At 43.1% G+C, this 232,402-nt stretch overlaps 2 protein-coding genes across 7 annotated transcripts; both read left to right on the forward strand.

Moving 5' to 3' along the window:
- The first annotated feature begins 4,906 nt into the window (after positions 1 to 4,906).
- On the forward strand, positions 4,907 to 161,414 carry MED13 (mediator complex subunit 13). Of its 4 annotated transcripts, none has more exons than XR_015733180.1 (30): positions 4,907 to 6,168; positions 8,106 to 8,340; positions 38,079 to 38,247; positions 75,216 to 75,361; positions 84,956 to 85,153; positions 95,175 to 95,357; positions 95,960 to 96,122; positions 97,221 to 97,331; positions 101,834 to 102,517; positions 110,683 to 110,890; positions 112,743 to 112,809; positions 113,831 to 113,958; positions 115,254 to 115,344; positions 119,032 to 119,246; positions 120,566 to 120,762; positions 123,039 to 123,952; positions 128,781 to 128,948; positions 131,798 to 132,021; positions 136,060 to 136,249; positions 137,497 to 137,932; positions 141,206 to 141,422; positions 143,245 to 143,462; positions 145,280 to 145,503; positions 146,750 to 146,892; positions 148,746 to 148,904; positions 150,168 to 150,356; positions 153,702 to 153,850; positions 157,263 to 157,436; positions 158,461 to 158,561; positions 159,935 to 161,414. XR_015733180.1 is itself a non-coding variant. In XM_034434573.3 (30 exons), the coding sequence occupies exons 1-30, from the start codon at positions 6,103 to 6,105 to the stop codon at positions 160,065 to 160,067; spliced, it is 6,474 nt and encodes a 2,157-aa protein (XP_034290464.2). In that variant the 5' UTR covers positions 4,907 to 6,102; the 3' UTR covers positions 160,068 to 161,414. The 4 variants fall into 4 exon arrangements, 2 of the variants coding, with proteins under 2 accessions (XP_034290464.2, XP_034290463.2); XR_015733183.1 differs by having other exon boundaries at positions 150,168 to 150,326; XM_034434573.3 differs by having other exon boundaries at positions 143,245 to 143,436.
- Positions 161,415 to 166,274: 4,860 nt separating this feature from the next.
- INTS2 (integrator complex subunit 2) lies at positions 166,275 to 225,145 on the forward strand. 3 transcript variants are annotated; one of them, XM_034434567.3, is made up of 25 exons: positions 166,275 to 166,624; positions 170,804 to 171,110; positions 171,213 to 171,351; positions 172,295 to 172,397; positions 174,965 to 175,078; positions 176,468 to 176,598; positions 180,438 to 180,611; positions 186,494 to 186,720; positions 188,666 to 188,791; positions 189,715 to 189,786; positions 191,241 to 191,355; positions 193,608 to 193,676; positions 194,746 to 194,880; positions 196,789 to 196,965; positions 199,790 to 199,901; positions 201,982 to 202,086; positions 203,966 to 204,130; positions 208,283 to 208,484; positions 214,026 to 214,151; positions 215,030 to 215,219; positions 216,812 to 217,102; positions 218,993 to 219,100; positions 221,237 to 221,342; positions 223,442 to 223,618; positions 224,465 to 225,145. In XM_034434567.3, exons 2-25 carry the CDS (start codon positions 170,818 to 170,820, stop codon positions 224,623 to 224,625), a joined length of 3,618 nt encoding a protein of 1,205 aa, XP_034290458.2. In that variant the 5' UTR covers positions 166,275 to 166,624; positions 170,804 to 170,817; the 3' UTR covers positions 224,626 to 225,145. The 3 variants fall into 3 exon arrangements, with proteins under 3 accessions (XP_034290458.2, XP_034290459.2, XP_087746214.1); XM_034434568.3 differs by having other exon boundaries at positions 166,332 to 166,521; XM_087890088.1 differs by lacking the exon at positions 166,275 to 166,624 and adding an exon at positions 167,639 to 167,726.
- Positions 225,146 to 232,402: the final 7,257 nt, after the last annotated feature.

Raw genomic sequence — 232,402 nt, forward strand, 5'->3', positions numbered from 1 at the left:
GAAGAAATTTCTTAGAAGCCCTCAACCAATATTCCTTGAATATTGCTACCAACCTGCCTTCCATTGAGGACTTGTATATTGCACGAGTCAAAAAGAGGGCTGTGAAAATATTTACAGACCCCTCGCATCCTGGACATGAACTGTTTCAACTCCTACCCTCAAAACGACGCTATAGAGCACTGCACACCGGAACAACTAGACACAAGGACAGTTTTTCCCCGAATGCCATCACTCTGCTTAACAAATAATTCCCTCAACACTGTCAAACTATTTACTAAGTCTGCATTACTATTAATCTTATTGTTCCTATCACCCATCTCCTCCCACTTATGACTGTATGACTGTAATTTTGTTGCTTGTATCCTTACAATTTATACTGATATTGTTTCCTGATTGCTTATTTGTACCCTATGACTATCATTATAAGATTATTGATTAACGTATCTTTTCTTTTATGTACACTGAGAGCGTATGCACCAAGACTATGCCCCCAGGGGGAGAGCCTTCTCTGTGGGGGCACCCGCCCTGTGGAACGAGCTGCCTCCTGGAATACGACTGATCCCGGACCTCCGGACCTTCCGTAAAGCCCTGAAGACGTTTTTATTCCACCAAGCTGGCCTAGCCTAAATGGTTTTTAATTGGGATTTTAAATTTTATGGACTTGGGGGTTTTAAATTGGGAAGCTAATGATTTAATTCTTTTTAATTATCTTAACTTTTGTATTTGTATGTTTTTTCACTCTTGGCTGTTCACCGCCCTCAGTCCCTTCTGGGAGAAGGGCGGTATACAAATTAAATAAACAAATAAATAAATAAAGACAAATTCCTTGTGTGTCCAATCATACTTGGCCAATAAGAATTCTATTCTATTCTATATTCCTTGAAACTTTATATTAATTTTTAATTTATTTATAGTCATCAACGTACTACTAGAATTGAGTGCAAATTTTTTTGTTGCTAAATGAAACATTTAAGTGATTTTTGTCCAGTTTTATGAACTTCTTTGCCACAGTTGTTAAGTTAGTAACATGGTTGTTAAGTGAATTTGGCTTCCCTATTGACTTCGCTTGTCAGAAGGTCTCAAAAAATGATCACGTGATCACTGCAACCGTCACAAATATCAGTCGATTGCCAAGCTTCTGAATTTTAATCACATGATCATGGGGATGCCATGTGAAAAACACTTGTTTAAGTTGATGCCGTTGTAATTTCGAACAGTCACTAATGAACTGTTGTAAGTCAAGGACTACTTGTCTGTGGAGATCCTCAGTCATCCAGGTCAGGGGTGGGCAAATGTGGCCCTTTTACAACCTGTGGACTTCAACTCCCAGAATTCCTGAGACAGCCAAGGTGGCTGACTCAGGAATTCTGGGAGTTGAAGTCCACAGGTCGTAAAGGGGCCATATTTGCCTATCCCTGATCCAGGTCATGGTTGTCCCAAAGGTGCTGTTTTTTCTTTGAAGGCGTTTCGCTTCTCATCCAAGAAGCTTCTTCAGTTCTGAGTGTCTGCAAGGAATATAAATCCTTCAATTCCCCACCATCCAATCCAGGGGTGGGTTCTAAATTTTTTTACTACCGGTTCTGTGGGTGTGGCTTATTTTGTGGGCGTGGCTTGATGGTCATGTGACAATTCTTTAGGATTTAGCAGAGATACTGGTCTACCAGGCTTTTAACTGCTTGCAGAGCTGTACCGATCTACCCATTTATTTTCGCAGGCACTGGTCTACCTATTTATTTTTGCAGGCACTGGTCTAATCATGTATTTTTGCAGGCAGGCACTAGTCTACTCATGTATTTTTGCAGGCACTGGTCTACCCATTTATTTTTGCAGGCACCGGTTTACTCATGTATTTTTGCAGGCACTGGTCTACCCATTTATTTTTGCAGGCACTGATCTACTCATTTGTTTTTGAGGCACCAGTCTACCACCAAACCACTGATCAGCTGTAGGCCGCGGCAAGAGTTTAAACAGTTTTTCCTTATAGTCCATCAGTTGGGACTCAGAAGGCAGCAATAGATTGGGGGTGGGGCCAAATAAAAGGTAAGAATAACGCGAGGGAGGGGAGAACTGTTTCGGTGACATCATATCGTCACCGCTATCAGCTTGGCCGAACCGGGCGGAACCCAGCACTGATCCAATCAGAGCTGAAGATGCTTCTTGGATGAGAAGTGAAACGTCTTCAAAGAAAAAACAAGGAAGTGCAGTTGCCTCCTGAAAAATCACCTTTGGGTCAAGGGCTACTTGTACTTCATTATTTTGATAAATAACTCAGGGCAGCAAACATACCTGCCTCTCATTTTCCCCACAACTACCACCCTGTGCGGTGGGTTGGGCTCAGAGAAACTGACTGGCCCAAAGTCAACCAGACGGTTTTATTATCAAAACATAATTTAATTATATATATTAATTAAATTGTTAAAACAGAAGGCTTCAGAGCATTTGAAATCAAATACCACTGCTGACAACCAAATAACTTAATTAATTTTGTACTCCATCCTCAAGATGCTCCCAGAGAAATAGAGGTGGGCCTCGTTTAGCGACTAGAATCGGGGACCAGTGACTCGGTTCTTAAGCAAAGTGGTCACTAAACGAAACCGCAACTATGCTTGCGATCTAATTTCAGCTCTCTTTTGCTTTTCAGACTCGCGAAGTTGCAAAGTTAACTTTTTCATCCCCGACCTGTGAACGGTCACTGTATGAGGCAGTCATTCAACGAGGATTACCGGTAATGAAAAGTGCAAAAAAAATAAAAAAAATAAATGTCAGCTCAACTTCAGTGGGGGGGGGGAAATCACAGAAATAAAGCCTGAATTCCAAGCTAACCACTTCAAAGGACCTCAATGTCAATGCAAATTATGAGGAGCAAGTATTTTGTAAACAAAAAAAATATATAACATCCACCACTCTTCTCGGATTTTTTCCCCCCTGCGATCTCTCCACCGGCCCTCTAGATGGCGCTCTCTCCTCAGGCGCCTTTCACGCCAGCTGACCGCCGGGCTTCCCTGGTCTTCCCTTTTCACTCTTCCCCCTCATCCCGGCCTCTGCCTTTCGGCCGCCTCCATCGATCGTCAACCGCTTCTCCGACGGCCCTCCCTCCGCTTCTCGGGTTTTTATACCGCCGTCCTCCGCCCCGCCCCTTTCGGCTTCCTCGGCTAGCCAATGACGGGCGGCATCTCCACGTGACGGGCGCTCGTCCAATCCTCGGAGCCGAGGCCTGGTTGAAGGGGGAAGGCCTCTGAAAGAGGGCGGCCAATGGCCTTGCAAGGGGCGGAGCTCGCTCCCTTCCGACGCTCGCCTGCTCGCGGCCGCCATTAGAGAAGCGAGGCGAGACTGAGGGGAAAAAAAAAATTGGCCGAAATAAGGCTCTTGAGGGGAGGGGAGTCGTCCGACACAGCCGGAATATTGAGAGGGGGGGAAACGACGGCGGAGGCGGCATGGGGGAGACCCGCTGAAGGAGACGGCCGAGTCTGCGAAGGCGGCTGCGCAGGAGGAAGGCGGAGAAGGGCATCCGGCGCTCAGGATGCCTCGGCTGGGAAGCCGCCGACAGAGGCACCGCTGAGGGAAGAAGAAGAAGAAGACGAAGAGACGCCGAGGAAGCGAAGAGGAAACGCTGCGCCGGCCCTGGATTTATTTTCTCCCCCTCCCGAAGTCGTCTCTTCGGTCCTCACCTGTCAAAAGCCTTTCGGGGGAGGAAGAGCCCCAAATCGCCTCAGGAATTTTAATTATTAGAGGAAAAAAAATAAATAAAAAGGACGCGAGGCGGACCCGGGTCTCTTCTTCTTTCTACTCCGGGGAGGCCGGAGACGCTTATTTATATTGAAAAAGTCGGCTTTAAAAAAAAAAAGTCTATAAACCCCCCCTCCCCGCTCTTATTTTGAGGGGGGGGCAACCCCAAAAGCTCTCTCGCCCCAAACGTCTCTGGAGGATCAATAAAATAAATATCTGGAAAGGAGAAGAGATTTTTTTTTCTCCCCTTCCTCATCGTTTCTGAAGGTGGGGAGGGGGCGAGCAGAGCGAGAGCATTTCCAGTGGCTGATCGTTATTCCAGATTTTCTTTTTCTTTTTTTTCAATACATAATATCTGGAGGAATTTCCCCTCGTCCTTTTTCAGCTTCTCTTCCCAGGTGCGAAGAAGAAGAAGAAGAAAAAGTTTCATTGGGGTTTGGGTTTTTTTGAGGTGGGGGGGGTCTTGAGGAAAGAAGGAAAAAAGGCTTGTGGAAGAAAAACTTGCATGGGCTCCATTGCCTGGAAAAACAAGGGGCGAAGTTAAAGGAATTACCAACAAAAAAAGAAAGGAAGAAAAATTTGTTTCCAGTAACTTATTACTTGGGAGAGGAGGAAAAAAAAAAAAAGCTAATTTCTCCCACAATCTCATCCCGGGGCATCAACTCCTGCAAGAATTAATTGCGCGGAAAATAAGCCTGAATCGAGGACCCCTTCGCGATTAACTTTTTATCATTTATCGTTTTGGAAGAAGATCCACTTTGTTTTTTCTTCTCCCTTTCGGCGTTTCTTTAAAAAAAAAAAAAAAAGGAAGTTTCTTGGCCCTCTTGTTTGCAAGAAAGGAAATCAAGGAGAGCTGAATTAGTTGCTTCCTATCTGGAGGAAAAAAAATCTTCACTTTCCAAAAGTTATTTTTGGGGAAGTGGTAGTGGTGGTGGGGGCATTTGGCTGATTTCTCCTCTTTTGGAAGATTATTTGTGTGTGTGTGTGTGGGTGGGGGAAAACAAGGAATCCACCCCCGATTGTGTTATTTTCATCGAAGCTTGAAGGGATCCACTGTATCCAGGACAAGGAGGGCTGCTTATTTTTTTTGGTTTTAATTTGGTTAAAAAAAAATCGCAAGACAATCGGAGAATTGTGATTTTTCCCCCCCTCCTGGAAAAGCATCTTGGCTTCTTAATTCGAGGTGGTGGTGGGGAAATCATCTTCCTGGAAACTGACTTTTTTTTTTTTTTTTGGTTCCTCTCCCGACTCCACTATTTGTAAAAAGAAAAAAAAACAAAACAAAACAGCAAAGGAAGACTCCTTTCACCCGGACTGGAAAACCAAACACCCATCCCTGGATTTCGCTTCCATGGGAAGTCGGAAGATTTTCAAGGCGGCTCCTTATTAAAAAAAAAAAAAGCGGTGGAGGAAAAAACAAAAACGCGACTCGGTGTCAAGCGTCGTAATAAAAGAAGAACTCTTTCCCCCCCTTTTTTCCCTTTAGGAAGCCGAAGGGAAACCCGGGGCTTGCAAAAGAAGTCGCGACGGAGCCCGACTCCAAAGTGGAAGTTCCCTCCTCCTGCGGGGATCCCCGATCGTCCGAACCGGGACAGCGGCCGGGGAGGCCCGAAGCAGCTCGGAGAAGAACCGCGGAGAAGGCTCGGCCCTCCTGGCCTTCGGCTCGCCTTCCTTTTCACGCCGCCGCCGCCGCTCTTTTCTCTCCTTTTTCGCGGGTGGCCGTGTGTCTTTCTTGCAAATCCAGGGTGACGGGAGAAAAACGAGGCGCTAAAGGGAGCAGCAGCGGGCTCGATTCCTGGATTACTTCACACCCGCCCTTCTCCTCCTCCTCCTCCTCTCCCCTCCTCTCTTTCGCTTGCTAGCTGGCTGAAGATCGTAAATCTCTCGCCTTTTGCCAGCCCTTTTGGATTCACTATCCTCCCCCCCCACCCGCCCGCCCGCCAGCCAGCCACCTTCGCCGGCCCTCTCCTTGCCTGCCTCCTTCCTTCTTTCCACGGATTTATCTTTATACCTTTTCCTGGCCGGGAGGCATTGAAATTTCTTTTCTTTCGTTTGGAAAAAGCCCTTCCTTCCTTCCTTTCCCTGGGGTTAGCTTATTTCTTCCTGCTCCGGGCAGCCCCGTCACCCCTTCTCTTTCTCTCCCTGCAGTGCGTGTGTGTGTTTTAGAGAAGGAATAGGCCCTTTCTGTTCTGTTCTCTCCCCCCCCCTCCCATCATCACACCGCCCCATCCCTCCCTCCCTCCCTTTGATTGTGTCTCCCTCCTTCTCGGTCTGGTGTGGTGTGGTGGTGTGTGTCGCTCTCTCGCTCCTGTCTCTTGTCTTTTCTTTCTTGTCGGAGGCTTGTGGGATAATGGCGTGCGGGTTGTGGCTGTGAGGATGAGTTCCTGCTTCGTGCCGAACGGGGCCAGCCTGGAAGATTGCCATTCCAACCTTTTCTGTCTGGTGAGTGGCTACTTTGTGTATGTGTGTCTGTGTGTGTTTCTTGGTTTATTTTGGGGGGGGGAGAAGCGGCGGGGGGGGAGGCGTTGAAGGGCAGATCGCAAGAGATAAACCGTGCAAGGGAAAGTGGGGGGGCGAGGGAGGGAGAAAGAGAGAGATGAGATCGCCAGCAAAGAGGAGGAAAAGAAGGTGGGGGGGAGAGAGAGGAATGGAAGCAAAGCAGCCATTTTTAGCATTCTGCTTGGAGAAGTCCTCTGGAGTAGGCCTTAGCCAGGAGTCGCCCAATTCTCCCTGTAAACCCCCCCCCCTTCTCTTTCCTTCTGGCAAGGCGATTTGCTTACAAGTCTCTTTCGCACTCTTCTCTCCCAGCGCTTTCTTCCTCCAGTCCTTTGTTTATCACCTTGATTTCCCCCCCCCAATAAACTTTCGTTTTCTCTCTCTGGCCTCCTTTTTTGTTGTTGTTCTTGTGGTGGTGGTTGTAGGTGGTAGGACTAGCAACTTGATTTCTTGTGTTTATTTTATCTCGGCTCATTTTCATTCTGTCTAGCTCTAGCCCAAGGCATGCCTCTCCCCCCCCTTTTTTTTTTTCTCAAGCTAACTTTTCTGCCTTCACCCCAACTCCCCTAATAGTAGAACCCTACTCAGATTGGAGATAAAGTGCCTCTGGGGGAGGGGCCTTGTTATTTGTAGGCTCCAGTTTGGGTTTTTTAAAAAAAGGATGGATGGAGGCAAACATGCTCTTTTATAACATTGTTTACCTTCTTCCTTCGGTGGAATCCAGTTGAGTTTCCTAGCTAGGGCTTTGACCTCTTTCTGGAGTTTTATTTAAATGCCGATTGATAGCAGCTTTGACTGGTTGATAAAAGTAGATGAATTGCTTTGGATGGCTGGTGCAAGGAATTCAAGAAGCTGGAATATATCAGCAAGAACACGGGCTAGGCTGGCCCATTCTCAGAATTATCACTATCCTATTCACAACCCCCCCCCCCAAATTTCAAATGCACCAACTGTTGCAAATTCTATCACTACAAGGAGCGAGCAGGATTGTCCTTGTTGAGATTAAAGAAACAGAAAAAAACCTATATTTTCTGCTGAAAGGGAAGTAATATATTGAATAGAGCATGAAAGATAGTTGAAGTTGAGCCCAGGCAATTTTTGTGATAATTTGTAGACCCCATTTGTGAGGGAGCAGTGTGGTGGTATTTCGTAGCTGGAAGGAAGAGGTGGAAGGTTTCCTTAAAAAGTTCTTTTGAATTATGCTTCAAAAATGTCTTAGTTTATTTTGCTATCTTTCCCCTCTCCATTCCTCTCTAGTAGAAATAGTAGCAGTTAATGCTTTTATTGGAATTCATGTATTTAAAGCCGGTTTGGTTCTGTTTAATTATGTCTCAAGTACTAAATAACTTTGCTAATGAGGGGCTTATGGCTGAGGTGTGTTTGCATTTCTGACAAATGGGCAGACTCTCTCTCTCTATCTAGAGGTGCAGGTTCTTTATATGGGGATAATCAGTAGATACAACCAAATGAGAGACAGCCATTGAGAGTAACCTTTTGGATGTTTTGACTCAGCTCTCTCAATACTTTTATCATTAGACATGCTGACTGGGTGACATGAGAAGTAAAGTCCAAAATATCTGGAATGTGCCCTGGCATTATTGAAAACATTTTTTTTACATCCTAGAATGGAATTTTACTGTGTTTGAGTAACAACACTGCTGCCACTGACTTTATGGAGCACAGATTGACTAAATGAAGTTGCTATGGCTTCAAATGTTTATTTTGTAAATTTCTGAAGTGTCTTATGCGTTTCTTCACTAGAATAAGAAAAAAAAAGTTTGCTTGAAATTACTAGAGAACTCTGCATTTCATAAAAGTTTGGAACTTTAAAAGAGAACATCCGGTTCTTTCTGCTCTTAATGCCTGTTCGATTTTTCTTTCAGGCTGATTTAACTGGGATTAAATGGAAACGATACATATGGCAGGGCCCAATGTCTGCTCCGATTCTTTTCCCTGTAACCGAAGAAGATCCCATCTTAAGCAGTTACAGTCGTTGCCTGAAGGCCGATGTCTTGAGTGTATGGCGACGAGACCAAAGGCCTGGGCGCAGAGAACTATGGATCTTCTGGTGGGGTGATGACCCCAATTTTGCAGACCTAATTCATCATGACCTAGCAGGTAAGGCACGGATAGATAAGCTCTTTTTATTCCTTTTGTGATGGTAACATTTTTTCCCCTTGACTTTGTGTTATTTATTTATTATATCCCACTTAGAAATTGTTTTGCTAGTTTACTGGCTTTGACAAGCTTGGCTTTAAAGAAAGAGAGGATGAAACGTGTGTCATTGTATTTGCTCATTCAGTACTTATTTATTTATTTTGTCACATTTCTATGCCGCCCCACTCCCAAGGGACTCTGTTGTTTCTGCTCAAAATTATTATATTTTAAGCTCCATGTAAGTGGATGCTGCTGTTTTTACTAAAATGAGGTCTATGAAGGGCCACAGACCCTGCTTAGTACTGTGTGGAATTTTCACGTGGTTACAAGGGCCACGGGTTTAGTGCAGTATGAAAACAAGCAAGGATGGTAAAGATTCACATATATGTGCTTGGAATGTTGTGGCTTCTCTGGGAAAAATGTTGCAAGAGGATGTATGGATGGCTTTATTTCCGTATCTGAAATTTGGTCTAGCCTTAATCTGCATTTGGAAATTGTGTTGAATTTACAGGTCTGATCATGAGGCAAGTGGAAGATTGGGTAATTTTATCAGTTTTGTTACATCCATAGGAGAATTGTGTTCCTGGTTTTAAAATGAGTTAGAGGAGTAGGTAGGATCTGTTTTGGTTGATCAAACTACCATCTTGAGTGAATGGCTGGATATGTGTGCCTTTGTCTCAACAGTTTACCTACTTAGCATAAACAAGCTCTTAAACTGAGTTCTTGACATCTTTAGTTAAAAGGATTAAGTAGCAGGTGATGGCACCCTTCACTGGCTGATAGTATTGGCTACATGAACAAGTAGTCTGACTGGGTACTGTACACACCAATTTATGTTCTTAATATAATTATACTAGTAATTGGTAGGAGTGAATAACGTGCATCATTTCACAGTTGTTTATGCATTTGCACATACTGCTGATTAATCCCCTTTTTGCTGTCAACAGTTTTCTCCCCAGGTTGTTGCAAGAATTAAGTATATTTAGGCTAAGAGGGTTATATTTTTAACTAATAATATGGATTACCTGTAACTAAACGATAGGCAATTAAAAAAAATATCTGAACAAAATAGTTGGAGGAAAAAAACTTGTAGAAGTTGGGTTTTGTGGAAACTTTTAAAAGAGGCTTAGCAGATTTGAATTGCCTGAATTTGGCTGATGTAAAGTCTCCTGTGTCAGTAACTCATGTTTCTGAAAGTATTCTATATGGCAAGTACATAAAGATATAAAGTATTAAATCTTTTAAGTTAATGTTTTAAAACAAACTATATGAACCATGTTCATTGCGTTCTATTGAGCCAAACACAGAAGTAACAAAAACAGTAAAATTGAAAGGTTAACACAAGGTTTGATAAAATAGTGGCAAAAATTTGAGGGAAGGAGAGGTTATAAATAGCCCAGAACAAGTTAATTTGTCGTGTTCTAAAAAGAGAGTTTTACTTTACATAGAAAGTGACGTGTTGGTTTAATCTGAAAATAAATCAGCGTAGTTCAGCTGTAAAGCTGGGCATCAGTGGTCTTCAGAACATTTGGACATTCCCTCTAATTTTGGAAGCATCACCTTCCAAGCGCTTATTTAAATATAGGCTATTTAAGCAGTTTTTTCATCACCTATCCTAGCAAACTGGTGTGTGAGCTTGTCTTTGGCAGCAGCATGCTCTACATAAAGATGCTCATCAATGTTGAAATGTCATATTTAATCCTTGAAAAGTTAATATCTATGTGTTACATTATTGTAACTTAAACATTTACATATTCTAACTGCCACACATATGAAAAAGCTAAGAGTTGTTTTCTACAGATCCTCAGACTAATAGACAGATTAAGAGAAAGGAATGGGAATGAAAATGGAAAGCAGTCTCAGTTCCCACCATCTCTACCCGATTGTCTAAAATGGGTATTCCTTTTTAATTTACATCCAGAATCATAACCTTCCTGTGTCACCAAGCTTATAGAATTTAAGTAAGATCAGTGCAAATAACATATATGGAAGATTTTAGCATTAGTTCATCCCATGCTATATAACCTATTTGGCAGCAAGGGATCTCCAGTATTTTCAATTTTGGGCGAGTATGTCAGCATCTTCTCGTGATATTTAAAGTCTTTAGGTTGTCTATGAATGTTGTGGCCCTCGAGTTACGACAATGATTGAGCCTAAAATTTCTGTTGCCAAGTGAGAAATCCGTTAAGAGAATTTTGCCCCATTTTACAACTTTTCTTGCCACAATTAAGTGAATCAGTGCAGTGGTTAAATTAATAACACAGTTGTTAAGTGAATCTGACTTCCGCCTTGACTTTGCTTGTCAGGAGGTGGCCCCAGGACACTGCAATCGTCATAAATATGAGTCAGTTGTCAAGTGTCTGATGTTTGATCGCATGACCATTGGGATGCTGCAACAGTAATAGGTGTGAAAACTGGTCATAAGGCACTTTTTTCAGTCCAGTTGTAACTTTGAATGGTTACTAAATGAGCTGTAAGTCGAGGGTTGCCTGTATTTTAAGGGTGTCCTCTTGGTTGTTTGTTATCGGGGGTGGGGGGGAATCCATCTCATTGCCATCTTGGGAATTTGATTACTGTATTCTCCATAGGGAGTATAGATACATGGAAGATACAATAATAAATCTGCAACAAAACAACCAAGCTCAGAGAGCACCAAGGACCCCTTAGTGGTATAAAATATTGTGAAACAAAATTAAAAATTCTTGATAAGGCTGTTCTAATGAATACAAAATGGAAGTATGCATGATCAGTGTTTGATTTTAATTGTTATAGATAAAATTGAATTAAGTATGTAAATTCTAGGCTCATTATTTGAGGCAAATGGATAGTTCTATAGCAAGACTCATCTGTATTGTGTATTGTATTGTGGTGTTTTTGGTTACAGGTATTTTAGGAAGTAGAATTGTTTATGTGCTTTGCATAACCTTGCTGTGCTGCTATTTTTACTTCTGGCTTTGCTGTGTCCTGCTGGCAACTTTTAATTTGACCTATTCTGTTTCAACGATTTTTCTTCCATTTAATGTATTTAATTTAATTATCACTGAAAAACTTCAGCTATTAGATTGCTTAATAACATAATATATAGTCAGTTAATGTAGAAGCCTTGTTGTAACATTAGCAGTAATTACAGTATACGCTATAATATAGGTCAGGAGCAAGCAATATCGTGCTTTCTAATGTCTTTTTGGATTTAAGCTTCTACCCTTTATGTTGTTTGATCAATGGCAAAATAGCAATGGTCCAAAACATCTGAAGGGCACAATTATGCGATGAATAGCTACTCAAACCATTCCCATTTTTATATCATGACAATTTTGCTGTGCGCGTCTTCTGTCTGGCTCAGGACTTGCTGTGGCAATGAAACAGCACCGTCTCTGGGCTTTTCGGAGATCTCCCTTTATTTGCTATACCAGGAGAAAGGAAAAGCTTTATGCATTCAACAGCTCAAAGCTAATCAGTATATTGCTAAGAATATTGAATGCATGGCTGTGATCTTAGCAGCAATAACAGGGGGGCAAAACACCTAGAAGGTAAGTAACTAAGTCCTTTACCACAGGACTTAATATTGTTATCTATGGAATTTTCTTATACCTGTCTAGACGTTAAGAAGCCAATGCTGTCAGAAATTCATTTTTCTCGAGTACAGGAGATATGACTTTCTCCCCCTTCCAGGCTATGGAATTTACTGCCTCTGCAATGAAGCTTGGCCTTCATTTTTTTCTGCCTTTGGAAGAGCAGGAGGTGTATTTCTTTAGTATGTATATATTTTTATGGTTTTATTTTGTATTTCAATTTTTGTTAGCTGCCTTGAATAACGCAGGTGAGGGGCAAAGCAATTACAGTGAACATATATAAAATCTATAAAGGTACTAAAAGAAATAAAAAATATTAAAAGAGTCGATACAGATGTATGTTTAGCAAGATATCGTAGATAGGAGAAGATAATCCATATTGTAAAAAAAAGTTTCCTTCTGATTCTAAGATGCTTCTTGTTTTAAGTATTTATTGCTACTTCAGGGATTTATAAGGAACTAACAAATAATGTAACTGTAAAGTACAACTAGCACTGATGATGTTACCTATTTGGGTAATAAAACACCTGCAGGAAAATAATCAAGCTCAGAGAGCACCAAGGACCTCACAGATAGAACAACTGTAGATATCAGATGAGTGTTTAAGTAGATCCTTTAAGTTTTATTCACTCAGATCTGAAAGTAAAATATTTGAAATGATCAAGAGATCAAAATAAATTAATCCTGTGATGATACCTTTCACATCATCAAACAACATCTCCTTATCCCAAATCTTTGGGAAGGACTTTATAGGTGGATAAAAATGCCAAATCCGGTCTAAACATCTGACTGATTGTGTGATGGACCATAATAATATAACAATTATTGAAAAGAAGAAAGTCTGGTTCATTGGTGCTGTTGTTTCTGGTAAAGCTAGGATTGGGGGGAAAACATTTGGAAAAAATTACAAAATAGCAGGACTTGCAGACTGAGGTTTGAACACTTATGGAAAAAGAAATCCATTGTTATTCCCAATTGTGATTGGAGCTCTTGAGTCCTAAAGGACTTTCTTGCATCTGGAAACATTGACTTTATTAGACCTGAGAATCCTAATTTAAAAAACAACAACAAAAAACCTCACCTTGCTTGGAATTGTCTATATTCTTAGATGCTACCTTAATAATTCTTAGATCCTTGGTTAGGACTTGAATCATTAAGTTTCCACTGGTGTTAGACTGTGAATCTAACTGTAGATTACCCATACCTAATAATCTATATTTTAAGATTGTCACAGATCTTTCCTCTTGCCAAGGTGATATAATGTTAATTTATGATTTAATGTAGGCATATTTTTTTTTACTGTAAGCTGCCTGGAACAACCTTAGAAGGGTGTAAAATGGGTGACCAATAAATGTTATAAATAAATACAATTAAATAAATAAATAAATTATAAAATTAAATAATCAAGCTTAGTGTCTGGTAATTTATCCCTCTAACCCTTTATTGGTTATTTAAGACCCCAACCTGAGGTTTTTTCTGTTAAATATGTTTTAGCTGCTGTGCCAGGATCACATATATTCTGTACATGAAGCATGTACTTTATCACAGTTCAGCTATATCCCTTTAAATTGCATGTTTGTGAGATCCTAATAAGTTTGTGACAGAAGCAAGGCTTGAAAAGAGAACATTCAGTTTTATAGCTCAGTTTGCCACAATCTAAGAAATTTTATGGTAATTCTGCTGTATAGTATGTAATAAATTGAGAAATTATTATTGCTATGGTACCAGTTGAATCATAAACTAATTGGGATTATTTTTTTAAAAGAAAAACCTCTCTTTGTAATGTAGTGAAATAACATGTTGTTAAAACATTTTGATAAGAAAAAGAGATGGGTATAGTCTGTAGTCCTAGAATTGAGCAGAACATGCGGAAAAGAGATTCCTTAAAAGGGGAGAGAACTAAACATTGTAGTGGTAAATCTGTAGCTTCCTTATTTTGTCATCAGGAGTTTGTTCAGTCATAACTTGCATAGGCTCTTTGCTGTAATGCTGAGCTGTAATTTAGCACATAAAACCTATTTTTGTCCGTGGCAGTTTCTGAGCTAAGGCCAACAGATTATAGGAGTATCTGTTTAAGCTTTGCTTACTTGTGTTACTTGCAAGAAATAAAACATCCAAAAAGAGAAAGGGTGTATTACTGTACTATCTTTTGATTTGCAGAGATGTACAAGTGCAGGTTATGACTTCCGCGTAAGATTACATAGAAATGAAGTATAATTAATGATTGATTGATGCAGATTTTCACTTTTCAGAAGGACCCATTTTATCTTTGAAATGACAAGACAGAATTAGCCTCAATTCTCGGAAAACCACACATCCTAATTCAGACAAAAACCGTAAGCAAACTCGAAATGGAACCACCTGTGCCATTTGTTAACTGCTAAGCCAGTATCTAGACAAATTTATCTCAATATGTCATACAAATGCTCTGAATTTGTCTCTCTAATTTGCTACTATCTGCTGAATTTGTAGGCATTTATTATCCTACCTTTTATTTTTGGTCAGCTCCAGGCAGTATGCATACCTAATGTTCCTGCCTCCCATTTCCCCCCCCCCAACAACTGTCCTGTGAGGTAGGATGAATTGAGAGAGAGTGACTGGCCTCAAATTATCCAGCTGGCTTTAATGCCTAAGTAAAGACTTGCATACTGTTTTTAAGCCAGCATCTTAGTCACTATATCAGCAATGGTGAATATTTTGGGCTCAGTGTGTCAAAAATTCAGAAAATTTCTTACGTACCACCCCCTCTCCCAAAAGAGGTCTCTCTAGAATCTCCTCCCTTCTGCACTCTCCTCTCCAGACCCTCTGAAATTTGCTCAGGAGGCCTATGCTCTTGTGGGGACTATGGAAACTGAGAAAAGCATGTGTGAATGCTTGCACAATTTTTGGATGCCTTAGAGGCTGCATGAGAGCAAGGTCTTCTGGTGCAACTTCCCGAGGATCCGGAGGCCTGGCATGTCACCAAAAATGGCATAGCGTGTCAGAGGTTCACCATCGCTATGCTATGCCGTGAGACCCTCTCATCCCATCAAAAAAAAAAGAAAAGTAGTTTAACCAATTGTTCTTAGTGGAAAAGTCAAATTGAACTTGGAATTGTCTGCATGCAAACCAGTCATTTCTGCCTGTTAGGCTGCGTCTCCCTCATCGATTTGCAAGGGTAACCTTAAACCTGTGAATCTAAGAGTTGCATTTTTCATTCTGACTCCCATCTTTCTGTTCCTTATCAATACTTCCCAGAGGGTCGTCAAAGAGTGAAGTGGTTGCGGTTGAGAAACCGTAGACGTGCAGTGCATGCTAGGTAGATGACGAACAGCTCTTTGAATTCAAGTCATAACGTTCAGCAGCTGAGGAGCTCATGATTCTATTTTAACATTTTTCAACAAAGATATCAGTTGTCCAGAAGATAGGGATGTTGCTGGATATTTTATGTATTTATTGCACGATCAACATTGCCTTGCAAATGTGACTTTGGATACATGAATATATTCTGCGTTCCATTGCAAAAAATAAAATAAAATAACAATTCCCCATTTTTTATTAATTTCCCAATGTCATTCTAAAATCTTTGGACCTCCTTGGTAGATGAGAAGATCTAACCTCCAATCCATCATTTGTTCCCTTAAAAACTGCTGTTGGCTGTCTGCAGTCTTACTTTTAATAGGCTACTTCACAGTTTCCTTGGTTATTAACACATTCAGAAGTAGTTATGCAACAGTGCTTTCCAGGAAGGCAGATGAAGTACTGTACCCTCTTTGAGATAAGCTGGTTTTAACTTTTTTTTTTTTTTTTTTTTGGAGGAATCTTCTGAGAATGGACTCAGGTTGAAGCTCTTCCTAATAACCCTTATAGCTTCCAGTTGCCAAGCTTGTGGGAAAAATATAGACTGGAGTTACCTCTCATCTAGCTAAACTAATAATAGTAATTGTTTTTCAGCAATAGACTAATTTTGCATAGTACAGTTAGCCTACTTCCTCTGTTTTCCACATATGGTAAACCAGAAGCTTATGTGTTTGTCTTCACCTTAACGGTGTGAAAACTTTTGCATTAAAAACATTTTAACAAGCAAAATGCTTTGATTTATGTGATACACACCTAAATTTGTGGGATTTTTTACTAGCTTTTTTTTTTTACTTAGTTGCTGTTCTATGCTTTTCTCTTTAATGTGCACTGGGCACTGACTAGCATAGGGTTCAAAAGCTTTAAGCATGATTTGTTTTGCTTTGCTATGGTTGCATTCATTTTCATTCTCTGTTTAAAGTATCAGTAGCTTCTAGAATTACTGAAGCACCATGCTAAAAATAACTGGGGGTAGTATACTATAGTGATAGGCCTCATGTAATGAATGACATAATCCATTTCAAATGAACCTTCTTAGAAGATTATAAAATAGCACTCGTAAAGTTCTGAAAAGGAATAATTATACCTTTTTCAGACTTCGAAATTTCCTTGCGTGCTCTGGCTTTGCTTCGGAGCATGAAACACTATTGCTGCAGCGTTAGAACTCCAGCGGTGGTTCCTTGTGCAAGTCCGTATTGCTTGAGTTATTTTGGAAATTGGTTCAAAGCAGTGATTTCAAAGCTTTCTGTGTTCTGAGAACTGTTTACATATTGGCTGCTTTTTTCACGGAATACTTTCTGTTTGTAAACAGTTACAGTTCTGCAGACCAAAGGAAATGCAGTGGATGTGTTGAACAGTACTTTGACCTCAGTAAAGCAATTGACAAAATCTCATCGCATCCCTCTGGGATAAGATCTGTACATGTGAGCAAGATGGCATTGTGGTCTGGTGGATGTGTAACTAGCTGAATAATGTGATACAGCAATTAAAAAGCCACTGCATACTTTGAGTCCCATTAATAATAGAATTGTGTTCAGATCATGGGAGGTAATAGTTCCATTGTATTGTCTACTGGTTAGACCTCACTTGAAGTACTAAGCATTGTATTTTAAAGGGGACAGGGTGGGTTTCAAAACCTGTTTCTACCGGTTCGCTGGTGGGCGCGCATATGCAGAAGCGTCTGGGTGGGTAGACAGAGCCTCCCGCCACCACTGCTACCGGTTTGCCCGATTCGGGGCGAACTGGTAGCAACTCACCACTGAAAGGAGACATAAAAAAACTGGAAAGTATTCAGATGAGAGCTACCAGAATAAGAGTTCAGGAAACTAAACTATATTTGGAATTATTAAAGGATCTGGGCAGATTAAGAGGAAATATCATAATGAGCAAATAAAAGGCTGTTATGTTTGTTTAACTTGACAGCAAAAGACAGACAAATAGGTTGATATGAAAGGACCAATACAGGTATCCTTGACTTACAACAATGATTACTCAAAGTTTACAGAAAAAAAAAAAGACCTTTTTCACATGACTGTTGCAGCATACCTATGGTCACATGATCAAAATTCAGATGCTTGTCAACTGACTCATACTTATGATGGTTGCAGTATTCCAAGATCACGTGATCCCCTTTTGCAACTTTTTGACAAGCAAAGTCAATGGGGGAGCCAGATTCACTTAACAACTGTGTTACTAACTTAACTGCAGTGATTCGCTTAACACTTGTGGCAAGAAAGATCGCAAAATGGAGCAAAGCCGCACTTTTAGCAACTGTCTTGCTTAGCAACAGAAATATTGGGCTCAGTTGTGGTTGCAAGTCGAGGATACCTGTAGTCTTGATGGTTGAACTGCTAGTCTGTTTAAAACAGAAATTTTAAAATGTGGATTGGGTGGCCACATATCAGGATGGTTTATAGTAGGTTCCTGGAGCTTGTTTTGGTGCGTGCTCAGTTTGAAAGAGACGGAGACTGGTGTTGGGCTTCAACCAGGGGTGAAATGCTACCGGTTCGGACTGGTTCGGCTGAACCGGTAGCGATGGTGGCGGGTGGTTCGGAGAACTGGTAGTGACGGCAGTGCGAGATTCCGCCCACCCACCCGGTCGTTGTTTGGTTTGCGCATGCACAGAGGGTCCACGTGGACATGTGATATGTGTGTGCGCGGCGCATACACTTCCAAACCAGTAGGGAAGGTAAGTAGATTTCACCCCTGGCTTCAACTTCTTATGAAAGCTAAGAGAACATTTTAGAATATGCACGATGGTGGATGGATGGAATGGATGCGTAATCCTTCATGGGGTTTTGTTCAGTATTATGGAGAGGTCTTTCAGAAATGTCCATGTCTCGGGAGATTCTTAAAGGTGCCATTCAGAAGGCAACGGGGCTTCCTTAGTTTTTTCCTTCCTTGAAAATGTTTAGCTACTCATCCAGGAAGCTTCTTCAGTACAAAACTGTACAAGTTTCATTGGGACCGAGTTTGAAAACCTTCGGATTAAAAGTTGAGATTTGGATCTAGAAGCATTTCATTTGAAATCCCGTACCACCGAAGGACCTTCAGGAAGCTTCTTATTGTTTATTTGGTCCTTTTGGCAAGGATTTCTCTTTTCAAAAACAAGCGGAGGAGCGTCACTAGTACAGAATACCCTGGGCCTTGCCTTTTACTGGGAGGGAAAGCTTGGAATTGGGTGCCAGCTGGCTGCATTGGCTGTCAACATGAAGCCTGGCATAACCACTTGTTATTTTTTTCCCCCCTTTATAGAATCTTTTCTTTTCTTTGAAAAGGATCCCCCCACCTTCCACAAGGTCAGAGTCCTGGGTAAAGATGTCTCTCCTTTTACAGATAGCCATTTACCAGACGTAATATGAAAATTACCTCTTCAATTGTGCAGCTGACTCTTGGCTGTGGTATTATTTTTATCTTATGGCTTCCTTGCAACAGTGGCACATGTCTCTAGTGGTGGTGGAAGCTCAATTATTGTAATATCTCCCCTACAGGGATTAAAGTAGGACATCTACACTGCTTACAGCTCATTAGGAAAGCAACAGCGTGTGCTGATAGGTATAACAGCAATTGTGTCATACACATACACACAGACAGACAGACAGACACACACACACACACACACGGGGCGTCTCTTCCCTACATTTTTCTCAGCTTATAAAGAAGGCTGTGCGTATTTTGTGCCAGCGATAAAATCAAGTGAGTAGAATAGATTGATATCCATTTGAACAATCTGTTTGAAAGATTAGATTTTGGAAATAGTTCCGGCATTCTTTTTTTGTTTTGGTTTGTTTTGGTAGTGTATTGAATAGGCAAGCAAATAATATGGTTAACCAAAGAATGCAAAGAATACATCTGCCCCAGGCAGGAAAGAAGCTAGAATTCATTGGTGGAGAATATAGTAAGTGCTTTGTAGCCCATTGTCCTATGAAATTGCTTTACATTGTCGGTTTTGAAATTTGCTCTCTCTCTCTCTCTCTCTCTGTGTAAGCAATTGAAATGTGAAATATAAAGTAACTTTAAAAACCTTGTACTATGCTACACACATGCACACATTTCTCTTGTTTGGAAAAAAAAGTTACATCCTCAGTTATCTTTTGAGATTTATTAAGTTGAGAAAGAGAAGATAGGTAGTCCTCAATTTACAATAGTTCATTTAGTGACCATTCAAAGTTACAACGGCGCTGAAAAAATGATTTATGACCATTTTTCACACTTACGACCATTGCAGCATTTCCATGCTCACATAACCAAAGTTCAGATGCTTGGCAAGTGACTCACATTTATGACAGTTGCAGTGTCCTGGGATCACGTGATCACCTTTTGCGACCTTCTGATAAGCCAGATTCACTTAACAACCATGTGACTAGCTCAACAACTGCAGTGATTCACTTAACAACTGTGGCTAGAAAAGTCGTAAAATGGGGGCGAAAGTCACTTAACAAATGTTTCACTTAGCAACAGAAATTTGGGGCTCCATTGTGGTCATAAGTTGAGGACTGTTGTACCGAATGAGAAATTGGGGGCAAATACTTCTCCCTGTATAGATGTCATGCAAATCTAAAGAAGCTATAGCTGATGCAAATTTAGTCATACATTATCTTATATTAAAGAGGCCACTGGCATAATACAAGCCTTTGTTGCTTCTAAAAAACTTCAAAGGGCTCCCATTGAGAAGTATGTTGGAACAGGAGATGAGAAACTTCTTTGATTTAGGCTGCCTTTTTCTCTTGAGAACTGTTTTTTCTCTAAAGTAGCTTAAATCTTCTACTTTCCCCTAAATAAACTAGCTTCTCTTATATTGAAGATTATATGAAAATCATGTTTCATTTTAGTTAACTGTTCACAGCACTTAAGATGACAAAAGAGGAAACGTTGGAGAGAATATTTAAGATGCTTGCTGTTTTGATATCTTTGTATCCTCTTATGAGCAATTTTCTATTTTATGGGGAAAATAGTAACATGTTAATGAAAATTCTCCCTTTGCCATCCAAACAACTGTCCTTGTGTCTGTATATTATATTTTCTGTTCAGATATTCTTTCTTTGTTACTTCGCTTCTTAGTTGTTGTTGTTTTTTTATTAAAAATGTTAAGGTATCATATTCTTTGGCAATTTATCTGGCTCATGTGGAGACACGTTCTGTTCACATCCTGTTCAAAGCGTATTAGTGCTTTTTACGCAACCGCTCTGCCGAATTTCTTTATTTGCTTTTATCTTTGTACTTGCTATGCGTAAAAGCTGGAAAAGTTTCATTAGCTACACCTTCTAGGTTTTTGCCAAGTCAGCCATAACTTATCCATGGTATCGTCACAGAGCAGGGAAAATTAGTCAAAGATGGCAAAGATAGATTTGGGGCGTCATCACCTTGTTGTCAGAATAGGATCGACATTTAATACTTGGATTTTGTTTTCTGGAGAGGGAGGGAGAGAGAGAGAGAGAGAGAGAGAGAGAGAGTAAGAATGTGTATTCACACACACACACATATACAAATACATATATGTATATGATGTAATTTAATGTGTGATGCGAATGTAAATGTTTTTTTGTTGTTGTTGTAGAAATTTGATATATTTTCCTGGATTAAAAAAAAAACCCAATTGTGGCTATAATTCCAAATTCAATGCATAATGGGAGGCAACAGGATAAACTTTGTTTTTGAGTAAACACACTTTTCACTGATCGGCATGACATTTGCATTCATTAGGAATGTAGGGAGTGGAAGCTTTTATGGAATTCCCTTTCTTTGAGGACTTGGCAGACCCTATTCTGGAAGCAGCATAGGGCACTCTTACTTCAGCTTGCCTTCAGGTAGGAGAATAATTTAATTAAGAGTTAATTAGCTTTTTGATCTATCTCTGGCATTATAAGGCTCAAGAGTCCTTAGTGTTACGAAGTGCCTTTGATCAAGCCAATCTTGAGAGTTACTTATAGCCCTGCTTGGGTACATACTTGCTTCAGTATCCCGTAGCCTAAGAAATGTTTCATTTAGATTGTGTTATTTGAGGGGCTGCCCTTGTAGACAGTTTAGAAACTTCCACTCATGCACAACACTGCAGCAAAAGGTAGTAGAAAGTGGTCCTATATTCATATTACACAAATTCCGTAAAGCCTCCACTGCTTCACACTTTCAGTGCTACAACCCCCCACTTAGTGACCATTTGAAGTTAAAGTGATTTACAACCAGTCCTCACACTTACGACTGTCACAGTGTCCCCCCCACGGTCACATGATTAAAATTTGCAGGCTTGGCAACTAGCATATATTTATGATGTTTGCAGTGTCCTGGGGTCATGTGATTGCCATTTGCAACTTTCCTAGCTGGCTCCCGAAAAGCAAAGTTGGTGAGAAAGCCAGATTTGCTTAACAACTATGTGAGTCACTTTATGACAGCTGCAAAAAAAAAAAAAGGTCAGAAAATTGGGTGTGACTTAAATGCCTCACTTAGTGATGACTGTCCCAGTTGTTGCAAATTGAGGACTATCTACATAGGGTAGTAGTATTTATTTTTCCAATTCCTAAGGCCACCTTATTCCATAATGACTCTGGCTATGTATAACAGTGTTAAAAATACTCTTTTTAATATTCTTGAAAACATTGCCATGAGTAAAAATAGACATCCATAAGGGAGCTGTAACACCCCAAAGATACCCCAAAAGGGCCTGCCATATTCCATAGCTCAGACCCTGAAGAAAAAGCCAGATTTTCAATACCTTGTTTCCCCGAAAATAAGACATCCGCTGATAATAAGCCCAATCGGGCTTTTGAGCGCATGTTCAAAATAAGCCCTCCCTGAAAATATTTAAACGCAGAGCTGGAAATCAGGTAAGACGGCAAGAGGAGCCCCATCTTGCTCCACACCCCAAAATAATAAGACCTCCCTGAAAATAAGGCCAAGCGCTTCTTTTGGGGTAAAAAAAAATATAAGACAGGGTCTTATTTTGGGGAAACATTGTAATAGGATATTTATTTCAAAATACTATCATTATTTTATGCTTAGCACACTAAGCATCTACTTAAATCATTCTTTCAGCACCAGGCAAAGACCTTTTTTTATTATCCTAAACCTTTTAGCATATTAGTATTTTAAATATATATGTTTCATAAAAGCTTTTAATCTGTCTCTGATTTTATTGTGTATTGCATTTTAATTTTTTTTTAAATTAAAAACCACATAAGGTTCTTAACTTATGGTGCACTATCCTGGAAGAACTCAGTTTTGAAAGACAACATATCATAAAAAGAAAGAAAAAAAAGAAATAACCGTTTCTTGCCTCTTCCTAAACTTTTTGTGAAGAGGAAACATTTCATGCTTGGCTTCTTGAATATTTTTTCACCTAGATAGAAGATGATCCCATGATGACTTGGCATTTTGAGACACAATTTTTTTTAATGTGCAAAATTTTGCCTCGGATTGCAAAATTAGTATCTGAAAAAATTGCCTAAAAGAAAGCTTTGGCATAATTATCTTTTGTACCTTAATCATGGAGAGCTGATGAAGCTGAATGCATCCCCCCCCACCCCCCCATTAACTGTGAGGTCAGTTGCAACCAGTTGCCATTACAGCTTTGATGAATGAGCTTTGAGTTTCTCGGTTAGGAAACTGAAGCATTCTTAAAATCTATTTCTGCAGCTGTGACTTTTATATTTCCAACTGCTTTACATTTCTTACTTTGAAAAACTGCCTGACTGGTATATAATTTCAGTGGTAAAATTAAAGATGTCAGTTATTTCCAAATACATTTTCTGGCACTCGAGGCTTGCTGTTGTGTAGATATTCTCACGTTATGTGACTAGGTTATTAATTATCGCTTTCTGCAATAAACAAATATTTATGTATCGCTTCTTTAAGGAAAATCGTTTCATTTCTTGATTCAGAGACTTAATGCTGTTTTTAAAAATCTATTTTAAGGTTGCTGTATATTTTAGTAAAGTATGAATTGATTAAGCTCTTTTAGGATATGGCTTTTAATTTATGCATATGGCATGAAGGCTCAAATCCCTGTGGCATACTGTACACCAAGGACATCTAAAAATGAAATTCTCTGGAAGAATTGAATTTCCATGATCCCACAGTGGCTTGGCATTTGTGGAAATTAAAATTCAACCCATTTGAAGAATGCCTTTTTATAGAGAGCTGCTTTGCATTCTTTGCTTTCTGTACTATAGAAGTGACTTTTAACTACATTCTAGCTTTTTCTGGCTACAGTCAATTACAAGTTATGGTTCTATCAACAGTCAATTACAATGACTGTAAATGAATTTATGGTTGGAAGTTTTCAGTCTTTATTAGACTTGTATGTTGCCCATCTTACCTAGATGACTTTAACCTTAGCTTGCTACTTGTGATGGTCACAATTCAGTGTGATGCAAATTAATTGATTTCAGAAGTAAAAGGTAAATTGATCATTCCGTTCTTGAAAGAGTCCTTGAACTAATTTTCCAGCACAGGAAAAAAAAAACAACGTTTGCCTGTGTCAGATTTGCCTTACATAAAATAGGTTGCAGTTTTGTAGTAGTTACACTGTAACAAATGATTACCTAATCAACCTTCCAAAGTGAAGAACCAGATTAAAGTTTTGTTGTTTTTTTTAATACATAATCAAATGAAAATTTGCAGGTGCGTATGTTTGGCCTGGAAGATAGATTTAAATCTCTTCACAGAGAACTTTATGTGCTAACATAGAATGTGGAAATTAAAGTACAAAGTGCAGTTTGGGTTTTGCCATATTTTATTATGGATGTTTGCTGTTGCTAAAAACACTTGCACCGTGTTTGCAAATCAAGGGTGGAAGTAAATTGAAAGTTTAGTATAATGTTCTCATCTTTTTCAAAATGTTTCCTTGATTTATTGGTAGCTTGATTCAAACACTATTCTCTTGATGTACTTTTGAGGTTAGTAAAATAGAAAAAAAAAGTTTATTTCTTGGCAGTTTTTATGATTTGCTGCACCAATGTACACCACTACATGGGGCTGCCCTTGAATTGCACCCTAAAAGCTTCAGCTATTCCAGAATGCAGCAACATAGGCACTGTTGGGCATGCCTTGGTATGGCTATATAACACTATATGAGCTGCACAGGTTACTTCTGAGGGGCTGATTGTTACCTACAAAGCCCTAAATGGCAGAGGGCCTGGTTAATCTAGGGACCACTTATCGCCCACAGCATCTGCCTGGCCAGCTTGGTCTGGCAGGGTTGGAGCACTCCAGGTTCCTTAAGTTAAGCAGTACCATCTATCCGGACCCTGGGTGTGTGTTGCGGTACCTGCCATATGGAATGAGGTTACTCCCCAGATCCAAAGGACTCCACCTTGTTGGTGTTTCAAAGGGGGCCTAAAAACCCCCACTCTTCACTCAGACCTTTAAATGAAGATGATTGAAGCCTTCTTTTAACTTACTGTATTTTTCGGAGTATAAGACACACTTTCCCCTCCCCTAAAAGAGGGTGGAATGTTCATGCATCTTATACACCGAATACAGCCATTTTTTTGCCTCCCGAAACTCCATCCCGCTCGTCCCAATTTTGCGAAAAATGGGCCCATTTTTTGCAAAAACAGGGTGTGCCTGCAGATTGCTCCTAGGGATGGGGAGGGCAAACCCCTTTTTTTTCTTACTTACCTCTTCAAAATCTTGGTGCGTCTTATACACCGGTGCATCTTATAGTCTGAAAAATACGACAGGTTGTTTCCTTTTGTTATTCTTCCATCTCTACCCTTTCTTTGTTTCTTGTTGTCTTTATGGTCTTGTTTTCATGGCATGGTTTAAGTCTTTTGTAAACAGAAGTCATTAATATATGTAAATACAGAATAAAAACAAGGCAAACATACACTTAATAGAAATCTCCCAGATGGCAATTGGAAACATTTGGTCCTGGTTAAAAGCACCTTAGAAGAGTGGTGATTTGTTTGTTTGTAAAATGTATTAGCCACCCATTTTACCACAAGGCTGCTCTGGGTGGATTATAATATTAAAAGATAAAACTGTACAAAACCTAATGACATATATACAATACTATTAAAAAATCCAGATGCAGGTAGTCTTCAACAACCTCCCTCACAGTTGAGCTCCCAATTTTTGCTGTCAAGTGAGACATTTGTTAAGTGAGTTTTGCCCCATTTTACAAATTTTCTTACCTCAGTTGTTAAATGAATCACTGCAGTTGATAAATTAGTATCACGGTTGTTAAGTGAATCTGACTTCCCCATTGACCTGGACTGTCAGAAGGTCACAGAAGGGGATCACATGATCTTTGGACATAGCAACAGTCATAAATATGAATCTGTTGCCAAGCATCTGAATTTTGATCAGATGATCATGGGGATGCTGCAAAGGTTGTAACTGTAAAAGCGGTCACAAGTCACTTTTTTCAGTGCCGATGTAACTTTGAATGGCAGGGTAGATTTGATTTAAATCGAGTTGATTTAAATCATGATTTAAATCACTAGTAAAAAGGCTTGATTTAAATCAACTCGATTTAAATCATAATTTTTAAAGAGCAACTGTCATCTCTGCTACTCCTTTGACCCACTGTTGACTCACCGATAGTCCCAGTGTTGCAGAATATACAGCCTCCTGCTACATAACTAAGCTCCATTTCATGCTGAATAAACTAAATTATTTATATCTTAAATAGAAAACTACCTTATGATAGATTTTTTACCCCAAAAGTTTTTTATTAAAATAAATTCAATAAAAATCAAAAAAATCCGATTTAAATAAAAAAAATCTGATTTTTTTGGTTCTTTTAAAAAAATCATTGATTTTTATCCACCCTGTTGAATGGTCACTAAATGAACTGTTGTAAGTCGAGGACTACCTGTAATCACTTAATGGCCATCCAGAAGAGAAGAGATGAAGGCAAGAAATCTCAAAAATAGGAGGATTGCAGTAGCGAAGACTTGCTGCCTGGTTTTTCCAATTTAACACTACTGATGGTAGCTCAACATTAGACATAGCAATTAAAGTATTGATGCGGGCAAGAGACGATGGATAGATGATTTCTCTTTGTTGTTGTTCTGATTTGCTTTCCCTTTAATCTCTTCTTTTCTTTTTTTAGGTAGGCGACATGACTAGAAATTAGGTAGGATAGAAAGAAAATGTCTTTTAATAAAGGGTGACATGATTAAAAGTTAGAATAAGATAGAAATAAGAGAAGGGGGAATATTAGTGTATACACTTTTATATAATAAAATAAAAGCAATAACAAGAGAAAGCATGGAATAATTGAATAATGACAGACTGTAACTTAATATAAACATGTATCATTAGTAGAAATATATAAGTTGATTGAATGTAATAACTATTATTAATTCTCCTAGTTTTAATTATATTAGAATGTATGACACCCAGGTGCCACACTGTTCACACATTGATATGTTTGTTAAAAAATAATAATAATAAAAAAAAATTAGACAGTTCCCAAAGCCAATGTGGGATAGCCATATTTTTAAAAGCTTCTGGAAAAAAAGGGGGGTAGACTGTTCCAAAGGTGGGGAGCTCTCATCAAAAAAGCCCACTGTTAGGGTTAAGTGTCAGACGTTTGTCCCGGAAAGGTGATCTCTTAAGTAGGTTTTTAAAGGTAACAGTCACCACTTTCCCTTGCATCTGAAACAAACTGGCAATCAATGGAACTCCCTCAGCAGTGGGTATAATATGGAAGTATGTTTGTAACACTTCATTTATACCAGCTGAAGTTTCTGGGTGGCTTTGAAAGGCTTTTGGGGGAAATTATAGTCCTGTAGTGCATCGGAGAAGCAGATAGCTCTTAGGAATAGCCATTCATTCATTCATTCATTCATTCATTCATTCATTCATTCATTCTATATTGCCGCCTATTCACACTCAAGGCGGCTTACAGAATATAAAACCCTATATAAAAACAATAAAACTAATAAAAGAAGAGTCATATAATAAATTAATATACTAAAATCACCCCCACCCTGGTAACAGCACCATTTAATGGGCTCCATCCCGCTCTGTGTTCCCCAGGCCCACTTGGAGAACCATGTCTTCAGCGCCTTTCGGAAGAGTGCTAGAGTGGGGGCCATTCTAATCTCTGGGGATGATGTTCCAAAGAGAGGGGGCCACCCTGGAGAAAGCCCTTCTTCTGGGTCCCACCAGGTGTATCTCCCTAGGGCCGTGATGGCGAACCTATGGCATGCGTGTCCAAAGTGGCACACGAAGCCAGGTCACCTGGCACACGTGGCCTTGCCTGTTTGTCTTCTGGATTTCTGGCACGCATGCCATGTTCACCCAATCAGCTGTCCTTCACGCGCGGGGCAGTGCCAAAAACTGGTGTGTGCATGCACGCCAGCCAGCTGATTGTCGAGTGTGCATGTGCGCCAGAACCCGGAGGTTCGTCTTTTCCGGAGTGTGGCAGTGCCGAAAACTGGCCTGCACATGTCCACTGGCCAACTGATTGTTGGCTGCGCATGCACGCTAGAACTCAGAAGTTGGCTTTTCCGGAGAATGGCCCTGCCGAGCATGCACGTGTAACGTTTCCGTGTGACCTTTTTGGTACTTGGTGCCGAAAAGGTTCGCCATCACTGCCCTAGGGGATGGGACCCACAACATTCCCTGCCTCCCGCTCTGATGGGTTGGGTAGATGTGACCGGCAAGAGACCCTCAGATAACCTGGTCCCAATTGCACCTGGAAGACTTAGACTTATATACTGCTTCATAGTGCTCAACAGCACTCTCTGAGGGGTTTACAATGTTAGCATCTTACTCCCAACAATCTGGGTCTTCATTTTACTGACCTTGGAAGAATGGAACCCCGAGTCAGCGTTGAGCTGGTCAGGATCGAACTCCTGGCTGTGGGCACAGTTTTGCCTGCAATAACTGCACACGAACGACTGCGCCACCACGGGGCATGAGTGATGGCCTTCACTGTATCTTGTGCCAGATAAAATCACAATTGGTGCACTAGCTTGTAGCATCAAAAGGTTGACTTGGCCACCGTCTCCATCTGCTCCTCCCATGAGTAAGAGCAACTTTATCCTCAAAATGTTTAGCCAGTTCAGTGTAACAATACTAATAAGCTGTTCTGGCCCATTCTTTTTATTAAATTTGGACTAGTGCAGTTGCCTGATATCCTACAAATCAAGTGAGACAGGGAAGCTCCCTGTTGCCTTATTGGTTCAGATTTGAGCTCATAACTGTTCGTGGTTGTATTTTTCTTTTTTTTCCTCTCAGCATTGCTCCAGGCATCTCTTCATCTGTGTCATTTTCCATTGCTTTTTAGAAAATCAAGAAACTGATTAGGATTGGTGGGCAGGGAGAGAGACCATTAAGGCCAATCTTGTATAGTACCTTGTTCACTTCTATATTTCAGAGGTTAACACAACATTTGACAGAAGTACCTTTGAGATCCTTGAGCAGTTTTCGGAAACCCTGTGGATCCATTAAGTGCTCAAGTGGGCCGTCTAAATCACATTTTGAGGAGCCTAGTGGGTCCAGTCAACTCCAAGATTTCAAGAAAGCGATTGTGTTCTTCACTTCCTTGTTAACAGTGTGTTTCCATTTTTACTTGAATGGTCTCCTTTGCAGAAAGGCTCATAATCATCTGTTCTGCCCCAGCTCCGGATTTCCAAGGATAGTGACACACACCAACGGTCCTTATCAAATTTATTAAGTAGCAAGAATAAACCAAAGTCCGGCAAAGGTTGGCAACCAGCCCAGAAAACAAAATACGATAAGACTTTTCCAAAAATGCTTTGATGATAATTACAAGTTGTTTCCAGCAAGAAACTTACTAACCGCTTGTGACTTAAATAAGCTAAGGGAGTGGCCAATTATCCTCAAGCCTTACTCTCGAGGAGATCTCCTCCTAAGTAGCCACTACTGCCTTTTGGCAGCCCTGCGTGTTCGAGCATTAAGAAGAGGCTCCTCCACTTCGCTCTCTTCACTTGAAGGAGCCTCTGGAGGTTCTGAAGGCCCTGGCTGAGTCTCTGCCTCTGGCACCACATCCTCTTCAGCCTTCTTGCTGTCCGACGCGAGCGCCGGCTGCGCCGGCTGCTGGCATAACACCACACCAGCCTCCTCATCATCGGGATCAGCCACGATCCGCGCAGGCCGCTGGTGGGCCACAACATCATCATATATTTTCTTAGTTGGCAGCCATTTGTATTTTCATGAACCCTTGCTCTAAATTCTTTGTGCCACTCTGAGGACTGAAAGGATAGCATCTCTTGGCACGTCAGGATCTGGAATATACAGCATCTAAAGAAGTCTGCGTTTTAGGACCTGCTCCAGAGCTCTCCAATAGTAAACTTTCTCTGTTTACTTCTTTATGTTACACAACAAAGGAGAAAGTCTCATCTCATACTGTGGTCTACAGCTAGTTATAAGTTTATAATGACATAAGACCATTTTTTTTCTTCTGCATTTCATAAAGAAATTGAAGGAGAGGAGTTGTTTGCTGGTGGACATCCTGTCTTTTCAGAATATTTTTGCAGTGGTTAAGGTTGTTAGTTGGGAAGTCGTGTCCGACCCATCGCTACCCCATGGACAACGTTCCTCCAGGCCTTCCTGTCTTCTACCATCCTCTGGAGTCCATTTAAGCTCACGTCCTTGGTTCTCCGAGGAGCTGAGGGAGATGAAGCGCCGGAAAAGACGCCTAGAGAGTGGTTGGAGGGCTAGTCGCTCCGAATCCGACCGAACACTAGTTAGGTCTCATATTAAGACCTATTTAGTGGCGATAAAAGCAGCAAAGTGTAATTACTTTTCCGCTCTTATTGCATCGGCAGATAACCACCCTGCCGCCTTGTTTAGGGTGACTCGCTCCCTCCTACACCAGGGAGCGCGGGAGGACCCCTTGCAAGGGATTTTGCACAGTATCTGCATGATAAAATCGCTCAGATTCGGGAAGGCTTGGACTCTGACTGGGTAGATCCTGGCGAGGTGACTGAGGCCGGTCTTGAGAATGTTATCTGGGACAAGTTCGACCCTGTGACTCCTGAGGACGTGGACAGGATCCTGGGGAGGTTAAATGCAACCACATGTTTATTGGACCCGTGTCCCTCCTGGCTGGTACTATCCACCCGGGAGGTAACACGAGGCTGGCTCCTGAGGATTATAAATGCTTCTTTGAGAGAGGGTTTCTTGCCTCCCGCCTTGAAAGAGGCGGTGGTGAGGCCCCTCCTCAAGAAGCCTTCTCTGGACCCGGCTGTTCTGGCAAACTACCGTCCGGTCTCCAACCTTCGCTTTATTGCGAAGGTTGTTGAGAGTGTGGTTGCGCGACAGCTCCCACAGTACCTGGATGAAACCGTCTATCTAGATCCGTTCCAGTCCGGCTTCAGGCCTGGGTACAGCATGGAGATGGCATTGGTCGCATTGGTGGATGATCTCTGAAGGGCCCGGGACAGGGTTTGTTCCTCTGTTCTGGTCCTGTTAGACCTCTTAGCGGCTTTTGATACCATCGACCATGGTATCATGCTGTGCCGGCTGGGGGGATTAGGGGTGGGAGGCACCGTGCTGCAGTGGTTCTCCTCCTATCTCTCTGACCGGTCGCAGTCCATGTTGGCAGGGGGGCAGAGGTCGACCTCGAGACGCCTTGTTTGCGGGGTGCCGCAAGGGTCGGTCCTCTCGCCACTCCTGTTCAACATTTATGTGAAGCCGCTGGGTGAGATCATCTGTGGTTTTGGGGTGCGATGCCATCTGTACGCTGATGACACTCAGCTGTACATCTCCACCCCAGACCACCCCTATGATGCCCTCGAAGTGATGTCCCAGTGTCTAGAGGCCGTGCGGGTCTGGATGGGGAGGAACAGGCTTCGACTCAACCCTTCCAAGACCGAGTGGCTGTGGATGCCGGCGTCCCGATATAGCCAGCTGGTGCCATCGCTGGCTATTGGGGGCGAGTCATTGACCCGCACAGAGGGGGCTCGCAACTTGGGTGTCCTCCTGGACACACGGCTGTCTTTAGAAGAGCATATGACGGCCGTGACCAGAGGGGCTTTTTATCAGGTTCGCCTGATACGCCAGTTGCGCCCCTTTCTGGATTGGGACTCCTTATGCACAGTCACCCATGCCCTCGTCACATCTCGCCTGGACTACTGCAATGCTCTCTACATGGGGCTCCCGTTGAGGAGCACCCAGAGGCTCCAACTGGTTCAGAATGCGGCCGCGCGGGTGATTATGGGGGCGACGTGGCGCTCCCATGTAACACCTCTCCTGCGCGAGCTGCACTGGCTCCCGGTGGTCTTCCGGGTGCACTTTAAGGTGTTGGTTCTCATCTTTAAAGCGCTCCATGGCTTAGGGCCAGGGTACTTACGAGACCGCCTGCTGCTACCGATAACCTCCCACCGGCCAATATGCTCTCACAGAGAGGGCCTCCTCAGGGTGCCATCGGTCAGGCAATTCGCCTGGCAGCCCCCAGGGGGAGAGCCTTCTCTGTGGGGGCACCTGCCCTATGGAATGAGCTACCTCCTGGAATACGACTGATCTCGGATCTCCGGACCTTCCGTAAGGCCCTGAAGATTTATCTATTCCAGCAAGCCGGCCTAGCCTAAATGGTTTTTAATGGGATTTTTAAATTTTATAGACTTGGGGTTTTAAATTGGGAGGCCGATTGATTTAATCTCTTTTAATTATCCTAACTTTTGTATTGTATGTATTTTAATTTTGGCTGTTCACCACCCTGAGTCCCTTTGGGAGAAGGGCGGTATACGAATTAAATTAAAATAAAATAAATAAATAAATAAATGTCTACTGCTTCAGTGACTCTTGTCCCCTTCTTCTTTTGCCCTCAATCGTTCCCAGCATCCTTCCTTCTCATTAGGTGGTCAAAGTATTTGAGCTTCACCTTCAGGATCTTGCCTTCTAAAGAGCAGTCAGGGTTGATCTCCTCTAGGACTGAGCGGTTTGCTCTCCTTGCAGTCCAAGGGGCTCACAGGAGTCTTCTCCAGCACCAGAGTTCAAAGGCCTCAATTCTTTGGCGCTCAGCCTTTCTTATGGTCCAACTTTCACAGCCATACATTGCAGCTGGGAAAACCATGGCCTGTACTGGCCTAGAAACCAGGAGATGGTGAATTCTAGTCCCGGCTTAGGTATGAAAGCTGGCTGGGTTACTTTTGGGCCAGTCACTAACTCTCGGCCAAACTCACCTCACAGAGTTGTTGATGTGGGGAAGATAGGAGGAAGGCTATGATGTATATTTGCTGCCTTGGGTTACTTATAAAGTAATAAACATGGCAAATAAATAAAATTGCTCTTTAGAAGAGCACTTGACGGCCGTGACCGGGAGGATTTTTCATCAGGTTCGCCTGATTCGCCAGTTGCGTCCCTTTCTGGATCGGGACTCGTTACGCACGGTCACTCATGCCCTTGTCACCTCCTGCCTGGACTATTGCAACGCTCTCTACATGGGGCTCCCCTTGAGGAGCACCCGGAGGCTCCAACTGGCGCAGAGTGCGGCCGCGCGGGTGGTAATGGGAGCGACATGGCGTTCCCATGTAACACCCCTCCTGCGTGAGCTGCACTGGCTCCCAGTGGTCTTCCGGGTGCGCTTCAAGGTGTTGGTTACCACCTTTAGAGCGCTCCATGGCTTAGGACCCAGGTACTTGCGGGACCGCCTACTACCACCAATAGCCTCCCACCGGCCGGTACGCTCCCATAGAGAGGGGCTCCTCCGGGTGCCGTCAGCCAAACAATGCCGACTGGCGGCCCCCAGGGGGAGAGCCTTCTCTGTGGGGGCACCTACTATCTGGAACGAGCTCCCCCCAGAGATATGGAGGATCCCGGATCTGCGCACCTTCCGCCGCGCCTTAAAGACCTTACTATTTCACCAGGCCGGCCTGGCCTAATTTCCCCCCTCTTTTATAAAAGATTTTAAAAATTTTAAATATCTTTTAGTATTTTATATATTCAATTTTAAATTGGTTTTAAAAGTTTGGGGTTTTAAATTTGTCGGGGCCAAAATTATTTAATTTGATTTTATTCTATTTTTTAAATTTTGTATTGTATGTGTTTTTATTGTTTGGCTGTGCACCGCCCTGAGTCCTTCGGGAGTAGGGTGGTATAGAAATCTAATAAAATGAAAATGAAAATGAAAATTCCCTTGACCCTGACTACTAAACAACTCAGAGGCCAATTCACATTCTGCGGTTGAGACTATCTTTGCAGGGAAATGGCTGCCTGTCAAATCTATTTAACAATTCTTCTTATTGGCTAGTTTTTTCCCCCAAACAACCACTCGAAGTTTCTTAAATTAATACTGATAGTAAACTCTAGCCTAATAGCTTGCTGGTGATGACTGATTTTAGGTTCACAAATACTATATTCAGACTAATGGAAGAAGGAACATTTTTTTCTTGCCTCTAAGCCCAGCATGAAACAAATTGGGCTGCTAAAGAAGCCAAACATCATTGGTTTGCAACATGGAAATGCTATCTTCTATCAATTCTTAACTGTAATGTACTTTGCTGAGTAGTGACTTTTTTGGAGTTATTTACAAGTTAATCTAAGCTGCTGTGAAGAAAAATAAGTCTCTGGGGAAAGGATCGATTCGGATTTTATGTCCCATTAATTAAGGAACTGTAGTGCTCATATTGTATATTATGACTCCTGGTTTTTCATGTCAGGTAGTCCTTGACTTATGACCACAGTTGAGCCCAAAATTTCTATTGCTAAGCGAGGCAGTTGTTAAGTAAACTTTGCTTAACAACTTTGTTAAGTAAATTTTACGACCTACCGTTGTTTGTAAGGTGAATCTGGCTTCCCCATTGACTTTCTCAGAAGGTCGCAAAAGGTGATCATATGACCCCGGGATACAGCAATTGTTATAAATATAAGCCAAGTGTCCAAATTTTGATCACGTGAAAATGGGGATCCGCAACAGTTGTATATGTGAAAAATGGCCATAAGTCAGTTTTTTTCCAGTACCATTTAACTTTGAATGGTCACTAAATGAAAGGTTATAAGTGGACTACCTAGATTATCTACTGTCCCATAACTGTAAACCTTCCCAGAGAGATGAGTTAATTCTACTTTATTGTAAGGCTACATTAATAGACACTTGCAAGTCTGAAAATACTTCTTTCTTTCTTTCTTTTCTTTTTTTTTTTTTACAGCCTGAGAAGTTAGGGAGGGTTCCTTTCTGATTCTCTTTCCTCCACCCATTATGCAGCTGAGGGCTATGCCCTCCCTTATCTGATAGTTACCTAGGCAGCGTCTCTGCCCCATCTGTCAAAGTGTTTCCCACATACCATTATGCATACTCAAGCTTTTCTTGTTGACAGTGCTTAAAGGAAATGCTACTAAAACTGAAGATTGAACCGTATCCCAGTTATCTCATGAGAACATAGGGTAATGCTTTTGAGACTCTCTGCTTTCTGAGTTTTTTCAGGGATTTTGAGCTAGTATTGTAGCTACCCTGCATGAGTGAGCGGTCCACACTCTGAACAATTCTTTACACTGCAGAGGTAGTTCATAGGCAAGCCGTCTTTCAGGAAAGCTTGTGCCAAGTAACTTAGGTTTGAAGAGTGGTGATATAGAATACACCTGGCCCTCAGCTTAGAACACAATTGAGCCCAACATTTCTGTTGTGAAGTGAGATAGTTGTCGAGTGAGTTTTGCCCTGTTTTATGACCTTTCTTGCTACAGTTGTTAAGTGAATCACTGCAGTTGTTAAGTTAGTTTAGTTTAGTTTAGTTTAGTTTAGTTTAGTTTAGTTTAGTTTAGTTTAGTTTAGTTTAGTTTAGTTTAGTTTAGTTTAGTTTAGTTGATTTGTATACTGCCCTAGTCCCGAAAGACTCAGGGCGGTGAACAGCCAACAATAAAATACATAAATACACAAAATTTAAAAACCCGATAAAATCAAATTAAATTATTTGGCCCAGACAAATTAAAATACCCCAATAATTTAAAAACAGATTAAAATTTACATATTTAAAAAGGGAAGAGATTAGGCCAAGCCCGCTTGATGGAATAAAAAGGTCTTCACAGTTAGTAATATGGTTGTTAGCTGAATCTGGCTCCGTCATTGACTTTGCTTGTTAGAAGGTCACAAAAGGGGATCACATGACCCTGGGACACTGCAACCATCATAAACATGAGCCAGTGGCCAAATGTCTGAATTTTGATCACGTGATGCTGCAACAGTTGTAAGCGTAAAAAAACAGCCATAAATCAAAGTTTAAAATGCTGATATAACTTTGAACAGTCACTAAATGAACTGTTGTAAGTTGAGGGCTACCTGTAGCGGTTAGTTTCAATCATTTGTAATGATGCATATTTATTGCGTTTTTTAAGACTCTGGTGAGTTACTGTTTCTCTGTGGCAGATAGACAATCTGGCAGTGCCTATGTCATCTATTTTGATTAGGGATTTGAAACTGCTAATTTATAGCAAAATTAAATGACTTTAATGCTGTTATACCCAGCTCAGCTTCAATTTATGAAAGGGTTCTTCCTTTCTGGCTCAGTGTACTTTTTCCACAGGGAAATCTTCACTGATCCTTGACTTTCGACAGATTTAATTATTGACCTAGGCTTCTGCCTTGTTAACTTTATGGAATGTTTTAAGCTACTTTTACTGTTATGTTTATAACTTGTGTTTTAAAAAAAAAAATATGGTAAGGGCCATGAAATAACTAAGAGGATGTTTACAAAAAGAGTGTAACTTGTGCCTGTTTTTACAAAAACATTTACAATAATTACTAGTTTGCAGAATCTGGTACTAGCCTGCTGGAGGCTGGTAGTATTCTAGGTTGCTGGGCACAGAAAGGAGTGCAGTAGAGGTAGACCTTCACTTAAGAGCCATTCGTTTAGTAACCGCTCAAAGTGACAACATCACTGGAAAAAAAAAAAGACTTGTGACTGTTTTTCACACTTATGACCGTTGATTCCTTGGTCACATGCTCAAAATTCAATTGCTTGGAAACCTGGCATGTGTTTATGACAGTTGTAGTGTCTCAGAGTCCCATGATCAATTTTTACGACCTTCTGAGAACCAAAGTCAATGGGGAAGCCAGATTCACTTAACAACTGTGTTACCAACTTAACTACTGCAGTGACACACTTAAACAATTGTGGCAAGAAAAGTAATAAAATAGGGCAAAACTCACTTAACAACTGTCTTGCTTTGCAATGGAAATGTTGGGCTCAATAGTCGTAAGTCAAGGACTACCTGTAACCAAAAATTCAATACTTGGTACTAGTTGAGTGTGTATGTATAGTAATGGGATACTACTATTGTTCTGCTATTTAAACATTTTTATGAGCATTGATGAGGCTGCATAGACACTTCTTTAATTACTTATGATTGCCTTGTTGAATGTGCTTGTTATTTTCAACCTATGAATTCATAAATAGTAATGTGTCAAGAGAGCCTCTATATTAAAAGTACAGAATATAGAATAACAGAGTTGGGAGGGACCTTGGAGATCTTCTAGTCCAACCCCCTGCTCAGGCAGGAAACCCTATACCATTTCAGACAAATGGTTGTCCAATCCAATCTTCTTAAAAACTTCCAGTGTTGGAGAATTCACAACTTCTGGAGGCAAGTAGTTCCACTGGTTAATTGTTCTAACTGTCAGGAAATTTCTTCTCAGTTCTAGGTTGCTTCCCTCCTTGATTAGTTTCCATCCATTGCTTCTTGTCTCTCTGGTGCTTTGGAGAATAGCTTGACTCCCTCTTCTTTGTGACAATCCCTAAGATATTGGAACACTGCAATCATATCACCCCTACTCCTTCTTTTCATTAGACTAGACATACTCAATTCCAGCAACCCTTCTTCATATGTTTTAGCCTCCAGTCCCCTAATCATCTTTGTTGCTCTTCTCTGCACTCTTTCTAGAGTCTCCACATCTTTTTTTTATCTTGTGGCAACCAAAACTGGATGCAATATTCCAAGGGTGGCCTTACCAAGGCATTATAAAGTGGTATTAACACTTCACGTGATCTTGATTCTATTCCCTCTGTAACTGCAGCCTAGAACTGTGTTGGCTTTTTTGGCAGCCGGCATTGCTGGCTCCTATTGAAGCGATTGTCCACTAGGACTCCAAGATCCCCTCCAAGTAACTAATAATACAGGTAGTCCTTGACTTATGACCATAACTGAGCATGGGATTTCTATTGTAAGTCATTACGGTCACAATTTTGAGGCACCAACATGACTGGATCTGATTCTATGGCTTTTTTTTTTTTGTGGCAGTCATTCAGCGAATTTGATGGCCATTAAGCAAACAGTATCAGTATCACACTTCATTGACCAAGTGGTTAAACATACAAGGTATTTCTCTCCAGTACAGAGGGTGGTCATTAAGCAAATGAGCCAGTCGTTAAGCAGATTAATACATTCCTGTGTATTGAACCTTGGCAAAACAGGTCATAAAATGGGGCGTGTCTTATTTAACAACCACCTTGCTTAGCAATGGGAATTGTGGTCATAAATCGAGGACTAGTTATGGTAACAATGAAGGAAAGCTTGAGTCTTTGTCTCAAAAGGCCTTGTAGTTTAAAATTTAGAAGTAGAAGAGTAGAAGAGATGTGTTCATACTTCACTGGCATAGCAAATCCCTGACACCTCTGCTTAAACAAAAAGATGATTTTTGTTCAAGAGCTGGAAAAAATGTCTTGTTCTGAGACCATGGAGATTTTGCTGCCTATCAGAAAGCCACAAAAGACTCCTTCCTGTATTTATATTTCAGGTGGCCTCTGTATACACTTCAACGTAAGCTATTAGGACGGCTCTTACACAAGTAATAATATTTATTGCCCTTAGTCGTGGTGGCGGCTCCACTCTTAGCTTCTGTTGAAAGCTTGATATTAATTTAGGTTTGTTTAATCCCTGCAGATGAGGAAGACGGTGTATGGGAAAACGGGCTCTCCTATGAATGCCGAACTCTGCTCTTCAAAGCAATTCACAACCTGGTGGAAAGATGCTTGATGAACCGGAACTTTGTCCGTATTGGGAAGTGGTTTGTGAAGCCTTATGAGAAAGATGAAAAACCTATCAATAAAAGGTAAAGTATCTTATATGATTCTTTTTCTCTGTAGCCTTTACTGTATGTATGTGTGTGTGTGTACATGCATGTATATTAAGCGTATGTATTTATTTTATTTTATTTTATTTTATTTTATTTTATTTTATTTTATTTCATTATTTTATTTTATTATTTTATTTTATTTTATTTTATTTTATTTTATTTTATTTTTTTATTATTTTATTTTATTTTATTTTATTTTATTTTATTTATTTTATTTTATTATTTTATTTTATTTTATTTTATTTTATTTTATTTTATTATTTTATTTTATTTTATTTTATTATTTTATTTTATTTTATTATTTTATTTTATTTTTATACCGCCCTTTTCCAGCAGGACTCAGGGCAGTGAACAGCCAAGGTAAAACATAGCATACAAAATTTAAAACAATTTAAAAAGATATTAGATAATTTCGGCCCACAATTTAAAAACACCCCAATAAAAATCAATTACAAATTAAAACCGAAAGATGGGATCAAGCCAGCCCGGCTAGATGAAATAAGTGAGTTTTAAGGGCCCGATGAAAAGTCCGGAGGTCCGGGATCATACGTATCTCTGGGGGTAGGTCGTTCCAGAAGGCGGGTGCCACCACAGAGAAAGCTCTCCCCCTGGGGGTCGTCAGCCAACATTGTCTGGCTGACGGCACCGTGAGGAGCCCCTCTCTGTGCGAGCGTACTGGCCGGTGGGAGGCTATTGGCGGCAGAATGTATGAGGTATAGGTCTCAGCTTACAACAGTTCATTTAGTGACTGTTCAAAGTTACAACAGCACTGAAAAAAATAACTTATGACTTGTTTTAACACGACCGTTGCAATATCCCCATGGTCACATGATCAGAATTCAAATGCTTGACAACCGTTTTATATTCATGATGGTTGCATTGTCCCAGGATCATGTGGGATCACCTTTTGTGACCTTTTGACGAGCAAAGTCCATGGGGAAGTCAGATTCACTGAACAACCATGTTACTAATTTAATGACTACAGTGATTCACTTAACAACAGTGGCAATAAAGATTGTAAAATGGGGCAAAATTGACTTAAAAGCTGTTTCCCTTACCAACAGAAATTTTGGGCTCAATTGTCAAAAGTTGAGGACAATCTGCAAATAGAAAATTAGGAAGAGGTGAACTGATTTTTCACTTAAGTGCAAATATTACTTGATGATAGAACTGATTTTCATGCGTTTGCAACTTCCTGGAATAAACTCTGCTTCTACAACCATTCCTATTTAAAATCTTCCTTTCATTTTTGCATGTGCTGGTATCAATGAAGGCAGAGTTGCTTTTGTATCCTTCCCTTGGCTACTGTCAACTCAGAGTTATAGGTTTCCCAGAGAAGAGATGCAAATAAATGCCATGCAAATGTCTTTTATTAAAATACTTTCTGGAATCATGACAGTAATGCCATGTAGCTATATTGGTCCATTAAAAAATAAATGGAATTTATTAAATTGGAATAATGCGATTGAACTTTTCATTAGGATTGACTGCAAGACCAAAGGAATTTGAGAGATTATTCACTGTTTTATGATTTAACTAGGAAAATATAAATATATCAGTGTTACTTTTAAATTTAGGGACATAGGCGCTTGTCTTCCATTGTGGACCACATGTGACCTTCACTGGCTCCGTTTTAAAGTCATTGTAAATTGAGTTTATGGATTCTTGCATCTATTCAGTATATTTTTCTTTGTTTGGGAAAATGCTTGTGGAGTAACTTCTGGAGTTCTTGGTGTCATTTGTATTTTGAAAATGGGATGTTCTGCATGTCTTTGGAATGTTCCTGATGGAAACTCATGCAGTTATTTCATTCAATGCCTCCAGAAGTTGTGGGTGCTCCAACACTGGAGGTTTTTAAGAAGAAATTAGACAACCAGTTGTCTGAAGTGGTATAGGGCCGTGATGGCGAACCTATGGCATGTGTACCACAGGTGGCACGCGGAGCCATATCTGTGGGCACGTGAGCGTTGCCCTAGCTCAGCTCCAGTGCGGATGCGTGTGACAGCCAGCTGATTTTCAGGCCTCCTGGGCCCACCAGAAGTCGGGAAATGGGCTGCTTCCGGCCTCTGGGCTGTTTTTGGCCTCCAGAGGGCCTCCGGGGGTGGGTGGGTGGGGAAGTCCGTTTTTGCCCTCCCCAGGCTCCTAGAAGGGCTCTGGAGCCTGGGGAGGGTGAAAAACGGGCCCACTGTGCCATCGCGTGCCAAAAGCGGGGGGAGTGTGTGTGGGGGTGTCGCATGTGCATGCGTGTGGGACGGGGCGCATTGAATTATGGGTGTGGGCACGCACACGTGTGACATCCCCATGCGCAACCCCCATGCGCGGCTCTCCCCCACTCTCCCTTTTGGCACGCGAGGGCAAAAAGGTTAGCCATCACTGGTATAGGGTTTCCTGCTTGAGCAGGGGATTGGATTAGAAGATCTCCAAGGTCCCTTCCAACTCTATTATTTTGTTATTCTGTTAATTATTTTATTAGAGGGTCAGTTTCCATAATTCTTACTGTAAATTGTGCAGCAAGAACTTTATGTCCGTTGCTGAATGTTCATTGGCTGTTGGTTCCTGATGTTTGTTCAGTATTTTAGGATGAGCTCCTAAGACGTTTTTGTGTGGGTATGGCAAAATGCTCACTGTGAGAAATATGAAGCAGGTTTTGTCTATGAGTTCTCATGCTTAAGATTAAAAAAAAATGTTGCATGTACACTTTTTATTTCATCAGAATATGTTAATAATGCCAATTACGGTGTTTTATGAAAATTCAGGTATAGCCTGCACTGATATTAACCTTGGCAAAGAAACACATAGCTACGATATGAATTCTTAACTAATTTTCATGTGGCATTCTTCAGTGTAGTTTAATTTGGCAGGGTTAAGTGCTGTTTGTGCATAATAGTTTTATGTAATTTCATTTCTGAAATTGCAAGTGGCTTTTTTTTCTAGTTTTAGATGGATTAAGGTTTTTTTCACAAGTAAAAGTATTGAGTAAACGGGCTCTATTTTAAGAAGAATAGAATGGAATGGAATAGGAATAAACTATTTTATTTAGCAAGTGGTTAGATATACAAAGAATTTGTCTCTGGTACAGAAACACTCAGTGTACTGAATAAGAAGAGATTTTTTAAAAATAAAATTAAAATGAATGATTTTAAGGTTACCAAAGATATTAAGCATCTAGCATTGCCAGTGAGATAACTATGCAGAGTTCTTTAAAAATAGTTTACATTTATTCATAGTTTGGAAGTTAGTAAATGAAAGAATCTGGGCTGACACAATAAGCAAAATAGATGAGGAGAGTCTGTATAGGGATAGGTAGTTCTAGACTTATGACCACAATTAGGACCAGAATTTCTATTACTAAGAAGATGGTTGTTAAGTGAGTCATGCCCAATTTTATGATCATAAAAGTTGTAGTGCTTAAATGAATCATGCGGTGATTAAGGTAATCCATCTTCCTCCATTGATTTTGCTTGTCGGAAGCTGGCTGGGAAGGACTCAAATAGCGACCTTAGGATGCTAGAGCCATTGTAGCTAGATGTTGGTTGCCAAGCCCCTTGAATTTTACTCACATGACAGTGAGAATACTGTAACAAGTGCGAGAATCGGTCGTAAGTCACTTTTTTCAGTGATTTGTAACTTTGAACAGTCGCTAAATGAATGGTTGAAAATAGAGGACCATCTGTACATTAGGAGCCAGAGATGAGCATAACAAAGATCCATCTCAACTAGCATTCTGTATCCATAGACATCTCATGTTTCAGAGAGGTAGCTGTACAAGAAAATAAACATAATTTCACCCCCTCAGTAAAATGCCTTTAATTTGACTTAGGACCCCTGAGATTATAGCTATCATGGCAATTAAATCCTTTAGGCCTTTGAAAGCAACCAAATTGATGGCCATGTTTACACCCTGTGATTATGAATTCTATAGAACAGGGGTATCAAACTGGATTTCTTCAAGGGCTGGATCAGCATTGTAGTCCTCTGCAGGCTGGTCTTGGGGTGGGGGTGGGGGTGGGGGTGGAGGGAGAGACAGAATGGACGCCTCCTGCAGCACCCTGCTGGCCAAAACGGGGTGCAGGGGGAGGCCCTCGTGTGGTCCCCTCTCTGCCCCGTTTTCGGCCTGGACGGCCTCCTGCAGCACCCTGCTGGCCAAAATGGAGCGTGGGGGGCCTCGTGTGTGTCTTTCCCCCGCACTGTTTTGGCTGCCAGAGACACCGCAGGCTGGTCCTATTTGCAGGCCAGCCCCGAGGGCTAGATTTAAGCCTTGAGTTTGACACCCCTGTTATAGAATAACTATGTGCCGAGTTTAAAAAGGTGAAGTTTTTGCAGAATCATTGTCTTAATTTTAAGAGTACCATTTGAAACTAACTGTGCCTTACATATTCAGATGATGGTAAAGGAATCTGCTTTGCAGAGATGGCTAGAAGATAAGCCATGGCAGCATTCAAATAATGCTCTATTGCAATTGCAGTTCTGAAGAAAAGCAAATAAAGCTAGAAAGCCGACTGCACAAGGGAGCATTTTCAGAAATCAAGGCTATTTATTGGACAGCGCTGAAGTGGAATTCGCTTAAACTACAGTTCAGATTCTATCTTAGATAGTTCTGCCTTTTAACCTGGAATGCAGTGTAATGGAAAACAGCAGATATATAGCTCTGAGTGAAAGCAAGGCATAAAAAGACAGAAAGAGCATTCCACTCATCATCTGCTTTAATTACTCTTTTGCTCCTTTCATCTTTATGCAACAAATACAAAAAAAAAAATTGCAACAAAACGAGAATATTAATAGCTGAAAACAGGAGAGAATTACTTTGATTTTCTGATATTTTGATCAGTAACTTCTTCATTCTCTTCTATCTTAATCTGAAATCAAAAGAAGCCATTCCAACTCTGGCTATACAAAAATATTTTTACAAGTCCTATTTAAAAACAAACAAACAAACAAAAAAGAGCAGCTCACTGTTACAGGTAGTCCTTGACTTATGACCACAATTGAGCCCAAAATTTCTGTTGCTAAGTGAGACAGATGTTAAAGTGAATTTTGCCCCATTTTACGACCTTTCTTGCCACAGTTGTTAAGTGAATCACTGAAGTTGTTGAGTTAGTAACACGGTTGTTAAGTGAATCTGACTTCCCCATTGACTTTGCTTTGTCAGAAGGTTGCAAAAGGGGATCACCTGACCCCCACATGACATTGCAACCGTCATAAATAAGAACCAGTGGCCATACATCCGAATATTGATCATGTGACCCTGGGATGCAGCAATGGTCATGTGAAAAATGGCCACAATATAAGTCACTTTTTCCAATGCTGTTGTAACTTTGAACAGTCACTAAATGAACGGTTGCAAGTCAAGGACTGCCTGTAATTGCTGTTATGGCTTTGAGTATTAAAAGCAATTATGATATCAAGCAGATATGTGTCTAGGGCAGTGATGGCTAACTTTTTTGCCATCGCGTGCCAGGAGCGGGGAGAGGGTCGCGCGTGCATGTGCCCACACCCATAATTCTATGTGCCCTGCCCTCACGCATGCACGCGCGACCCCCGCAATCCCCCCCCCGCTTCTGGCACGTGATGGCACGGTAGGCCCGTTTTTTGCTCTCCCCAGCCTCCAGAGCCTTTCTAGGAGTCTGGGGAGGGCAAAAACAGCCTCCCTCCTCCCCCCACCCCCGGAGGCCCTCTGGAGGCCGAAAATGGCCAGTTTGCCAACTTCCGGTCTCAAAGGAGGCTGCGGAGAGCAAAAAACGGGCCTTCCAGTCCCATTGGAAGTTGGCAAACGGGCCGTTTCTGGCATCCGGAGGGCCTCCGGGAGGGTGGGGAAGGCGGTTTTCGCTCTCCCCAGACTCATAGAAAGGGTGTGGAGGCTGGGGAGAGCAAAAAAGCAGGCCTTCCCCACCACCCCCTGAGGCCCTCCAGAGGCAGGAAACAGACTGTTTCCCTACTTCTGGGGGGCCCAGAAGGCCCGAAAATCAGCTGGTGCCGGAGCTGAGCTCGCATGCCCACCGATATGGCTAGTGGCACGCGTGCCATAGGTTCGCCAGCACGGGTCTAGGGAGGTTCTTAAGGAACTTCCAGAAAGTGATCCTTTGGATATTTTTTGTTCCTTGTTGCCTAGGACTTTTAATATTATGATTGCTGTGAGGGAACATGGGAATTTGATCGAGATGCCACTCCTTTTTCTTGGCCAAAGGCTATCTAATAATACCTGCTTCCTAATCACTTTTCACTTGCAGTGCCAAGCATATCTTTTGTGGTGGTGGTTCTCTTTTTCACTTTGTAAGTTGGAACTTGTGGTTAAAATGTAATTCCTTTGCTGTAAAATGGATTTGCTCTGCACGCTGAGATTGTATGAGCCATGTATGCTGAGCTTGAGTCTCTTTTAGATTTTCCTTAATCCCACCTTTATTCTTTTTATAAGCAACTCCAGGCAGCAAAGTCACTTTGTACTTCTTCCTCCAACTATCTTCCCCACAACATGAACCCTGTGTAGTGTGTTGGGCTGAGAATGTGACTGGCCCAAAGTCACCCAGCCAGTTTGCATGCCTAAAGTGGGACTAGAACTCACAATCTCCTGGTTTCTAGCCTGATTTCTCAACCGCTAGACCAAACTGCCTCTTTCCTCTGCTACCCAGGCTCTGATGGCAGATAGGAGCCTAAAAATGCCCTATATCTTTAAATCTACAGCATAAATGTTTTTTTTTTTAATGCAAAATTGCTACAGAGCGTGGTGGAGTTTCCTTTACCAGTTTTGTATGGGTATATCTATCTATCTATATATTTGAGTGCATGAGATTTCATTTGTTGGACTGCTTCCAGGCACACTGTCAAAATATTTTTTAAAAATCAGTTCTTAAAAACCGCGGTCTGTTTAGATATTAGTTGCTTAAGGACAGTTTAGTTCTGTAAATGAAGATAAGCATTTCCCACATTAAAGTGTAGTTACACACTCCTTTCTTTGAAATAGAATACCACCTCACCTTTAAAATGAATTCATGTAAAGTTTGCGATGATGATTAGATAAAAGGTTTAATGAACAACTCGCTGATCGTTGAATGAAGAGAAATAATTAGACTCTTAAGTATCTTTATACTTAGCCTTCACCCTTCAAGTTCCCCATGGACACAGTAGTCTGAGGAAATTATTGGGAAAAAAAAAATCCACCGTGAGAGTCAGTTTTCCTTTAGGATTTCTCTGCTAGCTTAATTCCAGCCACTTTTTGTGCACCGCAGCTCCCACTGAGAACTCCTGTTACTTGGAGACAAGTCTTAGTTTTATTTTGTTTCTCAGAAAGATATGTGAAACTTTAAAAGAAGTGAAATGTGTACAGACTCGTTTTTTTCTAATCAAAGGAATGTTTTGTGCAGGGGAGAAATCAGGACTCCTCTATTTCTTCGCTGTTTAATTAGATATTAAGCCCACCCTCCCCTAGGGGGAAATTAAAGTTGTCTTGCCTGAGCTGCTTTGAGTTCCACCTCCTCCAGCTTCAAATTATCCTGCTGTATGGAAAAATAATTGTATAAAAAAGAACTCTAAGCTATTCATTTTGAGAAGCGCAGCTATATTAGCCTTTTGTGACAAAACAAGATTTCATGGCACATTAAGTATTAAGAAATGTATGAAGGCAACTTCAGATGCACGAATTATGCTATTTCTTTAAAAGTGCGATGAGCCTCTTGCTTACTTAATCTAAACAGGTAGTCCTTGACTTACAGCAGTTTGTTTCGTGACCGTTCAAAGTTGCAAGGGCACTGAAAAAAGTAACTTATTACTGTTTTTCACACTTATGACTATTGCAACCTCCCCATGGTCATGTGGTCAGAATTTGGATGTTTGGAAACTGGTTCATATTTATGACGGTTGCAGTGTCCCAGGATCATGTGACCATGTTTTACAACCTTCTGACATCATACTGGGGAAGTCAGTTTCAATTAACAATATTTTACAGGTAGTCCTCTACTTACAACCACAACCGAGCCCAAATTTTCTGTTGCTAAGTGAGAAAGTTGTTAAATAAATTTTGTCCCATTTTAAATTCTGTCCCCTTTCCTGCCACAGTTGTGAACCAGTTGCCAGGCATCCAAATTCTGATCATGTGGCCATGGGGATGCTGTAACAGTTGTAAGTGTGAAAAACGGCCATAGGTCACTTTTTTCAGTAATGTAACTTTGAAACGGTCACTAAATGAATTGTTGTAAGTCAAGGACTACTTGTAGTGACGTAAATGTAGTGATTCTCACTTAGCAACAGAAAATTTGGGCTCAATTGTAGTCTTAAGTCGAGGTCTACCTTTGTATGTGGTAGTCTGTTGAACTGGAAGATGGGCTGTATCGTGGTGTTTCTTTAAAATTTTAAATGCATTTACTTCAGATAAAATATCTTACTTTAGGGAAACATTTAAAAACTGTAGAGTAAAATTTAATGGCACTCTACTTACAAGATTCGGTTGAAATTAAAAGAGGTTGCTTGTCATTGCTACTTGATGGAATGGCTGTGCACCTGGAAATGGAACAGAAGTGCCTACAGCCATATATTGCATAATTAGGTTGGGTATAATTAGATTTGAAAATGGCAGAACTAAAAATTCCCTGTTTTCTCTCTATGAATATTTAGATTTATAAAGGCAAAATTGTCTTTCTTCAACTATCTCTTTTTACGGTAGAAAATAGAATAGAATAACAGAGTTGGAAGGGACCTTGGAGGTCTTCTAGTCCAACCCCCTGCTCAGGAAACTCTATACCATTTCAGACAAATAGTTATCCAATCTCTTCTTAAAAACCTCCAGTGATGGAGCACCCACAACTTCTGGAGACAAATCATTCCACTGATTATTTGATCTTACTATCAGGAAATTTCTACTTGGCTCTAGGTTGCTTCTCTCCTTGATTAGTTTCCATCCATTGCTTCTTGTCCTGCCTTCAGATGCTTTCATTAAATGAAGGATTAGAAAGATGTACTCAACAATATTTAGAGATGTTCTGTGATCACTTATGATCATAGAGATTTAAAAAATTCCAGAGATAAATCTAACACTAATCGACTTAAAATTTAACTAATTAAGTTATCAACATACAACATACAAACTCCTGAACCTTATAGGTACTCCTCGATTTATGACCACTGTTGAGCCCAAAATTTCTGTTGCTAAACAAGACAGTTATTAAATGAGTTTTGCTCCATTTTATGACCTTTTTTGCTATTGTTAAGTGAATCACTATAGTTGTTAAGTTAGTAACATGTTTATTAAGTTAATTTGGCTTCCCCATTGACTTTCCTTGTTAGAAGATTGCAAAGGTGACAACCCGGGACACTGTCATAAGTGACTTTTTTCAATGCCGTTGTAACTTTTGAATAGTCGCTAAACAGAAGGTTGCATGTCACTGCATTTAGCAACTGCAGTGGTTCACTTAACAGCTGTGGCAAGAAAGGTTGTAAAATGGGGCAAAACCCACTCAACTATCTTGCTTAGCGATAGAAAATTTGGGCTTAATTGTGGTTTTAAGTCAAGGACTACCTGTAATTCCCCTCAGTCAAGGAAGTCTATTCTATTTTTGTATATGCTTGTTAAAAATATTTCAAAGCAAACCTTTAAATTGTTTAATGAAACGTAATCTATACAGAGTTTTGCACAGAAGTACAGGTAGTCTTCGATTTACAACTGTTCATTTAGCGACCATTAAAAGTTATGGTCTGCAGCGTCTTTTATACAGCAAATCAGCATGCAAAATGTCATTCATGCAAACTCCTGTATGATTGCAATTAGAAAAAAACGTGTGAGATGTGTGCCCACAAAATATTAAGCTTAAAGCAGGATTATAAATATACACATCACAGGAGTTAAGCAATGGTTGAAATTTGAGATAGCTGCAGAATGCAACCAGTGGCAGACCACAGTTTTCTCTCATGCAGGGTAAGTAGCTTTATTTAGATTCCGTATCTCTAATTAGTGTGTTGTAAGAATTAATTAAATACATTTACTTCTGGAAAGCGCTGTTGAAAGATGTATAAACCACCGAGAGTATATATCTTGCACTAGGAGAAAACGCATGCTTTGAGGGTTGTTTCATGTTGTGATAAGCTGACATGAAACTTGGGTAAAGTCCTAGTAAGAGTTTGAATTGCAAAAAATTTAGTGATAAGGAAGATTGCAAGTAGCGTATATTTATTTTTAACTACTGTATGAACTTGAATATCTTCGAAAATGAGTCAGTGTTGTAACTTAAGTTGTTCTTATTTCTAATCAAAGATATACTGAGCATCTACTGTAAAAAAAGATACCAGCTTTGCTATGGTTTGCACTGTTTATTTCTTTCGTTATTTGATTTATATTAATACCTTAACCTCCAGGAACTCATAGAGATAAACATAATACTCCAGTTTTTCCCCACAGCAACAATCCAACAAGATTGACTGAACTGAAAGAGACATCAAAGTAATGTACTGACTTCTTTATTAATTAAATTTGCATAGCTGCCCATCTCACAAGCATAACATGGTGAACTTCCCTGGTTTAGGCCTCCCTGTTGGGAACTCCCCAAAGCTGGTTATAAAATGGGCATCTGTATAAGTGTTTTAAATAAATTAATTTTAGGCAGACTTGAATCTGGATTTCCTCAGTTCTACTCCAGCATTTTAACCACTGCTTCAGGAGTGTGACCCCTTTACCAACTGTGGACTTCAACTCCCAGAATTCTTGAGCCAGCATGGAATTTCAAGCCAGAATTCCAGGCATGGCTGACTCAGGAATTGTGGGAGTTGAAGTCCACAGGTTGTAAAGGGACCATATTTGCCCACTCCTGCACTACACAATGCTGGCCCATGGTGTTGCTGGTGTCCTGTTTTAAATCAGTTTCTACCATCTTTATTCCGGAAGTGTTAGTTATCTTTGGAAAGATGTGCTGTGTAAATATTTAGACAGATGTAGCAAAGCTGGTATTTTTCGTTATAATTAGAATAATGTTTGAAAGGTCTCTGGGCCTTCAGACACCTCACTTTCTCTTACTAATGCAGACATGCTAATAGGACAGACTTTATTCTCTATGCTAGACAGATAGTCCTAGACTTACAGACATTCGTTTAGTGACTGAAGTTACAACAGCACTAAAAAGGGACTTACCACTATTTTTCACCCTTATGGCTATTGCAGCATCCCCATGGCCACGTGTTCGAAATTTGGACGCTTGGCAATATTTATGATGGTTGCAGTATTTTGGAGTCATGTGATCACTTTTGCCGACCTTCTGCAAACAAAGTCAATGGGGAAGCCAGATTCACTTAACAACCGTGTTACTAACTTGACTACAGTGATTCACTTAATAACTGTGGCAAGAAAGGTCATAAAATGGGGCCAAACTCACTTAACAACTGTCTTGCTTAGCAGCAAAAATTTTGGACTCCACAGTGGTCATAAATTGAGGACTACCTGTATTTAAGTGTACAACTCTTTTAAGTCGCTGCTATCACCCACAAGAAGAAATTAGCATCTGTTAATTTTTGATACTTAAATGTAATTATTTTAAAATAATTATAATTATTAAAATATAAAAACAATAAGTACTCCTAATGTTTTGTGCAGAGTAAAAAATAGGAATGCATGTCTAAGTATCAAAAATTTGTCAAATTTAGAAACCCTCATTCTTCCTCACAGAGGACCTAGCTAGATCCTCTCAACAACATTTCTCCTTTACTTTACCAGATGTTCTTTTTCCTAATATTCTTTCCAAAGTGCCATCATAATATTATTACCGTGTTTCCCTGCAAATAAGACCCTGTCTTATATTTTTTTGAACCCTGAAATAAGCGTTTGGTCTTATTGCTATGTGCTCAAAAGCCCGATTGGGATTATTATCAGGGGATGTTTTATTTTGGGGGGTGGGGGAAACAGGGTAGTTCAGTTCAAGGGCAACTATAAAGGGGTTTCTTCCATCTTAAGCATTCAAGCAGCGCTAATTCCTTTTGTGTATAATTTGACTTAGTTTCCATTTTAAAGTAATCTAGGAGGAGAAATCAAAAATTCCAGGCATATTCAAGCTGTCTGATCCTATGGAGGATTGAATTTTTAAAAAAAAAAAAAATCCCCAAAGAATGCTTTGGAACAGAAATGCATTCTAGCACCACAGAACTCTGGACGGCATTCCTCTTCTTGCTGTGAGGAAAAGAAAACGTGTGCTTTTGTTCTCTTATTCTTCTTCCATATTTTTGTTTTACCCGTTTTCTCTGAAAGTCTGTATAGTTAACAGGCAGTCCTCGACGTACAATGATTCATTTAGCGACTGTTTGCAGTCAACAGCAGCACTGACAAAAGTGCTATGACCGTTTTTCCACACTTAACGACTTTTGCAGCATCCCCATGGTCACGTGATCAAAATTCAGACGCTTGGCAACTGAACTGAATTCCTAAGCTTGACTCTATACAGGTAGTCCTTGACTTACAACAGTTCATTTAGTGACTGTTCAAAGTTAGAACAACACTGGGGGAAAAATGACTTATGACTGTTTTTCACACGACCGTTGCAGCATCCCCATGGTCACGTGATCAAAATTCAGACGCTTGACAACTGACTCACATTTATGACGGTTGTAGTGTCCCAGGGTCATGTGATCCCCTTTGGCGACCTTCTGACAAGCAAAATCAACAGGGAAGCCAGATTCACTTAACAACTGTAGCGATTTACTTATCAACTGGGCAGGAAAGTTTGTAAAATGGGGCAAAAGTATCTGACTTAGCAACAGAAATGTTGAGCTCAATATCCGGGAGCCTGGATAGTTCAACAGACAAGGCACTGTAATTTAACACCAGCTGTCTGCAATTAAAGTAAGATCGAATCTCACCAGGCTCAAGGTTGACTCAGCCTTCCATCCTTTCTAAGGTAGGTAAATTGAGGACCCAGTTTGTGGGGGCAATAAGCTGACTTTGTATAAATATACAAAAGGATGAAGGTTATTGCTTAACGCATTGTAAGCCGCCCTGAGTCTCCGGAGAAGGGCGGCATATAAATCAAATAAAAAAAAAAAATTGCCGTAAGTCAAGGACTACCTGTGTTTGGCCTGGGTCCTTGGGTTTCTGGTGGCCATGGCTCTTTTTATTAAATTATTATTTAATATCACTCAACTCTTGATATTATCATCTTTTTTAAAAAATTTCCTTGAAAAAGAAGTCCCTTTCTTTCTCCATTATTTGTATAAACTCTTTATCATTTAGAATAATAAGAGTTGGAAGGGACCTTGGAGGTCTTCTAGTCCAACCCTCTGCTTAGGCAGGAAACCCTACACCACTTCAGACAAATGGTTATCCAACAACTTCTTAAAAATTACCAGGCGCTGATCTTTTTACTGTCTCTTCTTAACATTTTGTAATCAGTTTTTGCCCTATTCTAAATGTTACACCTATTTACACTTGCAATATTTCTCCATTAAACGGATTATCTGATGGCTCTGACGCTGTTTGTATTTCCTAGTTGGACCCTCTTCTAATTGCTTTGTGGCGTTCTGTGATTCCTGATTCACCATTGTTCCTTTTGTTCATGAGAGCAGCTGTTGAGATATAAACAGCAGCCACACTTACTTATTAATATGACAAGTATCTGTTTAGTAGGGACACTTAATGTCATTTCACACCTTTCAATCAATTTAAATAGGAGCAGGCTAAGGATGAACTATTATTTAAATACAGCCATTTCGATCTCGGCATTAGCAAATAAGGAGTGAAAACAGTTTTTACATGTTCAATCACAAAAAGGTCTGTCTTCTTTGGAAAAAAAAAAACCCCGACACAAGAAATCTTCCCTCGAGGTGAGGATGGCTTCAACACTTCTGAGCATCCCAAGAGTCCCTTAAGGCCTGGTTATGCCACCAGGCCTGGAGATCCCAGGGGATGGGGGAATTGTTATTAAGCATCCCTTTGCCTATTAATTTTAGCTATTTTCTGAAGTTTTACTTCTCATTGTAGGTCATGTTTTAATGTATTTATTGTTTTAGCCTTGTGTGCTGCCTAGAATCACGTCTTGTGAGATGATTGGGGAATATAAATTATATGAATAAATAAATTTAACCCAGCTACCGTGTTTCCCCGAAAATAAGACGAGGTCTTCTATTAATTTTTGCTCCAAAAGACGCATTAGGGCTTATTTACTGGCTAGGTCTTATTTTGGGGGAAATACGGTACTAAGTGCACCCATCTGGCTGACAATCTTAACTGGGGCTTATTTTGGGGGGTAGGGCTTATATTATGAGCATTCTGAAAAATCATGCTACGATTTATTTTCTGGCTGGCTCTTATTTTTGGGGAAACGGTATTTTGCAAAAAGTTGTTTTTTAATTTTATTTTACAGCAACAAACCTTTGTAATTTGGGTATAATTATGATGGGTATGCTTGAGAGCTTTAGATATTGACAGTTACCTAGGTTCACCAGATACTGAAAATATATATATTTATTTATCAAATGTATTTGCTACCGGACAAAAAAAGTAACACAATCTTATTTTGTAATTATTTCACTCCTTGTCTTTTCTAAAACTTAAGGATTGCCTTAAGTATCCCCTTTCCTCTAATTAGATACACAGTTTACTAGAAAGCATCTTTCAAATACTTGTAAGTTACTGAAGCAGTTTTCATACGGTGTGGCCTTGGTAATTTCAGTGGATTTTACCTAAAGTTAATAAAAGACCATTAAAAGGAAAAAGAGGAGCATGACTTGCGTAGGGTTCTCACACGATGAAGGATATGTAAGCCAGTTTCATGGACTATTAAGTATGTATCTGCCTGTTTTTCACCTATAATTTTATAATACACTTTTCTCCCAGTGTTGACTATTCAAACTCTTAGCTGCTACTTATTGTTTGTGAACAATTGTAGCTCTTCTACCGTTTCCTTTTCCAACATTAATTCTTAAATTTGACTCCTGCATTGAAAGTCTCTCAATCAGCTTTTCTTTTTCTTGTTGCTTTTTTCCAAAATGTCATTTATATCTATAGGGGGCATCCTCCAGGTATACAGATAGTCCTCGACTTATGACCTTAGTTGAGTCCAACATTTCCATTGTTAAGTGAAACATTTAAGTGAATTTTGCCCCATTTTAACGACCTTTCTTACCACAGTTGTTAAGTGAATCACTGCAGTGGTTAAGTTGGTAACCCAGTTGTTAAGTGAATCTGGCTTCCCCACTGACTTTGCTTGTCAGAAGGTTGTAAAAAGTGAGCAAGCCCCAAATTTATGTTGCTAAGTGACACATTTGTTAAGTACGTTTTGCCTCATTTTACAACATTTCTTGCCACAGTTGTTAAATAAATCACTGCAGTTGTTAAGCTAGTAACACAGGAGAATCTGACTTCCCCATTGACTTTGCTTGTCAGAAGGTCTCAAACGGAGATCGGGTGACCCCTGGGACACTGCGACCATCATAAATATGAGCCAGTTGCCCAGCGTCTGAATTTTGATCACATGACCACGGGGAATTAATTAAACGGTCTTAATTATGAAAAATGGTCATAAGTCATTTTTCCCCCAGTGCTAATCTAACTTTGAATGGTCACTAAATGAATCATCGTAAGTTGAAGACTACCTTTATAAAGTCAACCTTTAGAATTCATGGAAGTACCTGATGCTTTGATGTAATCCTCCGAGATCTCTTAAATCCATTTTATCTGCAGTGTTACCAAACGGGGGGAAAATCTGAGCGAGATAATTCCTGAAAGCATCTATGAAAAATTATGGGAAAAATTATGGGATTAAAAAAACAACAACAAACTTCAGCCCTTCTCACTGCTGTAGCGATTCCCCCGCCGGCCCCCCTCCTTTCTTTTAAGGGATGGTTTTTCTCTCTGGTCTACCTCCAAATGGCTCCTTTGGTTCTCAAGACAGAGGAAGAAAGCCAGTATGACTGGTTTTTAGATTTGCTTGAGAAGAGGAAGAGGAGGAGGAGGAGGAGGCGGCGGCAAAGCCGCAGTAGCCTTCTGGGTCTCTCCCTTCCCTCCAGAAAAAAGCTGCCTGTGAGCTCTGGAGTTGCTACAATGGAGGCACCTGCTTAATGAAGGGGATTAGTGGGACTGTGTGAGATTCTGTGCCTTGCTGGCAGGGCCGCTCCTTCCCCTGTAGTGTCTTTCCTCAATCCCTTGATCGGACAGATGCAATCTAACGAAATGAAATTCAATGTAGAGAAAAGTAAAGTCTTGCACTTAGGCAAGATAAACCAAAAGTACACATATAGACTGGGTGAAACCGGGCTTAATAGCAGTAACAGAGAGAGGGATCTTGCAGTCTTAGTGGACATCCAGTTAAATATGAGCCAGCAGTGTGCGGCGGCAGCCAGAAAAGCCAATTCAATCCTAAACTGCATTAACAGAAGGATACAATCAAGATCAAGGGAGGTGCTAATACCACTCTATAAAGCCTTAGTAAGACCACACCTAGAATACTGCATCCAGTTTTGGTCACTACACTATAAAAAAGATGTTGAGGCTCTAGAAAAAGTGCAGAGAAGAGTAACCAGGATGATGAGGGGACTGGAGGCTAAAACATACGATGAACGGTTGCAGGAACTGGGCATGGCTAGTCTAGTGAAGAGAAGGACCAGGGGAGACAGGATAGCATCTTCCAATATTTGAGGGGCTGCCACAGAGACGAGGGGGGGTAAAGCTATTCTCCAAAGCACCTGAAGGCCAGACAAGGAATAATGGATGGAAACTGATCAAGGGGAGATTCAACCTGGAAATAAGGAGAAATTTTCTGACAGAACAATCAACCCATGGAACAGCTTGCCTTTGGAAGTTGTGGGAGCTTCGTCACTGGAAGCTTTCAAGAAGAGACCGGACTGCCATTTGTCAGAGATGGTGTAGGGCAGTGATGGCTAATCTTTTTGCCGTCGTAATGCCAAAAATGGGGGTCGCCCGGGGGGTCGCCTGAGTGGCAACTGGATCATATTTATGATGGTCCTGGGATCATGTGATCCTCGTTTGGAACCTTCTGACAGTCAGCAAAGAAGGCAGATTCACTTAACAACTGTGTGACTAACTTAACAACTGTGGTGACTCACTTAACGGTGGCAAAAAAAAGCCTGCAAAAACTCACTTAACAACTCTCTCGCTTAACAACAGAAATGTTGGGCTCGATTGTGGTCTTAAGTCGAGGGCTCCCTGCATTTTGTAAATCGTTAACTTTCTCACAGTGGTTTCATTTTATCACTGCTGTATAATTTCACACCATAATTTTATTTACATTTAAAATGAAATGAAGCTTCCCCTTTTTACTACATGCTTCTGTAACGTGTGCAGAATATCTTTCCTTTAGGCAAATGATGGGCTGCATTTGCTCAACAATTTTCTTCTGTCGTTTAACCAGATTGGCAGGTTGTAGGACTATATGATTCATGGTGTAAAAACCATCCAGATTGCTACTGAGAAGCATGTCCTTATTGATATTTATGTTTAAGCTACTATTGTAGAATTCAATATTTCATTGACAGGTCCTAGTGGCTGTTGATGAAGTTAGATGTGTATTATTATTATTATTATTATTATTTATTAGATTTCTATACCGCCCTACTCCCGAAGGACTCAGGGCGGTGCACAGCCAAACAATAAAAACACATACAATACAAAATTTAAAAAATAGAATAAAATCAAATTAAATAATTTTGGCCCCGACAAATTTAAAACCCCAAACTTTTAAAACCAATTTAAAATTGAATATATAAATACTAAAAAATATTTAAAATTTTAAAAATCTTTTATAAAAGAGGGGGAAAATTAGGCCAGGCCGGCCTGGTGAAATAGTAAGGTCTTTAAGGCGCGGCGGAAGGTGCGCAGATCCGGGATCCTCCGTATCTCTGGGGGGAGCTCGTTCCAGATAGTAGGTGCCCCCACAGAGAAGGCTCTCCCCCTGGGGGCCGCCAGTCGGCATTGTTTGGCTGACGGCACCCGGAGGAGCCCCTCTCTATGGGAGCGTACCGGCCGGTGGGAGGCTATTGGTGGTAGTAGGCGGTCCCGCAAGTACCCGGGTCCTAAGCCATGGAGCGCTTTAAAGGTGGTAACCAAAACCTTGAAGCGCACCCGGAAGACCACCGGGAGCCAGTGCAGCTCGCGCAGGAGAGGTGTTACATGGGAACGCCATGTCGCTCCCATTACCACCCGCGCGGCCGCACTCTGCGCCAGTTGGAGCCTCCGGGTGCTCCTCAAGGGGAGCCCCATGTAGAGAGCGTTGCAATAGTCCAGGCGGGAGGTGACAAGGGCATGAGTGACCGTGCGTAAAGAGTCCCGATCCAGAAAGGGACGCAACTGGCGAATCAGGCGAACCTGATGAAAAATCCTCCCGGTCACGGCCGTCAAGTGCTCTTCTAAAGACAGCCGTGAGTCCAGGAGGACGCCCAAGTTGCGAGCCCTTTCCGTGGGGGCCAATGATTCGCCCCCAATAGTCAGTGATGGCGTCAACTGACTATATCGGGACGTCGGAAACCACAGCCACTCAGTCTTGGATGGGTTGAGCCTGAGCCTGTTCCTCCCCATCCAGATCCGTACGGCCTCCAGGCATCGGGACATCACTTCAAGGGCATCGTTGGGGTGATCCGGGGTGGAGATGTACAGCTGGGTGTCGTCAGCGTACTGATGGTACTCCACCCCGAAACCACGGATGATCTCGCCCAGCGGCTTCACATAAATGTTGAACAGGAGAGGCGAGAGGACCGACCCTTGCGGCACCCCACATATGAGGGGCCTCGGGGTCGACCTCTGTCCCCCTGTCAACACAGACTGCGACCGGTCAGAGAGAAAGGAGGAGAACCACCGCAACACAGTGCCTCCCACCCCCAACTCTTCCAACCGGTGCAGCATGATACCATGGTCGATGGTATCAAAAGCCGCTGAGAGATCTAACAGGACCAGGACAGAGGAGCACCCCCTGTCCCGAGTCCTCCAGAGATCATCAACCAACGCGACCAATGCCGTTTCCGTGCTGTACCCGGGCCTGAAGCCCGACTGGAACGGATCCAGATACGCCGTTTCATCCAGGTGCTGGGGGAGCTGTTGCGCGACCACACTCTCAACAACCTTCGCAACAAAGCGAAGATTGGAGACCGGACGATAATTTACCAACATTGCCGGGTCCAGGGAAGGCTTCTTGAGGAGAGGCCTCACCACCGCCTCTTTCAAGGCGGCGGGAAAGTCACCCTCACTCAGCGAAGCGTTTATAATCCCCTGGAGCCAGCCTCGTGTCACTTCCCGGGAAGCCAGTACTAACCAGGAAGGACACGGGTCCAATAAACAAGTGGTCGCGTTCAGTCTACCCAGAATCCTGTCCACGTCCTCAGGGGTCACAGGATCAAACTCATCCCAGATAACATTCTCAAGACCTGCCCCTGTCTCTCCCCCTGAGACTACCCAGTCGGAGTCCAAATCTTCCCGAATCTGAGTGATTTTGTCATACAGATACTGAACAAAATCCTCGGCTCTACCCTCCAAGGGGTCCTCCCGCGCTTCCTGGTGGAGCAGGGAGCGGGTCACCCTAAAGAGGGCGGCCGGGCGATTATCTGATGACGCAATAAGAGCAGCAAAATAACTACATTTCGCTGCTTTTATCGCCACTAAGTAATTCCTAATGTGGGATCTTACTAGTGTCCGGTCAGATTCAAGAAGACTGGCCCTCCAACTACTCTCTAGGCGTCTTTTCCGGCGCTTCAACTCCCTCAGCTCCTCGGTAAACCAAGGAGCCAATTGAGATCGGCGCCGGGTCAGAGGCCGCAAAGGCACGACCCGATCCATTCTTCATCTTATTCTTCATCTTATGAAACAAATGAGCCCAAGCAGAGCTCAGTAAAAGAGCCTTGGTAGTACAGTGGTCTAAAGCACCCTGTTATTAAGACCAGCTGCCTGCAATTACTGCAGGTTCGAATCTCGCCAGGCTCAAGGTTGACTCAGCCTTCCATCCTTTCTAAGGTAGATAAATTGAGGACCCAGTTCTGGGGGCAATAAGCTGACTTTGTATAAATATACAAAAGGATGAAGGCTATTGCTTAGCACATTGTAAGCCGCCCTGAGTCTCCGGAGAAGGGCGGCATATAAATCAAATTTAAAAAAAAAAAAGTATCAGAGAAAAAAAAAAACCATGGCTTTAAATTCTTAACTTTCACTTGAACTTTCCAGATTTGCAAAGAAATGGAAATACCGGTGGTCCTCGACTTACGATGGTTCATTTAGCAACCATTCACAGTTACAGCAGCACTGAAAAAAGTGACTTATGGCCATTTTTCACATTTATGACCATTGCAGCATCCCCGTGCCCAAGGGATCAAAATTTGGATGCTCGGCAACTGATTCATATTGATGACGGTTGCAATGTCCCAGGGTCATGTGATCACTTTTTGGGACCTTCTTATAAACAAAGTTAATGGGGAAACCAGATTCACTTAACTGTATTGCTGACTTAACAACTGCAGTGATTCACTTAGCAACTGTGGCAAGAAAAGTCATAAAATGGGGGCAAATACACTTAACAAAAGTTTTGCTTAGCAACAGAAATGTTGGATTCAATTCTAGTCATAAGTTGACTAGGGTCTCCTCCCTCCCTTTGTCCTGCCGTCCAAGGCTGGGACTCTGGTTTCCCTCCCCTTCCCTCTCTCTCTCCCTCTCTCTCTCTCTCTCCCTCCCTCCCCTCCCTCTCTCTCTCTCTCTCTCCCCCCCCCTTGGTTTCCACATGGGCGCCCTTTGAATGTTCTCCAGGATCCTCTTCCCGAGTAGACTGGGCCTCTTCTCTTCACCGCTTGCTCTGTTCGCTGTTGAATATTCATACTTTAAATGTTAATCAATGAGCCGTGGTGGCGAAGTAGTCAGAATGCAGTACTGCAGGTTGCTTCTGCTGACTGCCGGCTGTCTGCAGTTCGGCACTTCAATCTCGACCGGCTGAAGGTTGACTCAGCCTTCTATCCTTCCGAGGTTGATAAAATGAGGACCAAGATTGTTGTGGGGGCGATATGATGACTCTGTAAACCGCTTAAGAGAGGGCTATAAAGCACTGTGAAGCGGTATATAAGTCTGAAGCACTATTGCTATTGCTAATGTTTGATGACAGAAAGTAGAGGTGGAGAATTGCTCCCAAGTTAACTTTGTGTAATGGATAAGCAATCAGGCTGTTTAAACTGTACAGTCCTCGACTTACGACCACAATTGAGCCCAAAATTTCTGTTACTAAGTCAGACATTTGTTAAGAGTTTTGCCTCATTTTACAACCTTTCTTGCCACAGTTGTTAAGGGAATCAGTGCAGTTGTTAAGTTAGTAACACGGTTGTTAATCTGGTTGACTTTGCTTTTCAGAAGGTCACATGATCCTGGGACACTGCGTAATACGAACCATAAATACGAGTCAATTGCCAAGAGTCCAAATTTTGATCACATGACCACGGGGATGCTGCAACAGTGATAAGTGTGAAAAATTGACCATAATCATTTCTTTTTCAGTGCTGTTGTAAATTCAGTCACTAAATGAACTGTTGTAAGTAGAGGACTATCTATATTATATAGTTTACCATTTACCTAGTTTTCCTACAAATCTTTTCTCAATAAAGACCTGAAAATTATTTTTAGTAGTTTGAGGCATTTGGTCTAAGACCCAACTGTAGCAACTTAGCTGGAGAATTCTGGGAGTTGAAGTCCACGCCTCTTCAAGTTGCTAAGGTTGGGAAACCCTGATGTAGGAGAACAGTTTGGGAGTTTGCCAAGCATACTGCTTGCTCTTGGTCATACTGTCAAGCCCTTTATCTGATGAATTTAATGAAAGTGAAAAGTGGAGCTGCTTAAAGACCTTTTTGCTGTGTTGTGGGAACAATATTTCTTGGCTATTGCTCATACGGTTTTGCTATAAAAATACTACATTTTGTGGTAGCATTCCTTATCATAACAGTATTATTTTAACACAGAACTTAAAGTAAAATAATTTATGTGGTTAACTTGGGTATAGAACACATTTTTTTGTTTTGAAGCTGTGGTGGAAGCAGTATTAAATACGGTGGGATTGTCTCTATCACCAGGGTTTTATATATCCATTTGTGTATTCTAGAGAACAGTTTACATTAGTTTAAAAAGTGGAACTATTGTCTTTATGTAAAAATAGCTGAAATACGCACCTGATGAACGGTTGAAGTCAGCCGTCATTATCACAATACTATTTGAACGAATACACTTGCAGTTAGAAACCTAACTGTATATTCGTAAGGCCAAAGAAAGGGAGCTTAATGACAATCCCATTCACTTTTCAAAGCAATTTATTTGTTTGTTTTAAATTTCTATGTCACCCGTCTTCCTAATTCAATTACTCTGGGCAGCTTACAAGAAAATAAAAGGTAAAGCCATATACCTTTATTAAATACCGATATCATGTAGATTGCCTGATTTCCGTGGTCATGAGGCCAGCATGAATATATGCCGAGGCGCAGGGAACACTGTTAACATTTCCACCAAAGTGGTACCTTTGGCCTGAGGGTGAGGGAGGCTCTCGGCTTTGATGGAAGAATATTGCAGAGGACTGGAGCCACAGCCAAAAAGGATCTTCTCTTCTCTTCTTCTGCTGTGATGACCCGGGACATGGCACGTAGATGGCACAGGCAGTTGGCAGTTCAAACAGCCCCTTTATTGCTCCAAATTTCCCCAAACTCTCCAATGTTTCTGGCAAATCCCAGAGAAAAGTGGTCACACACACAAACACACATCTCAAGCAACCTCTAGCTGTAAATAGTCCAGCCCAACGCTGTGAACACCACGGCTGCAGGAAACTTCAAACGTCGGCACTCAACACTCCAGGAATGCTGCATTTCTTCCCGACAAATGCTCCTCCCCACAGCGTCTCCTTACGTATCAGTCCCCAGGTGTGCCTTGTGAAGTGGGGCAGGACACTCTCCTTCCGAGTAGCTGGCTCGGTCTGCGCTGTTCTCGCCTTCTCTCCATTCTCCATGCTCGCGGATCAGGAGGGAGTGGTCCTTGCTCATCGCCTGAGCTCTGTCTCTCAGGTTCACTGCTTAGCCTCTCTTGGCCATCCTGCTCCCGTTCCTCCCTGCCTACAAGCCGTCCTAATCCTGAAAAGCCCTGGCCCCCGTGATCTCTGTCGGCTCCAGTTTCAGCTTGTCTTCCACCGCAGATTCAGGCTCCGACCGGGGGTAGGGGGGCATTACACCTGCCAGCCAAAATTGTTTGGCTGATGGAATCCAAAGTGGGCCCTTTCTGCTAGGAAACGTGTGGACTAATCCCATCGGGATAAGGTGGTTCCTCAGATACCCTCATATGTTTTATCTGATAAACTGCTGACACACACACTGCCAGATTAGACACACAAGAATAATAACATAATTTGAATTATCTAAAAACTCTTATTTGAATCAGTCTTGCACAAACCTGGAAAAATCAATTACTCAGCAAATGTTGGTCATTTTTAGGAGTCTGGTCTTTTAAGTCTTCTCAATTGTTTTTAGGCTCTAGTCATGCTCAATATATTGTACATGAAGAGAGGGAATGTACAGGTAGTCCTTAGATTATGACCACAATTGAGTCCCAAATTTATGTTGCTAAGTGAGACAGTTGTTAAGTGAATTTTGCCGCATTTTGTGAGCCTTGGTAGTAGAGTGGTCTAAGGCACCCTGTTATTAAGCTGGTTATTAAGACCAGCTGCCTGCAATTACTGCAGGTTCGAATCTCGCCAAGGCTCAAGGTTGACTCAGCCTTCCATCCTTTCTAAGGTAGGTAAATTGAGGACCCAGTTTGTGGGGGCAATAAGCTGACTTTGTATAAATATACAAAAGGATGAAGGCTATTGCTGAGCACATTGGAAGCCGCCCTGAGTCTCCGGAGAAGGGCAGCATATAAATCAAATTAAAACAAAAAAAAGTCATTATTTTTCAGCAATGTAATTTCACATGGTTGCTGAACTAGAGGACTACTATAGAGCCGGATAGAAACACAAACTACCATTCCATCGGGAACTGTGACCTGAATAGAAGAGAATATACAGGGAGTCCCCGACTTACAACAGTTCATTTAGTGACTGTTCAAACAGCCCTGAAAAAAGTGACTTACGACCATTTTTCACATTTAATGACCATTATAGCAACCTCTGATGGCCACATGGTCAAAATTCATGATCAAAACACTTGGCAACTGACTCATATTTATGATAGTTGCGGTGTCCCAATGTCATGTGATCAACTTTTGCAACCTTCTGATGAGCAAAGTCAATGGGGAAGCCAGATTCACTTAACAACTGTGGCAGGAAAGGTCATAAAATGAGGTAAAATTCGCTTAACAACTGTCTCACTTTGCAACAGGCATTTTAGGTTCAATTAGAGCCTTGATAGTACAGTGGTTTAGTGCACCCTGTTATTAACACAGCTGCCTGCAATTTCTGCTGGTTCGAATCTCTCCAAGGCTCAAGGTTGACTCAGCCTTCCATCCTTTCTAAGGTAGGTGAAATGAGGACCCAGTTTGTGGGGGCAATAAGCTGACTTTGTATAAATATACAAAAGGATGAAGGCTATTGCTTAACGCATTGTAAGCTGCCCTGAGTCTCCGGAGAAGGGCGGCATATAAATCAAATTTAAAAAAATAAAATAAAAATTATGGTCATAAGTTGGGGACGGATTGTAGGTAGCTCAGGGTTGAACAGTGGAGTCCTTGCTCTTGAGTTTGGTTGTTTGCTTGTAGACATTTCATTACCCAACTAGGTAATATCATCAGTGCACATCAGCATCAAAAACTCCATAGTCTCGAACCATGAAGAATTTTTTAGAGCAAGGGTGTCAAACTCAAGGCACGGGGACTGGATCCAGCCTGCAGGGTGCTTAGATCTGGCCCGTGGGGCCGCCCAGGAAAGAACTGGTCCACGGTGCCTCTGCCAGTGAAAACGCACCCCCCCCGGCTCCATTTTCACTGGCAGAGGATGGCAGGAGACCGTTATGGCTGAAAACGGAGCCTGGGAGTCCATTTTCCCTGGCAGAGCACTCGGGCAACCACAGACACCCCCAACACGAGTGACGTCAAGCTGGCCATGCCCACCCTGACCACGCCCGCCCCGGCCCCCGAGGTCAAACACAACCCTGATGCGGCCCTCAGTGAAATTGAGTTTGACACCCCTATTCTGGACCAGGACATCCTGGTGTCCTTGGAACTCACTTTTAAAAATCCTGTTCCAAGGCCCACTTTCAATTAGGACTGTAACCACATAAACCGTTGCACTATTTCTGACCTCACTTTAAGAGCTCCTCTGTGTATTAACACCTTTTACGACCACAATTGAGCCCAAAAATTATGTTAAGTGAGACGTTTGTTAGATGACTTTTGCCCCATTTTACAACCGTTCTTGCAACGGTTCTTAAGTGAATCCCTGCAGCTCATAAGTTAATAACCCCGGTTGTTAAGGGAATCTGGCTTCCCTATTGACTTTGCTTGTCAGAAGGTCGCAAAAGTTGATCACATGACCTTGGGACACAGCAACTGTCATAAGTATGAGTCAGTTGCCAAGTGCCTGAATTTTGATCACATGATCATAGGGATGCTGCAAAAGTGGTAACTGCGAAAAACAGCCCTATCACATTTTTCAATGCTGTTGTAACTTTGAACAGTCCCTAAATGAACTGTTGTAACTCAAGGACTACCTGTAGTCTAAGTAACAAGGGGTCCATGGCATGGATTACTGCTGAGAGGCTATCAGAGAAGGATTCTCTATTCCTTCTTCCTTACTGATTGGTGTCACACTGATCATTCCATACAAACTGTCAAGAGTCAGGAATTTATTCTTTGACTCTTAGTAAAGCCTTGTTTGGGTCTCAGTGTGATTTATCAGGGCATAGTAGACTCTTGTTGTGTATCTGGATAACAAAAGAAAGTTAATTGGTTAGAATGTTCTTTTACAAAGGCCAGATTAGGCCGTCTTTTTTAAGTAAATCAAATGAAGAGGATTCTGCGCTTCATAAAGGCCGGCAATCTTTTAACTAATTAAAAAAAAGTGATTAATTGCAGTAAACAGGATTTGAGCAGGCATGGGCAAGAACGTAATTCGTGAATCCCATCAAACCCTGCAATTGAGTGTTCAGTTTGCATGAGCGTATAATTATTTTTCCCTAGCAGTCAAGTAAGAAATATAACGCACTGTGTAATTTCATTATTTGGAGAGCTCACTTAAATTACTTTCGGGGATCAATTCCTTTTCCATTCAAGTTAACCGTAGGGAATGAAGACATTTATGGTTTTTCCTTGTAATCAGATGAGCTCTTTCCCCTAGAAAAGTAAAAACTTCCTGAAGAAACTTAATTATTCAGAAAGAAATTCTAGACTCCTCCAGGTGTTGAATTCTTCAGCCTGATTCCTGCGTGGCAAAACCACAGCATAATAACGTTTCTTCTTATATATAAATTTTATAATAAACGCTGATGAATGAATTTATCCCAAGAAATGAATAATATCCCAAGTTAGAGAGCTGAAGAAGCTGCGTGGATGGGAAATGAAACGTCTTCAAAGAAAAACCAGAAAGTCCAGTTGCTTCTTGTGTTGAATTTATGTTTACCGACAAAGAAATAAAGGGAGACTAGTATAGATCTATTTCAAGCTATTTAGCTCTCATCAGCTAGCCAGACCCTTCTGGGATTCGGACCCGGCCTTCTTGAAAAAGCACCTTTAATATCCCAAGATATTGGAACTCCAGAAATTATATTGATTTAAGATATGGGCACACTGCTTTTTGTGAAATCTACAACTGGTGCTTCTTTTTTTCTGACTGAGTCTTGGTAGTACAGTGGTCTAAAGCACCCTATTATTAAGACCAGCTGCCTGCAATTACTGCAGGTTCAAATCTCGCCAGGCTCAAGATTGACTCAGCCTTCCATCCTTTCTAAGGTAGGTAAATTGAGGACCCAGTTTGTGGGGGCAATAAGCTGACTTTGTATAAATATACAAAAGGATGAAGGCTATTGCTTAGCGCATTGTAAGCCGCCCTGAGTCTCGGTAGAAGGGCGGCATATAAATCAAATCAAATAATAAAAAAAAAAACCAGCTTCACTTTAAAAGTAACTTGTTAAACTGCGTTTTGCACAGACAAGCAGAAAGAGTTTGCCACACTTCGGTGGAAGTCTAGAAAAATAAACGAAGTAAACATTGCTAAGCCAGTAGTCACCAAAAGGCCATCAAAACCCAGAGTGAGAGAGACAAGCTTTGGAGGAGGCCTTTCTTTTATAGAATAACAAGAGTTGGAAGGGACCTTGGAGATCTTCTAGTTCAGGATTGTCAAACTTGATTTCATTAAAGGCTGCATCAGGGTTGTGTTTGACCTTGGGGGGCAGGGGTGGGCGTGGTCAGCTCAACATCACTTGTGTTAGGGGCGCCTGTGGTGGCCTGAGCGCTCTGCCAGTGAAAACAGGCTCCTGAGCTCGGTTTCGGCGGCGACGGCCTCCTGCAACCCTGTGCCAGCGAAAACAGAGCTTGGGAGTGCTGCCTGCTCCCTCCTGAGCTCCGTTTTTGCTGGCAGAGGCACTGTGGGCCGGTCCTTCGCTGTTTCCAGGGCGGCCCCATGGGCCAGATCTAAGCACCTCGCAGGCCGCATCTGGCCCCTGGGCCTTGAGTTTGACACCCCTGTTGTAGTCTAATCCCCTGCTTAGGCAGGACACCCTATATCGTTTCAGAACAAATGGTTATCCAATCTCTTCTTAAAAACTTCCAGTGTTGGAGCATTTACAACTTCTGGAGGGAAGTTGTTCCACAGGTTAATTGTTCTCACAGTCAGGAAATTTCTCCTTAGTTCTAGCTTGTATCTCTCCTTGTTTAGTTTCCACCCATTGCTTCTTGCCCTGCCCTCAGGTGCTTTGGAGAATAGGTTGCCCCTCTTTGTGGCAACCCCTCAAATATTGTAACATTGCTATCATGTCACCTCTAGTCCTTTGTTCATTAAACTACACATGCCCATTTCCTGCAACTGTTCTTTTTATGTTTTAGCTTCTAGTCTCCTAATCATCTTTGTTGCTCTTCTCTTCTCTTTTGTGGAGTTCTGTTTGAAAATGTCAGAGAGGGCCCTGTTATGGACTGGCAGGGTTTCAAATTCCAATTTCAATTCAATTTTTTTATCAGTAAAATTGCTTAATAACATCAATTGCATCTCAGTTACAAAATGATTAAGCTTATCTTACTTTTAATTATCTAGGGTTGTGATGGCAAACCTATGGCACGCACACGGAGCCATTTCTGTGGGCACACGAGCGTTGCCCTAGCTCAGCTCCGGCGCGCATGCACGTGCCAGCCAGCTGATTTTTGGGCCTTCTGGGCCCATCGGAAGTCGATAAATGGGCTGTTTCCGTCCTCCAGACAGCTTCCAGGGGGGGTGGGGAAGGCCCTGTTTGCCCTCCTCAGGCTCCAAGAAAGCGTTTGGAGCCTGGGGAGGGCGAAAAATGGGCCTAGAGGGCACACCGGTAGCCTTTTTGAGCGTGGAGGGGTCGTGCATGTATGCATGGGGGGGAGGGGTGTGTGGGGGGCATATGTGCACATGCGACCCCCCCCATTCCCCTTGCTTTTGGCACGCGACGGCAAAAAGTTTAGCCATTACTGAACTAGGGCTTTTCTGCATTGTTTTTTCAATAACAACTTGGCTGTAATTTTCCCAAGTCCTTTCTTGTACAAAAGTAAATGGCCAAAATGGTTAAAACCTCATTGCCAATTACTTGACTTCTGAATTTCTTGTTTCTATGCAGAGAAATTTGTCCCTGCCACAAGATCTGGTCTATTTTCATTTGTCTGTAAGCTACTCTACAGCTGCTTGGAACTGGCTCATAGCCAGTTTAAAATGAAGGCTGAATCTGTTTCTGAGCTAATGCTTAAAGATCTAGCACAGACTGACCCCGACATCAGGACACAAAATCTTACACTGTATAATGGCTTCATTTGTTTTTTGAAGCTCAGCACTGCCTTAATGGAAAAGGTAAATTAATTGACAGGCACACAAAAAGTAAAATATGGGTACACCCCCCCGACTTACTATCACAATTGAACCCAAATTTTCTGCTGCTAACCAAGATAGTTATGTGAGTTTTGCCCCATTTCATGACCTTTCTTGCCACAGCTGTTAAGTGAATCACTGCAGTTATTAAGTTAGTTATACGGTTGTTAAGTGAATCTGGCTTCTCCATTGACTTTGCTTGCGATGTCCCAGGATCACGTGATCCCGTTTTGCAACCTTCTGACAAGCAAAGTCAATGCGGGGGGAATGCCAGATTCGCTTAACAACCGTGTTACTAACTTAACAGAAGCAGCGATTCACTTAACATCTGTGGCAAGAAAGGTCATAAAGTGGAGCAAAACTCACTTAACCATTGTCTCGCTTAGCAACAGAAATGTTGGGCTTAACTGTGGCCATAAGTCAAGGACTCTCTGTACCTGAATGTCTTTTAGGGAAACAAACAAACAACAACAACAAACCCCAACCTTTTAGTTTCTATTGGGTCTTTACCAGCAGATCATGTGCAATGCTTCCCATCATTTGAGAGTGGGTGGAAATTGTTTTTACTTTGTCATGAAGACTTGGTTTTTCTTCCATGCTTTTGTGTGTTAACACTGCCAATGTTGTACAGCAGGGGTGTCAAACTCAATTTCATCGAGGGCCGCATTAGGATTATGTTTGACCTTGGGGATGGCATGGCCAGTGGTGGGTTCCTCCCGGTCCGGTCCGGTTCGGCCGAGCCGGTAGCGGTGACGATATGACATCACCGAACCGGTTCTCCCCTCCCCCCGCCCTCCCACCCCCCCACCCCCCACACGTTATTCTTACCTTTTATTTGGTCCCACCCCTAATCTATTGCTGCCTCCTGAGTCCCAGCTGATGGCTAGAGGGAAAAAAACTATTTAAGCTCTTGCCGCGGGGCTTCAAAGGGCCCTCCTACAGCTGATCAGTGTTAAAAGCAAACAAATGAGTCGGGTCGTAAGTGTGAGGACCTTCCAGAAATGACTCTGACCAGCTAGCCACGCCCACCTAGTCACATGACCTCCAAGCCACGCCCACAAAATAAGCCATGCCCACAGAACCGGTAGTAAAAAAAATTAGAACCCACCCCTGGGCATGGCCAGGGGGGCATGGCTAGCTTGATGTCACTTGGGGTGCCTGTGGCAGCCCGAGCACTCTGCCAGCGAAAATGGGCTCCCAAACTCCATTTTTGGCTGTGACAGCCTCCTGCAACCCTCTGCCAGCAAAAACAGAGCTCAGGAAGGCCATGTGCGGCCTCCCAAGCTCTGTTTTCTCTGGCAGAGACACTGTGGGCCAGTCCTTCACTGTTTCCAGGGCATCCCCACGGGCGAGATCTAAGCACCCAACGGGCCAGATCCAGACCCTGGGCCTTGACCCCTTTTGTACAGCATTCATGCCATTCATTGAAATATGGTGAGAAGAACATAGAAATAAATCCCTTGTCTGTCTTTGATTTGATACCAATTTTAACTCACTAGAATTTTTCTTTTGTAAGCATGGTAGCAATGTCTCAGCGTGTCCTTGAAACATCTTGGATAGATGCTTAAAATGCAAGTGGCAAGGCGTTTATAAACACGTGCCAGGTTAATGAACTTGGTAGGAAACTCTTGTAGGAGGAGAGTCATATTAGGCCAGTGTTTCTCAACTTTGGCATGTTTCGGATGGGTGCCATCACGGCTGCCTAGGACATCCTGGGAGTTGAAGTTCATCAACTCTCATTGTGTTACCCAGTTTGGATAATGAACCATCTGCAAGAAAACAACCAAGCTCAGAGAGCGGCAAGAACCCCTCATTTCAACCCTGAGCTATAAATATTCTCCTTTATTGAAGTCCATCTATCTTTAACTTGCCAAGGTTGAAAACACTGTGCTAGTCTTGGTAGCCAAGATTCAGAAAGTCTGTTAGCATTTTTTGAGATTACTTTATTCAAGGCATAAGTGAGCTGGTGTTTACTTCATTAGCTGCACTGATAAGGAGCACTTATCGGTTAACAATTGTAAAGTATTAAGAACTCATTGTGTTGTTAAATCCTTCTGAGATAGCCTGAAACCTCTTTGATATGTAAACTCGTCTGGTTTCCCATTCAGTTATGCTGTCAAAGTTCCTTTCTTCCAAAACTATCATTCGGAAATCTGTATTGAAATGTCCTGGGAGATTAAAAATGCTGCTTTAACTTTGTTTCTATTTTGAATCCTGATGTCGAACTGGTTAATGGTTTTGCACAACATCTGGTATGTTTGTCCTACATAGAATCTAGGGTGGCACTCCTGGCAGATGATGGCATGTATCACCTCAGATGGAGAGAATGTGAAAGTGCCTGTAGCTGTATGTTAAGTGATTGGGGCCTGGGATGGCACTATTGGTGTAGATGTAGGGATGATGTAGAGTAGCTGGGCCAGGGATGGGGAACAATGGCCCTTTTATGACTTCAACTCCCAGAATTCCCGAGCCAGCTGGCTCTGGAATTCTGGGAGTTGAAGTCATAAAGGAGCCATTGTTCTCCACATTTGAGCTAGGCAAAGGAGCTGGCTCTTGTGTTCTGTTGTTGCAAGCAAATTTGTGAGAATTTGCTTCAGATTGTGTGGCTGTCTACATACAAGTATGGACAGAACAGACAATCACCTACAGCATGTGTCCAACCTTGGCAACATTAAGATCTGTGGACTTCAGCTCCCAGAATGCTGGCTGAGGAATTCTGGGAATTGAAGTCCATAAATCTTAAAATTGGCAAGGTTGGACACCCCTTAGATCAGGGGTGTCAAAATCAAGATGTCACGTTGTCATGTGATATATCGCAATTTCCCCCTTCGCTAAACCGGGGGTGGGCGTGGCCAACATATGATGCATCCGGCCTTTGGGCTGTGAGTTTGACACCCCACCTTATATGAAATATTGGTATGAATTTATTTTTAATCTTTTAGGCTGTTTTTTATGTGAAAAAAATGTTCACCTGAATATTAAAATAAACTTTGTTCTCATTGGGTCCATTGGCAAAGCAATTTAGTCAGGGAATAGCTCCTTGGTGTATATAAATTATAGTAATAAACCTTTTTAAAAAATTTAGAAAATAGTTTTGACATGGTATTTACATTTATGTTGATGGCTCTCATTATCCTTCAGTCTTATTGTATGCAGTTTTTTATATTTATGGATGATAATTGCAAACATATTTCTGCAGAAAAGTGTTTGTATATCCAGATTTTTGATATGTGGTTTTGGTCTCTGTGCCATTTTGAACTTACTTAAGGTTCAGCTTACACAAGTCATTAAAGGGCCTTGGTTCCCCACCCCACCCCAGCTACTCTACTCCATCCCTACATCTACACCAATAGTGCCATCCCAGGCTCCAATCACTTACAAGTAAGTTCTATAGATGCCCATTTCAACCAGTGACTCTGTGTGATGTACCGTGTTTCCCCGAAAATAAGACCCTGTCTTATATTTTTTTGAACCCCGAAATAAGCGCTTGGCCTTATTTTCGGGGAGCTCTTATTATTTTGGGGCATGTGAAGCAAGATAGAGCTCCTCTTGCCATCTTACCTGATTTCCAGCTCTGCGTTTAAATATTTTCGGGGAGGGCTTATTTTCAGGGGGAGGCTTATTTTAGCGTATGCGCTCAAAAGCCCGATTGGGCTTATTATCAGGGGATGTCTTATTTTCGGGGAAACAGGGTACACCGTAAAAAAATAAATAAAAACAATACAGTCTGTCTATTGATCTATTGATCGATCGATCGATATCTATTTATCATCACTTTAGAACAGTTCATTTAGTGTCTGTTTGAAGTTACAATGGCATAGAAAAAAATGACATATGACCGGTTTTTACACAACCGTTGCAGCATCCCCGTGGTAACATGATCAAAATTCAGATACTTGGCAATTGGCTCATATTTATGACGGTTGCAGTGTCCCAAGGTCATGCAATCACATTTTGCAGCCTAAGTCAATCAGGAAGTCAGATACACTTAACAATTGAGGTGATTTGCTTAACAGCTGTGGGAAGAAAGATGGTAAAATGGGCAAAATTCTCTGAACAGCTGTCTCACTTAGCAACAGTAATTTTGGGCTCAATTGTGGTCCTAAGTTGAGGACTACCTGTATAATAACTTGTTTAATAAAGCCAATCCAGCCCTGAAAAAGTTAATTCAGCTTGTTTAGCCTATCCAGTTAATTTAGTTTATTCAGCTCTGAAATTCTGCCTAGACACCAGCTGATTGCTATTTGCAGAACCTTTTCGTCAGTTGCTATATACTGGAGGTCTTTTTATCCATGATTCCACTGACTGCTGTTGTTGGTTGGAATGGAACTCTATGAATAATGGGGGCCACCTGCATTTCTGCCACTTAATATAATTTTACTGCAGTTTTCATATTTCACTTGCACGTTGGCCAAACTCCCACTGTGAGGGAGATGGGCACTTTTCTAAATTTGATAAACAAATTTCTTACCAATCTTAGTTCCTGTTCATCTTTCTATTTCACTATGTAACATACCCAATCTAGCCTGGAACTGGGGGCCCCAAAGCTATTCTGTTTTGCCAGCCCCATCTAGACCCTTACAGCAGGGGTGGGTTCTAAATTTTTTTACTACCGGTTCTGTGGGCGTGGCTTATTTTGTGGGTGCGGCTCAGAGGTCATGTGACTAGGTGGGCGTGGCTAGCTGATCAGAGTCATTTCTGAAAGGTCCTCGCACTTACGACCCAACTCATTTGTTTGCTTTTAACACTGATCAGCTGTAGGACGGCCCTTTGAAGCCCCACAGCAAGAGTTTAAACAGTTTTTTTCCCTCTAGTCATTAGCTGGGACTCAGGAGGCAGCAATAGATTGGGGGTGGGACCAAATAAAAGGTAAGAATAACGTGGGGGGGGGTGGGAGGGCGGGGGGGGGGAGAGAACCGGTTCGGTGACGTCATATCGTCACCGCTACCGGCTCGGCCGAACCAGACCGAACCGGGAGGAACCCACCACTGCCTTACGGCCTCCAGACACTGGGATAAGTCATTCATGGCATCATTTCAATTCGCCAGAGGTGGAGATACATAATTGGATATCACCATCATACTCCTGATTCGTCCCCCCATAGCAGTGGATGAGCTCATCTGGAAGCCTCATGTAAATGTTAAAAAGGAGAGGTTTGTACATTGTCTGAGATTTCAGACTTGGTTCACAGTCTTAGTTGGCAGTGCCACTAGTGTTTGTCAAACTGTGTGCAGTGATGCCCTAGGGCGCTGCAGTGACGTCAGTCACTGTTTTGTTTATTACATAGTAAGGTAATCCCACTGTGCCCCTATGGGTTTGTTGTGGTGTCACAGTTTGGGAACTGCAACATTAAGCCCTGGTTTTCAGTGCTTCTGTTTCCCTTGGAACAACAGGGGACAAGTTAGTTCCTGGGGTTGCGTTTGAGGATTGCCAGAATAACATCAAGCGTCACTATTGTTAATTTACTTGCAATTTAATTGAAGGGGAGAGAGTATGTTTCCGTGGTGTAGTTTTTGTTTTGTTTTGCTTTGTTTTCTGAAATACTCATTAGTAATTAAAGATCATGGAATACAAATTAATTTTAAACAGTTCTGCCAAATATATTTTCCCTTAAGTGTTTTAGGTTTTTTTTCTTTTAGGCCTCTCTTTCGTTAATGTTGTTCTGATTTCATAGTATTTTGAATCTAAAGACTGAATTGCCAGTTTAGATAGCCAGATTCTTTTTCTCGATTGCGACTTCAGACTATTTAGATCTGAAAGCAAGTATGTTTCTTCAAATGTTGCTGAAAAATAATTTGGTGAAAGATATGAGTGCTGCAAGATATTGGAGATCCTAATTCTGAAGGATAAGCGGCTTATTCGCATTCATTTTGCTATTCTCCTTTTGTACCATATTCCAGATCGGATTTTTGTTTTTATCAAATGAGTTTTGGAAAGCAATAAAGTCCTGATCTGCTTTGATGACAGTGTTAAACATACTTTTTAATATGTTGCATTAATATAGAGGAGCAATGTGCAAGTCTAGGCAGGATCTGAGTCCTTTTTGTGTTATCTTACACAAAGTTCTTACATCAAGAATTTACAGCCATTCCTTTAGTGACTGTTCAAGTTACAACTGCACTGAAAAAAGTGACTTATGACCATTTTTCACATGACTGTTGCAGCATCCCCTGGGTCACGTGATTAAAATTCAGATGCTTGGCAACTGGCATGTATTTACGATGGTTGCAGTGGGTGTGTTATGCGATCCCTTTTGTGACTTCCTAATGAGCAAAGACAATAGGGGAAGAAAGATTCTGTTAACAACTATGCTACTGACTTCACAACAGGAGTGATTCATTTAACAACTATGACAAGAAAGGTCGTAAAATGTGGCAAAACTCACTTAACAAATATCCTGCTTAGGAACAGAAACGTTGGGCTCAATCGGGATCACAAATCAAGGACTACTTCTATCACTTTAAAAAAAATCTTAATACCTACACTGGCAGTACAAGGTTTAATAGTGCCCCCATAGTGGACCCACAAATCTTATTGCTGTACAGGTAGTCCTCGACTTACAACCATAATTGAGCCCAAAATTTCTGTTGCTAAGTGAGACATTTGTTAAGTGAGTTTTGTCCCTTTTTTTTACGACTTCTCTTGTCACAGTTGTTAAGTGAACCACTGCAGTTATTAAATTAGTTTATTTTATGTATTTTATTTATTTTATTATATTTCTATACCGCCCTTCTCCTGCGGGACTCAGGACGGTGTACAGCCAGGATAAAACATAGCGTATAAAATTTAAAAACATTTAAAAAAACAATTAAATAATTTTGGCCCGAATTTAAAACAACCCAATTAAAACTGAATTCGATTAAAAAACTGAGAGGATGGGATCAAGCCAGCCCAGCTAGATGGAACAAGTGTGTCTTCAGGCCCAACAAAAAGTCCGGAGGTCTGATATTGTGCGTATCTCAGGGGGCAGGTCATTCCAGAGGGCAGGTGCTGCCGCAGAGAAGGCTCTCCCCCTGGGGGTCGCCAGCCGGCACTGCCTGGCCGACGGCACCCTGAAGAGGCCCTCTCTGTGTGAGCGAACTGGTTGGTGGGAGGCTATCGGCGGCAGAAGGCGGTCTCGTAAATACCCCGGCCCTAAGCCATGGAGCGCTTTAAAGGTGGTCACCAACATCTTGAAGCACACCTGGAAGACCACAGGAAGCCAGTGCAGCTCGCGCAGGAGAGGTGTTATATGTCCCGTCGCTCCCATAATCCCCCGCGTGGCCACGTTCTGGACCAACTGCAGCCTCCAGGTGCACCCCAAGGGGAGCCCCATGTAGAGAGCGTTGCAGTAGTCCAGGCGGGAAGTGACGAGCGCTTGAGTGACTGTGCGTAGGGAGTCCCGATCCAGAAAGGGACGCAACTGGCGTATCAGGCGAACCTGATGAAAAGCCCCCCTGGCCATGGCCGTCATAGGCTTTTCTAAAGACAGCCGTGCGTCCAGGAGGACGCCTAAGTTGCGAGCCCTGTCGCAACTTATAACTCGCAAAGTTATACGGTTGTGATGTGAATCTGGCTTCCCCACTGACTTTGCTTGCCAGAAGGTGGCAAAAGGTGATCACGTGACTCTGGAACACTGCAACCGTCGTAAATATGAGTCAGTTGCCAAGCGTCTGAATTTTTATCATGACCATGGGGATGCTGCAACGGGTTGTAAGTGTTGAAAACAATCATAAGTCAGGTTTTTCAGTACCGTCATAATGTTGAACGGACACTAAATGAACTGCTGTAACCCGAGGACTACCTGTACTATAGTTTCTGATCAGCCACTTTAGACTGTGATTTATTAAATGGAGGCCAACTGATTGGTAGCCTCTAAGATTCTGCTCTCAACTTACACATAATGGGTGCTTTAAGTCAGATTGCTAATTTTTTTAAAAGAGGCGCCCCTCTTTTAAAACATTGCCCAGCGACCTTCTTAGCATGTCCCGAAGGGCTGATTAACTTTATTGTCTTCTGTTTCTTCTTTAGTGAGCACTTGTCTTGCTCGTTCACCTTCTTCTTGCACGGGGACAGCAACGTTTGTACCAGCGTGGAAATAAACCAGCATCAACCTGTGTACTTCTTGAGTGAAGAACATCTCACCCTCGCCCAGCAGTCCAACAGTCCTTTTCAAGGTAGGGTTTGTTTGCCTGAGTACGAAAATGGAATCCTTCTGTTCCCAAGCTTTAAATCAATAGAGATAGAGATAGAGATAGAGATAGAGATAGAGATAGAGATAGAGATATAGATAGATAGATAGATAGATAGATAGATAGATAGATAGATAGATAGATATTTAAGTAGGTTTTTTGTTTTCTTTTAACTTGAACATATCATCTTCCATTAAACAGTGTGTCGTATAGGTACAAATGCCTCTGTGCTATTACAGTCAAAATTTACAGTATTCGTTACATTGATAATCTCTAATTTTACAATAATAATAATCAGCATTATAACTCTATTCATTTCTCCCTCTTAACATATCTTCTACTGAAAATATAGTATTATATTAGATATAATAATCTTAACAATCATATTAATAATAATCATTGTTTACATCCCTATCTTAATATATGTTTTTTATTTCACTGACCTCCATTTCTCACTTCTATTTTTATTCTCCAACCATCCATAAAATAGCTCCCACATCATATAATATTCAATTTGTTCTTTCTCCTTTATAGTAAGCGTTAATCTGTTCATTTCTGCACATTCTAATATTTTCCTAATCACGTTCTCATCCATAGGGATCTCGTCACTTTTCCAATTTTGTGCAAATGCAATTCTAGTTGCAGTTAATACATGCATAATTAAATATGCATTTCCTTTACTATAAATTTCAAAATATTGTGTGGGTGGAAGGGGGAAACACAAGAGATGATCATACATTGGGAGAACACAGGATGAGTTTCAGATCCCCCCTCCCCCCGAACTTCAGTGCTTTGTATGACTTGTGCTTAATTTATTTTTCATTTTGTCGAAGAAATTATCCATCATAGTAAACTTAAGCAGATGGCAGTGATTTGGGACTAAATGTGCTGTTTATTAAGATACTTTGTATTTAACACATGCTACAATATGTAGGATGCTGTGTTGTTTGTTTTACTTCAGTATCCTATTTCCTTCTGGAGGTAAAGTAATAAAAATCCGAAATAAATCCTGAAATAAAATGAATAATCATTTAAAAAAATAATTATAAATAGAAAAACAATCTGGACAGTGTCTGAAAGTTTGCTGGTCCTTGAAAATTGATATCATACAAGCATCTGTATGAACAAGGTTTTCTTTAACAGTTGCCTAATGAAAACACCTTAGGGCGAGTTGTACTTACAAAGGAGAATATTTGTAGCTCAAGGTTGAAATGAAGGGTCCTGGGTGGTCTTTGAGCTTGGTTGTTTTTTTGCAGATGTTTCATTATCAATCTAGGTTACATCATCGGTGTTAATAAGGGAATGGTGTTTTCAAATTGATGATGTTACCTAGTTCAGTAACGAAATGTTTGCAAGGAAACAGTCAAGCTCAGAGAGCACCAAGGACAACCCCCCCCCAAGTTGTACTTCCCTCAGAAAAAAAATTCATAATTGGAGTGCCATCATTAAGTTGACCCTGCTGTTATGAACCAAATCAACTTCTGGGGGTTCAAGCAGTTGATTTTAATGCTGGGGGGGGGAGTTAGATGGAATTGAGGGGAGCAGTCTTTTAAATGTTTGAAGTCAGACAGATTAAATTGGGGCTCATAGGTCACAGGTAGAAACTTAATGCTCCATGACTGGCGTTTATCCTTCAAGACTGGTGTTGCCCTATGTAGCTTAACGGGGGTCTACACTACTTGCAATTTCTAGACAGTTTCTAAATATAGCTGTACAAAGAATGTGCTGCACAAAATTATTTAGACATTGATCACTGAGGCTTGCCAGTTCAGTTAAACGTGCAAGTAGTATGTCAGTCAAAGGTGGGCATGGCTCCTCTTTGTGAGTGGTTGGCTGGGTTTGTAGCAATACTGTACCGGTAGTCCTTGGCTTATGACCATCCATTTGATGAAAGTTATGACAGCCTTGGAAAAAAAGGTGATTTACCACCTGTCCTCAATGTTACGACTGCTGTACCATCCCTGCTGTGCCATCTAATCGCAATTTGGGTGCTTGGCAATCGGCTCACGTTGATGCCTAGCTGCAGCGTCCCGTGGACATGCAATTGTGATCTGCAATCTTCTCAGCCGTTTTTCAAACAAGCAACATCCATTGGATGTTGCCAATTTGCCAGATTTGTTCAACACAGTTGTTGAACTTAACAACCGCAATAAAAATGGTCATGAAACCGAGTCTAGGGACACGATGATTCAGTTAATGATTGCATTACTTAGTGATCAAAATTCCAGTTGTAGGTCAGAGCTACTTGCATATTGAAACTAAGGATAAACTCTAAACTATGCATTGGTTATAGATAGTCCTTGACTTACAACCATTCATTTAGTGACCACTCAAAGTTACAACCGACACTGAAAAAAGTGACGTGATCTTTTCCACATTTACGCCCATTGCAGCATCCCCATGGTCATGTGATCAAAATTCAGATGCTCAGTAAAATATTGGTTCATATGTACGACGGTTGCAGAGTTCCGGGGTCATCTGATCATCTTATAAACAAAGCCAATGGGGATTCACTTCACAACCGTATTACTAACTTAATAACTGCAATGATTCATTTAACTGTAGCAAGAAACGTCATAAAATGGGACAAAATTCACCTGTCTTGCGTAGGAACAGAAATATTGGGCTGAATTGTGGTCGTAAATCGAGGACTACTTGTACTTTCTGTTGCATCTTATCTCAATCCAGAATAGGCCACTGTCCCAATTCCCAAGCCCGAGAACAACCTGTGATCGATACTTTTAGTTGTTTGTGGATACAGTTTGAATTCCTTGGCTCTCATTCAGCCTGCAACTGTCTCCAGGCAATTGTCAAGCACCTACACATTCCAGTAGGAAAGAGAGAGAATGTAATCTGCATACTGATGACACAGCAGTGCAGATCACTGGATCACCACCCCTGCTGACTTAATATAAACAGGAAAGAGAGAGAGAATAGAATTCTGTGGAATCCCACAAGGCAAAAAAAACCCCGAAGTTGAACAGAAATCTCCCAGTAACCGTGGCAGGTTTGCACACAGGAATGAAATGAACATCAGAAAATCAGAGTTGGAAGGGAGCTTGGAGGTCTTCTAATCCAACCCCACACATTTGAAACCACTGTATTGGCTTCCCTATAAACCCCCCCCACCCAACTCAGCGATTTCATCGAGAGAACCAGGATAATCAAAAGAAACACGCCCTGTCTTTCTCCAAGTAAAATTCACCGGTTAGGACAATCAAAAGATGTTTGCGTGCTAAATCCAGATTTGAAACAAGACTGGCTAAAGAATAGGCTTCTTACTACAGGTAGCCCTGGACTTACAACCATTTGTTTAGTGACCATCCATAGTTACGACGACAACGGAAAAAGTTACTTCTGAGTGTTTTTCACACAACTATTGCAGCATCCTCAGGGCCATGTGATCAAAACTCAAGATGCTTGGCAACTGGCACGTATTTGTGACGGTTGCAGTGTGCCGGGGTCATTTTGTCACCTTTTGTGGCCTTTTGGCAAGCAGAGTCAAATAAATTTAATAATAATAAAATCAATGGGGAAGGCAGATTCACTTAACAATCATGTTAACTTCAGTAACTCACCTAACTGCAAGAAAGATTGTAAAATGGGGCAAGGCTCATTTAAGAACTCTCTCGCTTAACAACAGAAACTTTGGGGTCCATTGTGGTTGTAAGCTGAGAACTACCTGTATTCGCTTCCCCTCCTTCCTTTGGATAAGTCTGTGTGGAGAGAGTACAAGCAGTTCTCAACTTACAAACCATTTCATTTAGTGACAGTTCAAAGTTACAAGGCTACTGAAAAAAAGTGACATAACTGGTCCTTATGCCATTCCAGAACCCCACAGTCATGTGATCAAAATTTGGATGCTTGTCAATCAGCATTTATTTATGACAGTTGCAGTATCCCAAGGTCATATGATCACCATTTGCAACCTTCTCAGCTGGCTTCCAACAAGTCAATGGGTGAAGGTGGAAATTCTGATCCTAATTGTGGTTGTAAGTCAAGGACTACTTGTATAAGGTGTTCCTGGAGTGGGAAGCTAAGCAGAAGAAGAAGAGGAAACCACAATTGAAGTGATCATCAGTGGCAGATGTGGAAGTACTAAACATTGAATGACAAAAAGATCCAGCCCCTCTCTCTATTGTTGAGACCTAGGTGATTTGGGACCGATTCAGTTGTGTCAAATGCTCTGTTTTTTCAATCAATCAGATTAGAGTTAGAAGGGACCTTGGAGGTCTTCTAGTCCAACCCCATGCTCAAGCAGGAGACCCTATACCAGGGCTGTCAAACTTGCAGCCCACAGGCCGGATGCATTACACGCTGGGCATGCCTATACCCGGTTTAGTGAAAGGAAAAAAAGTCCTGATATGTCACGTGATGCTGTTTGACACCCCTACCCTATACCATTTCAGATAGGTGCTTGTCCAATCTCTTCTGAAAAGCCTCCAGTGATGAAGCACCCACAACTTCTGAAGGCAACTTCTGTTCCATTGGTTAATTGTCCTCACTGTTAGGAAGTTTCTCCTTAATTCCTGGTTGCTTCTCTCCTTGATTAGTTTCCATCCTTTGCTTCTTGTCCTGCCCTCTGGTGCTTTGGGGAAAAAAATGACCCTCTCTTCTTTGTGGCAGCCCCTCAAATACTGGAATACTACCAACATGTCCTTCCTAGTCCTTCTTTTCTCTAGACTGCCCATACCCAATTCCTACAACCGCTCTTCATATGTTTTTGTCTCCAGGCCTTTAATCGTCGTAGTTGCTCTTCTTTGCACTTTTTCCAAAGTCTCAACATCTTTTTTGTAATGTGGTGACCAAAACTGGATGCAATATTGCAGGTGTGGCCTTACTAAGACTTTATAAAGCAGTACTAATACGTACTTCACGTGATTCTATGAGTTTATACAACCAAGGATTGTGTTACTTTTTTTGGCCGCCGCCGCACACTGCTGGCTCATGTCTAAATGATCTCAGTGCAGCAGTATTCCAAATTGAGGGGCAGGAGAATGGGATTAATGTGATCGATACAAATACCATCTTGTTACCCAGAAAGATGAACTTGGGGAATTTGAATTTGACATTGGATCAGTGACAAGTTTGAGGACCCATCCATGCTGCTGTCTAACAGCTTTCCACTGATCTGTGGAAAGTGTGACATAGTGTGATTACGGTACTAAGTTTGGTGTTGGGAAACCCCAAGTCACTGTGTCTGGAAGACTTTCCACATTTTGAAGCGGCTTAACTGGTTTGGCTCTGCAACCCAACAAGACAGACACAGACTTCAGAGGATAATTAGAACTGCAGAAAAAAACAATGGCTACCGACCTGCCTTCCATGGAGGACCTGTATACTGCACGAGTCAAAAAGAGGGCTGTGAAATTATCTACAGACCCCTCACATCCTGGACATAAACTGTTTCAACTCCTATCCTCAAAACGACGCTATAGAGCACTGCACACCAAGACAACTAGACACAAGGACAGCTTTTTTCCTGAATGCCATCACTCTGCTAAACAACTAAATCCCACAACACTGTCAAATTAACTACTAAGACTGTATTACTGTTATTCTTCTCATTCTTATTAGTACCTATCTCTTCCCACTTATGGCTATATCCATGTTGCTTGTATCTTTACAACTTATATTGATTTATTTAATTTCCTAGTATGATTTTGATTGCCTATTTAGTATCCTATGACTATCACTAAGTGTAATATCTTATGATTCTTGATGAATGTATTTTTTTATGTACACTCAGAGTTTATGCAACCGAAGACAAATTCCTTGTGTGTCCAATCACACTTGGCCAATAAAGAATTCTTATTCTTATTTCTTGGACTCCATGCAGTGATGGGTCTTTCTTAAACTAGTAATGTATCAACATGGAGCACACCTTGACTTTTTTGGTTTGTTTGGATTTCACTATTCAGTGACTGGTTGTGGGAGGCCAGTTACACCTTTGGCACGATCTACTGAAGTTTGATGTTATGACAGGTGCCTCCTTCTGTGCGGGTGGATACCCCATTAAGATAGTCCACCCAGAGATTTAGGTAATCCGATGGGATTCTTAAATGCTGTGGGAAATTTTTCAGGTAAGGTTGCAGTCTTGGTGACCTGTGGAATAAAGAAAGAAAATGGCCCATTAAGGTGCTTTTCTGAGGAGTTTTTTTGCATTGGCATTCTTAGGAGACAGCTGGCGTGTGAGTGATGTAATAAGACTTGGCCAGAAAATGCTGGACATGCTTCAGAATGTATAATCATTTCCCTGTCTTTAAGAAAATATTTCTCCCGAGGCACACACATTCATCTTCTTGGTCTAGTTTTTTTTGGCTATTAATGTATAATCTACAATTGTTCACCCCGTTTTCACTGTCAAATAGAAGTCCCTTGCCTTTAATTTATAATTTTCAGATGAGCATTACCATGCAGTCTGTCTATTTCAATCAAACCGTTCAGGATCTCTTCCAACAGTGCACCGTCCAAAATTCTATAATTCAAGCCTGTAACATGATCGTGCATTTTCTTTAAAACAACGGGGATAAAATAAACTTACTTGCTCACATGCTTAAGCTTCTCAGTGAACCAGGTGCACCATTTGGATTGAAAACGTCTTGCACCATCACTTCTCTCAGCCAGATTTAGAGCCCCTGTTCATTTCCTCAAGACCAACAGGATCAAATCCAGCCCAGATAACCAAACCAGGGCATGCATCACTCAACTCCGCAGGACCTGCCTCAAGGCCAGAGTCCAATGGGGAAGGAATCTGAGTGACTTTATCCGCGAGGTGTCTAACATATTTCTCACCATTTCACTGGCTCCCAGTTTGCTTCCAGGCACAATTCAAGGTGCTGGCTATTGCACATAAAGCCCTAGAGGGGAATTATTTGTAGCTCAGGGTTGAACTGTGAGGCCCCTTGATGGTCTCTGAGCTTGCTGGTTTTCTTGCAGACGTTTCATTGCCCAACTAAGTAACATCACCAGTGCTATAGGGAGTGCTATATTCATTTTATATAAATAGAGAGCAAACCCCGCTCCCTTCTAGCACTGATGAGGTTACCTAGTCTCCTCATGATTGGCCCAAAGTCACCATCCAGTTTTCATGGCTAAGGCGGAATTAGAACTCACCATGTGTTGGTGATTAGCCCAGATCCAGCCTAAGTTCATGACTAAGGCGGGACTAGAATTCACCATGTCCTGGTGATTAGCCCAGAGTCACCCAGCTGGATTTCATGGCTAAAGTGGGACTAGAACTCACCTTCTCCTGGTGATTAGCCCAGAATCACCCAGCTGGATTTCATGGCTAAGGCGGGACTTGAACTCCTCATGTCTCTTGCTTTCTAGCTTGGTGCTTTAACCATTAGACCAAACTGGCTCTTCATACTAAGTCTTTGTTAGCCACCCCAGAGTACCATTAATGGGATGAGGAGTGGCCACATAAAACAAAATAAGTAAAGCAATGATTTTTTGTTTGTATTGAAAATCTTGGAATATTGCTGTTAGAATTTACATTAACAGCCAGAACGTCTTGATGACAGTAAATGGGGCTCGGTCTATTTCTAAAGTGATTTTGAACATATTTTTGACAGTTCTTATATGTTTAGGTTAAAAAAAATGTGTTCAGCAACTTTTCCACTGTATCTGTGTGAAGTATTCTAACTATTGAAATGTATCTTTCCTAACATTGGTTAATGTACTTTCAGAGACCATCCTTTTATTATTAGGCTGGCCTTCATTCATGAAAAAAATCAAACTCTGACTTTATAGCATCCTGCAGTATTGACTTCAATACATTGTTCTTGGTTTTTTTATTTTAAATTACCAAGTGGTATACCAGAATATTGTTTCCATTCTTGATTTATTTTAATGAGTTTCTGTGTCAGATGTTCAGAAGGATTAATTTCTAGCTGTTGTTATGGAACATGATTCTTATATAACATACTGTTTTAGTACACATACATTTTAATGAGGGACAATAAGTCCTTGTCCTGAAATTGCCAGTAATCAGTAGCTCTTTATTGAAACTCAGCTTTCCTTCTAATACAAATAGGGCATTCAGTTATTAATTCCTGAGATATTAACTTTTTGTAGTAGTTTCGGATCTTGTCAGAGTTAACTGATTATCCATAATATTAAACCATGATTTAGAGTTAAAAACTAGTAGACACAAACTTGTCTTCTTATCCCATTCTTTCCTTGCATATCAACATTAAAAATGGTTCAATCTCTTTTTTTTTTTTTCTCTGAAATTTGGAAAGTTGCATAAATAATGATTTGTTGCTCACAAATTATAGTTGCATTTGCAGATAAACTCAGACTGGCTTTTAAAAACATGCAAATGTTCATGAAAGGGTTAAATAAAGCAGAGCGACCCATGTTTAAAGTTTTTGGGATCAGGGGAAGTGACATCTCTAGTAGACAGGACAAATTAGTGCAAGTAGTCTTTGACTTCCCAACATTCATTTAGTGACCATTTAAAATTACAATGGCACTTGCGACTGATCTTTGTACTTATGACTATTACAGCATCCTGATGGTCACATGATCATAATTTGGACACTTACAGCATGTATAGGTAATCCTCAACTTAACAATAGTTCATTTAGTGACCGTTCAAAGTTACAACAGCACTGAGAAAAGTGGCTTACGACCATTTTTCACACTTGCAACCCTTGCAGCATCCCAATGGTCCACATGATCAAAATTCAGATGCTTGGCAACGGACTCATATTTATGACGGTTGCAGTGTTCTGAAGTCACGTGATCACCATTTGCAACCTTCTGACAAGCAGAGTCAAGAGGGAAGCCCGATTCCCTTAATCACTTCAGTGATTCATTTAACAACCGTGGCAGGAAAGTTTGTAAAATAAGGCAAACTCACTTAACAACTGTCTCAATTAGCAACAAAAAGTTTGGGCTCAGTTGTGGTCGTAAGTCAAGGACTACCTGTCTAACATTTGTAGGTCTCTTAATTCTCTTAATTAAGCCAAATTTATTTAATTTGTTTTATCTCTATTTTAAATTTTGTATCTATATGTTTTATTTTGTGGCTGTTCACCGCCCTGAGTCCTTCGGGAGTAGGGCGGTATACAAATTTAATAAATAAATAAATAAATAAATTTCCCAAAAGGGCTTGTGCAAAGTGGTGATAGGACCTACATTATTATCAAACTCTGTTCAATTTTCGAAGAGAAGACGTTAGTCAAAGAGAGAACTGGCTCTACACCCAGTATCTTTTGCAATCGCCTAATTATACTGATTTTTTTTATCCTGTCCTCTTTTGCAGGCTTAGGTAATGATACTCCTTTGTATAAATATTCTAAAAGGGAACGTTTCACTCTTAAGCCTCTCTTCGATGCTCAACTTTAGCTGCTGAAAGCCATTTTAATAAGAATTGTATGCAACCCTTCGGGGAAAATACCATTTGGCATGCCTCCAAAAATAGATATTTCGGTGAGATAGTCTTGAGGAAGTTTTCATTGGAGAGAACCATCATGATTCCATCAGCAGTCTTTGGACATATGATCCGAGTTTAATTATTGCTGCTCTAATGTGAATTTTTTTTTCTCTCTCTGTCGTTCTAACTTCTAGTTATTCTGAGTCCGTTTGGATTAAATGGTACACTCACGGGGCAGTCGTTCAAGCTGTCAGACTCTGCTACGAAGAAGCTGATAGGCGAATGGAAGCAGTTCTATCCAATCACGTCCAACTTGAAAGAGGGACTGGAAGAAAAGCAGGAAGAGATGGATTGGGAAGATGACTCTCTAGCTGCTGTGGAGGTCCTTGTTGGTATGGCCTTTTAAAAATGTTTTCCAAAAATGAACCTCTATTTGAATACCGTGTTTCCCCAAAAATACGACCTATCCCTAAAGTCCTAGCTTGATTTTTACATGTGCGCCCAATATAAATCCTACCCCCAAAATAAGTCCCTGCCCATTCCAGAGTGCACCGGTAAAAATTAAGCTAGGGTGGGGATATGGGGTGGTGGAGGTGCCCTACTACTTACCTTTCGACAGTTGCAGCCAGGCCTCTCACACCTCGACACCTGCCTTGCTGGCCCATTTCTTCTGCAGCCGGCAAGGCTTTCCTAAAAGCCTCTGCAGCCGATAACAGAGCTCTGGATCGATCCGGAGCTCTGTTATCGGCTACAGAGGCTTTCAGGAAAGCCTTGCTGGCCGCAGAAGAAATTCCTGAAGGCCTCTGAAAGCGAAAAGGAGGTCAGGCAGTGGTGGGTTCCTCCCGGTTCGGCCCAGTTCTCCTGAGCCGGTAGCGGTGATGATATGATGTCACCAAACCGGTTCTGCGCCCCCGCCCCCCACATTATTCTTACCTTTTATTTGGCCCCACCCCCAATCTATTGCTGCCTCTTGAGTCCCAGCTGATGGCTAGAGGGAAAAAAACTGTTTAAACTCTTGCCACTGGGCTTCAAAGGGCTGCCCTACAGCTGATCAGTGTTAAAAGAAAACAAATGAGTAGACCAGTGTCTGCAAAAATACATGAGTAGATCAGTGCCTGCAAAAATAAATGGGTAGATCGATACAGCTCTGCAAGCAGTTAAAAGCCTGGTAGACCAGTACCTCTGCTAAATCCTAAATAATTGGCACATGACCATCAAGCCACACCCACAAAATAAGCCACGCCCACAGAACCAGTAGTAAAAAATTTTAGACCCCACCCCTGAGGTCGGGGATGACATGCGCAAGTGAGATGAGTCAGTGGACGACATTTCTCTCCCCTCCACCCCCACCCCAATAATAAAACCTGGTGCCTTTTTGGGTGGCAGAAAAAAATATAAGACAGGGAAATGTGGTAGTTGCCTGTAATCCTTATTTTCAGGGAAACATGGTAGTTGCCTGTAGTCCTCAATTTACAACAGTTCTTTAGTGACCGTTCGAAGTTACAACGGAACTGAAGAATGACGTATCACCATTTTTCACAATTACAACTGTTGCAGCATCCCCTTGGTCATGTGATCAAAATCCAGAGGCTTGGCAACTGACTCATATTTATGACAGTTGCAGCGTCCCGGGGTCCCGTGATCCCCTTTTGCGGCCTTCCAACAAGCAAAATCAATGAGAAAGCCAGATTCACTTCACCACCGTGTTACTAACTTAACAACTGCAGTTGATTCACTTAACAGCTGTGGCAAGAAAGGTTGTTAAATGGGGCAAAGCTCACTCAACAAATGTCTCACTTTGCAACAGAAAGTTTGGGCTCAGTTGTGGTTGTAAATTGAGGACTACCTGTAGTTATAAAACAATGAACATCATTTTAGGATGGTCTATAGAAGCATCAAATGTCCTGCCACGGAATAGCAAATTATCATAGTCTGTGTTTGCGAAAGTTACGGACGCTTAAGATCAATGGGGATTTTTGCAGCAATTCAGGTGGTTAAGAAGCAAGGGTATTGATTCAGAAATATGCTTATCAGTACATGTAATCCTCGATTTACGACTCTAGTGGAGCTTTCCCATAACGGTTGTTAAGTCATGAGAGCTATAAAGTGGGTCATCAAGTGACCGGATCCAATTTTATGGCTTTTTTTGTGGCAGTCGTTAGATGAATGCAGTGATCGTAAAGTGAACCCCTCAGTCGTAAAGTGAATCCATTGTTTCCCATGGGGCGTTTTTTTTGCTGAAAACTGGAAGAAAATGCCAACCATGGCACGGGGGCAGTGGCTACTGCCATCAGAATTTTGGAACCGGGGTTTTGGTGGGTCTATTATAACTATGAATGGTTGCTAAGTGGCCAGTCATAAGTCAAGGACTACCTGCAACTTCAACAGGGGGTTACAGAGATCTGTCCAGAAAAACACCTGAGTTTTCCATTTTTTAAAAAAATATCAGATTACATATTCCTGTATTCTGAAGCAGAAACCTTCTTGCAAATAGCTGTTGGGTGACTTGCAACCCATCATGGCAGCCTTTTTGTGAGGACACACAACATGCTGTTACCTACCTACCTCTTCTCTGGAGCTATCTTAGTCAAGAATTGTGTCATAAACACACTGATTTAAGAGCTGTTAATTGCCTGCTGAAAATAGCAGTTGTTTTTTAGTCCCTGCCTGCTTACTTGCATGGATATGTAATTCATGAAAGCTTCTGCAATAATAAATTAATTACACACCACATTACTGTTCGTTGTATAAATAAATCCCTGGGCTCTGAGTCTATATTATGTTTTTAATTTTAACTGGAATTAGAATTGCTTTAAAGGTAGTATTAGGAGAACTTAAAGGCTTTGCCAGAAAAGAGCACAATAAGAATGAGGAGCAAACTGTAAAATAGAAAGCAATATAATAGATTTTGGCAAATTACGGTAAGTCTAAAATAGCCATTCAAACAAGTCTTTTAGGAAGGGAACTGGATGTTAGTTGAGTCCAGTTATCTCATAGAACCTCTCTGCGGGCACGGGAGCCGTCGCTCAGCTCCACCCCGCATGCGCGCATGAGTCCCACCGGCCAGCTGTTTTTTAGGCCTCTGCTGTACATGCATGTGGCCCCAGTGCATACAGGAGACATGCATGCATATTGGGGGGGGGAATGTGCCCGACATCCCCCCTCCCCAGCCTGTTTTGGGCCTAGCAGGCCTCCCTGCAGCCTCCTGGGACCAAAAATGGGCTGCACGCACTTTCGGCACATGACGACAAAAAGGTTAGTCATCACTGTCATAGATGATTCAAAATTTTGTTTGCTAATATAAATATAGGAAGAAAGATGAACTCTAAAAGAGGATCAGTATTTTAATTTCATTTTTATGGTTAAATATTGTTATTTAATCCTAATATTGACTGTTTGATTTCACTATTATGACAATAAATATTTGTTAGATACGCCTCGAGTTACAACCTCAGTTGAGGCCAAAATTTCCGTTGGTAAGCAAGGCGGTTGTTAAGTGAGTCCTATCCAATTTAACAACATTTTTGCCATGGTTGTCAAGCAAATAGTTGCAGTTGTTCAGTGAATCATGCAGCTGTTAAGCAAATCTGGCTTCTTCCATTGACTTTGTTTGACAGAAGTTAGGTGGGAAGGTCACAAATGAATTCCCAAATAAGGGGCCAGAGAGTAAGACTCTGTGTCCGGAAGAAGAGAAATTAGTTCTCCGAGTGAAAAAAAATATTATTAATAAAACTCATAACACACACAACAAACATCTGCATGAAATTGCAAAAGGAAAAAAAAGCTTGTAAATATACAGTTGCAAGAAAAAGTATGTGAACCCCTTGGGATTACGTGGAGTTTTACATGAATTGGTCATAAAATGTGCTCTGAACATCATCTAAGTCACAACAATAGAAAAACACAGTCCGCTTAAAATAATACTACACAAACATTAGATGTTGCCATGATTTAATTGAACATAACATGTAAACAATCACAGTGCAGGGAGGAAAAAGTATGTGAACCTTTGGACTTAATAACTGGTTGATCCTCCTTTGGCAGCAATAACCTCAACCAAACGTTTCTTGTAGTTGCAGATCAGACCTGCACAACGATCTGGAGTAATTTTGGACCACTCCTCTTCACAAAACTGTTTCAGTGTAGCAATATTCTTGGGATGTCTGGTGTGAATTGCTCTCTTAAGGTCATGCCACAGCATTTCAATCGGGTTGAGGTCAGGACTCTGACTGGGCCACTCCAGAAGGCGTATTCTGTGCTGTTGAAGCCATTTTTTTGTTGAATTAATTGTATGCTTTGGGTCATTGTCCTGTTGCATCACCCATCCTCTGCGGAGCTTCAGTTGGCAGACAGATGGTCGTACGTTTTCCTGCAAAATGTCTTGATAAACTCTGGAATTCATTTTCCCATCAATGACAACAATCCGTCCAGACCCTGAGGCAGCAAAGCAGCCCCAAACCATGATGCTCCCTCTGCCATGTTTTACAGTGGGGATGAGGTTTTGATGTTGGTGTGCTGTGCCTTTTTTTCTCCACACATAGTGTTGTGTGTTCTTCCCAAACAACTCAATTTTGGTTTCATCTGTCCACAGTATATTTTGCCAGTAGTGCTGTGAAACATCCAGGTGCTCTTTTGCAAACTTCAAACATGCTGCAATATTTTTTTTGGACAGCAATGGCTTCCTCCGTGGTGTCCTCCCATGTACTCCATTCTTGTTTAATGTTTTCCTTATTGTAGATGTGTCAACAAAAATGTTAGCATGTGCCAGAGATTTCTGTAGGTCTTTAGCTGACACTCTAGGATTCTTCTTTACCTCGTGAAGCATTCTGCGCTGTGCTCTTGCAGTCATTTTTACAGGACGACCACGCCTAGGGAGAGTAGCAACAGTGCTAAACTTTCTCCATTTGTAGACAGTCTGTCTTACCGTGGACACATGAACATCAAGGCTTTTGGAGATTCTTTTGTAACCCTTTCCAGCTTCATGCAAGTCAACAATTCTTGATCGTAGGTCTTTTTAGAGCTCTTTTCTGCGAGGCATGGTTCACATCAGACAGTGCTTCTTGAAACCAGTAAACCCAAAACAGGTGTGTGTTTTTAAAGGGCAGGACAGCTGTCAGCAACACATCCAATATCATCACACTGATTGGAGTCAAGGTTGGCTCACTCCTGGCTCCAATTAGCTCTTGGAGAAGTCATTAGGCTAGGACAGTGATGGCTAACCTTTTTGCCATCGCGTGCCAGGAGAGGGGGCGGGGGGAGGGTCGCGCATGCACGTGCCCACGCGCATGCGCACGCAACCCCTCCCCCCCCCCGCTCCTGGCACATGATGGCCTGGTAGGCCCGTTTTTCTTTCTTACCTGATTCCAGATCCTCTCTGTGTATCTGGGAAGGGCGAAAACAGCCTTTCAAACTCCCTTGGAGGCCCTACGGAGGCTGAAAGGGCCCATTTCCCAACTCTCGGTGGGATAGGAAGTGATGTTTTTTGCTGTCCCCAGCCTCCAGAACCTCTCTAGGAGCCTTTCTAGGAGTCTGTAGGAGCCTCTCTAGGAGTCTCTGCAGGCTGGGGACAGAAAAAAATGTCACTTCCTGTCCCACCGGGAGTCCAGAAATGGGCCCTTTCAGCCTCCGTAGGGCCTCCAAGGGAGTGGGAAAGGCTGTTTTCGCCCTTCCCAGATACACAGAGAGGATCTGGAACCAGGTAAGAAAGAAAAACGGGCCTACCAGGCCATCATGTGCCAGGAGCGGGGGGGGGAGGGGTTGCGTGCGCATGAAAACCTATTTGAATAATCCATTTGTAACGTTAACCTTACCAAAATCATGAAATAGGATAATCAGCTTTGCTGCTTACCAAAGTTATAAAAAAATAAGGTTGGGTATTTTTTTTTTAAATAAAGAAATAATATAACAAATAATACAACAGACAAACCAATAAGAATGGATATGACATTTCTTACTCAAAAATATGCTGTCTTCCTAAAATATTAACAGTGCCTTTAATTTTTCAAACTCAAAACTGTTAAAGTGATCACAAAGAATTACGCTTGTTTCACTTCACTTCACTTGTGTTTCACTTACAAATATGCATTCTTTTAATGTTTAGGTGGTAAATACATACCTTACATCTTTAAAAAAATGTGTTCTAAAAAGATAATGAGAATAATTATCTTTTCTTAAGTAAACCACATACAAAATCTCTTTGGCGCTTTAATCCATGATCATTGCCTTCCACCATTGAAACAATAGCAAAAGCACATAGACTTACACAGGTAGTCCTTGACTTACAATAAATAGTTCATTTAGGGACCGTTCAAAGTTTCAGCGGTACTGAAAAAAAGTGCCGTATGCCCGTTTTTCACACTTAACGACTTTTGCAGCATCCCCATAGTCCAGTGGTGGGTTCCTCCCGGTTCAGTCTGGTTCGGCCGAACTGGTAGCGGTGACGATATGACGTCACCGAACCGGTCACGTGATCAGAATTCAGATGCTTGGCAACTGGCATGTATTTATGACGGTTGCAGTGTCCCCGGGGTCACGCGATCCCCTTATGTGACCTTCCAACAAGCAAAGTCAAGGGGGAAGCCAGATTCACTTAATAACCGTGTTGCTAATTTAACCACTATAGCAATTCATTTAACAACAGTGGGGAAAAAAAGGTGGTAACTGTCCTATTCAGCAATGGAAATCTTCAGTTCAATTGTTGGTTGTAAGTCAAGGACTACCTGTATTAGGTTAGAAAAGTTTAAATAGAAATACCGTATTTTTCGGAATATAAGACGCACTGGAGTATAGGATGCACCTTAGTTTTTGGGGAGGAAAATAAGAAAAAAGCTGATTGGTGGGTGGATCAAATACCACCAATCAGCTGTTCCCAGAGGTGAATTTTAGGAACAGGTTCCTTGGTTATGAGCTCTGTGCCTTGCTTTTTTTTTTTGCTTTTTTTTTAGCCTCTGAAAGCCTCCGAAACAGCTTCAGAAAAAAAGCTTCTGAAACTCTGTTTGGGGGCTTCTTTTCTGAAGCTTCGTTTCTGATGCTTTTTTCAGCCTCTGAAACCTCGGTTTGAGAAGCTGGGCAGGGCTACATTCGGAGTATAAGACACACCCAGATTTTCACCCTCTTTTTTGGGGGGGAAAGATGCGTCTTATACTCTGAAAAATATGGTAATAGAAGATACTGGTAGCTCGGGTTTTTAGATTTTGGCATTTGTTTTCCTCTCCAAGCTTGTTTCAATTTAGTTTCTTGAACGTTTCATTACCAGACTAGGTAACATCAGCAGCAGGATTGCTTTGTCCTATTCTTCTTAGCTTATAAATGTCTTGTGTGGCAGTGTGATAGTTGGTCGTTTGGTTGGTTGTTCATTTGGAGCTACATTTAAATTCTGAGCAGCTGATCTAAATAGAATCAAACATTCACTCTCTCTTTTAAAGTTCTTGGGAGTATAAAATTATCCCGGAGAACCCTTTATAACAGGGGTGTCAAAACACAAGGATATGGCCCATGGGGCTGTCCAGGAAAATGTAAGGAGCCGGCCCGCGTGGCTTTGGCCCAGTCTACCCAATGCGAAGAGGAAACATGCCAGCAATTTGGAGAGTGGCGTTCAAGCTAGCCACGCCCATTCAGTTGGCCACGCCTCCTGCCCCCCCCAAGAGATCAACCACAGCCCTGATGTGGCACTCAATGAAATTGAGTTTGACATCCCTAGCTTTCTGAGTTCCAAAGAAGGAAAAAACCCTACCCATTCTAGAAGTAGGATGTAAGTAATTTAAGGAAGTCCTTGTTTAGCTTTGATTAACTATCTGAAGTCTTGCCTCAAATAATCTTCCTGCTCTTTGGATGTCAGAACAGTTGTCAGCCACATTAGGCTTGCTTGGTACAATGCAACTTTTTTTTTTTTTTTTAAAAAGATGACAGTGAGATGGATTAAAATTTAAGTAGCTTGGCACAGGAGAGGGGCATTATTGTGGACCCAACTAGAGTAGGATTTACGGCCCAGATGTCCCCCCCCAAAAAGAGTTTTATTGCTTTGGTGGAGGAACAGAAAAAGGTAGATAAATTATATTACATCACTGACAAGGAACATGCTTTTAGCCTAGCGCTGCTCTGAAGATAATCGAGACGGAGACAAAATGAGAGGGTTCCTCATGGATTTATATGTGAGAACAGAGGTAGTTTCAGGTTTCATAGCTGAAGAGAATCGTATACCATGCATTATTGAACTTAAATGGAGAAGCCAGTAATTGAATTTTCCAAACCGTTCCTTGGCTTTCTATGATTCTAAGGACAGAAAAATGAGTAAATTTCTAAAAGTCCCATATCCTATGGCTTGTAGTTAACAGCACACATGGGTGCAATGTTGTTGTACATTTTTTGAAATGGAAAGTCAGAAATCAGAGGTGGGGAGGAGGGTATGCTTTTTCTGTGAGGACACTATTCTCGTGCAGGTTCCTCTGTTGTCTGCTTAGTCACCGCACATTGTCTAAGATGTATATTTGGTTCATGTGATCTAGGCCGAGTCTCACTCTGGTTTGGCTGAAACTAGGAGTGATACCTACAGAATGAACACCCAATGTAATTTCCTGCAGTTGCAGGGAAACACCCAGAATCTTGTAGTATGTCGTGTTAAATATGGCTTTTAAAAGGCAAAAAAAGTCCCAAACTTCCTCCCAAATCCCAGGAAACCCCCATCCAAGTATATAACAAAAACGGCTACTGTATGTATTTATTTTCTGGATTTTTCCACCCAGTTAATTGTTTTTAATTGTTTTATAGTTTTAGAAGTGTAAGCTGCCATAATCGTTTGGTTGGAATGGGCAACTATATAGAAATTCAGACAGACAGACACACACACACACAAACACACACGCGTGTGTGATGGATGGATGGATGGATGGAATATTTTTCTACCATTTTTAGATGTTAACCAGGAGGGTCTTCATTCATGGCGTGGGGGATATTTATCCAGCCATATTGGTTGTGTTTATGTTATACTAATGCTTGATTTATGACCATAATTGAGCCCAAAATTTCTGTTGGTAAGCAAGACAGTTGTTACTTGAATTGTGCCCTGTTTTATGATCTTTCTTACCGCAGTTGTTAAGTGAATTACTGCTGTTGTTAAGTTAGTCACTGTAGTTGTTAAGTTAGAAACACGATTGTTTAATGTATCTGGCTTCCCCCTTGATTGTCAGAAGGTCACGAAAGATGATCAATGACCCCGGGACACTGCAACCATCATAAATACATGCCAGTTGCTAAGCACCTAAATTTTGATCATGTGACTATAGGGAACAGTGGTGGGTTTCAAAATTTTTTACTACCGATTCTGTGGGCGGGGCTTGGTGGGCATGGCAGGGGAAGGATACTGTAAAATCTCCATTCCCACCCCACTCCAGGGGAAGGATACTGTAAAATCTCCATTCCCTCCCGATCAGCTGGGACTTGGGAGGCAGAGAATAGATGGGGGTGGGGCAAGTCAGAATTTTTACTACCAGTTCTCCGAATTACTCAAATTTTCCGCTACCGGTTCTCCAGAACTGGTCAGAACCTGCTGCAACTCACCTCTGATAGGGAAGCTGCAGCAGTCATACGTGTAATAAGTCACTTTTTTAGTGCCATTGTAAATTTGAGCAGTTGGTAAATGAATGGTTGCAGTGGTGAAATCTGAACCGGTTTGTCCCCAGTTCACTGGCTGTGCATGCGTGGTGCATGCCAAGCGCGTGGTTAGCATGCACAGTGCATAGCAAACACATGCTGTGCACGCACGCATGCACAGTACACACCAAAAGGAGGCTTGGGAAGGTAAGTAGAACAGTGAGGGGGGGGGAATCAGCTGTGCCGCGCAATTTAGATTCATTAGAAAGCAGGATTTCCTGCTTTCTAGTGATTTTAAATTGCGCGGCACAGCTGATAGTCAGAAATATCGTTTTGAAGGAACCGGTAGCTTTTTTTTTTTACTACCAGTTTGCCTGAACCGGTAGTTTTTATCACTACCGGTTCACCCGAACTGGTGCGAACCGGTAGCATTTCACCACTGTTGCAAGGGTGAGGGCTACTGATATTGTTTTATGTTTTTAAAAATAAGCTACAATGGCTGGACTCGCACACTCTGAACTAATTTTTTAATACCTAATAGTTTCATTTGTAAATCCCATAATTCTTAGCGAGGATTTAAACAGAGGGAGTGAAAAGACTTGAGCCATCTGGCATTAGAGGAGAAATAAGTACAAACGTATTGCTATATAATGTCTGCTAGTGCAGGGGTCTCCAACCTTGGCAACTTTAAGACTTGTGGACTTCAACTCCCAGAATTCCTCAGCCAGAAAAGTTGCCAAGGTTGGAGACTCCTGTGCTAGTGTATCTGTAACTCAACTGGATTGTGAAATAAATCACCGTTTCCTTTTTTTTTCCCCTTTAAAGCTGGTGTGCGAATGGTCTACCCAGCATGCTTTGTTCTGGTTCCTCAGACAGACATTCCTGTTCCTAGCACTACTGGTTCAAGCAACTGTTTGGGTGTCCATCAAGTGCCTGTTTCCACAAGAGATCCAGCTATCTCCTCAGTTACTCTCACGCCACCGACCTCCCCAGAAGAAGTTCAGACAGGTAGAGTAAAAATAATTATTTACCTATCAGAATGGGTACCACTCTTAAAATTTGTCTTTTGAATCTCCAGAGTAGAAGAACTTCAACTATTTTGACATGGTCTTTTATCCTGATGTTTAGCGCATGTTAGGACCGGTAATATCTAGTAAAGCTGCCACAATGAAGTGTAATACATTCACATATATGCTTTGTGTTGTAAAAGAGCAACAAAGATGAGTAGGGGACTGGAGGCTAAAACATATAAAGCAGCGGCCTCCCAACCTTTTGGGCACCAGGAACTGGTTCTGTGGAGAGAGGTTTTTCCGTGGACTGGAGGGAGCGTGGTTTCGCATGCTGTCTGCATCCTGCAGATGGGACTTCGCTTGTTTGCACGGCCCTGTTTCTGGAATGCCACGGACCGGTGCCGATCCACGGTTTAGCGGATTATGGGGTAGATCAGGGATATCCAACCTTGGCAACTTGTGGACTTCAACTCCCAGAGTTCCTCAGCCAACTTTGCTGGATCTCTGGGAGTTGAAGTCCACAAGTTGCCAAGGTTGGAGACCCCTGGGGTAGATACAATGTAATAATGAGATGACTCCTGCTTTGGCTTCCTTTTTCAGTTGATGCTCGTTCAGCTCAGAAGTGGGTCAAGCTGTCTTCGGTTTCCGATGTGTTCAGTTGTGACAGCACTAATCACCACGGGGGGAGGATCCCTCGAAAGCTGGCCAATCAGGTGGTTGACAGAGTTTGGCAAGAATGCAATATGAACAGAGCACTGACCAAGTAGGTGGTTTTTATTTTATTTTTGACATTTGGTAAGAACATCAAAATGCAGCTCAGTTGATCCCTATGGGATAGGAAGAAAATACTGCTGGCTTGTTTCCGTATTGTAGGTATGGATCTAAATTGAAATATACCCATCAGCTTCCAAAAAGATTATCTAAAGCTTAATAATTGATTTGCTGGCTCAGGATTATTCCAGTATTCTTTTCAGCCAAGTGCTTTGGGGAGCCTGATTGTAAGTCATGGAGATGCTAAAGTTCTTTGATAATTAAAACAGTCACACAGAAATTCCCAGTAAATACCTTGTGATATTAGAGGCTAATAAATAACATCCATAATAATTATTGAATTAAATCTATGTGCTGCCAAATCATTCTGGTTCCTAGTGGATTATGACATTACATACAATGAAGCATCCGAAGGGAAGAAAGATAATTACTATCAAACATTTGAAGTAAGCAAATACATTTATCCCACAAAAGTCTATAAACCCAAAATTAGTTTTCAGGTGAAAACCAACTACAGCAACTAGGACAGAATAATTGTAACCATAATGACATCCCAAAAGCTCTACAGGGATGTTCAGTCTTTGTTAGCTTCTAGAAGGCTGTTAGCATGAAAGCCAGTCTAATTTCTAGAGGAAGGCTAACCCAAATCTTAGAAATGATGATGATGATGATGATGATGTTGATGATGATGATGATAATCGACACGACCAAGTTGCTAAATTAATCCACTGGTCATTGTAAAAAACACCACTTTCCTGTATCCAAAAAGTCATGGGAACATAAAGTAGAAAAAGTTATAGAAAATGAGAAGGCTTTCAAATACAGACGGATAGTCATTTGGAACACAACACACCAGATATCACAGTTGTCGAAAACAGAAATGGACAATTTATTGACATTGCGGTACCAGGAGATGCCAGAGTCGAAGAGAAAGAACTGGAAAAAAATCAGGTTGTTAGGCCCTAGAATTCCTAGTTAACAAACTGGAAATTTCAGTTCCAGTAGAGATATAGAAGACCAGTTTAGTGCCTTTTTAAATATATTTTCCTACACTTAAAGAATGTTTTTTTTTTCCTTGAATGCAATGTAGAAGGAAGTATTCTGCTACATCAAATGGCTTATGTGAAGAGGAGACAATTGAGAAAATGGGATTTTGGGACTTCGTTGAAGCTGCACAGAGGGCCAATTGCACATGTTCCAGGTAGGAGAACTTGATAGGTGAAAACAGGCAGAGGCCTTTTAGGGTCCATTGTATGAATATATTTTACTGATGAATATATTTTATTTTTTCTTTATGTACACTGAGAGCATATTCCGTGTGTGTCCAATCACACTTGGCCAATAAAGAATTCTATTCTATTCTATTCTGTTCTATTCTATTCTATTCTATTCTATTCTATTCTATTCTATTCTATTCTATTCTATTCTATTCTATTCTAAAACAGTAAGAAGCTAATGGCTTGCCAGCACGATTGGTTTAAATGTATCACTTTCTCAAAGTAAGATATGAGACAAACAGGTAGCTGGCGACTTATGATGACAATTGAGCCCAAATATTTCTTTACTAAGGAGGACAGTTGTGAAGTGAGTTTTGCTCCATTTTATGACCTTTCTTGCCACAGTTGTTAAGCGAATTGCAGTTGTTGTTAAATGAATCACGTGATCGCTAAGCCAATCTCGCTTCCTCCATTGACTTTGCATATCAGAAGGGAAGGTTACAAATGGTGATCATGTGACCCCGGGAAAGTGCAGCCACCCTAAAAATACATGCCAAGCGGCTGAATTTTGATCACATGACCACAGGGATGCTGAAACATCAGAACTGTGAAAACTGAACATCAGTTACTTTTTTCATCACCGTTGTAACTTTGAATGGTCACTGAATGAATGGCTGTAAATCGAGGACTACCTGAAATCAGCCAAATTTTGCTGATCTCCAGAGACTGATCAGATTGGATTAGTGCCGGAATGGAAAACCATTAGAAAACTCTAAGGCTATTGACGAGACTGGGAGGTTGAAAGCCTCTCTGAAAGAAGGCCGTGGCAAGCTACTTCTCTATACAGGTAGTCCTCAAATTACAACAGTTCATTTAGTGACTGTCCAAAGTTACAATGGAACTGAAAAAAGTGACCTATGACCGTTTTTCACATTTAATGACTGTTGCAGAATCCCCATGATCACATGATCAAAATCCAGACGCTCGCAAACTGACTCATTTTTATGACGGTTCCACTATCCCGGGATCATGTGATCCCCTTTAGCGACCTTATGGCAAGCAAAGTCAATGAGGAAGATTGACTTAATAATTTTCTTACTAACTTAATAATTACAATGATTCATTTAGCAACTGTGTCAAGAAAGGTCGTAAAATGGGGCAAAGCTCACTTAACAAACGCTTCGCTTAGCCACAGAAATTTTGGGCTCAATTTTGGCCGTAAGCCGAGGACTACTTGTAGTTGCCAAGTAAGCTACGTGAGCTTGCCCGTGAAATGATAAAAAGTTGAACTTGATTCAGATGAAATTGTGTATTCGTCCTCATTTATAATCTCTATTTAGTTACTGCTTTTTGGATGCCTCCATCTAGATTCTTTCCCATCAGACGGTTACCAGTAGTCCTCGGTTAACGATCCTTCATTCAGAGACCGTTTGAAGTGCCAAACACGGAGACTTCTGATGGGTCCTTGAAGTTGCAACTGTTGCAATGTCCCCACGGTCATGTGATCATAATTTTTGGTGCCAGCAGGCATTTACAATGGTGAAAGTCACATGATCACCATTTCCTATTTTCGCTGCCAGCCACCGATAAGAGACATCAGTGGGGAAGCCAAGGTAGCAGGAGGTTGCAAAGGGTTGTGACACCCCACCTAACAATCACAGCTAGAACTGCTGGAAATGCTCTCATAAATCAGTGGGGTCAAGTGACATTGTACTTTATAATGATGTTGGGTATCGAGAACTCAGCGACTGCGTTCTCAATCCCAATTACTGTCATAAACTCAGAACTACCTGTACAGATAGTCCTCGAATTATGACCACAATTGAGCCCAAACTTTCTGTTGCTATGCAAAATAGTTGCTAAATGAATTTTGCCTCATTTTACAACCTTCCTTGCCACAGTTATTATGTCAATCACTGCCGTTGTTAAGTTAGTACCATGGTCGGTCAGTGAATCTGGCTTCCCCATTGACTTTGCTTGTCAGAAGGTCGCAAAAAGGGATCGCACAACCCCGGGATACTGCAACCGTCATAGATATCTGAAAGTGTCATAAAGCATCTGAATTTTGATCACATAACCATGGGGATCATACCGCAGTCATAAATCTGAAACTGTCGTGTTTCCCTGAAAATAAGACCCTGTCTTATATTTTCTTTGAACCCTGAAATAAGCATTTGGCCTTATTGCCATGCGCTCAAAAGCCTGATTGGGCTTATTATCAGGGGATGTCTTATTTTGGGGGAAACAGGGTAGTCATTAGTCACTTTATTCAGTGTAACTTTGAACAGTCACTAAACGAATGGTTGTAAGTCAAGGAGTAATCTGTAGTAATAAATAACTCTTATCAACCCACAAGGAAGGAAGGAAGGAAGGAAGGAAGGAAGGAAGGAAGGAAGGAAGGAAGGAAGGGTATTCGACAGCCCCTTCTCTTCCTGTTTTGTCTTGGTTTTAAATCTCTTTATGACGCAGGAGTGCAGCTGGGTAATTTTAGACACTGGATTTCATGCTCTGACAAGGCCCCTAAGGGCGACCCTGCATCGCTTTGTTAAGAAAAGGCATATTTATACTGAAAGGAATAAAATGAGTGTCTGTAATTATGTACATTTCCAGCTGGCTGCCCTCTGACTATATTAGATATGTAAAGAAGAAGAAAGAGAGAGAGAGAGAATGCTGTGGTGAGCAGTCAGTCCCAGTTGGCCCTGTCATGTCCTTTTCTGTCACTTACTGACGTCAGGACTGTTTGCTGCTGCACCTGTCGTCTACCACTCTGGCCGGGTTCATGCAACCTGTGAAACCCGAAACCTGGGTTAACAAAACACAGTTGCTATGTTCACATTACATGCAATATGCCCCTCCTTCCCTAAATAAATGGATTAATGCGGTAGCCTGGTTCATCAAGACATTTTAGTCGAGTCTGTATGCAGTATTGTGCAAACCCAGCTCTAGGTGCTCTTTCATATTTTGGGGGGCTTTCTTTACTGCAGGGCTGTCAGGTGGGAACAACCAGATCCACACGAGTATAAATTAATTACAGGTAGTTCTCGACTTACAAACACAATCGAGTTCTGCCCCATTCCACGACTTTTCTGGCCACAGTTGTTCAGTGAATCACGGCAGTGGTTCAGTTAGTAACACGGTGGTAAAGTGAATCTGGCTTCTCCATTGACTTTGCTTGTGAGAAGGTTGCAAAAGGTGATCACGTGACTCCGGGACACTGCAACCGTCATAAATACACGCCACTTGCCAAGCGTCCAAATTTTGATCAAGTGACCATGGGGATCCTTGCAAGGGTCGTGAAAAATGATCATAAATCATTTTTTCAGTGCCTTTGTAATTTTGAACAGTCACTAAATGAATGGTTGTAAGTTGAGGAGTACCTGTATTTTATTTCTCTATGCCTATTTCACAGCAATCTTCTCCGACTGGCACTTTGCCCCATGGAAAAAAAACTAGATAAAGTTCAAAGTGCCCTTTTGTGACTATCGATTCCAGACTAATTCCCTACTTGACTCCTTCTCCCAAGTGGGACAATCTCTCTCCGAAGGGCCCTTTTCTTTGGCCTACTGTCTGGTCCTACCTGCCTTGTTGGGTATAACTTAATAGTAAAATTGTGATTTGAAATATATTTGCAAAGACCAGGCATTACAGATAACCAGTATCTATAATACCTTTATATTTATGATCTGTTATAAATAAACATGTGCCTGGTCCAAATTATGACTGTTTCGCCCCATCTTCAGCTTCTCTATGAATAAAGCTGATGTTGTCTCCTTATTAATGAAGAAATGGCCTCAACTCCGCTTTACAGGACTGAAACATGAGTTCAAATTTGGGAGCTTCACTACAGGTAGTCCTCGACTTATGATCACAATTGAGCCCATAATTTATGTTGCTAAGCGAGAAATTTGTTAAGTGAATTTTGCCCCATTTTACAACTATTTTTGCCACATTTGTTTAAGTGAATCCCTGCAGTTGTTAAATTAGTAACACGGTTGTTAAGTGACTCCGTCTTCCCCATTGACTTTGCTTGTCAGAAGATTGCAAAATATGATCCCATTATCCCGGGACACTCCAAGCGTCACAACTGTGAACCAAGTGTCAAGCATCTGAATGTAAATCACATGACCACGGGGATGCTGCAAGAGGTCATAACTGAAAAAAATGGTCATAAGTCATTTTTTTCAGTGCCGTTGTAACTTTGAATGGTCACTAAGCGAACTGTTGTAAGTCGAGGACTACCTGCACGGTCAAACGTTACGGTTAGTACCGTGAGGAGCTGCAAATAGGGGGAAAGCACTACATCCATTCTCTCTCCCTACTCATAGCTCTAATTAGCAGTGAAGCCAAACAGCCCTCCTGGCTCAGTGTTTACGTTTATGTATCCGTTGATTGATTTTCCTTTTGTGGCCTGTTTATTTAACTCGTGGGATTTGGCAGCTGAAAATGTGGATGACCTATATCCCATTATCTTTCTACCTCCCTTCAGGCACAAAAGTCTCAAACCAAGACTCGCAGTTCAGCAGGGGCCGGTGCCTCCCGCCGGCCAGCAACCCCAGCCAGCGACAAAGCACAAGGCCAACGAGAAGCAAGAGAAAGGAGACAAACCCCAGAAGCGTCCCTTAACCCCATTTCACCATCGAGTGTCCATCAGCGACGAGGTTATCCTGGAGACCGACTCGGCCAATCAGCGGCTGGTAATCCCCACCACCGACAGCCAAGTGAGGTTTTCAAACCTCAGAACTAACGAGGTAGCAAAGACACCTCAGATGCACACCACAGAAATTGCGAGCTCCCCGCAGCCACCGCCCCTCAGTCCCCACCCATGCGACGCGGCGGAGGAGGGGGCAACCAAAACGCCTTCCACGCCCCAGAGCCAACATTTCTATCAAATGTCGACTCCCGATCCTTTGGTTCCTTCAAAAGCCATGGAAGATAGGATAGAAGGCTTATCCCAGAATTTCCCCGCCACGTTTCCCGACGTCGTAGAGCCCACAATGTACGTCGGGGCTGCAGTGAACTTGGAGGAAGAAGACGCAGATTCCATGTGGAAGTATTACAAGGTTCCAAAGAAAAAAGACGTGGATTTTTTGCCGCCACCGCTGCCGAGTGAAAAATTTCGGGACGAGCCTCTGGGATCTGCAGTATCGGACAATGTACCTTCAGCTACAGAGTAAGCGCACCTGAAGTTTGAGCTCGGAGTCCATATCTGTGATATTTTCAAACTTTTGCATGTCTAATTGATTCACACAATGGTGTGTGTGTGTGTGTGTGTGTGTGTGTGTGTGTGTGTGTATACATTGGCCTGGCCTGCATTAATTTTAGAAATATTACAATGGTACAGGCAGTCCTTGACTTAACGATCGTAATTGAGCTTGCAATTTTGGTTGTCAGTTGTGGTGATCATTAAGCGGGTCAGGACATGACTGGGCCTGATTTTATGAACTTTTTATTTTTTATGGTAGTTGTTAAGTGAATGCCACGGTCATAAAATAGCAGTAGCATTTATATGCTGCTTTACAGCACTCTGGGCGGTTTACAGTGTCAATATATACTGCTCAAAAAAATAAAGGGAACACAAGCAGAAGACATCCGAGATCTGAATGAATGAAATAGCCTTATTAAATACTTTGTTCTTTACATACAGTAGTTTATACACTGCTCAAACAACTAAAGGGAACACAAAACGACTGTATGTAACGAACAAAGTATTTAATAAGGCTATTTCATTCATTCAGATCTCGGATGTCTTCTGCTTGTGTTCCCTTTATTTTTTTGAGCAGTGTATTAACAGAATAACAGAGTTGGAAGTTGGACCTTGGAGGTCTTCTAGTCCAACCCCCTCCTCAGGCAGGAAACCCTATACCATTTCAGATAAATGGTTGTCCTACCTCTTCTTAAAAACGTCCAATGTTGGAGAATTCACAACTTCTGGAGGCAAGTTGTTCCACTGATTAATTATTCTAACTGAAAGAAAATTTCTCCTTAGTTCCAGGTTGGTTCAGTCCTTGATTAGTTTCCATCTGTTGATTCTTGTCATGCCTTCAGGGGCTTTGGAGAATAGCTTGACTCTTCCTTCTTTGGGGCAGCCCCTGAGATATTGCCTCCAACAATCTCCAAATTTAGTGACCTCGGAAGAATGGAAGGCTGAGTCAACCTCGATCCTTCTCAGAATCGAACTCCAGACTCTGTGCGGAGTTAGTCTGCAATGCTGCATTCTACCCACGGCACCATCAGGCAACAGAAATTTTGAGCTCAATTGTGGTCATAAGTCAAGGACCACCTGTAATACCTTCTGCTTTTTTGATAACCCATCAATTCGCCCCTTTTTTCCCCTCACAATAGAATGGCATACAACCATTCTGCCTTTCTTGTTTCTGAAGGTGTAGAAATTTCTCTCTAACCTTAACATATTCTGAGATTTTGTCTTTTTTAGAATCCTTGTAGTTTCTCTTAATTACTTTCTATCCTTTGGTTATACTTCCCTTCTTCCATTTTCTCTGTCTGTATTTTTCTTTTTGGCAATTTAGATATCCCTGGGTATACGCACCTGGTTTATTTAGATGTCTCCCGTTTTTCCTTTTAATAGGAATTGCATCTTCAGTGTTTTGTTTCAGGAAGATTTTCCAGATAGCTTTTGCTTTCGGAATGTCTAAGCATTGGATCCAATGCTTATTTTTTTATTTTGAGTTGATGAAAATCTATTTTTTCTGAAGTCCAGTACTGTCTACCCTTCTGATCCCTCTCTCTCCCCTCTCCCCCTCTTGTAATCATAAACTCCAAGATAACATAGACACAATCTCTCAAGGTTCCAGTCACCTTTACGTAATAAACCAATACCTTTTGATAGCCAGACTGCTCTTCATTGTCTCCATTAGGGAGGGAGGGGGAGAGGGAGAGAGAGAGAGAAAAGAGAGAGACAGAGAGAGAGGCAGAGACAGAGAATGAATATTGACTGATTTGCTTTGTTCTTGACTAATTTTTTCACTGAGAAATTATGAAATCTGTAATCCTGAGGTCCTGGTGGTTGAACCATTATAATGTTGATAAAGAAAGAAGTGTACAAGTAGCCCTCGATTTACGACCACAATTGAGCCCAAAATTTCTGTTGATAAACAAGACCGTTGTTAGTGAGTTTTGCCCTATTTTTACTTTCTTGCCCTAGATGTTAAGACAGTGAACCACTGCAGTTGTTAAGTTAGTAATAGTTGAAGTGAATCCATTTTCCCCCTTGACTTTGCTTGTCGAAAGGTCGCAAAAGGTGATCACATGACCCCGGACACTGCAACCATCATAAATGTGAGCTGGTTGCTAAGCGTCTGAATTTTGATCACGTGACCAAGGGGTTGCTGGTCCTAAGTGTGAAAACTTGGTCGTAAGTTACTTTTTTCAGTGCCGTTGTAACTTTGAACGGTCACTTAACGGGATTGTTGTAAGCCCAGGACTACCTGTATTAACTACCATTAAAATCAAAATGGTTTGCGACAGACTGTTGTGTGAATATGAGCCATTGCATCTCTTCTGCTTTTCTGAATCTGTACCATGTATGATTCAGGTCTGGATGGCCCATATAGGGCTGGGTCTGTCTTTATAAGAGGGGAGTGGGAATGGCCGGGAGGAAGGGAGACAGGAAGAAACGACAGAGTGGTCTGTTCTTGCTTGGCTTAGTCTACAGGTAGTCCTCGACTTACGACCACAGTTGAACCCTAAATTTCCGTTGCTAAGCAAGACAGTTGTTCAGTGAGTTTTGGCACATTTTACAACTTTTCCTGCCACTTGCCACAACTTTTCTTAACCGTTGTTAAGTGAATCACTGCAGTGGTTTAGTTAGTGACACGGTGGTTAAGTGAATCTGTCTTCCCCATTGACTTTGCTTGATCACAAAAGGGGATCACATGATCCCGCAGCTGTCATGAACACACACGCCAGTTGCCAAGCATCTGAATTTTGATCACCTGACCATGGGGATGATGCAATGGTCGTAAGTCTGAAAAACGGTCCTAAGTCACTTTTTTTTCAGTGCCGTTGTAAGTTTGAACAGTCACTAAACAAATGGTTGAAAGTTGAGGACTACCTGTATTGTCTTTGGGGCTTTTTCGCAGTTATAACCCCCTGCAGAATATTGGTTCTGTAATTTAATTGTATCCAACCTATTTTTTAATCAATTACAGCTTATTCATGCTTTTAAGTGGCCAAAAGTAGTGGCCAAAATTGTGGAAACCTTTTGGGAAAAGTGTATTTTCTAAAACTAGCTAATGACACCACTTTATTTTGGATTAGTAGTACCATAAAACTATATATCAATGCAAAGATAATTTAATCAAGAATGTAGTACAATAACTTTTATGAAGGATTTGCTATTAGAATAGCAGTTACAGTAGAAAGAAGAAAAGTGAAACACATAGAAAAAACAAGATCTACAAAAATGATCACCATAGAAAAAAATTAATTAAAAGTTAATACTTAGTTGGGTAACTTTTAGCATGAATTACAGCCTTACAATGCCTTCCAATGGAGTGAACCAAGTCTTTTAGTTCTGCAGCCGTTCTAATGTGAAACCAAGATTGAATGATGGCTTCTATTAACCGGGTTTTATTGCTGGGTCACTTCTGACTAACAAGTTTCTTTAGTCAGCTGCATAAATTTTCAATTGGGTTAAGGTCTGGGCTATTCACAGGCCATTCCAGCAGTGGAATAGGATTATCTTGAAACTCCAAAAAGAAAAAAAAATGGTGTTATTAGCCATCAAACCTCAAAAATACACTTTTCCCAAAGGGTTTCCACAATTTTGGCCACTACTGTATATGTTCAAAACATAGTCATTTGTGTATCTAAAATGTTTTCATGAGAACTGAAGCCATGATCAAGAAGAGGGATGTCATTCAGATTTCTCTTCTGTTCTGTTCCTTGCAGGATCACATCTTCTCTTTATTTCCATTATTCACAAAACCGACTTGACAGTTTCCTAGCAAGCTATCTATAATCTACCCCCTTTGCTAACAAATGACGAATTTAATTGTCCTTGATTGCCTCTGAATTTCAAAAGAACCGCATTTCCTTGAAATGAATTGGCAAAAAAAACCCAAAAAACTTGCAGTTCCCTTGTCTTAGAATGCTTCAGTGGTAGCTGATGATTGCAGCTGTTTGTTGCCACAGCACGATATGAAAATAGAGACAGATGAAAGGATATAAGCTTAATTATCCTTGAGGGGAGAAGTACAAGACTGTTTTTTTGTGGGATTTAAGAGTACATTTAGACAAGTAGCCTCGATTTATGACCACAATTGAGCCCCACATTTCTGTTGCTAAGTGAGACAGTTGTTAAGTGAGTTTTGCCCCGTTTCACAATCTTGCTAAGTGAATCCCTGCGGTTGCTAAGTTAGTAACACGATTGTTCAGTGAAGCTGGTTTTCCCCGATGACTTTACTTTGTCAGAAAGTCGCAAAAGGGAATCACATGAAGGTGGGACACTGCAACCATCATAAATCTGAGCCAGGTGCCAAGCATCCAAATTTTGATCACATGATTATGGAGATGCTGCAATGGTCGTAAGTGTGGAAAATCGTCCTAAGTTGTTTTTTTTTCATTGCGGTTGTAACTTTGAACGGTCACTAAATGAACCGTTGTAAGTCGAGGACTACCTATACCTAGTTGTTTAGTTAAATCTTTTACTGATTTCACATTGGGAGTTAAAAAAGAGTCTTTTAAAATATTCTGATTATAGGTTTTTTTTTTCTTTTGGCCATATCTGGGACACTATTAATTATCTCATTTCCCATGATCTATTTAAAAATGTGGGGCAGTTCTGATGAGACTGTATAGGAAATGCAGTGAGGTCCTTCTTCGCCTTTGTTTTATTTTAAAGCTGAAAGTAAAACTGGTAGATACTCTCCTGATTCAGTGTTAGTGTAGAAACTTCTGGTCTTTAAACCAGGGGTCTCCAACCTTGGCAACTTTAATCCTGGCGGACCTCAACTCCCAGAATTCGCCAACCAGCTTTGCTGGCTGGGGAATTCTGGGAGTTGAAGTCCGCCAGGTTTAAAGTTGGCAAGGTTGGAGACCCCTGCTTTAGACAATGAACCTAGATTGGTATTGATAGAAGAGAATATTTGTAGCTCAGAGTCCTGAAGGTGCTTTTTCAAGAGGCCACTGGATTTTTTGGTTTTTCTGTGAAGATGTTTCGCTTCTCATCCAAGAAGCTTCTTCAGCTCTGACTGGATGGCGGGGAAAGGAAGGATTTATATTCCTTGCAGACAGCTGGTCATTTGCATTCTTTGGAGAGTCATTGAGGCCACTTGGAAGTTTATCTGTGTCCTCAGAATCTGATTTAGAACACGGGTCAAAGAGGCCTTTATGACAAAATCGAGCAGCCCTCTCTCAACAGAGGGGGAGGGATACAACATCATCAATCTTCAGTCCACAATACTGAAGTTCCAAGAAGGCTCCACACCCATTTGTGCCACTCAGGTGACCCTGAAGATAAACACAGATAAACCTCCAGGTAGCCTCAATGACTCTCTAAAAAGGATGCAAATGACCAAGCTGTCTGCAAGGAGTATAAATCCTTCCGTTCCCCACCATCCAGTCAGAACTGAAGAAGCTTCTTGGATGAGAAGTGAAACATCTTAAAAGAAAAACCAGAAAGTCCAGTTGCCTCTTGAAAAAGCACCTTTGGGACAACCATGTCCTGGATGACTGAGAATCTCTATAACCGTGTTGGCGAACCTATGTCACGTGTGCCACAGGTGGCATGCAGAGTCCTCTCTGCAGGCACGCAAGCCGCGCCCCAGCTCAGCTCCGCCGTGCATTTAGGCATGCGCACCTCCCTCCAACCAACTGGTTTTTGGGGTCTCTAACGTGCAGGGGCGGGGCGCATGCATGAGACCCGGACGCATGCGTGGGGCTGGGGTGCATGCGTGGGGGGTTACACATGCATTGCATTATGGGTATGTGTGTTCGCGCGCACTTGCTTGCCTTCGGCACTCAGTGCCAAAAAGGTTAACCATCATTGCTCTATAAACTCAGAGATTGAACTCTATGGTTCCTTGGTGATCTCTGAGTGCTAGTTAATAATCAGTGCTAAGCCTGATGATGTTACCTAGTTGGGTAATGAAACGTCTCCAGGAAACCCACCACACTCAGAGAGCACCAAGGACCCCACAAACCCAGATTGTTTACTGGTGGTGGTGGAATTAGACCACCAATCTTCTTAGAGTGGTCCTCCAGAAAAACTAGAGGACTGACTATAATATAGTATTTGAATACGGTCTCATTTTCAATATTGCCTTCAATCCTGGTTGTACTAACTGAGAATGTTGTGATCATAAGATGCTCAACTTTTTCAATAAATAGCATAGTTTTATACACTCTTCTCGGATCAGGTCACTCGGGGAATAACTGTGCCCCAGTGTGGAAATTCTGTGTTAATTACACTGTAATCTGCTAAATGGGGAAATCAGTCAAGTCTTCCAACAGGTTTCAGTGCTGATTCCCAAGCTGTATGATACACATCACAATTCTTTAGTAGCTTTATTGACACAAATGGAGATAGATTTTTATCTGAATACTAGCTGCTGAAAAGGAACAGAGGGGAAAAAAAGGCTGCTCACTCTCTCCCTAATCATTTTGTAAGAATAGAATCTTAACTAGGATGGCCATTTTTAAAAGTATGGATTTTGATATAGTAAAATTACTGTGGCTACAATGGAGGAAATGAGTTTTGTGAACCCAAGGTGTTGTGTTATTCAAATACCGGTAGTCCTCGGCTAACAGCAATTCATTTAGTGACTGTTCAAAGTTACAACGGCACTTTAAAAAGTGAGTTATGACCATTTCTCACACATACAACCGTTGCAGCATCCTCATGTTCACATGATTAAAATCCAGACACTTGGCAACTGACTCATACTTATGACAAGTGCAGTGTCCTGCGGTCACGTGATCCTCTTTTGCAACCTTCTGACAAGCAAAGTCAATGGGGAAACCAGATTCGCTTAACAACCGTGTTACTAACTTAATGACTGCAGTGATTCCCTTAGCAACTGTGGTAAGGAAGGTCGTAAAATGTGGCAAAATTCACTTTACTGTTTCACTTAGCAACAGACAGCTTTGGGCTCAATTGTGGCCACAAGTTGAGGACTACCTGTGCAAGGACATAAAAAACTTGAAACAACATTATTCTGCACATATGTAGCCAAAGAAATATTGCCTAATATTCTTAAAGAAAACTTACACACCTTCATAGAGGTTAACTATTTTTAATTCTAATGTGAGAGGATTAATATGGTATATTACTTAAAGAGCTAGATCAGAAAAAAAAATAGACCCATAATTCTTGCTTACGATAGTAGTCTTAGACTGAGCTCTGTTAACTAACCCATTTTCTGCAGGGTGATAAATTGCTCCATATTATTGGAGCTGCTTGGTGAAAAGATGGATACAACTGTGAGTAACGCTTAACAGAATAACAGAATTGGAAGGGACCTTGGAGGTCTTCTAATCCAACCCCCTCCTCAAGCAGGAATCCCTATACCATTTCAAATGGCTGTCCATTCTTTTTTTAAAAGCCTCCAGTGATGGGGCTACCCACAACTTCTGAATGCAAGTAGTTCCACATTGCTTCTTCTCTTACAGCGGCTGCCAAAAAAAGCCAATGCAGTTCTACGCTGCATTAACAGAGGGATAGAATCAAGATCACCTGAAGTGTTAATACCACTTTATAAGGCCCTGGTAAGGCCACACTTGGAATATTTCCATCCAGTTTTGGTCGCCATGATGTAAAAAAGATGTGGAGACTCTAGAAAGAGTGCAGAGAAGAGCAACAAAGATGATTAGGGGACTGGAGGCTAAAACATAGGAAGAACGGTTGCAGGAACTGGGCATGGCTAGTTTGATGAAAAGAAGGACTAGGGGAGACATGAAAGCAGTCTTCCAATATCTCAGGGGCTGCCACAAAGAAGAGGTAGTCAAGCTATTCTCCAAAGCACCTGAGGGCAGGACAAGAAGCAATGGGTGGAAACTAATCAAGGAGAAAAGCAATCTGGAATTAAGGAGACATTTTCTGACAGCGAGAACAATTAATCAGTGGAAAAACTTGCCTCCAGAAGTTGTGAATGCTCCAAAACTAGAAGTTTTTAAGAAGATGTTGGACAACTATATGTCTGAAGTGGTGTAGGGTTTCCTGCCTGGGCAGGGAGTTGGACTACAAGACCTTCAAGGTCCCTTCCAACTCTTGTTATTCTGGGTTTTTTTTGTTGCCTTCTTAACTGTCTAATCACAATCGGATTTTGCATTTTCAACTTGTATACCTTATTGTTCTGTCTTTTTCTTTTCCCGTAGATTAATGTTGCAATATAGAAAACCTCTCAAGGTCTCCGATGAATTGATACAGCAGTACCAGAGCAAGAACCAATACCTAGCAGCTATAGTAGCTGACCAGGAGCTTGAAATGGACCCATATGCATTTGTTGATGGAGATGAAGAGTTCCCATTTCCCGATAAAAAGGACAGGCCAAACAATGACCGAGAAATTGGGAAAAAACATAAGGTAAGTGAAAAAAAAAATCAGGATATAAACCAGTAGGGCAGGGGGTGTCAAACTCAATTTCATTGAGGGCTGCATCAGGGTTGTGTTTGACCTTGGGGGGCCAGAGGTGGGCATGGCCAGCATGACATCACTTGTGGGGGGGGCGTCTGTGGTGGCTCTGTCAGCAAAAACGGGCCCTCGCAATCTTTGTTTTCGGCTGCAACAATCTCCTGCAACCCTCTGTCAGTGAAAACGGAGCCTGGGAGGACTGTGCGTGGCCCTCCCGAGCTCCGTTTTCACTGACAGAAAATGGGCCAGTCCTTCACTGTTTCCAGGGTGGCTCCACGGGCTAGATCTAAGCACCCTGCGGGCAGGATCCGGCCCCCGGGCCTTGAGTTTCACACCCCTGCAGTAGAGTAAGCATTAATATCAAGGATCTAGGCTTTTTTTGAGGCGGGGGGACGTTTTAATGTGATGGATTATACACAACAGGAGCACAAAGTCTGTACAACTAATTCTATCAATAGAAAATAACATTTGCAGCTCAGGATTGAGCTGTGGGGTCCTTGGTGCTGTGTGAGCTTGATAGTTTTCTTGCAGACGTTTCATGACCCAACTAGTTAACCTCATCAGTGCACCAGGTTTTGTTTAGAATGTCAAAGTTTTCTTCAAAAATACAAATAGTGGCAGAGCATAGCATAGCATCTGCCTTCAAAGAGAAAAGCTGACAGATTTGGTTCAGTTGTTAGTCCCATCTAAAATATTTATATCTCAATACAAAACGCATAGGGGCTTGGGAAGATTTGGATCAACCTGTGATCAGGATACACCCTTCTTATGGAATATGTATCTGCTAAAAGTTTTTTTTTTTTCCTTTTGTGTTCCGCTGCTAAATGATTCTGTCAGAAAGTCCCTCGTCCCTAGGTTGGTTCTCTCTTTGATTAATTTCCATCCATTGCGAAAGGAAAGGAAAGGAAAAGAAAGGGTGGAGGAATGACCACCTTTAAAGTGCTCCATGGCTTAGGGCCAGGGTACTTACGGGACCGCCTTCTGCCACCAATTGCCTCCCACCGGCCGGTTCGCTCCCACAGAGAGGGCCTTCTCAGGGTGCCATCAGCCAGACAATGTCGGCTGGCGACCCCCAGGGGGAAGAACCTTCTCTGTGGTGGCACCTACCCTCTGGAACGATCTACCTCCAGAGATACGAATGATCTCTGACCTCCGGACTTTTCGTCGGGCCCTAAAAACTTACTTTTTTCAGCTAGCTGGGCTGGCCTGATTCCATGTTGGTTTTAACATTTGATATTGATTTTAATTGATGTTTTAAATTACGGGCCAAATTCTATTTAATTAGTTTTAAAAAAATATTTTAACTTTTGTACGAATGTTTTATTTTGGCTGTTCACCGCCCTGAGTCCAAAAGTAGAAGAGCGGTATACAAATTTAATAAATAAATAAAATAAATAAATAGAAGGGAAAGGAAAGGAAAGGAAAGGAAAGAGGGGGGGGGGAAAGAAGAGAGCTGGGAAAAAAGAAGAAAAAAAAAGTATCTTACTCAAATTTTAGGGTTGTGCACAAAATATTTTACAGAGTAGGTTTGTTGGTCTGTGATTCTGCCTGCTCACTTCTCTAGCCTTTTTAACTTTGAAGATATCATAGCTGAGAGAGTGGAGCACAGAGATCTTAAATTGTCTCAAAGATCTTCATGTAAAAAGGTTTTGATACAGCAGCTCTTTAAAGGGAATCAACTGGCAACGAACGAGGCAGTGCTCTGCTAAGTGGTTGGTCTCAGTGGATGTCGGACTCTAATTGTTTTTGGGGTTATGACATATCCCTCTTTCATTTGTGCTACTAACTGTTACCTTTTTCACAGCCTGACGATGGAACACCCAGTGTTGGAGAAGATGCAATGTCACTTTTCAGCCCTTCGGTCAAACAAGGTAAAATTTCTTGATTTTTAGAAAAAATGTTTAGCTGGCTTATTGTAAAAAATAATAATAATTAAATCTGTAAGAGTAACTGGAATGTACAGGTGATCCTCAAATATGATAATAATTGAGCCCAAAATTTATGTTTTTTTAAAAAAAATTCATTTATATGCCGCCCTTCTCCGGAGACTCAGGGTGGCTTACAATGCGTTAAGCAATAGCCATCATTCTTTTGTATATTTATACAAAGTCAGTTTATTGCCCCCATAATCTGGGTCCTCATTTTACCTACCTTAGAAAGGATGGAAGGCTGAGTCAACCTTGTTGATAAGTGAGACATTCGTTAAAGTGAATTTTTCCGATCTTTCTTGCCACAGTTATTAAGTGAATCATGGCAGTTATTAAGTTAGTAACATGGTTGTTAAGTGAATCTTCCACATTGACTTTGCTGGTCAGAAGGTCCCAAAAGGGGGTCACATGACCAGGGCTGAAATCCAGCAGGCTCTGACGGGTTCTGGAGAACCGGTAGCAGAAATTTTGAGTAGTTCGGAGAACCGGCAAATACCACCTCCGGCTAGTTCCAGAGTGGGGTGGGAATGGAGATTTTTCTATATCCTTCCCCCAGGAGTGGGGTGGGAATGGAGATTTTGTAATATTCTTCCCCTGCCACGCCCACCAAGTCACACCACGCCCATCAAGCCATGCCCACAGAACCGGTAGTAACAAGATTTGGATTTCACCACTGCCTGGGACACTGACCGTCATAAATACGAACTAGTTGTCAAACATCAGAATTTTGATCATGTGATCGTAGGGCCGCTGCAAAAGTCGTAACTGTGAAAAGTGGCCGAAAGTCCCATTTTTCAGTGCTATTGTAACTTTGAATGGTCACTAAACAAACTGTTGTAAGTGGAGGATTACCTGCATTTGTTTGTTTGGTAGTAGAGCCTCTAATAAAATGACAACCTGCAGTGGAAATGTTACAATTTAGATAATGCCTAACAGTGAAGCTTTGACCTTGGTCTTCTTTCAGCAATAGATGCGCAGCGTAATCCCCCTCACAATCGCACGGCTTCAACTAGTTTGTTCCATGAAAATGACCTGGTTGTCTCCTATACTGACCTTGACAATCTCTTCAACTCTGATGAAGATGAGCTAACAGTAAGTAGCTTTTTAAGGTTGGGAGCCTTACAGTAGTGTGATAATGGTGATCTGTTGCTGCTGCCATAGGGAGTGGGGTGGGATTTTTATAGTTGTTCCAAAGTTGCTTTTTTTGAGAGGCAACTGGATTTTCTGGTCTTTTCTTTGAAGACGTTTCGCTTCTCATCCAGCTCTGGCTGGATGGTGGGGAATGGAAGGATTTGCATTCTTTTTGAGACTTGTTGAGGCCACTTGGAGGTTTGTCTCAGGGTCACCTTGAGTAATGCCAAATGGGTGTGTGGAGCCTTCTTGGAACTGCTGAAAGGATTGTGTTGTAGACTGGAGATAGATGACGTTGTATCCCTTTCCTTCTGTTGAGAGAGGGCTGCTCAATTTGGACATAGATGGCCTCTTTGAGATCCCTCTTTCAAACCAGCGGTCCTCTCTGTCCAAAATGTGGACGTTGCTGCTTTCAAAAGAGTGGCCGTTGTCTTTTAAATGCAGAGGGACTACTGAATCTTGTCCTGATGGATTTGTTCTCCTATGTCTTTATGGGTTTTTATGTGGTGGATTTTTAAATGTTGTAAACTATCAGCAGTGTGTGATTTAGGCAGCCAAATTTATTTAATAATATCAATCGATCAGAATACAGTTGGAAGGGACCTGGGGGGGGTGTCTTCTAGTCCAACCCCTTTCTCAAGCACATCATCCCAGACAAATGGTTGTCCAATCTATTCTTGAAAGCTTCCAGTGTTGGAGCATTCACAACTTCTGGAGGGAAGTCGTTCCACTGGTTTATTGTCCTCACTGTTAGGAAATTTCTCCCTTAGTTCTAGGGTGCTTCTGTCCTTGATAAGTTTCCATCTGTTGCTTCTTGTCCTGCCTTAAGTCATTCTTCCAGTGAAGTTGGTGCTGCTGAGAAGAAAAACCATCTCTTTAGATGGCCAATTGCTTCCAACTGATTTACTGCATCAGTGATGTTATATTCAGCATCACACTATCCTCTCCATACATCTTAATAAATGATATGCGGTCCTGGGGAAAATGCTGATGAATTTTCTCTCTGTTTTACTCTCAAATTTAATGGCCATGCAGAAACAGTTACCCAGATGTTGTCAAAGGAACATATGCAGATAATTGAAGCTTTTAATGTATGATGTGATTTGGATGATATTCTGTTTTATTAGCTCAGCTGTTTGCTTGCATTTTTTTAAAAAATTGTTAATTATTTTACTTTTTTTAAAAAAAAATTGTCCAGTGTTACAATTTGGAACTCATGCCCCTGGGATATTTATTTTTCTTTCTTTCATTCCTAGCCGGGATCTAAAAGAATATTGAATGGAACAGATGACAAGTCTAGTTGCAAAGAATCAAAAGCTGGAAACCTGGACCCATTGTCATGCATAAGTAAGTTGCTTTCTTCTAGTGTCACGATTTTTCTTGGGTTATCTTTGTGGTTTGATAGTGAGAAACTTTTATCGTGGAAGTAGATACAGTACCAACCAAAAAGAAAATAAAACAAAATAGTTCCCTTTAGTTGGTGCTGGTAAAAATGCTGTTCTAGGACAGTTTTCTCATATTGGCAGAAAATTATGAAGGTTGCAGTCCAACTGAACCTGAAGACACCACATTGGGAAGCCTGGCCCAGGTTATAAGGTATTCAAGCATGAGGGGTCACACCAAGGACCCCTCATGCTTGTTTGAGCTTGTTTGTTTTCTTGCAGATGTTTCAATACCCAAACTAGGTAACATTATCAGTGCCAGGCTGATGTTACCCAGTTTGGGTAATGCAATGTCTGCAAGAAAGCAACCAAGCTCCGAGAGCACCAAGGACCCCTCATTTCAATCCTGAGCGACAAATATTCTCCTTTATTAGTACCTGAGTACATAGAAAGTAAAATTTTCAACCATCTAAGACGGGTGTCATACTGAAGGCCCGGATCCGGCCCACAGGGTGCTTACATCTGGCCCGCCTGGAAATAGTGACAGACCGGCCTGCAGTGCCTCTGCCAGTGAAAATGGCGCTTGGGAGGGCCGCACACATCCTCCCAAGCTCTGCTTTCTCTGGCAGAGGTTTGCAGGAGGCCATTGCAGCCGAAAATGAAGCTTGCGAGGGCCTGTTTTCGCTGGCAGAGCGCTCAGGCCACCACAGACGCCCCCCAACACAAGTGACGTCATGCTGGCCATGCCCCCCGTGGCCCCAAGGTCAAACACAACCCTGATGCGGCCCTCAATGAAATCAAGTTTGACACCCCTGATCTAAGAAGTAAATTCCAGTCTTAGAGAAGAACACTTCGGAATGAATACTTTGGGATGAACATCCTTTGAATGGGGCAGGAGTATGAACGGATTTCCAGAAAAATTGCAGACTACAGGAACCATTTGTGTTTTTGAGATGTAGACAACATGCGCCTGAAGGGACACAGGGCAGAGAAAAACATTCTGCAGAAAGCACAGCTCCAACTTCTCAATGAGGACCCAGATTGTGGGGGCAATAAGCTGACTTTGTATAAATATACAAAAGTATGAAGGCTATTGCTTAGCGCATTGTAAGCCACCCTGAGTCTCCGGAGAAGGGCGGCATATAAATCAAATTAAAAAAAATATATGAAAGAATAAGACAAATTAATTTTACAATTGAGGTTTTGAAAGAAAGAGTATGGAACACAAAACTCCAAGAGCTGAAATCACTTCTACCAACAGAAGTATTGGAGGAGGTCCCAGAGTTTACAAAGAAGGCACAATTAGCATAACACAACATAACAAGAGCAACAGAACCAGAAGAACCAACCCTACCAGAACTAAAGAAACTTTTTGGATGAGAAGCAAAATGTCTTCAAGGAAAAACCAAGTCCAGTTGCCCTTTGAAAAAACACCTTTAGGACAATCTTAGATAAAGTATTGCTGAACCGGCAATCCACAGATTCATATGGAGTGGAGCAAAAACAAGATTAAGATTCAAAATTTTGCAAGGCTCGAAGAGGTGGACTTAAATTTCCGAACTTTAAATTATGTTATTGAGCAAGCTGTTTCTTATGGTTAACAGAATGGATAAAATTCTCCAAATAGTAGAACGTCAATGATAAAAGTAGCCAACGGACTTCAGAAGTAGTTATGGTACAACGAAACAGAAAAAGAAAATAAAAGAATTTGTTAGGATACAGCAAGTTTTAGGTATTTATACTAATATGGTACATTCAGCTTCAAAAAAACAGACTAAGGACATGGCAAGTTCCTAAAGATAGGAATTTACCATAGTTAATATATTTATAAATTTGCTTAATAAAGATAGGAATTTACCATACTTAATAAATTACAAATTGCTGAAAGAATAACAAATGACCTCAAGACTCAAGAACGGGCCCTGAGAAGGATGACAGAATTCAAAGCACTTATACGAGTCAGGAACATTTCCTAGGATATATTTATAAATTGCTACTGAAATATGTCATGGAGATGGAACAAATTAAAAATTGATGCAAAACTTCAAGGAAGTAATTACAGTGGAACAATGGGAAGAGCTGTGAAAAAATCAATAACATTCACTCAAGCTATAATTTGAGGCAAAATTGGTATAAAATGTTTTAAAGAGGGTATATAACTCCATCAGTGATTGTCAAGACGGACAAATCATGTATAATAAATGCTGGAAATGCCATATATTTTTGCAGGAACACCACATGTAATAAAATATTCTTTTGAACATTTTATTACACGTGCTGTTTGTGCAAAAATACCTAAATTCATCTGGAAGGAAATATAACAAAATATACAAAAATTTGGCCTCAAACCATAAATATTCCTATTAGGAATGCTGTAATTACAGGATGTATAAATGAAAAATATTATAACTTACTAAAATATATGATGACAGCAGCTAAAATAAATTACGTTCTGCCCTGGAAAAATGAAAATTGGTTGTGGATACAAGCTTGGGAGACCAAAATTGGAGAATAGGCAGCAAAAGCAAAACTAATAGTATATTTTCATAACAGAAGATTAACTAAATTTAAGCAGAAATTATTCCCTTATTCATAACATACAACACGGCAAAGAACATTTAGACATTTAGAATATGATTTCTAGAATTATCTACAGAGATTCTTAATTATCCAGGTCATTGGTTGTCCCAAAGGTCCTTTTTCCAAACAGCAAGTGGATGAAATGTTTTTCTTCTCATCCGAGAAACCTCTTCTTCAGAACTGGATAAGAAGCGAAATCTTTTCAAAGGAAAATGACCAAAAATTCCAGATGCCGTTTGGAAAATGCACCTTTGGAATTTCTAGAGTTAAAAGAATAATTAAAAATGACAAAATGAAATGATTTAAACAGATATAAGCAGCAATCCCCAATGTTTAATCTTCAGTGCAAAAGACAAATATTTAGTGATTAGTGGTTGGGGGAAATGAAAAGGAAAGGGAGAAAGCTTCTTTCATAACATTTTTATCAGGTCTCATTTTTGTTAATTTCTGTATAATGGTAAGCCGCTCAGTGTCGCCTGGTGGTGAGATGGGTGGCAAATATAGGGAAGGGAAGGGAAGGGAAGGGAAGGGAAGGGAAGGGAAGGGAAGGGAAGGAAGGAAGGAAGGAAGGAAGGAAGGAAGGAAGGAAGGAAGATAGATAGATAGATAGATAGATAGATAGATAGATAGATAGATAGGAAGGAAGATTCTTGATTTCCAGATTGGATTCTTGCCCAATTTTTAGTTAAGCTTATGTAACATTTTTTTTTTAAAAAAAGACAAGTAATTATTTATCCCATTTATTCTGATGGTCCCACTAGAAATGAGAGAGCACTATTGTGGGTTTGTGGAATTGAATGCTATTTGTGAGCTGGCTTGCAGATTGACTAGGTGTGTAACCATTTGAACATGTAGGAGCCCTAAAAGGGCTGATTCAAAAATATCTGTGCTTTAGTTTTGCAAAACTCTCTTCAGAAAATTAATATGTCTTAGTAGGCCTCTGTGTCCTTTAAACAGAAGACAAAAGAGTAAAACATGCAGAATGGTAATTTCATGAAAGTAGCTGTACTAATTTAGTAGCCTGATGTGTGGAAGGAAAAATAACATGTTAAATAACTTGAACCTAAACCAGGTACAGCAGATCTTCATAAAATGTATCCCACGCCACCATCTTTGGAGCAACACATTATGGGATTTTCTCCCATGAATATGAACAATAAGGAGTACGGCAGCATGGACACCACACCCGGAGGAACGATCCTAGAAGGAAACGGTGTTACTGGTGGCCTTCAGTTCAGGATTGAAGTGGATGAGGGATTCTGTAGTCCAAAACCTATGGAAATAAAGGTTTGTGAATTCCTTTGGATGTTCTTGAATGTTAGTTACGCTGTCTAGTTTTGATTGATCTATAAAAGTGACAAGAGGAGGACAATTTAACAGTTTTTTGTTTGGTTGGTTTATAATGTTTTTCTGAATGGTACATTTCTTCTGAAACAGCCAGGATTGTTCATTTTAATACTTTTTATTTATTTTATTTTTCTCCTGGAATTCATTTTGGTGGTGGTGTTTTTTTCTACCACCATTACGAGATTTTTCATAGCTTTATTTGGGTGCGCAGTGAAATGGACTCACGTTTCATTAGCTGTGACAACAGCTTGTTTGATTAACTTTTGACTTTTTTCAGCCCTGCATTCAAATTAAATATTAACTTTGCTTCTGTCTGTATCAGTCACGAGGTGAATGCATTTTACGTAGAGGAGGTGCATTGGCAATGGGGGAAAACAGATGTTGCCACGAACGAGAACTTCGCAATTATCTATGCTCAGATAGGAGCCTATTTTTCTTCCACTAGTATCTCCTCCCCCACCCCCAGTGTATGTAGTCCTTGACATACGACCTTAATAGAGGCTGCCCATTATGGTCCCATGTCATGATGGCTGTAAAACGAGGTGGCTTTGCTTAACAACCCACATCTGCTGCTTTCCCCGGTGAAGCAGTTAAATGAATGTGCAGGTCATTTAAACAGAGTACAGATTGCCTTGGGGGGGGGGGGAGGCCTTTGGAGGCCTAGTTCAGGCCCAGGCCTACCTACCCCAGGTCTCCCAAAGCCCCCCACCCTCCTGATGGGCACTGCAACGTAAGGGTAAATGATCACAGGGGCATTGCAATAGCTGTAAATTCGGGACTGGGTGGTAAGTAGCTTTTGGGGGAATGTCTGTGGAGATTCTCAATCATCCAGGTCATGGTTGTCCCAAAGGTCCTTTTCAAAAGACAGCTGGACTTTCTTGTTTTGTTTTGTTTTTCCTTGAAAAGGTTTCGCTTCTCATCCAAGAAACTTCTTCAGTTCTTCAGTTTCTTGGAAACAGTTTCTTGGATGAGAAACAAAACATTTTCAAGGGTTTTGGGGTTTTTTTTAACGCAAAAAGTCCAGTTGCCTTTTGAAAAGCATCTTTGGGATAACTTTTTTTTGGGGTGTGTGTGTGTAGGCTGTCGTACCTTTGAATGTACATTAAGAGACGGGTCACTAAGCGAGAACTGCCTGCAGTTTCCTATCCAGGGTGAGACAACTGATCATTTCAGCATTTGAAACTGAAATCCATGAGTCTTTCTGCTTAAACTTTCCATCCATAGCTCTTTTTAAATGCTCTTCCTGGTGTGTGTTTCAGGATTATTCCTATGTTTATAAGCCTGAGAACAGTCAAGCTTTCATGGGATGTTCCATGTTCGCCCCACTGAAAACTCTCCCAAGCCACTGTCTCCCTGCCATCAAATTGCCAGAGGAGTGTGTTTATCGACAGAGTTGGACTGTTGGCAAGTTGGATTTGCTTCCGCCAGGACCCACAATGCCATTCATTAAAGAGGGGTAAGTGTTTCTTTAAGGTGAGATAATAAAGGGATTTCATTGAGCTTAAGAAACGATTTCACATTGTCTTCTGACAAACATATTGGTGCGAGATCATGGCTGCGTTTTACGAAATCCATATGCATTTCAGCAACGCTTAGGTTTGTTTGTTTATTTAACAATTTCTAAGTGATGACAACACTTGGAAAGTGTCATTTATGTCAATCAGTCAGAATAGAGCTGGAAGGGACCTTGGGGGTCTTCTAGTCCAACCCCCTGCTCAAGCAGGAGACCCTACACCAGGGGTGTCAAACTCGATTTCATTGAGGGCCGCATCAGGGTTGTGTTTGACCTCAGGGAGCCGTGGTGGGCATGGCCAGCTCAACGTCACTCGTGTCAGGGGTGCCTCTGGTGGCCCAAGTACTCTGCCAGCGAAAACGGGCTCCCAATCTCCGTTTTTGGCTGCAATGGCCTCCTGCAACCCTCTGCCAGTGAAAACGGAGCTCCATTTTCGCTGGCAGGGGGGTTGCAGGAGGCTGTCCCAGCTGAAAACGGAGATTGGGAGCCTGTTTTTATTGGCAAAGGCACCGCAGGCCAGTCTTTAGCTGTTTCCAGGGCACCCCCCCCCCCCGATCTAAGCACCCTTGAGTTTGACACCCCTGCTCTACACCATTTCAGACAAATGGTTGTCCAATCTCTTCTTAAAAACCTCCAGTGATGGAGCATCCCACAACTTCTGGAGGGAAGCTGTTCCACTGATTAATTGTTCTCACTATCAGGAAATTTCTCCTTAGTTCCAGGTTGCTTCTCTCCTTGATTAGTTTCCATCCGTTGCTTCTTGTCCTGCCCTCAGGTGCTTTGGAGAATAGTCTGACCCCCTCTTCTTTGTGGCAGCCCCTCAAATACTGGAATATACTGCTATCCTGTCACCCCTAGTCCATCTTTTCTTTATGGCAAACCATAATTTATCATTGCTTATTTTTTTTTCTCCATTTAAACATCGTTGTTAAAAATATTTAACAGGTGTACAAATTTGATTGCAGTGTAAGGAGTATCTTGGGGTGCTTAATTCTATCAATTTTAATAAGCCATGAAGTCTATTAAGAGTAAAGACAAACCAGGAATTTCCTCTATAATTCTGGAAGTCTGATAGTGCTAGGTATGTGGAGTGGGTATGTGTGTCGCAATATTTTTCTCATTTATAGGGAAAAAATGTGTATAAATGTTCTATTCCGTTGAAAAAGATCTTTAACTTACGAGTTCTCCAATCAGTGTTTGAGACCGATCACTTATTTTTTAATATCAATAAGCAACAATAATATTTTTCTCTCATCAAAGTAGTGCACAAAGCACTAAAAATATAGCATTCCTGTAAAATTAAAATGAAAGCAAGCTAATGTAAGATACATATATTAAGTTGTTTTAACACATCAAGGAGGTGTGGAATCATTCGTTGCTTCCATCTCCTTGCTGCTTACAGTTAGTCCTCGACTTACGATCTGTCATACTCGGAGCTGACCTGTAGGCTGTTTGCAGCATCCCATGGTCATGTGACCGTGACTTATTGCAACTTTGCCAGAAACCAGCATTTACTTCCAGTTTCCGGCAATAAACACTCTATAACGAACCATGGTTTCAATTAATGACTGCTTAACTGCTGTGCCATTTGCTTTAACGACTGATTCAAAAAGAGTAATGAAATCGGGTCCAGTCACATGATGCCTCGCTTTATGACCATCATGACTTATGACTGTACGGGTAGGTAGTCCTCGACTTAACAACAGTTCGTTTAGGGACTGTTCAAAGTTATAAACATCTGTGGAAAAGTGACTTTATTTATGATCATTTTTCACATTTACAACCGTTGCAGCATCCCTGTGGTTACGTGATCAAAATTCAGACGCTTGGTAACTGGTTTGTATTTATGTCGAACGCAGTGTCCTGGGGGTGGGGGGTGTCACGCGATCTCCTTTTGCGACCTTCTGACAAGCAAAATCAATGGGGAAGCCGGATTCACTTAACAGCCGTGTGACTAACGTAACCACGACAGTGATTCCCTTCAAATGTGTGGCAAGAAAGGTTGTAAAATGGGACAAAACTCACCTAACAAATGTCTCACTTAAGAACAGAAATGTTGGGCTCAATGGTGGTTGTAAGTCGACGACTACCTGTCCTTGGTAGACCCCCTTTATGGTCATCAGACCACCTGTATAACTCTTTATAATTATGCTTTGGTCACTATATGTCCCATTGGCTTTGAAAGTCTTGAATTAAAAGCTTTTCCCTTTCTTCTTCAGGGACGGGAGCACCGTTGATCAAGAGTACGGCCCTGCCTACACTCCGCAGACACATACCCCGTTTGGTATGCCCCCCAGCAGCGCCCCGCCAAGCAACAGCGGCGCTGGGATCCTTCCTTCCCCTTCCACCCCTCGCTTTCCAACTCCCCGGACTCCAAGGACGCCTCGGACTCCCCGCGGGGCGGGTGGGCCAGCAAGCGCACAAGGCTCCGTCAAGTACGAGAATTCCGATTTGTACTCGCCAGCCTCGACCCCGTCCACCTGCAGGCCCTTAAACTCGGTCGAGCCGGCGACGGTCCCGTCAATTCCTGAGGCGCACAGCCTCTACGTCACCCTCATTCTGTCCGAATCGGTGATGAATCTTTTCAAAGACTGTAACTTTGACAGCTGTTGCATTTGCGTTTGCAACATGAACATCAAAGGTGCTGACGTCGGAGTTTACATTCCAGACCCCACCCAGGAAGCCCAGTACAGGTGTACGTGTGGATTCAGCGCGGTCATGAACCGGAAATTTGGCAACAGCTCGGGATTGTTCCTCGAGGATGAGTTAGACATCTTGGGCCGCAATTCGGAATGCAGCAAAGAAGCGGAGAAACGCTTCGAGGCCCTTCGCACCGCTTCCATCGAGCAGAGTGGAAGCTTGAAAGAGTCAGACCGGCTTCCAGACGAGCTGATACTTTTGCTGCAAGACCAGTGCACCAACTTGTTTTCGCCGTTTGGAGCAGCAGATCAAGACCCCTTGCCCAAAGTTAGCGCCGCGGGCAATCTGGTGCGGGCTGAGGAAAGAGACTGTTGCTACGACTGCTATCTCGCATTGGAACATGGACGTCAGTTTATGGACAACATGTCCGGGGGGAAGGTTGACGAAGCGCTTGTGAAGAGTACTTGTTTGCATCACTGGTCGAAACGAAATGGTAAGTGCCTCCGTTTGCCGATCGAACGAAAGAACGTGTTTTAATCCCAGGTAAAAACACGGATTTTTACCTGGGATTAACACTAGATTAACACTTTTACCCAAGGATTTACACTAGCACTAGCATTTAGACTTATATACCGCTTTATAGTGCTTTACAGCCCTCTCTAAGCGGTTTTACAGAATAAGCCTCTTGCCCACAACAATTTGGGTCCTCATTTGACTGATGACCTCAGAAGGACGGAAGGCAGAGTCAACCTTGAGCCTAGTGAGATTCGAACTGCCAAATTGCAGTCAGCCGGCAGTCAGCAGAAGTAGCCTGCACTACTGCACTTTAACAGCTGCGTCACCAAAGCTCATGTGAATAGTTGGTTGACAAGAAATGGCAAAGAAACAAGAGCTTGCATTGATGATGTTACCTAGTTTGGTAATGAAATGTCTGCAAGAAAACAGCCAAGCTCAGAGAGCCCCGGGATCTCACAGTTTAACCCTGAGCTACAAATATTCTTTTCCATCAGAAACAATAACTTGCTTATCTGTTCCTAATTTTCTAGAACAGTGTTTTTCAACCTTGACAACTTTAAGATGGGTGGATTTCAACTCTCAGAATTCCCCAGCTAGCCTTCCTTGCTAAGGAATTCTAAGAGCTGATCTGCACATCTTTAAATTGCAAGGTTGAGAAACATTATATTAGATCAGTGTTTCTCAGCCTCATCAACTTTAAGATGCATGGACTTCAACTCCCAGAATTCAACAAGCTTTGTTGGCTGGGGAATTCTGGGAGTTGAAGTCCACTCATCTTAAAGTTGATAAAGTTGATAAATCATCTTCAACAAGGCAAGAACAGCAGAAAACCTATGAAGTACAGGTAGTCCTCGACCTACAATTAATAGTTTAATGACAATTCGAAGTTACAATGGACCCCCGAAAGGGATTTACAACCCAGTTTCGAAATTATGACATACACCCTTCTCCAGCAGTCATGTGACCACATTCTGGTCACTTAGCACTGCACTGGCCTGCATCTTTGGACACAGTCATAATTTGTAACAGTTTTGCCGAAAACAACTGTGGTGTTCGCTTAGTAACTACCGGGAACAAGGTCCTAAAATCAACCTGCTTTACAACTGTCATGACGACCTTAATTACTAGGCTCAGTTAGGGTTGTAACTGGAGGACTATCTTTATATGAAGAACTTATAACAGTTGGTAGGAGAGGTATAAAGGGTTTAGTTAAATGTGGAATCATGTTTACTTTTCATGTTTTTTAAAAGACAGTATTTGAAAGCCAGTCTGTCCCAAAGGTGCTTTTTTAGGAGGCAACTGGGCTTTCTTGCTTTTTTCTTCGAAGATGTTTCACCTTTTTCTCCAAGAAGCTTCTTCAGCTCTAACAGGATGGTGGGGAATGGAAGGATTTATATTCCTTGCAGACAGCTGGTCATTTATGCCCATGTAACACCTCTCCTACGCGAGCTGCACTGGCTCCCGGTGGTCTTCCGGGTGCGATTCAAGGTGTCAGTTATCACCTTTAAAGCGCTCCATGGCTTAGGACCTGGGTACCTACGAGACCGTCTTTTGCCACCAATGGCCTCCCACCGACCAGTTCGTTCTCACAGGGAGGGACTACTCAGGGTACTGTCAGTCAAATTATGCCGACTGGCGACTCCCAGGGGGAGGGCCTTCTCTGTGAGGGCTCCAACCCTTTGGAATGAACTGCCCCCGGAGATACGGAATATCCCTGATCTCCGTGCTTTCCACCATGCCCTCAAGACCCTGATGTTCCAACAGGCGGGGCTAAACATATGAACATGTGAATGAATTTTTTAAATGTTATCTAATTCTGGGTTTTATTTAATTGACCAAACTAAGTAATAATTTTAATTAGCAATTTTATGATGTTTGTGTGTCTATATTTTTCTTGACTGTACACCGCCTTGAGTCCTACGGGAGAAAGGCGGTATAGAAATATAATATAATATAATATAATATAATATAATATAATATAATATAATATAATATAATATAATATAATATAATATAATATAATTAATATAATATAATATAATATAATATAATATAATATAATATAATATAATATAATATAATATAATATAATATAATTAATATAGTATAGTATAGTATAGTATAGTATTGTATTGTAATGTAATGTAATGTAATGTAATGTAATAAATAAATAAATTTGCATCCTTTTAGAGCAGAGGTCTTCAAACTTGTCAGCTTTAAGACTTGTGGACTTCAATTCCCAGAATTCTCCAGCCAGCATAACTATGCTGGCTGCAGAATTCTGGGAGTTGAAGTCCACAAGTCTTAAAGCTGACAAATTTGAGGACCCCCTGAGAGTCATTGAAGCACCTTTGGGACAACCATGACCTGGATGACTGAGAATCTCTACAGACTGAAAGCCAGTCTGTTTTTTTTAAAAAAAATATTACTGGCTCTGGGGAAACCTGGTTCAAATCCATCCTCAGTCAGAGACGCTCCAATCACTTTCTCTCTCAGCCCAGCTTAACTGGTGAAGCTGTTATTGTGGGAAAACACAAAAGCGTTTATGTATCCTGCCTTAAGTTCCCGAACGAAAATTGAGATATATATCTCTCATAAAATATTTATAAACAGCCCTAAAGTAATTCTGGGAGTGTGATAAAATCAATATGGAACAATAAAGTAAAAAAACCTAATAAAAACAAATCTGGATTAGAAACAAAATGCAAGATGATACTATCACTAAACTGCAACGCAAGCCAGGAAAAAAAACAAAACCCCGATGAACACCTGGAGTAGAACATAGGTGTGATTTGCAACTGATGTCCTCACCAGCAATTTTAGCAGTTGTGTTCTGCAGCCTCTGTGTCATCTACAACATCCTGAACAATTATAGTCTTCTGTGTCATCTCAGTGGGAAGTTACCACTTCATATACAACTCTGGTCAACTTCAGGAATGTTAGAGCTGTTTAATCTACAGATTAAACTGGCTGGAAACAACAACAACAACAACCTGTAGGCTACAGGTAGTCCTTCACTTGCGACTTCAATTGAGTCCAAAATTTCCTTTGCTAAGCAGGACAGTTGTGAAGTGAGTTTTGCCCCATTTTACGACTTTCCTTGCCATGGTTGTTAAGTGAATCACAGCCGTTGTTAAGTTAGTGACCCGGGTATTTATTTATTTATTTAGTTATTTATTGTTTATATTTATATACCGCCCTTCTCCCAAAGGACTCGGGGCGGTGAACAGCCAACAGATAAAACACAAGAAATACAAAATTTAAAAACAGTATTAAAATCCGATTAAATTAATTTGGCCCACAATTAAAAGCACCCCTGTATTAAAACCCTTAATTAAACAGTTTAAAAATTAAAACAATTTAAAAGAGTTTAGGCCAGCCCGGCTTGTTGGAATAAAAACGTCTTTAGGGCACAGCGAAAGGTGCGTAGATCCGGGATACGCCGTATCTCCGGGGGCAGCTCATTCCAGAGGGTAGGTGCCCCCACAGAGAAGGCTCTCCCCCTGGGGGCCTCCAGTCGGCATTGTTTGACCGACGGCACCCTGAGGAGCCCCTCTCTGTGGAAGCGTACTGGTCGGTGGGAGGCTATCAGTGGCAGAAGGCGGTCTCGTAAATACCCGGGTGTTAAATGAATCTGGCTTCCCCATAGACTGTGCTTGTCCGAAGGTCGCAAAAGGGGATCATGTGATCCCGGGACACTGCAACGGTCATAAATGCGAGTCGGTTGCCAAGTATCTGACTTTTGATCATGTGACCATGAGGATGCTGTAACAGTCCTAAGTGGGAAAAACTGTCATAAGTCACTTTTTTCAGTGCCATTTTAACATCTTAACGGTCACTGAATGAACTGTTGTAAATCGAGGACTACCTGTTCTTGGAACCCCCAGTGACAGAGGAATGTGGGAATGGTAATTTAATCAACTTTAAGATTTGGGATCCTTCAGTCTGCAGAATGATCTGTGTCAGTTTTAGCAATCCGCATTCAGTCCATTACAGGCAATCCTCAATTTACAACCATTGCTCCAAACTGATATAAGCTTTACAGTACAAAATGTGTTACGTTAGAGAGCAATCCTTGCCCTCTCCAGTCAACAGCCAAGAGGAAGTTGTGATTTTTTTAAAAAAATTTGGAATTTGGAAGAAATTCCTGTCATGAGATAGCAGGCTTCCTGATTTGAGCTTGGAAATTTCCACAGGGATGTTTTTGACAGCTATAGTGCCTGGATTGTAATTAACCAGGGGACAGACTTGGGTTTTTCTGGCTTAGATATTTTTCTCCGTGTTCCAACTTGTGGAAACTGACAGAGATTTACAAGGAGGTCATCACTTACAAGTCCTCACTCAGGGTCACCAGAGTGTGTCGAGGATGGATAGAATAACCCTCTACAGGTACCTGAACACACAGAAAAAGGCCAAGATCCGTTTCCTATAATTCTACATGGTTTATGTTACAGGAAGGCCAATTCCTCTTGAACCTCCAGAAAAAAAATTACTGACAAGAAGAATTATTTGATAGTGAAACCAAATGTCCTTGAAATGTTGAGCTCTGAACTTCCTTCCTTCCTTCCTTCCTTCCTTCCTTCCTTCCTTCCTTCCTTCCTTCCTTCCTCCCTCCCTCCCTCCCTCCCTCCCTCCCTCCCTGGAAGAAATTGACTTCTAAAGCTGAAAATGTCCCCTTCCTGTTCCTTAATTCTGTGTATCTTGAGCTATAAGGCCTGGGCTTAAGAAATGTAACCGTTAGCAATTAAAAGCTGTGGTCAGTTCTCTGCTTCCCAATTCATCTGAATGAACTTTTGTCCTTCCAGTTGTAGACGTGAGCATGCAATGTTCTCAGGACGTCCTTCGCATGCTGCTCTCGCTCCAACCAGTTCTTCAGGATGCCATTCAGAAAAAGCGAACGGTTCGATCTTGGGGTGTACAAGGGCCCCTCACGTGGCAACAGTTTCACAAAATGGCTGGACGAGGCTCTTACGGTAAACATTGTCTATGAAACATGACCATCCTTTAATCCAGGGGTCTCCAACTTCGGCAACTTTAAGAGTGGAGGACTTCAACTCCCAGAATTTTCCAGCCAGCAAGGAGTTGAAATCCACGAGTCTTAAAAGTTGCCAAAGTTGGAGACCCCTACTTTAATCGACTGGGTGCTGGGTCTTTCTTTTAAACTTTCTTAGCTTTTATTTATAGAGAAGAATAATCCTGGAAAATACCTTGTTTCCCCAAAAATAAGACGTCCCCTGATAAGAAGCCCAATCGGGCTTTTGAGCGCATGCGCTAAAATAAGCCCCCCCTGAAAATAAGCCCTCCCCGAAAATATTTAAACGCATGTGCAGCCGGTCCCCACCATTTCCTCTGGTTAGGGTTAGGGAGACAGAGCTGGAAATCAGGTAAGACGGCAAAGAGGATCCCCATCTTGCTCCATGTGTCCCAAAATAATAAGACCTCCCTGAAAATAAGGCCAAGCGCTTATTTTGGGGTTCAAAAAATATAAGGTAGGGTCTTATTTTTGGGGAAACACAGTAGTTTAAATGGTAGTTACAGAATTGTGGCTAGATATTGGACATGAAAACTGTCCAGGGATGTGAGAATTGGAGGCATATAAATGTGAGGGGAACAGTAGGAACTGGCCATGGGTCTAATGTTGTGTTGCCACCTCAGAATACAATATAACAAACCACGCAGCATTATTTCGTAGATTGTGGTCAAACCCCAGTAAATAATTGCCTGCTTGAGTCAGGCAAACAATGGCGTTTTCGATTCTGATCTCCCCTCCTTTTATAACTACCAAATCCAAGCCGTGAAGAACATTGTGCCTAAAAGTAAATCTAAATTGCCTTGTTGGAACATTTCGGCAAATTTAAGTTTTGGCGATGAAACAGGTAAGTAGGGATGTCCACAGAGGAGGTAAAAGTGTGTTTGTGTGTGTGTGTGTATATGTGTGTTTCAGATGACATGGACAGGGCAACATCAGGCAAATGGCACGACCTGCCTACTTGCTGCAGAGACTGGGGCTCAGATTGGTCACGGCATTTGCGTGACATCCTTGTATGTGGGTCGTTGTAGTGTCGTGCCAGTTTACTGCGGAGGCTTCTGCTGGTAACTGTAGGGATTTGACTGAAACTTCTGCATGCTTCTGTGACTTTTGATTTGGGTGACTGAGCTTTGTTATGGATATGTTGTGATGGTAGGAGCACTCAGGGCTGTGATTACTAAACTGGGAGCGGAGCTTCAACAGATCCCAGTTACAGTGTTAGAGCTCTTGGTCCGGAGTCCGGTGCTAGGAACAGCTAAGATCCTGTGTGGAGCCCTTAAAGTCTCTAGAACAGTGGTGGCAAACCTATAGCTCATGGGCCAGAGGTGGCACGTAAAGCCCTCTCTGTGGGCACGCGCGTCATCACCCCAACTCTGTTTTGGGTCTCTGCCATGCATGTGCGGGCACCTCCCGGCAGCTAGTTGATCTTTGGGTCTCTGCCACACATGCGCAGGGCATGTGTGCATGCCCAGGACACGCACGCACGCACCCACACTTTGCAGTTTGGTTGCGCGTGCACACATTGGGCACTTGGTGCCTAAAAGGTTTGCCATCACTGCTCTAGAACTTTGTCTCTAGAAGAGGGGTCTCTAGAACCAAGTCTCGAGAAGAGGACATGCGATTGAGGAAAATACATACCACCCATAGGGGTGAGAAGGGATTTTTTTTTTTGAGCTTGCTTAATTATTCAGTTGAATATTATTTATTCAACTTAATTATTCAGTTGAAATAAATTGAGCTGAAGCTCAAATACTTTGGACACCTAAAGAGAAGGGAGGACTCCTTGGAGAAGGCCCTGATGTTGGGAAAGATGGAAGGCGGAAGGAGAAGGAGACAGCAGAGGGTGAGACGGTTAGATGTTGTCATCGACGCAACGAGCATGAATTTGGACAAACTCCGAGAAACAGTGGAGATTGGTGTGTGTGTGTGTGTGTGTGTGTGTCTCTGTGTGTGTGTGTGTGGTGTGCTGTGGTCCATGGAATCACGAAGAGTTAGACACGACTTAATGACTGAACAACAACAACAATTTTTCCATATCTCTCTTATGGAGAGAAAACTCCATGCAGTCTGGGACATTGACTCCATTATCAGAACTAGTAGTTTTACTACTAGTAAGGATTTAGTTTTACTAGCAAAGCCTTCATAGGGTTGATTCCAGTCTATTGGAGGCGGGGGGGGGGGGGGGTTGAGCCAATTTAATCAAGAGAACCAGTTTGGTCTGGTGATTAAAGCACCAGGCTAGAAAGCAGGAGACTGTGAGTTCTAGTCCCAGTGGCAGCAGGGAAGCATCTGGTGCTAATATGGCTTCCAAAACTGACAGGGACTTTCTGGAACACTGACACTCAATTTACCAGGAAAGTCAGCTGGGTAACTTTGGGCCAGCCACTCACTCACTCTCTCTCTCTCTCAGCCTAACCCCACTTTACAGGGTTGCTGTTGTTGGGGAAAATAGGGGGAGTAAGATGTCAGGTTGGCTATGTTGTCTGCCTTGACTTATTTGTAAAAATAATACTTGTAAAATATTTGTACAAATAATAAAAGGCGGAATATACGTAAACAAAATCAAAATCCATCAGTGGACCTACAATTAGATTCTTGGAAATTTTTAGACTGCAACGGCGCTTTCCAGATGTTTTGGAGTAACAATTCTCAGAATCACACAGACAACTTTCTATGAACTTGGGAACTCGTCTGAAGGTGTAATGGACGAGTTTCATATTCCTGCTCCATTAGGACATCTGGGAACAAAACTATATCTTTATTTATTTTTTATTCCCCTCCTCCCGCCCCAAGGAACCGATGAGTCTCCTGAACCACTGCCCATTCCAACCTTCTTGTTGGGGCACGATTATGACTTCTTGGTGCTGTCGCCTTTTGCCTTACCATATTGGGAGAGGCTGATGCTGGAGCCCTATGGATCTCAGAGGGACATTGCCTACGTGGTGGTGTGTCCGGAGAACGAAGCCCTGCTGAACGGAGCGAAGAACTTCTTTCGAGACCTCACTGCAATATACGAGGTGAGGAATTTTAAGGGCACGGGAGTTCCAGGTCCCCTCCCCCCACCCCCTACCCCAAATGAACATCCATCAACCCCTGCATTCCGGCTGTCAGCGAAAAGTCCTGCAGGGCCCTATCTGAACAAAGCAACTAAAATGGATGGCCGAGGAAGATAAAAGCTGCATCTTACGAAGGTGCCATCCTGTGGTTAAATTTTGTACTGCCCTCCTGCGGTACGGCTACGGACCTTGTAATTTGGGGATGCTGAACTCTTGTGTGTTTTCCAGAAGGCCATGATTGCAAGACTTCCTAAAATATATACAGGTAGTCCTCAACAACAGTTCGTTTAGTGGCCATTCAAAGTTACAACGGCACTGAAAAACGTGACTTAGGACCGTTTTCCACATTTATACAACCATTGAAGCATCCCCATGGTTATGTGATCAAAATACAGACCCTTGGCAACTGGTGATCCCCTTTTGCGACCTTCTGATAAGCCAAGTCAATGGAGGAAGCCAGATTCACCTAACAATAACAACTGCAGTAATTTATTTAATAGCTATGGCAAGAAAGGTCGTAAAATGAGGCAAAATGTACTTAACAAACGTCTCACTTAGCAGCATAAATTTTGGGTTCAGTTGTGATAGTAAATCGAGGACTACCTGTATTTTAAAATGTTTTGGACCTCCCTCTCTGTTAACTCCTCCTCCATCTTACTAGCAAGTCATAATATCAAAACATTTGGGCTCAATAGGCACGCTACAGTGTTATTCCCAGGTTTATTAAGGATGGGAGGGGAAAGTAGTTTTATTTGACCATGTTTTACACTAGTGTGCACAATACACACTGTCACATTAAAATGCTTCTTGACGGTTGGAATCTCACAGCTTCTTAATTCAGTTACTGAATTAACCTGTTTCTTGGGTTTTGCCATACATGGTGGATTATTAACTAGACAGACTGAATTTGTAAATATTGTGTGGCAACAAAACAAACCAACTTAGTTAAGCAAGCATAATAATAGGATGCCCATGGAAGTCCCAGATCCTGAAGTGAACGAATCAAGTACATTGTGTGAATCCGGCCAATGTCTAAAGTGGAAAAGTTTCTAGCACGCAATATTTAGCTTGCAAAAAAAAGTCATGAGATACGCTTTGATGTACATTGTACAATAATAGGCCTTTCAAAGTAAATTATCCATCATGCATTGCATTCAAAATTTGAAAGGTTTACATACTCATACCACAAGAGGCAAAATATATACGCTGTCTTATTCTGTAAATTTATTTATTTATTTATTTATATTTTATTAAAATTTATATGCCGCCCTTCTCCCGAAGGACTCGGGGCGGCTCACAAGTATAAAATGACAATAAAAACAATATCACTAAATAACATTAAAAGTCCAATTTAAAATCCCATAGTTAACTAAAAAACCCCAACCAGATCAGGTAATTTGAGTAAAAAGCCAGGTCTTAAGATCTTTACAGAAGGAACGGAGATCAGGGGCTGTCCGGAGGTTGGTGGGTAATTCATTCCAGAAGGTCGGCACGGCCACCGAGAACGCCCTCAATCTGGGGGCCACCAGCCGACATTGTCTGGCCGATGGCACCCGGAGGAGGGCAGCCCTATGTGACCGCACTGGGCAGTGGGAGGCCGGTAGGAGGTGATCCCACAAGTACCCCGTGCCCGTGCCATGTAGGGCTTTATAGGCGAGAGCCAGCACCTTGAAGTGGATCCGAAAGGCCACCGGCAGCCAGTGCAGCTCGTGCAGGAGAGTTGTTACATGGGAGTAACGAGAAGCTCCCGTAACAACCCGCGCGGCCGCATTCTGGACCAGCTGGAGCCTCCGAATGCACCCCAAGGGCAGCCCCATGTAGAGGGCATTACAGTAATCCAAACGACCGATAAATGTGTCAACTCCTTAAAGACAATCGCTTTCTCTACTCTTCATGCCTTTCTGTCAACCTCCCAAGTAAACCAAACCGGAAACATGACAAAATGAACTAATCAACTAATTCTAGTTTATTGTAAGCCTACATTACGGATAGCCTTAATTATTGACTTAACGACCGCAATTGGAACCAGAATTTCCATTGCTAAGGAAAGTGGCTGTGTCTGACCGTGGGGAGGCCGTAAATATGAAAAACGGTCATAAGTCACTTTTTTCAGTGCTGTTGTATCTCAAGGACTCTGTATGAAGCGTTTGAGACAATATCCTAAATGGCTTTATGTGAGATTATCGTGACTTTTTCTAACATACCCTAGGACTAAATTATACCCTCTCAAAAGGAACATTCAATCCAAGAGAGCTGGGCTATGTCTACTCAGATTCACATTTATTTACCACGCACGGCAATGAAGAGCAAAATGGAAAAAGTAATCAAATATAATTCGAGAGTGAGTGAAAAAGCCTTTTGCATCAAAGGCTATAATTTTTCAACCTAAATTACTACCCTAGAACGTGATGGTTATTTCAGTTGGAAAGGTTTGCTCAAAAGCAGGTAAACAAAGAACGACATTCAGCGGCTGCCAAAGTAAACGACAGAGTAAATTTTAAAGTACTTTTAAATTCACCTCTCTTGCTTGTTTGCCCACCTGCGTTCCAACTTTTGGCATTGTTTGATGAGAACAGTAAAGGACCAAAACTTTGGGGAAGGCTTAACTCAAGAGGTCTTCAAACTTGGCAGCTTTAAGACTTGTGGACTTCAACTCCCAGAATTCTCCAGCCAGCTATGGGAGTGGAAGTCCACAAATCTTAAAGCTGCCAAGTTTGAAGACCTCTGGCTTAACTAGTAAAAAGGGCACTTGTTTCTGTTTACCAGTACAGATAGTCCTCGACTTACAATAGTTCATTTAGTGACCATTCAATGTTACAAAACGGCCCTGAAAAAAAAGTGTCTCATAACCGTTTTTCACGGATCATTGCAGCATCCCTATGGTCACGTGATTTATATTCAGATGCTTGGCAACTGACTGACATTTAGGATGTGAGGTAGTCCTCGAGTTACAACAGTTCATTTAGTGACTGTTCAAAGTTACAACGGCATTGAAAAAAGTGACATGACCATTTTCACACTTATGACCTTATGACGCTTACGACCGTTGCTGCATCCCCCATGGTCACATGAAAAAAATTCAGACGCTTGGCAACCGACTCATATTTATGGCGGTCGCAGTATCCCGGGCTCTCCTTTTGCAACCTTCTGACAAGCAAAGTCAATGGGGAAACCAGATTCACTTAACCACCGAGTTACTAATTTAACAACTGCCGTGATTCAGTTAACAACTGCGACAAGAAAAGTCGTAAAAGAGGGCAAAGCTCACTTAATAAAATTTCTCACTTAGCAACCTAAATTTTGGGCTCAGTTGTGGTCGTGAGTCAAGGACTACCTGTAGCCCTGGACTTATGGCTGGTCGCTTAGCAACCATTTATGGCTGCTTGCAACCCAGATTTGAAGTTGTGATGGTGCCTCTCCCCTTCTTCCAGTCACGTGACTGAACTTTGGGTACTAGCCAACATGGGTGACCATTTGCAGTGTCCTATGTCACGTGACCACATGTGTGTCTCTCCACCCCCACATTTCTGGGGGTTTTTTTTGGCAGAACTGAGTCCATAAAGAGCCATTGGCTCATTTCAAAACCACAGTTTAATTTAACAACTGTGATTATTCGCTAAATGACCACGGCAAGAAAGTTTCTAAAATTTACAACTGTTGTGATTTAATGACCAGCATGGGCAGGCTCCATTAGGGTCATAAGTCTAGGACTCCCTGCATTCTATATTCCCCAGCATATGCTCTTTAAGATGGGTTAGGACAGGGGTGTCAAACTCGCAGGCTGGATGCGGCACCCACTGGCCATGCCTACCCCGGTTTTAGCGAAGGGGGAAAAAGTTGTGCTATGTCACGTAATGACAACGTGACACTGTGAGTTTGACACCCCTGGGTTAGGATAACCTTGGCATAGCAGGTTGGGCTTTTGAGTCCATTGGCAAGAATCCGTCACCAGTGCTTTGCATTCACCGTGCTTCTCTCCTGGCGTCTCTTCTTTTGCAGTCCTGCAAACTCGGCTTGCATCGGCCCATCTGTAAACTCTTGCCAGACGGGATCATGCGAGTGGGATCCACTGCTTCAAACAAACTCTCCGAGAAGTCGGTGGCTGAGTGGTTCTCGCAGACAGCTCACGCCAACAAGGAATCGTTTTCTAGACTCAAACTCTACGCTCAAGTCTGCAGATACGACCTGGGTATGGTTTCTATCCCACTCACCCACGCCTCCATTTCCACCCCCCCTAAAGTTTGCAAAAAAAATATAAAATAAATACAAGTACTTGGAACAGCGTTGAACATTTTACGATACTGGCATTCGAAAGTGCAAACTCATCCCTGCCCTTGGCTGTGCAGACTATCACTCCGATATCTTGGGCAAATTTATTCATGTTATTTGACGCACCTCTCCTGCGTGTGGCTTTTATCACAGCTGTTATTGAGAACGGTGATAGGCTGCTAGTCAGACGTGGAAAAAAAAAAAAACCTGCATTGCCATCTTGTGCCCAGTACATAGGCTCCCAGGGTGATATTTTGCTGCAGCCCAAAAACTTGAGAAGTCCTTTTGGTTTCCAGCTCCTTGTCTGTTTCCCCCCACCCCCTTTCATATCCTGCATGTTTGCCACAAAAATGCAAAGCTTTGCAGAGCAGTTGGGGCTGTGTACCAAGGTGTTTGGGTCGTAGTAGCTCACAGGGAATGCCGGGAGGTGGGTGGTGGTTTCCAGCTCACAATTGCAGGTGGAAAAATGGATGGGGTAGGTAGGGTAAGCTGTCCTTCACAGAAACATATCCGTTTTTGGAGATTGGCTTTATCTTTCATGCGACCTAAATTTTTCGAGCACCCTCAGCTGAATGGATGCTTCGTTTAAATCAGGGGTCTCCAAACCTCGGCAACTTTTAAGACCTGTGGACTTCCGCTCCCAGAATTCCCCAGACAGCGCATGTGCATGCAATGTCTGGGGAATTCTGGGAGCGGAAGTCCACAAATCTTTAAAGTTGCTGAGGTTTTGGAGACCCGCGGTTTAAATAAATAGCAACGATACCACAAGAGGCCCGGTTGAATCGGCAAAAACGAAACCATTCATTTCTACGTCCCAAAGGTGCGTTTTCCAGCTGGACTTTCTTGGTCCTCCTCCTTCCCCCAGAAAACGCTTCGTTTCTCATCCCAGAAGAAGCTTCATTCAGAAAAAAAAAACTCCCAATTGCCTTTTGGAAAAAGCAGTTTTGGGACCTAGAAAGCAGTGGTTTTGTTTTTGCTGATTCAACCGAACCTCTTGGAATATTTTCTTCCGAAGCATTTTCAAGGAAAAAAAAAAACAACCCAAGAAAAAACCCAGTTGCCTTTTGGAAAGAATAAAGAAAAAAAAGGACCTTTGGGACAACCATGACCTGGGTAATTGAGAATCTCCATAGACATTGATTTCTATGTGCCTTTTTCTGTTTCAAGGTCCTTATCTTGCTACACAGCCATTGGACAATTCCTTGCTTTCCCAGTCCAACCTCGCTCCTCCCACCAGCCATCCTGCTTCCACCCAGCCTCAGGTTGCAGGCAGCTGCACTCCATCCTCCACCGCCAGTAACGCTGCTGTCCCGATGAATTCGAGCAGTGCCATCACCTCCGCTACCACCACTGCCAGCTCCACCTTGACCACAACCGCTGCTTCATCCTCTTCTTCCAGCCTGGGTAGCGCGATGCCGGCCAACAAGCCCTCTTCGTTTCCACCTTTTGGCAGCATGAACAACGCAGCTCCTTCCTCCCTTTCCACGCAGACTACGGCTGTCCAGAATGGGCAGGCAGGGATACAGCACCCGCAGCAAACAGCAGGGATAACCGGGGAAGTCTTGCCTGCCCCGACGCAGCCGCATCCGGAGGTTTCCGAAAGGTAACGTTTTTTTATTCCCACTGGCTCTGGTGAACAGGTCGTCCTCTTAACATCCATTCGTTTCGTGGCCGTTTGAAGTTACAACACGGAATGGGACAATCCATCACGGCCAAACTCGTCACCGGACAATTTGCCACCGCCATCTTGCCATGGAGCAACTCGATGCAGGGCAATTTAACCATTCTATATTTAATTATTTAAAATAAATGAAAAAAACTGTTTTAATTTTTGCCATTCACATTTCATTCTGTCCCTCCTTTTTTATCCTTTCTTTAATGATTCTATTCCACCATTTCTTGATACTAGTGTAACTCTTGTTCCGCAGTGAGTTGTCTCACAGCAAGTTGTCCTCAATGAGTTGTCCCATGGCAAGTTGGCTATGGCAGGTTAACCATGGCGAATTGTCATAGACATGTTACAAAAGTAGTGAAAAAAGCGATTTATGGTTGGTCCTTGCACTTACAACTGTTGAAGCATCTCCAGGACAAGAGGATCGAAATTTAGGTCCTTGGCAACCGGAACGTATTTATGATGGTTACAGCGGCCCAATAGCAATAGCACTTATATACCACTTCATAGTTCTTTACAGCCCTCTCTGAGCAGTTTACAGAGTCAGCCTATGGCCCCCAACCATCTGGGTCCTCATTTGACCCACCTTGGAAGGATGGAAGGCGGAGTCAACCTTGAGCCGGTTTGGATCGAACTTCTGGCAGTGAGCAGTGAGGCAGTGCTTGGCTTAGCAACAGAAATTCTGGCCCGTTGCAAGTTAAATGGTTGCAAGTTAAAGACTACCTATATTGATTTTTAAAACTTAGACACATCCTAATTTTTCCCCAAGAAGTCCAAGGTTCTTACACATTTTCTCCCTGTTCCCAGTTTTATAATCGCAGTACATCCCAGAGTTGTGACTGGCTTAGCTTTTGCCAAGTGCTCTTCATGACCTACAAGGACTTTGAGCCTGAATGTTTAGTTGTAGCTTCCGACTCTTCAACCCAGATTCACATTGCCTTGTCTACCTTTAAAATACACTCAGCGGTGGAAGGTTTTAAATATGAGCTTGCCGGTGCCTTCACACTTCTGCAGCTCTGTTCCTCTTGCCATTCTGTGTCACTCTGTCTGTGCAGAAGAGTTGATGTGTGTGGGAAGGATACACAGTGTGAAAATAAGTGAATACCGTACTAACTTCTGTGTCTTATTTCCTGAGGGCGTCTTCTTTAATGCCTGCTCCTCAATGATTCCTTAGGTTGGATTATTCATCCCCTGATTTGTTCAGGGTTCTTAAATATAGGTAGTCCTCAACTTACAGCCACAACCGAGCCCAGAATGTACGTTGCTGAGAAATTTATTAAGTGAGTTTTGCCCCATTTCAGGACTTTTCTTGCCACAGTTGTTAAGTGAATCACTGCAGTTCAGGGGTGAAATCCAGCAGGTTCTGACAGGTTCTGGAGAACCGGTAGTGGAAATTTTGAGCAGTTACCGGCAAATACCACCTCTGGCTGGCCTCAGAGTGGGGAGGGAATGGGGATTTTGCAGTATCCTTCCCCTGGAGTCAGGTGGGAATGGAGATTTTGCAGTATCTTTCCCCTGCCATGCCCTCCAAGCCATACCACGCCCACCAAGCCACGCCCACAGAACCAGTAGTAAAAAAATTTGGATTTCACCACTGCTGCAGTTGTGAAGTTAGTAACACGGTTCTTACGTGAACTTGGCTTTCCCCATTGACTTTGCTTGTCAGAAGGTCGCCAAAGGGGATCACATGACTCCAGGACACTGCAACCATCATAAATGTGAACCAGTTGCCAAGCATCTGAATTTTGATCACCTGACCATGGGGGGGGGGGGATGCGGCAACGGTCATAAATATAAAAAACGGTCATTTTCCAGCACTGTTGTAACTTCAAACAGTCACTAAATGAACTGTTGTAAATCGAGGACTACCTGTACGGCATCTTAACTCTTCCTCCAAACTGCCTAGGAACCTACACTGAAGAATGAGAAGACACAACCCCAGGGCATGTGTTGGTTGTGTTCTTTTGTCTGCGTCTCACTCTTCTCTTTTGCTCGTGTACTTCACCAGGGCTGAAAAGTGCCAAGGCAGTGAGGTTTCAACAAGCAGTAAATTGAGAAAAGAGGGTCTGTCTCCCCAATTTGTCAGGATGAAAGAGGGTGTCATTTAAGTCGCTCAGTGGGGGGTAGATGGAGTGAGGAAGGTGGGAATGGTGGGTCAGGATTGCCTTCATCCCAGTGGTGAAATTCAATTTTTTTTTACTACCGGTTCTGTGGGCGTGGATTGGTGGGCGTAGTGTGGCTTGGTGAGCATGGCTTGGTGGGCGTGGCAGGAGAAGGATACTGCAAAATCTCCATTCCCTCCTCACTCTGGGGCCAGCCAGAGGTGGTATTTGCTGGTTCTCCAAACTACTCAAAATTTCTGCTACTGGTTCTCCTGCTGGATTTGACCCCTGCTTCATCCTCTCTGAAAAACAGACTACCTACCTAGGAGGCAATTTAAACAGCAATAGCACTTAGATTTATATACCACTTCACAGTGCTTTTACAGCCCTCTCTAAGCGGTTTACAGAGTCACCGTATGGCCCCCAACAATCTGGGTCCTCATTTGACCCACCTCGGAAGAATGGAAGGCTGAGTTGACCTTCAGCCTGGTGAGATTCGAACTGCCAAACTGCTGGTAGCCGGCAGTCAGCAGAAGGAGGCTGCAGTACTGCATTGTAATCACTGTGCCACCATGCAGATAGTCCTTGACTTACGACTATAATTGAGCCCAAAATTTCCATTGCTAAGCGAGACAGCTGCTAAGTGGAGTTTTGCCTCATTTCTTGCCACAGTGGTTAAAACTGTCATCGTTAATTTAGCAACCCTTTAGTTGTAAAGTGAATCTGGCTTCCCCATTGACTTTGCTTGTCAGAAGGTCCCAAAAGGGGATCACATGGCCATAGGACACTACAACCACATGCTAGTTGCCATGTGTGTGAATTTTGATCACATGACCATGGGGTTGGTGCGACGGTTGTGTGAAAAACGGTCATAAATCACTTTTTTTCAGGGCAGCAGTATCTTCAAACAGTCACCAAATGAATGGTTGTAAGTCAAGGACTACCTGTCCTCGTCATTGGAGGTTTCGGAGCTCTGTCTCTTACATGGGAGGAGCAGCCTTGTCAGCCTTGTAGAATGGCAAGCATTGCACAGGAGTTTATTTCCATACGAGGGAGAAACTCTCGGCATCTCACAGCAGTTCTGTTTGCAATCTCCTTCCAGCACTATGGAACGGGACAGAGTCGGAATTCCCACCGATGGTGATTCCCATGCGGTCACCTACCCGCCTGCCATTGTTGTTTACATTGTGGATCCTTTCACGTATGAAAAGAAAGAAGAGAACAGCTCCTCAAATGTCTGGACTCTTGGTCTTCTCCGCTGCTTTCTAGAAATGATCCAAAACCTTCCTCCTCATCTTAGAAACATCGTGGCTGTTCAGGTAAGCCACTGAATTAAAGTAAGCCGCTGATTGTGGTTTTGCGTGGTACCTAGATCGCACACATGCGCCGGTGAAGTTTTGCTCACTTGCGCGGGCCGCGGACCAGCGATCCACGGCCTGAGGGTTGGGGAACCCTGGTATAGATGACAGCGACACTCCTGACATCCATGCTAGGGTGTTCCCTTGCATTGAAAGCTCTGTCACTACAACCTACCAAAGTCTGTCCTCTGCTTTGTTATTTATTATTTGGGCTTCTAAAATTGCAGAAAGTATTGAGGTGTGTGTGTAAAAGCCACCTTACTTGTAACAATTAGGTTTTGTAGTCAAGTTTATTTCTTTGCGTGAGAAAAAAAAAAATTGGCGGCCAACGGCAGCTCTTACCTTTAGTCTTAAGAATGGTCTTTAGTTAGTTGGTTAATTAGTTATTAAATTTGTTTGCTGCCCATCTCGCCACAAGGTGACTCTAGGCGGCTCAGAATACTAAAATACAACCTACGTCTAAATAAATCTACGTCTAAATATATAAAACCTCATTAAAAATCACAATAAAATACAAGTGGAGAAAATAATGGAGAAAAAAGAATTTACCAAGTTCTAATGGGATGCCGGAATGTGGGAATTTTTACATTTTCTCTCTCTTTAATAGCACTGAAATCATAGCAGTGTCCTAATATGTTCTGAACCGGCTCCCCAAACACAACAAACCCTCTGAAGTTAACTCAAAGATTCATTTATTAGGAGCGCCAGCAGCCCTGGCAAAAAGTTTCTCTTTCACCACAGGCTAACAAGTCCGGCCGGCCAGGAGATGAATACTGGTAGTTGTCTGCCAAATCTATTCATCTCTGCCCCCTGCCTTTTATCCCCAGAGCTAGGGTGGGGCTTCACTAGCAGCAGTGGCTTTTTTGTCCCAAGGATCGGCCCACAGATTTCCACTGCTCTCCTCTCCTCTGTCTTCTGTGCATCCGAGCATCAGGCACTGGACTTAGCTGTTCCTCCTCTACCTCATCAGTCACCTCCAGACTGGAGGGCTGTTGACTCTCCATCTGAGGGCTGATGGATGGCCCAGGCTCTGCCTCTGTCTCTGTCTCTGACAGCTCCATTCTCTATTCCCCCTCGGAGCTCTCAGGTTGCCTTGATGCTGACCCTGACTCCCACGCCTCCTCCTGCTCCTCTGATTCGGCTGCTGGAGGGGCTGGCGGCCGACAGGTCACAACAACAGTATGCCCAGGGTTGTCCATTGCTGGCATGGTAGTTCAAATCCTGAATAGGATTCTTACCTTGCATGGCATCTGCTGGGACTCACTCCCCTCCCAAAGTGTGTCTTTGGGGTCCCACATCAAGGGGGAGATCACATCGTGACCGGCTGTAAGCCAAGGACATATACCGGTGTAATATCTAATTTCATTCATATAAACCAGTGGCCCCCAACCTTTTGGGCACCAGGGACTGGTTCCGTGGAAAGAGGTTTTTCCATGGACCAGTTTTGTATGCTGTCTGCATCCTCCGGATGGGGCTTTGTTTGTTTGCACAGTCCGGTTGCTAGCATGCCACTGCCCGGTACCAGTTCATGGACCAGGAGTTGGGGACCCCTGATATAAACAATGCCGAGCTTCAGCGTTTAGATGGCCTAGACTTTGGTATCTGAATATAGATCTTTTTAACATTTATATTTTATTGTGCTTTTTTTAATCTAGGGGAAATGTTAACATGTTTTGCAAGCCTATGTATGATAACGCCACATGCTAAAGAAATAGTATGCCCAGATTAATAGACATTTCTTTCTCTCTCTCTCTCTTTCTTTCTTTCTCTGTCTGGTGCTTAGCTTGTTCCTTGTCAGTATCTGCTGCAACCCGTCAAGAACGAAGACAGACAGATTTACACCCAGCACTTAAAATCCCTGGCATTTTCCGCCTTTACCCAGTGCCGAAGACCTCTCCCAACGTCAACCAATGTCAAAACATTAACAGGGTTCGGCCCGGGCTTAGCGGTGGAAATGGCACTCAAAAGTCCTGATGTGAGTACTGCCAATGGGAGAACAAGGTGAAATTCTAGTGGAGTTTTGAGAAACATTAGCTGAATAAAAAGGATATGAGCATACCTTGTGCTCAGTTGGGAAAGACTTAGGATGCTTCTAAATCAGGCACCATCATTGGCAGAAGAGAATAAACTGCAGTCATCTTTTCTATAGAGGTCGTCTCGACTTAGGACCATTGGTTAAGCGACTGTCACAAGTTACAGTGCCCCTGAAAACTTGTGACTGGTCCTTGCACTTACGACTGTTGCAGCATCCCTGCAGTCATGCGATCGCCATTTGTGACCTTCTCAGCCATCTTAAGTAGAGTCAGTGGGAGAATCCAGATTCACTTAATGTGATTTGCTTAACTACCATGGCAAAAAAAAAAAAGGCATCGTTATGCCATGACACTGCATTGCTTAGCAACAGATGTTGTGGTTGCAGTTGTGGTCATAAATCGAGGACTATAGATAGTCAATCACTATTGAGCCCAAAATTTCCATTGCTAACTGAGCCAGTTGTTAAGTGAGTTTTGCCCCATTTTGCGATCTTGCCACCGTTGTTAAGGGAATCACTGCAGTTCTTAAGTTAGTAGCAAAGGTGTTAAGTGAATCTGGCTTCCCCATTGGCTTTGCTTCTCAGAAAGTCACAAAAGGAGATCACATGACTCTGGGACACTGCAACCGTCATAAATATGAGTCAGTTGCCAAGTGTCTGAATTTTGATCACATGACCACGGGGATGCTGATGTGGCTGTGTGAAAAATGGTCATAAATCACTTTTTTCAGTGCTGTTGTAACTTTGAACAGTCACTAAATGAACGGTTGCAAGTAAAGGACCACCCATGCCCGTAGTTTTTCTTTTCCCACATCTCTGCTCAATTACAACGATGTTCTTCAACGCCAAACTTGACAACATGATTAAAATATTAGAATTACGGTCTATTTATTGCTAGGCCCTACTAGGTTTAACGAATTAGCTGCCTACTCAGCTGCTTTCTGTGCATAATTGAGAAGGGGTGTGTGGAATTAGCAATAGATGTGAATGATGCATTTGTGAAAACAGAAGGTGGGTAATATTGCTGTGGGAGAGACACAAGTCTATTTTATATATATATAAAAAAAAGACTACCGTATTTTTTGGACTATAAGACGCACCTAAATTTAGAAGAGGAAAACAACAAAAAGTTTTTGGCTTACCTTTTTTCGGGCATTTGTTCTGCCCTTTTCCAGTCTTTTTTCAACATGTTTCCAGGGCTTTTTTCGGCCCATTTTCGAGACTTTTTGCGGCCCATTTTTGGGGCTTTTTTCGGCCCGGTTTTTTGGCTTTTTTCAGCCTGTTTTCGGGGCTTTTAAAAAAAATTATTTATTTATTTATTTATTGGTTCGATTTATATGCCGCCCTTCTCCGGAGACTCAGGGCGGCTTGCAATGCGTTAAGCAATAGCCCTCATACTTTTGTATATACCTGCTTAGTAGGGCTTTCGGCCCCCCCAAGCGGTGTTCTTTTTTATACAAAGTCAGCTTTTTGGCCCTTTTTTTCTGAAAAAACAGGCTAAAAAAAGCCTCAAAAATGGGCCAAAAAGCCTCAAAAACAGGCTGCAAAAAGCCTCAAAAATGGGCCAACAAAAGGCCTGAAAAAGGCCCCAAAACAGGGCATGTGGAGGCCAAAAAATGGCTGGCGGGTGGGTGGGGCTTTAGCAATAGACGCACAGACATTTTCACCCCCTTTTGGGAGACAAAAAAGTGCGTCTTATAGTCTGAAAAATATTGTAATTACTGGAAAACATGGCTAACGTTTCCAATATTCCTGTTTTTTCCACCCCTCTGTGTGCACTTTGCAGAGACCTGAGTGTATTAAACTCTACGCTCCTCCTTTCATCCTGGCTCCTGTCAAAGATAAACAGACTGAGCTGGGGGAAACATTTGGCGAGGCTGGGCAAAAATACAACGTGCTTTTTGTGGGCTACTGTCTTTCCCATGATCAAAGGTGGCTCCTTGCATCCTGCACAGATCTCTACGGAGAACTTCTGGAAACCTGCATCATAAACATTGACGTACCAAACAGGTACACCGATACCCTTTCCTCTTTTTTTGCGTGTACGGTATGTTTGAGATTGTTAAGTCAAATAGGAGACAATGGCCTTTTAAGATAACGTAGCAGCCCGTTTCAACGGAAGAGTCAGATGGTTGCAAGTAAGGAAGATAGCAAGAGTTCTCTTGGAATGCGTTTCTGTAAATCAGCTGTTTCCTAACCTTGGGCAATTTTAAGACCCGTGAACTTCAACTCCCAGAATTCCCCAGCCAGCCAGGAATTCTATAAATTATCAAATTAAGGACAGATATGTTCTCTCTATTCTCCTGTTCATTTTTTCTTCTTCTTTTAGGAGAAAATACCCTATGAATTCTTCTCTTTCAGAAATTATCTTATCTCATTTTTATGGTGTACTTGTATTATACTGGACTTTTTACTCATATTTGATGAGAAATATGTTTATTTATTTATTTCTAACTGCTTTGGCTTGCTTTCGCTTTAAAAAAAGTAGAAATGCCATCCCTTTTGCAAGGGAGGGCCTTCCCCTCCCCGCTTATTTATTTTTTCATTAAGTTTATATGCCACCCTTCTCACCATCAAGAGACTCTGGGCCACTTACAAAATAAAAACAACAATATTAAATGTTAAAACATTAAATTAACATTAACATAATGGAGTGTGAGGGGAAGAAATTCAGTAAAGTTTCAAATTTGAAACATTTGCCTAACTTTAGAAAAATTTTTTGTCTATGGAGCTTCTCAATCATCCAGGTTATGCTTGTCCCAAATGTGTTTTTTTTTCCCAAAAGGCAATTAGACTTTCTGGTTTTACTTGGAAGACGTTTCGCTTCTCATCCCAGAAGCTGCTTCAGCTCCTCTTTTTTTTTTTTCTTCAAAGAAAAAAGAAGAAAGTCCAGCTGTCTCTTGAAAAAGCGCCTTTGAGAATACCCTTTAATTATGTAGCAGGCCAGTCTGTCCTTTTGGGAGCAATTGAGGAGGGTATGGACAACTATATGTAGGAGAAGGAGAGGCAGAGCCTGGGGACGGAGTCAAGAGAGCACTCAGCCTGGAGTCCTTACGTTCCCTCAAACAGTCTCAGCCCAACTCCTTTTGAATTTCATTCATTTTTATCTAGTGCCAATTTAGTGCTGACCATTAATTGACTAGATTCTTGTGTAAAAGGCATGAGCAATAAATCAGCTTAACTGGAACTTAACATGTGGTTCCCATTCTCCGTGCCTGACATTCTATTTACCAAAGAACTTTTTGTTTCCCAACAGGGCTCGTAGGAAAAAAGGATCTGCTCGCAGACTCGGTCTTCAGAAACTCTGGGAGTGGTGTTTGGGTCTTGTGCAGATGAGTTCTGTGCCCTGGAGAGTTGTAATAGGACGGCTTGGAAGAATCGGCCACGGGGAGCTGAAAGGTACTACAGAAGCCTGCCCTGAAATGGTGATATATAAATTGACCAGGAGTGTCAAACTCATCTGGTCCGCGGGGTGCTTAAATCTGGCCCACGGGGCTGCCCTGGAAACAACAACGGTGCCTCTGCCAGTGAAAACGGCCCTCCCGGGCCCCATTTTCAACCGTGTGTGGTCCCCGGGCTCCATTTCCGCTGGCAGAGGGCTAGTAAAACAAACTGAAAGCCAAACAAAAGGAGAAATGTTTCCCCTTTTGCATTTGAGCATGCAAGAAGGGACAGGAAAGGAGAAAGAGAAAGAGGAAAGACAGAGAAAAAGATGGGAAGATGGGAAGAGAGCAAGGAAGGAAAAAGGGGAAGGAAGAAGAAAGGAAAATGAAGTGGAAAGGAAAAAGAAGGAAGGAAGGAAGGAAGGAAGGAAGGAAGGAAGGTTGGTTATAGTGAGAGGGAGGGAGGATTTGAGGGAAGTCCTGCCTTAGCACTTTGCCGCTACAGGTGCCCCTGACACGAGTGACGTTGAACTGGCTATGCCCACCCTGGCCACGCTGCCCCCAGCCGCCCCCCCTCCACCCCCAAGGTCAAACACATGTGGCCTTCAATGAAATCAAGCTTGACACCCCTGGTCTAAACATACAGGTAGTCCTCGCCTTACAACCATTCATTCAGTGACTGTTCAAAATTACGACGGCACTGAAAAAAGTGACCTATGACCGTTTTTCACACTTACGACCTTTGCGTTGTTCCCTGTTGTGGTCACGTGATCAAAATTTGGACGCCTGGCAACCGGCATATATTTATGACGGCATTGAAAAAAGTGACTTTTGACCATTTTCACACTTAGACTCAATTGCTGCATCCCCACTGTCACGTGAACAAAATTCAGACTCTTAGCAACTGACCCCTATATACGACGGTTGCAGTAGCCCGGGGGTCACACAATCCCCTTTTGCGACCTTCTGACCAGCAAAGTCAACAGGGAAGCCAGATTCACTTAACAGTCGTGGCAAGAACGGACACAAAATGCGGCAAACTCCCTTAAAAACTGTTTTGCTTAGCAATGGAAATTTTGGGTTCAGTTGTGGTCGTTAAGTCCAGGACAACCTGTAATTCTCACTGGTTTTATTATATTATATTATATTATATTATATTATATTATATTATATTATATTATATTATATTATATTATATTATATTATATTATATTATATTATATTATATTATATTATATTATATTATATTATATTATATTATATTATATTAATATACCGCCCTTCTCCCGAAGGACTCAGGGCAGTGAACAGCCAGGATCAAATACATAAATATAAAAGTTAAAAACAATTTAAAACCAAATTAAATACTTTGGCTCACAATTAAAACATCCCATTAAAATCCAGTTTAAAATTTAAAACCGTTAAAATTAGGCTAGCCCGGCTTGCTGGAATAACAAAGTCTTCAGGGCACAGCAGAAGGTGCGCAATTCCAGGATCCTCTGTACCTCCGGGGGCAGCTTGTTCCATAGGGCAGGAGCCCCCACTGAGAAGGCTCTCCCCCGGGGGGTCGTCAGTCGACATTGTCTGACCGACGGCACCCCGAGGAGCCCCGCCCTGTGGGAGCATACTGGCCGGTGGGAGGCTGTCGGTAGCAGAAGGCGGTTTCCCTTTTGGCTTTTCAGACTACAAAGCAAATAAGACATGGGCATTCTAACCGTTTGCAGTTCTGAAGTGGTGGGGAAACACCGTTGCCTCGTTTCTTTAAAACCCTCCAAAAATGATAACTTCTTCTCTGCAGACAATATTGCTTTCTGGAAGGCTGTGAAAAATGATGTCCCAGCTAGTCAGCCGCTCTTGTTTCCTTTCCAGATTGGAGCTGTTTATTGAGTCGCCGGAACCTGCAGTCTCTTAGCAAGAGGCTCAAAGATATGTGCAGGATGTGTGGGATTTCTGCTGCTGATTCCCCCAGCATCCTCAGTGCTTGCTTAGTGGCTATGGAACCTCAAGGATCTTTCGTGATCATGCCAGGTATGTACCGAGTCCTTTTCATCATGTTGGAATTACCGCAAAAGGGATTTTTAATATTGTAAGCTGCTCAGAGTTAATGAGGGGTAAGATAGGCGTCTAATAAATTTTACAAACAAAGAAATTTAAAAAATTAGGCTTGATGGGAATTTTACGGAGGGAGGAAGGGAAGGAAGGAAAGAAGGAAGGAAAGAAAGAAGGAAGATAGATTCTTGAGCAAGCAAGAAGTGAAGGAAGGGGGAGGATTTAAGGAAAGAGAAAGAGGAAGGAAAGGAAAGGAAGGCAAGGGAGGAAGGAAGGAAGATTCTTGAACAAACAAGAAGGGGAGGGGAGGAGGAAGAATTAAGGAAAGGGGGAGGGAGGGAAGGAAAGAAAAGGAAGGAAGGAAGGAAGGAAGGAAGGAAGGAAGGAAGGAAGGAAGGAAGGAAGGAAGAGCAAAGACAGGATTGAGCCCTGGTGGCACAGTGATTAGAATGCAGCATTGTAGGCAAATTCTGCCCACAGTCTGGAATTTGATCCTGATGGGGCTCAAGGTTGACTCAGCCTTCCAGCTTTCCGAGCTCAGTAAAATGAGGACCCAGATTGTTGGGGGCAACATGCTGACATTACAAACCATCCAGAGAGTGCTACAAAACACTATGGGGCAGTATATAAGTTTTAAGTGCTTTTGCTGTTGCTGTCCAAAACAACCCTCAGAGCTGTCTATCCAGAGGAACTCCTATGCAAAACCCTCAAACTCCCAGGCTTCTGATAGAGGACCAGTGGTTGAGGAAGACACGGGCCACCACTAAGGGTGGCACAGTAGTTAGAATGCAATATTGCAGGCAAACTCTGCCACCTGCCAGCAGTTCGATTCCCACCTGCTCAAGGTTGACTCAGCCTTCCCTCTGTCCGAAGTCGGTCAAATGAGGACCCAGATTGTTGGAGGAGCAAGAGGCTGACTCTGTAAACCGCTTAGAGAGGGCTGTAAAAGCACTGTGAAGCGGTATATAAGTCTTTAAGTGCTACCGCTATTGCAGGCAAACTTTCCCAACTGCCAGCAGTTCGATTCCCACCTGCTCAAGGTTGACTCAGCCTTCCCTCCTTCCGAAGTCGGTCAAATGAGGACCCAGATTGTTGGGGGCAAGAAACTGAATCTGTAAACCGCTTAGAGAGGGCTGTAAAAAGCACTGTAAAGCAGTATATAAGCGTTAAGTGCTATTGCTGTTGCTATTTGCTATTGATCGCATGGGTAACTCTCCTCCGTTCTTCTTCTTTTTACTAAAGACTCCGTATCCACTGGGTCAGTGTTTGGACGCAGCACCACCTTAAACATGCAGACCTCCCAGCTCAATACCCCGCAGGACACTTCGTGCACTCATATACTCGTGTTCCCCACCTCTGCGTCCGTGCAGCTGGCACCATCCACCTACACCACTGAAACTGGTTTGGAACTGGCCTTTAATACGAACAATGGTTTGTGTGTGTGCGTGTAGCACGTGTGCGTGTGCCTGCATGGGCGTGTGTGGGAATGTTAACTAGTCGATGGTTCAATTGATGGGAAAGGGAGAGAACGGCAGGTTAAGATGCAGCCTTTTATTGGGTCAGGATGTGGAAAGCAGCTGTGCCCATTGGCTCCCAACAGCCTGTGAACTCTTTTTCTTGGTACAGGTAGTCCTCCACTTACGACCATAATTGAGCCCAAAATTTTCGTGGCTAAAGCCCAAGACATTTGTTAAGTGAGTTTTGCCCCATTTTGCAACTTTTTTTTTTTTGCTTTGGATGTTAAGTGAATCACTGCAGTTGTTAAGTGAATCATGCCAATCTGGCTTTTCCCATTGACTTTGCTTGTCAGAAGCCAGCTGGGAAGGTCGCAAAAGGGAATCGACCCCTTGACCCCAGGACACTGCAACGGTCATAAATACACGCCAGTTGCCAAGCACCAATTTTGATCACATGATCAGGGTCGTAAGTGTGAAAATTGCCCATAAGTAACTTTTTTTTTTCAGGGCCCTTGTAACTTCAAACGGTCATTAAATGAGTGTTTGTAAGTCGAGGACTATTTGCAGTCTCTGGGTGTGGGGGTTTCCTTCCTTCTGCTGGTTCAGGACTCCCAAATTCCACAAGTATAGGTAGTCCTCACTTACTAACTACAACTGGGACTGGCAACTCAGGTCATTACATTTGGACACAACCAACTTAAAACGTCAGTTCCGGCTGCGGTTGTAAAGCAAATCACAGGTCATTCAATGAGACACCACGTGACTGTGACTTGCGACTTCCTGCCAGCTTCCCCGTTGCCTTCCCTTGTTGGAAGCTGGCTGTGTGGTGTTGCAGTCGGTGGTCCTGCGATTATGGGATGTTGCAACCATTGTAAATGCATGCTGGCTGCTAAGCATCCAGATCACACAGCACTGAAAAAAATAACTTACGGCTAGTCTTTGCACTTAACAATCATTGCAGCATCCCCAAGGTCACTATTCACTTTACAATTGCGGTGATTACTTTAAACAACCATCGGGCTCAGCTCACTTAACCACTGCCCAGCAATGGAAATCCTGGTAGTTGTGGACCACCTCTATAGAAGTCCTTCATTGTAACGAAGCAGACTTTTAATTTATTTTGCAGAATCTATACTGAGCGCTTTAAGAACTTATAGAATAGAATAACAGGGTTGGAAGGGACTTTGGAGGTCTTCTAGTCCAACCCCCTGCTCAGGCAGGGAACCCTATACCAATTCAGACAAATGGTTGTCCAGTCTCTTCTTAAAAACTTCCAGTGTTGGAGAATTTACAACTTCTGGAGGCGAGTTGTTCTACTGATTAATTGTTCTCACTGTCAGGAAATTTATGCCACCGGCAACTGAAAATTTTGCTCATAATGTAGTAGACTGTTCACACAGCGATGAAAGAAAATATCTCAAGCCAGTTCTTTGAAGTTGGAAACAAATATGATAAATTAAACAAAAGAGATTGGCAAAAGGTCAAACGTAGGCAGACTTAATAACTGCCAATTCAATTGCTATGTTAGCCAGTGAATATCCTGGCTGCATAACAGTTTAGGTCCTGCCCAGGGGTGAAATGCTCCCGGTTCGGACCGGATCGCCCGATCTGGTAGCAATGGAGGCGGGTGGTTCAGAGAACCGGTAGCAAAGATCCCTGCCTCCACCCAACTCCAATTGCCCAGCTGAGCCGCGCAATCATCAGAGGCTTTTTTTTTTTAATTTTTAAAAGCATTTTTAAAAAGGCTTTTAAAAGTAAAAAAAAAAAGCCTCTGATGATCGTGCAGCTCAGGTAGGATCATCAGAGGCTTTTAAAAGCATTTTTTCTACAACCTCTTCGGCCGAAGAGGTTATAGAAAAAATGCTTTTAAAGGGGAAAAAAAAGCTTCTGCGGATCAGGCAAGTCAGCTGGGATCGTCAGAGGCTTTTAAAAAAAAAAGAAAGTCTCTGCCGATCAGGCAAGTCAACTGGGATTGTCAGAGGCTTTAAAAGCATTTTTTTTACAACCTCTTCAGCTGAAGAGGTTGTAGAAAAAATGGTTTTAAAAGTTAAAAAAAAAAAAAAGTTGGCCACGCCCAATCAGTCATATTACCCACCACCACCACCACCACCAAGCCATGACCACAGAACCGGTAGTAACAAATTTTACATTTCACCACTGATCCTGCCTTTGTAGTTCAGCCCCAAATAGTAACTGTTGTAATATAGGTCAGATAGGTTGGACACACTCCAGTCCCTTCCCTGAAGTAATAGCATGTAGGGCAGGGGTGGGCAACTGTAGCAACTTTACAACCTGTGGACTTAAATTCCCAGAATTCCTGAGCCAACATGAATAGCTCAGGAATTCTGGGAATTTAAGTCCACAGCTCATAGAGTTGCTATAGTTGCCCACCCCTGATATAGTGGGACCTAGGAAAGGAGCCTTTACTGTGACTGTCCCACTTCATTCATTCATTCATTCATTCATTCATTCATTCATTCCGTCCATCCAATTTCTATAGCCACTCATCTCAGTCAATGAGATGAGGCACTAAAGCTTTTTAAAACAATAAAAATATCCAAATTAAATAAATATAAATTGCAGCCGAGATATTGGCTAGTAGCAATACAGCCAAAGAGCACATCAGCCAAAGAGCACTTGAAACATTCAACACCCCAGGTTAAGGGAACATAGCCAGATTTTTAAGGCCTTGAAAAAGGCTAACGATTGGAGCGATTTTAGTCTCTGAAGGGAAAACGTTCCATAGAGCAGTGGCCACTGGGGATAAAGCCTGTTTTCTGGTCCTCACTCTTTGGCTGACGTTATCTGCAGCATACCTATTCTGCTGGATCAAATTGGACATGGAGAAATTACTGGGAGAAGACAGTAGGCTTTAAAGGCGACAGCCAGCCTCTTTAACTGACCCTGGAAACACATCGCAGCTGGTTATGGAATACATCCCCCTTTAGCTTTCTGGAAAGCCAATAAAATCTGTCTCGTCGTGTAGGCTCTGTGGTCGTGTTTTAGCCTGTGGAGGAAACCTGGGGTTGGGGGTTGATTAAAGTCCCAGGTTTGTTAGTTTTTGTTATATGTTTTTTTTAATATAATTTTATTGTTTTTGTGAGCTGCTCAGAAATATTTCAAGACAGGCAGCCATTTGCATCACAGCAAATCAAATCAAATCAAATCACATCAATTCTATAAGTCAATTCACAATCATTGGGTCTAACATTGGATGGATGTGTGTATGTTTTCTTCTTTTTTTAAAATAAAAACATGTGAGTTGCTCCTCCTTAGTCAACGTTTTTTTTTTCTATTTCTGTGAATCTTTTCTTTCAAGATGGAGCAGATGGAATGGGAATCTTTGATTTGCTGGACACTGGAGATGACCTGGACCCTGATATCATAAACATCCTTCCTGCGTCCCCAACAGGGTCCCCTGTTCACTCACCAGGTTCTCACTTCCCCCATGGAGGTGATATGGGCAAGGTAACTTTGCATGAGAAAACAGGTTGTTGTTTTTTTTTGACCTGATTGAAATTTCTTCTTGGATATAGTGATTACTTCAGAATACTTAAATGCTTCTGCAGCCAATGCTTACAGGTTTACAGTAATGATGATGATGATGATGCTTGGCAGGGTGATCAGATCTACAAAACTATAATTTGATTATCATAGTAGGTGGCCGAGCTAATCTTGAAAAGGCTAAGCAGGGTTCCACCAAGTAAGCACTTGAATTGGAAACCTCCTATCGGCCGCAATTAACCAGGGAGAGGAGTGGAGTTCAAAGCACTAAGAGATTATTTTTGTCACCTATACACCACAATCTGGTCAGTTAACAGTTGAAGCTCAGTTGACGTTAGATAAAGGTCAGTGTAATTCATGGAGGGCTGGACTTGGTTCTCTTGTGGATGTGCAATGATTCCAAATTGATGACGCGTTTAACCCCGCCCTCCAATTCAGCCTGCTCAACTCCTAAACCTCTAGGTTTGTAGGCTATTCTGGGAATCAAAAAACAGAACCCTGGAAGAAGACAAAAACTTCCATGTTTTTGTCAAGATAAGAGCAGGGACGGCCCATTCTAGCCACCAGGAATTAAATACGACTTGAAAGCAACGTTACTTATAGTGTGATCACCCTTACAATATGCTACTCAGCTCTAACTGTAGCATGTTAAAAGGAAAATATAGAGCTGGAGACGGTGGCAAAAATAGAAACCAAAATTATCAGCAGGTTGAACTATCATTCCTCACAAGCAAATATTGTTCTGGAAAAAGGGGAAGTAAGGGAAAATGTAATACACATTTATGGAATTATGCATGGGAAGGATATATCTATACAGGCGGTCCTTGACTTATGACCACAATTGAGGCCAGCATTTCTGTTGCTAGGCAAAACATTTGTTAAGTGGGGGTTGGCCCCATTTTACAACCTTTCTTGCCACAGTTGTTAAATGAATCACTGCAATTGTTAAGTTAGTAACATAGTTGTTAAGTGAACCCGGCTTCCCCATTGACTTTGATTGTGAGAAGATCACAAAATGGGATCACGTGACTCCCTGCAACCGTCATAAATATGAGTCAGTTCCCAAGCATTTGAATTTTGATCATGTGATCCTGGGGATATTGCTACAGTCCTAAATGTGAAAAACGGTCATAAGTCCCGTTTTGCAGTGCTGTTGTAACTTCGAACGCTCACTAAACAAACTGTTGTAACTCAAGGACTACCTGTAAAAATAAACACAATGCGCTAAGACGTTTGCAGTACGATAAACACAAATAATATGTGTAATTCCACATCAGCAGGATAAAAAGTTGGCAGCCTAGTGCGGTACAGTCAAACAGGAATATTAATAATTAGTCACCAGATGCCTGCTAAAGCAAGATTATTTTCACCGCTCTCTGGAGGCTACTTCTGCCGACTGTCGACGGCCAGCAGTTTGGCACTTCGAGTCTCACCGGCTCAAGGTTAACTCAGCCTTCCATCCTTCCGAGGTCGGTAAAATGAGGACCCAGATTGTTGGGGGCAAGAGGCTGACTCTGTAAACCGCTTAGAGAGGGCTGCAAAGCGGTATATAAATATTAAGTGCTATTGCTAGTCTTTGATGGTGTTGTTATGTCCATCCACTCCAAAAGACTTGGGGGCGAGAGTGGGGGAGCTTACAACATCCAAATATACAATTATAGGTTTGTTTTAATATTAAGTAATTAATTCAAGACTGAAACGATTATCAGATAACTAATATTTAATAGGAGCCATGGTGGTGAATGGGTTAGAATGCAAAATTGCAGGCTAACTCTACCCACTGCCAGGAGTCCAATCCTGACCGGCTTGAAGTTGACTCAGCCTTCCATCCTTCTGAGGTCGGTAAAATGAGGACCCAGATTGTTGGGGGCAAGATGCTGACTCTGTAAAACTGCTTAGAGAGGGCTGTAAAGCACTCTGAAGTGGTATATACGGGGGTGAAATGCTCCCGGTTTGGACCGGATCTCCTGATCCGGTAGCGATGGAGGCGGGTGGTTCGGAGAACCGGTAGCAAAAATCCCTGCGTCCCCCCCCATGCCCAGCTGAACTGCGCAATCATCAGAGGCTGGGTTTTTTACTTTTAAAAGCATTTTTTCTACAACCTCTTCGGCCGGAATAAATGCTTTTAAAAGTAAAAAAAAAAAAAAGCCTCTGATGATCGCGCGGCTCAGCTGGGATCGTCAGAGGCTTTTCAAAGCATTTTTTTCTGCAATCTCTTGGCTGAAGAGGTTGTAGGGAAAAAAATGTCTTTAAAAGTCTCTGGCAATCCCAGCTGACTTACCTGATCGTCAGAGGCTTCTAAAAACCTGGGGGGGAGGGGGGAATGCAGGGATTATACAAAAGTATGAAGGCTATTGCTTAACGCATTGTAAGCCACCCTGAGTCTCCGGAGAAGGGCGGCATATAAATTAAACAAAAAAAAAAAACTTCAAACAGTTAACAAAACAGATGGTTGTACGACGAAGGACTACCTGTAGTACATGCTTAAACTCACATGGTGCCTGATGAAATTGACCAGCAGAATTCTAGGATAATGGCGAGGAAGTGAACTCCTTTTTAAGGTGAATTTAACAAATTTCTAGGCGATGAGGCTATTGATAGCTACAAACCAGTGGTGGAATTCAAATTTTTTTTACTACCGGTTCTGTGGGCGTGGCTTGATGGGCGTGGCAGGGAAAGGATACTGCAAAATCTCCATTCCCACCCCATTCCAGGGGGAAGGATACTGCAAAATCTCCATTTCCACCCCACTCTGGAACCAGCCAGAGGTGGTATTTGCCGGTTCTCTGAACTACTCAAAATTTCCACTACCGGTTCTCCAGAAGCTGTCAGAACTTGCTGAATAGGCACCCCTGCTACAAATTCTGTGGCTGGGAGAGATAAGGAAATATGTGTGTGTGTGTGAGATACATTACTTTTTTCAATGTCGTTAAGTTCAAACGGTCACGAAACAAACGGTCGTAAAACAAAGACTATATAGTTAAACTCACATAGTGCCTGATGAAATTGACCAGCGGAAGATAGGGCAACGGTGAGCAACTTAAATTCTTTTTAAGGTGAATTTAACAGATTTTTTTTTTATTTTTTTTTAAATTTGATTTATATGCCGCCCTTCTCCGAAGACTCAGGGCAGCTTACAATGTGCTCAGCAATATTTCTAATTTCTAAGCGACGAGGTTATTGATGGCTGTAGACTCTGTGGCTGGGAGGGGTAAGGAAGTGTGTGTGTGTGTGTGTGTGTGTGTGTGACTGCTCCCCAAGTCTTGCTTGTAAGTTTCCCGGAAACAACTAGCTGATCCCTAGCTAAAACATAACATTGAATTGCTGAATTTGAGGCTGATTCTAAACGCCGGTTTTTCTCTGTTGGTCGTATCAGGGTCAAGGTACCGACCGGCTGCTCTCCACCGAATCCCACGATGAAGTCCCCAACATTCTTCAGCAGCCGTTGGCCCTCGGCTACTTCGTCTCCACTGCTAAAGCAGGTCCGTTGCCTGACTGGTTTTGGTCGGCATGTCCTCAAGCACAAAATCAGTGTCCTCTGTTTCTTAAGGTAAGGAGTTCCTGTTGCTGGGGGATAGGAAGGGCGTTTTGTCGAAGATTATGTGGAAAAACCCAGGAGCTAAAGCCGTAAAACAGGACAGGGCCCTTTTTCTTTTTCTCATGTTATTTTCGAGGGATGCTTTTTGGAAGGGAAAGCGAATGGAGGAAGGAAAGGAAAGGGCCAAGGCAAGGAAAGAAGAGCGGCTATGGAGAGCCAAGGTTGTGTGCCAAAAGTGCTTTTCCAAAAAGGCAACTGGACTTTCTTGGGTCTTTTTTTTTTTTTTTTTTTAAGCTTTTGCTTCTCATCCAAGAAGCTCCTTCAGTTCTGAAAAGCACCTTTGGGACAAAAGGAGAATGGAAAGTGAAAGGAAAAGGAAAGGAAAGGAAGAGGTTAGGGAAGGAAAAGAAAAAGGGAAGGGGAAAGGAGAGGAAAGGAAAGGAGAGGAGAGGGGAGGAAAGGAAGGGAAAAAATGGAAGGGAAGAAAGGGGAGGCAGAGAAAAGGAAAGAGGAGGGGAGGGGAAGGGAAGGGAGGAAAAGAAAGGAAAGGAGAGTAGAGTAGAGGAATGAAAGGGAAGGAAAGGAGATTGAGGCAGTGAAGGAAATGGAAAGAAAGGAAAAGAGAATGGAGGAAGAAACAGAGAATGGAGAAAAGAAAGAATAGTAAAGGAAGACATTGTGATTATGGCAGGTAGAAAAGAAGTGTCCTATATGTGCTGTATTACAACATACCTGTAAAAATAGGTTCATGAAATTTACAGCTCGCTGCTGCTTTTCCAAAGCAGGAGGGGACTTCCGTCTCTCTGCCCAAAGAGGTAACAAGTCACGAGCCTTAAGAGACGGCTGTAACCAAGGACACCTAGCGCAGAACTGCTGCTTTTATTTCCGAGGCCTAAGCTACAATTCCTAGTGTTTTCACTTCTGAGATTTCGCCCCATAGATAAGAGTATCCATTGCAGATTGAATGGGGAGATAAAGGATCATATGAGCTGATTCACGCTGAGCACTGACTCTGGGCTTTGGCTTCTTCTTACAGGCTTCTTTGCACCTCCACGTGCCTTCAGTGCAATCGGACGAGCTACTTCACAGTAAACACTCCCACCCTCTTGACTCGAATCAAACTTCCGATGTCCTCAGGTATGCACGTTCCCTGCGTGCGCACGTGTGGTTATTGCAGAAATGCGTTTTCATTATTTCAAGATCCACTACTGGGCGCTTCTCAGTTTTGACCTGTCAAATAGCTTCCTGCTTGTTTGTTTTATTTTGCCTTTCTATCTCCATATAAGCCAGGGGTCTCCAAACTTGGCAGCTTTTAAGACTTGTGGACTTCAGCTCCCAGAATTCCCCAGTCAGCTGTTCAACTTTTGGGAGTTAAAGTCCACAAGTGTTAAAGTTGGTTGGTTTGGGGACTCCTGATATAGTCTATAGACCAGTGATGGCGAACCTTTTCGACACCGAGTGCCCAAACTGAAATGCGTGTGCATGTGCTGGAGTACCGGAAACCTGAAGGTCAGCTGGCCGCCCCATGCGTGCCTATTTTTTTGGCCATTTTCAGGCCTTTTTTTGGGCCATTTTCAGGCTTTTTTGGGCCATTTTTCAGGCAATTTTCAGGCTGTTTTTTTGGCTGTTTTCAGGGCCTTTTTCGGGACATTTTCGGGCTGTTTTTCAGAAACCTGAAGAGCAGCTGGTGACGGCACGCATGCCCACACAGAGGGCTCTGTGTGCCACCTCTGGCACGCGTGCCATAGGTTTGCCATCATGGCTATAGACCTTGGGAGACTGGGTCAAGAGACAAAGCCAACTCAGATAACAGACAGTAGAGCCCTTAACTGGATGTGGAGTAAGATCATCCTCTTCTTCCTCCCCCTCCTCCTCCTCTTCTCCTCCTCCTCCTCCTCCTCCTCCTCCTCCTCCTCCTCCTCCTCCTCCTCCTCCTCCTCTTCCTTCCTTCCTTCCTTCCTTCCTTCCTTCCTTCCTTCCTTCCTTCCTTCTTTTTTCTTCTTTCTCCTCCTCTCCTCCTCCTTTCCGCACAGTCAGCCAGATGTTCAAACTGGATTTCGCATTTTTGCTCCTATCATGTTCCTCCCAAGAGCCTGGAATAGGCATGTTTTTATTATTATTAAATTAATTTGCCACTCATTTTGTAGTTTGAGACCAGACCGAGCAACCCCAAAAGGAATCCTCCCTAGGATTCTCCCTTAACCCCTATCCTCCCTTACCCGCTATCACTAAAGAAATGGAGCAAAATTCAGTTAACAGCTGTCTTGCTTAGTAGTGGAAATTTTGGGCTCAAAGGTGGGTCATAAGTCGAGGACCATCTATAACCTTTGGGCTGAGTGCAGCTCTCTTGTCTCCTGACGGATGTTCAGTTTCTTGTTATCTGTAGAACTTCAGTTTGCCTGTGGAGTTTGGAAGTTGAGTCCCTGGATTTTTTTTACCTGCTGAGCTTTTCTGAAAGCCAAAAAGGCCTCCCTTTTTAACGATCTGTTTTGATTTGCTTCCGTCTCAAGGTTTGTGTTGGAACAGTACAATGCACTCTCGTGGCTCACCTGTGATCCTGCGACCCAGGACCGGCGGTCGTGTCTCCCAATTCACTTTGTGGTGCTGAATCAGTTGTATAACTTTATCATGAATATGCTGTGATCTTTATCCAAAACCGACTTTGCGAGATGAAGAACAGACACAACAACCGAAAAAGGGAAAACAGGATTCCACTGCAGGACTCAAAAGTTAATTCTTCTCTGTAACGTCATTTTTTTGTGATGGAGGGCAGATGGAAGTGGGGGAAGCTGTTAATCATCCTTCATTGTTACCAAGGATTGTGACTTTCGGTGGGAGGTGCATAACCTGGTTGTTTGTTCCCCTCTCTCTCTCTCTCTCTCTCTTTTTTTTTGGGTTGGTGTATTGCGTATATCTGACTGGCCGAAATGGTGAACCGGTCAGTCGACATGTATTATAACGCATCTTTTGAGTAGCCAAGTATCCATTCTCCTTCAGCCCATCAACCTGTCACAGTATTTGTGAAGAGTTTATGAGCCATAGGCCCCTGCCATGTTAATAAATATTTTAAAAAAAAAGAATGAGCATGGAGACCATAAAAATGATGAATGAGGGAGAAATGACAAAAAAAAAAATTTATGGAACGTTTTCGGAACATTGCAATGTTCTTGTATTGGATTATAGTATCTAGTATTCAAAAAAAAAATGCCTGCATCTCTTATTTATTGTAAGTTTTTAAATGTATAAATTGTCTTATATTTCTTAACCTCTTTTATAAAAAAAAAATTTCCTAGAAGGTTTATACTGCCTTCTTGCTTTAAAGCAATTGGTCTAAAATTATATCTGTAATCGTCTTAATTGAAAGTTGCGGTAGATTGCTTTTAGAGTGTTATTTTTTTGTAAGCGGGTGGGGAGGGCTGGGGAACCGCAAAAATTTGTATTTGGTCTTGATGTACAGTTTAATGGGGAATATAGGAAGGTGGGGAGGGATAGAAATGTCCATACCTTTGTGTGTGGGAGATTTACAGCTAAGCTGTAGTTGCAGATTATACGTGTACAGTAATGAAGTTCACTGTGTTTATATAAAATTGAAGAAAAAAATAAAGGTACCAGGTCTTACAGCAATTTTATATCACACATTTGCAGAGTTAACATAATGGCAATATATTAAAAAATAAAAGTGATATTGTTAGGTGGTTTAACTTGTAGTGAGAATTTAAAGAAGAAGATAATAATAAATTGTTTTATTTTATTTTATTTTATTTTATTGGTATTTCTGTTTGAGGGCCGAGACTAACTTTGGCAGATTCCCTTCCCTGTTTCTCGGGAGGAAGGAGGATGTGCTTTAACTACAAGGGCCTCTGATGTTTTTTTTCCCTGTGTGCATTTTAGCCAAGACAGAATCTGTGTCATCTGATGAAATTGCGACACTTTTTTTCTAAAACAAAGAAATCCCTTGCCCTCAATAAACTGTGTCACTTTCATTTTCAAGCATTTGTGTTTGTCACTAATCAAACTTCTCCGGGGGGGGGGGGGTCGGAATTACGGGGAAATCGCTTCTCTCGTAAACCTTTCTCTTTCAGGCTGAAATGTTAGCTTAGCTCAAGCCATTTTTTAAAAAATGGTAAAAGCCATTGCAGCTGTAAGAAAACTAGTTGATTTTGATATCTGAAGACTGCAGTTTGTTATTAATTTAAATAGATTTTCACTAGACGCTTTCAGAATTGATTCCATGAATGCAAGTTCAGTCTTCTTTTTTAAAAACAGAACAAAACCCAACCCTTACCTCTCTCCATGCCTTGATTTAATCTTTGTTGCTTGCACATTGTAGTGGAAACTCTTAATCTTATCTGTACATGGCCTTTCCTCTTTTAACTCAGCGGTTGTGTCCTGGTGGGATGAAAACGCAAAAGGATGTGAAAAAACCACAAACTCTTCACTGCTACCTTTAACTCTATCAATAGACCCTTCCTTCCTTCCTTCCTTCCTCCCTTTCCTCTCCTTCCTTCTTCCGTCCCTCTTTCCCTCTGTCCTTCTCTTTCCCTCTATCCATCTTCCTCCCTCCCTCCCTTCATCTCTTTCCTGCCTTCCTTCCTCCGTTCCTCTCCTCTTCCGTCCCTCCCCCTCCATCCTTCTTTCCTTCTTCCTTCTTCCCTCTATCCATCCTCCTTCCTTCCTTCCTTCCCTCCCTCCCCCTCCCTCCTTCTCTTTCCCTCTATCCATCTTTCTTCCTCCCTCCCCCTCCCCCCTTCATCTCTTTCCTTCCTCCGTCCCTCTCCCCCTCCGTCTCTCCCCCTCCATCCTTCTTTCCTTCTTCCTTCTTCCCTCTCTCAATCCTCCTTCCTTCCTTCCCTCCCCTCCGTCCTTCTCTTTCCCTCTATCCATCTTCCTTCCTCCCACTCTCCCTTCATCTCTTTCCTTCCTTCCTTCCTCCGTCTCTGTCCCTCCATCCTTTTCTTTCCTTCTTCCTTCTACCCTCTCTCCATCCTCCTTCCTTCCTTCCCTCCCTCCCCCTCCCTCCTTCTCTTTCCCTCTATCCCTCTTTCTTCCTCCCTCCCTCCCTCCCTTCATCTCTTTCCTTCCTTCCTTCGTCCCTCTCCCCCTCCATCCTTCTCTTTCCCTCTTCCTTTCTTCCTTCATCCCTCTCCCCCTCCATCCTTCTCTTTCCTTCTTCCTTCTTCCCTCCCTCCCACCCTCCCTTGTTGCTCTAGTCAGTGGTTGAAACACCTGGTAGATTATAACTGGGCTGGGTGACTATGGGCCAATCACTAGGAGATGGTGAATTCTAGTCCTGCCTCAGACATGAAAGCTAGCTGGGTGACTTTGGGTGAATCACCAGGAGACGGTGAGTTCTAGTCCCACCCTAGGCATGGAAGTCAATTGGGTGACTTTGGGCCAGCCTCTCTCTCTCAGCTCAACCCATGGGGGGAAAAGTAGGAGGAGAAAGGAATATTAAGGCATGTTTGTTGCTTAGGGTTATTTGTACGGCCCTGGGAAACTGCGGGCATCATAAATACATGCCAATTGCCAAGCATCTAAGTTTTGATCATGTGACTACTGGGATGCTTTCAACAGTTGTAAGTGTGAAAAATGGACATAAGTCACCTTTTATCAGTGCCGTTGCAACTTTGAATGGTCACTAAACGAACGGTTCTAACTCAAGAACTACCTGTATATTCGAACACGTTCTGATATAAACTTGTTCAAAAGTTGCACTTGACGGTTTTCTATTCCTGTGACATTGTCTATTATTCTATTAATATTAATTCTATTAACATTTTCTGTTCCAGCATAGCAGTCCTGTGGCATTGCATATTATTCTATTAATATTTGCGTATTATTCTATTCTATTAATACTCCGCAAGGTTCCTCAACCAATGACAATTCTGCTAGAGATGTCTTTGGACTTGATTTCTCAAGATTGTCCAATGATTGAATTTTATACATAAGTGTCTGCCCTTTTACGTACTAGCAGAATGGGTTTTTCCACCCCAACCTCCTCCTAGAACAGTGGTTCTCAACCTTCCTAATGCCGCGACCTTTTAATACAGTTCCTCATGTTGTGGTGACCCCCAACCATAAAATTATTCCTAAAACCATTGAAAATATGTGTTTTCGGATGGTTTTAGGCGACCCCTGTGAAAGGGTCGTTCGACCCCCAAAGGGGTCCCGACCCACAGGTTGAGAACCACTGTTCTAGAACTTCAAAACACCAGGGCAGAGCGAGTAATTTGGGAGAAGAATAATAAAAGAAATGTCGCTCCAAGTGAAGTTCAACTCGGAATAGAATAGAATAGAATAGAATAGAATAGAATAGAATAGAATAGAATAGAATAGAATAGAATAGAATAACAGAGTTGGAAGGGACCTTGGAGGTCTTCTAGTCCAACCCCCTGCTTAGGCAGGAAACCTTATGCCATTTTAGGCAAATGGTTGTCCAATCTCTTCATAAAAACTTCCAGTGTTGGAGCGTTTACAATTTCTGGATGCAAGTTGTTCCACTGATGAATTGTTCTGTCAGGAAATTTCTCCTTAGCTGACTGATCTTAAAAATAGCATCTGTCTTCAATGAAGCGAAGTCCCTAAATAACTTGCAGGAAATATTAGTTTGCACTTGTTGCTATGCGAGTAACATTTCAGCGGAAGAAAATAAATTCCTTCGACTCAAACTTTCAAGAAAATGTTAATAACTAGTAGGTTTTCCAAATAAACCACATCTGAGAACTTGGCATTAAAAGAAGCACAGTTCCTGGAAATATTAGTTTCACAGTTGGTTTTGTGTTTTTAAAAAAAAACAAAAGCTGGATCACTTTAACAGGATGGGCGGAGAATTCTTATTTCAGTATCATTTAATGCTTTTTTCCCCCTCCTCCAGTATTTTAATGCTTCAAGTCTTCATTGAACATTATGATAAACGGGATGAAAATTTTTTTTAAAAAAAGAAATTAGGAACAAAGTGTTGTTGCAGAATGCCAACTTGTACAAATTGTGATTCAGGAAATGGAAACCGGTTTCTATACTTTTTAAGAACGAACATTCGAATGGAATAAAATTATTCATGAAGTCTTCCTTGATGTTCATGTCTTGATTTCGGGGAACGATAAACGTCTGACCTTAAAAACGGCAAAAAAGGTGGTAAAATCAGGCGCGATTCATTGAACAAACCGCCTTGCTTAGCAGTGGTCCCAATCGTAATCATAAGTTGAGGACTTGCTTCATCACCCCTTGGGACATTTTTCTGCTTGGTATTCCTCAGTACCCTTTCTAGGTATTAAACCAAGCCTGCTCACCTCTAGAAGCCTCACAGACAGCCTGGTGCTGCCTCCTCCTGACTCATTCTCCTGTCTGTGACCATCACTTATTAGATGTTCTCCCAAAAGTGCTTTTTTCAGGAGGCAACTGGACTTTCTTGATTTTTCTTTTGAAGAGGCTTCCCTTCTCCTCCAAGAAGCTTCTTCAGCTCTGTGTCAGCACTTCAACCTGCATTTACTCTAGTGCTGACATAAGAAGGAGAAGAGGGGGCAGCTGGCAAGAGGACGCTTGACTTCTCACCTACTTATTTTCCCTGGAGATAATGTTTCCGAGGAGATGAGATGGGAGGGGGGACATTCCTGGGAGCTGAAGTGGGAGATATGGGGAGAGTGAATTGGGAAGAGGGCCAATGAGACGCAGAGAATTGGGGAACGGAAAGGGAAGGTTTTGGGGTCAGGAAGTCAGTGTTGGCTACGCCACAATCGGGGACAGGTTGTCGTGCTTAATAAAATGAAAGGTTTCTTCAAAGACTATTTGTTTGGAAATGCAATTTATTTTAATTGAGACGACATCGAAACCTGACACTCTGACTGGATGGTGGGGAATGGAAGGATTTATACTCCTTGCAGACAGCTGGTCATTTGCATCCTTTTAGCAAGTCATTGAGTCCACTTGGAGATTTGTCTGTGTCCTCAGGGTCACCCGAGTAGTGCAAAAAGGATGTGGAGCCTTCTTGGCTGCAGGATGTTTTTCTGCCTGGTGTCCCTTCGTTGTTGAACACAGGCGCAGGTTGTTGAGATGTGTTGGAGCAAATGGTTTCTGTAGTCTGCAATTTTTCCTCTGGAAATTTGTTCACGCTCCCGCGCCATTCGAATGGCGCTCATCCCAACGGGGTGGGAATATGAACGGATTTCCAGAAAAATTGCAGACTACAGGAACCATTTGCGCTGTTTTGAAATGTAAAATATAAAAGACTTCCACCAATTCCCACCCCTTCCCCGCCATATAACCGATATTAAAGCATTTAAATCTAGTTGAGTTTCACAGCAAACTAAAAACCACCAATATTCCCACGGTTTCCACCCATCTCCGGCAATCGATAAAGCCCTCCAAATATTTAGGTTAGAAATATAAGTAGCCCCAGATTTTTTTTTTTTAAAAAAAATCAATTTATTTAAATCGGGTATCCAAGAGTGGCAACTTTAAGGCTTGTGGACTTCATCTCCCAGAATTCCCCCAGCCAGCATGGCTGGTTGAGGGATTCTGGGAGTTGAAGTCCACAGGTCTAAGTTACAAATAGTGGATACCCCAGATTTAAAACATTTGGATACCGCCTATCTTCCCGTTTAGAAACCTGGCTGGCTCAGAACTGTAATAAAAGAGAGAACAAAAACATATAAAACAACCCAACAAAGCACACGCAGCACAACACACGTACATGCAACAATAACAACAAACAACAGCAACGCTTCCCTGGGCTCCAACATTCACCAATCTTACACTGGCATCGATTTGAGGGCGGAAGTAAAGCCGGTAAGGAGCGACTTCCGCCCTTACGGGGCGGGGCTGCGTGCTCTTTCCTCTTCCTCGCCGGAAGTTATATTGCCCTTGTCTTTGGAGCCATGGCCTCCCTTTTGGCGGAAGTAGAATTGTTTTAACCCGGAAGTAGTGCTTCCCCAAGCGGTTTCGCTTTGCAGGAGGAGGAGGAGGAGGAGGAGAAGAGTGGATGCGAAGCCTTTCCTCGCCGCGAAAGAGCCCCGTTCTTATGGCGGGCGGGGAAGTGGAGCTTCCCCTTTGAGGGCGGCCCTGGCTTCCCTTCTGGCTTTCCCCCACGTCTATATTTTAGGTTTATATATATATATATCCCTCTTTCCTTTCCTTCAGGCGCCCTCAAGGGGGTTTTCATAGCACTCCCTCCTGCTCATTTCCCCGCACAACAACCCTGTGAGGTAGGTCGGGCTGAGAGAGAGAAAGAGAGGGAGAGAGAGAGAGAGAGAGGGAGGGAGAGGGAGAGAAAGGGAGGGAGAGAGAGAGAAAGAGAGGGAGAGAGAGAGGGAGAGAAAGAGAGGGAGAGAGGGAGAGGGAGAGAAAGAGAGGGAGAGAGAGAGAAAGAGAGGGAGAGAGGGAGGGAGAGGGAGAGAAAGAGGGAGAGAGAGAGAAAGAGAGGGAGAGAGAGGGAGGGAGAGAGGGAGGGAGAGGGAGAGAGAGAGAGAGGGAGGGAGAGGGAGAGAAAGGGAGAGAGAGGGAGAGAGAGAGAGAGAGGGAGAGAAAGGGAGAGAGAGGGAGAGGGAGAGAAAGAGAGGGAGAGAGAGAGGGAGAGGGAGAGAAAGAGAGGGAGAGAGAGAGAGGGAGAGAGAGAGAGAAAGAGAGGGAGAGAGGGAGGGAGAGGGAGAGAAAGAGGGAGAGAGAGAGAAAGAGAGGGAGAGAGAGAGGGAGGGAGAGAGGGAGGGAGAGGGAGAGAAAGAGAGGGAGAGAAAGAGAGGGAGAGAGAGAAAGAGGGAGAGAGGGAGGGAGAGGGAGAGAAAGAGGGAGAGAGAGAGAAAGAGAGGGAGAGAGAGAGGGAGGGAGAGAGGGAGGGAGAGGGAGAGAGAGAGAGAGAGGGAGGGAGAGGGAGAGAAAGGGAGAGAGAGGGAGAGAGAGAGAAAGAGAGGGAGAGAGAGAGGGAGAGAAAGGGAGAGAGAGGGAGAGGGAGAGAAAGAGAGGGAGAGAGAGAGGGAGAGGGAGAGAAAGAGAGGGAGAGAGAGAGAGGGAGAGAGAGAGAGAAAGAGAGGGAGAGAGGGAGGGAGAGGGAGAGAGAGAGAAAGAGAGGGAGAGAGAGAGGGAGGGAGAGAGGGAGGGAGAGGGAGAGAAAGAGAGGGAGAGGGAGAGAGACTGGCCCCAAAACCTGCAGGGACCTTTCCTGGTTGAGGATGGGTTTTATTTTAGATCTGCTGTTCTGATTTTTATTTAAAAAAAAAGATGCGGAGACTCTAGAAAGAGTGCAGAGAAGAGCAACAAAGATGATTAGGGGACTGGAGGCTAAAACATACAAAGAACGGTTGCTGGAATTGGGTATGTCTAGTTTAATGAAAAGAAGGACCAGGGGAGACAGGATAGCAGTGTTACTGCAGAGGGGATCTGGCCAGACTTGAGCATTGGGCGCTATCTAACATAATGAAATTCAAGGGTGACAAAAGGAAGGTTCTACATTTAGGCAAGGAAAACGAAATGCGCAGGTACAGTAGAGGTGGTACCTGGCTCAATAGTAGTAACTGTGAGAGGGATCTTGGAGTCCTAGCGGACAATCGCTTAAATATGAGCCAGCCGTGTGCAGCAGCCGCCAAAAAAGCCAACACAGTTCTAGGCTGCATAAACAGAGAGATAGAATCAAAATCACGTGAAGTGTTAATATCATTTTATAAGGCCTTGGTAAGGCCACACTTGGAATATGGCATTCAGGTTTGGTCGCCACAATGTAAAAAAGATGTGGAGACTCTAGAAAGAGTGCAGAGAAGAGCAACAAAGAGGATTAGGGGACTGGAGGCTAAAGCATAGGAAGAACAGGTTGACTGTTGACTCAGCCTTCCATCCTTCCGAGGTAGGTAAAATGAGGACCCGGATTGTGGGGGCAATAAGCTGACTTTTTATAAAAAAGAACACTGCTTGGGGGGGGGGGGGGGGCTTCGAAAGCCCTACTAAGCAGGAATAATACAAAAGTATGAAGGCTATTGCTTAACGCATTGTAAGCCGCCCTGAGTCTCCGGAGAAGGGCGGCATATAAATCGAACCAATAAATAAATAAATAAATAAACAGTTGCAGGAACTGGGTATGTCTAGTTTAATGAAAAGGAGGACTAGGGGAGACAAGATATCAGTGTTGCAATACAAGTAGTCTTCAACTTACGATCACAATTTGAGCCTAGAATTTCTGTTGCTAAGTGAGACGTTTTCTGAGTGCGTGTTCTCCCATTTATTTTACGACCTTTCTTGCCACATTTGTTAAGGGAATCACTGCAGTTGTTAAGTTCGTGAATGAACACGGTTGTTAAGTGAATCTGGCTTCCCCGTTGATTTTACTGGTCAGAAGGTCAGAAAAGGGGATCACGTGACACTTCCCCCCCCGGGACACGGCAACCATCCTAAATATGAGTCAGTCACCAAGCCATCCAAACTTTGATCAGGTGACCATGGGGGTGCTGCAGCGGTCGTCAGTGCAGAAAACGGTCATTGGTTGCTTTTTTTCAGTGCCGTTGTAACTTGGAATGGTCACTGAATTGAACTGTTGTAAATCGAGGACTACCTGTATTTGAGGGGCTGCCACAAAATAGAAGGAGTCAAGCTATTCTCCAAAGCTCCTGAAGGAAGGACAGGAAGCAACGGGTGGAAACTAATCAAGGAGAGAAGCAACCTAGAACTAAGGAGAAAATTCCTGACAGTTAGAGAACAATTAACCAGTGGAACATCTAGTTACCAGAAGTTGTGAATGCTCCAACACTGGAAGTTTTCCAGAAGATATTGGACAACCATTTGTCTGAAGTGGTGTAGGGTTTCCTGCCTAAGCAGGGGGTTGGGCTAGAAGACGTCCAAATCTGTTATTCTGTTATTCTGTAATAATGCTTTTCTGATCAACTTAAAACGATCTCCCAGCTTCTCTCTTCTCCCATGAAGTTCACAATAATCCTGTACAGTCAGTTAATCTTAAGGGATTGTCACTGTGAAGGAAGAAAAGAATATTTTCTGGTTTGAAAAAATATGCAAAATGCTTTTATTTTTGTATGTGATCACTGATATTGCTCCCTCCACCTACATGGTATCCTATGCATCAGTCTAAGAGCAGACAGATAAGATAGCAAAACTGCAGGGATCAAGGCAAGAAGGATAAAACTGATATTTAGCCAGTATTTCCGGTCATTTATAAAGTTGTTTTTACCGGAATGACTTGATAAATATCCAGACTTATGTCATATTGCAAGCTACTGTTCATCCAATTGGGTGCTCAAAAAAAAAACAACAAACAAACCACATTGCCTCAAACTTTTAAAAAGCTACTTGGTTTGAACGTATGTGAAATAGATTTCTATATGACCCAAAGAAAAAATTATTTAAGCACGTACATATTTAAAATTGAACATTATCACAATGCTTAGAGTCCTGTTTAATAACGTGTAATGTAAAATAGTGGGTTTTTGGTGGTGTGTTGTACATATTGATCATTCAGGAAGAAAGAATGTGGTAAACCTCAGTGGTTTGCTATACCTACACCTTTGGTTCGTGGATTAAAGAAATTAAAGAAACTGGAAAGCACACAATACCGACTGCTAAGTTTCCAAAACAGTTTTTTTCCAGCCTAGATGGGAAAAGAGGATTGTCATTTTTTCATGGTTTAGGTTTATTTGGAGTATAATGCTTGCCTTTTGCAATCATTGCTTTCTTTTTCCTCTACACATATTTTAACAATAAAAATCCATATCATAATTTTGTCCTTTGCTAAAGACCGAAAAACTTGGCTCTCTCTTGAATAAGAATAAGAATAATTTTATTTCTATACCGCCCTTCTCCCAAAGGACTCAGGGCAGTGTACAGCCTATTAAAAGCACAAAACAAACATCAATTAAAATAATTTAAAATTATTAAATTATTAAAGGTTCAGATGGGAGTGTCCCATTGCCGAATTGGCTGGTAGATTAGGTAATAGCCCACTTCCACTTCACTTATGCACTGATCTTTTATTTAATGCAGGGGTCAGCAACCTGCGGCTCTGGAGCCGCATGTGGCTCTTTCATTCCCCTGCTGCAGCTCCTTGTCACTGGTCGGCGCCACAATTTTGAGAGGAGCTTCCAGTTTGTGGGGGGAAAGCACAGCACGCTAAGAGGAGACTCTGTAGCAAGGGTCAGCTCCACAATTGATAGGGCCCTCGGTTAGGACAGGTAGAGGAAGAAGGACGCTGCGCTAGGAGGAGATTCTATGGTAGGGGAACTGGATTTCCGGTCGGCTCCAGAATTGAACGGGGCGCTTCCTGTTAGGACCTTTGTGGCTCTTTGAGTGTTTTAAGGTTGCCGACCCCTGATTTAATGTATTGTTCACGTAAATCCATTGCTTGATGTTTGACTATTTTATTTTCCAAACTCTTCATTGTTGGTGGTTTTCAGGACCCCTTGGCAAAATGGCGGAATGTTCAGCCCTTCAGTTTGTCAGTCCTTACACCTTCGAAGCCATGCAGAAGGTGGACGTGGTGCGTTTAGCGGCGCTGAGCGACCCGGAGCTCCGATTGTTGCTGCCTTGCTTGGTGCGAATGGCCTTGTGCGCGCCAGCTGACCAGAGCCAGAGTTGGGCCCAGGATAAGAAGCTCATCCTCCGCCTGCTTTCGGGGGTCGAAGCTGTCAACTCCATTGTAGCTTTGCTCTCTGTGGATTTTCACGCTTTGGAACAGGATGCGAACAAAGAGCAGCAGCTGAGGTAACGGCTCCACGGTTTTCGTTTCCTCGCGACGGTTTTTAAAAAGTGCTGTAACGGATCGGAAAAGGGATTTTTCCCCCCCCCCTGTTCTTCTCTTCTTAGACATAAGCTTGGCGGAGGCAGCGGGGAGAGCATTTTGGTGTCCCAGCTGCAGCACGGCCTGACTCTGGAGTTTGAACACAGCGATGCCCCCCGGAGGCTCCGCCTCGTGCTGAGCGAGCTGCTGGCAATTATGAATAAGGTGAATTTTTCCTTCAGTCCTTCCTGACAAGATCGCCTCTCTTTTCGGGATGCTTAAAGCTCTTGGTTTTCTTCTCCCCCCCTCTCTCCCTCCTTCTCTCTGTCCTTCTCTCCTTCCTTCCTTCCTGCCTTCCTGCCTTCCTTCCTTCTCTTTGTCCGTTTCTTTCTTTCATCCCTCTCTTTTCTCTCCCTTCCTTCTTCCCTCCCTCCTTTGCCCCTTCCTTCCTTTCTTTCCTCTTTGTCCCTTTCTTTCATCCCTCTCTTTTCTCCTTCCTTCCTTCCTCCCTCCCTCCCTCCCTGTTCTCTTGCTTTCCTTCCTTCCTTCCTTCCTTTCCTCCCTCTCTTTGTCCCTTTTTTATCCCTCTCTTTTCTCCTTCCTTCCTCTCTTCCTCCGTCCCTTCCTCCCTGTTCTCTTGCTTTCCTTCCTTCCTTCCTCTTCCTTCCTTTCCTCTCTTTGTCCCTTTCTTTCATCCCTCTCTTTTCTCCTTTCCTTCCTCCCTCCCTCCGTCCCTTCCTCCCTGTTCTCTTGTTTTCCTTCCTTCCTTCCTTCCTTTCTCTCTATGTCCCTTTCTTTCTTTCATCCCTCTCTTTTCTCCCTTCCTCCTTCCGTCCTTTGCTCCTTCCTTCCTTCCTTCCTTCCTCTTCCTTCCTTCCTTCCTTTCTCTCTTTGTCCCTTTCTTTCATCCCTCTCTTTTCTCCCTTCCTTCTTCTGTCCTTTGCTCCTTCCTTCCTTCCTTCCTTCCTTCCTTCCTTCCTTCCTTCCTTCCTTCCTTTCTTTCTTTCTTTCTTTCTTTCTTTCTTTCTTTCTTTCTTTCTCCCTTTCTTTCTTTCTTTCAGCTCTCTTTTCTCCCTTCCTTCTTCTGTCCTTTGCTCCTTCCTTCCTTCCTTCCTTGCTCGCTTACTCGCTTTTCATTTTCAAAAAAAATGTCCTTCTCTCCGAACAGGTGGCCGACTCCACCGGCGAATTTTTTTTCAAATCCCCAGAGCTGTTTGAGAGCCCAGTTTATTTGGAAGAGGCGGCAGATGTCCTCTGCATTTTGCAAGCAGGTGTGTGTTTCTCTTCGAGAGGGCTGCAATTCACTGTGAAGCGGTATATAAGTCTTAAGTGCTAATGCTATTGAACCAATAGGCTGAACTCAATCCTGCTGAATAGTTTTTCTGCTTTATAAAAAGAAGTAAATTACATGGTTTTGATTGCTATCAAGACCCGTAGGCACGCATGCACGCACGTACGTAAATTGAAAAATAAATAGCAGTTGCCTTCAAAATACAAGCCGTATATACTTCTTTACCTCTATGGAGATTCTCAATCATCCAGGTGTTGGTTGTCCCAAAGGTGCTTTTTCAAGAGGCAACTGAACTTTCTGGGTGTTACTGCAAGATTCAGTCCTTTGGCCAAAACGTCATTTTTCTGTTTGGATAAGCTCTCTGTCAGACAGATTTCTCACCCATGTCAGTTTTCTGAGACATGCCACTTTCCATCTGGGTTGGTTTTTCTGTTTTGTGTGTTTTTTTTCCCCTATTGTGGTCCAGCAGCAGCCTGTGGAGCTGCTAGCGGAGTCAGACAGTGAGGAGGCTGGGGAGGAACATGGGCCAGTCCTGGAGTCTGGGGAAGGCCCGGACGAGGGCTCTGCGTTGGAGGCAGAGATGGGGCCAGGGCTATCGGGGAGTGATGCACAGACTCCAGAGCCCCCAGACTCAAACAGCAGAGAGGCAGAGGAAGAGGAGGAGCCTAGTGCACGCATGCACAGAGCTGCCAGAAGGCAAGAGCAGCTAAAGCAAAAGGGACGACTCGGGAGTAAGGCCAGGAGATGATTGGTCCCTCCCATAAGGCTTAAAAGAGAAACAAAGGCACTTGGGCCTTTTGCAGGAAAGCAACATTGCTAACTCTGTTTCCAGTTGGCATCTCTTGTTTGTTTCTGAACTTCGTGGGGCTTTGCCAAATAGGTCTTTGGCAGAGTATCAAGGGAGATAAAGGTTGATGATTATCCCGAAGGACTTCTTGCAACTAATTGGGACTTAGCTGGGAATGAACATAATTCAGAACAGTTGTTGTGCCTTCTTTATAAATTCTGTGACCTGTTCTGATATTTCTGTTGACAGAAGTGATTTCAGCTCTTGCAGTATGCGTCCCACTCTCTCTTTCAAAACCACAATTGCGAAAGTCCAGTTGACTCTTGAAAAAGCACCTTTGGCACAATCTGCTTCTTTACATTTGACTTCTAATTTCCAAGTGACCTTATGCAGAGGCCGGACAGGGATAGCCAAAGGGCCAGAAGTGGCCCGGGGACCATAAAAGGCCCAGATCTGATCTTAAGAGACATATGCATCTTCAACTTTTTAAATCTATATTGTTTATATTTTATCTACCGTGTTTCCCCGAAAATAAGACCGGGTCTTACATTAATTTTTGCTTCAAAAGATGTATTAGGGCTTATTTTCTGGTTAGGTCTTATTTTGGGGGAAATACGGTACTAAATGCACCCATCTGGCTGACAATCTTAACTGGAGCTTATTTTGGGGGTATGGTTTATATTACGAGCATCCTGAAAAATCATGCTAGGGCTTATTTTCCGGTTCTGTCTTATTTTCGGAGAAACAGGGTATATTGTATACATAGATAAGCCGCGGTGGCACAGTGGTTAGAGTGCAGTATTGCAGGCTACTTCTGCTGACTGCCGGCTGATTGCAATTTGGCAATTTGAATCTGGTTGACTCAGCCTTCCATCCTTCCGAGGTGGTTAAAATGAGGACCCAGATTGTTGGGTGCAAGAGGCTGACTCTGTAAATTGCTTAGAGAGGACTGTAAAAGTACTGTGAAGCAGTATATAAGTCTAAATACTATTGCAGGCAAAGTCTGCCCATTGTCAGTTCAATCCTGACTGATTCAAGGTTGACTCAGCCTTCCATCCTTCCGTGGTGGGTAAAACGAGGACCCAAATTGTTGGGGGCAATACGCTAATTCTATAAACCGCTTAGAGAGGGCTGTAAAAGCACTGTGAAGCAGTATGTAAGTCTAAATGCTACTGCTATAGTTGTCATAATGTAAAAGGCATTTATCCCTAGCCTACTGTTCACTGGCTTCATTTTGAACTTGTTGAATGCTGCTACTTTTTGGGCAAGAATCTGTTTTAACTGTACATATTTTAATCTTGTATTTTATATTTTAAACGTTATGGCTGAAGAGTACGCTGTCAGCACTTCAACTTGCATTTTCTCTAGTGCTGACATAAGAAGGAGAAGCGAAGGCGTCTGGAAAGGGACGGCTGACTTTTCACCTACTTATTTTCCTTGGAGATAATGTTTCCGAGGAGATGAGATGGGAGGGGGGAATTCCTTTGAGCTGGAGTAGATTAGGGGTAGAATGACTTGGAAGATGGCCAATGAGTGCAGGGGAGTGGGTAACGGAAAGGGCGGGTTTTGGGCCTGGAAGTCAGTGTTGGCTTCGTTTGGAGTCATGTTAGGACGTCGTGCTCAATAAATAGGAGTTTTTTCTTCAAAGAGTTTGTTTGAAATGCATTTTATTTGAGACGACCTCGAAACTTGACATACGCCTTATTTTAATTGTAATGCTTCTGAGACCAATAAACAACCTTTGAACTCTGTGTGTTCAGAACTTCCTTCGCTGTTGCCCATCGTCGATGTGGCTGAAGCTTTGCTCCACATGAAGAATGGAGCTTGGTTCCTCTGCCTTTTAGTAGCCAACGTCCCGGACAGTTTTAATGAAGGTATGTTACATACTTTAATACTTTGTTGGGCAGTGATTTTTGTGTGTTCCTATGTGTTGCAAAGGCACCATCGGTTGTGCATCAGGAGCACATTTTTCCACAAAAGCATTAAAAGGGTAAGAAAAGTAGCCATGCAACTGAGTAGGACCTGAGCATACTTATTGCATTCAATTTACATCTTGAATGCTGTGTATGGACTGTAAATTGAATGAAAAGCACTGTACAGGTAGTCCTCGACTTACGACCACAGCTGGACCCCAAATTTCTGTTGTTAACTGACACATTTATTAAGTGAGTTTTGCCCCATTTTACGACCTTTTCTTTCCACAGTTGTTAAGTGAATCCCTGTGGTTGATAAGTTAGTAACCTGGTTGTTAAGTGAATCTGGTTTCCCCATTGACTTCACTTGTGAGGAGGTCATGAAAGGGGATCACACAACCTGTGACACAGCAAAGGTCATAAATACGAACCAGCTGCCAAGCGTTTGAATTTTGATTAAGTGACCCATGGGGATGTCGCAAAGGTCGTAACAATGAAAAACGGTCGTAAGTCACATGTCTCAGTGCCGTTGTAACTTTGAACGGTCACAAAATGAACTGTTTGTAAGTCGAGGACTCCCTGTGTATGTTTCAAAAGACGGGAAGAAAGGAAGAATGCAATTCACTTCAATAATTCCAGAAAATTGTAAACTTACAATTTTCATCACTTCATCAATAATTCATACACTGATGAATACAATATTCATCACTTCATCAATAATTCCAGAAAATTGTAAACTTACTTTTGAATGAGAACGTGGCCCACCACGACAATTATATCACTCCTGATTGCCTTTAAATCGTTTTCTGAATCCTGGATAAGTTTGGACTTTTAGGTCAGGATGGGTGCCTTGCAATCTCACATGTGTTCTGTGTCAACTTTGAATCGAACCAGTCAAAAGCCTTTTTTTCTATTCCTCAATTGTCACACAGAGTAGGGAGGGGGAAGGAGGATGAAATACGTTGCTAGACAAAACACAGGACTTTCTCGTGGGAACCAAGGTCCCCTCTACAGGTGGTGGATAGAGACAGGGAGGAGTGTCTGGAGATCCCGCCAGTTAACCTAACTGGGCCAACATGATCTGTGACTTTTGTGCAGGGAGTTAATTCCTCTTTTAATTACACTGAAACAGCAGGAAACATTTAGAGTTGGTTTTTCCATTTAATTGTGCCGATATGATGTACCCAATAAAGAAGTTCCTAGAAGAAGACCTTAGCCTTGGAGTTCTGATTTGCTTGAGTTCGTTACTCGGGGTCATGATACTCTGTTCCTCCCACCACTTTTTTTGCAACTAAAGGTGGACTGAGTTGAAAATTTGGTTGTTGTTTTTTTAAAATTGATGGATTCCAGTATGCAGGGGCTTGATTAAGAACGGTGAGAGGCAAGATGAGGAGAGTTTTGGAGGCCGCCGCAGAACCGATGCCCTGCGTCACCTTTGCAAAATGAACCCTTCCCAGGCACTGAGGGTTCGTGGTATGGTGGTAAGTCCTTTCGCAACTTGTGATGAAGATGGGAAGTAACTGATTTACATTATTTTTTTTTTCTGATAAAAGATAATGTTTGTAGCTCAAGGTTGAACTGTGAGGTCCTTGGTGCTTTCTGAGCTTGGTGACTTTCTTGAAGACGTTTCATTACCAAACTAGATAATGTCATTATCAACATGTGCATACTATCTAAAAGAGACAATCGAAAAGCCAAAAATGATCCAAAAAGATGTAAGCACCTCACCAGCAATCAACACCCAAATGAACAGAGATTAATGACAATATTTGTTAGGAAATGGTCATTGCCTAACTAGTTGGCCAGGTAATATATAAGCCAACATTATATGTTTATAGTATGAATATGTATAATCTAGCTTTGAGAGTATTGCTGAGTCATTCTGCATCCTGATTGGATGAGCTCTGTAGCAACTGTATTTAAGGAGAGCTTGATTGTGGTCAGTGTGGACATTACACCATATTTTTACCTGCTGCTATGTTGTAGATATCTTTGATCTCTTTACATGGTCATTTTGATCATGGTTTATTTATTACTGCTTTTATGAACTGTTTTAATATCGTTCCTGAATGGTTTTTTTTTTTTTTTAATTTTAATTTGATTTATATGCCGCCCTTCTCCAGAGACTCAGGGCGGCTTACAATGCGCTAAGCAATAGCCTTCATACTTTTGTATATTTATACAAAGTCAGCTTATTGCCCCCACAATCTGGGTCCTCAATTTACCTACCTTAGAAAGGATGGAAGGCTGAGTCAACCTTGAGCCTGGCGGGATTCGATCTTACTTTAATTGCAGACAGCTGGTGTTAATCACAATGCTATCAGTCTGCTGAGCCACCAGGCCCAGATTCATGTATTGTTATACAAACCGATAAGAAGTTTTGTATCTGAGGATTGATTATGCATGGCTAAGACTTGGATTGGTAAAAGACTATGAATTTGCTTTGCTCTATAAGTAAACTACTTTAAACTACTTTAAAAACCAGTTTGTATGCAGTTTATTCACAATCACTCTCAGCACCGTTTCCGTGTGCAAAACTCTATGCTCTGCTTCATAACCATTCCTGGTTATCTCACAACTATATCCTTAACAATTTTTTTTTTTTTTTATTTGATTTATATGCCGCCCTTCTCCGGAGACTCAGGGCGGCTTACAGTGCGTTAAGCAATAGCCTTCATACTTTTGTATATTTTTATACAAAGTCAGCTTATTGTCCCCACAATCTGGGTCCTCAATTTACCCACCTTAGAAAGGATGGAAGGCTGAGTCAACCTTGAGCCTGGCGAGATTCGAACTTACTTTAATTGCAGACAGCTGGTGTTAAATTACAGTGCTTTTAGTCTGCAGGCCAACAATCTTGAAGCAAACAATTCCTCAATCAAGAAACGACCAACTCAGACAAACAAGCTAACAGTCCATCAAGGAACCCCCCCCAACACTCCCACCAACACTGACAGTGCCAGCCACTTGCATCTAAAATGAAACCAAACCCTACTTTCTAAGCAGCCCTGATGATGCTACCTAGTTTGGTAATGAAATGTCTGTAAGAAAATAGCCAAGCTCAGAGAGTACGAAGGACACTGTGTTTCTTTTCTTTTTCTTCATTATATTTTCTTTCTTTCCATTACATTGTTTTCCCCTTTTTTACTCTTTTCTACAACTTCTACTCTTTTTTTTTTATTATTGTAATTATAATATTTAATGAAATTATGATGTAAAAAAATGACTTGACAAGCAGTGACCACGTTTACAACTTTCGCAGTATTTCCTTAGTCCTGTGATTACCATTATGGTCAGCGTAAATTCAGATTGCAGAAAATATAACTTGAGTAACAGAGTTGTTAATGCCTGGAATCAGGGGCGAAATGCTCCCGGTTCGGACCGGATCGCCTGATCCGGTAGTGATGGTGGCGGGTGGTTCGGAGAACCGGTAGCAAAAATCCCTGCTCCCCCCCCTCCTCCCCTATGCCCAACTGAGCCGCAAGATCATCAGAGGCTTTTTTTTTTTCTTTTAAAAGCATTTTTTCTACAACCTCTTCCGAAGAAAAAATGCTTTTAAAAGTTAAAAAAAAAGCCTCTGATGATCGCGCGGCCCAGGTGGGATTATCAGAGGCTTTTCAAAGCATTTTTTTCTGCAACCTCTTGGCCGAAGAGGTGGTAAAGAAAATGCTTTGAAAAGTCTCTGGCAACTCCCAGCTGAGTTGCCTGATCGTCAGAGAGGTATTTTTTAAAATGCCTCTCTGACGATCCCAGCTGAGTTGCCTGATTGGCAGAGGCTTTTCAAAGCATTAGAAAAAATGCTTTGAAAAGTTAAAAAAAAAAAAGTTGGCCACGCCCACCCAGTCACATTAACCCCCCCACCAAGCCACGCCCAGAGAACCAGTAGTAACAAATTTTACATTTCACCCCTGGCTGGAATGCACTACCAGACTCTGGTCTCATCCCAAAATCCCCAAAACTTTAACCTAAAACTGTCTACTGTTGACCTCACCCCATTCCTAAGAGGTCTGTAAGGGGCGTGCATAAGCACACCAGCGTGCCTACCGTCCCTGTCCTAATGTTCCCTTTAATTGTATTCATTTTATGTATTCAATTCATGCTTATACTTATATATATATTATCTAATATGTACTCGACAAAATAAATAAATAAAACAAATGTGTGTCCTCTTACCTAACTTTTTCTTTTTCCCCCACGCGCAAAGCAGCGATATTGGAAAGGAAGAGATTACAAGAGAATTAGCAGGCACGCAATAGAGAGTACATATCAAGTCAAAACACTGGTGCCAGCAACTGCAAGCTAACTATTTATTTATTTATTTATTACATGTATTTATATGCCGCCATTCTCCCGAAGGACTCAGGGCGGCGAACACAAGTTAAGAAACAAGTACAATAAAATCCCATTTTAAACCAAATAACTAATTAATAGTAAATAATAAAACCCGGAATCAGAGTCAGCCTATTTGTTTGACCAGCCAAATCTTCAGGTCCCAACGGAAGGAACGGAGATCAGGAGCCATCCGGAGCTTGGTAGGTAATTCATTCCAGAGGGTGGGAGCACCCACAGAGAACGCCCTACCCCTGGGCACAGCAAGACGACATTGGCTCGCCGTCGGAACCCTGAGGAGAGCGGCCCTATGTGAGTGAACAGGACGGTGAGAGGCAGGCAGGAGAAGGTCCTGCAAATATCCCAGACCTAAGTCATGTAGGACCTTATAGGTGAGGACTAGCACCTTGAAGTGGACCCGGAGAACCACTGGTAACCAGTGCAGCTCACGCAGGAGGGGTGTTATATGGGAGTAACAAGGGGCTCCCGTAACAACCCGTGTGGCTGCATTCTGGATCAGCTGGAGTCTCCGGGTGCATCTCAGGGGCAGGCCCATGTAGAGGGAATTGCAGTAATCCAAGCGGAAAGTAACCAGGGCATGAGTGACTGTGCGAAGGTCATGTTTGACTATGCAAACAGCCCTTTGTATTCTCCATTGTGTGCCTGCTTACTCTCTTGTAGTCCCTTCCTCTCCAAACTCTCTGTAAGGAGTGGGAGAGAAAAAGTCCAAGCGATTTCTTTAAGCAATCTATCTGTGCACGATCTTTTGGTTTTTGTCTCCTCATAAAACTAATCTGTGAAATTGCTGTTTGGTTCACGGTGATGTGCAAACTCCATTGAGTTAGCAACATGGTTAAAACGATGAGGCTTTCCTTCCTTGTGCAATAAATTTACCTGGTTCTTATGTACGTATCTTCCAGTAATCTGGCAAGGGAGACACCTTTCTGATGTAAAAATGCAGCCAAATTTTAAGATGTTCTTGTGTGCTTAGGTGGAGGAATGCCACTTACCAGGACTTGGTGTGGCTTTGACTCTGGATCACACCAAGAATGAGTTTGCGGAGGATGGTGTCAGTGACCTGGTCTGTTTTGTGAGTGGCCTGTTGCTTGGAACGAATGCCAAAGTTCGGACGTGGTTTGGAACTTTTATCCGGAACGGTCAACAGGTGAGAACATCTGTGCTTGGTAAGGAAAAGACCATAGCTAATACTGATAGTCTTCCAACATTTTCTTAAAAACTTCCAGTATTGGAGCATTCACAACTTCTGGAGGCAAGTTGTTCCACTGATTAATTGATCTCACTGTCAGGAAATTTCTCCTTAGTTCTAGGTTGCATCTCTCCTTGTTTAGTTTCCACCCATTGCTTCTTGTTCTACCCTCTGGTGCTTTGGAGAATAGCTTGACTCCCTCTTCTTTGTGCAACCCGTGAGATATTGGAAGACTGCTATCATGTCTCCCCTGGTTCTCCTTTTGATTAAACTAGACATACCCAGTTCCTGCAACTGTTCTTCGTATGTTTTAGCCTCCAGTCCCCTCATCATCTTTGTTGCTCTTCTCTTCATTCTTTCTAGAGTCTCAACATCTTTTTTACATCATGGCGACCAAACCTGAATGCAGGATTCCAAGTGTGGCCTTACCAAGGCCTTATAAAGTGGCATCAACACTTCACGTGATCTTGATTCTATCCCTTTGTTTATGCAGCCTAGAACTGTGTTGGCTTTTTTGGCAGCTGCTGCACACGGTTGGCTCATATTTCAGTGGTTGTCCACTTTGACTCCAAGATCCCTCTCACAGTTACTACTATTGAGCCTGGTACCACATGCTGAGTTGAAGTCCAAAAGTCTTACGGTCACCAAGGTTGGACAACCCTACAGTAGCCCAAACTGGCTTTCTAGAATACTACTATAGGAATATTAAAAATAGGAGAAAATGGCCTTGGCAGAATAGGAAGGGAGATGACCCAGTATTTATACTATAAATCCTATTTTGAATCAATAAATCACAACCCCCAGAGATACGCACGATACCGGACCTCCAGACTTTTCGTCGGGCCCTTAAAACTCACCTATTTCATCTAGCCGGGCTGGCTTGATCCCATCCATTGGTTTTAATTTGAAATTAATTTTAACTGGGTTGTTTTAAATTGTGGGCCGACATTATTTAATATTTTTTAAACTGTTTTAATTTTTGTATGCTGTGTTTTTACTTTGGCTGTCCACCGCCCTGAGTCCTGCTGGAGAAGGGCGGTATAAAAATCAAATCAAATAAATAAAATAAATAAACTGCCAGCTGCCAGGAAGACATTCATCCTAGGAATCCAAGGTCAACTATGTTTCCCAAAGCACCTGAAGGCAGAAGAAGAGGCAATGGATGGGGACTGATCAAGGTGAGAAGCAACCTAGAACAAAGAGAAAGTTGAGAATCTCCATAGACAAACCTAGAACAAAGGAGAAATTTCCTGACAGTGAGAGCAGTTGGCCGGTGGAGCAATTTGGCTCCGGGGATTGCGGGTGCTCCAAACACTGGAGGTGTCTTTAAGAGGAAGAGACTGGACAACCATTTGTTGGAAATGGTGTAGGATCTCCTGTGTGAGCAGGGGGTTGGACTAGAAGACCTCCAAGGTCCCTTCCAACTCTTGTTATTCTGTACATATACTGTACCTGTGCATTTTGTTTTTCTTGGCTAAGTGTAGAACCTTACTTTTCTTAAGTAAGGTTCTAAATGTCGAACCTTACTTTTCAGAGGTCCCTTTCTTGCCTAAATGTAGAACCTTACTCCTCAATTTACAACAATTCATTTAGCGACTGCTCAAAGTTACAATGGCCCTGAAAGAAGTGACTTACGACCGGTTCCTGCGCTTATGACTGTTGTGGCATCCCCATGGTCATGTGATCAAAATTCAGGCACATGACAAGCGTCATGTATAAATGACAGTGGCAGCATCCCGGGGTCGTGTGATCATTATTGGCAATCTTCCCAGCCACCTTCTGACAAGCAACGTCAATGGGGGAAGCTGAATTCACTTAAGGACTGCGCAATTCACTTAACAACTGCAGTAATTCACTTAACAAAAAAGAGCCTGAGTGGCGCAGCAGACTAATGCAGCAGACTTAAAAAAAAAAGGTAGTATTTAGCTTCCAGCTGCCTGCAATTACTGCAAGTTCAAATCTCACCAGGCTCAAGGTTGACTCAGCCTTCCATCCTTTCTAAGGTAGGTAAATTGAGGACCCAGTTTGTGGGGGCAATAAACTGACTTTGAATAAATATACAAAAGTGTGAAGGCTATTGCTTAATGCCTTGCAAGCCGCCCTGAGTCTCCGGAGAAGGGCAGCATATAAAAAATAAAAAAAACAGCTGTGGCACACACAAAAAAAGTTCATAAATCATGGATGATTTACTTAGGTAACCGCCTTGCTTAGCAATGCAAATTCTGGTCTCAATTGTCATAAGTTGAGGCCTAACTGTAAAACAGGTGGGAAGTACACCTCGCCTTTTAAATGCCACATCACTGGTTAACAGCATGAGGTTTTATGCCAATGCTGGGCTTTTTAACGTTTTAGGAAAAGAATAGCATCAGAAGGTTAACGTTTGATGTAGTTAATTTCGCTCTGCTCAATCCAAGCAAGGCACAACAAAGCTTAAAGCAATGAATACATATATAAAACCACTTCTAATTATACTGAATAACAGAATACAGTGGCACCTCAGTACTCAACTGCTTTGAAACTCATCGAATTTGGTCCTCAACGCATTTTTGACATGAAAATTTGGTCCCGGTACTCATCGTTTGTTTGGTAGTCGAGGCACAAGCTAGAACTTGTCATAGTCGGCTGCCTTGTGACTCACTACCCTGTTTCCCCCAAAATAAGACATTCCCTGATAATAAGTCCAATTGGGCTTTTGAGTGCATGGCAATAAGGCCAAGCGCTTATTTCAGGGTTCAAAAAAATACAAGACAGGGTCTTATTTTCAGGGAAACACGGTAGATAGAGATAGATAGATAGATAGATAGATAGATAGATAGATAGATAGATAGATATAGATGAGAGACATGTGGATGGATAGATATGGAGAGGTGTAGAGATGAGAGATGGAGAGGGATAGAAATGTAGATGATAGATGGGTAGATGAGGACTGATAGATGGATAGAGATGTGGATGGATAGATGGATAGATGGATAGAGCGATGGGTGGATAGATAGATAGATAGATAGATAGATAGATAGATAGATAGATAGATAGATAGATAGATAGACAGACAGACAGACAGACCCTGTTTTCCCCAAAAATGAGACACAATAAGCCCTTATTGCATGGCAATAAGTCCAAGCGCTTATTTCAGGGTTCAAAAAAATACAAGACAGGGTCTTATTTTCAGGGAAACACGGTAGATAGAGATAGATAGATAGATAGATAGATAGATAGATAGATAGATAGATGGATGGATAGACATGGACAGATGTGTTGAGAGATGGAGAGGGATAGAAATGTAGATGATAGACAGATGGATAGATGAGGATGGATAGATGGATAGAGATGTGGATGGATAGATGGATAGAGCGATGGGTGGATAGATAGATAGATAGATAGATAGACCCTGTTTCTCCCAAAATAAGACATCCCCTGATAATAAGCCCAATGGGGCTTTTGAGCGCATGGCAATAAGGCCAAGCGCTTATTTCAGGGTTCAAAAAAATATAAGACAGGGTCTTATTTTCGGGGAAACACGGTACATTATTCCTTATGGGAATAATGTTTGTTTGGTATTCATCGTTTTTGGTACTCATCGTGCCTCCCGGAACCAATTAAGAATGAGTACCGAGCTATCACTGTAACAGGATAACAGAGTTGGAAGGAACCTTGGAGGTCTTCTAAGTTCAACCTTCTGTTCAAGCAGGAGAACCTATACCCGTATTGGCGAATGAAACTGTGCATGCGCGCGCACCCCAGCTGGTGTTCAGGCCTCTGGTGCGCATTTGTGCAATTCCGGGAACCCAGCTGGCCTTCAGAGCTCTCCTGCATGCACGCGAGATTGTGCACGCGTGCACAGACAGCGTTTGTGCACGTGCATTGCGTGCGAGAAAGCTGTGCGCATGTGCATATGCGGTTGTGCGTGCAGCATGCGATAGTGCGTGTGCACAAAAGATGTGCGCATGCACAGATGGTGCAGTTGCGCACGCAGCACATGGGGTGGTAAGCCGCGCGTTACTGCGGATGGCAGGCGAGCATGCGCAGGGCGCGAAGTGCATTCCTGTTCGGCACTCGGTAAGTAAAAGGTTCGCCATCACTGAACTATACCATTTCAGAGAAATATCCATTTTATTTATTTATTTATTTATTTATTTATTTATTTATTTATTTATTTATTCATTCATTCATTCATTCATTCATTCATTCATTCATTCATTCATTCATTCATTTATTTATTTATTTATTTATTTATTGGTTCGATTTATATGCCGCCCTTCTCCGGAGACTCAGGGCGGCTTACAATGCGTTAAGCAATAGCCTTCAAACTTTTTTGTATATACCTGCTTAGTAGGGCTTTCGCCCCCCCCCCCAAGCGGTGTTCTTTTTTTATACCAAGTCAGCTTATTGCCCCCACAATCCGGGTCCTCGTTTTACCCACCTCGGAAGGATGGAAGGCTGAGTCAACCTTGAGCCTGGTGAGATTTGAACTTGCAGTAATTGCAGGCAGCTGGTGCTATTCAACAGCACTTTAGTCTGCTGCGCCACCAAGGCTCTTCCTTCTTCAAAACGTCCATTTGCTGCTCTTTTGTTTTCTATGGGAGGGGCCAATCACCACCAAGGTGTGGCTTTACTCCTAAATCGACCCTGCTCTCTTAGTTGTTCTTGTCTTCTGGCAGCTCTGCGCATGCGCGCACTGGGAACGGGCTCCAGCTGTTCCTCTGCCTCACTGCTGTCTAGCTCCCTCTCTGCCTCCGACACAGAGCCCTCGTCCGAGCTTTCCCCAGCCCCCAGGACTGGCCCAAGTTCCTCCCCAACCTCCTCACTGTCCGACTCTGCTGGCCACACTGTCTGACTCTGGTGGGCCACAACACAGGAAATGTCTCCTAAATTCTAGGTTGGATCTCTAAATGATCTTTGTGAAATTTTATTTCGATTTCATGGCAAATCAAATTGTGAATAGAAGTTATTATAACTTAGATAAGGATGTAAGTTAAGATAGTGATAGATAGAAGTAGAATTTGTGTATGGAAGTTAATTAGGATAGAGATACCGATGTAGAAAAGCTGTTACTAGTGTTTAAATTTTGATGTGTTTGTTTGTTTGTTGAAAAGTTTTATAGGAAATACAAACATTTTCTCCCCCCCTCCCCCCTCACCCCCTCCCTCCCCCCTTACCCTCCCACCCATCCCCCCCCCCCGACTTCCCAGAACAAGCACAGGGTATAGCATTCACAAACATAAAACTAAAATGTGCTAACAAATTATTGACTTCAAATTCTCTCTAGGTCTTTAACTCCTTATAGCTCAAAACCCTATAAACATAAACTAACGATTAAAAATGTTTCATTCATAAGCTATATGAATCTTCTTAGTCTGATACTTGTTTTGAATATAGTTGATCCATCTTCTCCATTCCGATATATATATCTTTCGTTTGAATGATCTTTAAGATATGATGAAATTTTTGCCATCTCAGCCAGATGCACAACTTTTAATGTCCATTCCTCAATAGTAGGTGGATCTTCCTTCTTCCAGTACTGTGCCACCAGTAACCTGGCAGCTGTTATTAAATTCAAAACCAACTTAGTCTCTATTACAGTACAAACAAATTTGTTTGTTTTTGTTGTGTGTTATGGTTTTCTATTTTTTGCTCTTTTCTATTTTTTATATTATTTTAATGTTTGAAAATTCAATAAACATTATTGAATAATAATAATGTTACATTATTGAATAATAATGTTTTATTTTGAAAGCCCAGGGGGTATCTGGTGGTGTTCCTGTGTGGCGATAAACCCTAATTCGGGGTTTGCTCACCTGATCGATGTTTAAAGGGAGCCACGTTTTCCTTCTCTTGTGCAGCGCAAACGGGAGAACATCAGCTCCGTGCTTTGGCGGATGAGGAGGCAGCTGCTCCTCGAACTGATGGGGATTCTGCCCACCGTCCGGAGTTTGCACATCCCCGAGGAGGCCGAGCCAGACATGGAACCCAACATCTCGGTCTATTCTGGGCTGAAGGAGGAACACGTCGTCAAAGCCAGCGCCCTCCTGCGCCTCTACTGTGCTCTGATGGGCATTGCCGGCTTAAAGTGAGCAGCCCTCGATTGTCTTCCGTGGACTTAGTCATCCTACGATGGGCAATGTGGCGCTCTCATGTGACCCCCCCTCCTGCGCGAGCTACACTGGCTCCCGGTGGTCTTCCGGGTGCGCTTCAAGGTTTTGGTTACTACCTTTAGAGCGCTCCATGGCTCAGGACCAGGGTACTTACGAGACCGCCTTCTGCCACCAGTAGCCTCTCACCAACCAGTGCGCTCCCATAGAGAGGGGCTCCTCGGGGTACCGTCGGCCAAACAATGTCGACTGGCGGCCCCCAGGGGGAGAGCCTTCTCTGTGGGGGCACCCGCCATCTGGAACGAGCTCCCCCCCGGAGATACGGAGGATCCAAGACTTACGCATCTTCCGCCACGCCCTAAAAACGTTTTTATTCCAACAGGCTGGTCTGGCCTAACTCTCCCTTTTAAATTGGCTTTTAAATTGGCTTTTAAATCTCTTTTAGATAAATTTGGATGTTTTAATCTTTGAGCCTAAATTATTTAATCTGTTTTTTAATAGTTTTTAACTTTTGTATGTCTTTATTTTATTTATGGCTGTTCACCGCCCTGAGTCCTTCGGGAGTAGGGCGGTATACAAATATGAAAAATAAAAATAAATAAAAAATATTTGCGGGTGGGGGTCCCAGGGGTCCCTTTCGTAGCCATTCATGGGATGGTAGCAGCTGAGGTTCAGGACGTGTGGTAGGATTTCTGGGTAAGGTTGTTTGAGGAAAGATCAATATCTCAATTGGGTCGCATTTTCCCCATCAGTTTCTTAACCTTAAAATGGGTGGATTTCAGCTCTTTAGAATTCCTCAGCCAGCATGCTTTACGAGGGGTGGAATTCAGCTCCCAGAATTCCCCAGCCTGTATCAGTGGTGGAATTCAAATTTTATGGGCGTGGCTTGGTGGGCGTGGCAGGGGAAGGATACTGCAAAATCCCCATTCCCACCCCACTCTAGGGGAAGGATACTGCAAAAATCTCCATTCCCATCCCACTTCGGGGGGAGGATACTGCAAAATCCCCATTCCCTCCCCACTCCAGGGGGAAGGATACTGCAAAATCTCCATTCCCACCCCACTCTAGGGGGAAGGATACTGCAAAATCTCCATTCCCATCCCACTCCAGGGGGAAGGACACTGCAAAATCTCCATACCCACCCCACTTCAGGGGGAAGGATACTGCAAAAATCTCCATTCTCACTCCACTCCAGGGGGAAGGATACTGCAAAAATCTCCATTCCCTCCCCACTCCAGGGGGAAGGATACTGCAAAATCCCCATTCTCACTCCACTCCAGGGGAAGGATACTGCAAAAATCTCCATTCCCATCCCACTCCAGGGGGAAGGATACTGCAAAATCCCCATTCTCACTCCACTCCAGGGGGAAGGATACTGCAAAAATCTCCATTCCCATCCCACTCCAGGGGGAAGGATACTGCAAAATCCCCATTCCCTCCCCACTCCAGGGGGAAGGACACTGCAAAATCTCCATTCCCACCCCACTCCAGGGGGAAGGACACTGCAAAATCCCCATTCCCACCCCACTCCAGGGGGAAGGACACTGCAAAATCCCCCACTCCAGGGGGAAGGATACTGCAAAATCTCCATTCCCACCCCACTCCAGGGGAAGGATACTGCAAAATCTCCATTCCCACCCCACTTTGGAGCCAGCCAGAGGTGGCATTTGCCGGTTCTCCGAACTACTCAAAATTTCCGTTACCCGGTTCTCCAGAACCTGTCAGAATCTGCTGAATAGCATCCCTGACCTTTATGCTTTAAGAGGGGTGGGTTCAAGTCCCAGAATTCCCCAGCCAGCATGCTTTAAGAAGGTCAAGGACCCTTGGGTTTAGAAGACCTGTTTTGCAAACGACCCTGGCATTGGGAGGAAATATGCCCCGCCCGTAGGATGCAGCTGATCCTCTCTTTGTGTCATCCTGCAGGCCGACCGACGAAGAAGCGGAACAGCTACTTCAGCTCATGACCAGCCGCCCACCGGCCACTCCGGCGGGAGTCCGCTTTGTGTCACTTTCTTTCTGCATGCTGCTTGCTTTCTCCACGCTGGTCAGGTACCCTTTGAGTAACCAGATTATCCCCTGAAGAAAGGGAAAAGTGGGAGAGAGCCGTTCATTTCATCGTTGGAGAATGGTGGCCTCAGCTGGGATCAGACCCCATCCCAAGCTTTAAATCCCGAGTGTGATCCCTTTTAAGTTTGGGAGGCTGGCTTTTTCTTTATTTTTATATATTGGTGAACAGGACAATGGGAGTGGGACAGTGACTTGATTCTCCCAGACTCCCATTTGAGGTGCCCATTCCTACAGCAGCAGAATAATCTGCTGCTCCGCGTAGTCCTCGACTTTTAGTCACAATTGAGCCCCAAATTTCCATTGCTAAGCAAGACAGTGATTAAGTGAGATTTTGCCCCGTTTTGCCCCAACACCTGATTGCAAGTCGGTTGCTTGCAATCTCTAATCACCGGAGTGTCAGCACTTCAAGCTTCATTTACTTTAGTGCTGACATAAGAAGGAAAAGCGGAGGCGTCTGGAAAGGGACGTTTGACTTTTCACCTACTTATTTTCCCTGGAGATAACATCCCCTAGGAGATGGGATGGGAGGGGGGAAATTCCTTTGAGCTGGAGCGGTAGATTAGGGGTAGAATGACTTGGAAGATGGCCAATGAGTGCAGCGGAGTGGGGAACGGAAAGAGAGGGTTTTGGGTCTGGAAGTCGGTGTTGGCTACGATGAGCTAGGATTTAGAATGTCGTGCTCAATAAATGGGAGTTTCTATCAAAGACTTTGTTTGAAATGCAATTTATTTGAGACGACCTCGAAACTTGACATGGAGGCTTTCAAGAAAAGACTGGACAGCAACATGTCTGGAATAGTGTAGAGTCTCTTGCTTGAGCAGGGGGTTGGACTAGAAGACCTCCAAAATCCCTTCCAATCCTGTTATTCTGTCCGACTTCCAATTCTAACACAATTATCTCTTCAGTACCCCAGAACAGGAGCAGCTGATGGTGATGTGGTTGAGCTGGATGATCAAGGAAGAAGCTTATTTTGAAAGGTTAGAGGCCTTTTCCCACCCTTGCCAACATACGGTGCGTGCTCTCATATTGTGTGACGTATTCGTACCGCTCTATAAAGCCTTAGTAAGGCTACAGCTGGAATACTGCATCTTGTTTTGGTCACCACGTTACAAAAATGATGTTGAGATTTTGGGAAAAAGTGCAGAGAAGAACAACTAAGATGATTAAAGGCCTGGAGATTAAACATATGAAGAATGGTTGCAGGATTTGGGTTTAGCCCAGGAGTCACCAACCTTTCGGACCTCAGGGATCACTAAATTCATAATTTTAAATCCCACGGACCATTAATATGATCTGCCTAATGACCGGCTGGGTGGGCGTGGCTAGGTGGTCATGTGGCTGGGTGGGCGTGGTCAACTCGATGTCACTCACGTTGAGGGGCGCCTCGCCGGCCTCTACTCGCCCCTCCTCTCCCAGCCCCTCCTTGCCTGCCCATCCAGGCTCCTTAGTGTCCCAACAGGAAGCAGATATTGGAGCTAAGCAGCCATCATGAGAAAGAGTTGGCAAAACAGCTCAGTTCAAGTTGGATCTGACCGAGAAGGAGGCTTAGCAGAAGCACCTCACTGAGGACTAGGAGCATAGGCTTTCCAAGCAGAGGGAAGACCTGCAGGAGTGGAAGGCCAGGTACAGGCACCTGGAGGCTCAGTGGGCTGAGATGGTCAGCCAGTTCCAGGCCATGAGGCAGTCCCACTGGAACTAGGCCCTCCGGCTCTTCGCCACCAGTGGCACTTCCCTCCAGCCTTTGCCCAAAGCCCCACACCAGGAGGCCAAAGCAGACCCCAAGTTGGAATTTCTGCCCCACTCCCACAAAAAGACCCCAAAGGGGGAGATTCTCTGCAGCAACACAAATGTTTATTGCACGTATCCGGCCCAGGGGCCGTAGTTTGAGGACCCCTGATTTAGTGCAATATAAAAAATGCAAATAATTTTTCTGCGGACCACCAAAATTTTCTCGTGGACCACCAGTGGTTCACGGACCACCAGTTGATGACCGCTGGTTTAGTCAGTTTAGAGAAAAGAAGGACCAGAGGGGACATGATAGCAATATTCCAGTATTTGGGAGGCTGCCACAAAGAAGAGGGGATCGATTTATTTTCCAAAGCACCAGAGGGCAGGACAAGAAGCAACAGATGGAAACTATTCAAGGAGAGAAGCAACCTGGAATTAAAGAGAAACTTCCTAACAGTGAGGACAATTAACCGGTGGAACAGAAGTTGCCTTCAGAAGTTGTGACTGCTTTTCATCACTGGAGATTTTTAAGAAGAGACTAGACAGCCACTTGTCTGAAATGGGATAAGGTCTCCTGCTTGAGCAGGGGGTTGGACTAGACGACCTCCAAGGTCCCCTCCAGCTCGATTCTGATTCTGATTCTGTAAAATATTCTCAATGAAAACTTTTCCTCTTCTCTCCCCCCCCCTTCCTTTTCTGACAGCACTTCTGGAGTTTCCGCTTCCTTTGGTGAGATGCTGTTATTGGTCGCCATGTATTTCCATAGCAACCAGCTCAGCGCTATCATCGAATTGGTGTGCTCTACTTTGGGAATGAAGGTAAGTGGTCCAATCCCACCGTGGGGGCCTGGAGCTGCAGGCCTCCCTGCTCGACTTCCCTAAAGCTGCCTCTACAATCGGTCAAAACGTCAGCTTTAATCCAAGAGTCAGTTTGGTCTAGTGGGGAAGGCACCAGCTAGAAAGCAACTAGAAAGGAGCCTGGATAGCTCTGCAGACTAAAGCACTGTAATTTAACACCAGCTGTCTGAAATTAAAGTAAGTTCGAATCTCGCCAGGCTCAAGGTTGACTCAGCCTTCCATCCTTTCTAAGGTAGGTAAAATGAGGACCCAGTTTGTGGGGGCAATAAGCTGACTTTGTATAAAAATACACAAAAGTATGAAGGCTATTGCTTAACGCATTGTAAGCCGCCCTGAGTCTCCGGAGGAGGGCGGCATATAAATCAAATAAAAAAAAAAAAAAGCAGGAGATGGTGACTTCCAGTCGCATTTTAGGCTTGAAGGCCAGCTGGGGTGACTTTGGGCCAATCCCATGAAGACTGGAGGCTAAAACATATAAATAACGGTTGCTGGAACTGGATGTGTCTAATTTGATGAAAAGAAGGACTAGGGGAGACATGATAGCAGTCTTCCAGGATCTCAGGGGCTGCCCCAAAGAAGAGGGAGTCAAGCTATTCTCCAAAGCACCTGAAGGTAGGACAAGAAGCAATGGGTGGAAACTAACCAAGGAGAGAAGCAACCTAGAAATAAGGAGAAATTCCCTGACAGTGAGAACAATTAATCAGTGGAACAACAAAAGAGCCAAGGTGGCGCAGTGGTTAGAGTGCAGTACTGTAGCTACTTCATCTGACTGCTAATTCAGCAGATCAGCAGATCAAATCTCATTGGCTCCAGGTTGACTCAGCCTTCCATCCTTCTGAGGTGGGTAAAATGAGGACTCAGATTGTTGGGGGCAATATGCTATTTAGTATACTGTCTTTGGTGTAAGCTGCCCAGAGTCCTCGGAGAGTGGGCGGCATAGAAATATGATTAATAAATAAATAAACTTGCCTCCAGATGTTGTGAATGCTCCATCACTGGAAGTTTTTTAAGAAGATGTTGGATAACCATTTGTCTGAAGTGGTGTAGGGTTTCCTGCCTAAATGGGGGGTTGGACTAGAAGACCTCTAAGGTCCCTTCCAACTCTGTTATTCTAAATCATGTGTACACAAAAAGAAGCAGATCCAGTTGGAAGGAAGGTCTGTAAAGTTTTTAAGAAGAAACTGGACCACCATTTGCCTGAAATTTTATAGGGTCTTCTGCTTGAGTAGGGGGTTGGACTAGAAAAGGGGTCCCCAACCCCCAGGCCACAGCCCACTACTGGGACATGGCCTGTTTGGAACAGGGCAGTGGGGGCGGTGGGTGAGTGTATGCGCACACGTGAAGCTCGTGCAAGCGGTGCTGTCTTTTTTTTTTTTTTTAATTTGATTTATATGCCGCCCTTCTCCGGAGACTCAGGACGGCTTACAATGTGCTAAGCAATAGCCTTCATACTTTTGTATATTTATGCAAAGTCAGCTTATTACCCCCACAAACTGGGTCCTCAATTTACCTACCTTAGAAAGGATGGAAGGCTGAGTCAACCTTGAGCCTTGGAGAGATTCGAACCTGCAGTAATTGCAGGCAGCTGGTCTTAATAACAAGGTGCTTTAAACCACTGTACTACCAAGGCTCTTTCACGCACAAAGCTTCTCTTGCGTGAGTGGTGGCCACTTGTGTGAGCCTGCGAAGCTCCCTTTGCATGAGCCGTGTGTGTGCACCTGCTGCTCACACAAATGGAGCTTCGCACGCACCTGCTTGCCACCCACAAGGAACCTATCGCCTCTTCTCTCCCTCGCCGGGCCGTCAAGCCAGAAAGGTTGGGGACCGCTAGACTAGAAGACCTCCAAGGTCCCTTCCAACTCTTAATTCTGTTATTATTCTGAAAGACTCTCCACACCAGGAGACAGTGAGTTATAGCCTCACCTAAGCTATGAAAGCCTACTGGGTGACTTTGGGTCAATCAACAGGAGACTTGTGAGTTCTAGTCCCACCTTAGCCATCAAAACTGCATCCGTAGCGAAGCGACCTCCGAGTTCACTTAAGGGCTGTCGCATTTGTTTACTGACTGCTGCAAAAAAAGGTTGTAAAAATTGGGTTGGTCATGTGGCAGGCTCCCTTACGGTCATATGTCGAGGACTACTTGTGGGGACTGTGCCCTGTAGCAAAAACTCCAATCTGACAACATTGGTGTTCCTGGTGTTCCTTTATTCCAGATCGTCATCAAGCCCAGTTCTCTGAGTCGCATGAAAACCATCTTCACCCAGGAGATTTTCACCGAACAGGTAAACTCTGTTAGGTAAAATGTGTGCTTTGTTTCCTGAGTCGACTCCTTGTCCTCTGTTGTTCTCCTCTCCTAACTGCTCTGCGTATACGTGCATCTGGAACAGACCCCAGCTGTTCTTCCTCCTCACTCATATCAGCCTCCAAGGCAGCTGCCTCTTCGGTGGCTGAGAAATGTCGGACGGCCCTGCCTCTATCTCTGTGTTCTGCCCCAGCTACGGACCCCAAAGAACACAGCACACACGAAGTCTGTACAAAACTTAATTTACTAAAATAACTCAGTCTTTTGCAAACAAAGGCTGTTAATAAATGTTCTTAACAGCCTACAAGAAACCAAAGATAAAGTAATCACAATCTTACTATGGTTGGCAGAAATCTCAGAAGCAATTTACAGAGAATCCAGACGTGAAGGAGAGTGAACTAAAGTTGTTCCCTACAAATTGCTTCAGTCGTTGTCCTTCCTTAAATAGGCTAAGGGAGTGGCCAATTAGCCCCAAGCCTTACTCTCGAGGAGACCTCCTCCTGAGGAGCCACTCCTGCCTTTTGGCAGCTCTGCGTGCCCGTGCATTGAGAAGAGGCTCCTCTTCTTCGTCCTCTTCACTTAAAGGAGCTTCTGGAGGTTCTGAAGGCCCTGGCTGAATCCCCGCCTCTGGCACCACATCTTCTCCAGCCTCCTCATTGTCTGACTCGGGTGTCAGCTGCACAGGCTGCTGGCGCAGCACCACACCAGCCTCCTCGCTGTCAGAATCAGCTACAATCCGCACAGGTCACTGATGGGCCACAACATAAAGTTACTCTTTGGGGACCAAGACTATTTAGGGGCAATCCTCGATTTATGACCAGTTGCTTAGCAACTGATTGCCATTACAGTGGACCTATCTGGGGAGTACTTAAGATTCAATTTGAAGTTCCCACAGCCTCCAACACAGAGCATCCATCAGAGCCTTCCCCAGAATCCGGAACTGGCCCAAGTTCCTCCCCAACCTTCTCATCATCCGAGTCGGCTGCCAGCTTTGCTGGCAGTTGGCGGGCCACAACAGGTGGGGTGCTAAACACCTTTCTTTCTCCTAGGTGGTGACGGCTCATGCGGTGCGCGTGGCCGTTACGAGCAACTTGAGCGCAAACATCACCGGCTTCCTGCCCATCCATTGCATTTACCAGCTTCTCAGGAGCCGTTCGTTCACCAAGCACAAAGTCTCCATCAAGGTGGGTTGCGCTGTTTGCACCAACAGTTTTGGGTGGGGGAAACGAAGAGAAAATTAAAAGGGAAGGATTGTCTGGTTAATCTTCGGTACCTCCAAGAAGGGCTGGGAAAAGATTGCTCTCTGAAAGTATGGTCCCATAGTACGGGTAGTCCTCGACTTACAGCTGGTTGTTTAGCGACCGTTCAGAATTACAACAGGCCACCTTAGGGGCGCAGGTAATCCTTGACTTACAACTGTTTGCTTAGCGACCATTCATAGTTACAACATGAGGTGCTCCCTTGGTGCTCTCTGAGCTTGGTTGTTTTCTTGTAGATGTTTTATGAGCCATACTAAGTAACATCATCAGTGCTAGAAGGCTGTTTCAAATAGGAAACAATAAGCTAATTGAGGAAGTGCCAAGAACACTCTCACCAACAGGAAGGCCAAGCCACTTCTATATAAACAGAGAGCAAACCCCACTCCCTTCTCGCACTGATGTTGTTACTTAGTTGGGTCAAGAAATGTCTGCAAGAACACCACCAAGCTCCGAGAGCATCAAGGGACCCCACAGTTCTCCTCCTCCTTCTCCTTCTCCTCCTCTTCCTCCTCCTTCTCCTCCACTCCCTTCTAGCACTGATGATCTTACTTAGTTGGTTTCTGTAGTCTACAATTTTTCTGGAAACCCGTTTCTACTCCCACATCATTCGAAGGGTGTTCATCCCAAATTGCATCACTAAATAATTCTATTTATTTATGTATTATTTGTTTATTATAATTCTATTATCAATAAATAATAATTCTACAGAGGAATGATTGAGTCTGTCATCTGCACCTCTATAACTGTCTGGTTTGGCTCTGCAACCCAACAAGACAGACACGGACTTCAGAGGATAATTAGAACGGCAGAAAAAACAATGGCTACCAACCTGACTTTCATTGAGGACCTGTATACTGCACGAGTCTAAAAGAGGGCTGTGAAAATATCTATAGACCCCTCGCATCCTGGACATCAACTGTTTCAACTCCTACCCTCAAAACGATGCTATAGAGCACTGCACACGAGAACAACTAGACACAAGAAGAGTTTTTTTCCCCGAATGCCATCACTCTGCTAAACAAATAATTCCCTCAACACTGTCAAACTACTCACTAAGTCTGCATTACTATTAATCTTCTCATGGTTCCCACCACCCATCTCCTCCCACTTATGACTGTATGACTGTAACTTTGTTGCTTGTATCCTTACGATTTATATTGATATTGTTTCCTGATTGCTTATTTGTACCCTATGACTATCATTAAGTGTTGTACCTTATGATTCTTGACGAATGTATCTTTTCTTTTATGTACACTGAGAGCGTATGCACCAAAGACAAACTCCTTGTGTGTCCAATCACACTTTTATTATTATTAGTATTATTTATTGGACTTATATGCCGTCCTCTCTCCAAAGGACTCAGAGTGGCTCACATCAGCGAAACTTGGCCAATAAAGAATCCTATTCTATTCTATTCTATTCTATTCTATTCTATTCTATTCTATTCTATTCTATTCTATTCTATTCTTCTATTATGCTCTTATTCTATTATGCTCTTATTCTATTCTATTCTATTCTATTCTATTCTATTCTATTCTATTCTATTCTATTCTAATTATTCTATAATGCTCCTATTCTATTCTACTCTACTCTACTCTACTCTACTCTACTCTACTCTACTCTACTCTACTCTACTCTACTCTACTCTACTGTCTTAAAAAAAAGAAAAGAAAAAAACCAGAAAGTCCAGCTGCCTCCTGAAAAAGCACCTTTGGGACAACCATGACCTGGATGAGTGGGAATCTCTACGGACACACATCTGAAGGCACCCATTTTCCTCTTCTTATTCTAGCCAGCTGACTTTTCCTCTTATATGTTCTTCTCTCTCTTCAGGATTGGATTTACAGACAACTGTGTGAAACCACAACCCCCCTCCACCCTCAGTTGCTCCCACTCATCGATGTCTACATCAACTCTGTCCTGACACCTGCCTCTAAATCTAACCCAGAAGCCACCAACCAACCCATCACGGAGCAGGAAATCTTGAATGTTTTCAAAGGACTGACCGGGGTATAAATGAGAAAACAAAATTAATTAACATTTAAGGATGATGTTAAGCTTGTGAAGGTGTTTCTACTGCAAATGATTTTGGTTCTGTTGGGTTTATTTTGTCCTAGACTTACCTCCAGAAGGGGATCATATTATAACTTCCAACCATAGAAATTGGTGTTTTCAACTTTGGCCACTTTAAGATGGATGGACCTCAACTCCCAGAATTCCCCTGCCAGCATGGGGAATTCTGGGAGTTGAAACCCACTCATCTTAAAGTAGAGAAACGCTGAATTAGATGTATCTGTGGATGTGTCTGATTTATATTTCAACTGGAAGATGAACAGGCTAGCTCCCAGAATTCCCTAGTGTAGTTGAAGTCCACCTACCTTCACGTTGCAAAGGTTGAGAAACACTGATATGATGTTTCCTTCCTTTCTTCCTTTTGAAAGGGGACTTCAAGATTGTAAGATGCCCAGAGTTACCTTACCACTAAATGTCTAGTTTGATGAAAAGAAGGACTAGGGGTGACATGATAGCAGTCTTCCAGTATCTCAGGGGCTGCCACAAAGAAGAGGGAATCAAGCTATTCTCCAAAAAGCCCCTGAAGGCAGGAGAAGAAGCAATGGGTGGAAACTAAGCAAGGAGAGAAGCAACCTAGAACTAAGGAGAAGCTTCCTGACAGTGAGAACAATTAATCAGTGGAACAACTTGCCTCCAGAAGTTGTGAATGCTCCAACACTGGAAGTTTTTAAGAAGATGTTGGATAACCATTTGTCTGAAACCATGTAGGATTTCCTGCCTAGGCAGGGAGTTGGACTAGAAGACCTCCAAAGTCCCTTCCAGCTCTGTTATTCTGTAGGGTCTGTTTATTCTGTAAGATGGGCAGCCAAGAAATTTTACAAATAAACAAACTTGGAGCAAAGATGAGAATAACATCTCAGCCTCAGGATCTTATTCTCACTTTTTAACTGCTAGCTCTCCAAAAAGATGTGATTCCTAGATCAGTCTTTCTGAACTGATCCACAATTGGGACGTAGTTGTGAGACTAATGGGAGCTGTTATCCGGCTCAGTTAGTATGTAGATACTAAGATCTCTAAAGGGGAAAAAGGTTTGAGACTTGCAAGATAGGTGTCATCCTTGCGAGGTAGTCCAGACAGGAAGCATGTTCAGAATGAACCAATTCTACTTTATTGTAAGGTTACATTAAAATTACTGAGTTGTGGCACAGTGGTTAGAATGCCGTATTGCAGGCTAATTTTGCTGACTGCCGGTAGTTCGATTTTCACCGGCTCAAGGTTGACTCAGCCTTCCATCCTTCCGAGCTGGGTAAAATGAGGACCCAGATTGTTGGGGAAAATATGCTGTCTTTGTAAACCGCTTAGAGAGGGCTGTAAAGCACTGTGAAGCGCTATATAAGTCTAAGTGCTATTGCAGGCTAACTCTGCCCACAGTCAGGAGTTCGATCCTGATAGGCTCAAGGTTGACTTATCCTTCCATCCTTCCAAAGTGGGTAAATGAGGATCCAGATTGTTGGGGGCAACATGCTGGCTCTGTAATTTTAATTTAATTTAATTTAATTTAATTTAATTTCCAATTTATATACCGCCCTTCTCCCTGAGGACTCAGGGCGGTGTACAGCCAAGATAAAAAACATAGAATGCAAATATTAAAACATTTAAAAATATATATAAATTTCGGCCCGAAAGTTAAGATATCACAAACTAATTAAAAGAATCTAAAAATTTCTTCTAAGCCAACCCGGCTTGCTGAAAAAGATAGGTTTTCAGGGAACGACGGAAGGCATTGACGTCATGGATTCTTCTTATCTCTGGGGGCAACTGATTCCAGAGGGTAGGTGCCCCCACAGAGAAGGCCCTCCCCCTGGGGGTCACCAGCCTACATTGTTTGGCTGATGGCACCCTGAGGAGGCCCTCTCTGTGGGAGCGCACGGGTCGATGGGAGGTCGTCGGTAGCAGCAGCCGGTCTCGGAGATAGCTAGGCCCTATGCCATGGAGCGCTTTAAAGGTGATAACCAACACCTTGAAGCGCACCCGGAAGACCACCGGGAGCCAGTGCAGCTCGCGCAGGAGCGGTGTTACATGGGAGCGCCATGTTGCTCCCAACACTACCCGTGCTGCTGCATTCTGGACCAGCTGGAGCCTCCGGGTGCTCTTCAAGGGGAGCCCCATGTAGAGAGCATTGCAGTAGTCAAGGCGAGAGGTGACGAGGGCGTGAGTGACTGTGCACAAGGAATCCTGATCAAGAAAGGGTCGCAACTGGCGAATCAGGCGAACCTGATAAAAGGTCCCCCTGGTAACAGCCGTTAGATGCTCCTCCAAAGACAGCTGCCTATCCAGGAGGACTCCCAGATTGCGAGCCCTTTCAGTGGGGGCCAAAGACTCGCCCCCAATAGTCAGCGATGGAGTCAACTGACTATATCGGGATGCCGGGAGCCACAGCCACTCAGTCTTGGAAGGGTTGAGCCTGAGCCTGTTCCTCCCCTACTTAGAGAGGGCTGTAAAGCACTGTGAAGCGGTATATAAGTCTTAGTGCTATTGCAGGCTAACTCTGCCCACAGTCAGGAGTTCGATCCTGATAGACTCAAGGTTGACTCATCCTTCCATCTTTCCAAGGTCGGGTAAAATGAGGACCTGGATTGTCAGGGGCAATGTGTTGATTCTGTAAACCGCTTAAAGAGGGCTGCCCTTTCCTTCTCAGGGTTCACCTGCCTCTTACCTGATTGTTGCCTAGTCTGTGGCTCTTCCCTCTGTCTCCCAATGTCTCTCCCTCATACTATTGACATTTACCACACGATGTACCTTCTGTGTTTTTCATCTGTAGGGTGGAGAGGCTGCTCGGCTGAATCCCCGTTACGGAATCACAGCCCAGCTCTTGGTCCTGTACTACATTCTGTCTTACGAAGAATCCATCCTGGCCAGTTCAAAGTCTTTGGGTATGAGGCAGAGAATGGTGGTGGTGGTGGTGGTGGTGGGGTTGTCCTCTAGAGAGCCTGAATGGGGTCCTCTAGAGAGCATAAAGACTGCATTAGTTGCAGTCCTGTGACTTTTGCATACAATAAGGCTGTTGTCCCAAAGATGCTGTTTCAGGAGGCAGCTGGACTTTCTGGTTTTTTTCCTTGAAGACGTTTCGCTTCTCATCCCAGAAGCTTCTTCAGCTCTGGCTGGATGGCGGGGAATGGAAGGATTTATATTCCTTGCAGGCAGCTCAGTGGTGGGTTCCTCCCGGTTCCTTCCGGTTCTGCCGAGCCGGTAGTGGTGACGATATGATATCACTGAACCGGTTCTGCCCCCCTGCCCCCCCCGCGTTATTCTTACCTTTTATTTGGCCCCACCCCCAATCTATTGCTGCCTCCTGAGTCCCAGCTGATCGGCTAGAAGGAAAAAAACTGTTTAAACTCTTGCCGCGGCGCTTCAAAGGGCCGCCCTACAGCTGATCAGTGTTAAAAGGCAGTGTGGTGGTAGACCGGTGCCTCCAAAAACCAATGAGTAGACCGGTGCCTGCAAAAATAAATGGGTAGACCAGTGCCTCCAAAAATAAATGAGTAGACCAGTGCCCCCCAAAACAAATGGGTAGACCAGTGCCTGCAAAAATAAATGGGTAGACCGGTGCCTCCAAAAACAAACGGGTAGACCAGTGCCTGCAAAAATAAATGGGTAGACCAGTGCCTCCAAAAATAAATGAGTAGACCGGTGCCCCCAAAAACAAATGGGTAGACCAGTGCCTCCAAAAACAAATGGGTAGACCAGTGCCTCCAAAAACAAATGGGTAGACCAGTGCCTCCAAAAACAAATGGGTAGACCGGTGCCTCCAAAAACAAATGGGTAGTGCCTCCAAAAATAAACGGGTAGACCAGTGCCCCCAAAAACAAATGGGTAGACCGGTGCCTCCAAAAACAAATGGGTAGACCGGTGCCTCCAAAAACAAATGGGTAGACCGGTGCCTCCAAAAATAAATGAGTAGACCGGTGCCTCCAAAAACAAATGGGTAGACCGGTGCCTCCAAAAACAAATGGGTAGACCGGTGCCTGCAAAAACAAATGGGTAGACCAGTGCCTCCAAAAACAAATGGGTAGACCAGTGCCTGCAAAAATAAATGAGTAGACCGGTGCCTCCAAAAACAAATGGGTAGACCGGTGCCTCCAAAAACAAATGAGTAGACCGGTGCCTCCAAAAACAAATGGGTAGACCAGTGCCTGCAAAAATAAATGAGTAGACCGATGCCTCCAAAAACAAATGGGTAGACCAGTGCCTCCAAAAATAAATGAGTAGACCGGTGCCTCCAAAAACAAATGGGTAGACCAGTGCCTGCAAAAATAAATGGGTAGACCGGTGCCTCCAAAAATAAATGAGTAGACCGGTGCCTCCAAAAACAAATGGGTAGACCAGTGCCTGCAAAAATAAATGGGTAGACCGGTGCCTCCAAAAATAAATGAGTAGACCGGTACAGCTTTGCAAGCAGTTTAAAGCCTAGTAGACCAGTACCTCTGCTAAATCCTCAAGAATTGTCACATGACCATCAAGCCACGCCCACAAAATAAGCCACGCCCACAGAACCGATAGTAAAAAAATTTAGAACCCACCCCTGAGGCAGCTGGTCATTTGCATCCTTTTAGCGTCTGAAAGGTCATTCTTTTGAAGGCAGCAAAAGTCCACATTTTGAACAGAGAGGACCGCTGGTTGAAAGAGGGGTCAGAGAGGCCATCTGTGTCCAAATTGAACAGCCCTCTCTCAACAGAGAGGGAGGGATACGATACCCAAGTGGCCTCAACAACTCTCTAAAAGGATGCAAATGACCAGCTGTCTGCAAGGAATATAAACCCGCCCATTCCCCATCATCCAGTCAGAGCTGAAGAAGCTTCTGGGATGAGAAGCAAAACTTTTTCCAAGAAAAACCAGAAAGTCCAGTTGCCTCTTGGAAAAAAAGCACCTTTGGGACAATCGTGATCTGGATGACTGAGAATCTCCATAGACAACAAGGCTGTTGCTGTCTTTTTGTTGTTGTGTCTTGCGCAGCTGCCATGCAAAAGAAGCCCAAGTCTTATTCTCCCGCGCTGATGGATCAGATCCCGATTAAATTCCTCATCCGGCAGGCTCAAGGACTGCAGCAAGAATTGGGAGGTAGGTTCAGCTACCGTTTTATCATGGAATCCTAGATTTGGAAGGGGCCCTTGAGGTCATCTAGGTTTACCCCCCTCCCCCCCCCCGGAGTTTCTGATTAAAACGTTCTGGAATTCTGATCGAAGCATCTCTGACCGATGGAGTTTTGTGGTCCAGTAATAGAGTCCTTTGTGTTTTCACTCATGATTGGCATCCTTCGGTCTCAAGAGACTATGGTATCGTGCTCTGGAAAGAGGTCCTAAAACAGCATCTAGTGTGATTTTAGTCACACTAGATGTTTTCACTAGGAGAGAGAAAAAAAAGGAATTTTTAATCACAACGGCATCTTTGACTTACAACTGGTCGTTTAGTGAGTGTTGAAAGTATCGTGTTTCCCCGAAAATAAGACCCTGTCTTACATTTTTTTTTTTTGAACCCTAAAAAAAGTCCTTGGCCTTATTGCCATGCGCTCAAAAGCCTGATTGGGCTTATTATCAGGGGATGTCTTATTTCGGGGAAAACAGGGTATATGTTTATAGGGTGCCTTCCTATTGGCTGATTAGTGCGTTGATGGCTGGTGATTGGCTGTCATTTCCTCGTGCTGCCAAGCCCTCGGCTCCTAAATATTTGATAAGCTGGTGGTAATTCGGCACCTTGTCAGTCAACACCAATCAGCCAATAGGAGGTCACCCCATAAACATGACTCACAGAACAGCCGAAAGCACGTATTTCAGTAGAGAGAAATTCCCCGAGGGATGGGCTCCATCAGGAATCCGAAAGCTCGGAAGAGTAAAACCTCTGGTCCCGGTGACCGACCCAAATCCGATCTCGTATCATTATCCTGGGACACGTCTATTTGCCTTCACTTGTGAGAGAAAATGGTGTGTACGGATCAGAGGTGGGTTTCAGCAGGTTCTGACCAGTTCTGGAGAACCGGTAGTGGAAATTTTGAGTAGTTCGGAGAATTGATAGTAATTATTCTGACTGGCCACGCCCCCATCTATTCGCTGCCTCCTGAGTCCCAGCTGATTGGGAGGAAATGGGGATTTTGCAGAAACCTTCCCCTGCCACGCCCATCAAGCCATGCCGCGCCCACCAAGCCACACCCACAGAACCGGTAATAAAAAAATTTGAAAACCAACACTGGTACGGATGGACAAAATGCACCTGATGGTGTGTATTTGCCGGAAGGCTAAAACAAACATGAAAAACACCGACGGCACAATGCAAACACACCAAATCTAAAAGTATTTGATTAGTTTGAAATGTGAAACCCCCCCGGGGAGAGGAAAATAGCTTTCACTGTCATTGTTAGAATTTAGAACGTAAATTGTTGGAGAGCCAGTTTGAGGCAGGGGTCTCCAACCTTGGCAACTTTAAGACTTGTGGACTTCAACTCCCAGAATTCCTCAGCCAGCAAAGCTGGTATGTAAATAGAAATCGGTTCTGTTCGCATACCATCTCAGATTGAATTAAAAAAGGAAACAACAAAGGAATGGAAAAGGGGAGGAGTAGAAAGGGGAAAGTAGGGGAGTTGGGAGGTGAGAAGAAGAGAAAAGAAGAATGGGAAAAGGAGAGGAAGAAGTAAGGGGAAAGAAGAGCAGGAGAGAGGGTAAGAAGGGGAGGAAGAAGAGAGGAGAGGGGAAAGAGGAAAGGAAGTAGGAAAGAAAAGGAGAGGGGGAATGAGGAAAGAAGAAAGAAAGGAAGAGAAAGAAGGGAAGAGAAAAAGGAAAGGTTGTAGTAAAACAAAAGAAGGAAATGGTAAATGGCGGACCCGAACAAATAATTAATTAATTACCTAAGACCACAAGTTTTAAAGTTGCCAAGGTTGGAGTCCCCTGGTTTAAGGCACCAGGCTAGAAAGTGGAAGCGTTTTCTCTCTCCGCTCCTCTCTCTCTAGGCTTGCATTCTGCCCTGCTGCGCCTCCTGGCAACCAACTATCCCCACCTCTGCATCGTGGACGACTGGATCTGTGAGGAACACATCACGGGCACCGATGTTTTGCTGCGCAAGATGCTTCTGACCAACGCTGCCAAGAAACACTCCCCGGAACAACTGCAGGAAGGTGGGTCTCCTTAGAAGTAACACCAAGTGACTTTGTGACGACCTGGGGCACGGCACAGAGATAACACAGGCAGCTGTCAGTTCAAACCGTCCCTTTATTGCTCCAAATTTCCCCCAAACTCTCCCACCTTTCCGGCAAGTCCCAGAGCAAAGTGATGACAAACCCCACACACGAACCTCAAGCAGCCTCTGGCTCCAAGTAGTCCAGCCCAGCGCTGTGTACACCACAACTGCACAGCAATAAATCCAGCAGGGCAAATCAAGGAGTTCAGGAAGCAAAGGATCCAGGTAATTAAGCCAGAAAGCCAGAAAGAATGCAAGGACTCTTGGGAAGTTCAAACGACGGCATTCGACACTTCAGGAACTCAGTGTTTGTTCCCGACAAATGCCCCTCCCCACAGCGTCTTCTTAAATCTCATTCCCCCGGTGTGCCTTGTGAAGATGGGCAGGGCATTCTTCTCCCGAGTAGCCTGCTCAGTTCTTGCCTTCTCTCCACTCTCCGTGCTCTCGGATCAGGAGGGGGTGTCCTTGCTCCTTCCCTGAGCTTTTTCTCTCATGTTCATCCTGCCCCTTTTCCTCCCTGTCTACAAGCTGTTCTAATCCTGAAAATCCCTGACCTAACTGGCCCTGCCCTTCCCCATTTTCCAACGAAGCTGCCCCCTCAGTCTCTGTCAGCTCGTCTTCCCCAGCAGATTCAGCCTTAGGCTCGGATGGGGGCATGACAGACGTTGTGTCAGCGTTCCAGAAAACCCCTCAACTCCAAGTAAAAACACTGAAGTAAGCATTTTTCAAAGTTCTGTTTACTAGAATAGGTAAACTGGCACATCTGGGAAAACTCGAATCTGAGAGATCTGGGTTTTCCCTCAGTAAATCAAACCCCCCAAAACCATCCCCTCACTCCTCAGTCGATCACAGGCTCCAATCACCATCCGTCCCATCTCGAGACATCACTCCAACCACTCCTCCAGATGCAGGATCGGCTTGACCTTGACCGACAGGAAGAATGCTATTATGTCTAAAGACCACCCCTCTACTAAATCCCCCCTCCTACTTTCTCACACAGGAGAAGGTGGCAATATGGAAGCGTCCGGCTTAATATGGCTTCCAAAGCTGACAGGCGTCCCCCCTCTGCAGAAAAAAACACACCCTGAAAAATAAAACAGACAAAACACAAAAGAAGGGGTTAACACCTTGGACATGACCTTTTAACCCGGCCTAATATGGCTTCCAAAGCTGTGGCACCGCTGTAACATTGTCATGCCCCTGTCGGAGTCTGACTCTGAGACGGAAGAGGAACAGCTGACAGAGAGCGAGAGAGTGGCTCCATTGGCTGTGGAGGAAACTGGGGAAGGGCAAAGTCAGGCTGGGCAGAGCAGGGGAGAGGTAGAACAAGGGAGAGGGGGTTCAGATGAAGACCAAGGCCCAACCCCTCTCCTCATCCTAGGGCAGTGATGGCTAACCTTTTTGCCATCGCGTGCCAAAAGTGTGGGGAGCATGGGGGGGGTTGCGCGCACACGTGCCCACACCCATGATTCAATGCCACCCCGCACCCCCACGCATGTGCATGTGACCTCCCTGCGCTACCCCCGCTTTTGGCATGTGATGGCAAAAAGGTTAATGATGGGCCCGGTAGGCCCGTTTTTTGCCCTTCCCAGGCTCCAGAGGCTTTCTTGGAGCCTGGGGAGGGTGAAAACAGCCTTCCCCACTCCCCCAGAGGCCCTCCGGAGGCTGGAAACGGCTCGTTTCCCGACTTCCAGTGGGCCCGGAAGGCCCAAAAATCAGCTGGCCGGCATGCTTGAGCTGAGCTAGGGCAACGCTCACGTGCCCACAGATATGGCTCCACATGCCACCTGTGGCACCCGTGCCATAGGTTCGCCATCACGGTCCTAGGGCGTGCAGGGAAGAACGCAGAAGAGAGCAACGTAGGTTGCGTGGCTTACGAGGGAGGAAAGGGCCCCAATTCCCTTCACAAGGCACACCTGGGGATGGAGTTTAAAGGAGAGGCAAATGGGAGGGGCAGTTGTCGGGAACAAACACTGAGTTCATCTCATATTAACTGCTTTATCTGAGTTCCTGGCATCCTCCCAACTGGTTTGATTTACTGCCGTGCTACTTCAAGTCTGGACTTCTTACCTTGCTTGCCCTGCCGGATTAATTACCTTATTTTGCCCTGTTGGATGCATAGTTGGAAGTTTTGTCTGCTTATAGATTTGTGGAAGAGTTTTTCTCCAGACTGGAGAGTAAAGGGACGTTGGGGGCAAAGTTTGGAGCTAATAAAGGGACTTGAAATGGGGCCAGGGTACTAGAGATTACAGGTAGCCCTTGATTTACAATCATTCATTTAGTGACCGCACTAAACAGCACTGGAAAAAGTGACTTCTGACCGTTTTTCACACTTTTGACCGAAGTCACATGATCACAATTCAGACGCTTGGCAACTGGCATGGACTTACACCGGTTGCAGAGTCTGGGAATCATGTGATCGCTTTTTGCAATCGCCTGACGAGCAAAGTCAACGGGGAAGCCGGACTCGCTCAACCACAAATTTACAAATTTGTTACAAATTTAAAAGCGGCGGTGATTCACTTAACAACTCTGGCAAAAAAGGTGGTAAAACGGGGCAAAACTCACCGAACCGCGGTCTTGCTTAGCAACCGAAATGTTAGTGCAGTTGTGGTCAGAGGACCGCAAAAGGGGATCACATGACCCCAGGACACTGCAACCATCATAAATACATGCCAGTTGACAAGCCTCCAAATTTCAATCACGTGATCAAGGGGATGCCGCAACGGTCATAAATGTGAAAAACCAATCGGGATCAATGAGCGGCGGTGGCTAAGAGTCCAGTACTGAACAACTCAATTAAGTAAGCATATAGAATAGAATAGAATAACAGAGTTGGAAGGGACCTTGGAGGTCTTCTAGTCCAACCCCCTGCTTAGGCAATTGTTGATATGTTTCTGCTATCTTCGCTTGCATACATGCTAGTGTCATTAAGATTATGAGCCGCGGTGGCGCAGTGGTTAGAATGCAGAACTGCAGGCTACTTCTGCTGACTGCCGGCTGCCTGCAATTTGGGAGTTCGAATCTCACCAGGCTAAAGGTTGACTCAGCCTTCCATCCTTCCAAGGTGGGCAAAATGAGGACCCAGATTGTTGGGGGCAAGAGGCTGACTCTGTAAACTGCTTAGAGAGGGCTGTAAAACCACTATGTAGCGATAGATAAGTCTGCTGTTGTCCTTCCTTCCTTCCTTCCTTCCTTCCTTCCTTCCTTCCTTCCTTCCTTCCTTCCTTCCTTCCTCCCTCCCTCCCTCCCTCCCTCTCCTTCGTTCCTTCCTTCCTTCCTTCCTTCCTTCCTTCCCTCCCTCCCTCCCTCCCTCCCTCCCTCCCTCCCTGTGGTTAGAATGCAGTATTGCAGGCTAACTCTGCCCACTGCCAGCAGTTCAATCCTGACCGGCTCAAGGTTGACTCAGCCTTCCATCCTTCCAAGGTGGGTAAAATGAGAACCCAGATTATTGGGGGAAATAGTCTGACTCTGTAAACTCCTTAGAGAGGGCTGGAAAGCACTATGAAGCGGTATATAAATCGAAGTGCTATTGCTATGGCTATTGCAAGCTAACTCTGCCCACTGCTAGGAGTTCGATCATGACCGGCTCAAAGGTTGACTCAGCCTTCCATCCTTCCAAGGTGGATAAAATGAGGACCCAGATTGTTGGGGGGGCAAGAGGCTGACTCTGTAAACCCCTTAGAGAGTGCTGTAAAAACCACCGTAAAGCAGTATATAAGTGTTAAGTGCTATTGCTAAATCACTATCTTCGTGCCGTTGTCACTTCGAACAGTCACTAAATGAGTGGTTGTAAATCGAGGATTACCTGTGCTGATTTTCCCAGGATAAGATGCCAGAAATAAAAAACGAGGCACCTCGGGTGGAGGTGTAAAGCCCTTTGAGGTAGGCCAGGGGTGGGCAAATGTGGCCCTTTTACAGTCTGTGGACTTCAACTCCCAGAATTCCTGAGCCAGCTTGGCTGTATCAGGAATTCTGGGAGTTGAAGTCCACAGGTTGTTAAAAGGGCCACAGTTGCCCACCCCTGAGGTAGGCCAAATCAAACTGAGGTGTTTTTTTTTCCAATATCTCTTTTTTTTTTTTTTTTAAGCTTTCTCAGCGCTGCAAGGAACTCACACTCAGGTCCTGCAGATTTTGGAGCACCTAACGCTCCTCTCGGCTGCCGAATTAATTCCTTACGCCGAGGTGTTGACCTCCAACATGCACCAGCTGTTCCATCCTGGAGTCCCACGACGAATCCTCCAGACGGTCAACAGGATTTGGATGGCGTTGAATATGGTCATGCCACGAAGGTGGGTGGTCTGGCTTGAGCTTCACCTGGAGATGTTAGGAAGGTAGCAATGGAGCGCCGTTGCCAATCGAATGGGATATTTGTAGCTCAGGGTTGGAACTGTAGGGCCCTTGGCTCTCCCTTAGTTTGGTGGTTTTCTTGCAGGCGTTTTATGACCTAACTAGGGAATATCGTCAGTGCTAAGGAGCCTTGGTGGTGCAGTGGACTAAGTGCTGTTATGTAGCACTTAGCTGCCAGCTGCAATTACTGCGAGTTTGAATCTCACCAGGCTCAAGGTTGACTCAGCCTTCCATCCTTCCGAGGGAGGTAAAATGAGGACCCGGATTGTGGGGGCAATAAGCTGACTTTGTATAAAAAAGAACACTGGTTAGGGGGTGGCCGAAAGCCCTACTAAGCAGGTATATACAAAAGTAGGAAGGCTATTGCTTAACGCATTGTAAGCCGCCCTGAGTCTCCAGAGAAGGGCGGCATATATAAATCGAACTAATAACTAACTATCTATCTATCTATCTAACTAACTAACTAACTAACTAACTAACTAACTAACTAACTAATAAATAAATAAATAGAGAGGAGGAGGACTGTGGGGTCCTCGGTGCTCTCTGAGCTTGCTTTTTTTCGTGCAGACGTTTCGTGACCCAACTAGATAACATCATCAGTGCCAGAAGGGTTTGCTCTCTGTTTATATATAGGTTTACCCTGTTCGTGTTCGTGCCCCTTGATTATTTACGGATAGATGGATGGAGAGATGGAAGGAAGGAGAGAGAGTCCTTGGTGCTCTCTGAGCCTGGTTCAGTGTTTGGTTGCCCCTGGTTCGGACCGGTTCTATAGAACCGGTAGTAAAACAGGCGGGAGGCTCCGCCCACTGACACCGCCGTCATCAGAACACTTCTGCACATGCGCAGAAAGCGCCCGGCCCCGTTGCGAACCGGTAGTAAAGGTAGGTAGAACCCACCCTGGCCTGTTTGTTTTCTTGCAGACGTTTCATTACCCAACTAGGTAATGCTATCAGTGCTAGAAGGGAGGAGGAGGAAGAGGAGGAGGAAGAGGAGGACTGTGGGGTCCTTGGTGCTCTCTGAGCTTGCTTGTTTTCGTGCAGACGTTTCATGACCCAACATGAGCCTTGGTAGTACAGGGGTTTAAGGCACCCTGTTATTAAGCTGGTTATTAAAACCAGCTGCCTGCAATTACTGCAGGGTTCGAATCTCGCCAAGGCTCAAGGTTGACTCAGCCTTCCATCCTTTCTAAGGTAGGTGAAATGAGGACCCAGTTGTGGGGGCAATAAGCTGACTTTGTATAAATATACAAAAGGATGAAGGCTATTGCTTAGCGCATTGTAAGCCGCCCTGAGTCTTCGGAGAAGGGCGGCATATAAATCAAATTAAATAAAAAATAAAATAAATAGATAACATTGTTAAGGATATTGTTGTGTCACCACCAGAGTCATGGTTCATAAAGCAGAGTACCATCAGAAGTTTTTACGCACGGAAACGGTTTTGAGAGTAATTGTGAATAACATGCAGACAAACTGGTTTTATATTACTTTACTTTGAGGGTAAAGCGAAATCAAAGTCATTTAACAATCCAAGCCTTAGCCATATAAAGTGCAATATACAAGATCAATCCAGGGATATAAACTCTTCTTACCAGTTTGTAGAAAAATACAAGGAACATTCAGGAACAATATAAAAACAGTTCAATAATGTGGAATTGGGATCGTAGAAACACCCAGGAGCATAGAAGAATTCAGAGGCAGATGCATAAATAAATGTCTTAAACGTATTTATTCATATGATAAATCATATTAACTATGTACAACAGAGATCAAGTCTCATGAGGAACAAACATGAAAAGAGAGAGATGGAGAGAGCAAAGTGGAAAAGGTTGGAGGGGGTTTTATACTCAGGGTAAGCACCTCCTTTCCACATAGGGGTGGAGACACTCTCAGCCTCCACTGGTGTCTATATGACACATGTGCCAATGGCTTGCAAATACTTGACAAATAAATATCAGGAAACAGTAATAAATAAATCATGATCAAACATTGACCATTTAGAGAGATCAAAAATAGTTACAGCATAGTAGCAGGTAAAAATATGGTGTAGTGTCCACAACTAACCACAATTAAGCTCTCCTTAAATACATTGGCTACAGAGCTCATCCAATCAGGATGCAGAATGACTCAGCAATGTTCTTAAAGCAACATAATACATTTACATGTTACAAACATACAATGTTGGATTATATATTACCTGGCCAACTAGTTAGGCAATGACCATTTCCTAACAAACATCATCAGTACCAGAAGGGTTTGCTCTCTGTTTATAATTAGGTTTACCCTGTCTGTGTTTGTGTCCCCTTGATTGTTTATGGATAGATGGATGGATAGATGGAAGGAGAGAGGATCCTTGGTGCTCTCTGAGCTTGGTTGTTTTCTTGCAGACGTTTCATGACCCAACTAGATAACATCATCAGTGCTAGAAGGTAGTGGGACTTGCTCCCTATTTATATGCAGGCTTGGCAGTCCTGGTAGCCCTTAGAATTGGGATTTGGAATTTGGAATTTGGAATTGGAATTTGGGATTTAGAATTTGGAATTGGAATTTGGGATTTAGAATTTGGAATTTGGAATTGGAATTTGGGATTTAGAATTTGGAATTGGAATTTGGATTTGGAATTTGGAATTTGGAATTGGAATTTGGGATTTAGAATTTGGAATTGGGATTTGGATTTGGAATTTGGAATTTGGAATTGGAATTTGGGATTTAAAATTTGGAATTGGAATTTGGATTTGGATTTTGGAATTGGAATAAGTTATTAGCCAAATGTGATTGGATACAGAAGGAATTTGTTTCCGGTGCATAAGCTCTGAGTGTACATACAAACAACAAGGTAATATAATCACTGTACATATAAGCATACAAACCACAAGTATACACAAAGGACAAGTGTACATACAAAAAAGGTAATATGATCATCAGATACCAATAGGAGAAGGTGTTAGAAAAGATGAGGAGGATAATAGTAATACAGCCATACTACATGGGTAAATATCCTTAGGCGTAAGAGAGAGTTGTGAGAATTAGGTATTCAGCAGAGTGATGACACCGGGATTTCTATCTGGTTGTTTTGGCATGCAGTGCCTTATAGCGCCATCCTGAGGGGAGGAGTTGAAACAGTTTGTGTCCCGGATGTGAGGGATCTGTAGATATTTTCTCAGCCCTCTTTCTGATCTACTTACTGGAAGGCAGGCTGGTAGTCATTGGGGTTTTTTGCAGTCTTAACTATCTGTTGAATTTTCTACCTGTCCTATTTGGCTCAGTTGTGGCCGTAAATTGAGGACTACCTGTTATTTCTTTGTAGAACTGTATCAGCAACTCCTGGGGCAGATGAGGCTATTGTTTAATGTTAGCTTGTTTGCCTTGAGTTGGTAGCTTCTTATTCTTATTACTTCTTGATTGTTGGTCTGGTATTAATCTGAAAGGGCAAGCCAGATTCCTGTAGTATGTAGGTAGTCCTTGACTTTACGACCACACCTGAGCCCAAAACTTTTGTCGCTAAGCGAGACATTTGTTAAGTGAATTTTTATCCCGTTTTACGACCTTTCTCATCACAGTTCTTAAGTGAATCACTGCAGTAGTTAAATCCGTAGCACGGTTGTTAAATGAACCCAGGCTTCCCCGGGGATTCTGCTTGTCAGAAGGTCGCAAAAGACGATCACGTGACACCCTCCCAGGACACTGCAACGGTCATAAATGTGAGTCAGTTGCCGACTCACATCTCCATTCTAATCATCTGAATATGGGGATGCTGCCGCGGTCGTCGGTGTGAAAAACGGCCTTAAGTCACTCTTTTCAGTGCCGTTGTCGCTTCGAACAGTCCCTAAGTGGACTGTTGCTGTTCTGCCCTAGCTACGGACCCAAAGAACGCAGCACACACAAAGTCTGTACAAACCTTAGTTTACTAAATAAACCAGTTTTTTACAACAACGGCTGTTAATTAACTGCATTAACAGCCACCAAGAATTCAAAGAATAATAACTGAAAGCTTACTGTGGTTGGCAGAATGCCCAGAAGCAATTTGCAGGAAGCTGATAAGATAAGCAAGACAAGACAAGAAGATATGTGAACTAAGACAGCCGTGACCGGGAGGATTTTTCATCAGGTTCGCCTGATTCGCCAGTTGCGTCCCTTTCTGGATCGGGACTCCTTACGCACGGTCACTCATGCCCTTGTCACCTCCCGCCTGGACTATTGCAACGCTCTCTACATGGGGCTCCCCTTGAGGAGCACCCGGAGGCTCCAACTGGCGCAGAGTGCGGCCGCGCGGGTGGTAATGGGAGCGACATGGCGTTCCCATGTAACACCCCTCCTGCGTGAGCTGCACTGGCTCCCGGTGGTCTTCCGGGTGCGCTTCAAGGTTTTGGTTACCACCTTTAAAGCGCTCCATGGCTTAGGACCTGGGTACTTGCGGGACCGCCTACTACCACCAATAGCCTCCCACCAGCCGGTACGCTCCCATAGAGAGGGGCTCCTCCGGGTGCCGTCAGCCAAACAATGCCGACTGGCGGCCCCCAGGGGGTGGGCCTTCTCTGTGGGGGCACCTACTATCTGGAACGAGCTCCCCCCAGAGATACGGAGGATCCCGGATCTGCGCAACTTCCGCTGCGCTTTAAAGACCTTATTATTTCACCAGGCGGGCCTGGCCTAATTTTCTCCCTCTTTTATAAAAGATTTTTAATTTTCAAATATCTTTTAGTATTTTATACATTCAATTCTAAATTGGTTTTAAAAGTTTGAGGTTTTAAATTTGTCGGGGCCAAAATTATTTAATTTGATTTTATTCTACTTTTAAATTTTGTATGTATGTGTTTTATTGTTTGGCTGTGCACCGCCCTGAGTCCTTCGGGAGTAGGGCGGTATAGAAATCAAATAAAATAAAAATAAATAAATAAAATAAATAAATAAATAAGTTGTTCCCTGCAAATTGCTTCAGTTGGCGTTCCTTCTTAAATAGGCTAAGGGAGTGGCCAATTAGCCCCAAACCTTACTCTCGAGGAAGCCTCCTCCTGAGGAGCCACTCCTGCCTTTTGGCAGCTCTGCGCGCCCGTGCATCGAGAAGAGGCTCCTCCTCTTCGTCCTCTTCACTTAAAGGAGCTTCTGGAGGTTCTGAAGGCCCTGGCTGAATCCCCGCCTCTGGCACCACATCTTCTCCAGTCTCCTCATTGTCTGACTCAAGTGCCAGCTGCACAGGCTGCTGGCGCAGCACCACACCAGCCTCCTTGCTGTCCGAATCAGCTAGTAGCTGCACAGGCCACGTACGGACCACAACAGTTGCAAGTCGAGGACTACCTCTATATAGGTAGCAATAACAAACCGGGCATTCCTGATTCTTTGCACCTGACGGTTCCTCCAGGTGATTCCTTCTGCCTATTACACCTGGATGGCCAGTGGAAGAGTGAGATTTGTTCTAATTGGGCTTTGCTCTGATGTAGCCTGGCAGTTCTGGAAATTCTTATATTTACAGCTGTTTTTTTCCTCCAGGTTGTGGGTAATGACAGTGAATGCCCTGCAGCCATCTGGCAAAACAGTCCGACAGCAGAAGTACACCCAGAAAGACCTTCTGATTGATCCCCTGATTGTGTTAAGGTGTGATCCGAGGGTTCACAGGTAAGGCTGTTTCCCCCCACCCGTTTCCTCAACCACAACATGGTGACCTTGATTTCTCGCACAGGGCGCAACCAACCACAAATACGCAGGCACAACATTTCAAAAATTGCGTCAAGTCCAGGTGGTACGGTTCGTCCTCGATCTACGATTGGGCAATTGAGCCCAAAATTTCTCTTGCCAAGCCGGTTGAGTGGTTAAAGCGTGTTTTGCTTCCTTTTACGACCTCTCTGGTTAAGTGAATCGCTTGCAGTTGTGGGAGGTTAGCGACACGGTTGTTAAGCGAATCTGACTTCTCCTTGGGCTTTGTTTGTCAGAAGGTCGTAAAAGGGGATCACGTGACCCTGGGACCAGAGGTGGGTTTTTCAGCAGGTTCTGACCAGTTCTGGAGAACTGGTAGCGGAAATTTTGAGTTGTTCGGAGAACCAGTAGTAAAAATTCTGACTGGCCCCGCCCCCATCTATTCTCTGCCTCCCAAATCCCAGCTGATTGGAAGGAAATGGGGATTTTGCAGCAACTTTCCCCTGGAGTGGGGTGGGAATGGAGATTTTACAGTATCCTTCCCCTGCCATGCCCACCAAGCCACGCCCACCAAGCCATGCCACACCCACAGAACCAGTAGTAAAAAATTCTGAAACCCACCACTGCCTGGGACATTGCAGCTGCCATAAATAGGAGTCGCTTGGTAAACGTCTGAATTTTGATCACATGAATGAGGGGACGCTGAAGCGGTCGTAAGTGTGAAAACTGATCATAAGTCCCTTTTTTTTTCCAGTGCTGTTTTAACTTTGAACGGTTGCTAAACGGGACTGCCCGTAGACCTCTATTCTCTTCTTCTCTCTCCTGCCTTCTATTTCTTTCCCCTGTTTGTGTCTCCTCAGGTGTCCGCCTCTGATGGATATCACCCTGCATATGCTGAATGGCTACCTGCTGGCTTCAAAAGCCTACCTGAGCGCCCACCTCAAAGAAACGGCCGATCAGGACGTCAAGCCTTTGCAAAACAGCGTAACGGGTTTGGAAGGCCCCGAAGTGACGCGGGAAGAACTGAAAAACGCATTGCTAGCAGCCCAGGTAATCTTATAAACATTCAGCTGTTGAAAGGACCAGTTTTCAACAGCTTAGCTGCTGGGCAGATTGGTTGAGAATCGTTTGTCCTGAAGCAGAGTTTTCAAGATGTTCCCTAATTTGGATAATGAAAACAACCAAGCTCAGAGAGCACCAAGGAGCCTTCATTTTATCCCACCTTTATTACTTTATAAGTAACTGAAGATGGTGAATATACTTAATATTCCTTCCTCCTCCTATTTTTCCCACAAGAGCAACTCAATAAGTTGGCGGGGAGAGAGAGGGAGAGGGAGGGAGGGAGAGCGAAAGAGAGGCTCAAAGTCACCCAGCCAGCTTTTATGCCTAAAACGGAACTAGAACTCTCACCATCTCTTGGTGATCGGCCCAAAGTCACCCAGCTGGCATTGGTGCTTAAGGTGGAACTAGAATTCACTGTCTCCTGGTTTCTTTGAATCCTAATGTCAAGTTTGAAACTTGGACAACTACGTGCCAACTACGTTTCAACTTGACAGTAGAGTAAGCATGGGGGGGGGAGGTGTTGCTTTAGAATTGGTTAGCTGGAGAAACAAAACCTCCAAAATTCCACTGAAGATGGTGAGAGCCTGAAACCTTTTCAAGGACTTCGTAGCAAGTGTGGAGTTGAAGCAGGCGGTTCCCATAACAAAGTGTGTTTGTTTACATGGACGATGTGAGAGGTTGGGGGTTTGGCTGGGGAAATTATTGTTTAATTCTATGAACTGGCATCTGGGAACCTCTGAATTAGTTTTGCTTCGACATTACCAGTCAGTGTATTCAGTAAACAGTAAGATTTTCAGAAAAAAAATGAAATTGGAGTTTTGTTTGTATTCTCGAGTTGGATGTTGACTCCTAATTGCATTACATCGTGAGCCATGGCCTAGTCTCAACCTGCTTGGTTGCTCTTGACTTACCTGTCATTCCCCCCATAAGAGTCTGTATCTGAGACGGAAGACGAACAGCTGACAGAGAGTGGGAGAGTGGCTCCGTTGGCTGTGAAGGAAACTGGGGAAGGGCAAAGTCAGACTGGGCAGAGCAGGGGAGAGGTAGAACAAGGGAGGGGGGTTTTAGATGGAGACCAAGGCCCACCCCCTCCTCATCCTAGGGCGCGCAGGCTAGAACACAAGAGAGCAACGTGGGTTGTGTGGCCCCAATTCCCTTCACAAGGCACACCTGGGGATGGAGTTTAAAGGAGAGGCAGTTGGGAGGGGCATTTGTCGGGAACAAATGCTGAATTTATCTAGTGTTGAGGGTTGTGGCTTGCATTCCTGGCATTCCTCCTGACTGTTTGAATTAGTGCCGTGCTTCTGTGTGCTTATCTTGTCTTGCTGGAAATACTTTGGGTCTGGGATTCATTATCTTGTCCTGCTGGAGTGATTGATTGCAGTCATTCTGCTTACAGCATTTGGACTGGAGTATCTGCAGCCAGAAGCTGCTGCAGGTTTGTGGGAGAGTTTTTCTCCAGGCCAGAGAGTAAATGGGACGTTGGGGACAAAGTTGGTGCCAATAAAGGGACTCATACCGGTTCTCTGGCTCTGTTGCCTTTGTGCCACGCCCCGGGTCATCACATTACCTTCTTCCAGGATAGTGCCGCGGTGCAGATCCTTCTGGAAATTTGCTTGCCTTTGGAAGAAGAAAGCCCTCCAGGCAGGAAGTCCAGCAGACTGTTAAAGAACCAGCCGGGAAGTGCCGCACGCAGTCCTCCAAACAAGCAGTTCAAAGAGGAGGAAGAGGAGGAGAAGGAAGGAGGAGACGGAGAGGAAGTAGAGGACAGCCTTCTCTGCAACTTGAGAGAAGTCCAGTGCCTGGTTTGCTGTCTTGTGCACCAGATGTTCATCGCCGACCCCAACATTGCTAAGCTGGTTCACTTCCAGGTGTGTGTTTGTGTTTTCAGTGTGTTTGTGTTTCTTTGGACAACTTGGCTGCTCATGCCATGCCAGACCATGCGTGTGCCATAGGTTCAGATGGCATGCGCGCCATTAACCAGAAGACTGGCTTTCTGGTGTGCATGTGTGTGCCAGAAACCAGAAGTTCAATTTCAAGTGTGCATATGCCCACTGGGCAGCTCCTCTTCCGGGTCGCGTCCCAGACGAGCGCACACGCTCCCTTTTCGGCACTCGGTGCCAAAATGGTTCGCCATCACTGATCTATAGCTTTCAACGGGTGTGTGGGTAGGTGTTTCCTGCCATCTGCCACTTGAGCTCAAAGTGCCATCAGTTAAATATATCAGATAACACAGGTAATCCTCGAGTTACGACCCTAATGACGAACCCGTTTTATGACTGTTAACAACTTACGACCATAATGGACAAGGTCCATTTCAGTCGTAACTCGAGGACCACCTATTTGGCAGTTTCTTGACTGGGATATTGTTTACTTGGTTGTTGGACTGAGGTTAACCTTGGAGTTAATCTATGTCACGGGTGTCAAATTCGCGACCTCACGCTGCCTTCATGTGACGTTTCGCGACATTTTTTTCCCTTCGCGGAGCTGGGATGGGAGTGGCCTGTGTGTGACGCATCCAGATCACGGGCTGCCAATCTGACACCCTGATCTATGCTGATCTGATTGCTGGTGGAGAGATGCTGGAGTTTTTTTGTTCTCTTTTGGGCTGGTTGATTGTCCCTTTTCAGAAGAATAGAATAGAATTAGAATTAGAATTAGAATTAGAGGAGAGGAGAAGAAATAGGAATAGAAATAGAATAGAAATAAAATAGAATAGAATTAATAGAATAGAATAGAATAGAATAGAATAGAATAGAATAGAATAGAATAGAATAGAATAGAATAGAATAGAATAGAATAGAATTCTTTATTGGCCAAGTGTGATTGGACACACAAGGAATTTGTCTTTGGTGTATATGCTCTCAGTACATAAAGAGAATAAAATACATTCATCAAGAATAAAAAGATACACTTAGTGATAGTCAAGGTTACTAATAAGCTATCAAATCGTACTAGGAAACAAATAAAAACAATATAAATTGAAAGATACAAGCAACATGGTTATAGTCATAAGTGGAAAGAGATAGATACTAGTAAGGAAGAGAAGAATAATAGTAATACAGTCTTAATAAATTATTTGACAGTGTTGTGGGAATTAGTTGTTTAGCAGAGTGAGGGCATTCAGGAAAAAACTGTTCTTGTGTCTAGTTGTTCTAGTATGCAGTGCTCTATAGTGTCGTTTTGAGGATAGGAGTTGAAACAATTTATGTCCAGGATGTGAGGGGTCTGTAAATATTTTCACAGCCCTCTTTGACTCGTGCAGTAGACAGGTCCTCAATGGAAGGCAGGTTGGTAGCCATGTTTTTTTCTGCAGTTCTACTTATCCTCTGAAGTCTGTGTCTGTCTTGTTGGGTTGCAGAGCCAAACCAGACAGTTATGGAGGTGCAGATGACAGACTCAATGATTCCTCTGTAGAACTGGATCAGCAACTCCTTGGGCAGTTTGAGCTTCCTGAATTGGCGCAGAAAAAACATTCTTTGTTGAGCTTTTTTGATGACATTTTTGCATGGTCTATAGATCTTGTTAAAGACACCAGAATATAAACTGACAGCAAACAGCACTCCTTCCTAGCATTGATGATGTTACCCATTTGGGTAATGAAATGTCTGCAAGAAAACAACCAAGCTCAGAGAGCACCAAGGACCCCTCTCGTCAGCCCTGAGCTACAAATATTCTCCTATGGTTTTGCTTGAAACAGGCAGGGCTAAGCTGGATTTCTCGCATGGGCCATTTTTTCTTCCCTTTCTCTCTCCAAACAGGGCTACCCTTGTGAGCTACTTCCCCTAACCGTGGCCGGCATCCCCTCAATGCATATCTGCCTGGACTTCATCCCTGAACTGATTGCTCAGCCTGAACTGGAGAAACAGGTATTGGCTCACGCGGCTGCCTCCCATCCGCTTCTCCCCGTATGTGTGGGTCTGTGTCTTAGATCAGGGGTTTTATTTGTTTTCAACCCAATCTGGAAGAGTGGCTCTGTTCTGGGCCCCCTCAGTGAAGCAATGTTCCCTAATGGGTCCCCAGGAAGTACCGTATTTTTTTGGACTATAAAACGCACCGGAGTATAAGACGTACCAAGATTTCAAAGAGGTAAATAAGAAAAAAAAAAAGTTTTTGCCCTCCCCAGCCCCCAGGAGCACTCTGCAGGCCTCCCAAACCCTCTGCGCATCCAGTTTTTCACAAAAACAGGACGCACAGAGGGCTAGGGAGGCCTGCAGAGTGTTCCTGGGGGCTGGGGAGGGCAAAAACATGATGCATGTGGGGTTTGGGAGGCCAAAAATGGGCCTGTTTTTGGCAAAAACGGGACACGCAGGGCGGGGTTTCGGGAGGCCAAAAATGGCTGTATTCTGTGTATAAGATACACCAACATTTCCACCCTCTTTTAGGGAGAGGAAAAGTGCATCTTATACTCTGAAAAGTACGGTACGCATCTTTTTAGTCCTAGCACCTGTTTTGTGAAACAGCTTTCCCCAGGAACGTGGACGTCCCCAAATCTATTGGCCTCTTGCACTAGAGCCCCAAATCTATAGACATTTTTCAAGTATAAATCAAGGACTGCTTGTATAGCTGGTCCTCACTTTACGACCGCCGTTGAGCCCAAAATTGATGTTGCTCACTGAGAAGTTTGTTAAGTGAGTTTTGCTCCCATTTTACGACTTTGCTCGCCACGTTTGCTAAGCGAATCGCTGTGGTTCTTAAATGAGTCACACCGTTGTTAAGTGAATCTGGTTTCCCCATTGATTTGGCTTGTCAGAAAGTCGCAAAAGGGGATCACACTTTGAACGGTCAGTAAATGAACTGTTGTAAGTTGAGGGTTATCTGTACTTAGAACAGCACATTTTAGGGTACCACCCATCTCATTCTGTAATACAGACCATAAGTATGCTTCTCCCAGGATTAAAATCTAGCCATGGGCCTCTTTGCTGGCTCAGTCAAACTAAAGGTAGTCCTCAACTTACAACAGTTCATTTAGTGACCACTTGAAGTTACAACGGCACTGACAAGTGTGAAAAGTGACTTGTGACCACTTTTCACACTTACAGCCATTGCACCATCCCCGTGGTCACATGATAAAAATTCAAACATTTGGCAACCGACTCACATTTATGATGGTCGCAGCCTCCCAGGGATGGGGGTCACGTGATCCCCATTTTGCCACCTTCTGGCCAGCCAAGTCAATGGGGAAGCCAACCTCACTTAACAACCATGTTACTAAGCGAAGAACTGCAGTGATTCCCTGTTCTGCCCCAGCTACGGACCCCAAAGAACGCAGCACACACAAAGTCTATACAAACCTTAGTTTACTAAATTAAATCAGTCTTTTCCAAACAAAGGCTGTTAATTAACTTTCTTAACAGCCTACAAGAATCCAAAGAATAAATAATCGTAATCTTACTAGGATTGGCAGAAAGCCCAGAAGCAATTTTCAGGAAACAGATAAGAGAACTAAGATCAGGACGCGAAGGAGAGTGAACGAAGTTGTTCCCTGCAAATTGCTTCAGTCGTCGGCCTTCCTTAAATAGGCTAAGGGAGTGGCCAATTAGCCCCAAGCCTTACCCTCGAGACCTCCTCCTGAGGGGCCTCTCCTGCCTTTTGGTTGCTCTGCGCGCCCATGCATCGAGAAGAGGCTCCTCCTCTTCTTCCTCTTCACTTAAAGGAGCTTCTGGAGGTTCTGAAGGCCCTGGCTGAATCCCCGCCTCTGGCACCACATCTTCTCCAGCCTCCTCATTGTCCGACTTGAGTGCCAGCTGCACAGGCTGCAGCATCACATCAGCCTCCTCGCTGTCAGAATCACCTACTAGCTGCATAGGCCGCTGACAGGCCACAACATTCCCTTAACAACGGTGGCAAGAAAAGCCGTCAAATGGGGCAAAACTCACTTAAACAATGTCTCATTTAGCAACATAAATTTCGGGTTCAATTGTGGTCGTAAGTCGAGGTCTACCTGTAGCTCCTTTTAAAGGTCTTTCGTGACTGCTTTTCTGGTTTTGTTTCTCTCTTTCCAGATATTCGCTATCCAGTTGCTTTCTTACTTGTGCATTCAGTATGCGCTACCCAAGTCTCTGAGCGTGGCACGTTTAGCTATCAATGTTATGGGAACCCTGCTGACAGGTAAGCCAGGTTAGCCCTGGAAAATCTGGCCCTGGAACCTACCATATTTTTCGGATTATAAAATGCACCTGACTATAAAATGCACCTAAATTTAGAAGAGGAAAACAAACAAAAAAAGTTTTTGGCGGCCTTTTTTTGGGGGCCTTTTTTCAGCCCTTTTCCAGCCTTCTTTTGGCCCATTTTTGGGGCTTTGTTGGGCTTGTTTTTGAGGGTTAAAAGGGTTTGAAAACAGGCTGAAAAAAGCCTAGAAAACAGGCTGAAAAAAGCCTAAAAATGGTCTGAAAAAAGCCTCGAAAACAAGCCAAAATAAGCCCTGAAAATGAGCCCAAAAAGCTTCGAATACAGGCCAAGAAAAGCCCCCAAAACGGGCCAAAAAAAAGCCTCAAAAATGGGCTGAAAAAAAGGCCCGAAAATGGGCTGAAAAAGCCCCGGAAACAGGCCAAAAAAAGGCCTGAGAAAGGCCCGAAAACGGGGCTTGCGGAGGCCGGTGTGTGGGCGGGGCTTCGGCAATATTCAGCCTATAAGATACACAGACATTTTCACGCCCTTTTGGGAGACAAAAAAGTGCATCTTATAGTCCGAAAAATACGATAGTTAGTGCTGGAAAGTCAAAAGGGAATTTCTGTCTTTATGGTTCCATTTCTGGAACCAAATCTCTACTTGTAGTGGGGAGAATATAGCACCCACTTCATCCTTCCTGCTGAGTGAGTGGCATTGCTTTCCCCAATCTATTTACATTGTCTGTCATTATGAATTAGTATGTATTTACAGGTAGTCCTTGACTTACAACAGTTCATTTAGTGACCGTTCGAAGTTACAATGGCACTGAAAAAAATGGCTTCTGACCGTTGCTCACAGATACAATCTTTGCAGCGTCCCCGTGGTCATGTGATCAAAATTCAGTTGCTTGGCAACTGACTCGTATTTATGACAGTTGCAGTTTCCTTGAATCATGCAATCTCCTTTTGCGATCTTCTGACAAGCAAAGTCAATTAACCATGTTAATAACTTAACAACTACAGTGATTTACTTTAAAACGGTGGCAAGGAAGGTCGTAAAATGGGGGCAAAACTCACTTAACAGATGTCTTATTAAGGATATTCTTGGCTCATAACCGATGTTATGGGTTATTGAGCAGAGTACCCCTTGAATATGCACATGAAAGCGGCTGAGAGTGAATAAACACAGTTAATATACTGACACACTGAGTTGTGGTGGTCTTTTACTTTTTAGAAAAAAGTAAAGCAAAGTCCAATAATAATCCAAGTCATACACAGATAAGGCGATAGTTAAAATATCAATTCAGGGATATTCCAAGTACAAAGTCTTCTTACCAGTTGTTGTCATTACACAATAAAACAGTTCTTCTTGAGCTTCAAACAGGAACAAGCTCAGTATTAAAACATTCAATAAATCGTAGAAAGCAACAAGTAGCAATGATCAAACAGTGATCAGTGAGAATGGGTAGAGAGTAACAGCAAATAAGCAGATAAAATGGTGTAGTGTCCACAAGCCATGATTCAGGCTTCCCCTTAAGTACATTGGCTACAGAGCTTAGCCAATCAGGATACAGGATGATGCAATACAGTCTTAAAGCAATATAATACCTTTTGACAAATATGTATTGATAGTTTATATATTGCCTGACCAACTAGTTAGACAATAACCATTTCCTAACATGTCTCATTTACCAACATAAATTTTTGGCTCAAGAAGACTTATGATCACAATGGAGCCCAACATTTCTATTGTCACGTAGTCAAAATTTGTGCGTTTGGCAATTCACATGTATTTATGACGGTTGCAGCATCCCGTGGTCATGTGGTCACTTTTTGCCACATTCCCAGCTGGCTTCTGAATGGCAAAATCCCTGCGGGAAGCCGGATTTGCTTAATGTGTACATGATTCACTTAACAGCCGCTATGATTTACTCAACAACTCTGGCAGAAAAGGTTGTAAAATCAGGCACGCCTCACTTAATAATTGCCTTGCTTAACCACAGAAGCCGATGTTGGTCATAAGTCGAGGACTACCCGTAGTTAAGTAAACCTCTTCTGCAATTCACTACTGTTATTTCAAACTTTCTTTTGTCTCAACAGTTCTGACCGAGGCCAAGCGTTACACGTTTTTTATGCCTACCCTGCCCTGCTTGGTCTCATTCTGCCAAGCCTTCCCTCCCCTGTATGAAGACATCATGTCCCTGCTCATTCAGGTTGGACAAGTCTGTGCTTCCGATGTTGCCACGGAAACCAGGGATTTCGATCCGATTATTACACGTAAGCCATTGTGTCCCAATGATTTCAGTCTTCTTTGCTTGCCCGTGGGCTTCTCCTGTTTTCGGTTGTAGTAATCCGAGGAAAAGGGTGGGGGAGAGAGATACATCCATGGGTGGGATTCAGAAATTTCAGCAACCGGTTCTCTGGCCGGTTGCTGGATGGGCGTGGCCATGGTGGGCGTGGCCTATTTGGCCTCCTGCACCACGGGGGGCTTTTCACCCTCCTCAGACTCCGGAGGCTTTCTGCAAGCCTCTGGGAGGGTGAAAACAGCCTCCCCTGGGCTCCGGAGGTCCGCCAGAGGCTGGAAACTGACCCATTTTCGGACTTCCAGTAGGCCCATTTTTCGCCCTCCCCAGGCTCTAGAGGCTTTCCTTGAGCCTCTGGGAGGGTGAAAACAGCCTTCCCCGGGCTCCAGAGGCCCTTCAGAGGCCGGAAATGGGCCCATTTTCAGACTTCCAGTAGGCCCATTTTTTGCCCTCCCCAGGCTCCAGAGGCTTTCCTTGAGCCTCTGGGAGGGCGAAAATGGCCTCCCCCGGGCTCCAGAGGCTCTTCAGAGGCCGGAAATGGGCCCATTTTCAGACTTCCAGTAGGCCCATTTTTTTGCCCTCCCCAGGCTCCAGAGGCTTTCCTTGAGCCTCTGGGAAGGCGAAAATGACCTCCCACGGGCTTCAGAGGCCGGAAACGGACCCATTTTCGGACTTCCAGTAGACCCATTTTTCACCCTCCCCAGGCTCCAGAGGCTTTCCTTGAGTCTCTGGGAGGGCGAAAACGGCCTCCTTCGGGCTCCAGAGGCTGGAAATGGGCCCTTTTATTTTTTCCCTTTCTGCCATGAATGTTTACCTCTAGGCCTCCAGCAACTAAAGGAAAAGCCTACGGAACAGACGAGACTTCCTACGACTCACAAAACCGGAGGAGGGACCCCTAGCGCCGACCCCAACGTCCAACTCTGTCACTGCATTGAAAACACCTTCGTTGAAATCATTAACATGAGCGTCGGAGCCGTTTAAGGACATCCGGATGGGTCGGTCGATGCTGTCTCAAAATCGCAGGATGTACGTGGATTTTTTTGCTGAAGTAAAACCAAGGATTGGAAACGTGTGGAACATTTTTCACCACTGCGGCATTAACCACAAGTCAACGACTGCTGCTTTCAGAGAAAGCGTCTCTAGACTGGGGTGATTAAGATCTGTTCTCTTCAGACAAGCCATCCTGGCTGGAGATTGTGAGAAGCGGAGCAAGGGGGGGTCAAGAGCAGGGAAAGCTGGTCCGGGGTTACCCTTTTCCTACTGCCAGGAATCTAGGTTTCCTTGCGTTTCAGAGAGGAGGCCATACAAACAATGATTGCCAATGTGTCGTGTAACATCATTTGGAGAATTGGATTCAGCTTTTGTAAAAAACAAACAAACACAGTCTTATATTTCTTCAACCGGCTCCATCATATCTTGGATTAAAGCTGAAAAGGTTTAAGTTTCAGATAGAACTTTAATCTGTGGAAATGACTTCATAAAGAGTTGTGGGACTATGAAACAGACATTGTTTCTTACGTTCCCAGCAAGCATTCAAAGGAAGCTGATAAAAAGAGACAGGGAGAGAGGGGGGGAGAGAGAGAGAGGGAGGGAGAGAAAGAGGGGGAGACAGAGAGAGGGAGGGAGAGAGGGAGGGTGGGAGAGGGGGGAGAGAGGGGGAGAGGAGGAGGGAGAGAGGGAGAGACAGGGAGGGAAGGAGAGGGGGAGACAGGGAGAGAGAGGAGGAGGGAGAGGGGGGAGATGGGGAGGGAGAGGTGGGAGAGAGGGAGGGAGACGGAGAGAGGAGGAGGGAGAGGAGGGAGAGAGGGAGGGAGATGGAGGGAGACGAGGGAGATGGGGAGAGAGGGAGGGAGAGAGAGGACGAGGGAGGGAGGGAGAGAGAGAAGTGGGGAGACAGAGATGAATTGGATGTGCCAATTTGAAGAAAAGATCTTTCTATCCAGGGGTGGGTTCTACTTACCTTTACTACCAGTTTGCAATTGGGCTGCGTGCGCGCGCTTGCTTTGTTCTCTCTCTCTCTCTCTCTCTCTCTCTCTCTCTCTCTCTCTCTCTCTCTCTCTCTCTCTCTCTCTCGCTTCTGCTCATCTGCTGAAGCTTCCTGATGACGTCGAGGTCGGTGGGCGGAGCCTCCCGCCGGTTTTACTACCGATTCTATAGAACCGGTCCGAACCGGGAGCAACCCACCACTGTTTCGATCCCCTTACAAGTAGTCCTTGATATACGACAACAATTTGGCCCAAATGCCCATTGCTAAGCAAGAAAGTTGTTAAGTAAATTTTGCCCCCTTTTATGACATTTCTAGTTGCGAATCACCGCGGTTGTTAAGTTAGTAACCTGGATTTTTAAGTTGGGGACCCAGATTGTTGGGAGCAATACGCTGACTTCGTAAAACCGCTTAGAGAGGGCTGTAAAAAGCTCTATGAAGCGGTATATAAAGTCTTAAGTGCTATTGCTATTGCTAAGTGAATCTGGCTTCCTCATTGACTTCGCTTGTCAGAAGGTCGCAAAAGGGGATCACGTAAACCTGAGGACACTGCAACCGTCATAAATACGAGTCAGTTGCCATGGGCTGAATTTTTATCTGTGACCATGGGGGATGCTGCAACGGTCATAAGGGTTAAAAATGGTCACAAGTTATTATTCTGAGTCCGAAAGGAGAAGGGCGGTATAGAAATTCGAATAATAAATAAATTATTTTCAGTGCTGTTGTAACTTTGAATGGTCACTCAACGAACGGCCGTAAGTCAAGGACTACCTGTACTTGGATGTAGACAACTGGTGGTCACGGCGTTTGGAATGTTGATTAGGGAAGGAAGGAACTAAAGATGCCAGGGAGATTCAGTGCAATTCAGTTGTTTTGACGCCTTGTCTTGCTTCAAGCTTTTAAGCTATAAGAAGGGGCAGAACCAGGGGTGAAATGCTCCCGGTTCGGACCGGATCGCCTGATCCGGTAGTGATGGAGGCGGGTGGTTTGGAGAACCGGTAGCAAAAATCCCTGCCCACCCCCCCATGCCCAGCTGAGCCGCACAATCATCAGAGGCTTTTTTTTTTTTACTTTTAAAAGCATTTTTTCTACAACCTCTTCGGCAGAAAAAATGCTTTTAAAAGTAAAAAAAAAAAAGCCTCTGATGATCGCGCGGCTCAGCTGGGATCATCAAAGGCTTTTAAAAGAAAAAAACCCGTTTTTTCTTTTAAATGCCTCTGATGATCAGGCAACTCAGCTTGGATCGTCAGAGGCATTTAAAAGAAAAAAACCCTTTTTTTCTTTTAAATGCCTCTGACGATCCAAGCTGAGTTGCCTGATCATCAGAGGCATTTAAAAAAAAAAAAAGCCTCTGCCGATCAGGCAACTCAGCTGGGATTGTCAGAGCCTTTTGAAAGCATTTTTTTACAAGCTCTTCGCCGAAGAGGTTGTATAAAATAAAAAAAAAAAATTGGCCACGCCCACCCAGTCAAGCCACGCCCACAGAACCGGTAGTAACAAATTTTAGATTTCACCACTGGGCAGAACGTAATAAATCCATGTTCGTTCTTGCTAAGTAGGAAAAGGTTTAACCCCCCCCCTTTGAAAATTGGGAGGGAGCAGAAATCATTTCTAAGCAGAACCTTGAAATCCATTTTTATTCCTTTTAATGGTGTTGCGGGCGGTTTGCTGCTTCCAGGGTGGGCCAGCGGGCCGGATCTGGGCCCCGGGCCTTGAGTTTAACACCCCTGCATTAACATGTAGTTTTTAATCGTATGGGTAGGGGTCTTGTGGATACTGATGTAATATTTGTACAAGAGTTTTTGTTTTTCCTTGGCTGCCGTTTCAAAATGGCTGCAGCGTTTTAACATACAATTGGGAAAGATTTGATTTCAAAGAGATTCATTGGAAAGAATATGTTTCTTACTGTATAAATGGGTGTAGTTTTTCTATACGTTCTTTTTTTCTTTAAAAAAAATGTCTTTTGTACAGTTGTAGCAGATTCTCTGTACGGGGATTCTTATGTATTCAAACAGATCCAATTCACACAAGAGAGAACGTATTAGAAGCTTGCAGGAACAGCGACCCCAATATTTTCAGTCAGGTAGAAAGTCTGCTTCTAAAGAACACAGCGCACACAAAGTTTGTACAAAACTTAATTTACTGAAATAACTCAGTCTTTTTCAAACAAAGGCTGTTAATAAGCTTTCTTAACAGCGTACAAGAAACCAAAGATAAAGTAATCACAATCTTACGAAGGTTGGCAGAAAGCCCAGAAACAATTTGCAGAGAATCCAGACGCGAAGTAAAGTGAACTAAAGTTGTTCCCTGCAAATTGCTTCAGTCGGCGTTCCTCCTTAAATAGGCTAAGGGAGTGGCCAATTAGCCCCAAGCCTTACTCTCAAGGAGACCTCCTCCTGAGGAGCCACTCCTGCCTTTTGGCAGCTCTGCGCGCCCGTGCATCGAGAAGAGGCTCCTCCTCTTCTTCCTCTTCACTTATGGGAGCTTCTGGAGGTTCTGGAGGCCCTGGCTGAATCCCTGCCTCCGGCACCACAACTTCTCCAGCCTCCTCATTGTCTGACTCGGGTGCCAGCTGCACAGGCTGCTGGCGCAGCACCACACCAGCCTCCTCGCTGTCGGAATCAGCTACAATCCGCACAGGCCGCTGATGGGCCACAACACAACGTTACTCTTTGGGGATCAAGACTATTTAGGGGCAATCCTCGATTTACGACCAGTTGCTTAGCAACTGATTGACATTACAGTGGACGTATCTGGGGAGTTTGAAGTTCCCACAGCCTCCCCCTGTGATCACATGAGCACTTTCCCCACATTTGTGGCCTCCTGCCATGTCCCACGGTCATGTGACTGTGATTTTACACTTCCGGTTTTTGGCAAAACCATCCTGTGGAGAACCATGGGTTCACTTAACACCACACAAAAAAAAAAAAAGGTCATACAATCGGGTCAGTCATGTGGATGACCTGATTTACTAAGCCTCACGACTTACGACCTGATGGGCAGGCTCCATTATGATCATAAGCTGAGGACTGCCTGAGAGGGGGGTATGTATTTTATATGTTAATTGAAAATAATTCTTGCTGTGCACTGTTGTTTAGAAGTCACTGTATTAAAATACGAAAATAGTTACTCCTTTTAGCATGCCACCCCAAATCAAACACGTTTCTATTTTGTGATATCGCTTAAAAACTGCAGCTGTCGCCTAATAAATTGGTATATTTCAGCCCGCTGCAGATTTCAGCTGTAGATTTTTTTTGCATCAACCTTATGAATGCATAGCATAGAAGGCAGCAGATCATAGCTTTTAGGATAGATATTCCCAATTTCAACCTCTGGCAGCTGCTGAGAATTGAATTGATTACAGCAGGATGGAAATGCAATAAATGGATGAGGTAGCAGAGTAAATTTTACTTCATCAGTCAAGTAAGAACTTACTTTAGCAGATGCTTACTTGGATGGACAAATTATTGTAAAGTGAAATTACAGTACAAAACAACCACCTGTTTCTATTACCTGGAGATTTATCGCTGAAGCGGGAAAAAATATAGCCCAACTTTTCCAAAACCGTGAAATGACCCCTACTAGCTGTGTTCTTGAAGCCGATTCAATTGAAATAAAGTTAATTGTTTTACAATTAGAGTGGGAGTTGAATGAGGGGCGTAGCATGATAACCATAACCCGATTATTCCAGAAGGGAAAAAAAATCATAAAAACCAATGGGCAGAGTATTAAAAAAATAACCCCAAATTATTTGAGGTACCACCTTGCCTAAGATCAGATCGGCTTCAGCTGTATTGGCGTTTCAACTGAAGACACGACTAGATATCCTGTGGAGGTAAGGAGCCTGCAGGATGGCTGTATTACTCATAAGTTGCTGGTTGACACTGTCCCATTTTTTTATGCTTTTGGTTAATATTTGCTTAACGCATTGTAAGCCTCCCTGAGTCTCCGGAGAAGGGCGGCATATAAATCAAAATTTTAAAAAAAATGATTTTAGCTATTTTAATTTGTTTTTGTGGTTCTGAATACTTATTTATTCATGTTTTGTAATTTTAACTTTGTGAACCCCTTCCCTAAATCCCTAAATATAGGATACGTGGCTATATTTATTCCTGTGGGTCTTTGGCACTCTCGGAACTTGGTTGTTTTCTTCAGGCATTTCATTACCCAACTAGGTAACATCATCAGTGCTAGTAAGGAATGAGGATTGCTTTCTGTTCATATACAAGTGGCTTGCCCTATCTAAGTTGGTGGGTGTTCTTGGTAGTTCCTTGATTCGGATATTATTTGCTGTTAGCTTATTTGTCTGAGTTCGTAGTTCCTTGATTGGGGTACTGTTTGCTTCTTGATTGTTGGTCGAATATTAATTTTAATTTAAATCTCTGCCTGTCTGGATGTTGATTGCTGGTAAAGAGGTATTTTGGACTTTTTGTTTCTTCTTGACTTTTTGAATACTGTGTAGGTGTTGGTGCTCAGATATTCTCTTCTCCACAACTCCATTCCTCTCCACAAGATGTCACTATAGGTTTACCATAAGGTGGCAAGAGTTGTGTCAAAACCGCATCCCATTGACTCTGCTTGTTGCGAATCGGCTGGGAAAGTCACAAATGGCCATCACATGATCTGAGATCGTGCCATCCTTGTCAATACAGGTAGTCCTTAACGTACGACCACAATTGAGCCCCAATTGTGGACTACCTGTACCTGCGGGCTGCCAAGCGCCCCAATTTTGATCACAGGACTGTGAAGTACGCTGTCGCAGTTGTCTATAAGGGTGAGGACTGGTTAAAAGTAACTTTTTTCAGTGTCGTTATAATTACAAAAGGTTGCTAAATGAATGGTCGTGTAAGGTTTTTGAGTGCAGCTCAGAATCTGGTAAGTCCAATGAAACTCTGAACACGAGGCAACTGATAACCACTTTTATTTTTCTGATCGGAAAGCAAAACTGGGCGACCTTTTTGTCTCCCACCTTAAGCAGAGCAGGCAGAGAGAAAAACAGGTGTGCGCGCACTAACTAAAACTTTTTTTCTTTTTATAGTCTACTACGCATATTGCTTGCGCAGATTGTCATTGCTATAGAAACATTATTTCATAGCCATTCGTTCACGCAAACCTCATGATTTTCTCAGCGCTCTGAAAACAAAGGAGGAAAAGAATACATTTTCTGGCATATTTTGTTAGCTGCGAAGTCGTGTCCGACCCATCGCGACCTCATGGACAACGTCCCTCCAGGCCTTCCTGTCCTCTACCATCCTCTGGAGTCCATTTAAGCTCACGCCGACTGCTTCGGTGACTCCATCCAGCCACCTCGTTCTCTGCCGTCCCCTTCTTCTCGTTTTGCCCTCCATCTTTCCACAGCTGAGCGTCCTTTCGGCTTTGGCCCAGTCGCTTCACTCTTTCTGGCGCTACTAGTACTAGCCCTCTTCTCTTCCCCAGTAGCATATTGGACACCTTCCAACCTCAGGGGCTCATCTTCTGGCATCATATCCCTTTTTCCTTTTGATACTTGTCCATGGGGTTTTCATGGCGAAGATACTGGAGTGGGTTGCCATTTCCTTCTGCAGTGGATCACGTTTTGTCAGAACTCTCTGCTATGACCTGTCCGTCTTGGATGGCCCTGCACGGCAGAGATCATAGCTTCATTGGGCTACACAAGCCCCTTCGCCACACACAAGGCAGCGATCCATGAAGGGGTTCTGGCCAGTGGTGAAATCCAATTTTTTTTTTACTACCAGTTCTGTGGGCGTGGTGTGGCTTGGTGAGCATGGCAGGGGAAGGATACTGCAAAATCTCCATTCCCACCCCACTTCAGGGGGAAGGATACTGCAAAATCCCCATCCCCACCCCGCTCCAGGGGAAGGATACTGCAAAATCCCCATTCCCACCCCGCTCCAGGGGGAAGGATATTGCAAAATCACCATTCCCACCCCACTCCTGGGGGAAGGATACTGCAAAATCTCCATTCTCACCCCACTCTGGGGCCAGCCAGAGGTGGTATTTGCCGGTTCTCTAAACTACTCAAAATTTCCACTACCGGTTCTCCAGAACCTGTCAGAACCTGCTTCATTTCACCCCTGGTTGTGGCATATAGCCCAGAGTTTTGTTAGGGGGTGCTATCTCACATTAGGTTTGCTGAGAATACACATTTTAAGTTACAAGCAACAAGCTAACTTGGCAGCCTGGAGGCTTTATCTATACAGATCAAGCATTAGGTCACGATGGAGCTCCTCTCAGCAGCAAGGAATATCAAAAGCTGAGTTAGTTACACTCTGTATGCTCTAATCCTTTCCGTTGTAAATTGAGGACTACTTGGATTTCTCTGCAGAAAATTACATAATAAGGATCAAGTCAGAGAGCACAAGCTGTTTGGGGGTGGGGGGAAAGGCAGGATTGAAGAGCAAGCAGGGGCAGTAGAATAAATCAATGTTTTGCAACTGTGGCCGGGGATTTCTGGGAGTTGAAGTCCAACCCATCTCTTTTTTTAAAAAAATAGTATTTATTGAATTTTCCAACATTTAAAACGCAAAACACATATTTACACTTATAACAGCTTTTCCATATCCATATCTTTCGTAACAATCCTATTTACAAAAATTCTATTTATATACATCGCTATCCTATGCTATATCCTTATTTAAATTATAATAATATCTACTCACAAATCAATATCATATATTTCTTATAAATTTTACATTCTAAATATATTATACTCTTTACTACTTATGCCTTAGGTTTTACGTTTACTCTCGAGCCAGGAATACCATCTATTCCAAA

This window comes from Pantherophis guttatus, chromosome 1 (genome assembly GCF_059756535.1).
Source record: "Pantherophis guttatus breed Tessera chromosome 1, ASM5975653v1, whole genome shotgun sequence".
Taxonomy (NCBI): Eukaryota; Metazoa; Chordata; class Lepidosauria; order Squamata; family Colubridae; genus Pantherophis; species Pantherophis guttatus.

Excerpts from the sequence above, each read along its gene's own strand:
- MED13 (XM_034434573.3), top strand. The coding sequence starts at position 6,103 with ATGAGTTCCTGCTTCGTGCCGAACGGGGCCAGCCTGGAAGATTGCCAT. Across the intron at positions 85,154-95,174 it reads TGCTGTGGAGGTCCTTGTTG|CTGGTGTGCGAATGGTCTAC; the intron begins GTATGGCCTTTT and ends TCCCCTTTAAAG. Across the intron at positions 132,022-136,059 it reads ACCTCACTGCAATATACGAG|TCCTGCAAACTCGGCTTGCA; the intron begins GTGAGGAATTTT and ends CTTCTTTTGCAG.
- INTS2 (XM_087890088.1), top strand. The coding sequence starts at position 167,675 with ATGATTAGGGGACTGGAGGCTAAAACATACAAAGAACGGTTGCTGGAA. Across the intron at positions 171,111-171,212 it reads AACAAAGAGCAGCAGCTGAG|ACATAAGCTTGGCGGAGGCA; the intron begins GTAACGGCTCCA and ends TTCTCTTCTTAG. Across the intron at positions 217,103-218,992 it reads CTAAGCTGGTTCACTTCCAG|GGCTACCCTTGTGAGCTACT; the intron begins GTGTGTGTTTGT and ends CTCTCCAAACAG.